Source organism: Lethenteron reissneri, chromosome 67, assembly GCF_015708825.2.
Source record: "Lethenteron reissneri isolate LAM-NWPU_2019-01 chromosome 67, ASM1570882v1, whole genome shotgun sequence".
Classification (NCBI taxonomy): Eukaryota; Metazoa; Chordata; class Hyperoartia; order Petromyzontiformes; family Petromyzontidae; genus Lethenteron; species Lethenteron reissneri.
In genome coordinates this window covers 3,953,790-4,240,718 of record NC_083845.1, presented here as the reverse complement: position 1 = coordinate 4,240,718, position 286,929 = coordinate 3,953,790, and the positions used below count along the sequence as shown (strand labels likewise).

At 52.3% G+C, this 286,929-nt stretch overlaps 10 protein-coding genes and 1 long non-coding RNA gene across 27 annotated transcripts; 3 read left to right on the top strand and 8 right to left on the bottom strand.

Annotated features, from left to right (window-relative positions):
* Positions 1 to 10,388: 10,388 nt before the first annotated feature.
* LOC133360039 (bile salt-activated lipase-like) lies at positions 10,389 to 28,861 on the bottom strand. The gene is made up of 10 exons (XM_061578610.1): positions 28,741 to 28,861; positions 28,201 to 28,348; positions 25,378 to 25,497; positions 24,089 to 24,286; positions 22,007 to 22,137; positions 20,269 to 20,376; positions 19,439 to 19,556; positions 18,770 to 18,953; positions 15,051 to 15,251; positions 10,389 to 11,112 (listed from the first exon to the last, which is right to left on the bottom strand). Exons 1-10 carry the CDS (start codon positions 28,804 to 28,806, stop codon positions 10,884 to 10,886), a joined length of 1,503 nt encoding a protein of 500 aa, XP_061434594.1. The 5' UTR covers positions 28,807 to 28,861; the 3' UTR covers positions 10,389 to 10,883.
* A 22,838-nt stretch (positions 28,862 to 51,699) lies between these two features.
* LOC133360046 (probable ATP-dependent RNA helicase DDX31) lies at positions 51,700 to 94,731 on the bottom strand. 6 transcript variants are annotated; one of them, XM_061578624.1, is made up of 21 exons: positions 94,613 to 94,731; positions 76,691 to 76,779; positions 75,343 to 75,569; positions 74,414 to 74,489; positions 73,523 to 73,566; positions 71,811 to 71,881; positions 69,683 to 69,747; positions 68,056 to 68,100; positions 66,566 to 66,607; positions 65,363 to 65,427; positions 64,469 to 64,588; positions 63,078 to 63,184; positions 60,492 to 60,796; positions 59,943 to 60,128; positions 58,304 to 58,363; positions 57,891 to 57,941; positions 56,736 to 56,875; positions 56,150 to 56,219; positions 54,713 to 54,830; positions 53,768 to 53,954; positions 51,700 to 53,416 (listed from the first exon to the last, which is right to left on the bottom strand). In XM_061578624.1, exons 2-21 carry the CDS (start codon positions 76,724 to 76,726, stop codon positions 53,338 to 53,340), a joined length of 2,094 nt encoding a protein of 697 aa, XP_061434608.1. In that variant the 5' UTR covers positions 76,727 to 76,779; positions 94,613 to 94,731; the 3' UTR covers positions 51,700 to 53,337. The 6 variants fall into 6 exon arrangements, with proteins under 6 accessions (XP_061434608.1, XP_061434611.1, XP_061434607.1 ...); XM_061578627.1 differs by having other exon boundaries at positions 75,343 to 75,566; positions 94,613 to 94,730; XM_061578623.1 differs by lacking the exon at positions 94,613 to 94,731 and adding an exon at positions 77,554 to 77,675.
* LOC133360047 (uncharacterized) lies at positions 94,607 to 98,477 on the top strand. Its single transcript, XR_009757216.1, has 4 exons — positions 94,607 to 94,747; positions 95,487 to 95,528; positions 96,129 to 96,264; positions 97,734 to 98,477. It is a non-coding gene; the product is annotated as an uncharacterized LOC133360047 (long non-coding RNA).
* Positions 98,478 to 120,685: 22,208 nt separating this feature from the next.
* Positions 120,686 to 135,215, bottom strand: NTMT1 (N-terminal Xaa-Pro-Lys N-methyltransferase 1). Of its 5 annotated transcripts, none has more exons than XM_061578652.1 (5): positions 135,134 to 135,215; positions 124,919 to 125,678; positions 122,796 to 123,066; positions 122,495 to 122,595; positions 120,686 to 121,144 (listed from the first exon to the last, which is right to left on the bottom strand). In XM_061578652.1, the coding sequence occupies exons 2-5, from the start codon at positions 125,078 to 125,080 to the stop codon at positions 120,989 to 120,991; spliced, it is 690 nt and encodes a 229-aa protein (XP_061434636.1). In that variant the 5' UTR covers positions 125,081 to 125,678; positions 135,134 to 135,215; the 3' UTR covers positions 120,686 to 120,988. The 5 variants fall into 5 exon arrangements, with proteins under 5 accessions (XP_061434636.1, XP_061434638.1, XP_061434637.1 ...); XM_061578654.1 differs by having other exon boundaries at positions 135,122 to 135,199; XM_061578653.1 differs by lacking the exon at positions 135,134 to 135,215 and adding an exon at positions 126,582 to 126,679.
* A 202-nt stretch (positions 135,216 to 135,417) lies between these two features.
* Positions 135,418 to 141,951, top strand: DNLZ (DNL-type zinc finger). Its single transcript, XM_061578844.1, has 6 exons — positions 135,418 to 135,484; positions 136,945 to 136,964; positions 138,810 to 139,028; positions 139,439 to 139,595; positions 140,586 to 140,725; positions 141,157 to 141,951. The coding sequence occupies exons 3-6, from the start codon at positions 138,874 to 138,876 to the stop codon at positions 141,494 to 141,496; spliced, it is 792 nt and encodes a 263-aa protein (XP_061434828.1). The 5' UTR covers positions 135,418 to 135,484; positions 136,945 to 136,964; positions 138,810 to 138,873; the 3' UTR covers positions 141,497 to 141,951.
* A 5,063-nt stretch (positions 141,952 to 147,014) lies between these two features.
* On the bottom strand, positions 147,015 to 164,029 carry LOC133360043 (torsin-1B-like). Of its 2 annotated transcripts, none has more exons than XM_061578617.1 (6): positions 162,728 to 162,743; positions 154,589 to 154,664; positions 153,733 to 153,922; positions 152,831 to 153,006; positions 150,783 to 150,910; positions 147,015 to 149,347 (listed from the first exon to the last, which is right to left on the bottom strand). In XM_061578617.1, exons 2-6 carry the CDS (start codon positions 154,594 to 154,596, stop codon positions 149,094 to 149,096), a joined length of 756 nt encoding a protein of 251 aa, XP_061434601.1. In that variant the 5' UTR covers positions 154,597 to 154,664; positions 162,728 to 162,743; the 3' UTR covers positions 147,015 to 149,093. The 2 variants fall into 2 exon arrangements, with proteins under 2 accessions (XP_061434601.1, XP_061434600.1); XM_061578616.1 differs by lacking the exon at positions 162,728 to 162,743 and adding an exon at positions 163,593 to 164,029 and having other exon boundaries at positions 147,016 to 149,347.
* An 8-nt stretch (positions 164,030 to 164,037) lies between these two features.
* Positions 164,038 to 176,509, bottom strand: LOC133360044 (uncharacterized). Of its 4 annotated transcripts, none has more exons than XM_061578619.1 (3): positions 176,453 to 176,509; positions 167,695 to 167,800; positions 164,038 to 164,535 (listed from the first exon to the last, which is right to left on the bottom strand). In XM_061578619.1, the coding sequence occupies exons 1-3, from the start codon at positions 176,461 to 176,463 to the stop codon at positions 164,038 to 164,040; spliced, it is 615 nt and encodes a 204-aa protein (XP_061434603.1). In that variant the 5' UTR covers positions 176,464 to 176,509. The 4 variants fall into 4 exon arrangements, 2 of the variants coding, with proteins under 2 accessions (XP_061434603.1, XP_061434602.1); XM_061578618.1 differs by lacking the exon at positions 176,453 to 176,509 and adding an exon at positions 168,706 to 168,952 and having other exon boundaries at positions 167,695 to 168,536; XR_009757214.1 differs by lacking the exons at positions 164,038 to 164,535; positions 176,453 to 176,509 and adding exons at positions 164,708 to 165,420; positions 168,706 to 168,952 and having other exon boundaries at positions 167,695 to 168,536.
* A 145-nt stretch (positions 176,510 to 176,654) lies between these two features.
* Positions 176,655 to 210,494, bottom strand: WDR47 (WD repeat domain 47). The gene is made up of 19 exons (XM_061578615.1): positions 210,318 to 210,494; positions 202,489 to 202,626; positions 201,217 to 201,479; positions 199,810 to 199,893; positions 198,381 to 198,465; positions 196,437 to 196,794; positions 195,740 to 195,924; positions 194,131 to 194,534; positions 193,647 to 193,719; positions 192,225 to 192,421; positions 190,887 to 190,963; positions 190,470 to 190,707; positions 188,609 to 188,675; positions 188,213 to 188,367; positions 183,602 to 183,771; positions 181,389 to 181,559; positions 180,991 to 181,122; positions 180,111 to 180,332; positions 176,655 to 179,490 (listed from the first exon to the last, which is right to left on the bottom strand). The coding sequence occupies exons 3-19, from the start codon at positions 201,372 to 201,374 to the stop codon at positions 179,348 to 179,350; spliced, it is 2,919 nt and encodes a 972-aa protein (XP_061434599.1). The 5' UTR covers positions 201,375 to 201,479; positions 202,489 to 202,626; positions 210,318 to 210,494; the 3' UTR covers positions 176,655 to 179,347.
* Positions 210,495 to 217,695: 7,201 nt separating this feature from the next.
* On the bottom strand, positions 217,696 to 236,571 carry C67H9orf78 (chromosome 67 C9orf78 homolog). The gene is made up of 10 exons (XM_061578865.1): positions 236,432 to 236,571; positions 236,057 to 236,146; positions 231,122 to 231,181; positions 229,855 to 229,906; positions 228,512 to 228,582; positions 228,134 to 228,220; positions 225,546 to 225,743; positions 222,919 to 223,055; positions 221,871 to 221,972; positions 217,696 to 221,515 (listed from the first exon to the last, which is right to left on the bottom strand). Exons 2-10 carry the CDS (start codon positions 236,125 to 236,127, stop codon positions 221,421 to 221,423), a joined length of 873 nt encoding a protein of 290 aa, XP_061434849.1. The 5' UTR covers positions 236,128 to 236,146; positions 236,432 to 236,571; the 3' UTR covers positions 217,696 to 221,420.
* Positions 236,572 to 236,617: 46 nt separating this feature from the next.
* On the top strand, positions 236,618 to 246,579 carry LOC133360226 (uncharacterized). Of its 4 annotated transcripts, none has more exons than XM_061578864.1 (6): positions 236,618 to 237,218; positions 239,234 to 239,438; positions 241,874 to 242,424; positions 242,637 to 243,309; positions 243,718 to 244,041; positions 244,621 to 246,579. In XM_061578864.1, exons 2-5 carry the CDS (start codon positions 239,289 to 239,291, stop codon positions 243,946 to 243,948), a joined length of 1,605 nt encoding a protein of 534 aa, XP_061434848.1. In that variant the 5' UTR covers positions 236,618 to 237,218; positions 239,234 to 239,288; the 3' UTR covers positions 243,949 to 244,041; positions 244,621 to 246,579. The 4 variants fall into 4 exon arrangements, with proteins under 4 accessions (XP_061434848.1, XP_061434845.1, XP_061434846.1 ...); XM_061578861.1 differs by having other exon boundaries at positions 239,211 to 239,438; XM_061578862.1 differs by having other exon boundaries at positions 239,211 to 239,438; positions 243,718 to 244,065.
* A 2,711-nt stretch (positions 246,580 to 249,290) lies between these two features.
* Positions 249,291 to 280,828, bottom strand: WHRN (whirlin). The gene is made up of 13 exons (XM_061578693.1): positions 280,292 to 280,828; positions 279,034 to 279,181; positions 275,320 to 275,556; positions 273,231 to 273,515; positions 272,507 to 272,635; positions 270,140 to 270,349; positions 269,110 to 269,334; positions 266,955 to 267,152; positions 256,267 to 256,374; positions 253,783 to 254,962; positions 252,170 to 252,294; positions 249,765 to 249,887; positions 249,291 to 249,473 (listed from the first exon to the last, which is right to left on the bottom strand). Exons 1-13 carry the CDS (start codon positions 280,720 to 280,722, stop codon positions 249,291 to 249,293), a joined length of 3,582 nt encoding a protein of 1,193 aa, XP_061434677.1. The 5' UTR covers positions 280,723 to 280,828.
* Between the last annotated feature and the right edge of the window lie 6,101 nt (positions 280,829 to 286,929).

The following is a 286,929-nucleotide window of genomic DNA, read 5'->3' as shown; positions in this document are numbered from 1 at the left end:
TGCGGCCTCTGCGAGGCTTCCCACCATCTCCGACACGCAGCAGGACGCTGCCATCTTTGTTGCGGTCGTGACTGAACGACGAGAAGCCGCCATTTTGTCGCCGCCGCGTGAGGCTGCCGCTTCGGGTGGGAGCGGCGACGAGGGTCGCAGCCACCGTCTGGCATCCATAAAATAATTCTATGCTGGCGGGGATTGGAGCGCATTCACTTGGCGGTTTGTATTGGCTGTCCGCTCCACCAAGTGGACAGAAGAGGAGGCGTTGAAGTTTTTCCGCTCCATTCCAGCTGAGAAGAAGGCGACACTGCAAGGGGCTTTCTACGAGATGGCGGAAGCGTACAAGCCTCCAGACGACGCTCACCGCAGATTCGTCCAAATACAACGGGCACCAGAGGAATCACCTGTGGCCTATCGTGGCGCTCTGATTGCGCTGGCCATGGCCGTGTACCCCGAGACCAAGTCCAATTTGCTGGAGCCGTTGATACTGGGGAAGATGTTGGAGCTGTCCAAGGACCTCGACATCCCGCTGCCCGTGTGCGGCCACGACCCGCTAACCTCCCGGTTGGCGGCCAATTGCCTCGACGCGCAGTTCAACTTGCGCCGCTGGGCGCAGATGGCCGCTTAGATGGGCGATCCGGCCATTGATTGAAAACCCATTGGGTGAACGCCATCGAAGGTCGTTTTCGCCCCAGATGATGCCGGGCCTGGCGACCTCACTGCTGCGGCAGGCCAGTGGGTCCCACGGAGGGGAATGGTACCATGCTCGGTGCCCTCGACGGCGCCTCGTCGGGATGCTGCGGGTGCCGGCCAGCTGGCGGGCCGTAATGGCGTGCTATCGATGCGGCCGACTTGGCCACTTCGTGCGCGACTGCCGGGATCGACCTCGTCCACCTCTTCGTTCGGAGTCCCCGCCTAAGGACGCGCCATCGACGTCGGGTGGTGACCCGTGTCAGGCAAGTCAGTACGCATCAGACACCCGGCAAGGCCTGTCACCTCATTCATCATTGTCTGCGTGTGATCCGGGGGCCTGTACTACTGGGGGGACCCTAGCTGATTCGCATCGGACAGTAACGCAGTGGCGCAAATTGGCTCGCAGAGTGGTTGCGGCCACCACAGGGTCCTCTACCGTGCCGGGCTCTATACAGGGGGTTGATGTGCGGATTTTAGTTGATTTGGGCACGTTGGCCATTATAATCTCGGATGTCATCTTCCATCTTCTTTCCATTCCGGCGTCACGGGTACGTCCGGCCTTCGATGGGTGTGTTGCTGCTAACGGGGGTAGTATGGGCATTGTGGGCCAGGTAAAAGCACACATTTCCATTGGGGATGTGTCGACTTCAGGGACGGTGTTGATCTCCAGGTCCCTCACTGTGCCTTGCTTATTGGGGACTGATTTCTTTGCAAAAATGCCAATTAAAATAAGGGTGGATCAGGGTTGCATTGAGTTGCCAGCGGGCCGTAAGATTTTCTTTCTGCCGTCGCCATTGGGCCGTTCCACCCCAGACCTTCTGGTGCAGGCGCTGGCCAACGTCTCGGTCGACATTCCTCCAGGCTCGCAAATGCTCATTCCCCTGTGGTATCGAAAACCCGTGCCTGGGGTTAAGGGGGCGGCTGGTGTGTTGCTGTCACCATCCAACACTGCTACCAGCAGCCTGGCGCTGGTTGCAGCCCGGAAAATTGTTTGGCCTAGTCAACCTCCGTTTCTACAATTTTTGAACGGGGGTGCAGACAATGTCGTGGTGCCGGCGAGTATGGTTTTGGCCCATGCCACTACCGCGTTCACGGCCCATGCTGAAGCGGATCGGCCTGGTCCCATGGTGGGGGTTTTGGCTTCAAGGTCGTCGGACGATCGTTGGATCGCCGAGTTGTGTCAGGAAAACACATCCCTGACTGCTACCAGCGGTCCGCGATTCGCGAAGCTGCTGTCCAAATATTCCGATGACTTTAGCAAAGATGATTTCGACCTGGGGCACACCTCGCTGCTTTCCCATCACATTGATACCGGGGAAGCTAGCCCCATACGTATTAATCCGCATTGGTTGAGCCCCGCGGAGAGGGATCACGTTCGCGGTGCGGTGGACGACATGCTGGCCGCTGACATTATCTCTCCATCTAACAACCCGTGGGGTGCTCCGGTTGTTCTTGTGAAGAAAAAGGATGGTAGCCTTCGCTTTTGTGTTGATTTCCGGAGGCTGAATAAGGTATCGATAGCGGACGCGTACCCCTTGCCGCGTATGGATGATTCCCTCGATGCCTTGTCTGGGGCGAATTTTTTTTCGACCCTCGACCTCTCCTCGGGGCTCTGGCAGCTCCCCCTTGACGAGTCGTCGAGGGAAAAGACGGCTTTCCGTACGCCTCAGGGGCTTTTTCAGTTTAATTGTCTCCCCATGGGATTGAACGCCGCTACCGCTACGTTCCAAAAGTTGATGGATCTCGTGTTGACCGGCCTCCAGTAGGACACGTGCCTGATATATTTGGACGACGTCATTGTTTTCAGCCGCACGTTTGAGGAGCATCTTCAGAGATTGGATGCCGTTTTTGCTAGGATGCATTCCACTAATTTGAAATTTAAGCCCAAGAAGTGTCACCTTTTGCAACACTCCATGCGCTATTTGGGTCACATTGTCAGCCCTGATGGGGTGGCCACGGACCCGGACAAGACAACGTGCATTCAGGACTGGCCGACTCCGACCACGGTGGGGGACATGCGTCGATTTGTCGGGTTTGCATCCTATTACCAAATTTTGCTACGATCGCTAGGCCGCTGCACCTCCTTAAAGTTCAAATGGAGGCCGGAGGAGGAAAATGCATTTCGTGGCCTACGCGATCGATTGGCATCAGCACCGACACTGAATTACCCTGATTTCTCTTTGCCTTTAATTTTGGATACAGACGCCAGCGACACGGGCATTGGCGCCATCCTATTGCAGTGTCAGGGTGGCGTCAAACGTGTTGTGGCTTACGGGAGTTGCGTGCTGAGACCCACTATTGCGTCACCCAGTGGGAATTGTTGGCTATCGTGCATTTTGTCCGCCAATACCGCCCTTATCTGTATGGCAGAAAGTTTATTGTGCGCATGGACCATGCTGCTTTGCAATACTCCTTGAAAGTTGACCAGCCCTCGGTCCAGCTGTCACGATGGCTGGAAACTTTACAAGAGTTCTCGTTTGACATTCAGTATCGTAAGGGTTCTCGTCACGCTAATGTGGACGCGCTCTCTTGGCTGCCACATGGTTCCACCTGTGCATGTGCCTCGGGCACGAATAGGTGCACGCGGGCCTCACAGCCCCCTCGGCCTGTCATGTCCGCTGTGGATGAGTCCGCGGACTCCACCTGTCCGGAGCCGACTGATTGGTCTTTTAATTTGCCGCATTCCATGTGGGTTCGTGAACAGTTGCTCGATGACTCGCTTGCGGCATTGCGGGGTCAGGCTGGCAAGTCTAAGGGATATCCGTCGTCAGATGGGATGCCTGGAGCAGCTCTCCGGGATAGATTGCTGATGTGGAGAGAAGACTTGCGGGGCCGCTGGCGCCTAGTCGTTCCATTGCCATTGCGATATGAGTTGATTCGGGTCCTGCACGCTGAGAAGTTATTACATCTTGGGGTGCAGAAAACCTTGTTGACATTACAACGGGATTATTTTTGGCACGGCATGATGACTGACGTCGTCGGGCACATTCGTGTTTGCTCCGACTGCGCTCGGCGGAAACCTCCCAAACAGCCGTATGTTCCCCCATTGGAATCGATTAAAGTGACGCGGGTTAACGAATTGGTGGCATTGGACATTCTTGGGCCCTTTCCCCCATCCGCTCAGGGGAACAAATTCTTGTTGGTCGGGTCGAATATTTTTCGCGGTGGGCAATGGCTTGGCCTTTGCCCGACCAGTCGACATTGTCTATCACGGAGGCATTCCTATTCGGGTACGTGATGGACAAGGGGGCGCCATAATGATTGCTCACAGACCAAGGGTGCAACTTTTCTTAGAAACTGCTGCGGGATGTGTGCGACGCGTTGGGCACTAAGAAAGTTCGGACTTCGCCCTACCATCCACAAACTGATGGGATGGTTGAGCGGTTGAACCGGACCCTGTCGGCCATGCTCTGCCATACAATTAGCGAGAAGCAGGTCGATTGAGATTTGCATATCCCTGGAGTGCTCTCCGCTTACCGGATGGCACCGCATGCATTGACGGGGTATTCACCTTTCTTTTTAATGTACGGCCGCGAGAATGTGCTGCCTGTGGAGGTGGAGTTTGACATGCGTGCGAAAGGTCCTGTGAAAACCCTCCCCGACTATATTCGCGAGTCTGTTCTGTGCGTTGCGGAAGCGCGGGATGGGGCCTGATTGGCTACGGCCAAGACCCAGGCCCGGAACGAACGGTGCGCCCGGCGCTCCCATCGTGCATCGCCTTGGCGTGTGGGGGACCTGGCCTGGCTCCACTGCCCACAGGTGCCGGTGAGGACCTCCCCTAAATTGCACAAACCCTGGCAAGGCCCAGTGGTGCTGATTGATGTTCCTAATCCCCAGTCCGCACGCGTTCGTGTTGGATCGCGCCGTTGGTATGTCCACGCATCCCGATTGAAGCCCTACGTTGCCCCTCGTGTCGATGTGTCATCTCCTAAAGTTGCCTTGCCGGTGTCTGTCGCGTCCGACGTGCCACCGCCCTTGCTTGTTCAACCTGCGAGCGCCTGTCGTGTCTCCTGTAGACGTGCCGCCAGTGATTCTACCGGACACAAGGGACTCTGCACCGGATGGGCCTCCAACAGCGACGGGAGTACCTGATCCCGTTGCTCTTCAACCCCCGCCGAGGTTGCAGCTGGAAGGAGCCCTGATTTCGGGCCTCTCTGATGCGCAGGTTCCTGCGACGAACGGGCCTCCACCAGCGGCGGATTATTTTAGTTCCGCCGCTCCTCCAACCCCGTCCGGACTGTGGTCTGTGAGGGTGCCGGTTCTCGTGAAGGACGGGCTGGCATTCCGCACTCGATCCAAATCCCTTCCCTTTCGTTGATTGTATTGGTTGTTATTATTGTCTTCTCCGTTAAGTCTGTTGTGGTTGTTGGGGTAACTCTGTCACTCGCATTATGTCTGGTCCTGATTCAGCCGGGACGGCTGGTCTTTTACTTCGGGGGGGGGGGGGGGGGGGTCATATAATGTGAGCGTAAGCGGGGTTTCACTGCCCAGCTCTGAGTCAATCATACGGCCCTGGGTATTGGGGGCGGGGCCCAGTATGTGGACGTATGTGAAGGTCCGCCGCCCACCTCCGGTCTAATCGGATGCGAGGAGAGCAAAGGTGGAGCCTAAGGGCGGAGCCAGCGGGGCGCTATGCGGAGGTCGGGATCTGGAGGGTTCGGTGAAGGGCGTGGTGAGAGGGTGGAGACATGATAACATGGTGAGGGGAATATAGGTGGGATCCGGAAGAGGCTCGTGGTCAGTTGGCGTAGTCACGGAGTGGGACCACGTTGGGTCGGCAAAGGGTACCTGCGCCATCAGCCACGTGGCTGGAGACGCTTCAAGCACACCGTCAGCCAAAGGTGTGCAGGAGAGGGGAGCAGTGGGACTGACGAGAGGGGCGCGCGGGGCACGCGTGAGGAGCAGCCGGTCCGCTGTCGGGACCAGCATAACGAGAATAAAGAGAGACGGAGACCAAACAGTGTGTCAGCGAGGTCATTTATTACACAAAAAACACAATAGCTAGCAGTTCGCGGCAGGTAACGCAATAGCGCTGTTCTGCTGGGGACAGCACCCTACTGCTGTAGGCGACGACGTGTTCGACGCCATCAACGACTTGCAAGAGCACTGCGCCAATGCCTGTATTACTGGCGTCAGTGTCTAGGATGAAGGGCAAGGTGAAGTAGGAGTAGCACAAAAGAGGGGTGCCAACATGGGCGTCGTGAAGCGCCTTGAACGCCCCATCCTCGTCATCCCCCCAGTGGAACTTAGCACCTTAAGCCCTTAAAGCATGAAGGGGCTTCGCTATTGATGCAAAGCCCTCAACGAACCGGCGGTAATAGGACGCGAACCCCATGAAGCTGCGGACCTCGCCCATAAACGTAGGCATCGGCCACATCCTCACACAATCAGTCTTTGTGGGGTCGGTGGCGATGCCTGTACGGCTGACAATGTTGCCCGAGATACCACACGGATTTCTGCAAGAGGAAGCACTTTTGGGGCTTGAATTTAAGGTTAGCGGTCCACATCCTGACAAACACAGCCCTCAGTCTATCCAAGTGTTCCTCGAACGTGCGACTGAAAACAATTACATCATCTAGATAGATGAGACATGAGTCCCACTGCAGCCCAGCGAGGACCAGCTCCATGAGCCACTGGAACATCGCTGGGGCTGAGTGCAGACCCATGGGCAACCGATTGAATTAAAAAAGGCACTGCGGCGTGCGGAACGCGGTCATCAGTTTAAACAACTCGTCCAAGGGCAGTTGCCAAAATCTGGACAAAAGGTCCAAGGTGGAAAAGTACCACATCCCCACCAAGGCATCCAGTGACTCGTCCACGCGAGGAAGCGGATACGCGTCTGCCAGCAAAATTTTGTTGAGTTTCTGAAAATCCATGCAAAATCGCAAACTGCCATCATGTTTCTTGACAAGTACAATCGGTGTACCCCATGGGCTGGTGGATGGAGCCACAATGTCCGCGGCCAGCATGTCATTGACAGCCAGCCGGACATGTTCTTTCTCTGCCGAGCTCAGCCAAAACGGATTCTGCCGAATGGGAACTAAAAACATCAGCGAATTCACAAAGTAACATACGCAATTGCGATCGCTGGGACTTGGGAAGATTTCCAGCCCCCGAACAGAGGGAATCCAACCAACCGTCGTCGGGGTCAGAATGTGCTTCGGACCGAGGTGTACCATCCACATGTGCCACGACGGAGTCAGTGTGGAGTGGCAGCGATGCGTGAGCAATAACCGCCCCCTTGGGGCACGACCTTTGTTCGCAACCCCGCATTCAGCACCTGGATGAAGGGTTGGCCCTCGCCAGGCACAAGCGTCTGTGCCCCCGCCAGCTCCAATCCCCGTATGGCCGTGTTGGATGGAGCCAGTAAAATACCCGATGCCATCCCTGACCCGAACGGTTTCCGCAGCCGAAGCGGAATCAACATTTGCGCGCCTGGCGGAATCCAGACTGTCTGGGATGCCATCGCTTGAACGGTCACGCAAGTCGTGCGTAGCCGGGTGGGTGAGAGCAGGAACGACATCCGGCAGCCCGATTGGAGCTCAATGCAGCCTTTGTCGATCATGATTTTCATGGGCATTTTGCCGAGGAAATCTGTACCCAGCAAACACGGGACGGCAAGGGTCTCGGAAACCAAGATGGGACCCGTTAATTTAATATCGCCAATACAAATCTTGGCCATTATTTGGCCAATTATTCCCAGGGAACCTCCGTTTTCTGCGAAGCAAGAGACCGAAACCGGGGTGAGCGACTGACACCTCTGGGGCAGCACGTTGTAAATGAGGTCCGAAATTATGGTTGCCGAAGTGCCCGTATCAACCAGTAGCCAAAATTCAACCCCTTCAATGGCGCTGATGATAATGGAGGAGCCTGTAGCTGCAGTGACGACCCTATGGGCCAATTCTGACCACTGAACTGGCCGGAGTGGCTTCCGAAAATCAACCCCATTCCTGCCCTGACCCCTCAACATAACGCGACGGAGCGGCACATCGAAATGAGGAGTGTGAGATGAGGGCAGGGGCCGAATGCGTGAGGTGTCGCGACTTGTCTGCGGCTCCTGTGAAGCAGCAGGCATGCAGGGAAACGACAGCGGGCGACCCGGAGTGTGGCGTCGAGGAGCTGGGCAGCCCGACGACAGATGTCCTTACTGCCCACAGTTGTAGCACGTGACGCGCACCCGTGCCCGCGGGGAACCGTGTCTCCCCCGCCGATGCTCGCCCTGGTTTGTCGCCGGTTGGTTCATTCTCCAGCTCATGGCGTGATGTGATGCGAAGGCCTGGTTATCCAGGGCCTCGTTCTCTGATGCGGCAACGTGCCACTTGCTCGTCGCGCTGGAGGAGCAGCTCTGTGTGCAGGTAGTGTGCAGTGTGCAGTGAAGAGAGATTTGCATCGTCCTTGACGTGAATGGCGATGCGCAACTCACGAGCCAGCAGCAACATTTTCTCAAGCACGATGGCGTCAATGCCCACGTCGTCCATACGAGGGTAGGCCACTTGGGCCAATGCCATCAGCGTGCTTTGGTAGGCGAGGGGGGTCTCGTCAGCCTCCCTCTTCCGGCTTGTGAAGCGATGCCTGGTTTCCGATGGGGGCCCGTACACCAAAGCCATCTGGTCGAGGGCTTCTTGCAGCATGGAGCGATCCTTCCATGGAATGATGAGGAATGTAGCTAGGGTGGTGTCGTCCAGCACGGAAGGCAAAGCCCGATGAGCAACATCCGCAGTCCACCCCGCCGTCTCAGAGTTTGCCACGAATCGACGAGCGAAAGCTGCCCAGTCTCCGCCTCTAGCCATGAGGACTTGAAGAGACGGCATGTGCTGTTGCAGGGCAGGAATGTAGTTCCCCGCCGAGTCAAGGCGTGTACCAGGTGTGGCGTTTGCAGGGTCATCGGACGCAAGAATGTCCGACAGAAGCGGCGGTCGCATCTCAGATGACGCAGCAGTGTCGGGTTGGAGGGCGTCGAGGGCGAAAGTGCCACGCTGCCCCTGGCGCACGTGACTTCCGGTGCAGATGACGCCATTTCTGCAGGAAGTGACAAAACCCCCGGCGGAAGTGACGTTGCTTCCGGTTGTGGCGCTTCTGGCGGCAGTGACGTAACCCTTAGCCGAAGTGACATCATAACTGATAATATGTTCAAAATTAAGTGTGGGAATCCCTCGCGTAATGGCGGGAATGGCACCCGCCCGCCGGCCCAGCCCCCCACCCTCAGCAGTCAGCCTACCGAGCGTGAGCTCATTGAGGATGACGGCGGCGGCATGTAGGAGATCGGCCAGGCGAGAGTGCGCCGAGAGGATCGCCCATCCCGACGTTGGCGAGTTTCCTGACAGGCCCGGAGGTTGCGGACCCGCCGCTGCAGACCCGTCCTCCAGGAACGGCACCCCCCCCCCGCCTCCGGAGCAGCGACCTCCCTGTCCAGAACCTTGGTAAGTGCCTTCTGTATAGTCTCCATGTAGGCTAAGTTCTTGGCCACTTCTGTCACCAGTTGTAATGTTCTTGTATGGAGACGGAGTCGTCGTAAAGGCAACACGGTTTATTTATAATATAACAAGGTACACTTAATCCCTAACACAAAGGGGTAGAGGCCCCTTTCACCCACAACCTGGGGAGGTACAGCCTCCGGGCTATCGTACCTAGTCACTCTGACTTCTCCAGCCCTCCCCTAGGTCTGGCTAGACCTAGGGGAGGCTGACCCACCGCTGATACAATGGGTCCCTGACCACTGGCCCGCCTGGACCTGGCCCTCAGAAAGACATCAGGCTGAGGGAACCTCAGGGTCCTAACCTCCGACCACCGGCACCGCACTGAGACCCGGCCCTTAAAAGAACGTTGGTGGCTTGGGGTCCAGGGTCTTGTCTCCAGGCGGGCTTCTGACTTCGGCTTGAGGCAAACTGCCAAGCGCTGTCAAGAACCTGCTTTATATACCATTTCCCACTGAGGGGCGGGTCTCTGTGGGATCGCACGCATCCCCCAGCCCCCTCCCCTCAGGGGGGTCCTGACCACCGTTGGCCCAAACGGTCCGGACCGGTTTCTACCGCTCCCTACCGTGGGGCGGGGGTTCTGTGGGATCGCAGACGCTGCCCACAGCCCCCTCCCTCCGGGCAGGTCCTGGCCAAGAGTACACAACCTCCCCGTACAGGTAAGCACCGTGGTTCTGGCGCGCGTGTGTGTCAACATGACCACCACACATGTGCGTGTTGTTGACGAGCACCTATGAAGGCCGGAATGGCACACGAATGGGTGGGTGGCCAGCACGCCCGACCGCCTTTGTCTCCCAAGTGGCGATGTTTACACACCACACCAGGTACTAATTTGAGGCTGAGTCGACCTAGGGGAGGCCAAGGACCGGTTAAAATAATCGTCACCAGTGTTGGCCATGAACGGGAATCGAACCCAGGTCGCCAGTTTCATAGCGCAGGGCCCTAACCGCTACACTACCGCTCCCCAATGCAGCACGTCTCCATCATAAGTCGATTATTTTACAGGTGAACACACTCACACATACACACACACACGTGAACATACCGACACGCAAGCACACACGCCAACACAACACAAGTGAACATACCGACATGTGAACACACTCACACGCGACCACATACACACAAGTGTATATACCAACACGTGAACACACACACACACACACACGTGAACATACCGACACGTGAACACTGCTGGCCTTACACGAGTTTATTGTATTCCTCATGTGCACGCTCACCACACGCCATCGACTCAACACTACGTTCCATGATCGTGTCTTCCTATTGTCTTGGTGTCCCCCGTGTGTGTGTGTGTGTTCCTTGTGTGTGTCCCGTGTGAGTGATCTTACTGTGTGTGTGTGCGTCCCGTGTGTGTTCCTTGCGTGTGTCCCGCGTGTGTGTGCTTACCGTGTGTGTGTGTGTGTGCCGTGTGAGTGTGCTTACCATGTGAGTGTGTGTGTCCCGTGTGCATATCCCGTGTGAGTGTGCCGTGTGTGTGTCCCGTGTGTGTGTGTGTCCCGTGTGAGTGTACCGTGTGAGTGTACCGTGTGAGTGTGCTTACCATGTGTGTGTGTGTGTGTGTTCCTTGTGTGTTCCGTGTATGTGTGTCCCGTGTGTGTGTACCGTGCGTGTGTGTGTGGCCCGTGTGAGCGTGTCCCTCGTGTGTGTTCCTTGTGCACGCACGCACGCGTGTCTGCGGACGCGGCCAGCACAAGCGGAAGATCACGCTTCCGTGGATGTGCTAGGCTCAGTCGCGGGTTGAGACGGGCTCTCGGTGCCCAATTGGTGGTATCTCGAGTTGACGTCGATCCAGAAATCCATGTATTCGCGGCGCAGGTGCTGCTTGACGGAGCTGTAGTCTATTTTGCTGGTGATGTCCAGGTACTGCTCTGTGTTCGCGTCGTAGACCGGCCAGTGTGTGGGCACCGCCGTGCCCCCATAATTCGGGTCCCTGCGAGCGCGCGAGAACAAAGAATTGGTGAGGGCCCCGGGTGGCGCCGCCGTCGCTACTCGGAGGTGCGGGGCAAACACAGAAGTCGTCATCAGCGGCAGCGGCAGCCACGCGGTGGAAAGCGGTCGCTGTTACCAACAATTGCAATTGCCCAAAGCTCTGCGGTCCTCTACATATGGCGGTGTAATCGGCCAATGGTTGAGTGTTTACGCGCGCGGGAGGAAGCTGGAGCGCCTGGAGGAAACCCACGCGTGCGAGGGGGAAACACTCTATCCCATGAGAAGTGAGTTGTGGAGCGGATGGAGATTGGTTCCGACTTTGCTGTGTTGCCATCTACTGGCAGAGCCAGGGGTAGGTCTCCTCCGAGACGCCCGGAACATGGGTAGAAGGGAGTTTCACGTCAACATCTGTGGTGTGCGGTGATCCACCAACAACCTCGCTGCTGCTGTCTGCACAGCACCGCTGAATCACAGGCAAGCCACGCCACATGCAGCAGCAGCAACAGCAACGTAGCCCTCATCACTACAGCCCGCTATAAACCCATCATCACTTGGCGCCGTGGACCATCACCCACCGCACACGCCATGGCAGCAGTAGATGCGCATGATACCTTTGACGCACGAATGGAAATTTTAAAACTCTCTGGTAGCGGTGCGGTGACTGTGGTCATCCAGAACAGACGCGGTGCAAGGTCGAACAACACATCACAGCGATACAAAAACTCTGCTGGATCCTGGATCGGTTGTCTGGGCTTGACCACCTGAATGTGACAATTGTAGTCGTTGGCTCTGCACCTACATCAGCAGCAGCCATCACGTTAAAGATCCCGCGGCATCATCCTGGGACATTGTGTGCCGGCCGGAGACACGGTTCAACTTTGCCAAAATTTGGAAAATCTACACCAGTGAATCGATCGATCGGTCGGGTCGGGGAGGGGGTCGAACTTGCGCAACGCAACGTCGTGCTCTGCTCTGCAGCCCAACAGTGATGCTCTGCACAGCGCTCTTCGTACTCAGTGAAAATAATAGTGGTAAATCATAACTTATATTTGCCCAGTGGAACATTCCGCCCGGAGATCCCAATGCGCCACCTTGTGTGGAAAGGAGGAAATAGAAGCTAAAGGGTACACGGCCAGAACGAGACGGGGGGTAAAGGCCGGCTTACTCACTCAACCCACTCACTCACTCAACCCACTCACTCACTCACTCAACCCACTCACCCACTCATTCACCTACTCACTCACTCACTCACCCACTAACTCACTCACCCACAAACTCACTCACCCAGTCACTCAACCCACGCACTCACTCAACCCGCTCACTCACTTAACCCACTCACCCACTCATTCACCCACCCACTCACCCACTCATTCACCCACTAACTCACTCAACCCACTAACTCACTCAACCCACTCACCCACTAACTCACTCAACCCACTCACTAACTCACTCAAAGATCCCTCACAACACGATTGCTGTATCAAGTAAAGAAGATCTTTACTTGATGCAGCAATCGTGCTGTGACGATTCCACCTGAAGACGAAAGTCACCTACGTGACTTTACTGAAAAAACCTAAGAGTATGAATCCTTGCAGTCACGAAAGCTTCAAATCTAGAATCTATGGGCAGTGCTGAGTCTATGGGTAGTGTTGAATCTATGGGCAGTATTGAGTCTATGGGTAGTGTTGAATTTATGGCCAGTGTTGAGTCTATGGGTAGTGTTGAGTTTATGGGCAGTGCTGAGTCTATGGGCAGGGTTGAGTCTATGGGTAGTGTTGAGTCTACGGGCAGTGTTGCGTCTATGGGCAGTGTATGAGTCTATGGGTAGTGTTGAGTATGGGCAGTGCTGAGTCGATGGGCAGTGTTGAATCTATGGACAGTGTCGAGTCTATGGGCAGTGTTGAGTCTATGGGCAGTGTTGAGTCTATGAGTCTATGGGAAGTGTTGAGTCTATGGACAGTGTTGAGTCTATGGGCAGTGTTGAGTCTACTGGCAGTGTTAAATATATGGGTAGTGTTGAGTCTACGGGCAATGTTGAAAGTTTAAATAAATATTAGATGATGCTACGTTATGTGCTAGCTAATTTACTTCAGTCAGCTAACTGGCCCTCCAGTTAGCTGACTGAAAAATGCTAACGTAGGCGGCTAGGCCAGCTTAAAGGCTCCGGCGTGTCAAAGAATACGCCCAACATGGCAAACTCGAAATCTGATTGGTTAAATAATATGACGATCAACAACATTGTCCCCATTTGCTTCAACAGCAGAGGTGATTCACTCAACATTCTGAAGGCCTCAGGGTAGATTTTTCACCCAGAGACGTGGAGACAGTACAGGTGGAAAATCTGATTGGATAAAAGCTCTAATTTAGGAATTACGTTTTCAGGTCCATATGGCGTAAAAACTTTCAATACGGGCATTTGTTGTCTATTTGTTTGTGTTTCTCTCCTTGTGATGGGACTTTGTAGGATGAACGTTGAGATTTATAAGGGGCACGGGGTGACCAATAAGGTTTGAATTGGTCTGTAATAAGATAGACACTGATAAGGGGTTGACAGGTACGTGTATGTTTGTTCAACTTCATTCGCACCGCACGTAGCCAACTGTACTAATCGGAGGTGCAGGGGAAGAACAACAAACTAAACACAAAGAATAAGTTTTAAAGAAACGAGTTGGTCAATCTAGATGATGATTTAAAAGTGCGCAGCTCCCAGTGGCTTCCTAATATCAGAAGGGAAGAGCGTTCCAGACGGCCGCAGAAGCACATCCGAACGCGCCGCGCAATGTAGCGGTGACCACCGCCTTTGATCGATGGCTTAACCAGAAGGCGCTGCTTTGTCTCCCCGCCAGTGCTGATGTTTACGCACAAAACCGAGTACGCTCGTTTTCAGGCTGAGTCTACCTAGGGGACGCCCAAATAATCGGCACCGGTGTTGGTGGCCGCGAGCGGGAATCGAACCCAAGTGGTTTAAGTCACGTGGCTCCACATGACACGAGTCATATAGTGGGGAGAAAAAAAATCTACGGATTTACCCTGTATCCGGAAATAACACGGGAGGTGTTAAGGTGTTCAAACACGCAATAGAAACCTAAATATCGCAACGCACCACCAAGTCTGCATCGACCGCACATCGTGCTTGTGGTAAGACAGGCACACAAACACGCCTTGATAATAACAATCATGGAGGCAGTGTCCTTGAAACCGCTTTGCCTGCACCAGAGCTACACAGCCTCGTCAATAGCCTTGCCTCTGCACCGGTGTTAGGCCTGGAGAACAACGCCAAAATGTAGACAGCACAGAGGCTGCGCAAATATCAAAGCGCTAATATTTGGGTTCGGGCTAGTTGTGTCTATGGGATCCTTATTGCCGGTATCAGATGATAGAAAAAAATCTTCGCCTTTTAGCCTTTCCGACAATAATACAGGACGCGTTAAGATGTTTAAACACCAAAGGGTAATAAAAGCCTATCCATATTCTTGATTCTTTCGGTAAAGTCACGTAGAAGGTAATAATAAATAATAAAAATATTTATAATACAAATTCTCACGATGTTTCGACTGCAACACAATCAATCATCATCAGTCGTCCCTTCTACGTGACTTTACCGAAAGAACCAAGAATATTAATCCCTGCAGTCACGAAAGCTTTAAATCTAAATTTTAAAGCATATCCGTTTTTCTTGATACCGGCAAAAAGGGTCCCATAGATACGACTTACATACTACAGCATTAATAACAATAATGGTCATTGTTGTCTTTTTACATGAGCAGGTGTGCATGTGGCAAGGTGACCACGCATGCAAGGTGACCAGGCGTGCAGGTGATCAGGTATTGGAAGTGACCAGGTGTGCAGGTGACCAGGTATTGCAGGTGACCAGGTAGTGCAAGGATGAGTGCAGGGCGAGCGAGGCGAGGGCGCTCTCCGCGTCTCCGTGCTTCTCACGTGGAGTGCTGCGAGTGCATCCGCAGGAGGCTCTGGCAGGGCACGACGAAGAGGAAGTCGGTCTCGAGCTCCACGACGGCGCGCGCTGCCTCCTCCGAGAAATCGGCCACCTGCTGGTCGTGCGAGTAGTGGTTCGACACCTCCAAGCCCACGTCACGGTGGCCCTTCGCGAAGCCCATGGCCAATTTGTAGATGTCCATCCTGGAGGTGGGAGGAGGGGGGGGGTAGGATACGAGGGGGGGGGGAGTAGTTGGGGTTGTTGTGGGTTATTAGATCAGATGTCAGTGATTAGTTGAACCGTAAATGTTTTGGTTATGGGTTAGAGCACGCAAATATAAAAACCTGCCACCACCCGACACAGCCAATCAGTGAGGTTTGTCACGTGAACCAAACGTGCTAATTAGTTACTTCTTCAGCACCACGGTGGCTAGGAGATGTTTACTACCTCGCCTGATATGCAGGAGGCCCGTGGGTTTGATCCCAACCCTGACCACCTGTATAGTTGGAGTTTGAATGTTCTCCCCGTGGACGTGTGTAATTTTTCTCCGGGTCCTCCTGTTTTTCCCTCCACACTTAGAATCAACATCACGCGTTCAGACTATTTGGCTGCTTAGTAAATGTCCACACGACGATGATGAGCCACTTCGTTAAGCGATCATTTGTGGCCAGGTCGCCTCTGAAAACGAGCCATATAGCTCAGTGGGTCTGACCTGGTAAAATTACAAAATAGTTATGAAAATAGTAATAGTTCTTCTCCAGCACAGCTGATGTAGATGGTGATGTAATGATGATCATTGTTATTGTTACCCTACTTTTTCCAAGGAAGCCTCAAGATTCTGCGAGAAGGGTCCTGCTGAGTCTTCGCAGTAGGGGGCGACGGTGCTACGTGTACCCGAACCCTCAGCACCTGTCATCGAATGTGCAGGTGATTTTGCAGCATTTAGGATTAACATAATGCGAATCTCTCACATTAACATAGCCACTTCCGTGCCCTCGTCATAGGAGGCGCTCTCCTCATATCTGACAGTTACATGTTAATTTCTCACATTAACATCATACTAATCCCTCACATTAACATAGCCACTTCCGTGCCTTCGTCTAGGAGGCCGCTCTCCTCATATCTTACAGTTACATGCCAATTTCTCATATTAACATCACTAGCCCCGGCCACTGCTTTACACCCATTCAAACCTTTTTAAAACAGTCTGACTCAGCAGCATACCGCGCTTTCTCACCTGATGATGGACGCTTGTGTTGCGCCCGAAACGTTGTGATTTATTATATTTTATACCTACGTGACTTTACCAAAAGAACCAACGATTAAGCATTTGGGATGTTTTGACCCAATACGCGTGACACTGGGCATGTGGGGTTTTAGCCCTGAGCAGGGAAACCGGAGAACCCAGGAGGCTACCCATGCCGGACAGGGGTAGAGATAGCACAAACTCCGCTCTGCTCTCGTACAAACACCAAGATCCCCCGTGTAGCCTTAACAGACTGTTGGGGCGAGTGCTGTTAGCGAAGCAGCGCCTACGAGAGGATGGGTGGCCAGCACCATGCCCGACCGTTTTCGTCTCTCCAGTACTCATTTGAGGCTGAGTCGACCTAGGGGAGGCCCAGGACTGCTTGAAATAATCGTCATCGGTGTTGGTGACCGTGAGTGGGGTCGCTGGATTCGTAGCGCAGCGCGCTAACCGCTGCACCACCGCTCCCCACACACGACCTCACACGACAGGACATGGGGACAGACAAACTCCACACGTTCACACATTCACTCAAATTCGCACTCACGCTCACAGACACACACACTAACATTCACATATTCACTCACATCCACACACTCACGCTACTATCCAACAAAGACGGAGGGCAGAGGAGAGACGCTCACAGCAACGAGCGGAGCGCCAGGCGGTTAAAATGCAGCATATTGGCACCTCCAATTAACACGTACGATGAAAAAGAGGTTAAACATACGTACATAGGGGTTACAGCTGGTGCATCTGCCAGTCATTTCAGAAATGAGTTTTCTGGATTGAAAACTAATTTCTTTATAATTGCTTTTTGTGATTATTTTGTTGTCCTTCCCACGCACCACCGATTAGCACGGTTGGCTACGTACGGTATGAAAGAAGTTCAACATACGTACATTCATACGTACATTCGCGGCACCTGGGGTCTGTCACGTGACCCTCCCGCACCTAGCCTGGCACAGCAGTCAACCCACGGGACCTGGTGTCTGTCACGTGACCCTCCCGCACCTAGCCTGGCACAGCAGTCAACCCACGGCACCTGGGACCTATCTCGTGACCATCCTGTCAGCGAGCAATCCTTCGACACTTCATGCGATGGCCTCAAAGCGCACCTGGGCCTGCTGGCACAAGCGGCTGTAATACGAATAAAAGCGAACACTCACATGCAGCTATGATGAAATCGGACATTGTAAAAGCAATTTTTTAAGGCATAAAAAACGTGTTTTTTTGCATAGCGAATCAACATAGCAGTCTCATCTAGTGCTATAACAGACTGACAAAACAAATATCGTAATAAAACCCCGTTACTGTAGCTCCGTTAACGGCTGGTTTTAAGATTTTTTTCAAGAAGACGGTCCTGAGTTGACCGGGGCAGAGTCGATGTTTTTCGGGGACAAAATCAATATTTTTGGGGGGCAGAATCGATGTATTGGATCACAATTATCGATCCAAAACACCTAACGCACACCCTTTTGACGTCACGACACAGATACGCCCACTTCCAAGTGCCCCCTTGGGTATCGCGTCACAGCGCCTTTGTGACGTCGTCACCACCACGTAGGGAAAGGGGGAAATGGCGGGTGCTGTTGTCTGTTCACTGGGAGCTGCGCACTTTTAAATCATCATATAGATTGACAAACTCGTTTCTTTAAAACAGATTTTTTTGTGTTTAGTTTCTTGTCCTTCCTCCGCACCTCCAATTATCACAGTTGGCTACGTGCGGTGCGAATGAAGTTCAACGTACATACACATACCTATCAACCCCTTATCAGTGCCTACCTTATTAAAGACCAATTCCAAACCTTATTTGTCACCCCGTGCCCTATAATTCTCAACCATCATCCTACAAAGTCCCATTACAAGGAGAGAAACACAAACAGACTAACTTCATTTTTTTGCCCGTGTAATAAACCTTCTTGAGACGGCTTCCGGAATCAGTCCTTTTTATTTTCAACTTCCACAGTTACACTTTACTCACACACTCTCCGTTGTTGGCAGACAACGGAGAGAGGGCAGACTTCCCGCCAAGTCCCCACCGCGCACGTGGCACCCAGAGCCCCCCGTACGCTCTCTCTCTCTCTTAATCCCTTCGTCACGTGGTACCCCCCAGCCAATCTTCCATAGACAGCGTTGACCGTTCCCGATGGTTCCCTGTCAATCCCGGGACCATGCCTCTGATCCGGCTCCCCATTAGCTGAGGCCCCGAATGGCCAGGCCAATCACACCTGCTAACATGCCATGATCACGCCGAGGCCATGCTCCCTGGCTCATCCCTTATTGGCTACAAAGCAGGACCGGTAAGCCAATCCCCACGTGAACCCTTTATGGCTGTTATTAAACCCGTATTGAAATGGCTTTACGCCATACGGACCTGAAAACTCAATTTCCCTGCAAAAGAATACGGGGTAAACCATATGGATTTACACGGTATGCCTGCTGCTGTTCCTGCTGTTGTCATCGTCAGCCCACCTGGTGGTCTTGTCCTTAGTGTTGATGAATGGCACGTCCATGCCTGCGAAGAGGTGTCCGTCCATGTTGTTGACGCCCGCCATGTAGTCGATCCGCGCCGCGTTGCCCATGAGGAGGTGCGGCTCCTCGGGCAGGAAGTCGCCGTCCACCACGGCGCTCCACGCCAAAGAGTCCACCAAGGGACCTACGGTACCAGGTGACGGTCAGGGGGGAGGGGTGGCAGGTACAGTGCGGTGAGGGTGTGTGGTCCAGGGTGTGCGGTGAAGGGTGTGGAAAGGGGGTTCGGTGAGGGGTGAATGGTGAGGGGTTGTGCTGTGAGAGGGGTACAGTGAGGGATGCCCCTAATCTACCGTCGACGTCCTTACTAATTACGCTACTTCGAAGGGCCACTGCCCAAAACGTCGTCAACTATGAATGTTTCCTGGGGAGGCCACACAGGAGCAGCGTTCCTGTGGCCCTTGCGGGAGGCCACACAAGCATTTTTAGGCCACACGGGCGCTGTTAGGCCCTCGTGGGAGGCCACACGAGTATTGGTAGGCCACACGGGTGTTGTCAGGCCCTCATGGGAGGCCAAACGAGCATTGTTAGGCCACACGGGCGTTATTAGGCCCTAATGGGAGGCCAAACAGTTGCTGCTAGGCCACACGGGTGCCGTGAAGCCCTCCTCACCCGTGGTGGAGGGCATGACGAGTTTTATGGCGTGCACCACGTCCACGGGGTTGCTGATGCGCAGGCAGCCCATGAGGCGCGCCGAGTCGTCCGTCGGGCAGCCCACCACCTCGGCCACCTGGACAGAGACAACATTCCCCCCCCCGTGTAGCCTTTCACACAGCCGTGTACACTAGGGGCAAGTGCTGTGAGCGAGTATGGTCTGTTCTCCTATGGTGTTCCTGAAGAGCACCGCGTTATGTTGGGAAATCGCCTCAATAAATGTATAATATAGGGGTAAAGCGCAGTCGGCAATAACGCGTGAGATGCGTAGTACGCAGGCTGAACAAAGACCGAGGCGCACGTGGATAGCATCTAGAAGCATCCAGCAGCATCCCAATGCCTTGCGCAATGCTACGCCGAGGCAGCCGTACGACCACTAATTCCCACTCGCACTGCGACGTAGTTCCGTTCTCTCGATTGTGTCATATCCAATTCGCGTTCTAAAAACGAGGCGCTAGAGGAGAACAGAGTCTGTGTCGCCTCTGAAGGCCGAGTACCGGCGCACCTATGGGTGATGGCCAGGACCAAGCCCGGGGCCGCCTTTGTCTCTTCCAGTGGCGATATTTACACATCGCACCGGTGTGATGTTTACACATCGCACCAGTGCTGTGTTTGTGTCTGTGTGCGTGGTGCGTGTGTGTCTGTGTGTGTGCTGCTCGTGCATGGTGTGTGTGTGAGCTGCGTGCATACTGTGTGCATGGTGCTGTGTGCGTGGTGTATGCTGTGTGCGGTGTGCGCTGTGTGCGGTGTGCGCTATGCGCGCGTGGTGCATGTGCGAGTGTGCGTGCCTTGATGGCCCAGGATAGCGGGTCCCTCTCTACGGCCCACGAAGCAAGGGCCGACCCACTCTGACTGATGGCGCGACGGATGATGCCATGGTTGACCGGAGACAGCATCTGTAACGACATCATCACCCCCCATCGTGATCATCATCATAATCATCATCCCCCCTCGTCATCATCTCCATAATCATCATCCCCCTTCGTGATCATCATCACAAACATCACCCCCCTCGTCATCATCATCATAATAATCACCCCCCCTCGTGATCATCATCACAGTCATCACCCCCCTCGTCATTATCATCATAATCATTACCCCTCCCCTCGTGATCATCATCACAATCATCCCCCCTCGTCATCATCAACATAATCTTCACCCCCCTCGTCATCATCATCATCCTCAATATCATCTTCGTCGTGAACCTAGGGGGCTTTACTTTGGCCAGCCTGTTGAAAAGCCAGCAACATTTTAATTTTTATTTACAACGTTGTCTGACGTTCGCACTGGAGATTTACATGGAGCATCGTAAGGCGTCGATGGACGCCCAAGATCCACGCAGGAGTGGAGCGTCTGGTTCACAGACGAATTTGCCATTCGTGGCTTCTCAACGTTCCTCCTATCTCTGCTTTTGCCTGATGAAGCACGTTGATCACCGGGTCACGCTTTCCCACGACTTTACTTGATTGGCTCTGTCGCCGGAACGTGGAGGGATTTCCACTTATTTATGTATTACGTGGTTTGAGCCAATCTTGATTTGAAGCTTTCGTTACTGCAGGAATCCATACTCTTTGGTTCTTTCGGTAAAGTCACGTAGGCAAATTGTATTTTATACCTACGTGGTTTGAGCCAGCAGGACATGATTGGGCCAAAACCTCGCCCACTGTTCACCCAGTTTCAATGTATCTCGATGCGTCTGTATGTACAGTATCTCTGTGACTCTCTCTATGTAGCTCGATGTGTTTTTATCAGTCTCTGTGTTTCTGTATCTTTATGCGCTCTCTACGTATCTCGAATAGGCTATATTAGACTGTATGTGTCTCTATGAGTATCTGTGTAACTATTAGTCTCTATGAGTCTCTATTAAGCAAACTCCTGCCCCCCCCCCCATATATAAGTAAAACTTCGCCTGTGTAATAACGCATTGTCCTTGAAGGCTGATTGGCCTGCACCAGAGCTACAGCCTCCGCGATGGCTTCTTTTTCTCAGCGGTGGTAAAACTCCTTAAACCCGAGCTAACGAATGCTATGGCGTTTGCATGGCCCTTGTGCTGTCCGCTTTCTCGTGTCCTTTGCTTTGTGACGCATCTTAACACCCGCCGGATTATTGCCAGAAAGGGTGAAGAGTTTAAATCATCATCACGTATTCAGACATCGGTCGGGGAACCCTCCACACACACTGAGTCGTGGCGATATTTCTCACGAGGCTCCCGCCTCAACGTCGGTTGAAAAATGTTTTAAAGATGTTTTCAGCCAATGAATGACACGTGGGAGGACACCATCATCATGCCCTCCCCCCATCACCACCATGCCTCCCCCATCACCATACCCCCCCCCCCCCCATCACCACACCCCTGTCATCACCATGCCTCCCCCATCACCATACCCGCCCCCCCATCACCACACCCCTGTCATCACCATGCCTCCCCCATCACCATACTCCCCCCCCCCATCACCACACCCCTGCCATCACCATGCCTCCTCCACCCCCCCCCCACCATCACCATGCCCCCCCCTTCTCCCGCACCTGCAGGGAGACGCTGGCGCCCCCCGCGGACTCTCCGAAGATGGTGATGTTGTCGGGGTCTCCACCGAACGCGCGGATGTTCCTCTTCACCCACTTGATGGCCGCGTGCTGATCCCACAGTCCGTAGTTACCTGGGCGACACAAAGACCCCCCCCGCGCCATCTAGCCTCGCGAATACCAGGGCGAGTGATACCAACGCACGTCCCCACGTGTCTCTCTGTGTGTTCCCCCTCTGCGTCTCACCCATATTACTGTGTCCCACACCCCCTCCCCCCGGTATACTCATGTTCCTCCATCTCCTCCAGAGTGCCCTATGTCTCCCGCATGTCCTCGCTGCGGTAGCTAGGAGATGTTAACTACCTCGCCTGGTATATAGAGTAGGAGATCGTGGGTTCGATCCAGACCCTGACGCCTGCTGCTGTGTATTTGGAATTTGCGTGTCTCTCTCTCATCATCATCACGGTGGCTAGGAGATGTGTTGACTACCTCGCCTGGTATACAGCAGGTCATGGGTTCGTTCCAGACCCTGATTCCTGTTGTATATTTGGAGTTTGCGGTGTCTCGCTCTCCCGCCGTGGTTTCGTGGATTTTTCTCTGGTGCCTCCGGTTTTCCCCTCCACGTTTAGAATCAACACCACGCATTTCGAGTATTTGTCTGCTATAAATTTCCACATGATGATGAGCCACTTCGTTGGGCTATCACTGTCTTTATATTACCGTGTGTGTATATTTGTTTTCTACTCTTAAGCACAGACGCGATTATTTGTTTTTGAGACCCTCTCTGCAGAACATCAATTCTCAAAAAGTTGAGATTATTTGGTCGTGATAAATTTCCACGTCATGATGATAAACCACGTCGTTGGGCTATTATTTGTGAAAGCCAGATTGCTTCCGACAAAGAGCTGCATAGCTCAGCGGACCTTACCTGGTAAAATAAAAATAAGAAACCGCCACTTTTTTAGACATAGAGTTGTAATGTGTAGTGACTTATTGTTAGTAGCTCAACTGATTGGAGAGTATATTGAGTTTATTGATAATATTAATGTAGTTTATATTTTAGCTTTTTTATCAGTTTACTCTATGGTATTCATTATATAGTGTAGTGTATACCCAGTTACTTAATGTTAATAGCTCAGCTTATTGGAGAGTATATTGAGTACATTGATTATATTAATGTAGTTTATATTTCGTTTTTCACATCGGTTTATTATATGGTAGTAGGGTATTTGTAGTTCTTTAGAAACTCCTTTTTTGTTTTCCACATAATGCACTAGCTTGATACGCGGTGGTTTGGCTGCTGTAATTCTTTATTATTATTACTGCTAATCCTACGTAATACACTAGCATAATATGACTTTGAGACCCCCCACCGCCTACACATTCCACAAGGAGTGACGAACCCCATATCTGCATTTTTCATCAATATGCAAAATTTCTGTTGATATGTAAACTCCTTTGTCAAGGCTCTCTCCTCCCACCCAGCTTAAAATACGCTGCCAAGTTTATCAGTGTTCATTAAGACGCTGTCTTTCCGACAGCTCTGTTTCTTCACCTGAGGATGGCTGCTTGCGTTGTGGCCGAAACGTCGTGAAAATTTCATTTTATTATGTTTTATTAATATATTATTATTTCCCATCTACGTAACTTTACCGAAAGAACCAAGAATATGAATCCCTGCAGTCACGAAAGCTTTAAATCGAAATTTAAAATAAAAATTGTTTAGTTGATATCATTGCCTTTTAACTATCCCAAGAACAAGAATTTGAGTAGGTGACAAAGCCTTTGCCATTGCAGCACCAACGTTTTGGAACAACCTTGTTTCCTCCCTGAACATCATACATTTTCCTTGCATTGAATTGATCTTGGTTTTTGGGTGTGCTACATCTCTTGCGAGGGACACTACCTACAGCAACACCCCGGTTTACATCGGGGATGCGTTCCTCAAAGGTGCGATGACGAATATCAAAGCGACGTGAATCAAAGAGAAAAAAATTGTTGAGTTTTTAGCTTGGTTTAGTGTCCCGTGGCTCCCCCCCTCCCTCCCCCACCGTTTTGCTCCCACGTGTCCCCCCCACCCCTCACCGGGCCCGTGCTCGTCGCCCGTGCTGAGGAAGCCCAATGGCCCCAGACGGTAGTTGAAGGTCACCACGATGACCTTGCCACGGTCAGCCAGCTCCTGGCCGTCGTAGAGGAAGTTGTCGAGGAAGCTGGCGCCTTGGCCTGAGCCGAAGATGAACGCGCCCCCGTAGATCCACACCATCACGGGCAGGTCATTTGACACTAGGAGGAAGGGGGGGGGGCAGGGGGGGAGCGTTGGGGATGGGGGGGGGTGTGAGATGGCCGGTCGGTGTTCCTGTAGTGGGCACTCTCCTCATAAACACGCGTAGGCAGATAAGCATTCTCGTCCGTTTATTCCACCTTCTCCATCACAGACAGCTCCCTCCTTCATCCGCAGCTCTCTCCTCTCTATCCACAGTTCCCTCCATTGACAGCGCTCTCCTCTCCATCCACAGCTCTCTCTCTCTCTTCATCCACAGCTCTCTCCTCTCTATCAACAGTTCCCTCCATCCACAGCGCTCTCCTCTCTATCCACAGCTCTCTCTCTCTCTCTTCATCCACAGCTCTCTCCTCGCTATCAACAGTTCCCTCCATCCACAGCGCTCTCCTCTCTATCCACAGCTCTCTCCTCGCTATCCACAGTTCCCTCCATCCACAGCGCCCTCCATTATCCACAGCGCTTTCTCTTCATCCACAGCTCTCTCCTCTCGATCAACAGTTGCCTTCATCCACAGCTCTCTCCTCCGGTCCCTCCTCCGACGTCACCTCTTATCCCCACAGTCCTCTATGAATTCTAAACTATAAAAACAAACTCTGTATTTTACCAGGTAAGGCCCACTGAGCTATATAGGTCTTTTTCAGAAGTGACCTGGCCACAAATGATCGCTCAACAAAGTGGCTTGTCACCGTGTGGAAACTTATAGCCTGAGCCAAAAACTCTACAAACGCGCGACGTTGATTCTAAATGTGGACAGAATAAACCGGAGGACCAGGAGAAAAATCCACGCAACCACGAAGAAAGAGAAAGTGCGTTCGCACGTTCACTGTAAACATACCCCCCCCCCCAACACTCACGGCATCACACCATTGCAGCACATTCACCCCGACTCAGCTGCCTTCCACGTGCGTGCCACTCTCCCTCTTTCCCACGTGCGTGCCACTTTCCAATTTTTTCCAGGTGCCTCCCACTTTCCCACTTACATGTGCGTGCCACTTTCCCTCTTTCCCACGTGCGTGCCAATTTCCGTCTTCCACGTGCGTGCCACTCTCCCACTCCCACGTGCGTCTACACATCCCGCACAGGCGGTACTTACCTTTGACGCCGTGCGGCACCCAGATGTTGAGGTAGAGGCAGTCCTCAGACCCCCGCGTGTCCGTCTGGCTCAGGGTAGCCTGCAGGCAGCGGTCGCGGTAGTTGTAGGCCTTCAGGGTACCTGGAGCGCGCTCCCCGCACGTTCACGCAACAAAGACAAAGATCGCCCGTTGTAGTCCTTAAGACTGTTGGGGGGGGGGGGGGCGAGTGCTGTTAGCGACAAGCAGCGTCTATGAAGGTCGGGCACGGCACACGAGAGGGTAGCGGTGGCCAGCAACCACGCCCGGCCGCCTTCGTCTCCACACCCCCTCCCGCCCCGGTGGCGATATTTTGACACGTGGCAATCAGATTCTAATTTGAGGCTGAGATGACCTAGGGGAGGCCCAGGACCGATTCAGATAATCGTCACTGGTGTTGGCCTTGAGAAGGAATCGAACTCGGGTGGCCGCGCTCGGAGCGTAGTGCGCTAACCGCGACAGCACCGCTCCCCACCAGCACAACACACACAGAAACACACAGACACACACTCGCACACAACAACAACCGCCATTCGCCACTAAGTGGCGGTGACGTCACCACGACGCTTGTGCCAGGCCATGTGCACCTTCAGGCCACGTGAAGTGTCGAACGCCCGCTGGCAGGAGGTCACGGGGCAGACCCAGGTGCCACGGGTCGATTGACTGAGATGACCGAGATGACTGGCTGATGCACCACCTGTGCCCCCTACTGTGCCAACTTGCTGTGCTTTAGCCACCCGGCGCTCCGCTCGTTGTTGTGAGCATCGCTCCTCTGCCCTCTGTTGTTGTTGGAGTGCGACTGCCTCCAACTGCCCAGTAGCGTCCTTCACGAGCCTCCTCAACAGAGGCCGATCTTGACACTGCTGGTACCAGTCATCGGCAAGTCCACTCAGCTCCACGTCCTCCTGTACCACATCACTCCATCTCTTCTCCAGCCCGTGCCGCGCCCGTTTAGCCCACTCGATCCGGCCGAACAAAAGCTGTTTAGGCATGCGGTGGCTGGGTATGCGAGCTACATGACTCAGCCAACGCAGCCTTGCCTGCCGGAGGAGCTCACCGATGGGACTTTGCCCAGATCTTTCAAGGATTTGTGAGCTCCTCACACAATCCAGCCTGGTTAAACCCAGGATGGATCGTAGGCAGGCCAGCCTAAATGTTTCGAACCGGCGAAGATGCTCCATTAGGAGGGTCCACGTTTCGCAAGCGTAGAGAAGGGAGGGAATGACTGTGGCCGAGAAGAACTGAAGCTTCGTGCGGAGCGATAGACCAGGTAGCTTCCACACAGCGTTACGCAACCGACGAAAAGATATTGCCGCTCGATTGATTCGGAGTTAGACCTCTGCTGTTAAACTGGAGCCGGTCATAAGCACACTGCCCAGGTATGGGAAACTCTCCACTCTCTCCACTACTGCCCCATCACCGATTGGGAGTTGTGGGGGTGGAGTGTCCGATGGTACAACATACCCAGGCAGGTGCTTAGTTTTGGTGGGGCTGATGGTAAGGCCCCACCTCTTAGTGGCATGCTCCAGTCTCAGCAGCAGCATCTCCAACACCTCCTCTGAATGAGCAGCTATTACCAAATCATCGGCATACATAACGTGGTTGACCAATAGGGAGCCAACCCTTGATTGCACCCGGGCATCGATCAGCCTCCCATTATATCTGTACCAAATGGAAATTCCCCCGTTACAGCTATTGAAAGCTTCACGAACTACGTGGTCAAAATAGATGTTAAATAATGTGGGAGCCAGAGGACATCCCTGTCGCACTCCAAGGTGTAAAGGGAAAGGCTCTGACTCCCGGCCACGTAGTTTTACCCGGGCCCGCTCACCATCATGAAGGTCCTTAATGATCGTGAACAGAGGGTCAGGGACTCCGAAAGCACGAAGAACAGCCCAGAGCCCAGGTCTACTGATGGTATCATAGGCCTTGACCAGGTCAATAAAGCAGAGATGTAGGTCTTGTTGGAATTCCCGACACCTCTGCTGTAGCAGACGGACAGAAAATATGGCATCTGTGCAGGACCGCCCTTTCCTGAAACCGCATTGGGGCTCCGCAAGCCTCTCCTCACATGGACACACACGTTGACACACACATGGACACACACACACACACATGGACACACACGCTGACACGTGACGAGGTGATGGTGCGAGCAAGTAGGAGGAGGAGGTGGTGTGTGGTCATGGCGGGATTAAGATTTTGTAAGGCCCCTGGGCTACATGTACTGTGAGGCCACCCACCAGTAATATTTTCAAAAGGGAAACAAAGTTAAAGAAAAATTTAATTACATTTTTACAAGGCTAACAAGAAAATAAAATTCAGCATTCACAAGCGAAATCACTTTTCACTTCATCTCTGGAGGCACTCCAGCTGGCAGATGCCCCCTGGGCGGCAGCCCCTAAAGCCCCCACGCCTTGATCCGGCCCTGTGTGTGGTGGTGTTGGTGGTGGTGGTGTTGGTGGTGGTGTTGGTGGTGTTGGTGGTAGGGGTGTTGGTGGTGTTGGTGGTGGTGGTGTTGGTGGTGGTGTTGGTGGTGATGTTTGTGTTGGTGGTGGTGTTGGTGGTGGTGTTTGTGTTGGTGGTGGTGTTGGTGGTGGTGTTGGTGGTGTTGGTGGTGTTGGTGGTGGTGGTGTTGGTGGTGGTGGTGGTGTTGGTGGTAGTGGTGTTGGTGGTGTTAGTGGTGGTGTTGGTGATGGTGTTGGTGGTGTTTGTGTTGGTGGTGGTGGTGTTGGTGGTGTTGGTGGTGGTGTTGGTGGTGTTGGTGGTGTTGTTGTGTGTATGTGTGTGTGCGGGCGAAGTATTACCGCCCCATCTCGCGTGCGGCTCGGGTTTGCTGAAGGGGCGCGGAGGAGCGGCGAAGGGGATTCCCTTGAAGACGTCGACGGAGGAGAGGAGGCCCGTGGAGACGCGACGTCCCTCCACGTTGCCCCACTCGGTCGTGACCACACCCAGCTGCAACAGAGACAAAGCGGGTAACCCCCCCACGTCACACCGCGAAGCCTTTAACAAACTTCTCGAGGCCAGCTATTCGCGATGTACGCGTGCCCTCTGCGTGTGGGTGAAGGGCACGCGTATACAGGTGAGCGCACATGTGGACAGGTGAGCGAACGTGTACATATGTTTAGTGCACAGGTGAATGCACGTGTACCCATGTGAATGCACATGAGCGCAGGTGGGTGCAAAAGTGATCGCACATGTAGACCTATGTGTACAGGTGAGTGTACAGGTGAGTGCACGTGAGCGCAGGTGAGTAGACAGGTGAGGGCACGTGAGCATAGGTGAGTGCACAGGTGAGCGCAGGTGAGCGCACAGGTGGAGCACACGGGCGGAGTTCCGTCACGCACCGATGCAGCGGAGGCGCTCGCTGCGGTGGCGAGGAAGAGAACGGCGAATCGCAGAGACCCCGCCATGGCTGCTCCTCCGTTGGCTTTGTGGCTCCCACCTCACCCACGCTACCTCTTATTGAACCCGCGGGGGGGGCTCCCCCACCGCGTGATGGGGACGGTCCCAGGTGCGCCTCCCGAGGGGAGGGGTGGCCGGGTGGGTGGAGTGGTAGGGGGGGTGAGGGGTGAGAGATGTGTGTGTAGCTGTCAGTGCGCTGCGCTAAGAACCCGGCGGACCGAGTGCGATTCCCGCTCAAGGCCAACACCCAGTGACGATCATTGGAACCGGTCCTGGGCATCCTCTAGGTAGTCTCAGCCTCAAATGAGTACCTGGTGCGGTGTGGTGTAAACATCGCCACTGGGGAGACAAAGGCGACCGGGCGTGGTGTTGGCCACTCACCTCCCTCGTGTTCCGTGCCGGCCTTCATAGGTGCTCGCTAACAGCACTTTCCTCAAACAGTCTGTTAAGGCTACACGGGGGATCTTTGTCTTTGGTGTGTAAACATCGCCACTGGGGAGACAAAGGCGGCCGGGCCTGGTGCTGGCCACCCACCCGCCCCTGTTGTGCTACAGTGCCAGCCTTCATAGGTGCCCCTATTCACTAACAGCACCTTGCCCCAACAGTCTATGAAGGCTACATGGGGGATCTTTGTGTAGTGCTGAACTTAACGCGGACAACTTCTTCCTTCTCTGTCGTCACTTTATTTTGTCCAACACAACACATTTCGCCACCATCCTCCAGCTCGTTCTCCGCTTGCTCGCCGTGCTCCGCCGGCCTCGCTCGCTCCGTTCCTCCCTCTCTCTCTCTCCGTCTCTCCCGACTCCCCTCTCTGCTACTCCGACCCACTCCAGCCGTCGCTCTCTCTCGTTCAGCTTCTCCGTCTCTACTGCTACCCTATACTTCTTATTCTACTCCACTGATACTTTACGCTTCTTCTTCTGCTCTGACCGACTCTGTCCAGCTCTCAGCACAACTCCCCATCTCACTCTGACGCTCCCTTATTTATCCCCTTCCTCATTAATTTCAAATTAATTAACCAGCGTCTGCCCTGACGCCTCGCGCCAGCGGCCCCCGCCGCCACCTGCTCCGAAACCAAACTTACTGGCACCACCTTGGCCTTGACAACAACAACCGGCCAATCACTGCCCTGCATCCCATAATTGCCTAATGGGCCGTCTTTGTTTCCTCCCTTGTCCCCCAGCAACACCAGCCTGTCCCGGTACGACCCCACTGTTCCCAGCCCACACGTGTTTACAATTACCCCCCTTGGCGTGCGTTAAACCACTACATTTGTATGCGCGTGGCTTGTGTGGCACATTCCCATCGGTGAGCTCCTCTGGCCCGGCGAGGCTAAGTTGGCTGGGTCGTGTAGCCCACGTGCCCAACCACCGCATGCCCACGCAGCTTCTGCGTGACCGGGTAGAAAGATGGAGCCTACAACGGGCGCAGGCGACGGGCTGGAGAAGAGATGGAGCTGATGCGGTTCGGGAGGACGTGGAACTGCACGTAGCCTGGCACAAGCGTTGTGACGCCACCGCAACTTCGTGATGGAATGACGACTGCCGTCGTGAGAACACGGAGGGCTATTGTGCAGTGTTTGTTTTTAAACAATTCGCAGAGGGTTATTTCATTTATTTTACAGAAATTTTGTAAGCTAACTTCCATTAGCGTCGATGGATGATGCATGAATTCTCCTTTGAATCGAAAGTTAGGACTTTAAAATTACTACAAGTGTAATCTTTGAACATGTATCAATTATGTGTTGTCTCAAAACATTCAGAGTTCTTGGTCGAGTTCTGTAAATGTCATCTGAAAGGAATTTTTTTTTATAAATAATAATAGATACAATATTAACTTAAAGACTAAACAATGTAACGTTTTAATGCCCGTGTTAAAACACGTGAAATAACCCTATGTGTCCTGAGTTTTGGGTCACCCTGTATATATAATATGTATATGTGTACGCAAAACAAAGCGGCAGCCAATATATATTTCCCATGCCCGGATCTCTACGTAAAACACCAATATTTATTAAACAACCCATCAGCCACAAGACCTTATGGTAGAGTTGAACACGTAGGCTTTCACGACCAATATTATCCATACTTCAGGTTTTTTGGGTTAGATCGCATAAATATATAAATGTGTCGTTAAACTCGCCACCACCCTACACAGCCAATTAGTAAGGGTTGTCACGTAAACAGAACATACCAATTCGTCACTAGTGTAGTGACATAAGAAGGGAGGGGCTGCTGGGGGCTCTGGTACCCTGGGCGGGCCAGGCGCTTAAGCCTCTTGGCGCCAGGTGCTGGGTTCTCAGGCGGGTCAGACGCTTAAGCCTCTTGGCGCCAGGCGTTGGGTTCCCGGGTGGCCCAGGCGCTTAAGCCGCTTGGCGCCACCAACGGGGGGGGGGCTGTGTGTGCTCTGTGGGATATCTGGGGGCGCACACGGCCCCAGCCCTCGTTGGAGACTAGGCATAAAAGGGGAGCTCCCTGGACGATCAGGGCCAGTCGTAGCTCAAGACCCAAGGCCAGCCATCTGAGGACCCTGGGACGCGGTGAGAGCCAGTGGTGGGACTCTGGAACTCCCGACTCTATGACCTTGTGAGGCCGAGTTCCAGAGCGTAGCCAGAGTAGTGTATCTAGGCTGTGTATCTAGGCTGTGTACCTAGGCTGTGTACCTGGGAGTTGTTACAGAGTATCAGGACTGTTGGATTGTTGGAGTGCTGTTGGATTGTAATGAAGAAGTTACCTCTACAAGTGTCTCCGGAACCCGTTACACTAGTACAGCACACCGGTGTGTTGGAGAGCAAATACACAACATGTACAATGTATACTCTTTGGTTTTTTCGGTAAAGTCACGTAGGTAAAAAACTAAATAAAATAAATTAAAATGAAAAGAACTCAATTAAAACAAATCACGCAAAATTACTGCAGTGTATGAAGAGAGCTCTTTCTGAGATGTATGTTTGCATGTGAAATAAACCACTGCGACGACGATCTGGGCTGGTGTCTTTGTCTTTATTATTTCTTCCACAGCTGGACAGCGCCGCTTCCTCTCTCTCTCTCTGGCACGGCTGCACTCCGTTCCGTATGGCTGGTGGTTACTCGCCCCTCTCTCTCAACCTCTCCCGCTCCCGCGTGCCGCTGACAGGCGGTGCGCTGGGAGGAAGCCTCCAGCCCGCCACGTGGCCGCTGGCGTCCCGGAGGCGAGCGACGTGGTCCCGCTCTCTGACTCTACACACTGCTCCCGAGCTCTCTTCCGCTTCCCCTTATATCCCCTGGCCCACGTCACCAATCCCCGCCTAAAGCCACGCCCCCTCACGAACCTTCGAGATGGTTACTTCCCCCGAGCCTTTTGAGCTCCGCCCCTAACCTCGGCCCATCCTTCTAATTGGGTGATGGCCCAAGCGGCGGAGCCTATCCACTGATTGGCGCTCATCGATGAACTCTCGTATTACATCACCCCCCCCCCCCCCCCGGTGTAACAGGACTAGCCGTCCCGGCTAAAACAAGCAACAACAATCCGAGAGCCGTAGAGCATGACGACAATGCAACAACAAGAACAATAAAAAAAGGCGCCCCACAAGCACACAAGGCAAAGGCAGTAAGAACACAAGTAATTCACAACAGTATCGATAAGATGCATATGAACACATAATGCAAGAAGGTTTAACAGTTATTAACAAAAGGGAACAGATTTCGAGCGTGTACGCGACGCAGGGCCATCCCCCACCGCAGAGCGATGCGCCGCCGGTCCCTATGTCGCAGAAGACGGGAGAATGGGGCGTGGAGCGTTCGACTTGGTGGAAGAGAATCCCGCCGGAGCAAGATCATCCACAGCATCCGGGGCGTTCAGTGTCTGTGGGTCTGTGGAAGGCAAACCAGACCCCTTCTGGGGATCAACCGGCAACCCAGGCGGCCCATCGGGTGCATCAGACCCCGGCAGGGTAGTTAATGGGGATGAGGGAGCGACGCGTGGCGCGAATAAAGGTTTCAACCGCGAAGTGTGGACGAACCAGCGGCGCAAACCCGACTGGATACGTACACATTGAGGGCTCCGTATCTCGATCAACTCAACAAGCCCCTGCCATGGCCTATGTAATTTTGGAGAGGTACCCACCGGTACCTGGGGACAGTGGATCCAGGCCCGGTCGCCCAGGACCCATGGCATCTCACGTTGCGATCGACGAGCGCACCGCTCCTTACGGGCCTGGGTCCTCGCCGTAGCAAGTCTCGCCGCCTCCCGCGCTTCCATGACCCGGCGAATTGAATTGCGGACATGTTCTGGCAAGCTTAGTGCAGGTTCCTTAGCAGGCGTCCCTAATTGCACATCAATCGGCTGATACGTTTTCCCGACCGTACATGAGGAAAAACGGTGAGTAACCCATGGAGGCGTGCGGGGTCATAGGGTAGGCAGACAGTACGCTAGGAACGTGAAGGTCCCATTCGGCCTGTTTTTTGTGCACCGTGTGACAAAGCATGGCAGACAAGGTATGGTTGAACCGTTCTACCATTCCGTCCATTTGCGGATGGTAGGGTGACGTGCGTATCTTCTTAGTGCCCAAGGCGTCACACACGTCACGCAACAATTTTGATGAAAAATTTCTGCCTTGGTCAGTGAGTAGTCGTTCCGGAGCCCCCTGGTCCATCACATAACTGTTCACGAACGCATCTGCAATGGACGCCGCCGACTGATCGGGCAAGGCCCAAGCCATCGGCAAACGCGAAAAATACTCCATCCCAACCAACAGAAATTTGTTGCCCCTGGCAGAAGGAAGAAACGGCCCGAGGATATCAAGAGCTACAAGCTCATTAATTCGAGTAACCTTAATTGATTGCAAGGGTTGAATATATTCTGGGCGTGGGGGTTTTCTCCGAGCACATTCAGGACACGTCTGGATGGCCCTGGCGACATCAGGCATCATGCCAGGCCAAAAATAATCCCTTTGCATTGTGAAAAGTGTTTTCTGCACGCCAAGGTGCAACAACTTGTCAGTGTGCAGTGTCCGAACCAGTTCCTGTCGAAGCATAACGGGAACCACCAGGCACCAATGGCCCAGCATGTCATCTTGCCACATCAATAGGCCCCCACGAAAGGCAGCCTGGCGGACCCCGTCCACGCCCGGGGCCCTCTTGTGCCTATTAGCCCGAGTCCGTAACGAAACCAGCGAGTCATCCAACAGAGCTGCTCACGTATCCACACCGACCGTGGCAGGTTCAACACACCGTCGACTGGCCATGGCTCTGCGCATTCCGCGGAGCATTCCACGGAGTCCACCCCCGCGGACATGACCGGCCGAGGGGCCCGAGGAAGAATCGTGCACCGGTTAGTGCCGGACGCGCACGCACAAGGGGAGCCGCCGGGCAACCTGGAGAGTGCGTCCGCATTTCCATGGCGAGTACCCTTACGGTAGTGTATCTCAAACGAGAACTCCTGCAACGTTTCGAGCCAACATCAAAGCTGGCCCGATGGTTGTTCAATCTTTAACGAGTATTGCAGAGCAGCGTGGTCGGTGCGTAAAATAAATTTCCTACCATACAAATAAGGCCGATATTGGCGAACGAAATGCACGATCGCCAGAAGCTCCCTGCGCGTAACACAGTAACGAGTCTCTGCCGGAGAGAGAACCCTGTTACCATACGCCAGGACCCGTTCCACGCCATTTTTGCATTGGGACAGCACGGCACCGATGCCCGTATTACTGGCATCCGTGTCCAGAATAAAGGGCAGTGAAAAGTCAGGATAATCAAGAGCGGATGCCAACCGATCCCGGAGGGTTCGAAAAGCCAACTCCTCCTCGGGTCCCCATCCGAACTTCTGATTCTTACCCGTTAATACGTGCAGGGGTCTAGCGATGGTAGCAAAATGTGGAACGAAGCGGCGGTAGTAGGACGCAAACCCGACGAACCGCCGTACCTCACCCACGGAGGTGGGGTTCGGCCAATCACGGACACAAGAGGTTTTGTCCGGGTCCGTGGCGATGCCGTCGGAGCTCACAATGTGACCCAAATAACGCACAGATTGTTGAAAAGATGACACTTCTTAGGTTTGAATTTCAGATTAGCAGACCGCATTCTGTCAAAAACAACCTTCAAGCGTTGGAGGTGTTCTTCAAACGTGCGACTAAACACAATGACGTCATCCAAATATATGAGACACGTGTCCCATTGCAGTCCCGCCAATACCAGCTCCGTCAGCCGCTGGAACGTGGCGGGGGCAGCATTCAGCCCCATGGGAAGGCAATTAAATTCAAACAGGCCCTGTGGCGTCGCGACGCCTCGTCGAGGGGCAGCTGCCAAAATTCCGCCGAGAGATCGAGGGTGGAATTTTTTTTAGCTCCTGACAGGGCATCCAGGTAGTTGTCCATCCGTGGCAGGGGGTATGCATCTGCCACGGATACCTTATTCAATTTACGAAAATCCACACAAAACCGGAGGCTGCCATCTTTCTTTTTAACAAGCACAATCGGTGCCCCAATTGGCAGCGAGTATTTTTTCCACCGCCCCTCGCATATGGTCCCTCTCAACGGGACTCATGCGGTGCGGATTCATCCGTATGGGGCTCGCTACCCCGGTATCTATGTGATGAGATAAGAGTGACGTACGACCCAAGTCAAGGTCACTCTTGCTAAAGACATCGGTGTAATCCGACAGCAACACATAAATATACAGCAGTCGTCAGGGTAGGGTATCAAACCAACGACCTACTGCATACCAGGCGAGGGAGTTAACATCTCCTAGCCACCGTGATGATGATGATCAGAGAGAGAGAGAGACACGCAAACTACAAATATACAGCAGTCGTCAGGGTAGGGATCAAACCCACGACCTCCTGCATACCAGGCCAGGGAATTAACATCTCATAGCCACCGTGGGACCCCACCATGTCTTGACACAGCCCATCAGCCCGCACGCCCTCCTCCTGGGAGTGTTCAGAATTTCGTCAACGTTGATGCAGGACAAGGAAAGACCGCTGACCGGTTTCGATACTCGGTGTCTCATCAGCAGTCATAGTACAGTGACCTCGATGTGGCGATAAAATACATCAATATCACACGTATATATATTTCACATTGTACAAGATAATCTTATCGTCCGTTTTGTCTCCTTCTCCTCCTCAAAATATTAGTCAAACCGCGACCACTGTTGGTCGTTTAAATCTTCGTGAATAAAACAACGAACTTTCTCTTTTTTTGCGATCAGAGGAAACAAGAAGATGCTCGGTGTAGTCGGCACTTTGCTTCGTTCATAATTTCGGTTTATTTGTTTTTTTTCAATGCTTTGCTTTATGTGCCCCCCCCCCCCCCCCACAAAAGATGTCACGCTCTGCTCCTCTCCTTCTTACCCCTTCCCTCTCTCTCTACCCCCCTCTCTCTCTACGCCCTCTCTCTACCCCCTCTCTCTACCCCCTCTCTCCCCACTCTATGTCTATGTTCCCCCTGTTTTCTATGTCAATTTAGTTTTTTTACGACAAGTGCTGCATCTGCACCCAGCCAAACTCTCAGTCGCTGTCGTCATGTCGTGTGAGCTGGCGAGGCCCCATTGGTGTTAATTGTGTGCGCCAAAACCAACGCATCGGTAGAAATAGCAGCGCTGACGATTTATTTTTGAACGTTCACCAGCACTGGATCAAGCCAAGCCTGATTTTGCTGATCAGGCACTGATTGTTGAAACTACTCATTGGCCTGTAAACATTTGACAGCTTACCAGCATTGATTCAATTGAGCCTGACTGCTGATAATGAAATATTGATTGTCCGGATCAGCCATTGCTTATACACACAGTGAGATTTTAACTACCTTGCCTGGTATACAGGAGGTAGTGGGCTTGATCACGACTTTGACGCCTGCTGTATATTTGGAGTCTGCGTGTCTCTCTCTCTTCTCCATGGCGAGATGTTAACTACCTCGCCTGGTATAGAGGAGGTCGCGGGTTTGATCACGACCCTGACGCCTGCTGTATATGTGGAGTCTGCGTGTCTCTCTCTCTTCTGCATGGCGCTATGTTAACTAGCTCGCCTAGTATACAGGTGGTCGTGGGTTTGATCACGACCCTGACGCCTGCAGATCTCTCTCTCCCCGTGCTCGCGTGGATTTTTCTCCGGGTCCTCCGGTTTCTTTTTACCTCCACATTTTGAATCAACGTGCGTTTAGAGTAGTTGGCTGCTATACATTTCCACATGAGCCACTTTGTCTGGCTAGCATTCGTGATAGCCAGGATGCTTCTGAATAAGGGCTATATATCTCATTGGAGATGATGAACTCCGTATCTCTTTTTCAGAAGCGACCTGGCCACAAATGATAGCTCAACGAAGTGGCTCATCGCGTGGAAGTTTATAGCAGCCACATACCCTGAACGTGTGCTTCTAAATGTGAAGGGAAAACCCGGAGGACCCTGAGAAAATCCATGTGACCACGGGGGGAGAGACACGCAAACTCCAAATATACAGCAGCAGGCGTAATGGTCGTGATCGAACCCACGACTCCCTGTATACCAGGCGAGGTAGTTAACATCTCCTAGCCACCGTGATGATGATGAGAGAGAGACACGCAAACTCCCAATATACACAAGGCGTCAGGGTCGGGATCGAACCCACGACCCTCCTGTATACCAGGCGAGGTAGTTAACATCTCCTGGCCATCACGGCACCCCTAGATCATTAACGTCCAAGCACGCCATGACGTTTTGTATTGAGCTAAAATAAAACATCCAAATGTACAGTGTAACGTATTCACATTTTACTTTGTTGTATTATTTATGTCATCATCTACGTGTAGTATTGTACAATTCTGGCCAGTGTATTGATGTTATTTACGTGTAGCGAAGAGGAGTCAATGCAATAACACATTTCCATTTCTCCCGTATTGTTCACTCAAACATGGGAAACTAACCGCCTGTTACCCATGTAAGCGTGATATCAACATTCTCAAAGTCTAATTTTGCGCAGACTTTCAAAAACATAACCCTCGCCGAGGCCTCGCCGCGTAACAGTTTTTTTATGTTGAGGGAAGGATTCTACGTAAAAGGGACGTTGTTTGACTATTTATATTATTCATAACACATGCACACCTCCTATAGCGCTTAGGATGTGTTTTTGATAAACAGAGGGTGATAGCCAAACAGCGCTATAGAAAACAGTGCTATAGGTCACTATAACGTGGCTCCTCCAATGGAGATGGGTTACCAATAGCGCTGTATGAAACAGCGCTATAGGAGGTCACTATAACATGGTTCCAATGGAGATGCATTACCAATAGCGCTGTATGAAACAGTGCTATTGGAGGTCACTATAACATGGTTCCAAAGGAGATGCGTTACCGACCGCTAATTTTTTACCTATGGGTGATATATGAGGGCTTCATTTAGCTATCGGTAATAGTCTTACTGTACACATGATAAATTTACTAAAGCATTTTATATATTTTTTAAATTGTTGGTTATTACGTACAAAATGTGCAATACGCTACGTACTCAGCAGTGCATTTGGTCGGAGCTTCCGGGAGATGAACCACTGTCTGCCATAAACACACGTACCGTGGGAAGCCACATTAACCAAATGAAATGACTCAATCCGTGGATCGCCAGTGAATCTACGCAGCAATTAACCCTCGATTAATCGATACGCTAACATGGCTGTCGGACCATCTGTGAGCAGAATCGATCACAACAGAAACCTAGATCTAGGTTTCGCAAGACCGTATATATGGGCAAAGATGCGGCCCTAAAAGCAACGACACGCCAACTTTCTTCCCTATACGGGCTGATCCACGCAGGAATTTTCCTCCCGGACAAAGAGCGTTATTACGAAATGACGTTATAAGAGGCAGGGCTATAAGAGGTGTGCCTGTACATTCTGCACAGCGATGTCGATGATTACCAATTTCAGATATGGAGAGGGTTGTTTTTTTGGTCCAACCACAATGTTGACACAACCCGAGTTAATAATCTCCAGTCGGCATTGAACGATGAACTAGCCGCACCCACACAACAGCACCCCGACAGCCAGGGCTCAGGGTCGCTATTCCACAATCAATCACCACGATTGATTGGTTGCTCTTCTCTCATTTGTACCGCTTTGTTTGCTCAAATTAGCCTCATTGTAACTTTAGCGATATAGCGTGGAGGGGGGGGGGGGGTATAGGCTGCGGATACCGTGCAGGAGAAATTATCAATGAATTTACTCAGTTGTAGCCTACCATGGGACTTATGGTGCGTGGCTATTCCACACGACATCCTACACTTGATGAAGGCTGAGTGGCATGTGGGATTGATCAGGGGGGACATTCCGACACTCGTGGTACCGGTGTGCAGCCAGTGCTACGATTGTATGCGAGATCTCGAGAATCTCGGACTTAACGACCGCAAGATGCTGCCGATGCGTTCAGCATTGACCCTTAGCGGTTAGTTTTTGGCTAAAAAGCTGCCTCCGGGCAATAGCTGGCACAGAGACGGGCAGAGAGGGGTGTGCCTATTTTGCAAAAGTTAACGGCTACTTTCGCAGGATGCCCCGCTGCGTTACCATCCGTATACAAGAGTGGACCTTTGCGGAGATGTTCACTGTAGAGTGAACGTGACGAGTGGCTGGGCTTGGGCAGGACGCATCATCACTCGGCCTGGACGACGCTCAGCGGCTGAGACCGATGATGGAGTGGCAGACAAAGGAAGGAGGCGCACCGGAGCGGATGTCCACCGCAGCCTTACTTTACATTCATAGAACGCCTTTGACTGAGGCGCTTAACATATCTTACCGATGTAGAGTAGTAGTTAGTGACGTCATATCACACTCGCCCTCCGGTACGATGACGTCACGGGCGGTGACGTCATGCACAGGGGGAGGGATGGTGACATCATGTCCCGCTGGGGTATTTAAGCTGGAACCCGTCACGTGTTCAAGGTAGTTTGGAGAGTCCGGGAACGTGAAGGGTGGAAGTTGGGACCCAGCATAGGGGGAAATTAGCACCAGGCTACGTTAGCCTGTGGGTGTGCTAGGGGATTCCCAGTAAGCCCTACACCTGGGGACAAGTGAAATATTCCTCCATCAGTTACTGGCGTAAGCCTCCTAATAAACTGTTGGTGAAAGCCCTTAAGAAGATCTGCATTCGTGTCATCATTTACGCCTCAACAACTATATGTAATTTTTGGTCTGTCTGTCTGTGGTCTGTGGGTCTGTGTGTCTGTGGACGCAACTTGCGACGGATTTAACTTGCAAACTGTGAGGTTTATGTTTCAAAAAAGTACCCGGGTAACACGCAATAAGCCTGGGGGTGAGCCAGCGCTATTCGTATTTCACATCTGTCAACTTTAAAGTATAGTAATAGGCAGGGGCGGTTTCTTCATTAGGGCGATTGGGCGACGCACCACCAATGTCTTTCAACCACAGAGTCACGCTCGCCGTCACTGTCAGCCTCTGGATATAGTCTAATCAGCGTCATGTCACGTTCTGTGGAGTACCGCCTCTTTTTGGGCGATTTCACTCCGGTTGAGAATCGCCCCGAGTGGCCCCATAGACTTACATTCAAAGATGTTTTTTTTCGAACGGCGGGCGCTCCAATGCATTCTCTATGGCTTCCGGGAGGGCATGCACTAACGTGCTTACGCCATCATACGTGCTAACGTCATCATACGTAAGCACGTTTCATCCAACAATATAATTTATCGCCACCTAGTGGAATCTTTAATAAAATAAACTTGAGTGGTTTGTTTTAATAGTGAGTATAGAAACAAACAAGATGTATTGTAAGAGTCACTTTATTTTTCATTAATATTAAAGAAGTGACGTTGCCTTTACATGCTTAAGCTGTTAATTTATCCATTGCATGGGTGGACCTTATCCTTATCAATCATCCAGACATTTGACCCCCCTGAGAGATTTTGCAGGAGCCGCCACTGGTAATAGGTTTTTATCCTTTCAACTGGTACAAAAACTGACACCTTTATACAAGGCATCATGTTTGCAATAACCACAACACAAGCAGTCAAAATGCAAACAAAAATAAACAACTCTGATGATGATAATGATATGCACTGTCCTTGAAGTTGATTGGTCCACACCCGAGACAGCTTTTCTTCGAGCCTAGTCTCCATTGGTGTTCAGACCAGATGACGCCAAAAGGCGTACAACTCAAAAACAGCGCACTATCAGAGTATTGAGAGCTCGGGGTAAGCATTTACACTATGAGACATCTCCTTTACCAGTGGCAAAATATAGTAATAGGTTTTTACCCTTTCAACTGGTACAAAAACTGACACCTTTATACAAGGCATCATGTTTGCAATAAATTAACAATGTTGTACTATTAATTATTATATTACAACGCTGAGCGTGCGCCAAAGCACGCATCTGCGCATGCGTCAGAAAGCTGACCCGTGGTTGCCATAGCAACGCACACATGCGATCGTAGGGCGGTTTTTAACGGCACATGTATATATTAACGCGATCTAACCCAAAAACCTCTTTTATGGAGATACTACTATAGTCAGGAGATAATACTACAGTTAGTAGATACCACTATAGTCAGTATATACTGCTGCAGAGTTGGTAGATAAAACTAAAGAGTCAGTAGCTCCAGCTATAGTCAGCAGATACTGCTTTTGAGTCAGCAGATACTGCTCTATAGTTAGTAGTTACTACTATAGTCGGTAGGGACTACTATAGATTCAGTAGGGACTAAAGTCATTCGATACTACTGCAGCGTCAGTAGTTACTACTATAGAGTCAGGTAGATACTACTATCATCAGCAAATACTACTAGTCAGTATATTCCACTACAGTCAGTAGATACTACTATATAGTCAGTAGGTACTACTATCAGTAGATAATACTAGTCAGTAGATTCCACTACAGTCAGTATATACTACTATAGAGTCGGTAGATACTACTATCATCAGTAGATAATACTAGTCAGTAAATTCCACTACAGTCAGTAGATACTACTATATAGTCAGTAGGTACTACTATCAGTAGATAATACTAGTCAGTAGATTCCACTACAGTCAGTAGATACTACTATAGAGTCGGTAGATACTACTATCATCAGTAGATAATACTACAGTCAGTAGATACCACTATAGTCAGTATACTGCTGCTGAGTATGCAGATACTATAGAGTCAGCAAATACTACTATAGAGTTAGTAGTTACTACTATAGTTAGTGGATACTACTATAGAGTCAATAGATATGACTATAGATTCAGTAGATACTACTATAGTCATTAGATACTACTGTAGAGTCAGTTTTTACTACTATAGCAGTTGGTTTACACTACTGTTGTGGGTTTAACTGAGTCGCAGACTTAGACTTGGAGGCAGCGCATTTATTTAATTACAACTCTCCCCATAACACAATAACCTAGGGTGGTGACCATCTGGCTAACTACACTAGTTACCACGTAACTGTTAATTACGGACTCGGGATCAACAGCATACTGCCCGGGTCCACATGCTGGAAGACTCGTAGAACGGAGATCGTAGACGAAGGGTTTCTTTCCCGGGATGAACAACCCCGATCCCTCTTCTTGGTTCTTTCGGTAAAGTCACGTAGAATGGAAATAATAAAATAATACAAATAAAACATAATAATTATTTTATTGGTTTATTTTTATTATTTTATTATTTCCATTCTACGTGACTTTACCGAAAGAACCAAGAAGATGAATCCCTGCAGTCACGAAAGCTTTAAATCGAAACCCCGATCCCTCTCGGGACTCGGCTTATATTCTTTTCGGCGTGGCCAGCTCCGCCCTTGGCCACGCCCCTCTTCCAGAACCATTAGAAAGGACCTGGGTCCCTATGACCCCAAAAACACCATCCCCACCGTCAAACATGGAGGTGGAAACATTATACTTTGGGGGTATTTTTCTGCTAAGGGGACAGGACAACTTCACCGCATCAAAGGGACGATGGACGGGGCCATGTACCGTCAAATCTTGGGTGAGAACCTCCTTCCCTCAGCCAGGGCATTGAAAATGGGTCCTGGATGGCTATTCCAGCATGACAAGGACCCAAAACACATGGCCAAGGCAACAAAAAAGTGGCTCAAGAAGAAGGCACATTAAGGTCCTGGAGTGGCCTAGCCAGTCTCCAGACCTTAATCCCGTAGAAAATCTGTGGAGGGAGCTGAAGATTCGAGTTGCCATACGTCAGCCTCGAAACCTTAATGACTTGGAGAAGATCTGCAAAGAGGAGTGGGACAAAATCCCTCCTGAGATGTGTGCAAACCTGGTGGCCAATTAGAAGAAACGTCTGACCTCTGTGATTGCCAACAAGGGTTTTGCCACCAAGTAATAAGTCATGTTTTGCAGAGGGGTCAAATACTTATTTCCCTCATTAAAATGCAAATCAATTTATAACATTTTTGTCATGCGTTTTCTGGATTTTTGTTGTTATTACTCTGTCTCTCACTGTTCAAATAAACCTACCATTAAAATTATAGACTGCTCATTTCTTTGTCAGTGGGAAAACGTACAAAATCAGCAGGGGATCAAATAGTTTTTTCCCTCACTGTATAGTTAGTTGATACTACTACTCTCAGTAGATACTACTATGGTCAGTAAATACTACTAGTCAGTAGATACCACTGCGGTCAGTAAATGCTGCTACAGTCAGTAGATACTACTATACAGTTAGTAGATACTACTATGCAGTCAGTAGATACTACTACGGTCAGTAAATACTACTAGTCAGTAGATACTACTAGTCAGTAGATACTACTATAGAGTCAGTAGATACTACTGTAGCGTGAGAAGTTACTACTAGAGTCAATAGATATTACTATAGAGTCAGTAGATACTACCATAGAGTCGGTATCTCTCTCTCTCTCTCTTGTTCGTCCATCATAGTTGATAATGACCATGGCACTTTTGTCATTTTGTTGGGTTTTGATGAGTGCGCAGATGGCTGAACAGGCCAATCCGAGCCCTGAATTCTCTGTGGCACACTGGACAGGTCAGGGAGGATGTAGAGCTCTAAGGTGCAGCCACAAGTCCTTCCTTGGTAGATTTGCGCTGCTGCCTCTTCAAGATAGCACAGGAACTTCTCCTACTCTCACAGAGGACTGCACCGTCCTGTACTTTTCTTCTCCAGGCAGGTCGGTCTTCAAGGAAGTGTTAAGAGTGTCCTTGTAGCGCTTTTTGGGGCCACCTTGGCTCGCTTGCCATTATTCAGCTCGCCAAAGAAGACTTGTTTTGGAAGTCTCGCGCAGGGCATTCTGGTTACGTGGCCAGTCCATCTAAGCTGTTCTGTCGCAAGCAAGGTGTAGATGCTGGGGATATTTGCCTTGCTGAGGACTTCCGTGTCAGGGATTCTGTCTTGCCACTTGATCCTCAGCAGTTTCCTCAGACAGCTCAAGTGGAGATGATTCAATTTCTTGGCATGGCGCTGGTAAACTGTCCAGGCTTCGCACCCATACAGAAGAGTTGGTAAGACAACAGCCCGGTAGACCTTCAGTTTTGTCTCCTGCTTGATGCCAGTCTTTTCCCATACCGAGTCACGTAGACGTCCAAAGGTTGCACTGGCCTTGACAATCCTGATGTTAACTTCATCATCTATGTGCACAGCGCGAGACAGTGTACTACCAAGGTAAGTAAACTTGTCAACAGCTGAAAGCTTTTGCCCATTCACAAATATGGTGGGCTCAGTGTAGGCTTTCCCAGGAGCAGGTTGGTATAGGACTTCAGTCTTCTTTGTGCTGATTGTTAGGCCGAAGTTGTTACAAGCTGAGGAGAAGTGGTCCATATTGTCCTGTAGATCTTTATTTGAGCCAGCAGCCAGAGCACAGTCATCAGTAAACAAAAGTTCTCAAACAGTGACTTCCTCCACTCTATATTCTTAGGTTTTTTCGGTAAAGTCACGTAGGTAAAACATAAAAATTAATGAAAGTAAAATAAAATAAAAATCACGACGTTTCGGAGGCAACACAAGTCTCCGTCATCAGGTGGGACCGTCACAGCCAGATTTGCTGCATCAAGTGAGGCAATGATTCAAGATGTAATCCCTTAAAAGCAAGTTGAGGGGGGAGGAGAGGGGGGGGGAGCTCATAAGAATGTGGTATCCAATGAATGGAACGTATCGGGAGGGAGGGGGGCGGGGCTCAAAGACGGCACGAAGTGCCATGTAGAACGCATCGGGAGGGGGAGGGGGGTCGGGCCAAAAGAATGCACGACGTGGTACACGAGAGTCGGCGGCGTGGACGTGGTTGTGCGCAAGCAACTACTGCTGCACACGCCAACGCATTGGACAGAGAGGGGGAGGGGAGGCTTTCATTAATTTTAATGTTTTACCTACGTGACTTTACCGAAAAAACCTAAGAATATGAACCCTTGCAGTCACGAAAGCTTCAAATCTAGAATTCCTCCACTCTAGTTTTGGCTTGCATCCTCCGCAGATTGAATAGCCCACCGTCAAAACGGTAGATGAAGTTAATCCCAGTGTTGTGGTTCTGGAATTAGTCTTGCAGCATGGCAGAAAACACCATGCTGAAGAGCGTTGGCGCTAAAACGCAGCCTTGCGTCACCCCGTTTGTGATTGGGAACGAATCAGAGAGTTCTTGCTGGTCTCTGACGCTGGCCATCATACCATCATGGAGATTGTGCACAATGCCAATGAACTTGTCTGGACACCCATACTTGGCCATGATTTTCCATAGGCCCTCCCAGCTGACTGTGTCGAATGCTTTTGTTAGATCAACGAAAGCCATATATAGATCAACAATTTGTTCTTGGCATTTCTCCTGTAACTGCCGGGCAGTAAATACCATGTCAGTGGTTCTGCGGTCTTTTCTGAAACCACACTGACTCTCAGGTAGCAGACCCTGGTCTAGGTGGACAATTAGGCGGCTCAGAAGGATTCTTGCCAAGATTTTGCCAGCGATTGATAGTATAGAGATTCCTCTATGGTTGTCGCAGGACTGCCGATTGCCTTTCCTCTTATAGAGATGGAGTATAGAGGCATCCTTGAACTTCTGGGGAATGGCTTCTAATTTCCACAGAGACTGGAAGAGATCGGTCAGTTTCTCGACTAAGCGAGGCCCTCCAGCCTTGTAGATTTCTGCTGGAATGGCATCGGACCCTGGAGCTTTGCCTGATGAGAGGAGGCTTATGGCTTTGCTGGTTTCCTCAATGGATGATAGAACAGCAAGGGACTGGTTTATTTCAACTTGAGGCAGTCGCGCAATTGCCTCCTCATTTATGCATGATGGCTGGTTGAGGACTGCGCTAAAGTGTTCAGCTCACCTTGCAAGTATTTTGTCCTTCTCTGTGAGGAGTGTTGTTCCATCTGCATTCAGGAGAGGTGAAGTTCCTGAGCATTGCGGACCATAGACCTGCTTGAGTGCATCATAGAGGCACTTGGTGTTGTTACTGTCAGCATAGAATTGAATCTCCTCAGCTTTTGCGCACAGCCAGGTGTCTTGCATGACTCTGAGTCTCTGCTGGACAACCCTGTGAATGTTGAGGAAGGCAGTTTTCTTTAAGCTTGAGCTGCTGTCATTCAGATATGCTTCATGCAGGCGGTGTTTTTCGTCAAGGAGTGCTCGGATTTCTGCATCGTTCTCATTAAACCAATTTTGATGTGTACGTATGGGAACACCGAGTGATTCAAGGGCTGTAGAATGCAGCACGGTCTTGAGAGCAAGTCCAGTCTGCCTCAGCGTCTGTATGCTTGAAGCTTAGAGACTCCAGGTGATGGTCTAGAGCCTCAACAAAGGCCAGTCTGGTGTGTTCCTGTTGTAGGCGAGTGATGTTAAGACGCTTGACACGTCTTTTTCCTTGTGGGCGTCTGGGAGGCTTAAACCGGATGTTAAGTTTGGAGATGATGAGACGATGGTCAGTCCAACATTCAGCACCACACATTGCCTTGGTCACCCTGACATCGTGCCGGTCGCTCCTCCTCGTGATGACGTAGTCAATCAAGTGCCAGTGGTGTGAACGAGGATGCATCCATTAAGTTTTCTTGCGCTTTGGTAGTTGGAATATCGTGTTGGTGATGAGCAGGTCAAATTCAGAGCATGTTTTCAGCAGTAGAAGACCGTTGCTGTTACATTTTCCAATGCCATGTGCACCTATGACTCCATTCCATGATTGATGGTCACTTCCAACTCTGGCGTTGAAGTCATCAAGTATCAGGAGCTTGTCAGAGCTGGCTGTGGCAGCAATAATGACTTCCAGGTCATTATAAAACTTGGTTTTGATCTCGTCAGAGTTGGTCATGGTAGGGGCATAGGCACCGATGATGATGGCCTCCTTTTTAACCAATAGGTGGAGCTTTAAGGTCATTAAACGGTCGTTTATCCCCTTGGGTTGGCTTGCCAGTCGGTATCTACTGACTCTACTACTGTAGAGTCAGTAGATAATACTACAGTCAGCAGATACCACTATAGTCAGTATACACTGCTGCAGAGTCGGTAGATACTTTAGAGTCAGTAGATACTGCTATAGAATCAGCAGACACTACTAGAGCCACTATTTACTACTATAGATTCAGTAGGTAATATAGTCATTAGATACTACTACAGTCAGTAGTTACTACTATAGTCGGTAGATACTACTATAGAGTTGGTAGATACTACTATAGTCAGTAGTTAATACTAGTCAGCAGATTTTACTACAGTCATTGTGTTGTGCCCGGGCTTGGGTTGGAGCTTGCACTTCGCCACTCCCCCTACCCCACACCCTCTCTATCTCTCCTCCCTGGCTCCTCCCCCCCTCTTACGTATGTAATAAAGGACTCTCAGGCGATGTTGTTCTCCGTGTCCTTTATTTGGGTTCTTGCTCGCACCCCGCGATGTCTCCGCTCGGACCCCCACCTTCTCCGCCTCGTGCCTCCGCACGTCGTCTGAGTCCTCCGCTCTCTCTCTCTCTCTCTGCAGCCACACCGCTGCCCGTGTGCTCAGCACACTCCGCAGCCACCCTGCTGCTCCGTGTGACTCCGCACACTCAGCAGCCACTCTCCTGCTCCGTGTGCTCCCACACACTCTGCAGACACCCCCGCTGCCCCACGAACACTGCTAGCCGACGGTGCCATGACTCCAGCCTCGTGGCTATCGCGCCACTCCTCGCCAGCACTCCGCAAGGCCTCTCCTTTCTCTATCCTGTCTCCACTCCCGATCCCCTTCCGGTTCTCCCCTTATATCCTCCCCCTCACGTGACCCTGACTCCTCCTCACGTGACCCTGACTCCGCCCACACTCACGTGACCCTGTCCTTGCTCGCATTACGCGTATATATGTAGCCTCGTGTCACAAGCAGCCTCCTTTTGCCCATTTCAGCAATTTGTTTATTACTGGGGTTGTTTCCACCTGATGACGGGCACGTGTTGCGCCCGAAACGTCGTGTTTTTATTATTTTATTAATTTATTTTATACCTACGTGACTTTACCGAAAGAACCAGAGTATAAAGTCAGTATCCACTGCTGCAGAGTCAGTTCATTCGACTATAGAGTCAGTAGATACTGCTATAGAGTAAGCCAATACTGCTATAGTCAGAAGATACTACTATAGTCAGCAGATAATGCGAAATAATTAGTAGTTACTACTACAGAGTCAGCAGATACTACTGTAGAGTTAGTAGTTATTATTGTAGAGTTAGTAGTTACTACTATAGTCAGCAGATACTACTGTAGGGTCAGTAGATACAACTACGGTCAGTAACTACTACAGCCAGTATATACGACTATACAGTCAGTAGCTACTACAGGGCGCAGTAGATACTACTGTACAGTCAGTAGATACTACGGAGTCAGCAGATACTACTATAGAGTCAATAGATACTACTCAGTATTGTATGTAGGGTGTGTAGGTATATATGCCTACGCGGGGGTAAACATATTTTTGAGGGGGGGGGGGGTCGACAATTTTCGGAAATCTTTTAGATCAACTATTTACCCCCCACTTTCTATTACTTTTTGGACTTCTGCAAGCCTCTTCTAATTTTGTTAACGGACAAATGGAAAAACGGCACGCCAGGATTTCACAATAGCTTAGTATTTATGTATGTATATGTTATGTTTTTAAGAGAAGTTTTGAAGTATATTTTCCCCCGGGCAACGCCGGGTACTTCCCGCTAGTATATTATATATAAAATATATATTGTAAAACGGTCTAAACAAAGAAATGGTTTCGATGGCAGGGGGCATGCAAGGGATGAGGAATGGGTGATCACGATAGAGGGGTGGATAAGGGTTAAAAAGGGATAGGGGAGAGGGTTACGAGAGAAGGGTGGTTTAAGGGATAGGGAAGGGTAGGGGAGGTGGTCACAGTTGATGGGAATAAGTGGAGAGGAGAGGGGATGGAAGAGGAAGGGAATGGACAATGAAGACGAGGCAAGGCTTTGGGAGGAAGGGAAGGTGAAGGCGGAGTGGGACTGCTCAATGTTCGAAGACACAGAGAGGGAGGGAGAATGGAAATCGTGTAGCAGGTGCAGCGCCATCTTTATGGCGGATAACGTCTTGTACCCTATTGTTCTAGCACTGGGATCCGGAGCCGCATGCGGCTGTTTAAAATTTGAACAAAAAGGCATTTGTTTATTTTGGGTGCTAACCCCTAGCCATAGAAGTCTAGTTCACCATGGAAGTTCAGTTCACATGGAAGTTCAGTTTACCAGGGGCAGGGATCGACAACCTACGGGTCCGGAGACGCATGTGGCTAAATTTCGATTTAAAGCTTTCGTGACTGCAGGGATTCATCTTCTTGGTTCTTTCGGTAAAGTCACGTAGAAGGGAAGTAATAAAATAATAAAAATAAAACATAATTCTCACGACGTTTCGGCTACAACGCAAGCAGACGGCTGCTTGCGTTGTAGCCGAAACGTCGTGAGAATTATTATGTTTTATTTTTATTATTTTATTACTTCCCTTCTACGTGACTTTACCGAAAGAACCAAGAAGACGCATGTGGCTGTTTAAAATTCGAACAAAAAGGCATTTGTTTATTTTGGGTGACGACCCCTAACCATGGAAGTTCAGTTCACCATGGAAGTTCAGTTCACCATGGAAGTTCAGTTTGCCATGGGCAGGGGTCGACAACCTGTGGCTCCAGAACCGTGTGTGGCTCATTAAGGACTGCATCGTGATGTGATATATTAAGGACCACCATCGTCTCGTATTCACATTGTATTGCATCTCTTGAAAGGCAGTCGTGTTCTGCTATAAGGTGGTAGTTGTTGCGTTCCTGAAGAACACCGTGTTATGGAAAAATCGCGTTATAAGAGATATTTCTAAAATAATGTAAAGCATAGTCCGCGATAACACGCGAGATGTGTTATGCAGAATTGTATAAAGACCGAGGCCCGTGTGTCGTATCTAGAAGCATCCAGCAGCATCCCAATGCCTTGTGTGAGGCAGCCGTACAACCGTTTATTCCCACTCGCGATGAGACGTAGTATTGTTCACTCAATCGCTTTCTATCCAATTTGCATCCGCGTCAATTTGCATCCCGAGTTATACAATGAAAAGTGTTCCCTCGTACATTCAACGCGTTGCATGCAATTCGCGTTTTCAAAACTACGCGCTGTGGGAGAACAGACTGCATTGGGTGTTTTACGTGGTGGTTTGGCTGCTGCAGCTCCTTACTATTAAAATTCCTTCCCTTTATAACTGTTCACCCTACTTCCTCCCTTTGTTGCTGCTAATCCTACATAATGCACGGGCATAATGACTTTGAGATCCCCCCCCCCCCCACCATCTACGCATTATACAAGTAGTGACTAATCCCATATCTCCATTTCCCATAAATATGCTAAATTCCTGTTGAAATGCAAATTCCTTTGTCAAGGCGCACTTCCTCCAATCACCCAGCTTAAATATACGCTGCCAAGCTTTGTGGTGTTCATTCAGAGGCTGTCTTTCCGACAGACCTGTTCTTCACCTGAGGACGGCTGCTTGCGTTGTGGCCGAAACGTCGTGAGAATTGTATTTTGTTTTATTTTTATTATTTTATTATTTCCCTTCTACGTGACTTTACCGAAAGAACCATGGTGTTTTATTTTGTTACCGAATCCGAAAATTAAATGTATCTTCGTGTTGATTCTGTTGCCAACCCTCTGAACTAGCACCTATAAAGGCCAGCAAGGCACACTTGGGGGTGGGTGGCCATCACCACACCCTGCCGTCTTTGTTTCCCCAATTCTGATGTTTACATATTGTACCAGGTACTCATTTAAGGGCGAGCCAACCTAGGGGAGGTCCAGGATGAGTTTAGATATTCGTCACCGATGTTGAACTTGTAGAGTTCGTAACGTAGTGCGTTAACCACTACACTACCGCTCTCCCCACTATATATATCCACATCTAAACACATGTTGTATCCAGCCAGGCTATTATCATTGTTAATAAGTGTCCCGTATTGCGCGACACTGGGACTGTCTTGTGTTTACAGTCACCGAAACGATTGCGCAGCATTAATCGTCGTTATCATCCGAATTTCGCCGTAACTTTACAGCCACGGACAGAGAACACAAATACCCCCTCGACGAGTCTGGGGCTAAACTCCACGGATCCATCAATTAATCGATCTATCTTCAAAACACACCGAGATAGGGGGGGTAAATTAGACATCGCGTGAGTTAGTAGGGAAGACGCTGTAATTGGGCGAGGCATTCGGTGTTCTTCGTGTCACTGGATGTTGAGTGTTGGCCAATGATGTCGCAACGGGTTTTATGTAGTTCAACCCTGCTGCCCCGTGCACCCCCAATCCCCCAGCCACCTGTAACCGCTCCTGTGCTGCTGTATAATGTGCTCCGATGCCCCCTTTTATTGAGGGCGACATTGGCACGCGAGATGAAATAATATTGATCGATCAGTGGACGATTTGTCTCATCTCACAGGCCCGTGCCTGGCACCGGAGCGACCACTCGGCTATAAACGCCTACGCAGCTTGTCAAACGCCATGGGAAAGGAGCAACGGCAACGACCACTTCGCTACTCTCTGGTCCTCATCCATCGTTTATGAAACGTTTTAAAAGCACAATACAAAGTCAGCCCCGCCATCGGGACATAAGCACGACCGACCGACTCAATGTGTTGTATAACTTATCGAAGAAGATTACATTAGATTGGCCCGGTCACTCGCTCTCTTACTCGCTCACGGAGTGTTCACGACGTGCGACACCGGCTGACTCGCTTGCTCATTCGCTCACTCACTCTCTCACTCGCAGGGCAATCACGACGTATGGCACGAGCTCATTCGCTCGCTCACCGACTCGCTCGCAGGGCAATCACGACGGACTTAAATTGACACGTGGGGGGGGGGGGGGGCACTGGAGACACGTAGATCGAGGCGCGGGGGGGGCACCCACGACGGAAGACGGGAAGGTCAAGGGGGTACAGTGGCGGTCATGCCCCCCATCTGAGAAGGCGCTTCTCTATCTTCTTCCACGGAGAAAACACCGTTGTATTTTTTTTTACGATAAAAATACACAAACATATATACACTTAAATTCACCGTCAATACAAAAAAACTCACACCAACGACTAATTTAAGTGGTTTCGTATACGTTTTGGTTTTTAACCAAGCGTGCGGAGGCTTGTTAGGCGTTAAGAACCTGCGCGGAGACATTCGAACGAAGGGGGGGCGGCGTCCCACCCCCTCCCGGTTTGAACTTTGTTGAACGTCTTTATCACCATAGTAGCTAACGTTGCAAAGATCCACCACCGCGCCCCCCGCTTCCCCCCCTTGTCCCCCCAATCTCGCTCCACCACATGCCAGGACACGCAGACGCAGAATCGCGTTTCCAGCACGTGACGCGGAGAGGCTTTTAAACGTAAGGAAGGGAAGGAAGCGCCCAAACCAACGCCAATTACTCCACAATTTCACTCCGAAGGCTTTTAACGCAAGTTTCCCCAATTACCCCTGACACCGAAGACAAAGATCCCCCGTGTAGACTCTAATAGGCTGTTGGTGCAAGTGCCGTTCGCGAAGTAGCAGCACCCTATGAAGGTCGGCACGGCGCACAAGGGGATAGGTGGCCGGCACCACGCACGCCCAGCCACCTTTGTCTTCCCAGCGACGATGTTTACTGCACGCCGCACCAGCTACTCGTTTGAGACTGAGTGGACCTAGGGGGAGGCCAAGGACCGGTGAAGATAATCGTCACTCTGCTGTTGGTGGTAGCCGTGAGCGGCGATCGAACGCGGGTCGCCGGGTTCGTAGTGGGGCACGCTAACCGCTGCGCCACCGCTCCCGACACCCGACCAATATCAATACCCGCCATTCGCCACTAAGTGATGGTGACGTCACCACGGCACCTGTGCCAGGCCAGGTGCACTTTGAGGCCACGTGAAGTGTCGAAGGCTCGCTGCTGGCAGGAGGTCACGAACCCAGGTGCCATGGGCTGGCTGACTGAGACGGCCGGCAGATGCACCACCCGTGTGCTCCCCCTACTGTGTCAACTCTGTTTTATCCGCCCGGCGCTCCGCTCGTTGTTGTGAGCGTCGCTCCTCTGCCCTCCGCTGTTGCTGGAAGGCGACTGCCTCCCACTGCCCAGCAGCGTCCCTTCACGAGCCTCCTCAACGACACCTGACACACGCGCGCGCACGCTGCAACATGCGCAACCCCTCTCCCCCGCTCACAGCCCGCTGGCAAACTCGGAGAGGATGAGCTCCTTGAAGGCGGTGTGCCGCTTCGGCTTTGCTTTCGTCGCCGGCCTGCGGACACCACGGGCGCACGGTTAGAGGGGTCCCGGTCAGCGCTCGCTGACTGCGCCGCAACCACCACCACCCACCACCACCACAACCAACACAAAAGCCACCACGATCACCACCACAATGACCACAACCAACCACCGCCACAACCACAACCCACACGAAATCCCCCATGACCACCACACCACGTGTGTCACCTGTGTGATGGCATGCATCCCCCGTGTATGATTACGCATGTCACCTATGTGTGTGTGCGCGTCAACTGTGTGTGTGTGTGTGTTACCTGCGTGTGCGTCACCAGTGCGTGTGCGCCACCAGTGCGTGCGCGTGATCCCGTGCGTGCGTGTGCGTCACCTGTTCGCGCGCGTCCCCGCTGCCCGCCGTCCCCCCGCCCCGCCCTGCTTCCCCGCCACCAGCTGACCGGGCGCTTCCCTGAGCCCGAAGCTCTTGGCCGCGTGGCCCAGGTGCAGCGAGCGCACGTGGAACACGTGCTTGAGCGACGCGGGGTAGGTGGCGTACGCGCGCACGTACGACTGGTACGCTGTGACACACGCGCACAGAAACAACACCGCCGGCACCGTGAAGCCTTCACCACTCTCCGGCGCGCGGCGCGCGGCGCGCTTATCCGGCGCGCGATTTCTACTCGCCCGTGCGCCGTGTCTATATGGTGTGAGATTTACAATCAGCCGATCCGCTGTGGGAATTGTAAATCCTCGCCGACCCCCCCAACCCCACCCACGCCCCCCAACAAAGACAAAGATCCCCAGTATAGTCTTAACGGGCTGTTGGGGCAAGTGCTGTTGGCAAGCAGCAGCGCCGGTGCAGGGGCGGCACGGCGTGCACGAGGGCGTTGGTGTGTGCACGCCCGCCCGCCCTTGCCTTTGTGTGTATCGATTACAGCACAGGTGCGTGTAGTGTACAGCACAGGTGTGTGTGTCTACAGCACAGGTGTGTGTAGTGTACAGCACAGGTGCGTGTAGTGTACAGCACAGGTGTGTGTGTCTACGGCACAGGTGTGTGTAGTGTACATCACAGGTGTGTGTAGTGTACATCACAGGTGTGTGTAGTGTACAACACAGGTGTGTGTAGTGTACGGCACAGGTGCGTGTGTCTACATCACAGATGTGTGCGTGTGTCTACATCACAGGTGTGTGTGTCTACAGCACAGGTGCGCATATAGGGAACAGCACAGGTGTGTAGGGTACAGCACAGGTGTGTAGAGTACTGCACAGTTGTGTAGGGTACAGCACAGTTGTGTAGGGTACAGCACAGGTGCGTGTGTACAGCTCATGTGCGCACCTTTCTTAGCGAGCTGCAGGTGCTCGGGGCTGGAGTGGGTGAAGCTCTCAAACTGCAGCTGCATCTCGGTGGCCTTCTCGTGTGCAGCCTGCCTCAGCTGCGCCGCCTCCCACTTACCCTGCACACAGACAAAGGTCCCCCGGGTAGCCTGAGCAGACTGTTGGGGCAAGGGCTGTGCAGGCCGGTACGGCACACGAAGGAGGTAGGTGGCCCGCACCACGCCCGGCCGCCTTTGTCTCCCCTACTGCCGATGTTTACACACCGCACTCATTTAAGGCTGAGCCGACTTAGGGAAGGCCCGGGTCTCGTAAAAAAAATTGTCACCGTTATTGGTCGTGAGCGGGAATCGAACTCGGGTCGCCGGGATTGAAACCGCTGCACTACCGCTCCCCAAAAACAACCGCCGCCATTCGCCACTAAGTGGCGGTGACGTCACCACGGCGCCTGTGCCAGGCTAGGTGCACTTTAAGGCCATGTGAAGTGTCGAAGGGCCCGCTGGCAGGAGGTCACGGGACAGATCCAGGTGCCATGGGTTACTAAGATGACCAGTAGATGCACCAGATAGATGGCTGGCAGTTGCAACATCAGTGCTCACACTTCCAACTTTCTGCGTTTTAGCCGCCCGGTGCTCCGCTCATTGTTGTGAGCATCACGCCTCTGCCCGCACACGGACACACACAAAGACAAAACTCCGCCGTATAGACTAAACAGACTGTTGGGGCAAGTGCTGTTCGCGAGCACCTATGAAGGCCGCCATGAAACACGAGGTGGTGAAGGATGACCAAGACCACGCCCCACCGCCTATGTCTCCCTAGTGGCGATTTTTACTGCACACCGCACCAGGTACTCATTTTGAGGCTGATTCGACCTAGGGGAGGGCCCAGGACCAGTTTGTATATTCGTAGCGCAGAGCGCTGTCACGCTACGCGGACACACAAACATGGACACACAACAACAACTGCCATTCGCCACTAAGTGGCGGTGACATCACCACGGCGCTTGTGCCAGGCTATGTGCACGTTAAGGCCACGTGAAGTGTCAAACGCCCGCCGGCAGGAGGTCACGGGGGCAGACCCAGCAGGTGCCACGGGTCGACTGACTGAGATGACTGCCGATCCACCACCTGTGCCCCCCTACTGTGCCAGGCTAGGTGCACCAGGAGGTCACGACACAGACCCAGCAGCTGCCACGGGTCGACTGACTGAGATGACCGGCCGATGTACCACCTGTGCCCCCCTACTGTGCTAACGCACACACGCACAGACAGACTTGCGCACGCACACAGACACACACGCACAGACACACACAGACACACACACACAGACACACACGCACAGACACACACACACAGACCAACTCGCGCACGCGCACAGACACACACACAGACACACAAGCACAGACACATGCGCACAGACGCGCGCACACAGAGCCACGTACCCGCTTGGCCCGGCCGCCAGAGTTCCCCAGCAGAGTCCTCAACACCGTCTCCATCTTGAGCTCCCGCAGGCTGCCCTCACACACAGGCACGGCACACACACACGCATACACAACAATTACACGCCGGTAAACACACACCATGGACACGCATGGCACGCACCACGTATATGCACGGGTACACACAACACCACAAACACACACACACCACATACAGATAAACACAAACACACCACAAAAACACACGTGTACAAAATCAAACACACACACAAACAACATCAATAACCGCCAGTTTCCACTGAGTGGCGGTGACGTCAGCACGGCGCTTGCGCCAGGCTGGTGAGTGCCGGTCAGTGTGAGTGCCGGTGAGTGCCGGTGAGTGTTGGTGTCTGTGAGTGCCGGTGAGTGTGAATGTTGGTGAGTGCCGGTGAGTGTGAGTGTCTGCGAGTGTCTGCGAGTGTGAGTGCCGGTGACTGTGAGTGTCCGTGACTCTGAATGTAGTTGAGTGCCGGTGAGTGTTAGTGACTGTGAGTATCGGTGATTGTCGGTGAGTGTCGGTGAGTGCCGGCGAGTGCCGTAGGACGCGTGCCTGATGCCGCGCTCCGCCAGCACGGTGAGGAACTCGAGCTCGGACGGCGCCAGGAAGAGGACGCTGCTGCCGCGGTGGCCGATGCGCGCCGTGCGGCCCACGCGGTGAACGTACTCCTCCACGCTCGCCGGGGCCATGTACTGCAAGCACGCACGCACACCGCAGCAAAAGGTGACCCGGGTAGCCTTCGCAACGCTGTCAGGGCAAGTGGCGGCAGCTAGCGGCGGCAGCCTGCGAAGGCCGGCTCGTAGGAAGGGGCGCAACGACTAATCCACAATTGCACAAACACACGGGGCAGGCATGCACGCACGCACGCACAAAGAAAGACAAAGATCCCCCGTGTAGCCTTAACAGACTGTTGGGGCAAGTGCTGTTAGCGAGCAGCATCTATGAATGCCCGCACGGCACACGAGGGGGTGGGTGGGTGGCCAGCACCACGCCCGACCGCCTTTGTCTCCCCAGTGGTGATGGTTACACACCGCACCAGGTACTCATTTGAGGCTGAGTCGACCTTGGAAAAGCCCAGGAACGGTTCAGATAATCAGCCAATGCCGGCGATGATGATCGCACGCACCACAGGCAAAGGTGCCCCGTGTAGCCTTTGCAACACTGCTGGGGCAAGTGCTGTGAGCAAGTAGCAGCACCTGAAGAGCCCGGCACGGAAAGTAAGAGCGTGGTGTGGTCTGAGCCACGGCTGGCCACTTTGTCTCTCCAAGTGGCGATGTGTACCACACACCAGAAGCGGTTAGGATATAAGCATCATCTGGGTGGCCCCTGCGTCACTGCTCCTGCAAAGACGCACTCACTCACCGACCCACTCACTCACCCACTCGCCAACTCCACTCACTCAAGCAATCATTCACCTCCTCGCTCACCCACTCACTTACCTGCCCACTCACCAACCCTACTCACTCTCATCCACTCACCGACCGACTCACTCACTCATCCACCAACCCACCAACCCACCCACTCACCCACTCACTGTCCAACTCCCTCACATGCCCACTCACTCACCTGCCCACTCAATCACCCACTCACTCACCAATTCTACTCACTCACCCACTCCCTCACCCGCGCGCTCACCCACCCACCCACCTGCTCACCCACTCGCCCACCCACTCGCCCACCCACCCGCCCACCCACTCGCCCACCCACCTGTATGATCCACGATACCCGCGGGAGGTCCAATCCTCGCGCCGCAACGTCCTGGAGTAACAAACACACACAACGCCGGCGCCCACGATTAGTGAGCCACTGTTATTAGTGATCCGCTATTAGTCAGCCACCACTGTTAGTGAGCCACTGTTATTCGTGAGCCACTGTTATCAGTGAGCCACCATTATTGGTGAGCTGCTGTGATTAGTGAGCCACTGCTATTGGTGAGCCGCTGTGATTAGCGGGCCGCCATAGTTGGTCAGCCACGGAGATTAGTGAGCTGCTGTGATTATCAAGCCACTGTCATTGTTGAGCCAGTGCGGTTAGTGAACCAGCGCCACTGCCTTGCCAGCGCCACTGCCTTGCCAGCGCCACTGGCGAGCAGACCCAGTAGGAGGGTGCCACGTGCTTACCGTGCACACGAGCACCCCGGAGCGAGCCTTGCAGAACGAGTCGAACACCTCCATCCGCTCCTGCAGGAATAGTCAGAATCAGAATCTCCGTTTAGACCAGAAGGGAGGAATCCGAAGAGCTATGAAGCTCTTCGTGTCAGATGTCAAGGACGGAGAAGAACAACGCGCTGGCGGGCCCGGGTGTCGCTCGCTCGCACCGATGGAAATAAAGCATCGCCTTTACTATTCCGGCAAGAATCGTGACCAAAGACAACCCAATATATCGAACCGTTAATCGTCAACTGACGCTTTGACATTAGCGTTGCCTTTGTGGCGTTTCGCCTTTTGCCGTTGTTCTCCGGCCTAACAGCGGTGCGGAGATGAGGGGCATCAAGGGGACTGCAACTCGGGTGCAGGCCAATCAGTGTCAAGGACAGTGCATACATTGATTTATTACAAGCATGATCTAAAACTAAAAACTTAACTGAATATTTTTTCTATTTTAAAACTAAACCATTTTTTATACTAGTAGGAACCGCTAGGTTACACCAGCCCACAGGGGATTATTGTGAACGTCCATCGTGCAGGGAGGGGCTGGGTGGGGGGGGAGGGGCTGGGTGGGGAGGGGAGGGTGGGGAGGGACTGGGTGGGGAGGGTGGGGAGGGGCTGGGTGGGGCTGGGTGGGGGGTGGGAGGGGTGGGGCTGGGTGGGGAGGGGCTGGTCACCCCGTGGTGCCCTTATAAAACTCAACGTTTAACCTACTCACGCCGGCGTGTGCCCGCCCTCACAGTCGAGCATATTTGCGGAATACACCACGCAGCCGTTGACCCTGGCCATTGACCGAGCAACCCAACGTTCCTACCAGCTCCCTCCGCAGGAATGTGTTTGTACCAGGTAAGGCCCACTGATCCATGTAGCTCTCTTTCAGAGGCGACCACCTGGCGATCACAAATGATAGCTCAACGAAGCGGCTTATCACGTAGGAAATTCATAGCGGTAGCGAAATCCTCTGAACGCATGACGCCGATTCCAAATGTGGAGCGAAAAACCAGAGGACCCGGAGCGCGAGAGAGACACGCAAACTACAAATATACAGCAGGCGTCGGGGTCGGGATCGAACCCACGACCTCCTGCATAACAGGTGAGGGATTTAACATCTCCTAGCCACCGTGGCGAATGCAGACTTGTTGGCTTATCCAATAAAACCGCGATTCGTATATTCTATCGGTATAACGAATTTTTTACCATCACTATACACAGAAAGCAAAAACTCAAGTAAAAATACGTAAACGAGAATACAACTTACGGTTCTTCACTACGTTTCGTCGCACATGATGTCACTTTCACCACACGCTCTCTTACTCGCAATCCGAACGGCGCCGTGAGCACAACGCGAAACGGAAAGCGATTCACTCTGCGCCGTTGTAACCTGCCACACCGAAGGTGTTCCCCTCATGGGGGTCCTACTCGCGGTTTGAACGTCTTCAAACGCCTGTGCGATCATTGCCGGACAGCGTGAAGCCCGCCGGCCTATCGATATCGATTATTCATTCATTTGTTTGGCTCGTCGAGCGCCCCCCGATGCTTCGTGTCAGTCGGCAAGATCCTGTTGGTGCCGCCCCCCCTACGCACCGCCACTCCCCTCCTCCCCTCCACCCACCTGCTGATCCACGCTGCCGTGGAGACGCCACAGGGCGACCCTCGGGGGCTCCTTCCCCCCCCCCTCCTCGTTCTCCTCGTCAGCATCATCACCTCCTCCTCCGAGACGGTGGCTGAGCACCGTGAAGTGGAACTCGGCGGCCTCGCGGCTCGACACGAACACCACGAGCTTGGCCTCGTCCCGGCACTGCACACGGCCAGCGGGCGTTAGCTCACCGCGGCAACGGCGGTGATGGTGGCGGCAGTGGTGGTGAGTGATGATGACAACGACGACGATGATGACGATGATGACGATAATTATGACAAAGATGACGATGATGGTGATGATGACCATGAAGACGATGATGGCAATGATGATGACAATGATGTTGACGACGATGACGACGACGCTGACAACCATGACAACGATAATGACGATGAGGACGACGATTAAAATGACGACGACAATGATGACGATGAACGAAGCCCGATCCCCGAAGGAGAATGATTCACCGCACGGCTACCGCAGAACTCGGGCCACGAGTGGGCACGCCGACGGCTCACCGCTCACCTTGGTGAGGATGAACGAGGTGAGCGTGACGAGGCGCAGTTTGCTGGGCACCGCGATAAAGTGCTGAGTGAGCCCGGGTGGCAGCGAGATCTTCGTTGGTCCCTCCTCCCTCCCTGCCACCTCTTTCTTTCCCTCCTCCTGCTCCTCCTCTTCCTCCTCTTCCTCCCCGTCCTCGTCCGCCTCCACGGCCGCCCCCGTCCGATGGGCCCCACCGTTCGTCGTCGCGGCAACGACCTCGCCCGCGTGCGTTTCCACGGTTACGCTCACGGGGTCGTCCAGGAGGATGCCGGCCAGCCACGTGACCCCTAACGCACACATGCACGCACACGCACAAAGATAAACATCCCCCGTATAGCCTTAACAGACTGTAGGAGCAAGTGCTGTTAGCGAGCACCTATGAAGACTAACACAGCACACGAGGGGGTGGGTGACCAGCACCACACCTGGCCGCCTTTGTCTCCCTAGTGGCGATGTTTACACACTGCACCAGGTGCTCATTGGAGACTGAGTCGACCTAGGGGAGGCCCAGGACCAGTGGTGGCCGTGAGCGGGAATTGAACTCGGGTCGCCGGGTTCGTAGCGCAATGCGCTAACCGCTGCACTGCCGCTCCCCACACGCACGCACCCATATAAAATACAACAATAACAACAATAACCGCCATTCGCCAACTAAGTGGCGGTAACGTCACCACGACGCTTGTGCCAGGCTATGTGCACCTTGAGGCCACGTGAAGTGTCCCATACACGCACGCACAAGCATGGGCTCTCGCAGCCGAGCGCCGGGCTGTACCGCAGACGGCCAAGGCCGTGGCAATAAACACCACGCCGATGGAGCTCGCTAACACGGCCAACCATCGCCACCACCACCGCTACTACCACAACCGCCACCACCACCGCCGCCGCAACCACCAGCAGAAGGTGAGTGCTGGTGATTTTAACACATAGGAGTAGGCTTTCACGACCAATGTTATCTCTATCTCTATACATATATAAAAGGAAAATTTGTGAATGTGTGTCTGTTCAAAATGTTTAGCATACTTCCCAACATGCAACAAACTTGAAATTTGGCATGCTCTATATAAGAACGGGAGACACAGCAGAGCCTCACCATTCTGGCGAATTGCCCGATGATGCTGGATGCAATTACCAGCAAAACGTCGTACTCAAATTGTAAATGTTGTAGTTTCGCGCTTCAACACACCGGTGGGCTAAAGCAGTGAACTAATTTGTCTTTTGTCAACGTGACACTTTTTTACTGATTGGCCGTGTCGGGTGGTGGAGGGTTACGACATATTTATAAATAACGCGATCTAAACCCAAAAACGTTGATTATGAACAATTAGTTACTCCTCCAGCACACCGGTTGTGTGTGGGAGGACTGACTTGGTCTGTAATAAGGTAGGGCACTGATAAGGGGTTGACAGGTATGAAACCCACAACAACATTGACAATTGGGAGTTTCGTGACGTTTCGCCGGTGATTACATCGGGCGATTAGCCAAAATTGTGAAGACGTCTCCCCGCTGGTTTCAAGCCTTATATAGAGGAAGTGAAGGTGATGTTATCACTGTGAGTTTCTCAGCAGAGGTGGGGGCGTAGTGTGGATCATGCTAATCTGAGAATATGCAGTTCCTGTTTTCGGTTGGTTTCCTCACGGTTAATCAACGTACAGTGGGATGCGTTTATGTTTAGTTTGTTGTCCCTACCCCCAGTGCCGGATTAAGCTAGTGCGGGGCCTGTAGCACATGTTGTTATAAAGGGGCCCTAAATAAATAAAAAACATATAAATATAAAAAACATTTTTTTTACTTGCACAGTAAAGTAATTGCATTTTTTATTTGCTATACAGCAAGATGATACGACAAATCGCTAACCTTAAACACCCAGTCGTTCGTAAAAGTTGAAGGCGGTATAGTACTATAGTAATAGAGCAAGTGCAGAATCACTGAACTGTAATTGATAGCTTGAAAGCGTTTAGCACGGGGCCCTTGAAAATGCAGGGCCCTTGAAAGTGCAGGGCCCGTAGCCATATGTAGCTACTTGTGCTACGAGGATAATCCAGCACTGCCTCCCACACCCGCACCCCCGCCCCTTCGACGAGCGCGGTTGGCCACGCACGGTGCGAAAGAAGTTCAACATGCATTGCACGCAGGAAGACCATCGATTATCCGGCTTCCAACGAACCTCCACCAGAGCCGACGGCGTGGGATTTAGATAAAAACTAGCTGCCGTGTTACACCCCGCCCATCATCATCCCACTCAGAGCCTTCCAGATTGGAGTGGTAAGTACGGTACAGAAAATACGGTACATTTTTACGGGAGGATGTTTATTTTTGGTCTATTTGTATGTTTATTTATGCCAATTTCATAGAGTGAACAAATAAACAACACGATAAAAACCATGCAAACAACACCTAAAAGCATGTTTTACAAGAATGTTGAAAAAGTTAGCTATTTTAAATAACAATGATTACTGATTATCCGGCATTTTTAAAAATCCGGCGCCGCCGATCCCCCATATCCGCCGGATAATCGATGATCTAATGTACATTGAGTAAGTACTGGTGATGAGTGCTGGCGAGTGTACCCTGGTTCAGCGTGGCTGACAGCAGCACGTTCTGGTGAGCGGGACTCTGCTCCTCGAGACGGTTGAGAATGATGGTCAGATCCTTCTCAAAGCCCAGGTCCAGTAGCCTGGACAAACACACGCAGACACACACACAGCATGTGCAGGGCAGCCATGTTGGTAAGGGGATGACACAGGGCCTCCATAGAAATGGGCCATGTTGGTAAGGGAATACCACGGTGGGGGGAAGTGATGATATGGGGCCTCCATAGACATGGGCAGCCATGTTGGTAAGGCAAGGCCATAGCCATGGAGTCAACATTGGGGGGGACCAAATCTTCCAGGAGGTCTGGGCCCCCCTCCCCCCAGAGAAAAAAAATCATAATTTGAAAACGAATTTCCTGCCATTGCCTGCCTAAAATATACAAAAATTCACTAACACATGGGATGGACTTTTAGTGTATTGTATTACATTGCTCTGTTTTCTCTTTTTTACCTTTTCTTGTTTCATTGAATGTAATGGCAGATATTAAGGATTAATAAGGTACAACCATAACCACAATCATATAAACATAAATCAATTTTATAGCAATATATTGGGGGATGTGTCCCCCTCAACATCTATTATAATTACAGCCTTGTGGTAAGGGGAAGACACGGAGCCTCCATAGACATGGACAGCCATGTTGGTAGGGGGAAGATACGGGCGGTATGTTGACCACACCCCACCCACCGCGTTAGCCGCTCCGGCCTTAATAGGCGCTACGCACAGCTAACAGTGCCTGCCCCGGGGCAGCCGCCTGTCCAAGGCTACCCGGGGGAGACCTTTGCCTACCTGTCGGAGCGTCTAACGCGGCGATCTTCAGAAAAAACCATCGACCGCCAATCCACGACGTGACGCCGCCCCTGGCTGCACCGCCACGAGGTTAACGGTCAGCGCAACCGCCAGAGCAGCGACCCAGAGGTCGCCGGTTTGACTCCATCTCCCGGCGGTGCGGGGGGGGGGGCACATCAACACCCTCCCCCATTCCCGACTTCCCCCCCCCCCCAGCTGCCACTGTCCACCCAGCAGCAGTGCAGTCGATCGGGAGGTCACGTGTGGTGGGGTAAAGTGTGGGTACTCCTCCAACCTCGTTCCAGTTGCATAGGCCAAGACACCCTGTCACTGGGTGGGGGGGGGGGCGTTCTCTCTAGGGCTCCCTCTAGGGGAAGGATCCCCTTCCTGCCAGCGGTGAGGAGAGGGCAGCCATTGTAGGGAGCTGATCATTTAACCAGCGCCACCCACAGACCGCCACAGCGGACGGGGGGCCCCTCCCTGGGCAGTCCCTGGCCCCTCCCTTGACCCTCCCTGGCCCCTCCCTCGACCCTCCCTCGCCCCCTCACTGGCCCCTCCCACTCCTCGCCCCTCTCACCTGTCGGCCTCATCGAGCACCAGGTGGGCGACCCGGGCGAAGGAGAGCGTCTCCGTGTGGTGGATGTGGTCGACGAGGCGCCCCGGCGTTGCCACCAGCACGTTGATCCCCTTGCGCAGCCTGAACACACCGCGTCGGGTTGAGTTCAGGGGTTGTGGGGGGCGAGCAGGGGGTGGTGGGGGGGCAGTGCAGGGGTAGGGGGGGGCTCCATCATCGCCATTTTATATTCATTCCATGAAGACCAAAGTCAAGCCGAACGCTTTCACGTGAAGGTTGCGAGCGATCGTGCATCAGCTGTGTCCGCCCATCCGTCTGCACAGATGCCAACGTCGTGGTCTGCTCCTGCTGCCGGCCACGATGAGAGGGCTTCAGCAGACAGAGAGAGTTGGTGGGGTTTTGCTGTTCCTCCTCCTCCATTGAATGAGCGCAGACTACAGTGGCTTACTCTATGTACACCTCTATGGGTCGATGCGTCTCTACGGGTCTACGTATCTCTACACATCTCTACGAATTCCCTACGGGTCGACTTTATACGGCTCAGCATAAGAACGTAACGAGATCGTCAACTTGCGCGCCAATCTGCGTTGGGGCTTCAGCAGAGCATGCTGGGGCGTCCTCCCCAAAGTGCCCCTAAAACAGCGGCAACTCCACCGGAAGCCTGGCACCGCCGATCAGAATTTGTATTTGGACTGCGGGAGGAATCTGATGAGCTAAGAAGCTCTTTAATTTTTTACTGAGATGATGTCCAGGAGATGGCATTCGGGGTGGCATCGCGCGAGAGGCTGTGGAGCGCGGCCAGGAGGAGGCTGGCACGGCCGTGGGTGGCACGGCCACCCGGTCCAAACCCCAGGTGGGAGGGGGGGTGGTGGAGAGGTGGGGTGGGGGGTCACTGACCTGGCCTTCTCCGACTTGCGCTTCTCTCCGCCCATCAGCACGCCCGGCACCACCCACGAGAACGGCTGGTGGCACACGGGAAAGTAGTTACACGTGCCAGATGACCACAGGCACACCACAGACACACCACAGACACACCACAGACACCCCACACACACAGCACAGACACACCACACACACACCACAGACACACCACAGACACACCGCAGACACCCCGCAGACACAGCACAGACACAGCACAAATACGCAACACACTCACCACAGACACACCACACACACACACACACCACAGACTCACCACAGACTCACCACAGGCACACCACAGACTCACCACACCACAGGCACACCACAGACTCACCAGACACACCACACACACACCACAGACACCCCACACACACACCACATGCACACCAGACACAGCAAACCACAGACACACCACAGACACACCACACCACAGGCACAGCACAGGCACACCACAGACACAGCACACACACACCACAGGCACACCACAGACACAACACAGACACACCACACCACAGGCACACCACAGACACAGTACAGGCACACCACACCACAGGCACACCACAGACACAGCACAGACACACCACACACACACCACAGGCACACCACAGACACAGCACAGACACACCAGACACACCACAAACACACCACACACACACCACACACATACCACACACACACCACACACACACCACAGACTCACCACAGGCACAGCACAGACACACCACACACACCACAGACACCCCACAGACACACCACACACACAGCACAGGCACACCAGACACACCACAAACACACCACACACATACCACACACACACACCACACACACACCACAGACTCTTCACAGGCACAGCACAGACACGCCACAGACACACCACACCACAGGCACACCACAGACACACCATAGGCACACCACAGGCACACCACACCACAGGCACACCACAGGCACACCACAGACACAGCACAGGCACACCACAGGCACACCACATGCACACCACACACACACCACACACATACCACACACAAACCACACACACACCACAGACACAACACAGACACACCACACACACACCACATGCACACCACACCACAGGCACACCACAGACACAGCACAGGCAGCAGGGACGGTGGCAACGCCTGCCAGTGGCCGCGGGGACGAGTCGATCCCGGAGATCCTCACCTTGAGCAGCTGCTGGACAGCATTGAAGCTCTGCATGGCAAGCTGAGAAGCACACAGACGACATCCAGGCTGACAACTCATTTCTTTACAACAGCCTTTCGTGTTTTAGTTCGCTGTCCTTCGCCCGCAGCTCCGATTAGCACGGTTGGCTACGTACGGTGCGAAAGAAGTTCAACATACATACACACTGCTATACACTACACGCTATACACTATACACTACGCTACTATACACGACACTACTGTACAGTACACTATACACTACACCCTAATATACACTGCTATATACTATACTACGGCACACTTCACTATACACTACAATATTACGCACTACATTACGATAGTATATTGAAAACTAATTTCTTTTAAACTGCTTTTGTGTTTTGTTTGTTGTCCTTCCCCCGCACCTCCGATAATCGCGGTTGGCTACGTAAAAGAAGTCCAACCCACACATACAGTACACGTGATCTTCTCGTCTTGCTGCGAGATTTGGTGTTGACGTTTACACCTTGACAAGTCAGGGACCTGGTTACACCCTGACCTGGAGGCAGGCGTTGAACCGGTGTGCTGAAGGAATCAACAGCATTTTTTAATTTGAGGACAACATTTCGCTGGTAATTAAATTCAGCTTCAATGACCAGCGAAAACGTCGTACTCAAATTTTAAATGATGTTGATTCGCTCTTCAACACACCGGTGGGCTAAAGAAGTGAATTATTTTGCCCTTTGTAAACGTGACACTTTTTTTTACAGTTTGGCCGTGTCGGGTGGTGGAGGGTTACGACACATTATAAATAACGCGATCTGACCCAAACACCTTTATTATGAATAATATTGGTCGCGAAAGCCTACGTGTTAAACAGGGGTTGAACCGGCTCACAACACCCCCCCCCCCCCCCCCCGCACACCACCCCACGCCCGGACAGTGCTCGCCGATTCGTTGTACGATTTATTAACGGCAGTTGAGTGACCCACCAGGCCTGGGCCACCGAGGTGGAGAGATGTTAACTACCTCGCCTGGTATACAGGTCGTGGGTTCGATGCCGACCCCCCCCAACGCATGCGTATTTGTAGTTTACATGTCTCTCTCGCCGTGTTCGCGTGGATATTTCTCCGGGTCCTCTTTTTTTTCCCTCCATATAAATTCCAACACGATAAGCCACTTTGTTTAGCTATCATTTGTGGCCAGGTCGCTTCTGAGCCGAATAGCTCAGTGGGCATTACCTGGCAAAATAAATATTAAAAGTTTAGAGAGTCTATCGTAGAAGGTAGATCTGCTAAGCAGCAAACTAATTGACCTCCTCCTCATAAAACACGGCAATCTTCCAAACGACTCCTCCGCCGACTGGAATCGTCGGAGCGGTCCGCTGGGAGGGCTTACTCCCCGGATCCACGGATTAGCCGCTCACGAACCAGAGTTGCGGAGCTCGGGATTCGACGGCAGGGCCCACCCACTCCGGTGAGAGCGTTTGGGGGATTTGTCCGTACGCACCTCTCTGGTGGGGACGATGATCAGCGCGTAGGGACCGTCCGCTCTCTGCCAGGAACCAGGAAGGGGAAAACAAAGACACCGGTTTAAACGCAAGCATCGATTATTACAGCCGGCGTTTAGTTGGTGATGACAGGGGCACCACGGTGGCTGGATGTTAACTCTCTCGCTTGGTATGCAGGAGGTCGTGGGTTTAATCCGGACCTTGACATCTGCTGTATATTTGGAGTTTGCGTGTCTCTCTCTCTCTCATCCGACGTGGCCTCGTAGATTTTTTTGAGCCAACATCACGCTATTTGGTTGCCGAAATTTCCACGTGACGATGACGAACCACTTCATTGAGCTGTCATTTGTGGCCAGGTGGCATCTGAAAAAGAGCGATATAGCTCAATGGTAAAATAAAAATAGTTTAAGGTTAGTTTCGTTAACAAAAAATGTATATCCTCAATAATGGATGTTTTTTGGGGTTAGATCGCGTAAATATAAATGTGTCGTTAAAACCACCAGCCAACACGGCCAATTCTTTTCGCCTGATGAAGCTAGTTGTAATTACTGGCGAAACGTCGTACTCAGATTGTAAATGTTGTGGCTTGGCTCTCCAACACACCGATGTGCTGTACTAGTGAGGAATTGGCCACATTCTGTTTACGTGACAACCCTTACTAGTTGGCCGTGTTGGGCGGTGGCAGGTTTAACGACACATTTATATTTACGTGATCTAACCCAAAAAACCTCGATTATGTATAATACTGGTCGCGAAAGTCTACGTGTTAAACTTTACATATGTTGCTTGGGCTATTTATACGAGGACCATTGATGAAATTGTAAGTATTAATTTTATTAAATTTCTTCTATTTAATAGCAAAAACGTTTGTCTATTAATTGTGATTCTTGAATAGGATGTTGTTTGTCGAACTCGGATCGCAGCCGGGTTCTTAGCGCAGTACACTAACCACTGCACCACCGCTCCCCAACACAAGACAAAGACACCCCCGTGTAGCCTTAACAGACTGTCGGGGCAAGTGCTGTTAGCGAGCAGCACCTATGAAGGCCGGCACGGCACACAAGGGGGTAGGGGTGGCCAGCACCATGCCTGCCCGGCGCCTTTGTCTCCCCAGTAGCGATTATTTTACACACTGCACCAGGTACTCATTTTAGGCCGAGTCTATCTAGGGGAGGCCCATGACCGGCTCAGATAATCGTAACTGGTGTTGGTTGCTGTGAGGGGGATTCAAACTCGCTCAGGTCGCTGGGTTCGAAGCGCAGCGCGCTGACCGCTACACTACCGATACCCACACAACAAAGATCTCCCGTGTAGCTTTGAACAGACTGTCGGGGGATAAGAGCTGTTGGCGAGTACCTACAACAACAAAGATCCTCTGTATCGCCTGAACAGACTGTTGGGACAAGTGCTGTTAAGCGAGTGCCTATGAAGGCCGGCATGGCACACGAGGGGGTGGGTGACCAGCACCATGCCCGGCCGCCTCCGTCTCCCCAGCGGCGATGATTTTACACACCGCACCAGGTACTCGTTTGAGACCGAAGGGGAGACACATGATCGACTCTGACAACCGTCACTGTTATCGATTGCCGTGAGCGTGAATCGAACTCGGGTCGGCAGTGTTCGTACCGTGATCTTGGGCTGCGCGGCCTGCAGGGCTTGCACCAGGGGAACCGCGTAGGCCAGCGTCTTTCCTGCGCACGCGGGCGGCAGGGTCAGAGTCGGTGGGGGGGGTCGGGGGGGGGTCATGGGGGGGTCAAGATGGTGCGACCGCAGGGGGGCTACGCGGTGGCGCTGCCGCACGGCTCGCTGTCCACGTGCGCGACACTTCGTGGCTGCGGTGTTGATTCTTCGTGGGCAGCGTGTGGCCCCCGTCGCAAAGAAAGACGATCAACTGTTTTTTATTGCAGATGTCCAGTAAAAGGGCAGGTCAGAAAATTTGCCACATTATTTAATTATTTTGAGTCCAAAAGGTAAGTCGTGAAAAATGCATTCGAATAAGTATATAAGTACAAACGAAAACTAAACTATTTTTTTTATTTTACTTGGTTAGTGCCGGCTGAGCTATACAGCACTTTTAAGAAGCGACCTGGACATCACCAATGATAGCTCAACGAAAGTGGCTTATCATCATGACGTGGGAATTTATAGCAGGGGACAAATACTCTAACCGCACGTGGATTCTAAATGTGGAGGGAAAAACCGGAGGACCCGGACAAAAATCCATTCGACCACGGGGAAAGAGAGAGAGAGAGGACACGCAAACTCCAAATATATAGCAGCAGGCGTCAGGGTCAGGATAGAACCCACGACCTCCTGCACACCAAGCGAGGTAGTTAACATCTCCTAGCCCTAAAGTCCCACCGCCACGGGGCAGGGGGACAGGATTTGGTTCTGCGGATGGGGCCAGTGTCTATGGTTCTGGTTTAGAGCGCCGGTGATCCCAGCTGTTCACAGGCAAGCGATGGTAGCAGACATTTGCTCAACTCCACAACCCACGAATTGGCGACCCACGAATTGGCAGAATGTTACAAAGTAGCGCTCATCACACACAAAGTGCTCGCCGCAAATGAGATACAAATGAACCACAAATGAACCACAACACCTCTCTGAACTCGTCAAGGAGCATAAACCATCATCACGCAAACTCCGATCGTCCTCGCAGCAGCAGCAGCAGCAGCAGCGGCTTTTGGCTCAACCATCGAACAAAGGCGGCGGTCACCGCTGTATCGCGCGGCGCTTTCAGATGCGCTTCTTCGGCCGTCTGGAACGTTCTTCCTTCCGATATTAGGAAGCCACTGGGAGCTACACACTTTTAAATCATCATCATCATCTAGATTGACAAACTCATTTCTCAAGAACTGCTTTTTGTGTTTGGTTTGTTGTCCTTCCCCCACACCTCTGATTAGCAGTTGGCTACGTACGGTGGTGCGATAGAAGTTCAACGTACAGGACAGGAAGTGGAATTGGACTGGGAACAACGTTCATGTCGACTTTTTGTGCATTGCCCAATTGCTTCCTCCCAAACGCGAAATCAAAAAACACGACTACAGTAAAACCTTGGATTGCGAGTAACTTGGTCTGTGAGTGTTTTGCAAGACAAGCAAATTTTTTAAATAAATATTAATTTGATAAACGAGCGAGGTCTTGCAATACGAGTAGTACGTGTATACATTTTGTCTGCCGAGCGTCACGTGATCACAACTGACATACGAGTGCTTTTATATACGAGTGCTTTGGATTACAAACACGTTTCCGGAACGAATTATGCTCGCAATCCAAGGTTTTACTGGACTGTCGTGTCCTCCTGTAACGTCATTGAGTTCCTGAATAACGCCGCGTTGTGGAGAAATCGCGTCATAACAAATGGTACAGGGTAAAGCACAGTCCGCGACAACACGTGAGATGCGTTACGCAGGCTGAACAAAGACTGAAACGCGTGAGTAGCAGCATCTAGAAGCATCCAGCAGCATCCCAATGCCTGGTGCGCGTGCGACGTAGTTCCGTTCGCTCGATCGCATCCTGCGGCTATAAAAAAAAAAGTTCCCCGACACATTCATCGTGTTATATATCCAATTCGCGTTGATATGAAAACTACTCGCTATAGAAGAACGGACTGCGTTGGCCAAACCTCTCCGATGCAGGAGCGCAAGGGGCGAGGGGGGGCTGGGGGGGGGGGCTGTACGGCGAGTGGGGGGGGTCCCGAGCGCGTGGAACGAATGGACTGGAGTGGTGAGTGGTGAGCGGTGAGGGAGACCTGATCCTGTCTGTGACTTCACGAGAGCGTCCCGTCCCTGCAGCAGCACTGGGATGGCCTTCGTCTGCACCCTGCACGCACACAAAGACAAAGGTCCCACCCACGTGTAGCCTTGCTGGGGGCAAGTGCTGTTCGCGAGTAGCAGCGCACCGGCCGCCTTCCCGCCGTGGTGGCGAGGAGATGTTAACTCCCTCGCCTGATATACAGGTGGTCGTGGGTTCGATCCCAACCCTGACGCCTGCCGTATATTTAAAGTTTGCGTGTTTGGTTTGTGGTCGTGTGGATTTTTCTCGGGTGTCCTCCGGTTTTCCCTCCACATTTAGAATCGACGTCACGCTTTCAGAGTTTGTCTGCCGCTATAAATTCCCACGTGATGATGATAAGACACCATTGGAACCTCCTTTGCCAGTAGCAAAATATGATAATTGTTTTTTTACCCTTTTATCTGACAACAAAACTGATACCTTTTTGTTGCCAGATAAAAGGGTAAAAAAAACAATTATCATATTTTGCTACTGGCAAAGCAGGTTCCAATGGTGTAAATGCTTACCCCGAGCTCTCATACTCTGATGGTGCATTGGCTTTGAGTTGTGCGCCTTTTGGCATCATCTGGTCCAACACCATGTGAGACTGGGCTCTAAGAAAAGCTGTCTCGGGTGTGGACCAATCAATTTCAAGGACAGTGCATACATTTCGATTTAAAGCTTTCGTGACTGCAGGGATTCATCTTCTTGGTTCTTTCGGTAAAGTCACGTAGAAGGGAAATAATAAAATAAAGACCGCTGTCTTTCCGACAGACCTGTTCTTCACCTGAGGATGGCTGCGTGCGTTGTGGCCGAAAAGTCGTGAGAATTATTTTATTATATAATATTTTTTATTAATTTATTATTTCCCTTCTACGTGACTTTACCGAAAGAACCAAGAAGATGAGTGCATACATTATCAGAGTTATGTTTTTGTTTGCATTCCGACTGCAGGTATTGTGGTCAATGCAAACATGACTCCTTGCAAAAAAAGGTGTCAGTTTTGTTGCCAGATAAAAGGGTAAAAAAACAATGATGATAAGCCACTTCGTTCGGCTATCATCTGTGGCCAGGTCACTTCTGAAAAAAATCCACATAGCTGTGGGCCCTACCTGGTGAAATTACAATAGTTTAGTTTAATCTGTCTCCCCCACATCACATTTATAAGGCTGGGTTGACCTAAGGGAGGCCCAGGAACGGTTCAAATATTCGCCACCCATGTTAGCGGGGAATCGACCTCGGAATGTGACGCTTTGCAGCGCTGTGTGCTTCACGCACACTCACAAAGACCCCCTCCCCCCCATCCGTGTAGCCTAAATAGACTTTTGAGACAAGTGCTGTTAGTGTGGCCCCATGAAGGCCGGCACGGTACACGAGGGCGTGGGTGGCCAGCACAACGCCAGGCCGCCTTTGTCTCCCCAGTGACGATGTTTACACACCGCCCCATGGATCTCATTTGAGTCGACCTAGGGGAGGCCTGGGACCAGTTCAGATAATCGTCACTGGTGTTGGCCGTGAGCCGAAATCGAACCTGGGTCGCCGGGTTCATAGCGCAGCATGCTAATCGCTACATGTACACACACACACACGCGCACACTCGCACACACGCACACACGGGCAGGGGACAACAGCTGACATTGTGATCCAGGGTCACACGGTCGGCACGGGTCAAGCGCGAGTCCCACTCACATGGTCATCTGGGTGAGCTTCATCTGCTTGTCCAGGGTGGACACCTGGAGGGACGACAACACAGACGGCACGGGGTCACACGGTGGCAGCAGGGCGAGTCGCCCCTTGTGGTGGTGGCGGCACACCCACCCACCTACCCAACCAGTCACCCACCCAGCCACACACCCAGCCAGACACCCAGCCACCCACCCACACACCCAGCCACCCACCCAGTCACCCACCCAGCCACCCATCCAGTCACGCACCCAGCCACTCACCCAGCCACACACCCAGCTACCCACCCACACACCCAGCCACCCACACAGTCACCCACCCAGCCACCCACCCAGCCACACACCCAGCCACCCACCCACACACCCAGCCACCCACCCAGCCACCCACCCAGCCACACACCCACCCAGCCACACACCCACCCAGCCACCCACCCACCCAGCCACCCAGCCACCCACTCAGTCACCCACCCACCTACCCAACCAGTCACCAACCCAGCCACTAACCCAGCCACCAACCCAGTCACCAACCCAGTCACTAACCCAGCCACCAACCCAGTCACTAACCCAGCCACCAACCCAGTCACCAACCCAGTCACCAACCCACCCAGCCACCCACCCAGCCACACACCCACCCACCCACCCAGTAATCCACCCAGCCACACACCCAGCCACACACCCAGTCACCCACCCAGCCACCCACCCAGCCACACACCCAGTAATCCACCCACCCAGCCACCCACCCAGCCACACACCCAGTCACCCACCCACCCAGCCACCCACACAACCACACACCCAGTAATCCACCCAGCCACCTGCTTCAATAACAATGCACACATTGTCCTTGAAACTCAGGGGCCTCCACCAGAGCTACAGCCTAAGGGGAAGGAAGAGTCCGCACCAGGTACGGGTGGAGGTCCAGCGTTGAAAACGCGTTGCCGGCGAACACAGCCTCCTTGCGCTGCGACACCACGGGCCTAGGGGGGGGTCGCGGGGGTGGGGGGGAAGGAGACACGAGAGAGCCGTGACACCGACGCACGCAAAACAAATAAACAAACAAACAAACCGGCGTCGCCGTCGCCGCTGCGCGACGTCCGCGGTGCGGTTTGACCTCTCCGTAAAAAAAAAAAACTACGACCTAAAACGCAGCGTTTGGGGCCTTTCAGGGACCGGCATGACAATTCGTGGTTTGGGTTATTTTTTTCCTCCGGGTCGCGGTGCCGGCCGCGTCAAGGATGCGAAGACGCCCGTCATACGTCTGTCACAGCAGCAGCAGCAGAGCGGCAGCATCAAGAGCCCCCGAGAAAGCGGAGGAGGACGCTGCTGGTTGCTCCTCCTGGCAACCAAACTATAATCACTTTTATTTTTTCATTCTACCAGGTAAGTGCCCCGCTGAGCTGCTACGCAGCTCTTTTTGAGAAGCGACCTGGCCGTCACAAATGATAGCTCAACGAAGTTGGCTTATCACAATCACGTGGAAATGTACAGGAGTCAAATAATCTAAATAATCTAAACGAACACCGCGCTCGCTAGCCCGGCTCACCAACAACGCTCGCTCACCTGGCTCACCAAGCTCGCTCACTCGACCGGCTCACCAACAACGCTCACCCAGCTCACCAAGCTCGCTCACTCGACCGGCTCACCAACAACGCTCACCCGGCTCACCAAGCTCGCTCACTCGACCGGCTCACCAACAGCGCTCACCCGGCTCACCAAGCTCGCTCACTCGATCGGCTCACCAACAACGCTCACCCGGCTCACCAAGCTCGCTCACTCGCCCGGCTAACCAAGCTCGCTCGCTCGCCCGGCTCACCAATCTCGCACTCTCACCTCTCCACACTGGGGATGCTGGGATTGTTTTTGAAGAGCGAAGACGTTTTGGGGAAGGCCTTCTCTCCGGGTCCTCCCGCCCGGGCCTTCCCTCGTCCTCTGGCCTCAGACCCTCGGGCCCTCGAACCCCCACGGCCCCGGGGGGCCTTGGCCGGGCCTCTGAGCGCCGCCGCCTCCTCCTCCTCCGAGGCGTCCGTCTCCCGGCTGCGCTTGGCCCCGCGCTTCTGCTGCACACGCAGGGCGCAGCTTCAACCTCATGCACACCCTGCCTCCTCCTCCTCCATCATCCTCATGCACACCCTGCCTCCTCCTCCTCCATCATCATCCTCCTCCTCAAACACACGCTGCCTCCACGTCCTCCCCAGCAGGGTGAGTGTGGGGGTGGCTGTTGGCTAGCGGCTGTGGGTGAATGTGTGGGCGAGTGTGTGGGTGTGTGGGCGAGTGTGTGAGTGAGTGTGTGGGTGAGTGTGTGGGGGAGTGTGTGGGTGAGTGTGTGAGTGTGTGGGCGAGTGTGTGGGTGAGTGTGTGGGCGAGTGTGTGGGCGAGTGTGTGGGCGAGTGTGTGGGCGACTGTGTGGGCGACTGTGTGAGCGAATGTGTGGGAGAGTGTGTGGGCGAGTGTGTGAGCGAGTGTGTGAGCGAGCGTGTGGGTGAGTGTGTGGGCGAGTGTGTGAGCGAGTGTGTGGGCGAGTGTGTGGGTGAGTGTGTGAGTGAGTGTGTGGGTGAGTGTTCCAGTGAGTGTGTGGGCGAGTGTGTAAGTGAATGTGTGGGCGAGTGTATGAGTGAGTGTGCAGGTGATTATGTAGGTGAGTGTTGTCGGTGAGTGTGCAGGTGACTGTGTGTGTGTATGGATGATTGTGTGGGTGAGTGTGTGGGTGAGTGTGTGGGTGAGTGTGTGGGTGAGTGTGTGTGTGTGTGTGTGAGTGTGTGGGTGAGTGTGTGGGCGAGTGTATGAGTGAATGTGTGGGCGAGTGTGTGAGTGAATGTGTGGGCGAGTGTATGAGTGAGTGTGCGGGTGATTATGTAGGTGAGTATTGTCGTTGAGTGTGCAGGTGACTGTGTGTGCATGGATAATTGTGTGGGTGAGTGTGTGTGTGAGTGTGTGTGAGTGTGTGGGTGTGTGAGTAAGTGGGGAGCGGTGGTTCAGTGGTTAGCACTCTGCGCTGCATGTGAGCCTGTGCATGTGAGCCTGTGCAGGTGAGTGAATGCAGGTGAGCCTGTGTAGACAAATCTATGCAGGCGAGTCTGTACAGCCAAGTCTATGTATGTGAGTCTATGTAGGTGAGCCTGTGCATGTGAGCCTGTGCAGGTGAGTGAATGCAGAAAATTCACACGAGCTGGGCACACACCTTATTATCCGGCTTGCGTCCTGTGGTGGGCGACATGACTTCACTTCACCGACGTCCACCTGAGTAGTCGATCACAAGATACTCCACCCCTGCACACACACACCACAAAGACAAAGGTCCCCCGTGTAGCCTTGAACAGACTCTTGAGGCAAGTGCTGTTAGCGAGAAGAACCTGTGAAGGCCGGAAACTGCACGCGAAGGGGTGGTTGACCAGCACCACGCCCGACCGCCTTTGTCTCCCCAGTGGTGATGTTTAAAGGCCACACCAGGTACTCATTTGAGGCCGAGTCGACCTAGAGGAGGCTCAGGACAGGGTCAGACAGTCGTCAACGATGTTGGTCGGGTTCGTAGCGCCATCGCGCTAACCACTGCACCACCGCTCTCACACACCAAAGACAAAGATCCCCCCTATAGTCGTAAGTTATGCTGGGGCAAGTGCTGTTAGTGAGCACATATTAAGGCCCGCGCGACACGCGAGGGGAGGTGGCCAACACCACGCCCGGCCGCCTTTGTCTCCCCTAACGCTGATTTATTAAAAACTGCACCGGGTACACATCTAAGGCTGAGTCGACCTAGTGCGTGTGTGTGAAATCACACACACACACACGCACACGTGTGTACCCACTGACCCACGTGTGTGCTCGCATACACGTGCACGTGTATTCACCCACTCACTCACACGTGTGTACACTCACCTACTGTACTCACGCGACACGTGTGGACACCCTCGCACGCGCACTGTACTAGCGCACACTGTACCCACCCACTGTACTAGCCGCGCACTGTACGAGCACGCGTACACTCACACACTGTACTAGCGCGCACTGTACCCACGCACTGCACTCGCCGCGCACTGTACCCACCCACGTGGGATCCACGCCGCGTCGTCCTCGCTACGCGACACAGCCCAGGAAGGACCCCGACCCACGTGACCCGACAGAGGGGGGTGAGGGGAGGGGGAGGAGGGGAGGGGAGGGGGGAGAGGGAGGAGGGGAGGGGGGAGGGGGGAGGGGGAAGAGGGGAGGGGGGAGAGGGGAGGGGGAGGAGGGGAGGGGGGAGAGGGGAGGGGGAAGAGGGAGGAGGGGAGGGGGTGGAGGGGAGGGGAGGAGGGGAGGGGGAGGAGGGGAGGGGGGAGGAGGGGAGGGGGAGGAGGGGAGGGGGGAGAGGGAGGAGGGGAGGGGAGGGGGTGGAGGGGAGGGGAGGAGGGGAGGGGGGAGAGGGAGGAGGGGAGGGGGAGGATGGGAGGGGGAAGAGGGGAGGGGGAAGAGGGGAGGGGGAAGAGGGGAGGGGGAAGAGGGGAGGGGGAGGAGGTAGAGGGGGAGGAGGGGAGGGGGAGGATGGGAGGGGGAAGAGGGGAGGGGGGTGAGGGGAGGGGGGTGAGGGGAGGGGGAGGAGGGGAGGGGGAAGAGGGGAGGGGGAAGAGGGGAGGGGGAGGGGGAAGAGGGGAGGGGGGTGAGGTGGGCAGAGGGGGGTCAGGGGAGGGGGAGATTAGGATCGGGGCCGTCCATAAATGACGTCACGCACCTAGTGGGGGGGGGGGGGGTCAGACATTTGTGACGATGTGTGACGAGGGGGGGGGGGGTGAGAAATGTGACGTCACATCAAAATGCGCAACTTTAAATAAAAATAGAATTTCGATTTAAATATTTCGTGACTGCAGGGATTCATCTTCTTGGTTCTTTCGGTAAAGTCACGTAGAAGGGAAATAATAAAATAATAAAAATAAAACATAATAAAATACAATTCTCACGACGTTTCGGCCACAACGCAAGCAGCCGTCCTCAGGTGAAGAACAGGGCTCATTCAGACGCTGTCTTTCCGACAGACCTGTTCTTCACCTGAGGACGGCTGCTTGCGTTGTTTTGATTAATTTTCATTATTAACTTTTTGATTATTTAAATTTTCTACGGTCACCTTTTATTTATTCCATAAAGGAGCATTTTGCTTCTCCGTGGGAGAATGGAGAAGCAAAATGTATTTTAAAAAAATTATTGTTATTAAACATTTAGATTTTAATAATTCTACCGGGGCTTTTCATTCTGTGGAATGAATATGTGATTGTTATAATTGTACTCTACATTTTGCTTCGTTCTACTACAAAGCTTCAAGTATTTTTTGTTATAGTTATCATTACTTTTAATATTTTATAATTATAAGAGAATTTCAATATAATATTCTGAACATCTGCAGTTTTAGTTAGACGTTGAATATTTTCAAGTGAATTTTATGCTAAATTTAAGCTTTACAACGCCTCCTTTTTAATAAATGTTTTCTTTTACAACATCAGAGTGCAGCGCCACATTAAATACGCACTACAATGACAATAATTTAAAGCGATTTGAAGCATTTTGGGGGGGGCAGAGCTTTGTGACGTCATATTTGAGGGGGGGGGTCTGACTTTTTGTGACGCCGTGTGACGAGGGGGGGGGTCAAAAATCGTTCAAAATCGCGTGACGTCATTTATGGACGGCCCCTTACAGAATCTTTGGGGCGATGCGGGGAGGGGGATTACAATTCCCACATCGGATCGGCGCGGAGCGGACCGGCCGATTGTAAACCGCACACCGCATAGACACGGCGCACGGGCGAATAGAAACCGTACGACGGATAAGCAAGAAGGCGCGCCTGCCTATTATAAACCATACCATGGACGGGTATTGAACGCGCGTGTCACAACTTGAAATCATAGCTATCAACCCCTTAGGGGACCATTTTTTACCCCCCCCCCCCCTCGTCACACGGCGTCACAAAAGGTCAGACCCCCCCCCCTTCAAATATGACATCACAAAGCTCTGCCCCCCCCCCAATTTTTTTTAAACATGCTTTAAATCGCTTTAAACTATTGTCATTGTAGTGCGTATTTAATGTGGCGCTGCACTCTGATGTTGTAGGAGAAAACATTTATTAAAAAGTCTATTTAATTAAGTAGAACGTGTTGTCTATATTAATTTAAAGTTGCGCATTTTGATGCGACGTCACATTTCTCACCCCCCCTCCCCTCGTCACACATCGTCACAAATGTCTGACCCCCCCCCCCCCAGGTGCGTGACGTCATTTATGGACGGCCCCTTATCAGTGCCCTGCCTTCTTATAAATCTCAGCGTTCATCCTGCAAAGTCCCAACGCAAGGAAGAAACACAAACAAATAGACGAAAATTATATTACTAAGCAAAATATATTTGACTTATTAATTTTGATAATTGGTATCAATGATGCTACTTATCATGCTCTACTGTCTGTGATATTGTATGCTGATGCTGCTGTTTGCTTGATATCAGTGGCGGCTCCTGCAAAATCTCTCAGGGGGGGCAAATGTCTGGATGATTGATAAGGATAAGGTCCACCCATGCAATGGATAAATTAACAGCTTAAGTATGTAAAGGCAACTTCACTTCTTTAATATTAATGAAAAATAAAGTGACTTACAATACATCTTGTTTGTTTCTATACTCACTATTAAAACAAACCACTCAAGTTTATTTTATTAAAGATTCCACTAGGTAGCAACAAATTATATTGTTGGATGAAACGTGCTTACGTATGATGACGTAAGCACGTATGATGACGTAAGCACGTTAGGGCTTGCCCTCCCGGAAGCCATAGAGAATGCATTGCAGCACCCCCGTTCGAAAAAAAACATCTTTTAATGTAAGTCTATGGGGCCACTCGGGGCGATTCTCAGCCGGAGGGAAATCGCCCAAAAAGAGGCGGTACTCCACAGAACGTAGCATGACGCTGATTGGACTATATCCAGAGGCTGACAGTGACGGCTAGCGTGACTCTGTGGTTCAATGACATTGGTGGTGCGTCGCCCAATCGCCCTAATGAAGAAACCGCCCCTGCTTGATATGTGGATGCCCACAATCTCCCTTGCGATGGGACTTTGCAGGATGAACGTTGAAATTTATTAGGGTCCCGGGGTGACCAATCAGGTCTGACTTGGTCTGTGACGCGGTAGGCACGTCACAGTCACCTCGTGGCGGGAATTCTTATTGGTCGAGGAGGAGCCATGCCCAGATATTGCCAGTAGATGGCAGTTGTTGTATCCTAACCCTTCTTCCAGAATTGAGATTATAATATTTGATGATTTTTATATATTATCTTTTTACTTGTTTTTTTTATGAGTGAAACACACCAAAGCGCACCAAACTGCAAAACACCAGGTGTTGTTAAGTAATGAACGAGAGGAGGGCTAGGATGACAGAATTGCAACCTTGCTTCAAGGCAAAGGCAGTGAAAGGAAGCAGAGGCGCCTTTGTCTAAGTCATAACCACAGAAAGCCAGGAATCATCACTGATTGTGTGTTAGGGATTCCGAGCTAATTAGAACACGTGCACACAGAAAGGGAGGTAGAAGCACGCCTTGTTCTCCTGCAGCTGAGGAAACAAAGATAAACCCAAAAAGGCCTTGGACCTGAAATTAAGAATAACATTCCCAGAGCAGAAGGTTGGAGGGCCACAGGGAGCTGATTTAAAAGAGTGTTGTATATCTCTCAAGGCGGGCAAGACCCAGCTGAATAACAAGCCTGCGGGGGTCACCAGAAGTTCGCATTCGCCTAGTTAAGACAAAAGCTCAATTATTCTGTATTGCTATTAAAGTAACGTTAAAGTCGGAATTTAACAACAGGGTAGGCTAAAGTTATTGATATTCACACCCACTCCAATTAAACCAGGCCACAAGTTACGCCTACTGAACCATCACCATCATTAAGTCAAATGAAATGTTATTTCCATACTTTAATACTTTCTATGCAACTCGACCCGAAGCATATGACAATCAGAACCTTCCTAAGTCAAAATTGAATCGCACCCAGACAGGAGCGAATATATCATATATAAGGTTGAAGAGGGAAGGAAATTAAGAGCACGGCGGCAGACAAAAACCAGAACTGACTCCAAGGCTCAACCGCCCTCACCTCAGGAGTGACGGAAATTAATGAGGCCTTGAACAACGGCCAGCTGGACGGCAACAACAACGGCGAGCAGAGATAGGGTGGGGCAAAGACTGCGGGGCTATGAAATGCAACTTCGTGTCAGTAAAGCTCTGACAAACAAGTTAAGTTAAAGACATCACAATACATAATATCTACATAACATCAATGTTAACGCTATTCACCGTAAACTAAAGTAAAACTTATGAAAAGCCAGGATAACGGGATGAATCACCACCAGGTCGAATATAATACATAATAAAAAAAACGATGTTAAACCCAGGGTCGGAGAGAAAGGGAGATCCCGGCCGTCTTTGTATCTCCGCCGCGCGGGATAGGAGTGTGTATACGCTCGGGGAAACACCTCCACTTGAGTCAAGCACCACGATGGGAAACGACAGACCTTAGGTTACATACAGAATCATAACTGTGAAATAGTAAGGGACAAATGTTAACTTAAAACTTCTTAACCATTTCTTTGTGCGCCGGGTCGGAGAGAGTGTTGCCCCTCCCTCCAGGTGGTGCAACACGAACAAAGACGCCTATGAGACGATTTGTAACGTCTGTGTTTTGGGTTCATGAAGAAGGCCAGACAAGAGATAATATTTCACCCAGACAGAGAGACGACCTCGAGGCAATTTGTAACACCTGATTGTTTGCTCGTGGGTTTTATGGAGGGAGTGGGACAACGGAATACCGTGAGTGATGCACACAAGGACATACGGACGTACGGACACACACATGGACACACCTGCCTACGGACAGATCCTGACACAGCAAAAATCGAAAAGAAGCCCCGCCTTGTGGGCGGGATCCAGGGGGATTTTTCGGCATAAAGGAAAGGATCCTGAGCATTGGAAATCAGTGCGACCAGTGGGTTGGCTCAAGAACGAGTGCGACCAGAGGGTCGACTCAGGAGTGCGACCAGCGGGTCGACTCAGGAGTGCGACGGGAGGGTCGACTCAGGAACGAGTGCGACCAGAGTGGGTCCACTCAGGAGTGCGACCAGCGGGTCCACTCAGGAGCTCGACCGGGAGGGTCGACTCAGGAGCGAGCTGCGACCAGCGGGTCGGCTCGACTCATCTTCAGCTCGTCAACCTCTGCCGAATCGGGGGTCTTTGCTGCCACCGGAGTGGTGAGCATCGCGGTTCGGCGACAACCCAGAGCTGCACGCTACGAGCGAGTTGTGGGCGCCACCTACCGACCGGGTTCCGAACTGCGACAGCGTATCAACAGCCATCCGAACCAGTTCGCCACGGTGACAGGGGATCGACTGATACGTATGACGCGCACCGCCCCCTCACCACACGACCACCAGGCGTCTGTTTGACCTAAAGAATCGACTCCGAACACTGACTATTCAAGACAACTCTTACCACTCAAAAACACTCGAACCCATAAGCCATCCGTGGCTGGAAAGCATCACAACGAGACCGAGTGATGGCCCTCCGTCGTTTATAAGAGTATTCTTAATTTTTATCTTTAATATTTAGTGGACTGTACTCTTAATCGCATAAATTCCCAACAGATCCATCAATACGAACTGATTCTTGGCACCTCCTTCCGCCGAGCCACGCTCACGTGGGGAGTGGTGGCCCACCGGATCCTTATCAGGTGATCTGGTCCCCAATTAGTAAACTTGGTATAAGATAACGAGCTTCGGAAAAGGAGCACCGTCGCAGGCCCTTACTCCGAGCCGTTCTGTTGTCAGATAACCTGCCGATGTATCTGTTGAGATTGGTGCCTTTAAGAATAATAACTGTTTTGATTGTTTTTTTTTCGCCGTATAATCTTTCAAGTATCTTTTAATCATAATCGCCGCACGTACTCGCATCCTCTACAACATATTCAACTGTCCCGTGACCCAAGGTGCTAACAACGTGATAAGGGTTGCGTATGATCAATAAGGAGTGCGGTACTGCGTGAACAATATTGAGTATAATCATTCATTAACGTTAAGGTTTTCTTAGCATAGTATTTGCATGTTTTAACGACTCTCTCTCTCACTAACAACCATCGCGTTATGCGGGATCCATGTGCAGTTGTCAAAGTGAAATCAGACAATCGTTGATGATACTGTATTGATGCCGTGTTGACGTTCCGGGATTGAGAGTTCGCATATTATATCATAGTTAAGGTTGAATTAGTAATAAATTGATCAATACAGAAGTGGTTGTGTGATTCTTTCCTGAAATCTATGCATAAGATCTGCTTCTGCGTTGAGATTTGAACTTGGTGACCTTAATAAACACACTAATACATACTCAGTAAATGTTAAAGCGATAACGGGGTGAACCGGGGACCTAAAAATATAACCACGAATACACACTCTGGGAATGTTAAAGCGAGAATGAGACGAACCTAGACAACGATGCCGAGTTAATCTAAGTTAATCTTGCATACTTACACCACACCTGCATAACTGCATACGATTAATTGCCTTATTCCGATCGATAACCCACCCTCATCACCGAGGCGGGGTCTGGTTATCATAACGACTTGCATTATCATAATTACACCCACTCGCATAATTAATACGATTACCTCTCGAATTGGCATAATTAAAATGTGCGTAATTACATAAATTAACATATTTCCGGATAATTACACATTTGGCCAAATTTCATTTAATTATCATTATTTTCACTGAATATTCATAACCCACATATACAACATAATAATTTCACCCACGCACGCATACAACATAACAAATTTTGATAACCAACATATACAACACAGTACAACACAAATGTGGTCAATGCAAACATGACTCCTTGTAAAAAAAGGTGTCAGTTTTGTTGCCAGATAAAATGGTAAAAAAACAATTATCAACACAAATGTCGCCTCCATCATAAGTGTGCAAAGACACGTGCAGTATTTACCCGGCCAATAACGCCTTCGTTATATCAGAATGCTTATGCTGGAGGAATCCGATGAGCTATGAAGCTCTTTTTTGACAGTTGTCCAGTAGCAGTAGGTCAGAACGTTACAACAACAAACATAAAAAAGTGCAAAGTATAGGAAATATAAGGAAATCACTAAAAATATCTCACCAGGGAAAGGCCCACTGAGCTATTAGCTTACTTTTCATAAGCGACCTGGCCACAAATGAAGGGGCTTATCGTCACGTGGACATTTATATCAGCCAAACACTCTAAACGCGTGATGTTGATTCTAAATGTGGAGGTAAAAATCGGAGGACCCGGAGAAAAAAAACCACGCTACTGCGGGGAGATGGAGAGAGACGCACAAACTCAAAATATACAGCAGCAGGCGTCAGGGTCGAGATCGAACCCACAACCTCCTGTATACCAGGCGAGGTAGTTAACATCTCACCAGGGCGGCACCCTCTCTGGGCAGTGTTGAGTCTATGGGCAGTGTTGAGTCTATTGGTAGTGTTGAGTCTATGGGTAGTGTTGAGTCTATGGGTAGTGTTGAGTCTATGGGCAGTGTTGAGTCTACGGGTAGTGTTGAGTCTATGGGTAGTGTTGAGTCTATGGGCAGTGTTGAGTCTACGGGTAGTGTTGAGTCTATGGGTAGTGTTGAGTCTATGGTGCAGTGTTGAGTCTATGGGCAGTGCTGCTCAATGTACAGGGGAAGTTGATTCCAGTGGAGGGATGCAAGGAGGGAGAAGGACCGAAAAGAGGAGTGGGGGTGGGAGAGGAAGAGAATGGGCAACAGAGAAGAGGTGAGGCTTGCAGAGAGTTAGTGGAGATTGCGTTTCTGCAGTGAATCTGCCAGCGGCGAGACGCATACACACGAGCCACCCTTCGCTGTTCCAACTTAGCGTACGCACCCAAGTCAGCTTCGTCTGCAGTCCACGCCACACGCACAGCCCTGAGCGTACGACCTCCCCCCTGCTTTTGAAAACTCGAGAGCTGCTTTAATGTTGATGTTGTGTTGTGTGGGTTTAGTTTGTTGTCCTTCCCCCGCATCCTCCGATGAGCGCGGTTGGCTACGTCCGGTGCGAAACAAGTTCAACATACTTACATACACATCAGCACGTACTACACACTACACGCCTATACACTACACTATACACTACACTATACACTACACTATACACTACACTATGCACTACAATACACTATACACTACACTACGTACTACACTACGTACTACACTCTACACTCCTATACACTACACTACAATACACTACACTATACACTACACTACAATACACTACACTATACACTACACTATACACTACACTATACACTACACTATGCACTACACTACACTATACACTACACTATGCACTACACTACGTACTACACACTACAATACACTATGCACTACACTACGTACTACACACTACACTACAATACACTATGCACTACACTACGTACTACACACTACACGCCTATACACTACACTATGCACTACACTACACTATACACTACACTATGCACTACACTACGTACTACACACTACACTCCTATACACTACACTACGTACTACACTACGTACTACACTACGTACTACACACTACACGCCTATACACTACACTATGCACTACACTACACTATACACTACACTATGCACTACACTACGTACTACACACTACACTACAATACACTACACTATGCACGACACTATGTATTAAACACTACACTACTATACACTCCACCATTATACACTACTATACACTCGATGAATAGACTACATTGAAATATACTTTTTTTGGAACTGCTTTTTGTGTTTAGTTTCGTGATCTTTCTCCCGCACCTCCGATTATTGCGGTTAGCGACGTACGGTGCGAAAGAAGTTCTACATGCATACTGTACATCAATACAGAGTGGCCCAGAAGTCAGAACACATAGGGTTATTTCACTTATTTTAACACGGCATTAACACATTTTAAATGTTTATTATTTAAGTTAACGTTTGGTCTATTCTCGTTATTCATGTTTATTGTTCTTCTTCCCGTGGGGAGTGAATAGTGACTTTAAAGAGAATCCATGATGAACGTTCAAGGATTAGAACTTTGTACCCTTTTTTAAAGCCCTAAATTCATTTCAAAAGATCATTCTTGCATCGTGCATTAATGTCAATAATGGAAGTCAGTTTGAACACGTGTTAAATTAACTCAATAACCCTGCGTGACTTGTTTATACGTAAACTCAATCACCCAATATCCACCCTGAAGGCTTCCCTCGTTATTCGCGAGGGACACGTTCCGGAGATGCTCGTGAGTAGCAAATTTCGCGAATGATGACATTGGTCTACATAAACCTCCGTCTTTTTAATGAACTATCTTACATTAAAACACATTCCTGCGGAGGGAGCTGGTAGGAACGTTGGGTTGCTCGGTCAATGGCCAGGGTCAACGGCGGCGTGGTGTATTCCGCAAATATGCCCGACTGTGAGGGCGGGCACAAGCCGGTGTGAGTAGGTTAAACGTTGAGTTTTATAAGGGCACCACGGGGTGACCAGCCCCTCCCCACCCAGCCCCACCCCTCTCACCCAGCCCCTCCCCACCCAGCCCGGTGGTTGGGGACCCCTGCCCAAAGGAGCTGAGTAACTACAAGCGAGTTCAAAACAAATGTTTAAGCGGACGCTCTGCAGCACGTGACGTTATGTATTTGCGCTCGCTGGTAACTCACGGCAACCAACATTGTTGACGATCGGCGAGTTCACAAAGGTCTTTTACGTCGTTATAGGTTACCACGTAGAAGAATTTGTTATTTCTACCGTGGTTATTTAATATCGGCCGATTCATGCAACGTGATTCATCACCAATGGCTCTCTCGCGTACGATATAATTTCACGCGCATTCATAAATCACCCCCACCCCACCCCTCGTGTAGAGAACCACCGCTGGTGTAGAGGTGCAGATGCAATTCGCTGGATATCCACGATCGCGAATAACGAGGGAACACCGTTCACGCCTCACCCCACGCCCATATAATTGCGCTGTTGAACGACATTCCGCGGTCGAATGTGTTTGCTGTTTGGGGGTCGCGCAGGGACGTGCAATTGTTTTTTTTCATCTCGCAAGCCGCGTCCAGGCTAAGCTGAATCAAACCGGATTCGTCCCCTGCACCTCGAACAGTTCTCAAACCTCCTGCCGTACAACGCGCCGACCCTTGCCGTCGACGCAGTCCGCGTGCCACCCGTGCACGGCCATCGTTCCTCACCGACAGGATGCGACCGATCAGCCGTCGTTTTGAATACCTGACACCACGAGTCTTTAAATGTCTCCCGTGGCTTTGCCCCACAGCATCTCGCCTCTCTCACCCCCTTCCATGTCCCCTCCTCTCGTCCTCTTCGTTCCCAATCGTCTCTCGGTCCCTCCTCCTCCCTTGTGCCCAATCCCGTGTTGGATTCTTCTCCCTCCTTGCACTGGAATCAACTTCCCCTGTGCAGTGAACAGCACCGCGCCATAGACTCAACACTCCCCAAAGACTCAACATTCCCCATAGACTCAACACTGCCCATAGACTCAACATTCTCCAAAGACTCAACACTGACGATAGACTCAAAACTGCCCATAGACTCAACACTGACCATAGACTCAACAGTACCCATAGACTCAAGACTGCCCATAGACTCAACACTGCCCATAGTCTCAAAACTGCCCATAGACTCAACACTGCCCATAGACTCAACACTACCCATAGACTCAACACTACCCATAGACTCAACACTGCCCATAGACTCAACACTGCCCATAGACTCAACACTGCCCATAGACTCAACACTACTCATAGACTCAAAACTGCCCATAGACTCAACACTACCCATAGACTCAATACTGCCCATAGACTCAACACTGCCCAAAGACTCAACATTGCCCATAGACTCAAAACTGCCCATACACTCAACACTGCCCATAGTCTCAAAACTGCCCATAGACTCAACACTGCCCATAGACTCAACACTGCCCATAGACTCAAAACTGCACATAGACTCAACACTGCCCATATATTCAACACTACCCATAGACTCAACACTACCCATAGGCTCAACACTGCCCATAGACTCAACACTGCCCATAGACTCAACACTACCCTTAGACTCAACACTACCCATAGACTCAACACTGCCCATAGACTCAACACTACCCATAGACTCAACACTGCCCATAGACTCAACACTGCCCATAGACTCAACACTGCCCTTAGACTCAACACTGCCCATAGACTCAACACTACCCATAGACTCAACACTACCCATAGACTCAATACTGCCCATAGACTCAACACTGCCCATAGACTCAACACTGCCCATAGACTCAACACTGCCCATAGACTCAACACTGCCCATAGACTCAACACTGCCCATAAACTCAACACTGCCCATAGACTCAACACTGCCCATAGACTCAACACTACCCATAGACTCATAGGCGGCAAGATTTGACTCGTGCCCGAGACTTTGGTGGGACTCTTCCTCGATTTCAGGTTCATTCAGTCTCGGAAGAAGGCCGAGTTAGCCTTCGAATCGCATCAAACTTGACGACAAGGTCAATTGAAGACTGATAAACAGATTGACTTCAACACGTATTCGGCTTTCTACGAGACTATTATCCACAATCGAGGTTTTAGGGTTAGATCGCGTAAATTTAGATGTGTCGTGAAACCCGCCACTACCCAACACAGCCAGTTAATAAGGTTTGTCAGGTAAACGAAACGTGCCAATTCGTTACTAGTTCAGCACACAAGTGTGCTGGAGAGTAAATCCACATTTACAATTCGAGTACTATGCCATTTCGCTGTTAATTACACATTCACTTTGCCGATTAAATTTTTTTTATTTTTAGACTGTCTTATGCTTCCACCGGTGTACCGCCATTATATCCACATATACATAAAACGTACATTTATATTCAATTCCACGTAGGTTAATTTGAGTTTGAAGTCCCCGAGGGCACCACACCGATGTACGAACTTTCTTCAAATATGTGCAGAGGAACCGCACCCTGAATACATCTCGGCTCGTGTTGACACAAAGGTTAGACGCCTCCCTGGTATTATTATTAGTGTCGTGTGAACACTTATCGAAGCCTAGAATCGCGACCACACCTTGCACCCGGAGGGAAAGGTGCGCCAAGGGTGTGTGTTACACGTGTGTGTGTGTGTGTCTACGTGTCATCTGTGGGGAGCGGTGGTGTAGCGGTTAGCGCGCTGCGCTACGAACCCGGCGACACGGGTTCGATTCCCACTCACGGCAAACACCAAGAGTGACGATTATTTGAACCTGTCTTGGGCCTCCCCTACGTCGACTCAGCCTCAAATGAGTACCTGGTGCGGTGTGTAAACATCGCCACTAGGGAGACAAAGGCGGTCGGGCGTGGTGCTGGCCACCCACCCCCTCGTGTACCGTTGCGGCCTTCGTAGGTGCTCGCTAACAGCACTTGCCCCTACAGTATGTTAAGGCTATATGGGGGATCTTTATCTTTATCTTTGTCATCTGAGTCAGTCGATCCATGGCACCTGCTGGGTCTGCCCCGTGATCTCTCCTGCCAGCGGGCGTTCGACATTTCATGTGGCTTTAACGTGCACATGGCCTGGCACAAGCGACGTGGTGACTTCACTGCCGCTTAGTGGCGAATGGCGGTTGTTGTTGTTGTATGTAGATAGATCAGTGCGTACGAGGAGCTGGTTAACCCCTCCACCTGGCACTCTTATTATTATTGTATTATTATTATTACACGCTTTTATTTAACTCACTCTGTCTGTTGTTGTTGTCGTATCCTCATATCTTGTAACTCAAATTTAACCCACTTCCCAATGTGGTATCGACTGCAAACTTGGTATACTTATGTCATGATGATGACAATACTATATTCTATCATAAAAACAACGTATATATATTTTTACATGTTTTTATATGTTATGTTTCGGCTTGGGTCTAATTGTCCACGCTCAACTGACGTTGGCTGTAAATCACCACGGCCCCTTACGTTATGGCAAGCTTTGCGGCCACTTCCTGGAATCGTGGAGTTCTGCCATTACGAGAAGGGTACATTTCATGAAAGCGTGTTTTTAAAAAAGTATGTTTTTAATATTACTTATTTCTACCCAAGCACCACGGTGGAAACACCAAATTAAGCCGGTGCTAGAGGCCAGGGGAACAGGCGTAGCACGACGCTGCCTGGCCAAACTCCATCTGGCAGATCCAGGAACAGGAGACCACTGAGATTGGCCACGTGGCATGTTCAGACTATCGTTGCGGAGGAGAGGCTGCCCACTCCTCTGTCGGGAGATGGACCGGTAACCGCCTGGACCTCAGTGGAATACAGGAGGTTCGGTGGACTAGTTCTGGCACCAGTCATCATGAGGGGTGGACAGTTCTCCACTCGGGGCAGGAAACTACCAAACAGCAGGGAGTGGCACTTGTTTTGAACAAAAGATTGAAGTGGGTGTGGGGACGTGGCAGTGAGGTATGGGAAGCTGTAAGTCCCAGGCTACTGTGGACTCGCCTCCCCTTCAAGAAGAGGTGAGGAATGGTGGTGGTTGCTTACGCCTCACCGAAGATGAACACCAGTGGAGGGATGCAGTTGAGGCAGCCGCCTTCTATAACCTCCTGTCCCAGGTGCTAGCCAAGTGGGCCCTCGGGATAGAGTCATCCTGTTAGGGGACTTTAATTCCCGAGTGTTTCCCTATTGGTCAACCATGTAATGTATGCTGATTATCTGCTGATTGCTGCTCAGTCAGAGGAGGAGTTGGAGGCGCTGCTGCTGAACCTGGAGTGTGCCACTAAGAGGTGGGGCCTTACCATCAGCCCCACCTAAACTAAGCACCTGCCTGGGTATTTTGTGCCACCAAAACTCCACCCCCTGAGCTCCCCATTGGCGATGGAGCAGTTGTGGAGAGAGTGGAGAGTTTCCCATGTCTGGGCAGTGTGCTTATGACCAGCTCCAGTTTGACAGCACTCACTCCGAATCAGTCGGCTGGCATATTTTTATCGGCTGCGCAATGCAATGTGGAAGCTACCTGGTCTGTCGCTCCGCACGAAGCTTCGGGTCTTCTCGGCCACAGTCATGCCCTCCCTTCTCGAGGCTTGTGAAATGTGGACCCCTCTAAAGGAACATCTGCGCCGGTTAAAAACACTCAGACTGGCATGCCTACGATACATCCTGGGTTTAGCCTGGCTGGATTGTGTGAGGAGCTCACAGATCCTTGAAAGATCTGGAGACCTTCCCATCGGTGAGCTCCTCCGGCAGGCAAGGCTGCGTTGGCTGGGTCATGTAGCCCACATACCAAGCCACTGCATGCCCTAGCAGCTTCTATTTGGCCGCATAGAGGGGGCTAAACGGGCACGGCACGGGCTAGAGATGAGATGGAGTGATGTGGTACGGGAGAATGTGGAGCTGAGTGGGACTTGCTGACGAGCGGTACCAGCGGTGTCAAGATCGGCCTCTATGAAGGAGGCTCGTGAAGGACGCTGCTGGATAGTTGGAGGCAGTCGCCCTCCGGCAACAACGGAGGGCAGAGGAGCGACGCTCGCAACAACGAGTGGAGCGCCGGGCGGATAAAATATAGCACGTTGGCAGAGTGGGGGGTACAGCTGGTGTGCATCTACCAGTCATCTCAGTCAGTCAACCCATGGCACCTGCTGGGTCCGTCCCGACATCTGCTGTCAGCGAAGCATCGATACTTCACGTGGCCTCAAAGTGCACCTAGCCTGGCACAGGCGCCCTGGTGAAACCACCATCACTTCGTGCCGAATGGGGGGTATGGGGGGGGGAGCTATGGTGCAGTGGTTAGCGCTACGCTGCGCTACGAACCCGGCGACCTCAGTTCGATTCCCGCTCGTGGTCAACACCGGTGACGATTATCTGAACTCGTCGTGGGACCTCTCCAAGGTCCACTCAGCCTCAAATGAGCACCTGGTGGCGATGTACAAACATCGTCGGGCGTGGTGATGCCCCCACCCCGCCCATCCCTTCGTGTGCCGTGCGTAGGTCCTCGCTGACAGCACTTGCCCCAAACGTGTGCTGTAGGCTATACGGGGGATCCTTGTCGTTGTATCGACGCGCGTGTTTTTGTGTGTGTGGGGAGCGGTGGCGCAGTGGTTTGCGCGCTGCGCTGCGAACACGGAGACGAGAGTTCGATTTCCACGCCTACACCCAACAGTTTGAGTCGGGTTCGCTATACGGGTGTGGCGAGGGCATTAACACGCGTGTGTGTGTGTGCACGTAGTTGTATGCACGTGTGTGTTTGCACGTGTGTGTGAGCACGTGTGTGTGCACTGTGTGTGTGCACGTGTGCGTGCACGTGTGTGTGTGTGCACGTGTGTGTGTGTGCACGTGTGTGTGTGCACGTGTGTGTGTGCACGTGTGTGTGTGTGTGCACTTGTGTGTGTGTGCACGTGTGTGTGTGTGTGGATGTGTATGTGTGGATGTTTGTGTGCACGTGTGTGTGTTATTAGTGTCGTGTGAACACTTATCGAAGCCTAGAATCGCGACCACACCTTGCACCCGGAGGGAAAGGTGCGCCAAGGGTGTGTGTTACACGTGTGTGTGTGTGTCTACGTGTCATCTGTGGGGAGCGGTGGTGTAGCGGTACCTGGTGCGATGTGTAAACATCGCCACTGGAGAGACAAAGGCGGCCGGGCGTGGTGCTGGCCACCGACCCCCTCGCGTGCCTTGCCGGCCTTCATAGGTGCTCGCTAACAGCACTTGCCCCAACAGTCTGTGTCAGGCTACTCGGGGGATCTTTGTCTTTGTGTGCAGCGGAGCGGTGGTGCAATGGTTGTTGCGCTGCGCCGCGAACCCGGCGAGCCGAGTTCGATTCCCGCTCACGACCACCAACCCCCCCAGTGACCGGTCCTGGCCTCCCCTAGGTCGACTCAGCCTCAACTGAGTTGACCAACAGCACTTGCGACCACACCCTCGAACAGCCAACGCAACAGGCATGATTATCCGCACACCGCACACATCACATCACACACATAGGGTGTGTGGCCGCCCATCTGGTTAACCGTTTTCAGAATCGGTTACCGGTTCAGACAGTGAGGATTCCGGTGTTAAGTGCTCGCTGACGAGCGCGTCGATTTGATTGATTGTTGTTATTGTTGTTTCGACAAAGCGGAAACGTGCTCTTGCTTCTAATAGCGATCCGTATTTGGCCTACTCTTCCATGCCGACGGGAGACGTTGCAAGAGGCGAGGGGGGTGAGACACTTTACCCCACAGCGCACGGCGCTCCGGTTCAATTGCTTGGCATGTCTCTTATGTTATGCAAAACCGGTAACCGTTTTATTTCATTTGGTTACTATTAAGACAATTGTTGTCAATCTATGTTAACAAACCCGATAGAGTACATACACACAGACAAAGATCCCCCGTGTAGCCTTAACAGACTGTTGGGTCAAGTGCTGTTAGCGAGCACCTATGAAGGCCGGAACGGCACACGAGGGGGTGGGTGGCCAGCACCACGCCCGGCCGCCTTTGTCTCCCCAGTGGCGTTGTTTTGACGCACCGCACCAGCTACTCATTTGAGGCTGAGTCGACCTAGGGGAGGCCCAGAACCGGTTCAGATAATCGTCACTTGGTGGTGGCCGTGAGCGGGAATCGAACTCGGATCGCCAGGTTCATAGCGCAGCGCAGCGCTAACCACTACACCACCGCCCCCCCCCACACACACACGTGTACACACACACACGTGTACACACACACACGTGTACACACAGACACAAAACAAAGACAAAGATCCCCCGTATAGCCTTAACAGACTATTGGGGCAAGTGCTGTTAGCGAGCACCTATGAAGGCCGGAACGGTACACGAGGGGGTGGGTGGCCAGCACCACGCCCGGCCGCCTTTGTCTCCGTAGTGGCGATGTTTTGACGCACCGCACAAGCTACTCATTTGAGGCTGAGTCGACCTAGGGGAGGCCCAGAACCGGTTCAGATAATCGTCACTTGGTGGTGGCCGTGAGCGGGAATCGAACTCGGATCGCCGGGTTCATAGCGCAGCGTAGCGCTAACCACTACACCACCGCCCCCCCCACCCACACACGCACACACACGTGTACACACACACCTGAGTTCACGCCCTTGCCACACCCAAGCCGACTCCTATTTAACCTGGAGAGCTTCCCTGGATCTCCACCTGCAAGTGACCACCAAATCTTCTCTGTGCACCATCGCAAAGCGTCCCAACCACACCCGAACCATGGTAAGCCAGGGCGGGCGTCGTGAGAGTTGTTCACAATCGATCTTGATTTGAAGCTTTCGTGACTGCAGGAATCCATACTCTTTGGTTCTTTCGGTAAAGTCACGTGGAAGGAAAATAGTAAAAAAATTAAAATAAAACATAATAAAATCAATCTCAGGTGAAGAATTCTTCAGAATTCTTGCGTTATGGCCGAAACGTCGTGAGAATTATTTTATAAAGTTTTATTTTATTATTTTATTATTTCCCTTCTACGTGACTTTACCGAAAGAACCAAGAAGATGAATCCCTGCAGTCATGAAAGCTTTAAATCGAAATTTAAAATAAAATCGTGATTTATTTTATTTTTCACTTTATACCGACGTGACTTTGTTCACAATACTCACCGATGTTTTTACTCCGGACGGGGGGAAAACCATTCATAGAGATTGATTGTCGTTAAACAGTAAGACGTTGTACTGCTTCTGCGTACAACCACTGTGTACTACCACTGTGTACTACCACTGTGTACTGCTTCTGCTGTGTACTGCTTATACTGTGTACTACTACTAGTACTGTGTACTACTACGATTGTGATCAAGTGGATTATAATGATCATGATCAACGAGAGAGAGGGGGTGGGTGGGTGTGGGTGAGATCACGCGGTAGCGATGTCGAGGGACAATGATGTTTGATGTTGATGATGTTGGTGATGTTGGTGATGATGTTGGTGCATATAACGGTGTTGTCTTGTTGTCTCTAGAATGAGGATAGCCTCCGCAAAGCCTTCAAGGCTATCGACAAGGTAACAACGCTTTCAGTCACTGTCACCACCACCACCCCCTGCACCACCACCACCCCCCACGTGTCACGGCGACTGTGAGCTGCGAGCTTTACTATGCCACGCGGAGCCGTCGTGTTGCGAGGCCGGTGGCTGCCGTGAGGCTGCGTGAATCTCTGTGGAACACCTGCGGGCAGTGATCGTGATAGGTGGGCGGCAGTGCCGGATGAAGCTCGTGCGGGGCCTGACGCATAAATAAATAAACATACATATTAAAACACAAATTTTTTACTTGCATAGTAAAGTAATTGTATTTTTTCATTTTCTATACAGCCAGATAATACGACAAATCGCTAACATTAAACACCCGGTCGTTCGTAAAAGTTTAAGGCGTTATAGTACTAAAGTAATAGAGCAAGCGCACAATCACTTGACCGGAATTGATAGCTTGAAAGCATTTAGCGCGGGGAGCCCATAGCATATATAGCTACTTGTGTTGCTAGGATGACTCAGGCTTAAATGAGTATCCCCCGGTGCCCTGGCAGGCTATACGGGGGTGGTGGGTGTGGGTGGGATCTTCGTCTTCGTGCTGAACGGGCGATCCGGTCGTGTGTCCGTGTGCAGGATAACTCGGGCAAGCTGTCCGCGGCAGAGCTTCAGGAAGCCCTGAAGAGCATCGGCCATGACATTCCCCTGGACCAGGTGAAGAAGATCGTGGCGTCCATCGACAAGTCCGGCGACGGACAGATTGACATCAACGGTGAGCAGGCCACGCACACCATAACTTCTCCTGTTGTAACAATAAATAATGATGATGATGATGATCCATAATATAGGTTGTTTTTTGGGGGGTGTTAGATCGCGTAAATATATAAATGCGTCGTTAAACCCGCCACCACCCGACACAGCCAACTAGTAAGGGTTCGTCACTAGTACACACTGGTGTGTTGGAGAGCCAAGCCACAACATTTAGAATCTGAGTGACAAATCTGGCTGTCGCCTGATGAAGCTGGTTGTAATTACTGGCCAAACGTCGTACTCAGATTGTAAATGTTGTGGCTTGGCTCTCCAACACACCGGTTAGTGCTGTACTAGTGACGAATTGGCCACGATCTGTTTACGTGACAACCCTTACTAATTGGCTGTCGGGTGTTGTCGGGTTTAACAACAATTATATATTTACGCGATCTAACCCAAAAAAAACTCTTATGATATTGATCGCGACAGTCTACGTGTTAAAATTATGATGATGATTTCATTTTAATGGACCGTCATTCGTGCGATTTCCTCCCCACCACCGATGCTGCCACATCGATTCGCCAGTCGCCTTCCACGGATGACACACACACACACAAAGAAACCACGAAACCCCCACCACTTAGCAAATAAATACAAACCACAAAAAATAGATGAATACACAAATAACGAGAGAGGAGGAGAAGAAGAAGAAATGTATAATAATATGGCACGTTGCCCCAATCATCACGGCCACACGTCCAGGAGGAACCCAAGTATTGATGGACATCTGGAGAGAACAACCAAATAAATACATCTTGACAGCTCATCGGTTTCCTCCAGTAGAGACGCAATATTCTGATGCTGAAGCTACCAAACAATTGGGCTATATCGAGTTACGAGGAAGCCGAGAGCTGTCGGCGTTTGTTTTAAATGAAACGATGTTATTGTCTTCGTCTCGTTGCCAATTGTGTTGTCCGTGTCCGCGTGTACACACGCAAAGATCCACTCCCACCCCGTGTAGCCTCAACCAGACTGTTGGGGCAAGTGATGTTAAGTGTTAATCGAGCAGCACCTACGAAGGCCGGCACGATACACGAGGAGGGTGTGTGGCCACGACCGGGCCGCCTTTGTCTCCCCAGTGACGATGTTTACACACCGCGCCCCCATCCTTAACCTCCTTCCACTCCTCACCACCTCTTCTTCATCGCCCATCCTCTGTCTCTCCCCCTCCCCTCTCCTCGCCCCAACCCATTCGCGATCGCTACGCGGTCACCCATTCCTCAACTCTTGCAGTTCGTCCGCGTGCCATCGAAATAATTCTCGTGTCTCGGCTGCCCTTTTCTAAACTGCGTTAAGCGCCAGCCTTGGGCAATAGGTGCCGTCTCTCAATACGAACATATAAATTGCAGAATAATATTTAGCTAAAACAAAACAAACTAAAAAATCCGTCTCACCGATGATCACTATCGCTCATCCTCCTTCTCGCCACAGAGTTCGTCGGTGCCTTCAAGAACAAGTGATCGACGCCGCCACTTCCACCACCTCCGCCGACAACACCACCGCCACCACCGACCACGAGCCCAAGGGACGATTCGGAGTTTTTGTGTCTCAACTTCTCACTTCGGCCAATCAACGACGGCGCCCGTCGTTGATTTTTATTTTCAACAACAACAACAAAAACATCGATTTGCGTTTCTCCACTCTTAAACGATCGTCGATTGATTAGGTTGATGGCACAAAATACGAATAATGATAATAACAAATAAATATCGACTTGGATGATTAAAATGTTTGATTCAAGGAAGCCGAACAAATGTGTACCCTTACATTCAAATGTGGGATTAAGTGAACAAAATATATCTGGTGTGTTTCCAGCTGCGCAGTGCTCAACACCGTACGTCACGGCCACTATTTTTAATCCCGAGTTGAACTGCAATCGTACACAACAATCAAACAACTTAAAGCTTAACACGTCCCGCAAATCATCCCCACCGAGAGATCAACACGGCACCCTCGCCGGGTTGAAGGTCATTCAAATTTGAACATCTGAGCGGCCTTGTGTGGTGTCCCAGGAGGGGAAAAACAACAACAACAACAATCTACATCATGTGCTGCTACTGTTGTAATCACAAATAAAGCGGTTGAGGTTGATTCGGAGTTGGCTGTGCGCGTGTCCGAATACTCTTCGCCTGTTGATGTCACCGGTTGTGGAATAAAGCGAGAGAAAGACCGCGAGTATTGCGTGGAAATCTGTTTCTGTTGTCTGCAATGAACGGCTCGCAGACGGTGATTGCTCAGAGAGATGGAGCCGTAATGCGTGAAAGATGCCTCAAGGTGAGCGGATGCATTGATATGCGGATCTCCGTAGCAAAACAAACGACATCTGGCAGGATAATTGCATACGTGATGTGTGTATAAGAATATAAGAAGAGGGTTGACCCTTTCTGGCATTAAAACAGTTGTGTTCAGATGTTCAAACACCAAGAAAAGATCCCTTTGGGGCCGTCCATAAATGACGTCACGAACCTAGGTGGGGGGGGGGGTCAGACATTTGTGACGATGTGTGACGAGGGGGGGGGGGGTTGAGAAATGTGACGTCGCGTCAAAATGCGCAAACTTTAAATAAATATAGACAACACGTTCTACTTTATTAAATAGACTTTTCAATAAATGTTTTCTCCTACAACATTAGAGTGCAGCGCCACATTAAATACGCACCACAATGACAATAGTTTAAAGCGATGTTTTATTTGGGGGGGGCAGAGCTTTGTGACGTCATATTTGAGGGGGGGGGTCTGACTTCTTGTGACGCCGTGTGACGAGGGTGGGGGGGGGGTGAAAAATCGTCCAAAATCGCGTGACGTCTTTTATGGACGGCCCCTTTTGCCAAGAATCATGTTACTGCACTAACCACACAGTATTTGCGGTGATCGTGCAAACAGAAACATGGCTCTGGTAGTAAATGACGCATTGTCTTTGAAACTGGTTGGCCTTCACGAGAGAGACAGCCTCCTCCTTCATGGCCTCGTCTCACCACCAGTGTTAGAGCAGAGAAGAGCGCTGAAAGGCGAACAGCACAGAGGCAAAATGTGGAGTGTCAGATTACTTCTAGCTCGGGTTCACGAGCAGAGAGAGAGAGAATGAGGGTTGTAGTCTGGCTCTACGGAAAAACATTTGGTAATTCATCTTCTTGGTTCTTTCGGTAAAGTCACGTAGAAGGGAAATTATAAAATAATAAAAAAACAGACCTGTTCTTCACCTGAGGACGGCTGCACCTGAGAACGGCTGCTTGCGTTGTGGCCGAAACGTCGGGAGAATTATTTTATTATGTTTTATTTTTATTATTTTATTATTTCCCTTCTACGTGACTTTACCGAAAGAACCAAGAAGATGAATCCCTGCAGTCACGAAAGCTTTAAATCGAAATTTTATAATGTTTTATTTTTATTATTTTATTATTTCCCTTCTACGTGACTTTACCGAAACAACCAAGAAGATGAATCCCTGCAGTCACGAAAGCTTTAAATCGAAATTTGGTAACTCAACAACAGAACGCACGACCTCACACCGGTACATACGACTACGACTACAACAGGAACCGCTCTTCACAAATAAGTGGCGGAAACGTCACCAACGGCGCTTGGTGCCAGGGTAGGTGCACCTTGAGGCCACGTGAAGTGTCGAAAGGCTCGCTGCTGGCAGGAGGTCGCGGGACAGACCCTCCAGGTGCTATGACGGATTGACTGAGATGACTGCCAGATGCACCAGCTGCGCTCCCCAATGTGCCACAAACGCGAACAGCACAAAGACAATTCACTGTCAGGGCATGTTTAGCTCGGGTGAGGAGCTACAACATTGCATGTGTGCATTTTGAACATCATTCGCAGCGTACGTAGCCAACCGCGCTCATCGGAGGAGCGGGGTAATGACAAGCAGACTAAACACAAAATTCCAGTTCTAATTAAATTCGTTTGTCAATCTAGATGATGATGATTTAACACATTCCTGCGGAGGGAGCTGGTAGGAACATTGGGTTGCTCGGTCAATGGCCAGGGTCAACGGCGGCGTGGTGTATTCCGCAAATATGCCCGACTGTGAGGGCGGGCACAAGCCGGCGTGAGTAGGTCAAATGTTGAGTTTTATATGGGCACGACGGGGTGACCAGCCCCTCCCCACCCAGCCCCACTCCTCCCACCCCCCACCCAGCCCCACCTTCCCCACCCAGCCCCTCCCCACCCTCCCCTCCCCACCCAGCCCCTCCCTGCACGACGGACACAATAATCCCCTGTGGGCTGGTGTAACCAGGAGGTTCCTACCAGTAAAAGTGCACAGCTCCAGGCTTCCTGACATCGGAAGGGAAGAGCTGTTCCAGACGGCCGCAGAAAGCGCATCCGAAAGCGCCGCGCGATGCAGCGGTGACCGCCCGCCGCCTTTGTTCGATGGCTAAGCCAGAAGCCGCTGCTGCTGCAAAGATGAGCGGAGTTCGTGTGATGGGTTTATGCTCCTTGACTACATCAGCAGGCTTTCATGGTTCAAGGATGTTGAACTTATTTCGCACCGTACGTCGCCGATCGTGCTAATAGGCTTTCACGACCAATATGATTAATATTTGGTTCATTTTTTGTTATATCCTGTGGGTGTAATGTCAGCGTTTGAACCTAAGCCCTCCACCAACCAACAGCATCTTACACATATCATCCAGATCCAACGCAGACGTTCAGATTAAACACCTCCTCATTCGAGACCCAAACACCATCGCCTCTCCTCCTGGCTTTCACTTCCTCCTCCTTCTCGAAGACACTGACCGGTGGAATCGTCAATTCACCCACCCATAGAGATACATGTCTATACATAGAGATACATACAGACCCGTAGAGATACATGCCTATACATAGAGATACATAGAGACCCATGGAGATGCATGTATATACATAGAGATACATAGAGACCCATAGAGATACATGTTTATACATAGAGATACATACAGACCCGTAGAGATACATGCCTATACATAGAGATACATAGAGACCCATGGAGATGCATGTATATACATAGAGATACATAGAGACCCATAGAGATACATGTCTATACATAGAGATACATACAGACCTGTAGAGATACATGCCTATACATAGAGATACATAGAGACCCATGGAGATGCATGTATATACATAGAGATACATAGAGACCCATAGAGATACATGCCTATACATAGAGATACATACAGACACATAGAGATACATGTATATACATAGAGACCCATAGAGATACATAGAGTTACATAGATACCCATAGATATACATAGAGATACATACAGACCCATAGAGATACATGCCTATACATAGAGATACATAGAGACCCATAGAGATACATGTCTATACATAGAGATACATACAGACCCATAGAGATACATGCCTATACATAGAGATACATAGGTACCCATAGGGATGCATGTATATACATAGAGCCCCATTGAGGTCTATATATGCTCATAGAGACCCGTAGTGGTACGCAGAGACTCACAGTAAACCCACTGCGGTCTGCGGCTCCTTCAACAGAGGTGGGGGGAACAGCAACAAGCAACACGAACTCGCTCTCTGTTGAAGCCCTCCCGTCGTGGCGAGCAAGTAGCTGGCCACAGCCGACTCTGACGATGCCTGCTGCTGGATGTTTGGAGTCTGCGTGTTTTCTTTTTTTACGATCAGAGGAAAGAAGAAGATGCCCGGTGTAGTCGGCACTTTGCTTCGTTCATCATTTTTGTTTTAATCTTTGCTTTATGTACCCCCCCCCCCTCTCTACCCCCCCTGTTCTCTCTCTCTCCACATTTAGAATCAAGGCCGTAATTATAGTATATATATTGGGGGGGACACCCCCCCCCCCAGTTTTGGAATTTGAAGCTTTCGTGACTGCAAGGATTCATACTCTTTGTGGGTTTTCGGTAAAGTCACGTAGGTAAAAAATAAAATAAATGAAAGCATTTATCGTATTTTATTTAATTATTTTATCTTTTACCTACGTGACTTTACCGAAAAATCCAAAGAGTATGAATCCTTGCAGTCACGAAAGCTTCAAATCTAAAACTTGAGGGAATGTGTCCCCCCCAACAGATATACTATAATTACGGCCTTTTAATATTTACGTGTTTTTATTTTATTTAGGGCCCCTTCATAACAACATAAGCTACAGGCCCCGCACTAGCTTCATCCTGCACTGCCCCCCCCCCGCAATGTGTGTAGTCACTTCACTGTCGGAACATTTAAGAATTTTTTTTTAAAACCACACGACACGCCCAGCCTCTCAATCAACACGACGTCTGGGTGTGGGGCAGGACGCACTGACATTGCAGGAAGCAGGTTTTCATGGTTCAGGTACTGTATGTTGAACTTCATTCACACCGCACGCCTCTCCGAGGTGTCACGGTTAGCCACGTACGGTGAGAAGGAAGTGCGCGTGCGTGCGTGCGTGCATGCACGCTGCAGAAGAGATGGAAGCTGATGCGGTACTGGAGGAGTGAGGAGCTAAGTGTGCTTGTCGGAGAGCGGCGGTGTCAAGGTCGGCCTCTGCGGAGGAGGCTCAGTGAAGGACGCTGCTGCTACTGGGCAGTCACCGTGGCTAGGAGATGTTAACTCCCTCGCCTGGTATACAGGAGGTCGTGGGTTCAATTCCAACCCAGACGCCTGCTGTATATTTGTAGTTTGCGTGTCTCTCTTCCCCATGGTGAGATGTTAACTGCCTCGCCTGGTATACAGGAGGTCGTGGGTCCGATCCCGACCCTGACGACTGCTGTATATTTGGAGTTTGTGTGTGTCTCTCTCTCCGTGGTCGCGTGGATATTTCTCCGGGTCCTCCGGGTTTTTCCCCCTTCCACATTTAGAACCAACGTGCCGAATCCTAAACCCCGAATCCTAAACCTTGAACCCTAACCCACAAAGATGACACGGTCGAAAACAGTGACTCCTTATGGGACCGTCCTTGACCGGCATCAATAGTTACCGGAGGTGTGCAGATGTCCTCACCAGACATCGGGTCTGCATTCACCGCACAGACTTTCTTTGCGGTAAAACAAGAAAAGCAGGTTCGGCTTCCATCGCAGTCTCGCGCATTCTCCTTGAGGCTGATCTGGCCCACACCAGATACAGACAGCCTTCGTGTTTTTTTTTGTGTTTGCACGCTTTTCAACGAAGCGTGATGTGTGGCACAGGCAGGTCCTGGCGATGCCTTGTAGTAACTTGAGTCCATCCGGTGTTTTGAACATTTCGACAACATCAACCTCCTTTGTATCATTGCCACAAAGGTTAAACATCAAACGTTTGGTTCGCTGTGCGCGATGTTTCACGGATCAACGCCACCAACGAAAAATAAAATAAAATAAACCCACCGTGGAATCGCCAACGCCGCCGAGTCGAGTTCAGTTTTTGCTCACTGAACGTGGCGGTGGCGCCGTTCTCGTGCAAATCTGCCACTTGAAGCGCCATCATCACATCTCTACAGTGCCCCCATTAACGTGGACGTTTACATACGACAGTGCGTGGGGGAGTGTGTCGGCGAGTGGGTGGGTGAGTGGGCGAGTGGGTGGGTGAGTGGGCGGGTGGGTGGGTGAGCGGGTGAGTGGGCGAGTGGGTGAGGGAGTGTGTCGGTGAGTGGGTGGGTGAGTGGGCGGGTGAGTGGGCGAGTGGGTGGGTGAGTGGGTGAGTGGGCGGGTGGGCGAGTGGGTGAGTGGGCGAGTGGGCGGGTGAGTGGGTGAGTGGGCGAGTGGGTGGATGAGTGGGCGGGTGAGTGGGTGAGTAGATGGGCGGGTGTGTGGGTGAGTGTGTGGGTGCATGAGTAGATGGGTGAGTGTGTGGGTGGATAAGTGGATGGGCGAGTGTGTGGGTGAGTGTGTGGGTGGGTGTGTGGGTGCATGAGTAGATGGGTGAGTGTGTGGGTGGATAAGTGGATGGGCGAGTGTGTGGGTGAGTGTGTGGGTGGGTGGATGAGTGAATAGGTGAGTGGGTGGGCGAGTGTTAGGGTGAGTGTGTGGGTGGATGAGTGGTTGGGTGAGTGTGTGGGTGGGTGGATGAGTGACTGGCTGAGTGGATGGGCGAGTGTTAGGGTGAGTGTGTGGGTGGCTGATTGGATGGGTGAGTGTGTTGGTGGGTTGATAAGCGAATGGGTGAGTGGATGGGCGAGTGTTAGGGTGAGTGTGTGGGTGGATGAGTGGTTGGGTGAGTGTGTGAGTGGGTGGATGAGTGAATGGTTGAGTGGATGGGCGAGTGTTAGGGTGAGTGTGTGGGTGGATGAGTGAATGGGTGAGTGTGTGGGTGGAAGAGTGAATGGGTGAGTGGATGGGCGAGTGTGTGGGTGAGTGTTGTGGGGAATTACGAGTCTCGTACATGCATGTTGAACTTCTTTCGCACCGTATGTATCCAACCGTGCTAAACGGAGGTGCGAGGGAAGGACCACAAACTAAACTCAAAGAGTCATGAAGAAATTAGTGTGTCAGTGTAGATGATTTAAAAGTGCACGGCTCCAGTGGCTTCCCAATGTCGGAAGAGAAGAGCGTTCCAGACGGCCGCAGAAACGCATCTTTAAAGCGCCGCGCGATGCAGCGATGACCACCGCCTTTGTTCGATGGCTGAGCCAAAAGCTGCCACCACTGCTGCTGCGAGGATGATTAATCCTCCTTGGCGAGATCAGCGATGTGTTGCGGCTCAGTTGTGGCGAGCACTTCGTGTGTTAGTAATGAGCGCCACATTGTAAAGAATTCGTACCCGTCACGACCACGTGCCATAGGATTTTGTTTGCAAGTTCTCCCCGGAGGCCGCGTGGATTTTTCTCCCCGTGCTCTGGTTTTTGTCCCCTCCACATTTAGAATCGAGGAGCCTTTGGAGTATTTGGCTGCTGTACATTTCCACGCGATGATGCTGGTGATGATTATGAAAAGCCACTTCGTTGAGCTATCATTTGTGGCTAAGTCGCTTCTGTAAAAGAGCTACCTAGCTCAGTGGCCTCTTACCCTGGTAAAATAAAAAAAAGTTTAGTTTACAAATGAAATACACTCTAAAAATCTAACAGCACTTGCCCCGAAAGTATGTTAAGGCTGTACGGGGTATCACCGTCTTCATGGGTGTGTGGTGCTGGCCACCCACCCCTTCGTAAGCCGTTTTAGCCTTCATAGGTGCTCGCTCAGAGCACTTGCTCCAACAGTCTGTTAAGGCTATACGGGGGATCTTTGTCTTTGTGTATGTTGAGTCATGTAGCCCGTATGCCCAGCCACCGCATGTCCAAACAGCTTCTGTTTGGTCGCATAGAGGGGCTAAACGGGCACGACATGGGCTGGAGAAGAGATGGAGTGATGTGGTACAGGAGGACGTGGAGCTGAGTGGACTTGCCGATGACTGGTACCAGCGGTGTCAAGATCGGCCTCTGTGGAGGAGGCTCGTGAAGGACGCTACTGGGCAGTTGGAGGCAGTCGCCCTCCAACAATAACGGAGGACAGAGGAGCGACGCTCACAACAACGAGCGGAGCACCGGGCGGCTAAAACACAGCGAGTTGGCACAGCGGGGAGCACAGTTGGTGCATCGACCAGTCACAGTCAATCCGTAATAGCACCTGCAGGGTCTGTCCCGTGACCTCCTACCAGCAGCGAGCCATTCGACACTTCACGTGGCCTCAAGGTGCACCTAGCCTGGCACCAAGCGCCGTTGGTGACGTCTCTGCAACTTATTTGCGAAGAGCGTTTCCTGTTGTAGTCGTATGTGCCGGTGTGAGGTCGTGTGTCCTGTTGGTGAATTGCCAAATGTTTTCCGTAGAGCCAGACTTCGCCTCTTACTCTCTCTGCTCGTGAACCCGAGCTGCAAGTCACCTGATACTCCACATTGCCTCTGTGCTGTTCGCCTTTTGGCGCTGTTCTCGGGTCTAACACTGGTGGTGACATGAGGCCATCAAGGAGGCTGTCTCTCTCGTGGAGGCCCAGGGCCGGATTGGGTGTGGTCACGACCGAGTGGGGCAACGTGGAGGGCCGTCGACGTCTTCAAGGGAATCCCCTTCGCCGCTCCACCGCGCCCCTTCAGTAAACCCGAGCCTCACGCGAGATGGGGCGGTAACACTTCGCCCGCATACACACACACATACACACACACTACCACCACCAAACCACCACCACCAACACCACCAAAACCACCACCACCAACACCACCAACACCACCACCAACACCACCACCACCAACACCACCAACACCAACACCACCAACACAAACACCAACACCACCACAAACACCACCAACACCACCACCACCAACACCACCACACACAGGGCTGGATCAAGGCGTGGGGGGCTTTAGGGGCTGCAGCCCAGGGGACCTGCGCCAGCCGGAGTGCCTCCAGAGATGAAGTGAAAAGTGACTTCGTTTGTGAATGCTGAATTTAATTTGTTGTTAGCCTTGTAAAAATAAATATTTTATTTTTTTAAACTTTTTTTCCTTTTGAAACTATTACTGGGGGCCTCACAGTACATGTCACCCAGGGGCCTACACAATCTTAATCTGGCCCTATGTAGGCCAATCAGTTTCAAAGGATCAATACATGATTATTATTAGAACATGATTCGTTTCCATGTGTTACCACAAGTACGTGTGGTTAATGCTAGCTTGATGGTACCTTGCGATAGCTGTGTGTTTATCCTCTCAAACAGTCATGTTCTTTATTGCTAAAGGGTAAATAAACCGATGCTTATTTTTTTAAATTCAGAATGTCAAGCCTCGCCCTTTCAGATCTTGCCCCGCGCAGGAATGTTGGGACCGAGTGTCACCTCCTCCCCCCCCCCGATGGGGAGCTCAGCAATAAACCAGCGACAGTTGCGACATACTGACACAACCTGTTCGAACGAAAATCTAACTTAAGCTTTATTTTCCATTGACAGATTATTATTTTTTTACTTCGTTTAAGTCACAAAAAATGTTCCCCCACCCATCAGTGCCGGATTATCCTCGTAGCACAAGTAGCTTCAACATATGTAGCTGCTGCTACATATATATGTGTAGCAGCAGCTACACATGCTACGGGCCCAGTACTTTCAAGGGCCACGCGCTAAATGCTTTCAAGCTATCAATTCCAGTTCAGTGATTCTGCCCTTGCTCTACTACTATAGTACTTTACCACCTTCAACTTTTATGAACGACCGGGTGTTTAAGGTGGGCGATTTGTCGTATTATCTGGCTGTATAGTAAATGCAAAAATATAATAACTTTACTATGCAAGTTAAAAATGTGTAGTTTTTTATTTATTTAGGGCCCCGTAATAACAGCATATGCTGCAGGCCCCGCACTAGCTTCACCCGGCACTGCCTCCCTCCCTCCCCCCGCAATGTGTGTAGCCACGTCACTGTAGGAACATTTAATAGTTAATTTAAAACCACACGACATGTACAGCCTATCAATCAACACGAGCCGCGGACGTTTGGGTGTGGTCCTGCCGCACTGACATTGCAGGACAGGCGCGCGCGCGTGCTGCTTACGTACGCCCCTCCGAGGTATCACGGTTGGCCACATACGGTGAGAAAGAGGTTCTACGTCTATGTGTGTGTGCTAGTGGTGCGTGCGTGGATATATCCGGCAATGTTGCTACACTGCACGCCGTGCCCCTCTAGGGCCGGTACTGCACCCATAGCCTGTTTACATCCAGCGATGTCACTACATCACCCCCCCCCCCCTTCGTAAAACTCAGCCGTCCTGGCTGTCAACTCCCCCTCAACAAAAAACGCTCGTGTGCCCCAACAAATGAATACCCCATCCCATATGTACAATATCTGCAATATATACAGTGATTAACAGGGCAAGGGAACAGAAGTACAGAACCAAGAATAGGCAAAACACAACAGAAGAGAGAGAAGGTAAGAGAGAACAAGGAGAGAAAAAACACGTGGTAACACACGGAACCTCGGGACCCCCTCCAGCACCAGCATCACCCACCCTCACTGTGTAACAACATCCGCAAGCACAATAAGGGCCAGGTTCAGCCAATGACCAATACGACCTGGCGAGTGTGACAACCAACTGTCAGCGTGGGAGTGTGTATGGGGCTCACGAAAACTGAACAGTCTTGGATCGAGTCCTTGTGGCCGAGCCTCCAAGCAAAGTGGGCGTAAGCTCCCTGGGGGTCTCTGGGGGGAATTAGAAAACGTCCCGACGAATCCGGCTCTTCACGAAGAGCAGTCGGCCGGGCGGACGAGCCTTCCGCTCCCGATTCTTCCGGAGACGGCGCAGGTGGTGGCTTGGGGAAAGTTAAACGCGCGGAACCTGAGGACGGGATAACATAACTCCCCTGAAGACCAACCTCAGCGGGAACACTCCTCAGCTCGCCTGACACACCCGACACTCGGCCCCTGTGTAGTGGACATGAAATGAATTCACGCAGCACGATGAAAGGCTTTAGGCAAGAGGGATGTACAAACCAATGGCCCAAATCACATCAACCAGCCCCCTCCAAGGTTTCAACATTTTGGGTGATGTACCTACCGGTACCTGGGGGCAGTGCAGCCAGGCTTTGTCACCTGGAACCCACTTATGTCCGGAAAGACGAAGACCCCTCAGCCACTCATTTGCCAATTGGCGTGAATTGCTATTTTCTCTGGAAGCCTCACATGCTTCCGAAAGCCTCTGAAGAGTAAAGCGCATGGACTCATTAAAAAAAATGGTGAGTAGCCGGTGGACGCGTGAGGGGCTATTCTATATGTAGTAGAGTTACCCACTCGATATTCACAAACTGGGAGAGCTAATCGTTGACAAGGTTTTCCCGCTCAAACTAACGGTCAGGGTCTCACAAGTTGTGAGAGCTGACCGTAAACAAGGTTTTCCCGCGCGACCTAACGGTCAGGGTCAGATAGGGTGAATTGGGATCGAAAAGCAGATTGGGAACGACCAATCACAGGGTTCCACAAGGTGGCCGGAGATTGGACAACCCGGCCACGAACGAGTATAAAGCCAGAATGCTCAGAGCTCTCGGGGAGTTCGACGACACGAAGACCCAAGACGGCGGAAGAAGCATAGGACCCTGGACCAAGCCCTCCAGCCCTTATAAGGGCTAGGGCTCAGAGTAACCAGTGGTCAGGGAGACATCTCCCTAGGTCCAGTCAGAGGCCACTGAAGGAGCAGGGTATGAGTAGCCTGTAGGCTTGTACGTTCGGAGTGTAACGGGTGAGGGGACCGTATACCCCTCAGTGCATAGGGACTGTATTCACAAATAAAAGTGTGTGCTACTAAAAGACGTCGAAGAGTCCGTCTGTACAACACTACATATAGGCAGCCAGGACCCCGGGAACATGCGAGTCCCAGTCAAGCTGGGACTCGCTGACCTGATGACTCAACATGTAAGTCAGAGTCCTGTGCAATCGTTCCACCATGTCATCTGTCTGGGGGTGGTAGGGTGACGTACGTACTTTCTTTGTTCTCAACAAATCACACACCTCCCACAACAATTTAGAATAAAATGTTTTACCCTGATCGGTCAGAAGGTGCTCAGGAGCCCTCTTGTCTATCACATAGCCGTCAAGGAATGCCTCGGTGATGGCCGCCGCCGACTGGTTGGGAAGCAGCGAGGCCATCGGCTACCGTGAAAAATATTCGACGCCCACCAGTAAATACTTATTCCCGCGAGGGGTGGTAGGAAATGGACCAAGGACATCAAGAGCGACCAGCTCATTTATGCGGGAAACTCGAATGGATTGCAAAGGTGGACAACAGGGTTTAGACGGGGGTTTCCGCTGAGCGCACTGCACACACCCCTTCAATACATTAGTAACATCTTCCACCATGCAGGGCCAGAAGAAGTTGAGCTTAAGTGTGGCTAGCGTCTTATGCACATCCAGGTGCAGCAGTCGTTTGTGCACTGCCCAGATGATTTTACCCTGCAGGGCAGTGGGCACGACAATGTTGTAACGGTGCAACCCTCCATCTCAATGCATAAGCAACTCAACTCTGAGGATGACAGAGGCCCCCTTGACACGGTGTCGTAACTTAAACAGAGAATCGTCCTTCACCTGGAGGCATCCCCACTCCGCATGGTCCAAGCCAATAACGGCGTCACACGCCTCAGGACCGTTGGCTTCATCAGAGGTATCAACCTCGACCGACGCCACGAGGAGAGGTCGGTGAGGCCCCGAGCCCGAGAAATACATGCACCAGTTCCATCAATCGCTAGAACTTAGCCGGAGCGGAGTGAGGACCCATCGGGAGCCGATTAAATTCAAATAATCTTTGTGTTGCACGAAAGGCTGTCTTTGGGTTAGAGGACTCATCTAAGGGCAATCCCGAGCAAGCAAGCAACAAGGGACATTGACACAAGAACGGGTCCCGTCAATTTGATATCTCCAATACACACCTCTGCCGTTATCTTCCCAATGACAATGTATGACATTTAGGGGGCAGAATGTAAAAAATCAACTCGGAAATTATAGTCGCGGATGCACCGGTATCAACGAGCATTCTAATTTCAACCCCCTCTATTATTTCGATAACAGCGGATAAACCCGCGGCCGCGGCAACCATCCTATGGGCCAACTCCGACCACTGACCCGGTCGGAGAGGCTAGTCAGCCCGAGCAAAATCCGAACCCTCACACCCCGGCACACGACGGGAATGAAAACCATCCCAACGCGATGAGTGAGGTGGATTCAGGGGCCGAGTGTGTGGTGTGTCGCGACTCACCTTGGGATATAGAGGAGTGGAGGACGGTCGGGCAGATGATGGCGGTGGTCCGGGGAGGCGTCGCCACCGGCAACCCGATGAGACGTGTCCCGGCAGGCCGCAGTTGTAGCACACGACAAGCCCGCTCCCAGGACGAGAAGAGGTCTTCAGCCGTCGAAGTTGTTCATCTCGTCGCACCATGTCGCCCCCCCGCCAGCCTCCGCTTTGGGCCAAAGCGCAGGCTTGGACGGGTTCCACGTCTTCGGGTGCATCACGTATCTCATGAGGCGTGGTACATGCCGCCAACCCATTATGTCGATGCAAAAGCAGGTGCACCTGGATGCATTTTGCAACCTTGAGAGAAGACAAATCGTCTTTGTCGACGGCCGGCCGGACAATGTTGAGGTTCTTCGCCAGCGTCAGCAATCTTTCGAGGACCAGGGAGTCGACTCCGTCGTGGTTCATCTTTGGGAAGGCAGCCTTCGCCAGCGCCAACAGTGCACTGCAGAAGGCGAGGGGTGTCTCGGCCTCCCCCCTCCTCCACGCAGCGAACTTATGGTGAACATTTGACGGCGGTTAGTAGATTGCCGGTGGGATGGTGCAAAACGCCGCCAAGGCATCGTCGTCAAGCGCGGCGGGCAGCGCTCTCAGTGCCTAAGCCTCCATCCATCCCGCCAAGTCGCAGTTTGTCTGGAACCGGCACTTGAAGGCCACCTAGTCGCCTCCCACGGCTGAAAATTATTTAACAAAAGGTAGACGTCGCCTGCGGGATGGAAGCTCGACAGGCGAACTCGGCGCACTCTCAGACTTGGCGGGCTCTCCGCCCCGCTCTGCAAACAAAATGGTGGCCGTGTGCACGAGCTGCGCCACGGAGCTTTCCCGCTGGCTGGAAACAGCTCCGGTGCTCTCTCCTCCACCGCTGGCTCTTCACGGTCGAGCTCAGCGACCATCGCGGCCATGGCCTCGAGAAGTTCTGCGAGGCGGGTGCGGAACGTGCGACACTCTTTTGCTGACGGCGGTGAGCTGTCGTTGAGATGGTCGTCGTGATGCTCCGCCGGCAGCGCCTCACTCCTTTTCTTCGGGGTCGCCATCCCCGGGGCTGTCTGAGGAATAACGCCTTTGTCGTCCTTGTCATCCGACAACGTCCTGGTATGTAGTCTGTATTGCGTCAGCATAACCTTACTCGGCCTATCTTACTGACAAAATAACGTTTGGCGACTTCTGAAACCAGTTGTAGTGGTTTCAGACATTTGTGACGATGTGTGACGAGGGAAGGGGGGTTTGAGAAATGTAACGTCACATCAAAATGCGCAACTTTAAATAAATATAGAATTGTTATAACAACACTAATTGTTATAACAACACTCCTACAACATCAGAGTGCAGCGCCACATTAAATACGCACTACAACGACAATAGTTTAAAGCGATTTGAAGTATGTTTTATTTTCAAAATGGAAATATGGTTTGGGGGGGGGGGGGCAGAGCTTTGTGACGTCATATTTGAGGGGGGGGGGTCTGACTTTTCGTGACGCCGTGCGACGAGGGGGGGGGGGGTCAAAAATCGTCCAAAATCGCGTGACGTCATTTATGGACGGCCCCTTACCCTTTTGTGTTGGTGTGTGTTGGTGTTACTGAATGTGTTGCCTACAAGTGCGTCTGCGAGTCAGTATGAACCCACTGCATATGTGCTGTGTGTATGTTGAACTTCTTTCGCACCGTACGTAGCCAATCGTGCGTATCGGAGGTGCGGGGGAATGACATCAAACAAAACACAACAACAAAAGGCAGTTCTCAAGAAATTCGTTTTCAATTCATTATAGTGGTGTAGTGTATAGTGTCGTGTGTAATATGGTAGTGTATAGTATAGTGTGCGGTAGGGTCGTTGTGTAGTGTATAGCGTGTCGTGAATAGTAGTGTGTATGTGTACTGTGTATGTATGTGTAGTGTGTGTATGTGTAAGTATATGTACGAGTATGTAAGTTTTGTAGTGTAGTGCGTAGTAGTGTGCATGTCTTTGATTTTTATATGTATATGTACAGTGAGGGAAAAAAGTATTTGATCCCCTGCTGATTTTGTACGTTTGCCCACTGACAAAGATATGATCAGTCTATAATTTTAATGGTAGGTTTATTTGAACAGTGAGAGACAGAATAATAACAAAATCCAGAAAAACGCATGTCAAAAATGTTATTAATTGATTTGCATTTTAATGAGGGAAATAAGTATTTGACCCCTCTGCAAAACATGACTTAGTACTTGGTGGCAAAACCCTTGTTGGCAATCACAGAAGTCAGACGTTTCTTGTAGTTGGCCACCAGGTTTGCACACATCTCAGGAGGGATTTTGTCCCACTCCTCTTTGCAGATCTTCTCCAAGTCATTAAGGTTTCGAAGCTGACGTTTCGCAACTCGAACCTTCAGCTCCCTCCACAGATTTTCTATGGGATTAAGGTCTGGAGACTGGCTAGGCCACTCCAGGACCTTAATGTGCTTCTTCTTGAGCCACTCCTTTGTTGCCTTGGCCGTGTGTTTTGGGTCATCGTCATGCTGGAATACCCATCCACGACCCATTTTCAATGCCCTGGCTGAGGGAAGGAGGTTCTCACCCAAGATTTGACGGTACATGACCCCGTCCGTGAGTGGATGGGTGCGTGAGTGAGTGGGTGGGTGCCTGAGTAGGTGGATGCGTGCGTGCGTGAGTGGGTGGGTGAGTGGGTGGTGAGTGGGTGGTGCGTGCGTGAGTGGGTTAGTGAGTGAGTGGGTGGGTGTGTCAGTGAGTAGGTGAGTGAGTGGGCGAGTGTGTCAGTGAGTGGGTGAGTGAGTGGGTGGTTGAGGGAGTGAGTGGGTGGGTGGGTGAGTGAGGGAGGGAGTGGGTGGGTGAGGGAGTGGGTGAGTGGGTGAGTGAGGGAGTGAGTGAGTGGGTGTGTGTGTCAGCGAGTGGGTGCGTGAGTGGGTGGGTGCGTGAGTGGGTGGGTGGGTGGGTGCGTGAGTGGGTGGGTGGGTGCGTGAGTGGGTGAGTGGGTGTGTGCGTGAGTGGGTGAGTGAGTGGGTGGGTGTCAGTGAGTGGGTTAGTGAGTGGGTGAGTGAGTGGGTGAGTGTGTCAGTGAGTGGGTGAGTGAGGGAGTGAGTGGGTGAGTGAGGGAGTGAGTGGGTGAGTAAGGGAGTGAAAGAGTGGTTTAGCAAGTGGGTGGATGTGTCAGTGAGTGGGTTAGTGAGTGGGTGAGTGAGTGCGTGAGTGTGGGTGAGTGGGTGAGTGGGTGAGTGAGTGGGTGAGTGGGTGGGTGTGTCAGTGAGTGAGTGGGTGAGTGAGGGAGTGAGTGGGTGAGTGGGTGGGTGTGTCAGTGAGTGAGGGAGTGGGTGAGTGAGTGGGTGGGTGTGTCAGTGAGTGAGTGGGTGAGTGAGGGAGTGAGTGGGGGAGCGTGTCAGTGAGTGGGTTAGTGAGTGGGTGTGTCAGTGGGTGTGTCAGTGAGTGGGTTAGTGAGTGAGTGGGTGAGTGAGTGGATGGGTGTGTAAGGTAAGCCTTTCAGCATTGGGATACGTTGAGCCAACACCAGTGACGTAATTACGTTTTGTTTTTTACTGTGGGAGTACACGAGAAAACTCGGGAGAGGACACAAACTCCCAGCAACAAGTCGACCTTTCCCCGATAAGTGGCGGTGACGCCACCACAGGACTTGTGCCAGGAGAGAATCAGAATCGGAATCTTTATTAAAACTGGAGGAATCCGATGGGCTATGAAGCGGGTTCGCAGGATGCACCTTGAGGCCACGTGAAGTGTGGAAGACTCGCTGGCAGGGGGTCAGTGGGTGAGTAAGTGAGTGGGTGTGTCAGTGAGTGGGTTAGGGAGTGAGTGGGTGAGGGGGTGAGTAGGTGAGTGAGTGGGTGAGTGGGTGTGTCAGTGAGTGGGTTAGTGAGTGGGTGAGTGGGTAAGTGGGTGGGTGAGTGGGTGAGTGAGTGGGTGGGTGTGTCCGTAAGTGGGTTAGTGAGTGGGTGAGGGAGTGAGTGGGTGAGTGAGTGGTAAGTGGGTGGGTGAGTGGGTGGATGTGTCAGTGAGTGGGTTAGTGAGTGGGTGAGTGAGGGAGTGAGTGGGTGGGTGAGTGTGTCAGTGAGTGGGTTAGTGAGTGGGTGAGGGAGTGAGTGGGTGAGGGAGTGGGCGAGTGTGTCAGTGAGTGGGGTAGCGAGTGAGTGGGTGAGTGAGGGAGTGAGTGGGTGGGCTATGAAACGGGTTCGCAGGATGCACCTCGAGGCCACGTGAGGTGCGGAAGGCTCGCTGGCAGGTCATGGGACAGGCCAAAGATAAGCTGCTTGCGCATGTGGCCAATGCAGCCTGGCCTGCTGGAGGAGCTCACATATGGGACTGTGTCCAGATCTTTCAAGGAACTGCGAGCTCCTCATGTTGTCATCCAGCCTTCCTGAAACCCAGGATAGATCGTAGGCAGGCCAACCTGAATGTTTCAAACCGGCGCAGACGTTCATGTTAAAGCGCCCACGTTTCGCAGTCATCGAGAAGGGATGGCATCACCGGGGCCGAGAAGATCCAGGGCTTTGTACGGAGAGACAGACCAGGAAGCTTCCACACAGCAGCGTTACGAAGCTGATGGAAACGAAAAAACCGCCCGACTGACCTCTGCTGTGAAAACGGAGCTGGTCATGAGCACGCTGCCCAGGTACGGAAACTCCTCCACTCTCCCCACAGCTGCTCCACCACCCATGGGGAGTTGAGAGGGGGGGTGGAGTATTTGATGACAAAAAATATCCAGGGTGGCTGAAGAGTTTGGATGGGGCTGATGGCACACTCAAGGTTCAGCAGCAGCAGCAGCACCTCCAACTATCTCCGAATTACATCATGGGACCTCCTTTGCCAGTACCAAAATATGAGAATAGGTTTTCCCCTTTTTTCTGGCAACAGGTGTTAAGATGTTAAAACGCCAAACTGAAACCTTTTACAAGGAATCATGTCTGCATTAACCACAATACTTGTGGTCAAAATGCAAACAAAAAACATACTGTACTTTGATAATATATGCATTGTCTTTGAAACTGATTGGTCCACACCAGAGAGACAGCTTTCTTTGGAGCCTAGTCTCAAACGGTGTTAGACCAGAGGATGCCACAAGGCGAACAGCACAAAGACAACGCCACTATCAGAGTAATGAAAGCTCGGGGTGAGCAGCTACATCATGGGACCTTCTTTGCCGGTACCAAAATGTGGTAATAGGTTTTTCCTCATTACTCTGATAGTGCAATGTCTTTGTGCTGTACGCCTCTTGGCGTCCTCTGGTCTAACACCGTTTGAGACGAGGCTCAAAAGAAAGCTGTCTCTCTGGTGTGGACCAATCAGTTTCAAAGAAAATGCATCATATTATCAGAGTATGTTTTTTGTTTGCATTCTGACCACAAGTATTGTGGTTAATGCAGACATGATTCCTTGTAAAAGGTTTCAATTTGGTGTTTTAACATCTGAACACCTGTTTTGTTGCCATCAAAAAGGGGAAAACCTATTATCATGTCTCAGCAGCAACCACAAGATCAACAACAGACATAACATGGTTATGTCCGTTGATGTACCTTCGATTAGCACGTTTGGCTAAGTATGGTGCGAAAGAAGTTAAACATAGATGGTCAACCAATTGGAAGGCATCCGTCAATCGCATCGGGGCATCGATCAGCCTCCCATTGTATCTGTACCCGATGAACAGTCCTTCGGTACGGCCAAGGAGAGCCTTTCGAACCTACGTGGTTACAAAAGATACGTTCAACAATACAGGAGCCAGAGGACATCCCAGACAAGGTGTTACACAGGGAATGGCTCTGAATCCCGACCACGCAGCTTTACCCGGACCCGCACAAAATCATGAAGGTCCATGATGATTGCGAGCATAGAGTCAGGGACCCCGTGCTATCTGAGTCCACTGCTCCCTAGACAAAGTCAAAGCCCCCCCCGTATAGCCTTAACAGGCTGTTGGGGCAAGTGCTGTTAGCGAGAAGCACCTATGAAGGCCGGCACGGCACACGAAGGGGTGGGTGGCCAGCACCAAGCACGACCGCCTTTGTCTCTCTCGTTGCGACGTTTACTACGCACCGCACCAGGTACTCATTTGAGGCTGAGTCGACCTCGGGTACTTTAGGTAGGGCACCACGGTGGTGAGATGTTAGCTCCCTCGCCTGGTATGCAGGAGGTCGTGGGTTCGATCCAGACACCCTGACACTTGCTGTATAAGCTAGATTTGAAGCTTTCGTGACTGCAGGAATCAATACTCTTTGGTTCTTTCGTTCAAGTCACGTGGGTAGAAAAAATAATCGATCACGATGTTTCGATCGCAACACAAGCGATCGTCATCGGGTGGGACAACCACAGCAAGAACAAAAACTGCTTCAGCAGTTGTGATCTATTATTTTGGAGTTTGAGTGTCTCTCTCTCGCTTTCTCTTTCCCTGTGGCCACGTGGATTTTTCTCCGGGTCTTCACTCTACATTCAGAGACACGCGTCGAGAGTTTTTGGCCACTCGAAATGTCCACGTGAGGATAAGCCACTTAGTTGAGCTTTCCATTTGCCGCTTCTTAAAACGAGCTATACAGCTCAGTGGGCCTTACCTGGTGAGATAGAACAAAATGTTCAGTTTAACTTTCGCGACTAATATTATCCATGTTTCTAGGGTTATATCGCTTGCATGTGTCGTTAAGCCCACCACCACCCGACACAATTAGTAACATGTCATTTAAACAAAACGTGACAATTAGTAGTACAGCACACCGGTGTGTTGGAGAGTAAACCCACCACAACATTTACATTTAGAGTCCAGTGACATTTCGCCGGTAGATAAAGTGTTTAATTGTTTCAAAGCAGTACCATACCCGCAGAACCACACACAAGCACACACACCAAAAACCACGTTCTGCAACGTCTGAGTTCTAATGACAAAACTTCGCGCGGATGGGAGAACGGCCCGTGCCGTGCGCGTGTTGAAAAAGGCCACAGCCGTGCCGAGCGACGCCGGTCGGCAGGGGACCTTTGCCGGGGGACCCTGCCGCACACCGGCACCACGGATCGCTCGCCACGTGCCATCCTCGAGACATGAACAGCGGCAGCAGCGGTAGCCGCCGCCAGGACCTCTCTCTCTCTCTCGAGAAAACCTCCTCCTATATCCCGGAACGGCTCCTCTTCATCGCGGGACGGCTTCGTCACCGCCGCCGCCGCCGTCGCGATGAAGACGCCACCTCTTCGTGAAGCTGGGGGTCACGACACTTATTGCTCGTCGCATAGCGGCGAGGTGACATCGGCTCCGTGAATCTGGAACACCTCGTGGGCCCCAGGACCCATCGTCTCCTGGGCCGTCTTCCCTCGTCCAGTCCGTCCATCTCACGCCGCAGATCTCCCTCCAATCTCCCACTCTCTGCTTACTCCCCACCTCCTCGACTTCCCTCCACCGCCACCTCGCGTCCCTCCCCGCTTCTCCCCGACCACCGAAACGGTGCCCGAGCGCCATCTGAGGTCAGCGAGCGGTAGCGGTGGCGAAGGTCGCACGGAACGAGGCTGCGGACTTGGTTGTGTTTGAGTTGACAGGCCGGGGAAGGAATACCATTACCTGTCAACCCCTTATCAGTGCCCCTTACCCTTATTACAGACCAATGCAGACCTTAATGGTCACCCCGTGCCCCTTATACATCTCAACGTTCATCCTACAAAGTCCCATCACAAGGGAGAAACACAAATAGACAAAAACAAATGTTTTTTTGCCCGTATTGAAATGGCTGGTATGCCGCATGGACCTGAAAACTCAATTTCCCTGTACTACAAGAATACGGGGTAAACCGTGATGGGTTGACACGGCATGCGAATATTTGAGTTGGAATGGTGTAAAAAGTAAAAAAACAAAACAATAATCCTCGACACGTGCGGGTCGCTGAGTCTTCGACGGCTCGGGGGGAACTGAACAAGGCGAAATTCCACGGGGACTTTCCGGTGCTGAATGTGACCCTACGACACGGCGTTACTCACGTACGCATTGAGCTTCTTTCGCACCGTACCTAGCCAACCGTGCTCGTCGGAGGTGCAGTTCGAAAGAAATGTTTGCCAATTCAGATGAGGATTTAAAAGTGCATCGCGCTTCCTAATGTCGGAAGAGCGTTCCGGATGCCCGCGCACGATCGAGCGTGTGTGTGTGTGGATTGGTGTGTTAAGGCTACACGGGGGATCTTTGTCTTTGTATGTAAACAGGTGAACGTGTGTGCATAGTTGCGTAGAGGTGTTTATGTGTGTCCAACTTCTTTGGCACCGTACGTAGAAATGAGTTTGATCAATCTAGATGCCGATTTAAAAGTGCACAGCTTCCAGTGGCTTCCAAACATCGGAAGGGAAGAGCGTTCCAGACGGCCGCAGAAGCGCATCTGAAAGCGCCGCGCGACGCAGCGGTGACCACCGCCTTCGTTCGACTGCCGAGCCAAAAGCCGCTGCTGCCTTCGTGGCTAGACAATAATTGGGGCGAAGTCACCACGGCGCTTGTGCCAGGCCAACACCACCCACACAACCACGCCAGTACCACCCACACAACCACACCGTCACCACCCACGCAACCACGCTGACACCACCCACACAACCACACCGTCACCACCCACACCGTCACCACCCACACACCCACGCCATCACCACCCACACACCCACGCCATCACCACCCACGCAACCATACTGACACCACCCACACAACCACACCGTCACCACCCACGCAACCATGCTGACACCACCCACACAACCACACCGTCACCACCCACGCAACCACGCTGACACTACCCACACCACACCGTCACCACCCACGCAACCACGCTGACACCACCCACACAACCACACCGTCACCACCCACACAACCGCGCCGACAAAGATGACCGCCTCGTATAGCCCTAACGGACTGTTGGGGCGAGTGGCGGCCTCCACAGGCGCTCGCTCACATCGCCACTCTGACTCGCACCGCACCGTCACGAAACTCCCCCCCCCACCATCGATTCCCCTACGCGACGATCCTATGATTTAGTGGGGGTCACCATTACAATCTAAAGAAGAATCCATTCTGGTTGTTCCGTCTTGTCCCCCCGCCCCGTCTCATGTTCGTTACGGTATCTGTCTCGTCGGCTCAAGTCTTTCCGTTCTCCCCGTTAACCCAAACGTAGCATCAGCGTAACGTTGCGTCCACACAACGATGATAATATTAAGCCGCTTCGTTGAGCTATCATTTGTGGCCAGGTCGCTTCTGAAATAGGAGCTCAGTGGGCATTACCTGGAAAAATAATGAAACTAAAAACTCGCTCTCCGTCCCCTCCCGAACCGCGGGCGTACCGGGCAGAGCGCCATTCATCTGCGGCTGATCCAACCGTTCCAGCTACACACAGTAGCTACCGCCATGCGCATAGCTATGTACACGGCGGCAGCAGCAGCTACACGCGGCAGCTGCACCATAGGAGCCGAAGCAGCAACAGCGCCATCAAATTCACCGCCGCTTGTAAGAGTGACGGCTGTGTGAAGGCCGCTCGCCAATCAGTTCCTGGCTGCCAGGGTGCGAGGAGGAACCCCCCCGAATCGGGGGCTCCGTGGGGCGATCCACCCCCCCATCCCCCCCAACCCCCCCCCCCTCGCCACCACCAGAGTCGCGCCCGCAAATCGACCGTGCATTTTTGACGGCAACGTGCACGTTCTGAATAGTTTTATTGTCGTGTGTTGTCGCGAACCCCGTGGGCACATCGTGCGACGCGTCCCGATCGTTATCGGCGTCGCCGCGGCAAACCTCCCCCCCCCCCCCCCCCAAACGGGCTTGGCTATGACGGGTCGCGAGTCCCCCCGGGTCTCCGTCCCCCACAACACCGGACGATCGACCCCCTGCCCATCCGCAAGCACGGCGGCGGTGGTCGCCAGAACTCTGGCGAGAGACGGTCCGGCGCGAGCACAAAGTAGAAGCGTCGCCCGACGTCCCCCGCTGAGCGAACACCCTTCTCACGAAGCTGCGTCAACGAACCGAACGCCGTGGTTGGTGGTGGCGGCGGTGGTGGCGGCGGTGGTGGCGGTGGGTCCCTGCGGGCAACCCCCTCCCATGCACCGCTACTGCATCGCCAGAGTCCACACGGTGTAGATCTCCTTGGGGAAGTTGTCCTGGGGCTCCTGGGCGACCACCCGCAGGCCGCTGCGCTCCACCAGGGCGCGCACCAGCGACAGCTCGCGGCACACGCTGCTGTCCGCCTCGTCCAGCACCACGCCCTGCGGGGAAACACGCCACCGTCACGGCACAGCGTCACCATCACGGCACAGCGTCACCGTCACGGCACCGTCACGGCACAGCGTCACCGTCACGGCCGTGGCGCCAGTCCAAAAGCAAGAGAGAACCTCTGCCGATGACCTCCCAGTTCACTCCCTCGTGTTTACTCACCTCAACTCCTGCAAACGCCCTTCTACCCCCTCAGCCGTCCCGCCGACGACTTCACTCCTCGCCAACAACCTTCCCCACAATTCCGGCCCCCCCATGCCCCCCAACTCTGCCAGGGCGCCCTGCCTCCCACCGCCGCCGTCTGTGGACATTTCTCACTTCTGTAAATCCCTCCCGAGGTCGTGCCCCCCTCCCCTCCCCCCGTCTGACCTCGCTCCTGTCGTCTCTCGCTGCCCTTGGCCCCGTCCCGTACCCCGCGTCTCCGCCGTTCCCCCGCCGTGCCTCCCTCACCCCCCGCGCAGCCAGCCGGGGCCTCTCGCGAGCAGAGATGGGGCCGGGGTCGTTTCAGGGCCAAGGTGGCGGGGTTTGTTAGTGGCGATGGGGCCGAGTCGTTAGGGACGAGGGGCCGTGTGGGCCCTTGGGGCAGTGAGGGCCCTTGGGGCAGTGTTGGCCCTTGGGGCAGTGTTGGCCCTTGGGGCAGTGTTGGCCCTTGGGGCAGTGTTGGCCTTTGGGGCAGTGTTGACCGAGGGGCCGTGTGGGCCCTTGGGGCAGTGTTGGCCCTTGGGGCAGTGTTGGCCCTTGGGGCAGTGTTGGCCCTTGGGGCAGTGTTGGCCCTTGGGGCAGTGTTGGCCCTTGGGGCAGTGTTGGCCCTTGGGGCAGTGTTGGCCGAGGGGCCGTGTGGGCCCTTGGGGCAGTGTTGGCCGAGGGGCCGTGTGGGCCCTTGGGGCAGTGTTGGCCCTTGGGGCAGTGTTGGCCCTTGGGGCAGTGTTGGCCGAGGGGCAGTGTTGGCCCTTGGGGCAGTGTTGGCCCTTGGGGCAGTGTTGGCCCTTGGGGCAGTGTTGGCCGAGGGGCCGTGTGGGCCCTTGGGGCAGTGTTGGCCGAGGGGCCGTGTGGGCCCTTGGGGCAGTGTTGGCCGAGGGGCCGTGTGGGCCCTTGGGGCAGTGTTGGCCCTTGGGGCAGTGTTGGCCCTTGGGGCAGTGTTGGCCCTTGAGGCAGTGTTGGCCCTTGGGGCAGTGTTGGCCCTTGGGGCAGTGTTGGCCGAGGGGCCGTGTGGGCCCTTGGGGCAGTGTTGGCCGAGGGGCCGTGTGGGCCCTTGGGGCAGTGTTGGCCGAGGGGCAGTGTTGGCCGAGGGGCCGTGTGGGCCCTTGGGGCAGTGTTGGCCCTGGGGGCAGTGCGGGCCGTGCCTGCGACGCCATGTTGTCCTTGATGCACACGACCCCACCGGGCCGCAGGGCGCCGCGACACCGCGCCAGGAAGCCCACCAGGTGCTCGTCTGTCAGGTGACCTGCGTCCACCACACGGTAGGGTCAACCACAACAAGGTAGGGTCAACAACAACACGGCCACACGGTAGTTCAACCACAATGCAGCCACTCGGTAGGGCAACCACAACACGGTCACGCGGTAGGTCAACCACAACACAGTCACACGGTAGGTCAACCACAACACGGCCACTCAGTAAGTCAACCACAACACGGTCACTCACCGATCACCCACTGGATCCACACCACATCGTAGGTCTCGTTGCCGAAGGAGAAGTCCTGCAGGCCGCAGCAGTAGAAGTTGCCGACGCGCGACGACGCCTCGGGACCCAGGTGGGCCTTGGCGCGCTCCAGGAATCCCGGCGTCACGTCCACCAGGTCCACGCAACGGAACAGCGGCAGCAGCAGCCGCTTGGTGATGCGGCCGATGCCGGCGCCGCAGTCCAGCGCACGGCCCCTGCCGGTCTTGCCCGAGCCCCCACCACCCTCCCCCTTCTGTGGGGGTGGGGTACGGGCGGACGTACGGTCACGCACGGATGGACACAGTTACAGAGATATGCACGGACACACAATGGACACGCACGGACATGCACGGACGGACACGCACGGATGGACACAGTTACAGAGACATGCACGGACACACACGTACGGACACACACGTACGGACGGACACGTACGGACGTACACGTACGGACGGACGTACAATCACGCACCGACATAGTTACAGAGACACGCACGGACACACACGGACGGACACGGACACGCACGGATGGACACAGTTACAGAGACATGCACGGACACACACGGACACACACAGACGGACACAGACAGACACGGACACAGTTACAGAGACACACACGGACACACACGGACGGACACACACGGACACAGTTACAGAGACACACACGGACACACACGGACGGATACGGACACACACGGACACAGTTACAGAGACACGCACGGACACACGGACGGACACGTATGGACGGACACACACAGGCACGTACGGACACAGTGACAGAGTGACTCTGAGCCACTCGCAGAGCAGGTGCCCCCCCAACGGACAATACTGCTCCCTCAAAGGACAAAGATCCTCCGCACTCACCCCCCCACCCAGATGTTTGGTTCGTTGACATCTTACCGCGGTGGCGGGACGTTGACGACCTCACCTCGTGTACAGGAGGTCGTCGGGTGGTTGTGGTGGTGGTGGATGATAACAACGCATTTATGTTTTACACGATCTAACCCAAAAACTAAACCCATGTTATCGTACACTAGCCCCGTAGCCCGTCCATGGACGAGCGTATTGCAGTTCATCCTGAAATATTCAACATAAAATAATGACCCGCTCATGATTATTAATGAGGGGGTGGGAGCGGGGTCCACGTGAGTGATGTCATCAGCTCATTATTATTGATGAGGGGGGGGGAGCTCCATGTGGAGTGACGTAACCCGCTAATGATTATTAATGAGGAGGTGGGTGGCCAGCACCACGCCCGGCCGCCTTTGTCTCCCCTAGTGGCGATGTTTACTACACACCGCACCGGGTACTCTATTCAGGCTGAGTAGAGTTAGGGAAGGCCTAGGACCGGTGCAGATTATAATCGTCACCGGTGGTGTTGGCTGTGAGCGGGGAATCGAACTCTGGTCGTCGGGTTCATAGCGCAGCCCGCTAACCACTACACTACCGCTCCCCACACGGGTACTCACAGGTACTCACTCATCACACACACACAGGTACACTCACTCATCACACACACAGGTACTCACTCATCACACACACACAGGTACACTCACTCATCACACACACAGGTACTCAGACACAGGTACACACACACACAAGTACACACACACAGGTACTCACACACACAGGTACTCACACACACAGGTACACACACACAGGTACTCACACACAGGTACTCACACACAGGTACTCATACACACACAGGTACTCATACACACACAGGTACTCACACACAGGTACATACACACACAGGTACACACACACAGGTATTCACTCATCACACACACAGGTACCCACACACACACACAGGTACTCATACACACACACACAGGTACACACACACACAGGTACACACACACAAGTACTCACTCATCACACACACAGGTACACACACAGTCACACACAGGTACTCACACACAGGTACACACAGATACTCACTCATCACACAAACACAAGTATATACACACAGGTACACACACACACAGTCACACACAGGTACTCACACACAGGTACACACAGGTACTCACTCAACACAAAGATCCCCCATATAGCCTTAACAGACTGTAGGGGCAAGTGCTGTTAGCGAGCACAAGGGGTGCTCACGTCGAGGAAGCGCAGCAGGAACTTGCGCGAGGCGGCGATGTCGATGCTGGAGATGTGGCCGTAGCCGCCCAGCATGCCGTCCACGGTGGGCGACGTCTGCCGCCAGTACTCCTCCGCCCGGCTGTAGAACTCGGGCTCGTCGTCAATCACCTCGCTCGTCATCGCCGCCTCCTCCGCCTCCTCCTCCTCGTTGTCGCCCTGCCTCCTCGACTGGACGCCTCCTCTACGAACCTCCTCCTCGCTCCCGGAACCTCCTCACTCCCAACACCTTCTCAATGGCACCTCCTCAACGGCACCTCCTCACTCCCAACACCTCTTCACCGACACCTCCTCACTCCCGACACCTCTTCACCGACACCTCCTCACTCCCAACACCTCTTCACCGGCACCTCCTCACTCCCGACACCTCCTCAACGGCACCTCCTCACTCCCGATACCTCTTCACCGTCCCCTCCTCACTCCCGACACCTCCTCAACGGCACCTCCTCACTCCCGATACCTCTTCACCGTCCCCTCCTCACTCCCGACACCTCCTCGACGGCACCTCCTCACTCCCGACACCTCTTCACCGACACCTCCTCAACGGCACCTCCTCACCGGCACCTCCTCACTCCCAACACCTCCTCACTCCCGCCACCTCCTCGCGATGGCTCTCCCCACGAGGTCTTCTGCAACAGTCCTCCACCAGGACGTTGCCGCTTTTGCTCCTCCTGATCCTGCTCCTCCTCACGCCTGCGTGTGGACCGGACTCGACCAGAGCCTGTGGGAAACGCAGACGATGCACGCGTGAGACTGTGTGAATATGACTGTGTGACTGTGTGAGTGAGACTGAACGACTGTGTCCGTGTGACTGTGTGCGTGTGTGACTGTACAACTGTGTGGCTGTGTGTCTGTGTGACTGTGTGACTGAGTGACTGTGTGACTGTGTGACTGCGACTGTGTGACTGAGTGACTGTGTGAATGTGACTCTGTGAGTATGTGAATGTGTGAGTGTGTGAATGTGTGAGTGTGTGAATGTGTGAGTGTGTGAATGTGTGAGTGTGTGCGTGCGACTGTGTGACTGTGTGTGTGCGACTGTGTGACTGTGTGTGTGTGACTGTGTGACTGAGTGACTGTGTGAGTGTGTGACTGTGTGACTGAGTGACTGAGTGTGTGACTGAGTGACTGTGTGTGACTGTGTGACTGTGTGAGTGTGTGACTGTGTGACTGTGTGACTGAGTGACTGAGTGACTGAGTGACTGTGTGCATGCGACTGTGAGACTGTGTGACTGTGTGTGTGTGACTGTGTGCGTGTGAGAATGTGTGTAACTGTGTACGTCTGTGTGTGTTACCACGTGTCCGTGTGTGTCAACGCGTGTCCCTGTGTGTCAACGCGTGTCCCTGTGTGTCACTGCGTGTGTCTACGCGCGTTCCTCCGTGTCCGCGCGTATCCCTGTGCGCATCACCGCATGTCCCTGCGCGTGTCTGTATATCAACGTGTGTCTGTGTGTGTCACCGTGTGTCTGTGTGTGTCACTGTGTGTCTGTGTGTGTCACCGTGTGTCTGTGTGTGTCACCGCATGTCCCTGCGCGTGTCACCGCGTGTCTGTATATCAACGTGTGTCTGTGTGTGTCACCGTGTGTCTATGTGTGTGTCACCGCGTGTGTGTCACCGCGTGTGTCACCGTGTGTCCAGCGAGCACGTGCGTGCCTATGAGCGAGCGCGCGCGCGCGAGACCGGGCGAGCAGCGCAATGCCAGCGCCGTTGTGCCGCTATTCTAACTTTAGCTGGGGCGGTGGAGCACGGCCGCCGGCACGGCTATAAAAGGCAGGCACACACAGCCAGAGACCGCCCCATGGCGAGGCTGACGGGGGGGGGACGGGGGCCATGGCAGCCTCCGGCCAGCAGCGGAGAGAGCACGGCGGCAGCCGTCGCCACCTACCCACCGCGTGGGATAACGAGGAGCGGCGAGACAAGCGACGGCTTTGCGCTGTCCGGTAACAACAACAACAACGCACGGAGAGGTGTCAGGATGTTTGAACGTCTTCGGATGTTGGAACATCTTAACACCAAACGGACACACACCTATCACGAGGCATGGAGGCTGCATTTACCGCACATCACCTCTTTACAACTGGAGCGCTCCTCCTTCCGCTATTAGGAAGCCACGGCAGCCACGCACCTTTTAAGTCAACTCGACGATGGACAAACTCATTTCTTTAGGACCGCTCTTTGCGTTGTTTTAATTTTGTTGTCCTTCCCCAGGCACTTCCGATCAGCGCCGCTGACTGCGTACGGTGGTGAGATAGTTAAAAGATCACTTATTAGGTATAGCCCTGTGAGCCATTCGGCTCTTGAATCGGGTGCAACCGCAACAAACAAAAACATGAACAAGAAAACATCTAAAAGTGACTATGTGCAAACAGAAAATCCAAGAAAAGACAGCAAAATATTGCAGAAAAAATCACCGTACACCAACCCTGTGCAAATATCCCAGTGGAAATAGAAGTTCAATGTACATACGCCGCGCCTGTGGTAGCAAACGCACGGACAAATACGCTTTGATCAAAATGTACGCATCGTCCTTGACACCGATTGGACTGCGCCAGAGACGGCCTCATTCATCGCCCGTCTCGCCACTGGCGTTAGACCAGAGAGAGATCCACCGTCAAAAGTTACATGCAGAGCCAGAGCGGTCACGGGGAACTGCATGGAGGTCACGGGGCACTGCATGGAGGTCGCTGTATGGAGGTCACTGTTCATTGGGGAACAAAATAAAACCATGTAGGCTGACGCCAATGTAAACATTATTTAAAACTAAACTATTTCTCCATTAAGCAGTTTTTTTGGGTTAGATCGCGTAAATATATAAATGTGTCGTTAAACCTGCCACCACCCGACACAGCCAACTAGTAAGGGTTGTCACGTAAACAGAACGTGGCCAATTCGTCACTATTACAGCACTAGTTTATAGTGTAGTGTATAGTGTAGTGTATAGTGTAGTGTATAGTATTGTAGTGTATAGTGTAGTGTATAGTGTAGTGTATAGTGTAGTGTATAGTGTAGTGTATAGTGTAGTGTATAGTGTAGTGTATAGTGTAGTGTATAGTGTAGTGTAAAGTATTGTAGTGTATAGTAGTGTAGTGTATAGTAGTGTAGTGTATAGTGTAGTGTATAGTGTAGTGTATAGTAGTAGTGTATAGTAGTGTATAGTGTAGTGTATAGTAGTGTAGTGTATAGTGTAGTGTATAGTGTAGTGTATAGTAGTGTATAGTGTAGTGTGTAGTGTATAGTAGTGTAGTGTATAGTAATGTATAGTGTAGTGTATAGTGGAGTGTATAGTGTAGTGTATAGTAGTGTATAGTGTACAGTGTATAGTAGTGTATAGTGTAGTGTATAGTAGTGTAGTGTATAGTAGTGTAGTGTATAGTAGTGTATAGTGTAGTGTATAGTGTAGTGTATAGTAGTGTATAGTGTAGTGTATAGTGTAGTATACTAGTACAGCAACACCGGTGTGTTGGAGAGCCAAGCCACAACATTGACAATCTGAGTACGACGTTTCACCAGTAATTACAACGAGCTTCATCAGGCGACAGTCACATTTATATATTGATGATGCGATCTAAACCAAAAAAAAACCTGTATTATGGATGATATTGGTCACGAAAACCTACATGTTAAACTAAACTATTTTACCAGGCAAGGCACACCGAGCAATGTAGCTCTCTTTCAAAGGCTACCTGCCCATGAATGACAGCTCACCGAAGTGGCTGATCTTTCATCACGAATTCATAGCGGCCAAATGCTCTGAACGCGTGACGTTGATTCTAAATGTGGAGGGGAAAACCGGAGGACCTTGAGAAAAATCCACGCGGCCACGGGGAGAGAGAGAGAGACGCAAACTCCAAATACACAATAACTAGCTTCACTACCCGGCTTCGCCCGGGACTTGGATTCACGACGCCCGGCCGCCTTTGTGTCCCCAGTGGCGATGTTCACACACCACACCAGTTACTCGTTTGAGGCTGAGTTGACCTTGGGGAGGCTCAGGACCGGTTCAAATAATCGTCACCGGTGGTGGCCATGAGCGGGAATCGAACTCGGGTGGCCGGGTTCGTAGCCCAGCGCGCTAACCACCACACTACCGCTCCTCCCACACATACACGCGCTTGCTGCAGACACACACAACTTTCAGGGTGCAGTAAATGACTGAAATAATAAAGCAGCAATGCTGCGTGAAGAACGCCTGAGACCTGCAACACATTTGTATGGCACTTTACCCACGGAGGGTTGGGGGTGACATCTGCAGGCACACTCTGTTACGCTTCCGCACACGGGTCACATGACAGATGTGACATCACAGCTCACTTGCCGTGCAAAATATATGCATTATTGCGCCCCCCCCCCCAAAAAAAAATACAAAAGTAATTTTTTTACAAATTTTGCATGGTGCACAGTCTGGAAAGTACCCCCATGGCAAATTTCAAGTTTGTTGTATGTCGGGAAGTACGCAAAGCATTTTCAACAGACAGACATAATCACAAATTTCCCTTTTATATATATAGATATAGGTTTGTTTTTGGGTTAGATCACGTAAATATAATCGTGTTGCTAATCCACCACCACCCGACAGAGCCAATTAGTAAAGTTTGTCACGTAAATAAAACGCGCCAATTAGTTGCTACTTCTAGCACAGCACTGTGTCGGCGGAGAGTAAATCCACAACACTTACCATTTGAGTACGACATTTCGCTGGCGATTACAACTGGCTTCATGTTTCCTTTCGTACAAACCTCGCTAACTTTCTGTGTCGGATGGAGGCGGGTTCAACGCCACATTTACATCCACGCGATCGAACCCGAAAAAAATTAGCCCGTAAAAACAAAGTTTTTCACTATAAATCCTTTATATGCGTGGCGGCTAGAGTCCTCTCGTCCTCTGGCTTGAGATGGCTGCCACCTATGGGTCAGATGATTGCCTGCCACCATTAAGCAATTGGTAATTAAATATAAAAAATGTTTTCCTAATAAGTGTAAAATTTAGGAAAAAAATTTTCACGAACATTAATTAGTCACGCACAACGAGTCTGTGTGCAAAATGTCAGCTCGATTGGATCACGGGAAGTGGGTTAAAAAACGACCGAAAGATTTGCACGGTCGTAAGCGCGCAAGCAAGCAAGTGAACTTAATATAAAGGATTTAAAAAGTCCAAACACACAAGCGTCACACGCCAGGAGATGTACCCCCCCGAATCAAGCCCAACCCCAAATCCAACCCCAAAATGTACGACTCGAGAAAACAGGAAAGCTCCTTAAGATGAAGTGGGCCTCGTGAGTGGGATTCCACAGCCTGAGGCCCCCTCCCCACGTGAGAAACAGAGCCGGTTCACCAATCGTCATCGTCGTCCGTGTGGTGGCTAGGAGATGTTAACGACCTCACCTGGCGTGCAGGAGGTCGTGGGCACGATCCCGACCTAGACTCCGATTGTATACAGGTAGTCCCAGAGTTACGATGGTCCGACTTACGATATTTCGATCTTACGATGGCGATACGACAAAATTGTAAAATATAAAAAATTTCGCGCGGCAGGCAAACGCGGCAGCGTATGAGGTACGATACTGTACGTTCAATGCATGTATGATACGTAGCTTTAGCGATTTCATTTTAGGGTTACCACGATACCATACGTTCAATGCATGTTAAAAGTTTTCATGGCAGATAGGATAGTTTCCTGAAATAAACGTTCTATTCAATTGCAGTTCATATAGGTAGGCTAAGAATTTACCTTGTTTTTTTACTTTCCATTTTACTGTGCAATACAGTATTGTAATTAATAAATACATACGACTCAGCCTCAAATGAGTATCTGGTGCGATGTGTAAACATCGCCACTGGGGAGACAAAAGCGGTCGGGCGTGGTGCTGGCCACCCACCCCCTCGTGTGCCCTGCCGGCCTTCATAGGAGTTTGCTAACAGCACTTGCTCCAACAGTCTGCTAAGGCTATACAGGGGATCTTTGTATGTATGTTGAACTTTTTTCACACCGTACGTAGCCAACCGTACTAATCGGAGGTGCGGGGTAAGGACACCAAACTAAACACAAAAAACAGTTCTAAAGAAATGAGTTTTCTATCTGGATGATGAATTAAAAGTGTGTAGCCCCAGTGGCTTTCTCATATCGTAAGGAAGAGCGTTCCAGACGGCCGCAGAAGCGCACTTGAAAGCACGTGATATGCAGCCAAAAGCCGCCGCTGCTGCTGCGAGGATGAGCGGAGTGTCCGCGTGATGATGGTTTATGCTCCTTGACGAAATCAGCGAGGTGTTGTGGTTCGTTTGAGTCGAGTATCGCATCGTTTGTTGTTGTAAATGTCTGACCCGCCGCCCCCATACCGCTGGACATCAGTTGAAAAGAACTTCAGAGCTCATCGGATTCCTCCTCCTAACCGCGGCACAAGGCCTGGGTTTCGTGTAAACCCCATTGGCTACTGTTGTTGTGTAGTTTGCACGCTCACTCCCTTTTGCTGTTGAAATAATAATTATTAGTGTCCGTCCATCTGCTCGTATGTCGCTGCGTCCGTATCCAAGTGTGTGTATGGCCCGAAGGACACACACGGCATGCGGTGGCATGCCCAGGCCACCGCAAGCACAAGCTGTTTTTGTTTGGCCGGATAGAGGGGGGGCTAAACGCGCACAGCACAGGCTGGAGAAGAGATGGAGTGATGTGGTACAAGCGGACGTGGAGCTGAGTGGACTTGCCAATGACCGGTACCAGCGGTGTCAAGATCGGCCTCTGTGGAGGAGGCTCGTGAAGGACGCTGCTACTGGGCAGTTGGAGGAAGTCGCCCTCCAGCAACAACAGAGGGCAGAGGAGCTACGCTCACAACAACGAGCGGAGAGCTGGGCGGCTAAAACACAGCACTGTAGGGAGCACAGGTGGTGCGTCTGCCAGTCCTCTCAGTCAGTCAACTTGTGGCACCTGGGTCTGTCCTGTGACCTCCTGCCAGCGGGCGTTCGGCACTTCACGTGGCCTCAACGTACAAATAGCCTGGCACAAACGCCGTGATGAATACCCACCACTTAGTAAACACGCACGCAACAGCAGCCTACGTTCACCGCCAATACCACCACGGCTCTTGCGCCAGGCTGGGTGCACTTTGAGGCCGTCACGTGACATGTGGAAAGCTCGCTGTTACTGGCAGGGTTTGACTGCTGGTGCCAGGCTAGGTACAGGAGAAGGTCCCGGGATGGACCCAGGTGCCATGAGTTGAATGTTGTGCCAGGCTAGGTGTAGGAAGCCACGGGACAGACCCAGGTGCCACGGGTTGACTGCTGTGCCAGGCTAGGTGCAGAATGTAGTCACGGAACAGACGCAGGTACCATAGGTTGACTGCTGTGCCGGGCTAGGTGGAGGAAGCCACGGGACAGACCCAGGTGCCACGGGTTGACTGCTGTGCCAGGCTAGGTGCAGGACGTGGTCACGGAACAGACGCAGGTACCATGGGTTGACTGCTGTGCCGGGCTAGGTGGAGGAGGTCACGTGATGGAGCCATGTGTTATGGGTTGACTGAGATGATTGGCAGATGCACCCCCCGTGCTCCCCATTGTGCCAGATGGCACAACTGGCGTGCGTTGTACGAACACACGTGGACGCATGCCGACACGCGAGCCCTCTGCCCGCAGTTTCCACACGATGAGTTACATCTCACTACCCTGTGCCGTCCCGTCCCCTACGCTCCAAGTCTCCACCGTCGCTCTCTCTCGCTCCCCTCCACTGAACCAACTCCACCTGCAGCACACAGAGCAACCATCCTATCGCTACCCCAACCCCTATCGCTACCCCAACCCCTATCGCTACCCCAACCCCTATCGCTACCCCAACCCCTATCACTACCCCTATCACCACCCCAACCTCTATCACTACCCCAACCCCTATCACTACCCCAACCCCTATCACCACCCCAACCCCTATCACTACCACAACCCCTATCACTACCCCAACCCCTATCACCACCCCAACCCCTATCACTACCACAACCCCTATCACTACCCCAACCCCTATCACCACCCCAACCCCTATCACTACCCCTATCACTACCCCCACCCCTATCACTACCCCCACCCCTATCACTACCCCAACCCCTATCACTACCCCAACCCCTATCACTACCCCAACCTCTATCACTACCCCAACCCCTATCACTACCCCAACCCCTATCACTACCCCAACCCCTATCACTACCCCAACCCCTATCACTACCCCAACCCCTATCACCACCCCAACCCCTATCACCACCCCAACCCCTATCACTACCACAACCCCTATCACTACCCCAACCCCTATCACCACCCCAACCCCTATCACTACCACAACCCCTATCACTACCCCAACCCCTATCACTACCCCAACCCCTATCACTACCCCTATCACTACCCCCACCCCTATCACTACCCCAACCCCTATCACTACCCCAACCCCTATTACCACCCCAACCCCTATCACCACCCCAACCCCTATCACTACCCCAACCCCTATCACTACCCTTATCACCACCCCAACCTCTATCACTACCCCAACCCCTATCACCACCCCAACCCCTATCACTACCACAACCCCTATCACTACCCCAACCCCTATCACCACCCCAACCCCTATCACTACCCCTATCACTACCCCCACCCCTATCACTACCCCAACCCCTATCACCACCCCAACCCCTATCACCACCCCAACCCCTATCACCACCCCAACCCCTATCGCTACCCCAACCCCTATCACTACCCCACCCCCTATTACCACCCCAACCCCTATCACCACCCCAACCCCTATCACTACCCCAACCCCTATCACTACCCCAACCCCTATTACCACCCCAACCCCTATCACCACCCCAACCCCTATCGCTACCCCCACCCCTATCACTACCCCAACCCCTATCACTACCCCAGCCCCTATCACTACCCCCACCCCTATCACTACCCCAACCCCTATCACTACCCCAACCCCTATCACTATCCCAACCCCTATCACTACCCCAACCCCTATCACTACCCCAACCCCTATCACTACCCCAACCCCTATCACTACCCCAGCCCCTATCACTACCCCTATGACTACCCCAACCCCTATCACTACCCCAACCTCTATCACTACCCCAGCCCCTATCACTACCCCAACCCCTATCACTACCCCAACCCCTATCACTACCCCAGCCCCTATCACTACCCCTATGACTACCCCAACCCCTATCACTACCCCAACCTCTATCACTACCCCAGTCCCCTATCACTACCCCAACCCCTACAGGGTCGCGCCTGTGACAACAAAGACAGAGATCCCCCATGTAGCCTGTAACAGACTGTAGGGGCAAGTGCTGTTAGCAAGCAGCACCTATGAAGGCCGACACAGCACACGAGGGGGTGGGTGGCCACACAACCACCCACACAACCACACACACAACCACACACACACAACCACACACACAACCACACACACACAACCACACACACAACCACACACACAACCACACACACACAACCACACACACACACAACCACACACACAACCACACACACACACAACCACACACACACACAACCACCCACACAACCACACACACGCACAACCACACACACACACAACCACCCACACAACCACACACTCACAACCACACACTCACAACCACACACACAACCACACACACAACCACACACACACAACCACACACACACAACCACACACACACAACCACACACACACACAACCACCCACACACACACAACCACACACACAACCACACACACGCACAACCACACACACACAACCACACACACACACAACCACCCACACAACCACCCACACAACCACACACACACAACCACACACACACACACAACCACCCACACAACCACACACACACAACCACACACACACACAACCACACACACAACCACCCACACACACGCGCCACTACTCACCCACACAAAGATAAAGACCCCCCATATAGTCTTAACAGACTGTCGGGGCAAGTGCTGTCAGCGAGCACCTATGAAGGCCAGCACCACGCCTTTCTCTCCCCAGTGGCGATGTTTACACACCGCACCAGGTACGCATTTCAGGCTGAGTCGACCTAGGGGAGGCCCAGGACCGGCTTCAGATAATCGTCACAGGTGTTGGCCGTGAGCGGGAATCGAACCCGGGTCGCCAGGTTCATAGCGTAGCACGCACACATCACCGCACCGAGGCTGCTGTTGTTGTTGTTGATCACCCGACGAGGCCGAAGCAGCCGCGTTCGATCCCGAGTCGCCACGCGTGTGGCCAGGGGGGGGGGGGGGGTGCACGGCACGCGGGGCTCCACCACTCGCCCGAGCCCCCACCCCCCACCACCGTCTCGTCCAATCGCAGGCGGCCGTGAACTCGCGCACCGTCACGCCACGCCCACGGACTCGACACCGCAGCCAATGGGCGTCGCCGACACTGGGAAGTGGCCCCGCCCCCCTCGCCCCACGTGTTCGCCCAGCGGGGTTGAGTGCGGGCAGAGAGCGTGGATCGAGACTGGATCCTGGAGCTCTGGGGACTTTGGGATCAGAGGTTCGACCGCTTGAGACAAGAGTGGGAGCAGTGACTGGGGTCGAGACTCGAACCTGGAACTCTGGGACCGGAGGTTTGACCGCTTGAGACAGCGTGAGTGGCAGTGACTGAAGCAGGGAGTCGAACCTGGAACTCTGGGATCAGAGGTTCGACCGCTTGAGACGGCGTAAGTGGCAGTGACTGGGACCGGGACTCGAACCTGGAACTCTGGGATCAGAGGTTCGACCGCTTGAGACGGCGTAAGTGGCAGTGACTGAGGCAGGGACTCGAACCTGGAACTCTGGGATCAGAGGTTCGATCGCTTGAGACGGCGTGAGTGGCAGTGACTGAGGCAGGGAGCCGAACCTGGGACTTTGGGACCGGAGGTTCGACCGCTTGAGACAAGAGTGGGAGCAGTGACTGGGGTCGAGACTCGAACCTGGAACTCTGGGATCAGAGGTTCGACCGCTTGAGACGGCGTAAGTGGCAGTGACTGAGGCAGGGAGTCGAACCTGGGACTTTGGGACCGGAGGTTCGACCGCTTGAGACAAGAGTGGGAGCAGTGACTGGGGTCGAGACTCGAACCTGGAACTCTGGGACCGGAGGTTTGATCGCTTGAGACGGCGTGAGTGGCAGTGACTGGGGTCGAGACTCGAACCTGGAACTCTGGGATCAGAGGTTCGACCGCTTGAGACGGCGTGAGTGGCAGTGACTGGGGTCGAGACTCGAACCTGGAACTCTGGGACCAGAGGTTCGACCGCTTGAGACGGCGTAAGTGGCAGTGACTGAGGCAGGGAGTCGAACCTGGAACTCTGTGACCGGAGGTTCGACCGCTTGAGACAGCGTGAGTGGCAGTGACTGAGGCAGGGACTCGAACCTGGAACTCTGGGACCGGAGGTTCGACCGCTTGAGACAGCGTGAGTGGCAGTGACTGAGGCAGGGAGCCGAACCTGGAACTCTGTGACCGGAGGTTCGACCGCTTGAGACAGCGTGAGTGGCAGTGACTGAGGCAGGGACTCGAACCTGGAACTCTGGGACCGGAGGTTCGACCGCTTGAGACGGCATGAGTGGCAGTGACTGAGGCAGGGAGCCGAACCTGGAACTCTGGGACCGGAGGTTCGACCGCTTGAGACGGCGTGAGTGGCAGTGACTGGGGTCGAGACTCGAACCTGGAACTCTGGGATCAGAGGTTCGATCGCTTGAGACAGCGTGAGTGGCAGTGACTGAGGCCGGGAGCCGAACCTGGAACTCTGGGACCGGAGGTTTGATCGCTTGAGACAAGAGTGGGAGCAGTGACTGGGGTCGAGACTCGAACCTGGAACTCTGGGACCGGAGGTTCGACCGCTTGAGACGGCATGAGTGGCAGTGACTGAGGCCGGGACTCGAACCTGGAACTCTGGGTCCGGAGGTTCGATCGCTTGAGACAAGAGTGGGAGCAGTGACTGGGGTCGATACTCGAACCTGGAACTCTGGGATCAGAGGTTCGATCGCTTGAGACGGCGTGAGTGGCAGTGACTGGGACCGGGACTCGAACCTGGAAATCTGGGACCGGAGGTTTGATCGCTTGAGACAAGAGTGGGAGCAGTGACTGGGACCGGGAATCGAACCTGGAACTCTGGGATCAGAGGTTCGACCGCTTGAGACAAGAGTGGGGGCAGTGTCAGGTGCTCGAACCTGCCACTCCGGGTTCTGGGTCCATTGAAACTGTGGCAGTGTGGACCCTCCACCATCGATTCGCGAATCTTTGGAAAACTACGCAGCGGGTGGATGTGTGTGTGAGAGAGACGAAGCCACCATCGGGGAAATCGAACCTCCAACCCTTGTGTGTGGGTGCTACGCCTGCAAACCTTGGGTCTAGAACTCTGGCAAACCTTGGGTCTAGAACTCTGGCACGCCTGCAAACCTTGGATCTACAACTCTGGCAAACCTTGGGTCTAGAACTCTGCTACACCTGCAAACCTTGGGTCTAGAACTCTGCTACACCTGCAAACATTGTGTCTAGAACTCTGCTACATCTGCAAACCTTGGCACTAGAACTATACTACATCTGCAAATCTTGGGTCTAGAACTCTGCTACACCTGCAAACCTTGGGACTAGAACTCTGGCAAACCTTGGGTCTAGAACTCTGCTACGTATGCAAACCTTGGGTCTAGAACTCTGGCAAACCGTGGGTCTAGAACTTTGCTACGCCTGCAAACCTTGGGACTAGAACTCTGCTACACCTGCAAACCTTGGGACTAGAACTATGCTACACCTGCAAACCTTTGGTCTAGAACTCTGGGACGCCTGCAAAGCTTGGGTCTAGAACTCTCCTACGCCTACAAACCTTGGGACTAAAACTCTGGAAAACCTTGGGTCTAGAACTCTGCTACGACCCTTGAGTGAGTTCGTACTGGTCTCTGACAACCGCGGCTGTGGTGGTGTTTAGTTTAGTTGTTGTTTGTGTGTGTGTTTAGTTTGTTGTACTTCCCCCGCACCTCCGATTAGCACGGTTGGCGACGTACGGTGCGAAAGAAGTCCAACGTATGCCAAGGCCGTAGCCATGGAGTCAACATTGGGGGGGACCAAATCTTCCAGGGGGTCTGGGGGTCCCCCCCCCCCAGGAAAAAAAATCTTAATTTGAAAACTAATTTCCTGCCTAAAATATAAAAAAAATTCACGAACACATGGGATGGACTTTTTATTTGTTTCATTGTATATAATGGCAGAGATTAGGGATTTATAAAGTACAACCATGACCACAATCATATAAACAGAAATACATTTTATAGCAATATATTGGGGGGGACATTTTGAATATATTTTAGTATTGGGGGGGGGGGGATGTGTCCCCCCCTTTTTGGCAGGTGAAGCTTAAAACCCCGGACATTAAGACTCGTACCGCTGGGCTACAGACGACATTTGGGACCAGACAAAACCCCAGGCTGTGGGATGTGGAACCTGGATCGGTTCTGCATAACTGTCAACCCATACGGTTTACCTCGTATTCTTGTACAGGGAAATTGAGTTTTCCATACAGCGTACAGCCGTTTTAAAATACAGGCAACAACAAAAAAATGTGTCTATTTGTGTTTCTCCCTTGTGATAGGACTTTGTAGGATGCACGTTGAGATTTATAAGGGCACGGGGTGACCTATAAGGTCTGAAATGGTCTGTAATAAGATGGGGCACTGATAAGGGGTTGACATCTATGGGTTCCGCCTCCTATAACTTGAACGCCCAGACCCTGACGACGCCTGATTCCTGCGACCTCTAAAACGCGGACAACTGGCACCTAGCGGAGAGAAGCTGCCCTTCGACTTTTGAGATCCAGCCCCCCCCCCGCCCCCCTGCCTCCTTCTCTAGAACCGAGTCTCTCCCTCGCCCGGGCCACGGCCACAGCGGAGTGGAGTGGGGCGGTACGAGAGGCATGCGGGGACTGGCGGTGGTGGCGGCGCGTCTCGCGGCCGGCGTCGGCCGGAAGTTTCGCGCGACCCGGCCCGGACTCGCGACGCCTCTCGGCGTCCGTGGGTCGGAGGGACTCCAAGGGCCGCTGACAGCAGCCCGTCGCGCCCTCGCCTCTTGGTGGGTGCCTCCAACCCGGCGTCCTTCACTCGTGTTCAGAGGCGGAGGGGGGGTGGTGGCGGCACTTTCGCCGATAAGACATCGTCAGTGCGAGCGAGGGGCCGCCACACCATTTGCGGAACTGTTGGGGGGGGGTTTGGACAGCAGTGCAACGACGTCTATGATGATGATGAGTGGTGATGTTCTCACTCTTTGTGTATTGTTACGGGGGGACCGCACGTTCAGGGGCCGCACTAAAGGCCACCAAGGGGACCGCTTCCGTGGAGCGTTCTGTGATGACCGGAGCATCACTTGGAGATGAAGTAGGGGGTCTCAGAGGTAGCTCTGTGATGTCCACTTCCGAGCGGATTCTCCGTCTCGCGACGCCGTGACGGCGTTAATGGCGCCGTCTCCCCCGCCCCGACCCGCAGGCCGACGCTACGGCCCTCGCTTGCCCCGCCTACGCCGGCGGGGCACCAGCGGGCCTGGCGGGGCCTTTGCAGCGGAGCGGACGCGGACCCGGCGGGGGCGGCGACGGCGCTCGGAGCCGTGAAGCAGCCGCACTACCAGCTGGTGTTCACCTGCAAGGTGCCGCACCCCGTGGCGCCTCCCATGCCATTCCCATGCCACCCTCCGTGCCACCCCCCGTACCTCCCCCGTGCCACACCCCGTGCCATCCCCTGTGCCACATCCCCCATGTCATCTTCGTGCCGCCCCCCTTGCCACCCCCGTGCCACCCCCGGTGCCACTCCCATGTCGCCCCCCCCCCCTTGCCACCCCTGTGCCACCCCCACCGTTCCACCGATAACCAGGCATGACTGCATGCGTGCGTGCACGGGGAGCGGTGGCGCAGCGGTTAGCGCGCTGCACTAGGCACCCGGCTGCGACCCCACGCACAGCCACCAGCACCGGCGACGGAATATTTGAACCGGTCCTGGGCCGTCCCTCGGGTCGACTCGGCAGCCGGGGCCGGGCGGTGGCGCTTGCCCGCCCACCCCGTGCCATCGTGGGCCGTGCCGGCATTCACAGGCCTCGCTGCTCGCTATTTTGCTGCTATGAATGTCCCCATGATGATGATGACGAGCCACTTCGTTGAGCTGTCATTTGTGGGCAGGTCGCTTCTGACAAAGAGCCATGTAGCTCAGTGGGCCTTACTTGGTAAAATAAACTAAAATAGTTTCGTTTTAGTTCGTACTCATGTACTTTGCATTTATTTCTCACGACTTGCTTACTTTTTGGGATCAAAAGCATTTAATAATAAAGTAGCAAATTTTCTGACCTACCCTTGCTGGACATCTGTGAAAAAACAAGCGTCATAGCTCATGGGATTCCTCCTCCTCCCCCTCCTCCTCCCTCCTGCATTCTAAAGTAAAGGTTCTTTACTCTTTGGTTTTTTCGGTAAAGTCACGTAGGTAGAAAATAAAATAAATCACGACGTTTCGATTGCAACACAAGCAATCATCATCAGGTGGGAAAACCACGGCAAGATTTTTTTTTCTTTGCTGGATTCCTGCAGTCGCGAAAGCTTCAAATCTAGATTTAGAGGTTATTTCTCTTCTTTTGTCCGTGCGAGCTCAGGTGTGCAGCACCCGCACAGCCAAGCGGATCTCGAAGGTGGCGTACCACAGCGGCGTGGTGATCGTCACCTGCCCAGGCTGCGGGAATCACCACATCATCGCCGACAACCTGCGCTGGTTCTCCGACCTGGAGGGCAAGCGGTACGTACTCCGGGGAGAGACTCAATCGGAGTCTTCGTTTCGAGACCGCATGATCTCGTCAAGGAGCCATAAACCACCATCACCACGCGACACTCCGCTCATCCTCGCAGCAGCAGTAGTGGCGGCGGCTTTTGGAAAACCGTCGAGCAAAGGCAGTGGTGACCGCTGCATCGCGCGGCGCTTTCGGATGCACTTCTGCGGCCGTCTGGAACGCTCTACCCTTCAAGCCACTTGGAGCTTTGGCACTTAAAATCACCTAGATTGAAAACCCATTCCTTTTTAGAACTGCTTTTTGTGTTGAGTCTGTTGACCTTCCCTCGCACCACCGATTGGCACGGTTGGCTACGCACGGTGCGAAAGAAGTTCTGTGAAAAAGAGCTTCATAGCTCATTGGATTTCTCCTCCTGCCTGGCCCCTGGCTGTGCCGGCAGGAACATCGAGGAGATCCTGGCAGCACGCGGGGAGCTCGTTCGCCGCGTGCCCACCGAAGACGCCACCGACTTCGCCGCGGTGCCTGGGGGTGAGGGGGCGGGGCGCGGAGTGGAGCCTGGGATGGAGGAGGCGGGGTCTGAGATGGAGGAGGCGGGGTCCGGAGGGGAGAGCCTGGGGGTCACGGGGCCGAGGGAGTGCGGATCACGGGGGGTCACCACCGGGCACGGTGGATCCGTGGGGGCGGTGGGGCGAGCCGTGGTGCCGGCCTCACCGGGACAAGGTGGGGTGGGGGCCCAGGATCCCGGTGTGCGGGGCCCGGGGAGGGCCGAGGGTGGTTAGATGGGGGAGATGTTTACGCGTCGATTGATTCGATCCCCACGCTTGGGATACGTTGAGGGTTGCCGCCGCTGCCACAGAAGAGGAGTTGGTGGTCAGCACGCGGAAGGGCTTGCGCCGTTTCGATTCCATCTCCCGGCGCGGCGACTGTGAAAAAAAATCACGCGCTGCCAGTTTCTTAAACCTGTCCACCCACCCAGGAGCGTTCGTCGCTACGCCGCAGTCGATCGGCAAAAGTCAGGTTTGGTGGGGTAAAGCGTGGGTACTCCCAAGGCCGGATTAAGGTTATGAGGTGCCCAAGGCGAATAGAAGGGAAGGGTCCTACTGGGTATATTGTGAGTAATTACATGTTGCGGAAAAAAAAAACACGAATTAATCAAATAAAAATTATTTATTTATCTTTGTAAATATTCACGCATTTATTCGACTCGAAATAAATGAATGAAACATCACACGAACACTCAGCGTCCCATCATCCGAGCTTTAGCAGCTGTGGCAAAGTGAAGTGTGAACGACGACGTCGTGGTCATTCAAAGACAGATTTAGGCCGATGTGTGCGCTACAGTCACTCAGGTGACACCGTGGCTCAGCTGACACCGTCGCTCAGCTGTTCCTTCAACGTGGAATGGTAAAATAAAACTTACAACACACGAGAGGGCCTTTTTCGCCTCTGGGTTATTCCGGCCCTGAGGACTGCCACCTTTTCCAAGACGTCTGAACCAGCACGGAAGAGTAGGCCAAGTACCCTCTGCATGGGCCCCCTCTGGAGGTCGCAGGGCTGCGCCTTGACCCCGTTTGTACCGCGTGGGGCAGCGTTCATCTGCGCGCCGGTTGGAGTTTCGAGTTTCGGGACAACGGGTGATCGATCGTTCATCGGCGGAGTTGTCGATGCTCACTGACGATTGATAGTCTGTCGGACCTTTTTTGTGTGCACGTGTCATAAAGCTGCTCACGCCAAGCTGCAAGTCCTCCACCTCTTGTCGTTCTCTGGCCGAACACTCGCGGTGAGACGAGGCAATCTCTGGTGGAGGCCAATCAGTTTCAAAGTCAATGTGTGCATTTCGATTTAAAGCTTTCGTGACTGCAGGGATTCATCTTCTTGGTTCTTTCGGTAAAGTCACGTAGTCACCCAATCAGACACTGTCTTTCCGACAGACCTGTTCTTTACCTGAGGACGGCTGCTTGCGTTGTGGCCGAAACGTCGTGAGAATTATTTTATTATGTTTTATTTTATTATTTATTATTTCCCTTCTACGTGACTTTACCGAAAGAAGCCAAGAAAATGTGTGCATTATTATCAGACTCTTTGGTGTCCTTCGGTAAAGTCACGTGGGTATGAAATAAAATAAATCACGACGTTTCGATGGCAACACAAGTGGTCGTCCTCAGGCGTGAAAAAAATATAATCAAGCAGTGGAACTGCTGAGCTAGCGGACCGCTTGTGTTGCGATCGAAACGTCGTGATTTATCTTATTTTATTTTCTACCTACGTGACTTTACCGAAAGAACCAAAGAGTATGGATTCCTGCAGTCACGAAAGCTTCAAATCAAGATTATTATCAGAGCCATGTTTGTTTGAATTTTTTGCCACAAGTGCGGTTAATGCAGACTTGATTCCTTGCAAACGGTATCTATTTGGCGTTTGAACATCTTGATAACTCCTGCTTTATTGTCGGAAAGAGTAAAAGCCTATTCTTAAGACTCTATTAAACCATTTAAACCGAATAATGTACAAGGCTATTGTCCGTAGCCCTGCTCTGTATTTGGCTGACCTATTACCGTTGGACAATCCTGAACAATCGGCAAAGTGCGTCTTGATCGTCTATTAGTAGTTCATCTGATTTTGCACACGATTTGGGATCGAGAGGATTTAATGGGTTAAATTGCAGTGTTGAGCCTATGGTGCAGTGTTGAGTCTGTTTGCGCAAAGCTGGATTATGGACCAGGCCAATGGGGACAGTGCCCGGGGCCCTCGGACTGCCAGGGAGCCTCCAAGCCTCAGACCGCACACGACGCGTGGCCCAAGACTTACGAAGAAAGTTGGAACGCCAATGGCCTCAGTGCGCACAGCGCAAGCTGGCCACTAGGCCCCTGGGTGCGTATAGCGTGAGCGAACCACTAGGGCCCCCCAGACCTCTCAGCACTTACAATGTGAGGGCCCCCAGACCCCTTGGTGTTTAAAGAGTGAGCTGACCACTTGGGCCCCTGGCAGAGGTCGCAACCGGGTACCCGATACCCGTACCCTACCCGATACCCGGCTACCCGTACCCGGCCGGGTACGGGTAGGCCGTGAGTCACTGGTGAGTAACCGTTTGTCACTCATTTCGGGTAGAGTACGGTAGGGAACGGGTACCCGTACCCGGCTGGGTACGGGTACCCATTTGCGACCCTGGTGCGGCCGGGTACGGGTAAGGAATCAAAACCCGTTTGCGACCTCTGGCCCCCGGGCCCCGCAGCGCTTAAAGCGTGAGCTGACCACATCGAGCGTAACACCTGGGCCGCTTGGTACATCGGGGTTCAGTCCATGTTGGACTAAATCTTCAATTATTGCTAAGGTGTCAGGCACCGGAACATTAGTGAACAGAGAAACCACATCAAAGCTGACGAGAAGATCATCTGGGGACAATGAAATGCCCTTGATTAGAGAGACAAGGTGAGCTGAATTAAGTACTGCTGAGGTAGTCTTGCCAGTGAATGGAAGCAAGGCGGCAGACAGAAAACGGGCTAGCTTGTAGGTAGGTGAGTTGATAGTCGAAACGATGGGCCGAAGTGGTGTGCTTTCTTTATGGCTCTTAGGACGACCATAGAATCTGGGTGGTCAAGCAGCAGGTTTGAGGGAGAGCCGTTTAGCTGGTTCAATTAGAGAGGTCGAACTAGTAATGATATTGTTTTTTGTCGTCAGGCTGTTAGTGGGATTTTGGAGTAGCTACTATCAATAAGGTCCTGGATTTTGTTGTTGTATGTGGTTTATCCATGATGACAGTGGCATTGCCCTTGTCAGCTGAGAGGATGACTATGTGGTTGAATTTTGCTGTCACCCCCAAAGCATATCCCAGTGGATGATATACCGTAATTTCCCAGGTTGATATAGCTCTAAAAGGCTTGGGACACATCCCGACAGATGTTGCTAGAGCTGAAATTGCTACCATACTTAAAAATTCTAAGAAACCCGTTAGTAATATCAGCAAAGACGAACGCTTGGAACTGGAAAAATTGAAAAGGAGGGATGACATAGACGTTCATATTCCAGTTTGTTAACAGCAGCAGGAATGTGGTGGAGTGATTCCTGAGCTTTGAGCCAATTGAGCGCCACACTGGTAAAAGTTTAGCAGACTGTGACTGTTATGGTGGAGGGCCTTGGGTTGGACCTCTCAAACTGTAGAGGTCCGTCATATGACAATGCAATGGGCTACAGGCCCACCTGAAACAAAAAAACCCTCTGATAGTCTGTGCCTTGAGCAGCGCATTCACTTAACTTAGTTGGTGTTAACACCTTGGACGGCAGTAGCCCAGAGGCTGACGAGTTTTTTAACATGTTGCAGTAACTGTACACAATTTGCTCTTCATCCACACACAGATGAGGGAAGTCTTTCGGAAGACCAATGTCAGACTGAAATCGCTGTCCAGTACTCGGAGTTCTCGGGCAGTCAACCAAGGCACTGTGGAGAAATTACACCCACATTAGAGAGGCCTTAGGTGGTATGTGCAATGATGATAATGAGAGAAGAGATACTCGAATTGAGGCCGCTGGACTACGTGCTAAATTGGACACCTTAGAGATGGTGTTCATGGCACGTTTCTGGGACGTCATACTTGACCGGTTCCACGCTACAAGCATGCACCTATAGAAAAGTGACATTGACATCTCTAAAGCAGAACAGCTTTTGTCTTCGTTGTGGGATTTTGTGGTGGGACAGCGAGACCAGTTTGAGGCTTTTGAAAGGGCAGCCTTAAATGACAGGTGTCAGTCATGCGAGCACGATCTTCAGGAAAGAAGAAACCAAAAACATTTGCAGATGAGAGCTCATAGCCAGGTCTGACACTTTAGGAGAGGGAGAAGTTCAAAATAGAAACATTTTATGTGGTCACTGATAAGCTAGTGGCATGCCTTGAACATCGCTTGGACGCTTACAAGCATTTGACCAGTCTCTTTGGAGTTCTGTTTATGTCAGACCAGTTGTCTAACACTGATGTCATAGTGGAAAAGGTAAATGCACTCTCCACTACATATCCATCAGACCTGGACCTGAACTTTGCCAACGAACTCATCCAATTCAAGTCTTTCATGTCTGACTCTGAGGGTGAGGAGTGCCCAACTAAATTGCTTGAGACTTTGCAGGTCACTTCATCTGCAGTCAGCGTTCCCCAATGTTTTCGTGGCACTTTAACTTTCTAACTTTGCCAGTGACAAACTGCCAGGGTGAGCGGACATTTTCCCTTTTAAGCAGAATAAAAAAATGAGCTGCAGAGTAGCTTGTGCCAAACACGACTCAGCTCATTGTCACTTATGGCAATAGTCAGACCTTGTCAGACAGCTACATTTTGACGATCTAGTGGATGTTTTGCGAGGAGGAAGGCAAGAAAAACACCAACATAGGAAAGCGGGGGGCTCCAAAAGACATGTGCCCAGGTGGCCTCATGGGACCATGATCCAGTCCTATGTGTGCGGTGTTGAAACTATGGTGCAGTTGTTTATGGGCAGTGTTGAGTCTATGGTGCAGTGTTGAGTCTATGGTGCAGTGTTGAGTCTATGGTGCAGTGTTGAGTCTATGGTGCAGTGTTGATTCTATGGTGCAGTGTTGAGTCCATTGGCCGTGTAGTCTATAGTGCAGTGTTGAGTCTATGGGCAGTGTTGAGTCTATGGTGCAGTGTTGAGTCTATGGTGCAGTGTTGAGTCCATTGGCCGTGTAGTCTATAGTGCAGTGTTGAGTCTATGGGCAGTGTTGGGTCTATGGTGGAGTGTTGAGTCTATGGGCAGTGTTGAGTCTATGGGCAGTGTTGAGTCTATGGGCAGTGTTGAGTCTATGGTGCAGTGGTTGAGTCTATGGTGCAGTGTTGAGTCTATGGGCAGTGTTGAGTCTATGGTGCAGTGTTGAGTCTATGGTGCAGTGTTGAGTCTATGGTGGAGTGTTGAGTCTATGGGCAGTGTTGAGTCTATGGTGCAGTGTTGAGTCCACTGGCCGTGTAGTCTATAGTGCAGTGTTGAGTCTATGGGCAGTGTTGAGTCTATGGTGCAGTGTTGAGTCTATGGGCAGTGTTGAGTCTATGGTGCAGTGTTGAGTTCTATGGTGCAGTGTTGAGTCTATGGTGCAGTGTTGAGTCTATGGGCAGTGTTGAGTCTATGGTGCAGTGTTGAGTCTAGAAAGCTAACTGATAGTCACCAGCGCTGGGGGTGAGGGGTCTGCAACAGCGGTGGTCTTGACACCGGCTGGTCGTGGCTGCAGCATCCGACCTCCATCAGCATCACTACTGGTCAGTGACTGCCCCAATCGTCACGACATCACCATCCTATCGCCATGACATCCACGCTGACATCATCCAATCACCATGACAACATCCAATCACCATGACAACATCCACCATGACATCATACAATCACATCTCATCCAACCATGTTTATAAACATCCAATCAGGACATCATCCACCACGAGTGCAGGATTATCCAAGTAGCACAAGTAGCTACATATACTACAGGCCCTGTACTTTCAAGGGCTCCGCGCTAAATGCTTTAAAGCTATCAATTCCGGTTCAATGATTCTGCACTTGCTCTATTAATATAGTACGATACCGCCTTCAACTTTTATGAACGACCGGGTGTTTAAGGCTAGCGATTTGTCGTATTATCTGCCAGTGTAGCAAATGAAAAAATACAATCACATTACTATGCAAGTTAAACATTTGTGTTTTAATATTAGTTTTTTAGGGCCCCTTTATAACATACGCTACAGGCACCGCACTAGCTTAATCCGGCACTGCCCACCACAATATCATCCAACCACCATGGCATTAACAGCCAATCATCACGTCGCTAACCGGTCGCCTTGACAACGGTACTTAATTATGTTTGTTGAACTTCTTTCGCGCCGTATGTAGCCACTCATCGCAGGAAGGGCAGCAAACGAAACGCAAGAACCAGTTTTCAATCGAGACGATTCAAAAGTGCTTCTCATAACATCGGAAGGGCGTTCCAGACGGCCGCAGATGCGCCTCCGAAAGCGCCGTGCGATGTGGCGACCACCGCCTTCATTTCGATGGTCAGCCACAGAAGCCACCGCCGCCGCTGTGAGAATGGCGACCGCAGTTCGCGCGATGGTTTTATGTTCCATGAGGACGGCACACGCTCGCCAGGGTTGATCCACTCCGGCGTTCGTGGGCCACGACGCTTGCACCCGCAGCAGCAGCAGCAGCAGCAGCACCGGCCAACGCAGGAGCACCGGCTAGCCGCCGCGGTGACACCGGCTGCCCGTCTACGACCTCCCATAGTCTCCTCTCCCCCTGAGAGCAAGTGGGCTTCCGGTAACACAGGCAAGCGCTAAATGACACCAAATCCTTCTGGGATCGCGTTGCTGCCATCCTAGAATCTCGCCACCCAGGTCCACAGGAAAGCTGCTACTGCTGCTGTGCGGTACAGAGTGGAACAACGCGGACGTACAGAAAAATGAACAGCTCATTTGAGACCCACACATCGTCATCGCACCTTCTCCAGGCTTTGACTTCCTCCTCCACCTCGAAGACACCGATTGGTGGAACCATCAACTCACCTACCCACTCAGCCAGTCACTCACCCACTCACTCACCTAACCATGCACCCAGTCACTAACCTACCCAGTCACTCGCTCACAACCGGTGGAACCATTAACTCACCCAGTCACTCACCTACCCACTCACCCAGTCACTCACCCACCCAGTTACGGACGCACCCACTCACCCGGTCACTCATCTGCCCACCCGCTCACTCGCTCATCATAGGGGGAACACCATCAACCGTGTCAGACCGATGCTGCACCACACCTTCGTAGATGGAAAATAAAAGCCACAGGACTGGCGCAGGTTGTGGCCGCGCAGCACAAACTACGAAACCCATGGACACGCGCGGAGTTGTCACACAGATGTAGTTACACGTAGACTCGGTGGTGTGTTTAAAAATAAGCCACGGTGTGATTTTGGCCACGTAACCCAAAGAATACGTAGAGGAAGCAGGAGGAGGTACAGCGAAACTAAACAAACTTTTTACTGAAACCCTCATCATGGCCAGCAGCACCAGCAGCAGGAACTCCACATTGGCAACTGGCCTCTGAACATTACCGCCGATGCCATCGCGCGCAGGAAAATGATCGCATCGATTTTTTGTTTGTTATAAACACAAGTCGTCAGCATTAAATAGATTTGATAGAATTGTTACGCGAATACGTAGCAAAAACTTCATGATCTGGTGGTGTACGAGATGCAACACCGCAGAGATTTAAACAAAACAAAAAAGTCCACACGATGGCAACAGGGCGGCATCGTTGATCTCCGCCCGTTGGGAAAGTCTCGACCTCCTCCCTCCATCCCCCTCCATGCCCTCCTCCACCTCCTCCTCCGCCGTCGTCGTCGTCTTCACAAGTGGAACTCCACCTTCTGGGCGACGCTCTTGCAGCCCGTGACAGAGAAGATGCCCTCGTTCTCGGGAAAGTAGGCCATCTCATCGGCAACGGCCTTGGCCACACGCTCCACGGCATCAAGCAGCTGCACCCCGCGTGACCGCGCCACCGCACGCGCGCACATGCGCACGTGCTGGTGCTCCAGTGGCAAGAAGGGCACGAAGAAGTCGATGAGGTGCTTGTCAATGAGGCTCGCGTGCCAAAAGCCACCTGCAGGGCGGGCGGACGGAGAGAGAGACGCGCCGTACAGGGTGCTCGTTTGAGGCTGAGTCGACCTAGCGCAGGCCCGGGACCGGTTCGGATAATTGTCACCGGTGTTGTCCTTGAGCGGGAATCTAACTCGGGTCGTGGGGTTCGTAGCGCAGCGCGCTGACCGCTTCACTACCGCTCCCCACTATGTTTCCCTTCTTGTTAGGCCACAACAAATACAGATAGTCCCCGAGTTACGATGGTAAAATTGTAAAATATTTTTAATTTCGCGCGTACGATACTGTACGTTCAATGCATGTATGATACGTAGCTTTAGCGATTTCATTTTAGGGTTACCACGATACGATACGTTCAATGCATGTTAAAAGTTTTTATAGCAGATAGGATTGTTTCCTGAAAAAACTTTCTAACACATTCCTGTGGAGGGAGCTGGTAGGAACGTTGGGTTGCTCGGTCAATGGCCAGGGTCAATGGCGGCATGGTGTATTCCGCAAATATGCCCGACTGTGAGGGCGGGCACAAGCCGGCGTGAGTAGGTTAAACGTTGAGTTTTATAAGGGCACCACGGGGTGACCAGCCCCTCCCCACCCAGCCCCTCCCCACCCAGCCCCTCCCCACCCTCCCCACCCAGCCCCTCCCCACCGTCCCCACCCAGCCCCTCCCCACCCTCCCCAACCAGCCCCTCCCCACCCTCCCCACCCAGCCACTCCCCACCCTCCCCTCCCCACCCAGCTCCACATCCCCACCCAGCCCCTCCCTCCACACCGAGCCCCTCCCTGCACGACGGACGGACACAATAATCCCCTGTGGGCTGGTGTAACCACGAGGTTCCTACCAGTATTAAATTGCAGTTCATATAGGTAGGCTAAGAATTTACCTTGCTTTGTTTACTTTACATTTTACTGTGCAATACAGTATTGTAATTAATAAATACATACAGTATATAGTTTATACAGTACGCTACTGTAAATTGCTCTGTTTTACTAAATAATCACCATTCTTTAAGACTCCTGGGTAGGCTAGGCCATCTTCGACTTACGATATTTTTGACTTACGATGGGGTCGTCGTAACGCATCTCCATCGTAAGTAGAGGACTACCTGTACAAAGATCCCCCATCAGGATAGCGAAGCGAGCTAACCAACGCTCCGCGCTGTACACACACGCGGGACCACAATAACAACAACAGCAGCAGCAGCAGCCGTTTGCCACTAAGTGGCGGTGACGTAACCACGGCGCCTGTGCCAGGCCACGTGCACTTTGAAGACCACGTGTGACGTGTCTAAGGCTCGCTGCTGGCAGGAGGTCACGGGACAGACCCAGGTGCCGTGGGTTGACCGACTGAGATGGCTGGCAGATGCACCACTTGTTCTCCCCATATCGAGCAAAGCACACGCGCACACGCATGCGTGTACACGCGCACGCACGCCACGTACTGTTCTTGTCGTTGAAGGCGCGCATTGTGAGCACCTTCTCCGTGTCCGCGAGGACGATCTCCTCGCGCTTGCGGCCCTCGTTCCAGAAGCGCAGCGCCACCTCGTTGATGTCGTTACCTCCGGCGTTACTGCACGGGGAGCGGGAAGGGAGGAGGGGACGTGCGGGGAGAGAGGAGGAGCGGTGAGGTAGGAAGCGTGGAGGGAGAAGCGGCTCGTGACGTCGGTGGACGCGAGTCCCCGCGCCTCCGACGCGGTGCCCGCTGCACAACTCCTGTGAATCCCCACGACCCGCATGTGCGTGCACGTGTGCGTGTAGGTCGACTCAGCCTCAAATGAGTCCCTGGTGTGGTATAGTAAACATCGCCACTGGGGAGACAAAGGCGGTTGGGCGTGGTGCTGACCACCCACCCCTTCGTGTACCGTTCCGGCCTTCATAGAGGTGCTACTCGCTAACAGCACTTGCCCCAACATTCTGTTAAGGCTGTACGGGGAATGTTTGTGTGTGTGTGTACACGTGTGTGTGTTTGTACACGCGTGCGTGTGTGTGTGTACGCGTGTGTGCGTGTGTGTGTACGCGTGTGTGCGTGTGTGTATACACTAGAGGCCGACCTAAACTGAATTTCTAGTTTCGGCCGAAACCGAAAGTAAAAAATGTACTTTCGGCCAAAACCGAAAGTAAACCGAAAGGTTAACTTTTTGGCTTCGACCGAAACAGAAACTATGCCGGAAGAGGCCATTTGCCAACTTTCGGCGCCGAAACCGAATTTCGGTCGGCCTCTAGACGCGTCACAGACTCACACGGACCCATGTGGAGGAGGAGGTGGGGTGGGATGGGGTGGTGGGAGGGTTGAATTGGACCATTGGAGGGGTGGGTGGGTTGGTGTGTGTGTGGCTGGTGGGCGGATGAGTGAATGAGTGTGCGTGCGCGCGTATATGCACACTGTTGGTATCGGCACGCTGCTATAATCTGCTCAGTGTGCTGTGCATGCGCGCGTCTGTGTGCTGTGCGTGCGCGCGTCTGTGTGCTGTACGTGCGCGCATCTGTGTGCTGTACGTGTCTGTGTGCTGTGTGTGCGCGTCTGTGTGCTGTGTGTGCGTGTCTGTGTGCTGTGCGTGCACGTGTCTGTGTGCTGTGCATGTCTGTGTGCTGTGCGTGTGTCTGTGTGCTGTGCGTCTCGAGCTGCCTGTGAGAGCCCAGCCTCTGAGCCGCTCAAACAAAAGTGCTCCTGGTGGACTGCTGCTGCTGCGAGTGCTGGCTACGCGTGTGCTGCTTGCTGCTTGCTGCTGCTGCTCGCTAGTTTGGGGCCGTCCATAAATGACGTCACGCGATTTTGGACGATTTTTGACCCCCCCATCATCACACGGCATCACAAAAAGTCAGACCCCCCCCTCAAATAAATATATAGAACATGCTTCAAATCGGTTTAAACTATTGTCATTGTAGCGCGTATTTAATGTGGTGCTGCACTCTGATGTTGTAGGGGAAAACATTTATTTAAAAAGTCCATTTAATTAAGTAGAACGTGTTGTCTATATTTATTTAAAGTTGCGCATTTTGATGTGACGTCACATTTCTCAACCACCCCCCCCCCCCCTCGTCACACATCGTCACAAATGTCTGACCCCCCCCTAGGTGGTTCTGGGGGAGGGGAAGTTATTTTTTTCTTATTCTTCTCCGTCGTCTGTCTTATTGCCACCACCACCACACCCCTCTCACCCCCATCCTTGCTTGAGTGCGCGTGTGTGCGTTGCTTGCGATCGCCGGAGAGAGTGAGGAGCATCTGCCTGGAGCCGCATGCGCGCACGTGCGTGTAGTTTAGAGGCCGATCGAAACTGAATTTCTGGTTTCGGCCCGAAAACCAAACCAAACCGAAAGTCAAAAATTTACTTTCGGCCGAAACCGAAACTCTGCCGATAGAGGCCGTGTGTACACGTGTGTGCGTGTGTGTACACGTGTGTGCGTGTGTGCGGGTAAACGCGTGCATGTGTGTGCGTCGGTACGTGCTCCACGCTCCCGCTCCCCGTGTCCTGCCCGGAGCGGCACCGACCTGAGGAAAATGAAGATGGCGTGGCGGTAGTCGACGCCGTCCAGGATGGGGTAGTAGTCGAGGAACGGCTTGATGGCGTCGATGAGGCCGGGGTGCATCTTGTCCATCTCGTCGAAGACGAACACGGAATGTTTGCACGCGGTTACGTTCCCGCGGATCCAGCCCTGCAGCTTCTCCTGAGTTGCGCGTCCGCACACACGTCCACACGCAAACAAGCACACGCGCGGCGAACCGTGAGCACGCAAATCTGACACGGGCTCGTTTAAAGTTTCTACTCAAGCTCACAATGGCAGTAAGCAACATGTCCAGGAGCCCGATGCTCAATGTGGACGTGGACATGCTGCTGCTGCTGCTGCTGATTCTGCTTGTCAAGACGAGGAGCGCTTCAGGGAAAGGCGTAAGGAGATGCCAGGGTGGGCAACGTGACTCCGCGTGGAAGAGGGTGGTGGTGCCCTCCTGAAGGGCTACGGTGAGCGTTGGTTGGCTGATTTGGTTAGGGTTAGGGGTAATTGGCTAGTGTGGCTAGGGTTAGAGCTAGTGTGGTTAGGGTCAGGGTTAGTGTCTGGGTGGCTAGTGTGGTTAGGGTCAGGGTTAGTGTCTGGGTGGCTAGTGTGGTTATGGTCAGGGTTAGTGTCTGGGTGGCTAGTGTGGTTAGGGTCAGGGCTCGTGTCTGGGTGACTGGTGTGGTTAGTGTCAGGGGTAGTGTCTGGTTGGCTAGTCATCCTCTGTCCGAGTCGTCCTCTCTTTCTCTCTCTCTCCAAGTGGTCTTCTCTCCCCGAGTCGTCCTCTCTCTCGATACGAGAGCGATGAGCGAATACTGTATGGCGGCGACGACGGTGTTACGAGTGGATATGATCAGTATTGTCGCGATCGCGTGGCGGCCGTGGTGGGCACGCGGGCACCTTGTACGTGTCCACGTGGGCGGCGTGCGGGAAGTGCACCGTGGCCACGAACGTGTGCACAAAGTTGCTCTTCTGGCCCTCGACGAAGAGGCTCTTGGCGATGATGTTCGACACGAAGTTCTTGCCGGTGCCCGTCCAGCCGTGAAAGGACAACGCCAGGGCCTTTTGCGGGCTCGGGTTGCTCGCGTACCTGCGTGGGGAGGGGAGGGGAGGGGGGGGAGGGGGCGTGGGGGGGGCGACAGGGATCGTCATTAGCGGAACTCCGCCGATTCACCCGTGCAGGATTTGCCCGTTTACCCGCGCCGCTACTGTCCGTGTGACGTCTGGATATGTTTTAACTAAACAATGTTTCTATTTATTTTACCAGGTGAGGAAGGAGCTCTGAGCCACGTTGCTCTCTTTCAAAGCATCCTGGCCATAACCGGTAGCTCGACCAAGTGGCTTTTGTCATCATCATCATTGTGGGGGAATTTAGCAGCAGCAAAATATTCTCAAGTGTCAGGGTCGGGATCGAACTCACAACCTCCTGTGTACCAGGCGAGGTAGTTAACATCTCCTAGCCACCATGATGATGACGAGCTGGGGCAGCTAAATGATGCATCAATAGAGACACTTTTTTATCGTGTCCCGTGTCGGCCTTCATAGGCACTCGCTAACAGCACTTGCCCCTACAGTCTGTTAAGACTACAGGGGGGATCTTTGTGTCTGTGTGGAATTGTGCAAGCCAACGTCAGGACTCGAGGTAGGCGAAAATGGGTGCCACTCGCTAACAGATCTTGCTCCAACAGTCTCTTAAGGCTATACGGGGGGGGGGGGGGGTCTTTGTCTTTGGTGTGTCGGTGTGGATGTGCCGTACCCGCCCATGGCCCTGAACACCACGTGGTGCACCAGGTGCTGCCCGAAGAGTTGTTGGTCCAGCTCCTCTTTGAGAACTGTGGGCACAACGGCGGAGAGCAGTTGATGAGGTCGTGCTAAAGGGCTTGCCACAAAAGAACCACGATCTCGTCAAGGAACACAAAGCATCATCACGTCAACTCTGGTTTTCCTCGCAGCAGCGGCGGTGGCTTCTGGCTGGCCATCAAACGAAGTCGGTGGTCACCGCATCGTGCGGCGCTTTCGGATGTGCTTATGCGGCCGTCTGGAACACTCTTCCGATATCAGCAAGCTACTGAAGCGTTGCACTTTTTTTAATCATCTTGACTGAAAACGAATTTCTTCAGAACTGCTTTCTGTGTTCAGTTTGCCGTCCTTCCCCCACACCTCCGATTGGCTCGGATGGTTACGTGCGGTGCGAAAGAAGTTCAACATACATACAATCATACCCCAATTTACATCTCACCCTTTTTGGACATAACGCAATTCATGCATTAAGCATGCGAACGAATGGAACTCCGTCGCGCGAGTATGAATAAGCGGTTGTACGGCTACCTCGGCGCAGCGTCGCACACAAGGCGGGATGCTGCTGGATGCTTCTAGATGCTACCCACGCGCCTCGGTCTTTGTTCGGCCTGCGTAACGCATCTCACGCGTTATATCGCGGACCGGACTGTAACCCATATTATATATTGGTTATAAAGAGACTTTTCCGTAACGCGATGTTCTTCAGGAACGCAATTACCATGTTATAGGGGAACACGACTCTACGTCGTCACTTTAGTAACCCTTTCCCGAGATGTCTGCAGGTTGCAGGGTGCGGTCCCGTTCACCGCTGAACCTCGGGACGCGGCGAGCTGTTCAGCGTTCATTTTATTCAGGCGTAGCAGCAGCGCCGTTGTTTCTAAATACGTCGTACTCACCGCAGAGAACCGTAGCGACACCCGCACTCTACGATAGCCGGCGCCAAAGTGTGCCACACGCCCTCCTGCATGGCCTTTTACTTCCGATGACGTACTGACGACGTTCTAACGACGACGACGTACACGTACGTCATCGGAACGGGAAAGGGTTAACACCGCTACGCGACTTCCGTCGCCTCAACCCAAACGCACGTCGCTAACAGCCTTCGCCTCCAACTACCCCGGTACCCAAACCACAATGTACTGCCTGTTCTAGAACGCGGTCGTTGCGTTCCCGAAGAACGCCGCGTTATGGAAAAATCGCATCGTACACAACATACAACTTAGGGGTAAAGCGTAGTCCGCGACAACGCGCGAGATGCGTGACGCAGGCTGAACAAAGACCGAGGCGCGTGGGTAGCATCTAGAAGCAGCATCCCAATGCCTTGTGCGAGGCTACGCTGAGGCAGCCGTACAACCGCTTATTCCTACTCGCGCTGTGACGGAGTTAGATCGCGTTCTATCCAATTCGCATCCGCGTTATATATATTTAAAAAAAAGTGTTCCCTAATACGTTCATCGCGTGATAACCAATTCGCGTTATGAAAACAACGCAGCGTTATAGGAGAACAAGGACTGTATTATTTACATAAACTGGGCTGTTGTTGTAACATCCCTTGGCACCACACTGCCTGGATACGCGTGCAGAGCCCATTGTAATGCTACAGGGTGGACCGAGACCCAGGACACGTAGGGTTATCATATTTATGTTCTAATAAATCCCGTAGGGTAATTTCACTTATTTTAACAAATTACGTAGGGTTATTGTAACAACTCAAATAGAGTAATAGTTATTTTAGCAAATCTTTCGGGTTATTTCATTCATTTGAACATGTTCAAACTGACTTCTCAGTAATGCACATGAACTCCTTTTTTTTAAATTAATGTATGGGCGTAACCTTTGAATATTCATCAATTATGTTTCATGTCTATCCATTCTGGGTTCTTGGTCGGGTTTTGTAAACGGCGGATTTGAGGTGAACCCCCCCCCCCCCACCCACAGGAAGAGGAAAAAGAGATGTTAATAACAATACAAAGTCAAATATTAACTTAAATTAAAATGTTTTTCATGGCAGTGTTGAAATAAATGTAATAAGCCGATGTGTCCTGGTGCCGTCGGTGGCGAGATGTTAACTTCCTCGCCTGGTCTACAGGAGGCCGTGGGTTTGATCGCGACCCCGATGCCTGCTGTATATTTGGAGTTTGCGTGTCTCTCTCTCATCATCATCACGGTGGCTAGGAGATGTTGACTACCTCGCCTGGTATACAGGAAGTCGTGGGTTCGATCGCAACCCTGACGCCTGCAGTATATTTGGAGTTTGCGTGTCTCTCTCTCATCATCATCACGGTGGCTAGATGTTGACTACCTCGCCTGGTATACAGGAAGTCGTGGGTTCGATCGCGACCCTGATGCCGGCTGTATATTTAGAGTTTGCGTCTCTCATCATCACGGTGGCTAGGAGATGTTAACTACCTCGCCTACTCTACACGAGGCTGTGGGTTCGATCGCGACCCTGACGCCTGCTGCTGTATATTTGGAGTTTGCAAACTCAGCGAGGACTAAGATAGTGAAGGAAAGTACCTGTAAGACACGGTAATCACACACTCTCACCGTACCACGGGGGCCAATGTATGTTCACGTTCGTTTTGATGTTCGTTGCTTTTAATTTTCGCAAACGGGGTTTGACTGGTACCTACCGGATTGTTTTTGATACGTGTGATCATTACTCTAACGTTTACAATGAAGAGGCCACTGGGGCGGGGGGAGGAGCTGATACAATTACCTCACCTATATAAGCGGCGGTTAAGATGAAGGCAGCATTCTCAGAGGAGTCATCGTGCACGGCTGAGACCTCTCATTTGAGCAGGGCAGAAAAGCGTGACTATTTTTGCTGACACTTTAACACTGTGATGACATACAATGCTTAGACGTGCGGATGTGAAGTTATCGTCCTATTGAAAGCGGACACGGTTATGTACATCGCTATTAATAGCCTAAAGCAATGTGAACATTCATACTGAAAGATGGGAAGTAGTTATTGAAAGTGTTGTTTTTCTGTGGTGGTGACTACAATTGTAGCACTACCTCACCGTATGCACAGTACGTACGTTGAAACTTCTTTCGCACCATACGCAGCCAACCGTGCTAATCGGAGGTGCGGTAGGAGAACAAACTAAACACACAAAAAGGAGTTCGAAAGAAACGCATCTTCAATCTGGATATGAAAGTGCATAGCTCCAGCGGATTCCTAATATCGGAAGGAGGATCTTTCCAGCGGGTCCGCAGACGCGCATCTGAAAGCGCCACGCGACGCGGCGACCACCGTCTTTGTCCGTTGGCCAGCCAAAAAGCCGCCGCTGCTGCTGCTGCTGCGGGGATGACCGTGGTTTGCGCGATGACGGTGTCGCAACAGCCGTAGTAGCATTGTTTCGAGATTAGCGTGGGTGTTGTACACAAGATCAAGCAAGGGTCAAGAGGATGTATTGTGCGGCGAGAGACACGAACTTGGGACCCTTGACGCACGCGTAACGGCTCTCCGGTGCGAACAAAGGCAAAGATCCCCCGTGTAGCCTGTAACAGACTGTTGGGGCAAGTGCTCTTAGAGAGCAGCATCTAAGAAGGCGGCCACGGCTACACGAGGGGGTGTGTGGCCAGCACCACGCCCAGCCGCCTTTGCCTCGCCCAGTAGCGATGTTGACTACACACCGCACCAGGTACACATTTGAGGCCGAGTCAACCGTGGCGAGAAGGCCCAGGACCGGTTCAGATATTCGTCACTGGGTGTTGGCCGTGAGTGGGAATCGAACTCGGGTCGCCGGGTTCATAGCGCAGCGTAGCGCTAACCGCGAAACTATAATACCCGCTCCGGTGCCGACAGCGACACACACACACGTCTGTATTCCGTGGGACGTTGTAGGAGGGAAGCGTCTTGCTGCTGTACTTCGCTCCGATGTGAAGTAAACATTGCACTGCAAACTTCCATCTGGTTCGGTGGCTCGTCTCTCACCGATACGGAACGGAAGTCACTCGGTGTCGCCGCAGATTCTCCCGGTCAATTTGATTTTGCCCCGTACGTGACGGCTACCTCCGGATTAAAGGGGCGGGTTCGGAGAAGTGGAGTCGGGGAACGTGGGTGGAGATGGTAAGGTGGACGATAACGTTTAAAAACACGCTTTTTAATTGGCACGTGAATAATGATCAAGAATGATTGCAATCCTCGATCACCATGATGATGACTACAATGAATAACACTGGTCAAAAAAAAAAAACATTCTTTTCTGGCCTGGACTTTTACAGCTGTTTTAGACTAACTTCAGGGTGCGGATTCCAAATCTGATCTCAGATTTGCCCTATCACATCTCATTTTTATGCTATCGGCATACCCCATTTTCATAGATTTTACCCGAAATTAACTCTGTCACTTATGATTGCAAGTTATTGCGAGTCAGTGACTGCTTTAGTGTTAAAATATGGTGCTGTATTTTTAGGATAGTGTGTTTATAATATCATTTTATGTAGATATCCACATTTATTTAATATTTTTCTTCTGCAGTTTTTATTCAAAATGCAATATTTAATATCTCAAAAACCTGACGTGAATACCTTATGCCAAAAAAAGTGTGTTGACCAGTGTTATCATTATATTTGTAATACTACTGTGATGATATGACCATGCTCTTTGGTTCTTTCGGTAAAGTCACGTAGGTAGAAAAAATAATAGATCACGCTGTTTCGATCGCAACACAAGCAACCGTCATCAAACACAGCAGGAGGACAGGTCCTTCACACTTGATGACGGACGCTTGTGTTGCAACCGAAACGTCGTGATCTATTATTTCTTCGACCTACGTGACTTCACCAAAAGAACCAAAGAGTATGGATTCCTGCAGTCACGAAAGCTTCAAATCAAGATTGATATGACCATGATGAATACGATTATAATTCCTCATCAACCTAATTGATAATGAAGAATGATATAAATTTGGATGGCTGACCATGAAGTATTTGAAGATGACCATCACCACCACCACCACGATGATAATGATGAAGAGTGTTTTCTGATCACCATGATCAGGGGTCGGAAAACCTTTCACGGAAGAGGAAGAGCCATTCATGGTTTTGTCTCCGACCCAATTAGTTCACAGAGAGCCGCATCACACGCACAGCTACTTGTACACGCAAAGCAGCGGGTATACAGCTGACGACAACAACAACACATTATGACTCAAATAAACAAAGTAGGTGATGGAATAAAGTGCGTCTATTTAGCTGTTTATCCCCCCTTGGTTATTCTTGAACAAGACAGTTTGACTGTTGTGCATTTTGTGTGTCGCCAAGACATTCAACAGTGACGCCATTGCCTGCCATATTTCATCAATTATCTTTACGTTAAATTACGTTTGAAGATTTAAAATTGTTTTAAACGGGCTGCCCACAAGGGGGGCAGCCAAAGAGCCACCGCATGTGGCTTGGCAGCCGAAGGTTGCTGACCCCTGACCATGATGATTAATGACGGGGGGAGGGGGGGGGTCCATGTGGAGGACCCCACCTGTTCATGAATATTAATGAGGGGGGCTGGTCGACGTGGAGTGACGTCACGTGCGTTACACACAGACATTCTTGGCTCATTATATTAGCAACTCGCCTTTTGCCCATCCAAGGATGGGTGTATTGCAGTGAATCTGAAACTTGCAAGCGAAAAGCAGCTCGCGACGTGATATATTCATTGCATCGATTTGTGTGTAATTTATAAGGGCGCGGTGACACAGACTTATTTCATTTTAAGGTTATAATCCCGTGTTCATCATGACGTCCTTTTTACTTCGATGTCTCAACAGCGTGACGGAGATCGCGTGACGTGAGGGTTCTGCCTTTGTAGTGAGGGTTGTGAGTTGACGCCAAGGAGGGGGGAGGAGGCGCCTCGGCCCCCCCATGTGGAGTGACGTCACCCACTCATTATTATTAATGGGGGGGGGGTGTCCATTTGAAGGACGTCACCTGCTCATGATTATTAATGAGGGGGGCTGGTCGACGTGGAGTGACGTTACGAGCGTTAGAGACAGACATTCCTGGGTGATTATTGGGTATGTGCATGCTGATGAAGATAACGATGATGATGATGGTGGTTGTGGTTGTGATAAGGCGAGATGCTACACTGTTGGCAGGTAACGTCATGATAGACGTCATCAGCCATTGTCACCATCAGTCATATCATCTCATCAGACATCAGTCGTCATCACCATATCATAGTCATCATCGTAGACATCATCATAGATATCATATAATAGACATCAGCCATCATCACCATAGTCATCATCATAGCATAGACATTAGTCATCATCAGTCATCATAGACATCATCAGTAATCACAATAGTCATCATATCATCACAGACATCATCATCACAGTCATCATCATATCATCGCCACGGCCATTATCGCCATGGTCATCATCATATCATCATCATATTCATACTTTTTGTTTTTTTTCGGTAAAGTCACATAGGTAAAAAACACAATAAAATAAATGAAAACAACTAAATAAAATCACGACGTTTCGGGCACAACACAAGCGTCCTTCTTCAGGTGGGGACAACGTAGCGAAAGCACAACCGCTTAAGTGTGTCTCAGAGATGGCTGTGACGAGGAATTATATAGTCACGGAGGATGGAGGGAGGGGAAGGGCCATGGTGAGTGTGTGGGCAGGCTGTGGACTGGGAGGCGACATTGTGAAAGCAACGGACGCTGGGAGGCAACGCATGGAGTTCAAACTGAAGCTTTGTGATGCAGGGGGCAGAAGTAGATAAGAAAGCTAAGATTAAGCAGCCTTTTGTTATGCTGCCGGGGGGGTAAATTAGAAATGCGCAAGATGAAAAACAACGTGTGGTAATGGTGATGGTAGTGTGTGAAGCTGGGGGTAACAGACTGGGAATATGGATATGATTATGAAAATAAATCTAAACTGGCTGTCTAGCCGTAAACTGCACGGCAGCTAAAGTTTAACTTGGTTAATTACATCCTTCCAATGATTGCTCAATTTGAATCCATCATCTCGGTTGAAGTTATGTCTATGTTTGTATATCTGGATGGCTTCATGGACAAATCTTTGGTAGTATCCAGGAGGCTTGCAGAGTACCTTGGTATCGGAGAACACAACATCATGAGAACCAAGAGTGGTCAGCTACGGCCGAAGAATTCGTCCTGCCGTGCTTCAAATCCGACTTGTGCTCGCGAATGCGGTCAGAAATATGTTGTTTAGTTTCCCCGACATAACAATCACCACAGGTGCAACTCAGTTTGTAGACACCAGGGTTCTGTAAGTCAGGAATGACATCCTTTACGGATGGGATCAGATCACGGATTTTGTGTATTGTACTGAATCGGACCTGGATCTTGTGTTTGTTTAGAGTTTTGGAAATCTTTTTGGTAACGCCTGCTATGTATAGCAACGTAATGATTTTGATCGGAGTCTCATGGGCCTGTTTCTGCACGATGGGAGAAACAGCCTGGCGTATAGCACGGTCCGAGTATCCGTTCATCTTGAGGACCAGAAGTACATGTTCCAATTCACTGGCCAGGTGGTGTTGGTCAGAGATGCAGTGGGCCCTATGGTCCAGTGTTTTTATGAGGGAATTATTTTGTGCCGGATGGTGGTGGGAATCAGGCTTCAAGTAGGAATCTGTGTGGGTGGCCTTCCTGTCCCCACCTGAAGAAGGACACTTGTGTTGCGCCCGAAACGTCGTGATTTAATTTAGTTGTTTTCATTTATTTAATTTTTTTACCTACGTGACGTTACCGAAAAAAAACCATCATATCATCACTACACATACATCATCATCTTAGACATCATCATAGTCATCACAGTCATCATAATATCATCAGCATATCATCATCACAGACATCATCATAGTCACCACAGCCATCATCACAGTCATATCATCATTGGCATATCATCATCATCACCACCACAGCCATCATATTATCGCCACAGTCATCATCATATCATCACAGACATCATCATCACAGTCATCATAAGTCATCGGTGACGTTGAGCTGTATCCATCATCACAGACATCATCATCACAGACATCATCATCACAGACATCATCATCACAGACATGATCATCTATAGACATCATCATCACAGACATCATCAGTCACCGGTGACGTTGAGCTGTATCCATCATCACAGACATCACCATCACAGACATCACCATCACAGACATCACCATCACAGACATCATCATCACAGACATCATTAGTCACCAGTGACGTTGAGCTGTATCCATCATCACAGACATCACCATTACAGACATCATCATATCATCACAGACATCATCATCACATTCATCATCAGTCACCGGTGACGTTGAGCTGTATCCATCATCACAGACATCATCATCACAGACATGATCATCACAGACATGATCATCACAGACATGATCATCACAGACATGATCATCACAGACATGATCATCACAGACATGATCATCACAGACATCATCATCACAGACATCATCATCACAGACATCACCATCACAGACATCATCACAGACATCACCAGTCACCGGTGACGTTGAGCTGTATCCATCATCACAGACATCACCATCACAGACATGATCATCACAGACATCATCACAGACATCATCATCACAGTCATCATCACAGACATCATCATCACAGTCATCATCACAGACATCACCATCACAGACATGATCATCACAGACATGATCATCACAGCCATGACTATCACAGTCATCATCATCACAGACATCATCATCACAGTCACCATCACAGACATCACCAATCACCGGTGACGTTGAGCTGTATCCATCATCACAGACATCATCACAGCCATCATCATCACAGTCATCATCACAGTCATCATCACAGACATCATCACAGCTATCATCATCACAGTCATCACCACAGACATCACCATCACAGACATCATCATCACAGACATCATCATATCATCACAGACATCACCATCACAGACATCACCATCACAGTCATAATCAGTCACCGGTGACGTTGAGCTGTATCCAGGGCTCGCTGCAGCATTCGCCCAGCCAGCAGGAGACGCGCGGCCCGCTGTAGGAGAGGAGGCAGGTGAGGGCCGACGCCGTGGCCACGACCAGCGTCGTCACCACGGGCTCGAAGGCGCCGACGCGGCACGGCGATGGGCCCAGCAGGGGCAGCAGCAGGGGCAGCAGCAGGAGCAGCAGCAGCGTGGAGTTACGCATGGCGGGTCTCGGGTGGTGGGGTGGGATGGGCAAGGAAGCTGCCCTTCTTAGCTCTCTCTCTCTGACTGAGTGACTGCCCTCCACACACCGCAGCTGATGGATGGGTTCTGGTGGGGTGGGCAAGGAAGCTGCCCTTCTTAGCTCTCTCTCTGAGTGACTGAGTGACTGCCCCCCACACACCGCAAGCTGATGGATGTTGCTGCCCACGCACAACGCTCGAGTGGCCTAGCGCTGCCCCCCTCCCCCCCTCAAGATCCCTCCCTCTGACTCGATGGACGGACCCTGCCCTCGTAGCCCAGCGCTGCCCCCACTCACGGTACCGATGAGCCCCTGGCTGCCCTGCACCCTCTGAGCGCCCCGTGCCCGCTGCCCGCTGCTGCCCGATGTCGCCCGCTGCTGCCCGCTGCTCGCTGCTGCCCGATGCTCGCTGCTGCCCGATGTCGCTGCTCGCTGCTGCCCGCTGCTCGCTGCTGCCCGCTGCTGCCCGATGTCGCTGCTGCCCGCTGCTCGCTGCTGCCCGATGTCGCTGCTGCCCGCTGTCGCTGCTGCCCGATGTCGCTGTCGCTGCTGCCCGCTGCTCGCTGCTGCCCGATGTCGCTGCTGCCCGATGTCGCTGCTGCCCGATGTCGCTGTCGCTGCTGCCCTGCACCCTCTGAGCGCCCAGTGCCCGCTGCTCGCTGCTGCCCGGAGCTGCCCAACGACTTCCGGGGTCTTCCCCCCCCCCTACGCCCCGCCCCCACAGTGCAAGTGGAAACCGTAGCGCGGATAGGCGAGTTTCCGGGCAATGGCGCTAGAAATGGTAGAACGCATCGGGCGCCTTCCCGGCAGTGACGGCGCGCCGCCGCTGTGGTGAGGTCATAGTGAGGTCATCGTGAGATCATAGTGAGAGTGAGGTCATAGGTGAGGTCATAGGTGAGGTGAGGTCATAGGTGAGGTCATAGGTGAGGTCAGAGTGAGGTCATAGTGAGGTAAGAGTGAGGTCATCGTGAGTGAGGTCATAGGTGAGGTCAGCGTGAGGTCATAGGTGAGGTCAGAGTGAGGTCAGTGAGGTCAGAGTGAGGTCATAGTGATGTGAGAGTGACGTCACAGTGAGGTCATAGGTGAGGTCATAGTGAAGTGATAGTGAGGTCAGCGTGAGGTCAGAGTGAGGTCAGAGTGAGGTCACAGCTGTGCCGGGTGGTGACGGGTTTCACGACACATTTATATTTACGCGCTCTTATTATTAGAGTGAGAATGTTGTTCAATTTGAACAAAATAAATACACGACTACCAAACATCGATATTGTAACCACCTGTCCATTTTGGTCGTGAGGTGCATAACATCCTGACGAGCTAAGTAACTTGCAAGCTTATAAAAAAAAACCCCTAAAACAATGTAAAAGGACGCTCCGTTTCTTGTAAGGTAATTTATAAAATAATAAATTAAATAATAGCATATTACGACGTTTCGATTGCAACACAAGCAATCATCATCAGGCACAAAAGAAATAGTAACAAAAATCTAACTAGAAAACTATAGACAGACATACAAGCAGACAGACATCACAAGGACACACAGAGAGAGGACACATATCGGCACAAAGAGAGAGGTCGTTTCTGTGACGGTGCCTTAAATATAGAGAGGGGGGCGGGGGTGGAGAGAGGGAGGGGGCAGAGAAAAAATTAGCATATCAATGAGTGGACGACAACGTGATGCTGCTTCAAGTAAGATGACGACGCGGCACGTCACACATCGTCACAAAAATATGCCCCCCCCCCCCCAGGTGCGTGACGTCATTTATGGACGGCCCTTTATTTACTCTTTTTGCCGGCTACCCTCGGTTAAACCAACATTGTCGACCAGTGGCGGCTCCTGCAAAATCTCTCAGGGGGGGCAAATGTGCTGGATGATTGATAAGGATAAGGTCCACCCATGCAATGGATAAATTAACAGCTTAAGCATGTAAAGGCAACTTCACTTCTTCAATATTAATGAAAAATAAAGTGACTCTTACAATACATCTTGTTTGTTTATATACTCACTATTCAAACAAACCACTCAAGTTTATTTTATTAAAGATTCCACTAGGTGGCGATAAATTATATTGTTGGATGAAACGTGCTTACGTATGATGACGTAAGCACGTTAGGGCGAGCCCTCCTGGAAGCCATAGAGAATGCATTGCAGCGCCCGCCGTTCGAAAAAAAACATCTTTGAATGTAAGTCTATGGGGCCACTCGGGGCGATTCTCAGCCGGAGTGAAATCGCCCAAAAAGAGGCGGTACTCCACAGAACGTGACATGACGCTGATTGGACTATATCCAGAGGCTGCAGTGACGGCTAGCGTGACTCTGTGGTTGAATGACATTGGTGGTGCGTCGCCCAATCGCCCTAATGAAGAAACCGCCCCTGTTGTCGACGATGGGTGAGATGAGAAAAAGCTTTATGTCCTTCTAGGATCATTCGCCAATGACTCCCGCAGTGAATAATCGCGCCTCGCTACCGGCACGGTTTCACGTGCTGTATGTTAAACTTCTATCGCACCGTACGTAGCCAAGCAACCCGTACATCATCATACCTGTCAACCCCTTATCAGTGCCCCCTGCCTTATCAAAGACCAATTCAGACTGTAATTGGTCACCCCGTGTCCCCCTATACATCTCAACGTTCATCCGACAAAGTCCCATCACAAAGGAGAAACACAAAGAGAGATTTTTAATTTGCCCGAATTGAAACGGCTGTATGCCGTATGGATCTGAAAACTCAATTTCCCTGCACAAGAATACGGGGTAAACCGCATGGGTTGACACGGTATGGGTTAAAAAAATAAGAATGTGTTTACACTTCAGGTATTGCGGTCTATGCAAACATGACTCCTTGTAAAAAGGTGTCAGTTTTGTTGCCAGATAGAAGGGTAAAGAACCAATTATCAAATAAGAATGTGTTTACCCTTTCAGGCAATAAAACAGGAGTTGTGTTAAGATGTTCAAACACCAAACAGAAACCTTTTGCATGGAATCAAGTTACTGAATTAACTACACACACTACTTGCGATGAAGGTGCAAATAAAACATGGCACTGATAACACTGTGTAACACAATTTTTGTTCCTGGGTAGTAAGTGTTATTTCCTAATTGTTTATGCCTAAAAAGTATAGAAAATGCCTATTATTCCCCACAAACCTTGCTTTTGTGATCAGCATATTGATATTTTGAAATGTACCTATTTTCAATGAGAAAACGGGTGAATTTGTGTCTTTTCCTTCACATAAGGTTAGAAAAAAACAACATATGAATAAAAATGAACATGTATTTATACTAAAGTAATAAAAAAATTACTACGAAAGATTTAGAAGTGAGTAGTTCTTCGAGATTTACGATTATACTGAAAATCACTTTCACGAATCAGCCCCCAAATGTAGTCTCTCATCATGTTATCGTTATGCTGTCCTTGGTAGCGGCGTTCAAAGTCCAGTATATCCTGGTGGAAGCGCTCGCCTTGCTCCTCCGAGTACGCTCCCATGTTCTCCTTGAATTTATCAAGATGAGCATCAAGGATATGGACTTTGAGGGACATCCTACAGCCTATTGTGCCGTACTTCTTCACCAGAGTCTCAATCAGCTCCACACAGTTTTCGACCTCGTGATTGCCCAGGAAGCCACGAACCACTGCGACAAAGCTGTTCCAAGCCGCTTTCTCCTTACATCTGAGCTTCTTGGGGAATTCATTGCACTCGAAGATCTTCTTTATCTGTGGTCCGACGAAGAAACCGGCTTTGACCTTTGCCTCAGACAGCTTAGGGAAGAAGTCTTGAAGGTACTTGAAGGCTGCCAACTCCTTATCTACAGCTCTGACAATTTTTTTATAAGGCCAAACTTGATGTGCAGTGGTGGCATCGGTACCTTCTGGGGGTCCACCAGTGGCTCCCACTTGACGTTGTTCGTCCCCACAGAGAACTCGGTCCGCTGTGGCCAGTCCCGCCTGTGGTAGAGCGCCTTGGTGTCCCTGCTGTCCCAAGGGCAAAGATAGCAGGGAAACTTGGTAAAACCGCCTTGGAGACCCATCAGGAATGCCACCATTTTGAAGTCTCTAATGACCTCCTAGCTGTACTCATCATACATCAAGGGGTCCAGCAAGGTCTTGATGCTGTTGTAATCCTCTTTGAGGTGCACCGAGTGAGCCAGGGGAAGAGACGGGTACTTGTTACCATTATGGAGCAGCACGGCTTTGAGGCTCCTGGATGAGCTGTCAATGAAGAGGCGCCACTCATTCTGGTTACAGGCGATTCCGATTTCCTCGAACAGACTGGTCACATTGTGGCAGAAGCAGAGCCCATCTTGACGGGTGAAGAAGCTGCTAAAAGGTTGGTGACGCTTCCTCTGATCTGCGACTTGCACACTATCATCCAACAAGTTCCACTGCTTAAGCCTAGACGTCAAAAGCTCGGCATTGGACTTGGTGAGACCAAGATCTCTGATCAAGTCTTCCTCGCTCTCTGACTTGCTGCTCTCTTCTAAAGACAGGCTGCTCTCTCTCCGGAGGAGTGGGAACGGGGAGCTAATGGTAGTGTGGCACCGGGGCGATGAAGGAAGGTCCGGATACGTGATAGCAGGTGCATTCTTGCAAGTCCGACGTTTGGAAGGGTCTACCATGCAGAAGTAGCAGTTGCTTGAGTGGTCAGTGAGTTCCCGCCAAATTCTTGGGATAGCGAGCTTCATGGCTCTCTTTTCCCCTCTGTCCCATCCTACAAAACACATGACTAATGTGTAAGCGATTCTCCCAACATTTTTCAAATATATTTTTTCAATAACATTGAAAATTGTAAAACATTTAAAAATTCAAAACTTTTACAATTTAAATGTTTTTCACAAATTTTACAACATAAAATTCCAAGCAACAATTGTTCATCTTACCTTCCAGAGTTTTTTTTTTGCATTGCTCGCAGGTAAAATAAGGTGCCCAGGGTTTGTCTTGATTCCCAACAGGCATGGCGAAATATGCCTTCTAGGCCTCACACATCGTAGCAGATGCTTCCACAGAGTATTTTTTTGCTCCTGTATTGATAAATTGGCCGCAGACATCGCAAAATGCGTCTGCCAGATGCTTGCAGCCTCTTGATGCCATCTCAGAAAAATGCAAATATGTATCCACTTAGGCAGCTGGAAATAAACTGAACTGGTGGACTGAAGGCCCCAAGAACTAAAGAACTAAACTACTATTTATAGTACTGGAAAGTTCTAGAATGCTCTAGAAGTTACTCCAAGTTTACTCAGCACTGAATCTATCTGGAATGTTCTTGAAAATTGGTAAATTTCTAAATACCAATGTCCTGGTCACAAAATCAAAGTTTGTGGGGAATTATAGCCATTTTCTCTACTTTTGAAGCTCTGCCCCCCCCCCAAACTATATTTCCATTTTGAAAATAAAACATGCTTCAAATCGCTTTAAACTATTGTCATTGTAGTGCGTATTTAATGTGGCGCTGCACTCTGATGTTGTAGGAGTGTTGTTATAACAATTAGTGTTGTTATAACAATTCTAGAAATGGTTTATTACGTCCTTCCTGCTGCTAATCCTGCATAATGCACGGGCATGAGTAGTACTAATCACATACCTGCATTTCCCATAAATATGCTAAATGCCTATTGATATGCATATTCTTTTGTCAAGGCGCTCTTTTCTCCCCTTCCAACCCAGCTTATATATATTCAGACGCTGTCACCTCGACAGACCTGGTTTCACCTGAGGACGGCTGCTTGCGTTGTGGCCGAAACGTCGTGAGAATTGTTTTATTATGTTTTATTTTTATTATTTTATTACTTCCCTTCTACGTGACTTTACCGAAAGAACCAAGAAAATGGCATTGTCTTTGAAAATGATTGGCCTACATCAGAGACAGTAGCCTTCTTTATGGCCCAGTCTCACTGCCAATGTCAGATGAGAGAACGCCAAAAGGCAAACAGCACAAAGACAATGCACTACAGCTTGGGGTGATCAGGTATATCATGGGATACCTTTTTGCCAGTGTCAAATAATGAACAAAAATGAATAGGATTTACCCTTTCTGGCAATAAACCAGGCGGTAAGATGTTCCAACACCAAATAGCTACCTTTTGCAAGGTCGTGTATAGTTTAGTATATAGTAGTGTAGTGTATAGTGTGTCGTGCGGTTAATGCAGACTTTATTCTTTGCAAAAGGTCTCTATTTAGCGTTTGAACAGGACTTGAAAAGTCCTGTTCTTGTTTGTTAATTCTTTGATACTGGCAAAAAGGTCCCATATACGATATGTTTGGGTTATTTTGGCCACTCTGGGAGATTCCCCCGGGTCCTGTATCGCAGTGCCGGATTATCCTCGTAGCAAAAGTAGCTACATATGGAGCTACACAAGTAGCTACATCTTCTTGGTTCTTTCGGTAAAGTCACGTAGAAGGAAAATAATAATATCGCGGGGCCCTTGAAAGTGCGTGGCCCGTAGCATGTGCTACATATGTAGCTACTTTTCGATTTAAAGCTTATCGTGACTGCAGTGATTCATCTTCTTGGTTCTTTCGGTAAAGTCACGTAGAAGGAAAATAATAAAAAATAGCAAAAGTAGCTACACATGCTATGGGCCGCGCACTTTCAAGGGCCCCGCGATAAATGCTTTCAAGCTATCAATTCGGGTTCAGTGGTTCTGCACTTGCTCTATTACTCTAGTACTATACCGCCTTCAACTTTTATGAACGGCTGGGTGTTTAAGGTTAGCGATTTGTCGCATTATCTGGCTGTATAGCAAATTAACAATACAATTACTTTTCTATGCAATTAATTTTTTTACGTGTTTTAATATTTGTATTTTTTTTATTTAAGGCCCCTTTATAACATATGCTACAGGCGCCGTACTAGCTTAATCCGGCACTGATCCCAGTGGGCTCTCTTACCTTTAATGCAGCGGTTGGGAACCTATGGCTCGCGAGCCATATATGGCTCTTCCGGTGCCGGCATATGGCTCCCAGACAATTTTGAGTTGAAAATAAAAAAAAATCAGTTTGGAACTGATTTTAAAATACTTGTGATATTGCTTAATAATACTGTGTCATTTTAAAGTAAACAGAAATTAGTTTTGAAGATAAAATTTCTCGGGTCACGGGTCCCGTGACCAGAAGTCGCATTAAAAGTAAGACATTTAATTTATTATACGTTAAAAATACTATATGGCTGTCAATGAAATATATTTAGAAATATTTGGCTTTTATGGCTACTTCTTCGGTTGAATTTCGTTTCAACCTCAGGACAGTTACCTCCATTGCCCGACCCCAACAAATGCTCCGTGTAAAATAAATGCGCGAATTAATGAACGTCAATATTTTAATCAAATTGTCCAATTTTGTGAGGTTACACGCTAACGAGCTGAGTAACTTGCAAGCGAGTTCAAAACAAACGTTAAGCGGACGCTCTGCAGCACGTGACGTTATTTGTTCATCGTTCGCTGGCTACTCTTGGAAACCTACATTTTTGACGATCGGCGAGTTCAGAAAGGTATTTTACGTCGTCATAGGCTACCACGTGGAATTAAAAATGTATCGTGCAGATTTATACACGATGATTCACTGACTCTCACGGATGATATCATTTCACCCACATTTATAAATTGCGTCACGTTACGTGACCTACGGCTCTGGAGCCGCATGCGGCTCTTTACGGGCTGCTTCTTGACGATATGTACGTATGTACAGTATGTACATAGATGCATTGCGGCTCTTGAAATACAGAATTTTGTACCGAATTGGAAAGAAATGGCTCTTCTTGTTATTTTGGTTGCCGACCCCTGGTCTACCCATTGATACGTGCCCGTGACCCTACCCAATGTCTACCAGGGACGTGCGGTCAGGGGAGGCAGGGGAGGCACAGCTTCACCAGTCATACTCCAATGAAAATAGCCGTTACGAAAAAAAAAAGAATAATCAAATAAAAATTAAGATTTTTCCACTGATCTGTGTTATAAATATCACTTCTGTACGATTCCAATCATTTTCATAGTCAAAATCGCCAAATTTGCGGAGCTCCGCTGCAAATACAGGAAGAGACGAGAGGTGAGGCAGCGACGAGCTCAGCCTCCCCTCTGATTACGCAACCCCTCAGTAACTGGATGGAGCGCGGGCAATAAGCGCGTGTCTGTTACTATCTCAGTATGTCACCAATGTAATGTTTGTAGACCCCTTCATTTCATGTCCTCTCCTTCCATGCTCCAGGTAACTTATTTCACGTATGTGTATAAACATATTTAGGCTCGCTGGTCTCATGAAACTGCAATGAAACAGCACCAGGGGAGGCAGCTGTCACATCTGCCTCACTGAGGGGGGCGTGTTAGACACGTCCCCCACGCCCCCCTCAGTGTGTGAATCTGGCTCTGACGCTAGCCAGTGCCTCCCCAGCCATTGACCTCACCGCACGTAACTGTTGTCTACCCACTAATACGTATGGTCAACTGGAAAGATCGCAGCAAGGGCTTGTCATAGGGTTTGGAGACTTCTTATTTCGTACCACTGATGCAGTCAACAACTTTACAACGCCACATTCAGGTGGCAGAGCCAGCAGATAACCACAGCGCCAGGATCCAGCAGATCGGGGGGTTGGTGTCTCGTTAGACCTGTGATGTGTCTCGTTGGACCTTGCACTATTCTGGATGACCACAGTCACCGCAACGCTACCGGAGAGTTTTACCATTTTCCATTCGTGCATCAAGGTATCAACGCTAAATCTACTGCTGCCATGGCATGTGCGGTGGGTGATGCGGTTTAGCGTGGGCCATGAGAGCAGCGTCGCGGAAGATGAAAACCCAAGGAGGGATCTTCTGCGTTGGCTCTTTTGTAGACACGAGGGCCCTAGACTAGGCCCTGACCACCTACATTTGTGCATTTTTATTGGAGAAATAAAAACGTTATTGCAAATGAATAACATATTAACTTCAGATCTGCCCACTGCAAAACGTCAGTGTATATATAAAATCATTTACACTATGGGGACCTCATTTGCCAGTAAAAATATGATAATTGGTTCTTTACCCTTCTATCTGGCAACAAAACTGACACCTTTTTGCAAGGAGTCATGTTTGCATAGACCGCAATACCTGCAGTCATAATACAAACAAAAGAACATTATGACTGCAGGTATTGCGGTCTATGCAAACATGACTCCTTGCAAAAAGGTGTCAGTTTTGTTGCCAGATAGAAGGGTAAAGAACCAATTATCATAAAATCATTTGTTGAAAATACTGTGGCCTAAAAATGAAATTATACAACAGGGGACGTTTCAGGTAATGGTCCTTCTTCATGGCACACTGCGCACATAGAATACAAACCCACGCTCGCCTCGATAGACAGGGGCGAATTCAGGTGAACCCTTCCCACGGAGTGTTCATCTCCAGCGACCTGGCTATCACAAATGACAGCGCAACAAATTGGCTCATCGTGGAAATGTCGAGCAGAAGCCAAATACTCTGAACGCGTCATGTTGTTGAGTATAAATGTGGAGGGAGAAAACGGATGTGCAGGAATTTCCATGCGGCCGCGGTGAAAGAGACATGCAAACTCTAAATATACAGCTGGAGTCGGGGTCAGGATCGATGCCCACGACCTCCTGCATACCAGGCGAGGTAGTTAACATCTCCTAGCCACCGTGGCGCCCACATCTGATAGGAGTGTGACTTGTAGATTTGTGGGTGGGAGCAGGATTTCGCGTTGTCCCTCATATTAGGAATCGCGGGTGAATATAATTAATGTTTTATATTTTCATTATAAACTACTGGAAATAAATCTACAAAGGTGTCCAACTCGTGAGATTAATCCCTATGACTAGAGGCGGTTGGAGCCACTATGTATAAGTTTTCTTGGTTCTTTCGGTAAAATCATGTAGAAGGGAAATAATAAAATAATAAAAATGTAATACATTTTTTACATTTTTAGAAGGAAAAAAAAATACGTTTTATTTTTTTATTATTTCCCTTATACGTGACTTTACCGAAAGAACCAAGAATATGAATCCCTGCAGCCACGAAAGCTTTAAATCGAAATTGACGTACAAGTTATTGAGTGATAACTTGGGGTGATGAAAAAAAATAACAATAGGCTTTACACCATTTGTTGTGGCGATTAAACAGGAGGTGTGCTAAGATGTTCAAACACCAAATTAGACACACGCCGATTGCAAGGCATCAACAAGTCTGCATGTAACCGGTGCGTTGACCCAGTGACGTTCAAGTTTAGTATTTATCCCATGGGCTGGACACCTTTATGAATTATTATTAATTTATTTCAAGATAAAAAATCAATTAAATTCACCCGCAACATTTACAATCCGAGGTAAACGACGTTTCACTGCCGATTACAACCGGCTTCATCGGGCGATGGCCAGATTGTTAGAAATTAAAGTAACACTTTTACTCGTTCTAATAAGACTTAACAAATAACGGCAAAAACAATCTCTGGTCCACACAGTTCGAGGCACGCACTTTGTACATCAGCAGAATGTTCGTCGCGGGACAGATTTGGGAAATCATCACAGCTCGAATTGACGTCAATCCAGTAGAGAATCAAATTGAAACTGTAATGTTAACTTTTTTATTACACGCTTTTTATTAACTCACTGCCTGTTGTTGTATCCTCAAATCTTGTAACTCAATTTTAACCCACTTTCCAATGTGGTATCGACTGCAAATTTGCTATACTTATGTCATACTGATGACAATACTATATTCTATCATAAAAATATAAATTACATATTTTTAAACATTATTTTTTATGTTATGTTTCGGCTTGGGTCTAATTGTCCACACTCAACTGACGTTGACTGTAAATCACCACAGCCCCTTACGTTGTGGCAAGCTTCGGGGCCACTTCCTGGAGTTCTGCCATTACGAGTACGGTACATTTCATTAAAGCGTGTTTTTAAAAAAAGATTTTCCAAACACAATCCTGCGCAGGGAGCTGGTAGGAACGTTGGGTTGCTCGGTCAATGGCCAGGGTCAACGGCGGCGTGGTGTATTCCGCTAATATGCCCGACTGTGAGGGCGGGCACAAGCCGGCGTGAGTAGGTTAAACGTTTAAGGGCAGCACGGGGTGACCAGCCTCTCCCCACCCTCCCTTCTCCACCCAGCCCCACCCCTCCCATTTTTAGATGCACGACGGACGGACACAATAATCCCGTGGGCTGGTGTAACCAGGAGGTTCCTACCAGTAATATTACTTATGTGTGTGTGTGTAGTCTTTGGTGGTCTGACGAAGACCACTGACTCACTGCACTTTCATCTTAATCCCAGGAAGTGGCAGAAGATCCAAATCCTTATCCAAGGACCTCGGCGGTTTTAATCTGTTCTTGCGCTTGATGGCAGCAGCAGCGATGTATTTAGCAGCCAAATGCCACTGGTGAGGTCTGCTGGCCGTGGTGGCGAGAAGATGTTAGCTCCCTCGCCTGGTACGCAGGTCATGGGGTTCGATCCCGACGCCTGTGTAATTTGAATTTGCGCGTCTCTCTCAGGTCCTCGTGGTGGTCGCGTGGATGTTTTCTCCACGGTCCTGCGGGGTTTTCCCTCCACATTTAGAATCAACGTCACGCGTTTAGAGTCTTTGGCTGCGGCGATAAATCTCCAGGTGAAAAGCCACTTTGTTGAGCGATCGTTTGTGGCCAGGTCACTTCTGAAAAAGAGCGCGCTACGTAGATAGCCGAGTGGGCCTTACCTGGTAAAAAACACATTCCTGTGGAGGGAGCTGGTAGGAACGTTGGGTTGCTCGGTCAATGGCCAGGGTCAACGGCGGCGTGCTGTATTCCACAAATATGCCCTACTGTGAGGGCGGGCACAAGCCGGCGTGAGTAGGTTAAACGTTGAGTTTTATAAGGGCACCACGGGGTGACCAGCCCCTCCCCACTCAGCCCCACCCCTCCCACCCCCCACCCAGCCCCTCCCCTCCCCCACCCAGCCCCTCCCCTCTCCACGCAGCCCCACCCCTCCCATTTTTGGATGCACAACGGACGGACGGACACAATAATCCCCTGTGGGCTGGTGAAACCAGTGGGTTCCTACCAGTATAAAGTTGACTTGTAGCATCGTTAGTTACGACGAGAGGGCTTAGACTGAGAGTTCGTGCAGTGTCAATGTCCCTCCTTCTCCTCCGTTGCAGGAGCACAGACCACCGTGGGTGGTACAGGCCGTAGACGGCCTGTTACCATTTAACCTCGGTCGTACCAGCTCAGCCACTCTCAACGCGAACCCGCGGGTGACCGGCGTGGGCCCGGCACGTACGTACATACGTATAGTCTTGGTTCTTTCTGTAAAGTCACGTAGAAGGGAAATAATAAAATAATAAAAATATATAAAACAATAAAATTCTCACGACGTTTCGACTGCAACACAAGCAATCGTCATCAGGTGTGAAATCCACAGCAAGACGTATGTTGAACTTCTTTCGCAACGCTTCGCGCTAATTGGAGGTACGCAGTGCGGGCGGAGTGATAGCTTGGGACTCAGGCCGTGTAAGGCAGAGGTCGCAAACGGGTTTTGATTTCTTACCCGTACCCGGCCACACCAGTGTCGCAAACGGGTACTCGTACCCGGCCGGGTACGGGTACCCGTACGCTACCCGTACCCGTACCCTACCCGAAATGAGCGACAAACGGTTACTCACCAGTGACTCATGGCCTCCTCCGTACCCGTACCCGGCCGCTCCAGGGTCGCAAACCGGTACCCGTACCCGGCCGGGTGTCGGGTAGGGTATGGGTATCCGATTGCGACCTCTGGTGTAAGGTGACGCGAAACCCCCCCTCCCCCCACACCCTCCCCCCCGAACTCCGCGTCCGTTCGGCACAAAGCACCGCAACGCAAGGCGATCGCCGGCACCCCTCTCGTTTTATTGAACCCTGCGCGCGCGCGAACGCGCCTGCCGCCGATCGATCGCTGCCGTAACCACCGCTCAACAACCACAGCACGGGAGGAAGGGCGTCGCGGGCGGAGGGGCCGGGGCAAATGCGCCCCCCCGGCATTGCCACGCACGACAAACACACGCCACGCAAAAAAATAAAACGACCGCTTTAAATATTACAACATTAAATAGGAACACTTAAACGCGCGCAGGCGAGCACGGCCGCTTCGGGATGCCGCCCCCGATCAGTGGAGCCTGCGGAACGGTGAGCGACAGCCGCTGGCGAGTATATTACAGTCGTGTTCTCCGATGGCGCGGGAGTAGTTGGCGCTCCTGAAGAACGCCGCGTGACGGGAAAATCGCGTTGTAATAAATAATACATAACATAGGGGTAAAGCGCAGTCAGCGATAACGCGTGAGATGCGTGACGCGGGCCGAACAAAGACCGAGGCGCGTGGGCAGCATCTAGAAACATCCAGCAGCATCCCAATGCCTTGTGCGACGCCACGCCGAGGCAGCCGTACTGACCACTTATTCCTACTTCGTGTTCTATCCGATTCGCATCCGCGTTATAAAACAATGCGTTCCCCCCCCCACCCCCCCCCCGATACATTCATCGCGTTTTGAAAACTACATGGCGGCACAGGAGAACCGACTGCGCATACAGAGACTGGTGGGCGTGTTGACAGGAATGATGTGCAACAGGCGGTGGCCGCGATATCAATTTTGTTCACGATACAACACGCTCACGAGATCAATTGTCCGCGTCGCGATATCGGTTTCCCGTAACTTTGCGATTCGTTTCATCTCGAGTTGATCGCCCCGTGCGTGTGTGTGTTTGTGCTTTGCTGTAGTCCAGTAAAGGATGGAGATTAAGAGTTCTTTTACACCCTTTCCCCGATCTGAGACGCCTGCGGCAAGCGGCTCGGCGTTAATCTTAATCAGAGAGGCGCAGTAGGTTAGCGCTGTTGTTTTTAAAGGCGTCGTTACTCGCCGCGGGGAGCCGTAGCGGCACGACCGCCGCACTCCACGACAGCCGGCGCCAACGCTGTGCCACACGCCGTCCCGCGTGGCCTTGTGGGAGCCTCGGGCACCGATGAGGTTCATTTTTACGTGAACTTAGTCGGCATGGCATCGGGAGAAAAACGTACGACCCACACCGGTGTTCTTCATTGCAAGGCCACGCGGCCCACCAGCGGCCCCTGGGGGCCTTTAGTGCGGCCCCTGACGTGCGGTCCTCCCCGACAATACACTCAAGAGTGAAAGCATCCTGCGTCATCGTCGTCGTCGTCATCATCATCGTCGTCATGCTGCTCTCAAACAAACCCGCAATGGTTTCAAATGTGTGGCGGCCCTCGCTCACACTCGAGATGTCATGAAGGCGAAAGTGGCCCCCCCCCCCCCCCTCTGAAAACTGGCGGAGGACATCACCGTACGTGCACGCCGTCGAAATGGGGAAGGGTTAACAGCGGGGTTAAGTCGGCCGTCGGTTCGTTACGAGTCGGTGACGCTTCCGACGCGGCTGCCACAGCAGCCTTTGCTTCCGCCCTCAGCTCGACGCGATGTCGCTATTTTGCCTTGAGGCGTCGTTTAAAAATAAATCGGTCGAGGAGCGGGGTGGGGGGTTCACTCGGAGCGCGCGACGCAATCAACTGGGGCGGCCGCCCTCCCATGACTGGTCTCTCTCCCTCATGGGTGCTGTCCCGCCGATTGGCACGAGTTACCACAACTGTGATTGGTCTATCCTCACCGGGGTACTCTCCCCCGATTGGCTTGTTCCCTCCGAGTTACCGCCACTGTGATTGGTCTATCCTCACCGGGGTACTCTTCACCAATTGGCTTGTTCCCTCCGAGTTACCGCCACTGTGATTGGTCTATCCTCACCGGGGTACTCTCCACCGATTGGCTTGTTCCCTCCGAGTTACCGCCACTGTGATTTGTCTATCCTTACAGTGTACTCTTCACCAATTGGCTTGTTCCCTCCGAGTTACCGCAACTGTGATTGGTCTATCCTCACCGGGGTACTCTCCACCGATTGGCCTTTTCTCAAATACTTTCCCGCCCTCCCCCACGATCATCGCTGGTCTATTCTACTCCATGATTGGTGTATCCCCGAGGGCTCCGTTCACCAATTGGTCCGTCTCAGGTACCACGATGGTGAGATGTTAACCACCTCGCCTGGTACGCACGACTCCGACGCCTGCCGTATATTTGGAGTTTGCATGTCTCTTCTCTCTCCTTGTGGTCGCGTGGATTTTTCTGAGGCCTCTAGTGTTTCCCTCCACATTTAGAATCAACGTGCGCTTAGAGTATTTGGCTGCTTTCAATCTCCACATTATACGCCACTCCGTTCAGGTCGCTTTTGAAACAGAGATACATAGCTAAGTCGGCATTAACTGGTAAAATAAAAAATAGTTTATCTTAGCTAATCCCGCTCCGTCATTCGTTCTATCCCCCCAACGGGCGCTGCCTCGCGATTGGCCCATTCCCGGTGATGCCACCCAACAACCGGTCCACCTCCAATATCCCTGGCCTGTAATTGGTCTATCTCCGCTGTCACCACTGCTCCGTGATTGGTCGTCCCCGTTGAAGCCGCCCCCCCCCCCCCCCCCCGCCGCCCCGACTGGTCTATCCCCGACGATGCTGTGCCCCGCAATTGGCCTATCCCCTGTAGGCCCACAGGGTGACGGTCCTGTCGGCGGACGAGCTGAGGAAGGCCAGGTCCTCCGGGTGCCACCGGCACTGTATCACCTTGTCCGTGTGCTCGGCCGCCACCGTGACGGGCAGCGGCTTCGTCAGGTCGCCTGGGGGTACAGGCGGAGGTGGTGGGGGGGGGAGTCAGACAGACAAGGCCATCCCATTACCATCATCAATCAGCATCATGATTTGGCATCTCTTACATGATAACCACCATCGTCCCATCATCATTTGGCATGGCCTTCATGATAACAACCTTCCTCATCGCCATTCATCTCATTATTGTCATCATCATCATCTCCTTCATGATAACCACCACAGTCACCACCATCGTCTCATCATCATCATTTGGCATCGCCTTGATGATAACCACGATCATCATCATTATTCGACATTGCCTTCATGATAACCACCATCCTCATCGCCATCATCTCATTATTGTCATCATCATCTCCTTCATGATAACCACCATCCTAAAAACATAGTCAGGCTCTGCACTGTTCACATCAGGGCTCTACGACACATTCGACCAAACCAATGAGTTTGGGGGGGGGGGGCTCTAGAGGTGCTGTTCCCGGGGCCCCATTACCGCCGCCACCGTCGCCACCGCCACCACCGCCACCACCACCGCCGCCACCACCGCCACCACCACCACCACCGCCACCACCACCGCCACCACCACCACCGCCACCACCACCGCCGCCGCCGCCACCACCGCCACCCTCACCCTGCAGGTCGGTGAGCATGGCGCGCCCGTCGTAGGAGCCGGTGAGCAGGTAGTGCGCGCCGCCGGAGAAGCGCACGGAGCGCACGTCGGCGGCGTGCGGGCGGTAGAGCTGCACGACGCGGCCGCCCCGCACGTCATAGAGCACGCAGCTGCTGTCCTCCAGCCCCGCCGCCAGCAGCCGCCCGCTCGGGTCCACGGCGACCGCCGCCACCGCGCTGCCCGCTGTCGCCCCCGGAGCATCGCACGCACGCACACACGCACGCAAAGGTAAGGAGGGGACACCGCGTGTACACGCACACACGCACAAAGATGCCCCCCCCCCTTTTGTCTCCCCAGTGGCGATGTTTACACACCGCATCAGGTACTCATTTTAGGCTGCTCGACCGATGGGAGGCCCAGGACCGCTTCAAATAATCGTCACCTGTGTTGAGCGTGAGTGGAAATTGAACTCGGGTCGTGGGGTTCAAAGACAAAGATCCCCCATAAGGCCACAACAAGGATAAAAATCCCCTAAGGGGAGGCCCAGGACCGGTTGAGAAAATCGTCAATGGTGTTGTCGGTGAGCGGGAATTGAACCCGTGTCACGAGGTTCGTAGCGCCGCGCGCTAACCCCTACACTGCCCGCTCCCCGCTACGCGTGTACACAAAGACAAAGGTCCCCCGCGTAGCCACGCTTTACCCCACCCGCACGCGACCTGCCGATCGACTGCCGTTCTACGCTGCCTGGTGGGGGGACAAGAGCCAATCGGGGGCGCCGGTAACCCCTTGCGCCACGGCCGCTACGGAGCCGGAGAAAGCGCGGGGTGCGGAGACGGCGGAACGGAGGGGCGGTCAGGGTCAGGGTGGACGGAGGCTGCCGGCCGTTCAGCGGCGTCGTTACCCGAGCCGGAGAGAGCGGTGCCCACGACGCTGACGCAGGAGGGGACGCGCAGGTCCCAGAAGCGGATGGTCTTGTCCTGCGCCCCGGACACCACGAGCCAGCCGGCCCACGCGTACAGTGACAGCACGTGGCCTGCAAGGACAAAGATCCCCCGCGTAGCCTTGCTAAGACCGTCGGGGCAAGTGCTGTCAGCGAGCAAGAGCAGCAGCAGCAGCTGTGAAGGCCGGGCGCGGCGCACGAGCGCGGGGGGTTTGGATGGCCAGCGCCATGCCGTCTCCCTAATGAGTCACCACAATTTCACACACACGCACACGCACACGGGGCATGCGCGCACGCACGGACAGTTTGCGAGTCAGCCGCGCGATTCGCGAGTAGACCGTGTGTCCGTCGGCACGTACCCGTGTGCCCGCTGAGTGCGTGCAGGCCCTGGCGGGCCCGGCAGTCCGTGGTGTAGATGTTGCAGTCGCCGGCTCCCGCGCTCACCAGCACGGGAGCGCCGCTGTCGGGCGTCTCCAGGAACGCCAGGTCACGGATGGTCCCGTCGTGCATGCTGAACTCCAGGTCAGGCCCTGGGGTGGGTGGAGGTGGGGGGGCGTATTCAGGAGGTCGTGGGTTCGATCCCGATCCTGTATATTAGAAATCTATATATATAAAATCGCAAATCTGTCTGTCTGTGTGTCGCCGGACCATACGCAGTTTCATTGGACGGCGGTTGCCCCTGGCAATGGGTAGCGACGCATTCGCTGCGGGGTGGACGCCATTTTTAATTCACGTAAAAAATATGCGCACGCATTAACACGCGACTCTGAGGTAAATTCATCAAAGTTTCACGTCCTTTTCACTCCCCCCCCACCCCAATGTGTGCTATTACTATTGTAGAGGTGATACGCGCTGGGATTAGAGATTGTATGCCAGCGCGTAATGATTGGCTGTGTAGGTGGTGACGTGCGCTGACGGTGGAGGATCAGGGGTCAGCGCGGGGTCGTGGGTTACGGGGTACTGATTGGCTGTGGACGGGTGACGTGCTGAGAGGGAGTGATCGGGTGGCAGCGCGGTGTGATTGGTGGAGGAGTGTTAACACGCGCTGGGGAAAACGGATCGTAGAGAGAGTGCGTCGTGATTGGTTCATTAAGGAGTGATGCTCACGTTGAAGTACGCATCAGCTCCGCCTCTCGTGAGCAGGGTCTATAAAAGGGGATGCACACAGGCGTGAGGGCAGGGTGTAACCAGCGAAGAATGAAGACGGGGATGAAGACCTAGGGCCCTGCGGTACCTAGTCCCGCTGTCCTAACGGGACCGGGACTCTGTGTAACCCAGAGGCGAGTGTAGTGTGTGTAGCCAGAGGCGTAAGGTCTACACGAGCCGAATGCAGTGTATTGTGTAGCCAGGGACATAGGGTCTACACGAGTCGAGTGTATTGTGTAGCCAGGGACATAGGGTCTACACGAGTCGAGTGTATTGTGTAGCCAGAGGCGTAGGGTCTACACGAGTGAAGGGTATCGTGTGTAGCCAGAGGCCTAGAGTTTACACGAGAGTAGTGGAGTGTGAAGTCGGAAGAAAGGAGACTACACGTTGTATTTTGATACGTAAAGATTTAATAAAAGTGTGTTCCCGTCAAGAAGTTCCTGCCGTCAATTCCCCCACCACACTATAGGCCGTACATATTACTGCACAGCGGCCGAGGAGATCGTGGCTGGGGGGGGCAGGGGTAGCAGCCCATCTGTGTATATATGTAAGGTTTTTAAGAAATATATTTTTCACCCGGGCAACGCCGGGTACTTATGCTAGTGTGCATGTAAAGTCATTTGGCTGCTAGAAATGTACACGTGATGATAAGGCCACTTTGTCGACCTATCATTTGTGGCCAGGTCGTTTCTAAAATAAGAGCTCTGTATTCGCTCAGTGGGGCTTACCCGGCAAGATTTTTTGTTTGTTTTAGCATTGGTCTCTATGGGTATCTGTGAGTTTCTGTGGGTCTCTACGGTTCTATATGAGTCTCTGGATGTCTCTGGGTCTCTATGAGTCTCTTTGAGTATGGGTCTCTGTGGGCCTTAGTGGGTCTGTATGGGTCTATGAGTCTGTAGAAGCAACATACGTTCAGATAAAATTTTGATTTGAAGCTTTCGTGACTGCAGGAATTCATATTCTTTGGGACTTTCGGTAAAGCCACGTAGATAGAAAAAATAAAAATATCACGACGTTTCGATCGCAACACAAGCAATCGTCACCTGATGATTGCGATGAAAATGTGATATTTTTATTATTTTTCCATCTACGTGGCTTTACCGAGAGACCCAAAGAATATACGTTTAGATTATTTGGCTGCTCCTATAAATTTCTAAATGCTGATGATAAGCCACTTCGTTGAACTATTTGTGGACAGTTCGATTCTGCAAAAGCGCAACGTAGCTCAGTGGGCCCTACCTGTGCGAACCGCGTGCGTCCACTGTGCGTGTGTGTGCGTCCCACCGTGCATGTGTGCGTCCCACCGTGCATGTGTGTGTCTCACCGTGCATGTCTGCGTGCCACCGTGCGTGTGTGCGTCCCACCGTGCATGTGTGCGTCTCACCGTGCATGTGTGTGCCACCGTGCGTGCGTGCGTGCCACGTACCCACGGCGTTGCAGGTGTCGGCGCTGAAGGGCAGCACCTTGACACACTTGTCGTTGGAGCCGGTGGCCAGGAGGTCCCCGCGGGGGCTCCACGCCACGCAGTAGATGGAGCCCTTGTGGTGCTTGTTGCGTTTGAAGCGCACGGCTGGAGCCCGCACCTCCTGGTCGTCACTGCACGCACAAAGATCCACCCCCCCGTACAGCCTCAACGGATCATCGGGGCAAGGGTTGTTGGCGAGCGTGCACGCAGCCCGGTGCGGTGTGACGTAAACATCGCCACTGGGGAGACAAAGTTGGTCGGGCGCGGTGCTGCTGGCCACACACACCCTCGTGTGCCGTGCCGGCCTTCATAGTTGCTCGCTAACAGCACTTGCCCCAACAGCCTGCTAACCCTATACGGGGGACCTTTATCTTTGTCTTTGGGGGTGAGAGTAAAGTGTGTAAGTTGGCACAGTAGGGGGTACACAGCTGGTGCATCTGCCATTCATCTCAGTGAATCAACCCATAGCACCTGCAGGGTCTGTCCAGTAACAGCAGTGAACCTTCGTCACTTCACATGGCCTCAAAGTGCACCGAGACTGGCACAGGCGCCCCTCAGTGGTGAATGGCGGGAATGGGTGTGTCTATGTGGCCGTCTTTGTGTGCGTGTATGTGTGTGTGTGGATGTGTCTGTGTATGTGTGTGTGTGGATGTGCCTGTGTGCGTGTGTGTGTGCGTGTGTGTATGTGTGTGTGTGTATGTCCGGCAAAACAACCTCCTACCTCCTCGCGGTGCCGGACGGGCAACACTGTCGTGGGCAGTGCTGTGGGGGGAGGGCCAATGCCCATTGGCCCTCTCCCCTCATGGCGTCTGTGACCACCACAGTGGCTAAACGGGGGCTCTGGACGGGTGTGAGGGGCTGGTAACCCCTCCACCTTCAATTAACCACCACTAAACCACGAATTAAACATAAACCTGTAACAAATAAGCTTGTGCCGGAGGCCCCGGGGGGTCAGGCTTTTATGACGTCTCCTGGCCAAACCCCATTTGGCGGAGCCAGGAGATAGAATTTTCACCCTTGGGGCTCCTCCAGAAACAACAAAAAACCATTGCGGATGGCCACGTGGAATGTTCGAACGCTCACTGCGGAGGAGAGGCTGCCACTCCTCTGTCGAGAGCTGGACCGGTACCGCCTGGATCTCTGTGGCATTCAGGAGGTCCGGTGGACCGGTTCTGGCTCCTGCCACCATGAGGGGTGGACAGTCCTCTACTCGGGGCAGGAGACTGCCAAACAACAGGGTGTGGCTCTTCTTCTGAACAAAAGAATGAAGGGGGCGTGGGAGCGTGGCGGTGAGGTGTGGGAAGCTGTAAGCCCCAGGATACTTTGGGCTCGCCTTCCCATCAACCAGAGGCGAGGAGTGGTGGTCGTGGTTACTTATGCCCCCACCGAAGACGAACATCCGTGGAGGGATGCAGGCAAAGCCGATGAGTCAGACTCTTTCTATGACCTCCTGTCACAGGTGCTGGCTAAAGTGGCCACTCGGGACAGAGTCATCTTGTTGGGTGACTTCAATGCCCGAGTTGGTCATGATGCTGATACCTGGTCTGGAGTGATTGGAAGGCATGGGCCAGATCAGCTCAATAATAACGGTAGGAGGCTGCTAGATTTTTGTGCAGCCCATGGGCTTGTAATTACCAACACGCTCTTCCGGCATCGGCGCATCCACACAACATCATGGATACATGCCGGGTCCAAGCAAGAACATCTGCTGGACTACATAGTGACGGACCAGCGGATGCGAACCCATGTCCTTGACACCAGGACCTACCGTGGAGCTGATCTGTCCTCTGACCATCGACTAGTCATCTGTAAGATGCGCCTGCCTTTCTTCCACTCCGGTGGTGGGTGTACACCCAGGATCCCATTCCAACCAAAAGTGGCCTGGTCTCAGTTAGCTGATGAAAGTTGCAAGCAAGAATTTCATCATCGCTTGCAGCTGGGGTTGGCATCGTCCCCCACTCCACCTGATGTTGAGGGGAAATGGGCGAGGTTTAAGACTGTGACTCATGCAGCTGCAATGGCTGCTTTGGGTACGCGGTCCAGACCTCCACAGAAACCCTGGCTGACAGAGGAGGTGTTCAGGTTAATTGAGGAAAAGCGTCAGGCCCACTCTCATCGCCTACAGCATCCCACGTCAGAGAATGAGGAGGTTTACCGCAGCCTTCGCTCGGAAGTTCGGAGAGCCGTAAGGCGCTGTAAGGATGGGTGGTGGTCGCGGGTTGCTGAGGAGATGGAGTCTGCCTCAGTGGCCCGTGATCACAAATCACTATTTAACTCCATCAAAAAAGTAACCTGCAGCGCCACACCTATTACCATCATTAGAGGAAAAAACGGTGATCCAATCTCCGACCCCCAGGAACAGGTTTGCAGATTTGCTGAGCATTTCTGTGAGGTCCTGGGGGAGGGAAATTCTCTCAGCCAGGAAAACATCATGGCACAAAGTGGTGATAACCCTGCTGAGGCTGCGGTGCCTCAAATATTGGAAGAGGTCACCCCCTGTGAGTGGCTGGCTGAGGTGCCAGCTGTTGAGGAAGTACTGAGGGCAATCCGGAGTCTGAGACCAGGGAAGGCATCGGGCAGAGATGATCTCCCAAGCGAAATGCTGAGGGAGGGTGGCGTTTGTGCACAGACTGCCCTATATGACATCATAACAACAGTCTGGACCACTGGACGGGTTCCGCAGGACTGGAAGGATGCCCTGGTGGTCCCCCTCTTTAAGAAGGGGGACCGTACCGACTGTAACAACTACAGGGGCATCTCACTCCTCAGTGTGCCGGGTAAGGTCCTGGCAAGGATTATTCAACATCGCCTTGCTAGGCACGCTGAGGAGAGGCTTGCGGAGCCCCAATGCGGTTTCAGGAAAGGGCGGTCCTGCACAGATGCCATATTTTCTGTCCGTCTGCTACAGCAGAGGTGTAGGGAATTCCAAAAAGACCTACATCTCTGCTTTATTGACCTGGTCAAGGCCTATGATACCATCAGTAGGACTGGGCTCTGGGTTGTTCTTCGTGCTTTCGGAGTCCCTGACCCTCTGCTCACGATCATTAAGGACCTTCATGATGGTGAGCGGGCCCGGGTAAAACTACGTGGCCGGGAGTCGGAGCCTTTCCCTGTACACCTTGGGGTGCGACAGGGATGTCCTCTGGCTCCCACATTATTTAACATCTATTTTGACCGCGTAGTTTGTGAAGCCCTCAATAGCTGTACCGGGGGAATTTCCATTTGGTACAGATATAATGGGAGGCTGATCGACGCCCGGGTGCGATCAAGGGATGGCTCCCTATTGGTCAACCATGTTATGTATGCCGATGATTTGGTAATAGCTGCTCATTCAGAAGAGGAGTTGGAGATGCTGCTGCTGAGACTGGAGCGTGCCAATAAGAGGTGGGGCCTTACCATCAGCCCCACCAAAACTAAGCACCTGCCTGGGTATTTTGTACCATCGGACACTCCACCCCCACAACTCCCAATTGGTGATGGGGCAGTTGTGGAGAGAGTGGAGAGTTTCCCATACCTGGGCAGTGTGCTTATGACCGGCTCCAGTCTATCAGCAGAGGTCTCACTCCGAATCAGTCGAGCGGCAATATCTTTTCATCGGTTGCGTAACGCTGTGTGGAACCTACCTGGTCTGTCGCTCCGCACGAAGCTTCAGGTCTTCTCGGCCACGGTCATTCCCTCCCTTCTCTACGCTTGCGAGACGTGGACCCCCCTGGTGGAGCATCTTCGCCGGTTGGAAACATTTAGGCTGGCCTGCCTACGATCCATCCTGGGTTTAACCAGGCTGGATTGTGTGAGGAGCTCACAAATCCTTGAAAGATCTGGGCAAAGTCCCATCAGTGAGCTCCTCCGGCAGGCAAGGCTGCGTTGGCTGGGTCATGTAGCCCGCATGCCCAGCCACCGAATGCCTAAACAGCTTTTGTTCGGCCGGATCGAGGGGGCTAGACGGGCGCGGCACGGGCTGGAGAAGAGATGGAGTGATGTGGTACAGGAGGACGTGGAGCTGAGTGGACTTGCCGATGACTGGTACCAGCGGTGTCAAGATCGGCCTCAGTGGAGGAGGCTCGTGAAGGACGCTACTGGGCAGTTGGAGGCAGTCGCCCTCCAACAACAACGGAGGGCGGAGGAGCGACGCTCACAACAACGAGCGGAGCGCCGGGTGGCTAAAGCACAGCAAGTCGGCACAGTAGGGGGCACAGGTGGTGCATCAGCCAGTCATCTCGGTCATCTCGGTCAGTCGACCCGTGGCACCTGGGTCTGCCCCGTGACCTCCTGTCAGCGGGCTTTCGACACTTCACGTGGCCTCAAGGTGCACTTGGCCTGGCACAAGCATCGTGGTGACGTCACCGCCACTTAGTGGCGAATGGCGGTTGTTGTTGTTGTTGTATGTCTGGCTGTACGTATGTGTCTTTGTTTGTGTGCGTGTGTGTGCGTGCGTGTGTGTGTGTGTGCGTGTGCATGTGTGTGCGTGCGTGTGTGCGTGTGCATGTGTGTGCGTGCGTGTGTGTCTGTGTGCGCGTGTGTGTCTGTGTGCGCGTGTGTGTGTGTGCGTGCGCGTGTGTGTGTGTGCGGCACCGGAAGGAGAAGGAGTCTGGGTAGGCGCACACACGCAGCGTCTTCGAGTTGGAGCCGACGGCGTACAGCTGCCCGCCCGGGTGGAAGGCGACGGCGCGCACGGCCTGAGCGTCCTCAAGCGTGGTCACCGCCACAAAGGGGCGGTCGTCACTCTCCTGGCACGCACACACAGACACGCACACACACGCACACACACACACGCACACGGGTGACGCAAACACACAGGCACACACGCACACGGGCGACGCACACACAGGCACACAAACACACGGGTGACACACACACACACGGGTGACGCAAACACGCACACGGGTGACGCACACACAGAGACACAAAGACAAATAAAGACAAAGATCCCCCGTATTCACGCTCGCACACACACAGTGGCGGTCTCACCTGCTCGTCCCGCGCGGAGCTCCTGGTAGCGCCTCCCGAGTCCTCAAGCCGCCCAGACACCCCCAGCCTGGACACAGCCACGAGGAGTTAATGGGAATAAATGAAACCCCTCAACATTCCCAGAGCCGCAATGCACGTGGCGAACACGAGATGGCGCTCCTTAGAGAGCCCTCGCGCACACGGCTCCCGAGCCGCGGGGGGGGGGGGTGGCATGTGCCCCCCCAATGATCCGATCAAAATCCCTCATTTCGATCGGATCATTGGGGTTTATTAGCAATAAATCGGCATTTTGCGACCCCCACTGCCACTGTGTAACATATTATTACGTGCCAGGGACTCTATGAGATGATAGGATAATAGTCTGAGTCCATAATTGGCAATAAGTAACGGCAAAGCAGTTATACGAGACTCACAGAATTGTGCGCAGTTGCGCATACAGCACACGACTTCCCTTCAGCGAGCGCGATGCCGATCACACAACGTGGTTCGAATTCGACCCTCGATCGATGGCTGTGCCATCGCCGCAAACGCGTCGAATAAAAAGCAAGGGACAAGTCCCTTACTTACTAACAACTCATTACTTACTAACAACTCCTCTATCATTTCTCTTTGCTGGAGGGGTTGCCCACTCTACCTGAAAATCCTGGCTCCGCCATTGCCTGCACTGGGCGATTAACAACCCTAACAAAGCCCTAACCCCTGACCCAGCGGTTCCCAAACCTGTGGCCCGCGAGGCTACTACTACTACGACGGGGAACCACGGAAAAAGCTAAATAAACAGCCTCGCCACGGAAATGTACAAGATGCTGGTGAATAGCCGATTTTCGCGGATAATGATGTTGGCCTCGGGAAATCCGTCATTACCTTAAAACATACGAAAATTGGCTATTAAATAAATGAAAATTATCGTGAAACAAAAAATGTAAATTGGTTATGATGAACATGAAGTTAAATAAATCTTTATCTCACCTTAAATGGTGATGATGCTGCAGAGTAGCATCATCATCACTTTACCACATCAATTTCTCACACCAATTTCTCTTTCATCACTACATTATCATCGCATTCTTTTTCTCTTGATGCGGCAGTCGTGCAGAGATCCCGGACGCGATTCGCGGACATCCAGAATCGCGGAGAGCGAGTTCGTGACGAAGGAGGGAACGCCGTTTAGGGGCCATCCATTCAGTACGGACGCAAAAATCTGTCAAAACTTGACCCCTCACCCCCTCCCTGTACGCACGCAGACTTTTTACACCCCCCCCCCACCGAATCCTATAGAACGGCCAATATTTAATCCACGCAGAAACGATCAATAACTAATAATATTAACGTGTTTAAGCAAACAGATAGTCCACCGCCGGACTATCTAACTCATCTGAAGGCCAATGTAGACAAATTATTATCGAGGCTTCACCCACCCCCCCACCCATCCCGTTTCCTATGCGTACGGACATTGTCAGGAGACCCCCCCCATACGCATTTGGGTTAACCCCCCTCACTCCCCTCCATGCGTACGTACTCAATGTATAGCCCCTAACTAGTAGTAGCGTGGTGGTGGTGGGAATGTTTGGACGTTTTAGAGGCGTCCGCACGCTCACAGCGGTTGGGATCCGCTGCCCCCGAACCCTGAGAGAGTGGAAAGCGCACTGGGGGTGAGGGCACTGAGAACTGAGAAGCCTTGGGCACCGGGCACCCACAAACCTCCTGGGGGGCTGGGGAGAGCCCCCCCGACCCCCTCCTGACCCCCCTCCCTGACCCCCATATAACCCCGACGCCCCCCCCTCTGACCGCTCACACGACCGCCCCCCCCCGCCCGCCCCTCCCCTGACCCCCCCACCGTCCCCCCCACGCTCACACTCACTTGTCAGCGAATCGCACGGGCGACTCCTGTGGACGGGGCACCCTTGTCGGCGTTGAGCCTTTCCGCGGCGTGCTGCTCTGGGCTCCGCCGGCCTCCACGTCCGGCCGATCGCCGCCGCCGCCACCGGCGCCGCCGTCGTCGCCGGCGCCCGGCCGCGTACCGTTAGCGCCGCCGCGCTGAAGGGCGCTGCCCTCGTGGGAAGGCCTAGCCGGCGCGAACGCCTCGGCGGTCACCGGATCTGCGGCGGCATCGGCGGCGTCAGGGCGTCGGGTTCCGGCGAATGTGTTTGTGCGTCGAGTGCGAGAGACGGGCTTGGGGCCGGGGTTGGGCTGAGGACTCGGCGGCTCCGCCACCGAGGGCACAAACGGGAGGGGGGCGTCGGGGGTTCAAAATGTGACCGGCACGAGCCTCACTCACCCAGGCCCAGTGACTGCTGCAGGTCGGGGCTCAGGCCTTCCATGCTCACGGTCATCTCCTCCAGCTTCTGCATTGACCTGTGTGTGCATCGGGTGCGAGGCAGGCGACAAACCACAGGGCACACACCAGTTACTAAAACTGTGAGCGGAAATAGAGTTTGTGTAGCAGTGACAAATACGAGGCTTTATTTCTTTAGGCACGAGACACTCTCTCTCTCTTCAAGGATTCCCTGCACTCCCAGCGTCCCGAGCTCTCGCGTTTCCCCCCTATTTTTACATCTTCTGAAAAAGAGCTACATAGCTCAGTGGGCCTTACCTGGTAAAATAAATATAGTTTACATTTTAAAGTTTAGTTTATGTAGGTATGTAAGTATGTTGTGCTTCTTTCGCACCGTACGTAGCCAACGGGGCCTAGCCAGGAGGGTCCTGCCACTGCATTGGCTTCGTATTTGCAAGACATTTTTAGCCAAATCCATGATGAGTTGTGTTGATTTACACACGTGTGGAACGAAACCGGAGCGCCCGGAGAAATCCCAAGCCCTGCGCGGGGAGGCAACGCTCTATCCCCCGTACAGAGGGAATACACAGACGGTGATTTAGTCTGCTTTCTGTACTGCCTTCTCATGTGAGCCAGGGGTATGGCTCCTTTTCGACACCCACCCACGGGTAGAAGGGAGTTTCATAGCCCCATCTGTGCGGTGATCCACCAACCCTGGCTGCTGCTGCCTCCACACAACAAACTTGTTGCGTTTAGTTTGTTATCCTTCCCCTCCCGCGCACCTCTGATTAGCATGGTTGGTTATGTACGGTGCGAGAGAAGTTCAACATACATATACAGAAAACCACAGACACCCAGACCCATAGAGATCCACAGAAACACCCAGAGACACATAGAGACCTTCAAAGACCCATATAGAGAACCACAGACCCACAGATTATCACGGTTGGCTACGTACGGTGCGAGAGAAGTTCAACATACATATACAGAAACTCACAGACACCCAGGCCCATAGAGATCCACAGAAACACCCAAAGACCCATAGAGAGACCCATAGACCATCACGGTTGGCTACGTACGGTGCGAAAGAAGTTCAACATACATACACATACGTACATCAATACAGACCCATAGGAGACACCCATAGGAGACACCCATAGGAGACGCATAGAGACGCATTTATTAGCACGGTTAGCAACGTATTGTGCTAAACAAGTTCAACATAACGCTGCTGGATCACAGGCAGCCACCACCGCCGCCGCCGCCACCCCGATGGCAACACGACTGAGCGCTCGCCGGCCCCCCACGCCCCCCCCCCCCCGTCCCCACCGCCCCACTCACCGGCTGAGGAACTGATCGGTGAGCCGCTGCTGGCGCGCGCTGGGGTGGGCGGGGGCGGCGTCAGTGGCGGCCACACCCCCCTCCAGCAGCATGGCCTGGTAGAGCTGGCGCTGGGACTCCTGCGCCTCCAGGTGCTGCTGGTAGCGCAGGCGCTGGCGGCAGTACTCGGCAAACTGCTGCTCCGTCGAGTCGCGCGGCTGCGGGAAGTGGACGGCGTCAGGCGCAGAGTCTCCCACGATCGCCGATGCACCACCCTGGACCCCCCCCCCCCCGTGACCAACCGTGCCCCACCACCCCCCCATGACCTACCTTGCCCCACCCCCACCACCCCCCCATGACCTACCATGCCCCACCCCCACCACCCCCCTATGACCTACCATGCCCCACCCCCACCACCCCCCTATGACCTACCATGCCCCACCCCCACCACCCCCACCATGACCTACCATGCCCCACCCCCACCACCCCCCATGACCGACCGTGCTCCACCCCCACCACCCCCCATGACCTACCATGCCCCACCCCCACCACCCCCCTATGACCTACCATGCCCCACCCCCACCACCCCCCCATGACCTACCATGCCCACCACCCACCACCCCCCCATGACCGACCGTGCCCCACCCCACCACCCCCCCCATGACCACCATGCCCACCCCCACCACCCCCCCTATGACCTACCATGCCCCACCCCCACCACCCCCCATGACCAACCATGCCCCACCCCCACCACCCCCCTATGACCTACCATGCCCCACCCCCCACCCCCCCCCCATGACCAACCATGCCCCACCCCCCACCACCCCCCTATGACCGACCATGCCCCACCCCCACCACCCCCCCCATGACCAACCATGCCCCACCCCCACCACCCCCCCCATGACCAACCATGCCCCACCCCCCCACCCCCCCCATGACCAACCGTGCCCCACCACCCCCCCATGACCAACCATGCCCCACCCCCACCACCCCCCCCATGACCAACCGTGCCCCACCACCCCCCCATGACCTACCGTGCCCCACCCCCACCACCCCCCCATGACCTACCGTGCCCCACCCCCACCACCCCCCATGACCTACCATGCCCCACCCCCACCACCCCCCCATGACCTACCATGCCCCACCCCCACCACCCCCCCATGACCGACCGTGCCCCACCCCCACCACCCCCCACGACCAACCATGCCCCATCATCCACTCTCAACTGCGCGCCGTGTGCCCGTGCGCGGCGTGACGCTCTGCGTGTCGTGTACCGTGTCGTGTACCGTGCCGTGTACCGTGCCATGTACCGTGTCGTGTACCGTGTCGTGTACCGTGTACCGTGTCGTGTACCGTGCCGTGTACCGTGCCATGTACCGTGTCGTGTACCGTGTCGTGTACCGTGCCGTGCACAGCGTGACGCTCTGCGTGCCGTGTACCGACCTCTGCCGCCTTGACGGGGGACTCTGCTGGCTGGGCGGCCGCGGCTGGTCCTGAGCTGCTGGCTTCCGGAGCCCTGCGGGGGAGACAGAGACACACAGCAAATAACCTCCTCCCCCTCCTTCCCTCCCTCCCATCCTCCTCCCTCCCTCCCTCCCTCCCCCTCCTTCTCCTCCCTCTCCCCCTCCCTCCCTCACCTTATCCCCCTCCCCCTCCTTCTCCCCCTCCCTCCTCCTTCCCCCCCTCCTCCCCCCCTCCTCTTCCTCGCTCTCTCCCTCCCTCTCCCCCTCCCTCTCCCCCTCCTTCCCCCCCTCCCTCCCACTCCTGCACCCCCTCCTCCTCGTAACGGGAGGCGGTCGCTTCCTCGGCTCAACGGCGGCCACGCTGCGCAGGTCCGCGCGGCCCCGCCCCCGCGCCCCCCCCCCCCGCGCGGCCCCCCCCCGCGTGACCCCCCCCCCCCGCGTGACCCCCCCCCCCCCGCGCACACCTGTCGTGCCCCGCCGGGGCCGTCTCCTCCTCGCCGGCGCCGGGCCCCTCGGGGCTCTCGGGGATGAGGCTGCGGCCGAGGGCGCCGGGGTAGTGGAAGCTGGCGAAGGAGCGCGACAGCGCGGCAGGCGGCGCCGGCGGCGTCATCGGCGGCAGCGACCGGCCTCCCGCGTAGCCGCCGCTGTCGTCCACGGGACCCGAGCCCCTGCCGGGAGGGCCGCGGAGGCCCGCGGAGGGTCCGGCGCCGGCGTGCCGCTGTCCGGCCACCAGCAGCAGCTGCTGCTGGTGGCTGGCGAGGCCGCACGCGAGGCCGTCGAGCGCCGGGGTGAGCGAGCGCGACATCGCGAAGGTGTCGGCCGACTGCGGGCGCCGGCGCAGCGGGGACGCGGGGAACGGGGACAGCTTCTGCGTGGGGGGGGGGGGGTAATGTAAATACAGTCATACCTCGGCTGTGGAATACGTCGAATTTGGTATACGTCGTGTTTTGACGAGAAAAAAATGTCTTGGGATACGACGTCTTGCTTGGAATACGACGTCTTGCTTGGGATACGAGGCGCTTGCTAGAACTTGTATGGGTCGGGATGAGTCACCGCGTGCCCACGTAGACCCCGTTCACGACTCCTACCGTTCCTCACCACCATCCTCGTAGGCTATCAACTCCTCTCAGCAAGGTAAAGTGACGTAAAAATTTGATTTTTATTTCAATTTATTTTAATTTATTTATGCATTTATTTAAATTTACGTATGCATTTTAGTAATAAGTAGTGTCTAGATTTATTTTATTATTTTATACAACCCCATTAATGTATAATATGCCATATAAAATATCATTTCTTATACTCTGGAACGGATTATTTCCTATTCCTTTATTTCTCATGGGAAAAATTCGTTTGGTACACGTCATTTTCGGTACAAGTCCTACCCCTTCTGGAACGAATTAACGACGTGTACCGAGGTACCACTGTACAAAGGTAAAGGTCCCCTGTATAGCCTCAGCAGACTGTCGGGGCGAGTGCTGTTAGGCAAGTGGCACCTAGTGAAGGCTGGCATGGCACACGAGGGGGTGGGTGGCGAGCACCACGCCCGGCCGTCTTTGTCTCCCCAGTGGCGATGTTTGCACACCGCACCAGGTGATCATTTGACGCTGAGTCGACCTAGGGGAGGCCCAAGACCGGTTCATTCCATCGTCACCGGTGTTGGTGGGCGTGAGCGGGAATCGAATTCGGTTCGCTGGGTTAGTAGCGCAGTGCGCTAACCGCTACAATACCGCTCCCACTCACACACAACCTGTATCACACACACACACAACCTGCATCTCACACACACACACACACCTGTATCACACACACCCTGTATCTCACACACACACACCTGTATCACACACACACACCTGTATCACACACACCCTGTATCTCACACACACACCCTGTATCTGACACATACACACACCCTGTATCTGACACACACACACCCTGTATCTCACACACACACACACACCTGTATCACACACACACCCTGTATCACACACACACAAACACACCTGTATATCACACACACACACACACCTGTATCACACACACACACCCTGTATCACACACACACACACACACCTGCATGAGTGGGGTAAGCAGGTCGGACAGCGTGGCCTTGACGGGACGCACGAGGCGGTCGAGCTGCACGGCGAGCGTCTTCTGCTCGAAGGCGCAGGAGAACGTCTCCGCCGGGATGCAGCGCAGCCACGACAGCAGGCTCGGGTCCATCTCGTCACAGCCGTTCCCACTCAGCAGGTCTACGCCTGCACAAGGCCGCGCAAACACACAACCAGCCACACACACAGCAGCACACACACACACAGCTGTTCCCACTCAGCAGGTCCACGCCTGCACACAGCAGCACACACACAACCAGCGACACACACGGCAGCACACACACACAGACGCAGCCGTTCCCACTCAGCAGGTCCACGCCTGCACACGGCCGCGCACACACAGCGACACGCACGGCAGCACACTGTGATGCGCACGGCAGCACACACACAAACACAGCCGAGCGAGGGAACAAGCGAGGGGGCGAGATAGGGAAGCAAACGAGGCAAGCAGCAGAGGATGACTCAGCGGGTGACTCAATGGGTGACCCAGCGGGTGACCCACTGGGTGACCCAGCGGGTGACCCAGCGGGTGACCCAGCGGGTGACCTAGCGGGTGACTTAGCGGGTGGCCCAGCGGGTGACCCAGCGGGTGACTCAGCAGGTGACCCAGCCGGCAGACCGGTGTTGGGAGAGGAGCGGGCGGGGGTAGGGGGTGCCACCTTGCAGCACGTCGGCGTCGCCCAGCAGCGGCTCGCCCGTGGCCTGCGCCTGGCACAGCTCCAGGGCAGCCTCGTACAGCAGCCCCTTGACGAGCAGCTGCAGCAGGCGGTCGGGGCTGGCGCGGAAGCCGGCCTCGCTCAGCTTGCGGTCGGCCGGGATGAAGTCGGAGACGAGAGCGCAAGCCTCCTCGAAGCAGCGCACGCGCGCCGCGCTGGGGCTCCACTCGCGGAACTCGGCATGCTCCGTGAGCTGGGGCAGCGTGAGCAGCAGGCACAGGCCGCTGTAGTCCTCGCGGCTGGGGCAGAACGGCTCCAGCGACTGCAGGCACTGCACCACCGCCTCCACCGTGAACTCCAGCTGCGGCGGGGGGGTGCGGGGGCGAGTGGACGGGCGGGGGACGGACGGAGAGATGGAGGGTGGGAGGTGGGAGTGAGAAGGAACGGACAGACAAAGAGAGAGATGTATGATGTATGTGTAAGGACAGTAGGGGCCTATTGGCCGTAATTAATGATTGCAGCGATGAGGACAGGCAGGGTCAGGTGAGGTTAACTGGGTGAGGGAGTCAACGCGGGGGGTAGAGACGGAACCCCCGGGGTGTTCTCGTGAGGCGAGGGGGAGAGAGTTCGAGGAAAAGGGGCGTGGCCAGAGCCGAGGGGAAATAAAAGGCAGTGCGGAGCGGGGCTCGGGGCTGCCGTGGGGATTCGGGGTCCGGGCCGTCGTCGCTGTCGTCGCTGGCGATCGCCCTCCTCGTCTTGAAAGGGAGTTAGATATCTTCCCCGTGGCAACTACATCGACGGCTTCTATATAGTAGTCAGTCGGCTATAAAGCGAACGTCGTGTAGCAGCTCCATAGAGTCACCCAGTTGTATAGAGTCAACCTGCGTCCACCTGGTAACACGTGATCGAGTCGGGTGGGCTGTGATATACAGGTAGTCCCCGAGTTACGATGGGGTCCGACTTACGATATTTCGATCTTACGATGGCGATAGCGATACGACAAAATTGCCATCAACAACCTTAACATCGTTCAAGTGTGCAGACGACGGACAGAATCTTGGCGAGTGCAGTACAATGTGATACGTTACGATACGTTCAATGCATGTATGATACGTAGCTTCAGCGATATCATTTTAAGGTTACCACGATACGATACGTTCAAAGCATGTTAAAAGTTTTTTTTATAGCAGATAGGATTGTTTCCTGAAAAAACTTTCTATTAAATTGCAGTTCATATAGGTAGGCTAAGAATTTACCTTGTTTTTTTTACTTTACATTTTACAGCGCAATACAGTATTGTAATTAATAAATAAATACAGTATATAGTTTATACAGTACGCTACTGTAAATTGCTGTTTTGCTAAATAATCACCATTCTTTAAGACTCCTGGGTAGGCTAGGCCATCTTCGACTTACGATATTTTCGACCTACGATGGGGTCATCGTAACCCATCTCCATCGTAAGTAGAAGACTACCTGTATAATATAATAAATATATGTAACTTAAGCAAGACAGCGTCTCCGAGTGCTACATTACATATGCATGTATGTTGAACTTCTTTCGCACCGTACGTAGCCACCCGTGCTAACCGGAGGTGCAGGGGAAGGACAAGAAAGAAACTGAACACAAATAGCACTTTAAAAAAAATGAGGTTGTCAATATAGATGACGATTTAAAAGTGTGGCGCTCCCAAGTGGTTTCCATATATCGGAAGGCAGAACGTTCCAGACGGCCGCAGAAGCGCATCCGAAAGCGCCGCGCGATGCGGTGACCGTCTCTGTTCGAAGCCGCTGCTGCGAGGATGTCCGGAGGTTGCGTGAAATATCAAGATAGAGGGTGGGAGGTAGGTCGAGGGGGGAGGGAGGGAGGGAGGGGGGAGGAGCAAGGAGGGAGGGAAGGAGGAAAGAGGGGGTTGGAGCCCCCACACAGGGCCACTGCTGGCTCACCTGGCGTGGCTCCTCATCCATTGGCACCGCCTTGTTGATGCACAGCGCCTCCAGGAACTTCTGCTTGAGCACCAGATAGCGGAACCTACGGACGCGACGACAGCGACGCTCGGAACCCTGCTGACAGCAGAAGCAACACTACCCATAGACTCAACACTGCACCATAGACTCAACACTGCCCATAGACTCAACACTGCATTATAAACTCAACACTGCCCATATACTCAACACTGCACCAGAGACTCAACACTACCCATTGACTCAACACTGCCCATAGACTCAACACTGCCCATAGACTCAACACTGCCCATAGACTCAACACTGCCCATAGACTCAACAATGCACTAGAGACTCAACACTACCCATAGACTCAACACTGCACCAGAGACTCAACACTACCCATTGACTCAACACTGCCCATAGACTCAACACTGCCCATAGACTCAACACTGCACCAGAGACTCAACACTGCCCATAGACTCAACACTGCCCAGAGACTCAACACTACCCATAGACTCAACACTGCCCATAGACTCAACACTGCCCATAGACTCAACACTGCCAATAGACTCAACACTGCACCATAGATTCAACACTGCCCCATAGACTCAATACTGTCCATAGACTCAACACTGCACCAGAGACTGAACACTACCCATAGACTCAACAATGCCCATAGACTCACCACTGCACTGGAGACTCAACACTGCCCATAGACTCAACACTGCCCATAGACTCAACACTGCACCATAGACTCAACACTGCCCCATAGACTCAATACTGCCCATAGACTTAACACTGCACCATAGACTAAACACTGCACCATAGACTCAACACTGCCCATAGACTCAACACTGCACCATAGACTCAACACTGCCCCATAGACTCAACACTGCACCATAGACTCAACACTGCCCATAGACTTAACACTGCACCATAGACTCAACACTACCCATAGACTCAACACTGCACCATAGACTCAACACTGCACCATAGACTCAACACTGCACCATAGACTCAACACTGCCAATCGACTCAACACTGCACCATCGACTCAACACTGCACCATAGACTCAACACTGCACCATAGACTCAACACTACCCATAGACTCAACACTACCTATAGACTCAACACTGCACCATAAACTCAACACTGCACCATAGACTCAACACTGCACCATAAACTCAACACTGCACCAAAGACTCAACACTGCCCAAAGATTAAACATTGGACCCCCCTGAAGCGGTCCTGGGCTTCCTCTAGGTCGACTCAGCCTCAACCGAGTACCTGGTGTGGTGTGTCAACATCAGCCCCATCGTGGGCCATGCCAGCCTCCGCAGGTTCCGTTCGCTAACAGCACTTGCCACAACAGTCCTGTCAGGGATATACTCGGGGGAGTATTTATCTTTGCGAATGCGAGAGAGTCACCTCTTCGACTGGAACTTCTCCATGGCCTCCAGTGGCTGGATGAATTCCAGAACGTCGTCCCACTGCCCATCTAAGATGAGCTGCCTGCACACGCACGCACGCACCACAACAGCTGTCATTTGCCACTAAGCATCGGTGATGTCACCACGGTGCCTGTGCCAGGCAAGGTGCACTTTGAGGCTACCACGTGAAGTGTCGAAGGCACACTGGCAGGAGGTCACGGGACAGGCCCAGGCTGCCACAGATCGAGTGACTGAGATGACCGGCAGAGATGTTTCTGGTGCCACGGTTGAAAGATGTTAACTACCTCGCCTGGTATACAGGAGGTCGTGGGTATGAGTATTTGGCTGCAATACATTTCCACACGATAAGCCACTTAACCGAGCTATTATTTGTGGCCAGGATGCTTCTGAAATAGAATAATGTGGCTGAGTGGGCCTTACCTGGGAAAATAAAGAATAATTTCGTTTTCACCAACTGTGCCCCCAACTGTGCCAACTTGCTGTACTTGAGCTGCCCGGCGCTCTGCTCGCCGACACGTATGCACGCACTCACTCATGCACTCACTCGCTCGCTCACTCACTCACGCACTCACTCACGCATTCACTCACTCACGCATTCACTCACTCACGCACTCACTCACGCACTCACTCACTCACGCACTCACTCACGCAACAGTCACTCGCATTTCCACAGCAGTGACCCAGGGCAGGCTGCCACCTTGCAATGGCCAGAGGTCACCGGTTCAATCTCCCAGCGAGGCGGGGGGGAGTTTAAGAAACTCGCCCATTGTTTTTACTGTGCAGGTGGGTGGGATGGGTGGGTGGGATGGGTGGGTGAGAGGGTGGGTGGGTGGCTGGGTTGATGGTAGGGTGGATGGATGGTTGGGTGGTTGGGTGGGTGGGGTAGGTTTGGGTGGATGGTTTGGGTAGGTGGGTGGGTGGGTTTGGGTGGCTGGGTGAGTGGCTGGGTGGGTTGGTAGCTGGCTGGCTGGGTTATGGGTGAGTGGGTGGGTTGGTGGTTGGGTGGTTGGGTGGGTGGTTGGGTGGGTAGGTTTGGGTGGGTGGTTTGGGTAGTTGGGTGGGTGGGTTTGGGTGGCTGGGTGGGTGGCTGGGCGGGTTGGTGGCTGGCTGGATGGGTTATGGGTGAGTGGATGGGTGGCTGGATGGGTGGGTGGCTGGGTGTCTCTGGGTGCCTGGCTGGGTGGGTGGGTGTCTCTGGGTGGATGGGTGTCTCTGGGTGGGTGGGTGGGTGGGCGGGGTGTCTCTGGGTGGGTGGGTGCCTGGCTGGGTGGGTGGCTGGGTGCGCGGGGTGTGCCTGGGTAGGTGTCTCTGGGTGGGTGGGTGGCTGGGTGGTTGGGTGGCGATGAGCACGAGTGGAGGGTGGAGCCCGGAGAGGCTGGCGCACCTCAGGAAGAGCATGTCGTCCGAGTAGAGGCCGTTGATGACGCCGCTCTCGCGCTCCAGAGCCAGCGTGCTCACGTGCAGCTTGCGCGAGTGCAAGAAGTCCAGGACGAGCTTGATCACCTCCGCCTCCTTCACGTTCAGAGCCTCCTCCATCCTCATGGCGGCGGCACCGCCGATGGGAAAGGGATGGAGGCCGGGGGGGGGGGGGGGGGGGTGGCCCTGGAAGGGGCCGGCGGAGGAGCTCGCGGGGGACGGAACGCGGCGCTGGCGGGGAGAGCGCACGGCGCGTTAGAGGGCGGCTCGTCCGCATCGCGCTTCTCGCCGTGAAGTCGCCGGGCACGGCGATGGTCCGGCACTCACTGTCTCACTCCAGGTCCCTCCTTGTCTCTCTGCTGCCGCTACTACGACCGTGGTTAATATGCCACTGATCCATTCACTCCAGTTACACACTCAACGGTGGTCAGTCACCCCCTTGTCTCTCTCCCACCACCCATGTTGGGGATGCAGTGTCTACCAGACACTGACTGTTTCTTCTCATCCACCACCGCCGCCACGACACTGTGTTCAACCACCAGCACATTGCAAGTTACACCTCACTGACTCACCCACTCACCCACTCACTCACCCACCCACTCACCCAACCACCCACTCACCCACTGACTCACCCACTGACTCACCCACTCACTCACCCACTCACCCACCCACCCACACACTTTCTGACTCACTTACCCACCCACACAAAGACAAAGATCGCCCATATAGACTTAACAGACTGTTGGGGCAAGTGCTGTTAGCGAGCACCTATGAAGGCCAGAACGGTACACGAGGGGGTGGGTGACCAGCACCACGCCCGACCGCCTTTGTCTCCCTAGTGGCAATGTTTACACACCGCACCAGGTACTCATTTCAGGCTGAGACAACCTAGGGGAGGCCCAGGACCGGTTCAGATCATCGTCACCGGTGTTGGCCGTGAGCGGGAATCGAACCCGGGTCGCCAGGTTCATAGCGCAGCGCGCTGACCGCTACACTACCGCTCCCCACACCCACACACTCACTCACCCACCCACACACTCACCCACACACCCACACACTCACTCACCAACTCATCCACTCACCTACCCACCCACATACTCGGCGCGTCCTCGACAGACCAGGCGCCTGGCCTACCACCGCTGGCGACGGACGGCAGATTAACCGGCACGAGAGTGACAATTCAATCATGGGCAGCCGCTGCCTGGATTCATACCCAGCTTCTCAGGTGCTACCAGCTCACCTCGATGCGATTTGGTGCCGGGGCAATTGCTGGTGGCGCCGGCTCCTCACCGCTGCCACGTGGCTGGTGCTGCGCTGCTGCTGCCGCCTTCCCGCGCCTCGTCTCTGGTTGCCCCGCACCTCCGATCAGGACGGTTGGCTACGTACGGCGGTACAAAAGAAGTCCGGAATACGTACCGTGCATGCGTACGTCTGCGAGTCCTCTGCCTAGCGTCACCGAGTCGTCGTCCCCTCTCTCTATGGTCTTTGGTTCTTTCGGTAAAGTCACGTGGGTGTAAAATAAAATCAATCACGACGTTTCGATCGCAACACAAGCAAGCGGTCGTCCTCAGGCGGAAAAAATATCATCCAGCGGTGGAACTGCTGAACATAACGAGAGAGCAGCTATCACAGTTCCTATGATTACTGTTGTTGCATTGTTTTTATAGCTTTATTTTGGCGATTTCGAAAACATGTGGTTAAGCCATGTTTCTTGCGGAAGTGCGGAGTTGGCCTGATAACTTTCATCTAAATTGTCTCATGGTTGTTATTGTTTGACTTGCATCACACTTGGAGTTTTGCACACAGCGTTGTAATACGTTTTTTTTTGTGTTTTTTGGAAGATTTGCTGTTTTATCCAGGATGTTTCTCTCTCTCCTTCTCTCTTCGACAGCGATGAGCCAACGCCGTGCGCTAGCAAGTTGACATTATTCATTATTAGTAGGTAGTATTTAACGATCATTTTATTCCACCTGTGTTGCCCGTGTCGCATCAGGAGACGCCGTGCCTATTCAGAATCAGAATCTTTATTTATCCTGGAGAAATATGACTGATCATTTTCACGGGTGTCCTAGTCGGGGCGGGTAAGGTTACAATAACAAACAATACAAAAACGATTCGAGTGCAAAGTATGTAATGGTAAACAAATCGATAAAATAAATTAATAAACAATTTTCGATTTTACCAGATAAAGCCCACTGACCTCATAGTTATTTTCCAGAAGCGACATCGCCATAAATGATAGCTCAACAAAGTGTACGCATGTGTGTATGCTGAATGTATGTAGCCAACCGTGCTTATTGGACATGTATAGCAGCCAAATAATCTAAACGCGTGTTTCTAAATGAGTTAATTCAGGGGTGGGGAACCTTTTTTCTGCCAAGGGCCGTTTGGAAATGTATAACATCATTCGGGGGCCATACAAAATTATCAAATTAAAAATTAGCCCGTTATATTTGGTCAAACATTTAATTAACTCGCCCCTAATGCGATGGCTGGAACTGCTTCTCTTTGGCGAGGCGTGTGATGTTAGCTGGTATTGATGATGTTGCTGCTACTCGCAACTGCTTTTCCAGGTTTGCTCCTAGATTTATTCAATTTCGAGTCCCGCCTGCGGTTGCCTTGGCAGGGCCACACCAAATGATTTTGCGGGCCTCGTACGTCCTGCGGGCTGGACGTTCCCCACCCCTGAGTTAGAGGAATTGTCGCCCATTCTCGACAATTTGCCCTAACCTCTTGATGCCTTTAAAACTCCACAGCGGAGCCAATGGTAGTTTGGCTCATGAGCCCCGGCAAGGATGGCGGCGTGATGACGACAGCTCCCAAGAGGAGTGTTCCTCTCCGTGTTAGCGGCGTTACTAAAGGAGGGAGGGGGCCGCAGCAGCTTGTGACACCTAGGAAGATGGATGCAAAGGCTGGCACGTGGAAGGACGCACACAGGGGTAGAGGTACAGCGCTGCAATGTCTCCCGCTCGCGCCACTCCTGCCGGTAGGGCCCTCCGCTCGACTTGGAGCGTGTTTTAGGGGCGCTGCGGTGGCTAGGAGATGTGACATCTCTCGCCTGGTATGCAGGAGGTCGTGGGTTCGATCCCGATCCTGACGATGCCTGCTGCTGTATATTTGGAGTTTGCAGTGCGTCTCTCTCCCCCCGTGGCCACGTGGATTTTTCTTCGGGTCCTCCGTTTTTTTCTATCCACATTTAGAATCAACGTCACGCGTTTCAAGCATTTGGCTGTTGCTATCAATGTCCACATGATAATAAGCCACTGTATTGAGCCATCCCTTATGGCCAGGTCGCTTTTGCAAAAGAGCTAAAAAAGCTCCGTGGGCTTTACCTGCTAAAATAAAAAAATTGTTTGATCTTAAACAGTTTTGGCCGGTCAGAAGGTCTTGGAAGACAGCGAGGTGGGGAGTTACCCACACTTTACCCCGCCACGCGCGACCAGCCAATCAACAACAACTGTGGTGCAGCCGTGTAAACTGATGGGTGGATAGAGGCGGGGGGGGGGAGATTAAGAAATAAAACGCGCCAATGTTTCAGCTGCCGCGTCGGGAGATCAAAAGGTGAATGGATCGTGAGTGGTAACAACGGCGGCCTTGGTGAAGCCTTCATCGAGCAGTGGATCGATCGTGACCGATGGTGGTTGTGGTGATGGTGATGACGATGGTGGGGAGCGGTAGTGTAGTGGTTTGCGCGGTGCAATACGAACCCCGGTGATGCGAGTTCAATTCTTGCTCACGGACAACACAAGTGACAAATATCTTAGCCGGTCCCGAGTCTACTTCAGCACTATGAGACCTCCTTTACCAGTGGCAAAATATAGTAGTAGGTTTTTACCCTTTAAGCTGGTACAAAAACTGACACCTTTATACAAGGCATCATGTTTGCCATAACCACAACACAAGCAGTCAAAATGCAAACAAAAAGAAAAACTCTGATAATGACCAATTGGTGTGGACCAATCAACTTCAAGGACAGTGCATATCATTATCATTATCAGAGTTGTTTTCTTTTAGTTTGCATTTTGACTGCTTGTGTTGTGGTTATTGCAAACATGATGCCTTGTATAAATGTGTCAGTTTTTGTACCAGTTTAAAGGGTAAAAACCTACTACTCTACTTCAGCAGTTTCTTTTTTTCTGTGGTTGTCCCACTTGATGAAAATTGCTTGTTGTTGCGATCGAAACGTCGTGATTTATTTTATTTTTCTACCTACGTGACTTTACCGAAAGAACCAAAGGGTATGGATTCCTGCAGTCACGAAAGCTTCAAATCGTTTTCGGTCCTGGGCCTCCCCGCTAGCTCGACTCAGCGTAAACATCGCCACTGGGGAGACAAAGGCGGCCGGGCGTGGTGCTGGCCACCCACCCACCCCCTCGTGTGCCGTGTCAGATTTCACAGGTGCTACTCGCTAACGGCACTTGCCCTCAACAGTATGCTAAGGCTACACGGGGGATCTTTGCCTTGGATGAAGATGGTGATGGTTGAGTTAATGCACTGGGGGGGGGGGGGAGTGAGTGCCGTTGGCTCACGGAGAATATTCATCTTTAAAGGTGCATTGAAACGTTTCGATACTCCTACTGATACTTCTGCTGTTATGGAGTGACTCAAGTTTGATCGTACATGTTATGTGGATCGTTTATTGTTAAATTTGAATCACAGTTCCGATGATCACTGTTTCATTATAGCTTTATTTTGGTGATTTCGAAAACGTTTTGGTTTAGCCATATTTGTTTGTTGTCGTACAGAGTTAGACTGGATAACTTTACTATAAATTGTCTTATGGTTGTTATTGTTTGACTTGCATCCCACTGGGATTTTTGCACACAGCGTTGATATACGGTGCTTTTTTCTGGAAGACTTTGATGGTTTTTTCTAGATGTTTCTATTTGCGCGAAGTCACATTAAGATGTGTTCTTGTTCGTGAATTTTGTTTGTTGCGGCTGCACCCGATTAAAGAGCCATGGCTCACAGGGCTACACCAAATAAATGAACTAATAAATAAAATAAAAAAACTGGGGATAAGCTTGAAATCAAGATTGACGCATAGACTGGCAACCCCTTATCATTGCCCCTAGCTTATTACAGACCAATTCAGACCGTATTAGTCACCGCCTGCCCGATATAAATCTCAACGTTCATCCTACAAAGCCCCATCGCAAGCGAGAAACGCAAATAGACACAAATTATATCACTAAACATCAGCTGTTGTATGTATTAATGTTGATAATAGGTGTCAATGATGCTACTTATCATGCTATACTGTCTGTGATATTGCATGCTGATGGCTGCTGCTTGCTTGATATGTGGATGCACACACAAATAGACAATCACCACCAGTACACTCACCACTAGTACACTCACCACTAGTACACTCACCACCAGTACACTCACCACCACTACACCCACCACTACTACACCCACCACTACTACACTCACCACTAGTACACTCACCACTAGTACCCTCACCACCAGTACACTCACCACCACTACACTCACCACTAGTACACTCACCACTGCTACACTCACCACTAGTACACTCACCACTACTACACTCACCACCACTACACTCACCACTACTACACCCACCACTACTACACTCACCACTAGTACACTCACCACTACACCCACCACTAGTACACTCACCACTAGTACACTCAGCACCACTACACCCACCACTACTACACTCACCACTAGTACACTCACCACTAGTACACTCACCACCACTACACCCACCACTACACTCACCACTACTACACTCACCACTAGTACACTCACCACTAGTACACTCACCACTTGTACACTCACCACCACTACACCCACCACTACACTCACCACTACTACACTCACCACTACACTCACCACTAGTACACTCACCACTAGTACACTCACCACTAGTACACTTACCACTACTACACTCACCACTAGTACACTCACCACTACACCCACCACTAGTACACTCACCACTAGTACACTCACCACTAGTACACTCACCACTACTACACTCACCACTAGTACACTCACCACTACACTCACCACTAGTACACTCACCACTAGTACACTCACCACCACTACACTCACCACTAGTACACTCACCACTAGTACACTTACCACTACTACACTCACCACTAGTACACTCACCACTAGTACACTCACCACCAGTACACTCACCACTAGTACACTCAGCACTAGTACCCTCACCACTTGTAGACTCACCACCAGTACACTCAGCACCACTACACCCACCACCACTACACTCACCACTAGTACACTCACCACCAGTACACTCACCACCAGTACACTCACCACCACTACACCCACCACTACACTCACCACTACACTCACCACTAGTACACTCACCACTACAACCACCACAACATCATGCCTGTCAACCCCTTATCACTGCCCCTACCTTATCGCAGACCAATTCAGACATTATTGGTCACCCCGTGCCCTTTATGAATCTCTCACAAGCAGAGAAACACAAACAAATACGTAGGAGACTAAACATGTTTTGCCCGTATTGAAATCGGCTCTGTACGCCGTAGGGACCTGAAAACTCATTTTCCCTGCACAAGAACACGGGGTAAGCCGTGGTGGGTTGACACGGCACGCTAACGGAATAAGTAACGTGACCAGTAACGGAATGAGTAACGCGATAAGTAACGTGACCAGTAACGGGATGAGTAACGGAATAAGTAACGTGACCAGTAACGGGATGAGTAACGGAATAAGTAACGCGATGTGTAACGGAATGAGTAACGGGATGTGTAACGGAATGAGTAACGGGATGAGTAACGGAATAAGTAACGCGATGTGTAACGGAATAAGTAACGCGATGAGTAACGGAATGAGTAACGCGATGAGTAACGGAATGAGTAACGCGATGAGTAACGGAATGAGTAACGCGATGAGTAACGGAATAAGTAACGCGATGAGTAACGGAATAAGTAACGCGATGGGTAACGGAATGAGTAACGGGATGAGTAACGGAATAAGTAACGCGATGGGTAACGGAATGAGTAACGGGATGAGTAACGGAATAAGTAACGCGATGGGTAACGGAATGAGTAACGGGATGAGTAACGGGATGAGTAACGGAATAAGTAACGCGATGGGTAACGGAATGAGTAACGGAATGAGTAACGGGATGAGTAACGGAATAAGTAACGCGATGAGTAACGGAATAAGTAACGCGATGAGTAACGGAATGAGTAACGGGATGAGTAACGGAATAAGTAACGCGATGGGTAACGTGCAGAGTAACGGGATGTCACCACCGGCAGAGATTCATTCGGGCAATGAGGCAACGCCGCGCTTGTTACGGCTGAGGTAACGCAATGATAACGGCCGGGGAAGAACGGTAACGGCCGTGGTAACACAATGGTAACCAGGGTAACACAATGGTAACCAGGGTTACACAATGGTAACCAGGGTAACACAATGGTAACCAGGGTTACACAATGGTAACGGCCTTGGTAACACAATGGTAACGGCATTGGTAACACAATGGTAGCCAGGGTAACACAATGGTAACGGCCTTGGTAACACAATGGTAACGGCATTGGTAACACAATGGTAACCAGGGTAGTACATTGATAACAGGGTAACACAATGGTAACGGCCTTGGTAACACAATGGTAACCAGGGTAGTACATTGATAACCAGGGTAACACAATGGTAACCAGGGTAACGGGCGGGGTTCGTGCGGTGCGCTGCAACACTGCCGCAGTGAGAGCAGCACAGCGGAGGAGCAGGGAGCGGAGTTCACGACGGGGGTGCAGAGAGGGGGGGGTGAAGGGAGCGGGGGTGGAGCAGGGAGCGGAGGAGCGGGGTTCACGACGGGGGAGCAGGGAGCGGGGGGGGAGCAGGGAGGTGGGGGCAGGGAGGTGGGGGGGGGTGAAGGGAGCGGGGGGGGGAGCAGGGAGGTGGGGGCAGGGAGGTGGGGGGGGTGAAGGGAGCGGGGGGGGGAGCAGGGAGGTGGGGGCAGGGAGGTGGGGGGGGGTGAAGGGAGCGGGGGGGGTGTAGGGAGGTGGGGGGCAGGGAGGTGGGGGGGGTGAAGGGAGCGGGGGGGGTGTAGGGAGGTGGGGGGCAGGGAGGTGGGGGGGGTGAAGGGAGCGGGGGGGTATAGGGAGGTGGGGGGCAGGGAGGTGGGGGGGGTGAAGGGAGCGGGGGGGGGTGTAGGGAGGTGGGGGGCAGGGAGGTGGGGGGGGGGTGAAGGGAGCGGGGGGGGGTGTAGGGAGGTGGGGGGCAGGGAGGTGGGGGGGGGTGAAGGGAGCGGGGGGGTGCAGGGAGGTGGGGGGCAGGGAGGTGGGGGGGGTGAAGGGAGCGGGGGGGTGCAGGGAGGTGGGGGCAGGGAGGTGGGGGGGGTGAAGGGAGCGGGGGGGTGTAGGGAGGTGGGGGCAGGGAGGTGGGGGGGGTGAAGGGAGCGGGGGGGGTGCAATGAGGGGGGGGAAGCAGGGAGCGGGTGGGGGGGTGCAGGGAGGTGGGGGCAGGGAGGTGGGGGGGTGAAGGGAGCGGGGGGGGGTGCAATGAGGGGGGGGAAGCAGGGAGCGGGTGGGGGGGTGCAGGGAGGTGGGGGCAGGGAGGTGGGGGGGGTGAAGGGAGCGGGGGGGTGCAGGGAGGTGGGTGCAGGGAGGTGGGGGGGTGAAGGGAGCGGGGGGGGGTGCAATGAGGGGGGGGAAGCAGGGAGCGGGGGGGGGGTGCAGGGAGCGGGGGGGGGGGCAGGGAGGCGGGGGGGGGAGCGGGGTTCACGACGGGGGAGCAGAAAGCGGGGGGGGGGTGTAGGGAGCGGGGGGGCAGGGGGCGGGGGGGGGAGCAGGAAGCGGGGGGGGGCAGGGAGGGGGGAGCAGGGAGCGGGGGGGGGCAGGGAGCGAGGGGGGGGGTGCGGGGGGGAGCGGCTGTCTCTGCGCTGCTGCTCTAATTGCTCAGCAACGCGCGCGTCCATGGCGCCGCGCGCACGCACAGCGACAAGAGAGAGAGGGGACAGAGAGGAGACAGAGAGAGAGCGACAGGGAGAGAAGAGCCGTGGCGCGCCCCCCATCCCCTAGCGCGCTCGATGTGGGGACCCACCAAGCGATAGGGGGGCTCCCCCCCCTCCGTTGAAGGCGACTGCCAGGTCCCAGGTCCCAATCCAGGTCTCGAGTCCCAAGGCTTTCGAGTGTATCGCCTCCCCCACGCACCTCAACACGGCCGCCTACCACCACCACTAACACCGCCACTACCACCGCGGTGCCCGCGCCGTCAGAACGCGCGCGTCTGCGTCGCGGTGGCTACGCGGTTCACGCCCAGCGCGTAGAGAGATACAAGCCTCGCGCCGACATCTTGGGCAGGGAAAGCCTCGTGCCGCCATCTTGGGTAGGGAAAGCCTCGCGCCGCCATCTTGGGTAGGGAAAATCTCGCGCAGCCATCTTGGGAAGGGAAAGCCTCGTGCAGCCATCTTGGGTAGGGAAAGCCTCGTGCCGCCATCTTGGGTAGGGAAAGCCTCGCGCCGCCATCTTGGGTAGGGAAAGCCTCGTGCCGCCATCTTGGGTAGGAAGGGGGGGTGGTGGGGGGCTGTGGGGGGGGGCAGTGCGGGATGGGGGGCACGTGACCCGAGTGGGCGCGTGGGGATTCGTTGAGACCCTTCTCACCCCCCTCCCTCCTCACCCTCCCCTGCCCCCCCCTTCCAGCCCCCTCCTCCAGCCCCCTTCCTCCCTCCTCACCCCCCCTCCCCTGCCCCCCCTCCATTTCCCCCCCCTTCCAGCCCCCTCCTCCAGCCCCCTTCCTCCCTCCTCACCCCCCCTCCCCTGCCCCCCCCTCCATTTCCCCCCCCTTCCAGCCCCCTCCTCCAGCCCCCTTCCTCCCTCCTCACCCCCCCTCCCCTGCCCCCCCCTCCATTTCCACCCCCCCCCCCAGCCCCCTCCTCCAGTCCCACCCCCTTCTGCTGTGCTTGTACTTCGTGTTGGGATGCACGTTTGCAATTTGAACTCGCACGCCCTCTTTATTTATTTACATTGAGTGACTCGCTTGGCTTCCCTCTACTTTGCACTCATATCGGTTGGGGAGGGGATTGTTGTTGCTTTCTGACACCGTTGGCTGCCCTTACCGGACGTTTGTGTCAACAAAACAGAAAAAAAGTCCATAATAGAAGTGGGGGGGGGGGGGGGGGGGGGTTAGATCGCGTAAATATATAAATGTGTCGTTAAACCCGCCACCACCCAACACAGCCACCTAGTAAGAGTTGTCACGTAAACAGAACGTGGCCAATTCGTCACTATTACAGCACTAGTGTGTAGAGTAGTGTATAGTGTAGTGTATAGTAGTGTAGTGTATATAGTAGTGTATAGTGTAGTGTATAGTAGTGTAGTGTATAGTGTAGTGTATATTAGTGTAGTGTATAGTGTAGTATACTAGTCCATCACACACAGGTTGTGTTGGAGCCAAGCCACGACATTTACAATCTGACGTACGACGTTTCGCCAGTAATTACAACCAGCTTCATCAGGCGATAGCCAGATTTGTGTAGAAGTCCACCTGTTTCGTTCCTTATGTAGAGGCGTAGATGTGGTGACCACGTTGACTCATTAATCCCCCCCCCCCCCGACTTGGCGCAAGAGCGCAAAAGCGTGGTCACCACATCTCCGCCTCTACATAAAGCACTAAATAGGTGGACTTCTACACAAATCTGTCTGTCGCCTGATGAAGCTGGTTGTAATTACTGGCGAAACGTCGTACTCAGATTGTAAATGTTGTGGCTTGGCTCTCCAACACACCGGTGTTGCTGTACTAGTATACTACACTATACACTACACTACTATACACTACACTATACACTACTATTCACTATACACTACACTATACACTACGTCATTCAGACGCTGTCTTTCCGACAGACCTGTTCTTCACCTGAGGACGGCTGCTTGCGTTGTGGCCGAAACCTCGTGAGAATTGTATTTTATTGTTTAATTTGTATTATTTTATTATTTCCCTTCTACGTGACTACCGAAAGAACCAAGAAGACTATACACTATACAATACACTACTATACACTACACTATACACTACACTATACACTACACCAGGGGTCGGGAACCTTTTTGACTGGGAGAGCCATAAAAGCCAAATATTTCTAAATATATTTCATTGACAGCCATATAGTATTTTAACGTATAATAAATTAAATGTCTTACTTTTAATGCGACTTCTGGTCACGGGATCCGTGACCCGAGAAATTTTATCTTCAAAACTAATTTCTGTTTACTTTAAAATGACACAGTATTATTAAGCAATATCACAAGCATTTTAAAATCAGTTCCAAACTGATTTTTTTTTCAACTCAAAATTGTCTGGGAGCCATATGCCGTCACCGGAAGAGCCATATATGGCTCGCGAGCCATAGGTTCCCGACCGCTGCACTACACTATACACTACTATACACTACACTATTCACTACACTATACACTACTATACACTACACTACTATACACTACACTATACACTAGTGCTGTGCTAGTGACGAATTGGCCACGTTCTGTTTACGTGACAACCCTTACTAGTTGGCTGTGTTGGGTGGTGCTATATTGATGCCCCCAGGGTCTGGAATGCTGTTGCCAATAAACTGCAACTTGAATCACTACCTATGAGATCTTCACTCAAAACTGCTCTAGAGGAGTTGTACACCCCTAGCTGCCAGTGCTATTCAGTGGCCTAAAATAAAATGTTTCGCTCCGGATGATCGCTACAAAGTATGACCTGTGTTTTGATTTAGTGTGCTGATCTTAAAGGTGCATTGAAAAATTAAAATACTCCTATTGATGATCCCGCTGTTGTGGAGTGGCTCATGCAGCCAACTATGGTTGCAGGGTTTTGGTAGTACATGTTTATGCCATTTATTGTGAAAATTCCCTCACAGTTCCTATGATTGCTTTTTCATTGCTTTCATGGCTTTATTTTGGTGATTTCGAAAAGTGTATTGGTTTGGCCATGTTTGTTTGTTGTAGTACAGAGTTAGACTGATGGCCTTAATATAAGTTGTCTCGTGGTTGTTGTTGTTGTTTGACTTGCATCCCACTGGGATTTTTGCACACAGCGTTGGTGTACGGTGTTTTTTTTCTGCAAGATTTTGCTGTCTTTTCTTGGATTTTCTGTTTGCACTTAGTCACATATTCACTTTAAGATGTTTTTTGTTCATGTTTTTGATTGTTGTTTGTTGCGGTTGCACCCGATTCAAGAGCCGAATGGCTCACAGGGCTACACCTAATAAATGAACTTGAACTTGAACGACACATTTATATATTTACGCGATCTAACCCCAAAAAAACCCTCTATTATGGATGATATTGGTCGCGAAAGGCTGCTACGTGTTAAACAAAGCAAAAAAATAGCTTCGCAGTTCATCGGGATTCCTGTTTCTGCTGCAGCCCAAACAAATATTCTGATTAATATTCTGTCGGCAGGATGGGGGGTGGGGTGAGTGGTGGGGTGAGTGGTGGGGGCGGTTTCCCTACCCAACATGGCCACCGCTGGGCTTCCCTACCCAACATGGCCGCCGCGGAGCTTCCCTACCCAACATGGCCACCGCCGGGCCTGTGACCCCCCCCCCCCCATTGCAACCGCGGGCGTTTACGATTGGCCGAGCGGGGCACCACGTGACCCACGTGTTTTGTTTGTCGATCTGTCGACGGTCGCTATGGGTGCTGCTGACGCTGCGTCTTGAACGTCCACAGAACGTCCCGCAGTGGAGACGGAACGCGGGGGGTGTCTGTCTGTGGCCTTGGGTGTGGCCCAATGGATGGGGTGGATCATTGACCCTCTTTTTATAAGATTCAATAATCTGTATTTAATATACTAATCCGATAAGGGGCCGTCCATAAATGACGTCACGCGATTTTGGACGATTTTTGACCCCCCCCCCTCAAATATGACGTCACAAAGCTCTGCCCCCCCCCCCCCAAAACATGCTTCAAATCGCTTTAAACTATTGTCATTGTAGTGCGTATTTAATGTGGCGCTGCACTCTGATGTTGTAGGAGAAAACATTTATTAAAAAGTCTATTTAATTAAGTAGAACGTGTTGTCTATATTGATTTAAAGTTGCGCATTTTTATGTGACGTCACATTTCTCAAACCCTCCCCCCCTCGTCACACATCGTCACAAATGTCTGACCCCCCCTCCCTCCTAGGTGCGTGACGTCATTTATGGACGACCCCTTAGGGGTTTCAGAGTCCGCACTCGGGTCAGGGGGTCAGAGTTGGCCTCTTGTAAGGAACCGCGCTCATTGGCCACACCACGTGCGTGACCACGTGCGTTTATTGCGATGCTGTGGTAACGGAGACAAAGGATAGAAATAGATCAACGTCAGCGTAATGTATAAACAAAAAGGATTTTAACAAACCCAACAAACAAACGAATTGCCAAGGGGTCACTTTTTGAAAGCGCCAATAACCGTGACAGCAGCATTCTATTCCGCTAGCGTCGGTTAGAAATCCCACGACGTCAATAACGACGAGGTGCTGCTGCGGAATCACTCTTCAACACAGAAGAACAAAAATTATGATGACATTCAAAATGCGCACAATTATACAGAGACGTCTCAGGGCTGCTCGAAAGCCACGACCCAAAGAGACAAGAGGCCTTTAGATTCTAGATTTGAAGCTTTCGTGACTGCAATGATTCATATTCTTAGGTTTTTTCGGTAAAGTCACGTAGGTAAAAACATTAAAAAATAAAATAAAAATCACGACGTTTCGGATTTACTTGATACAGCTGTCGTGGCTGTGACGGTACCACCTGAAGACGGAAGCTTGTGTTGCCTCCGAAACGTCGTGATTTTTTATTTTATTTTACTTTTTAATGTTTTTACCTACGTGACTTTACCGACAAAAACCTAAGAATAGGCTTTTAGATCTTCTTGGTTCTTTCGGTAAAGTCACGTAGAAGGGACATAATAAAATAATAATAAAACATAATAAAATAATTCTCACGACGTTTCAGCCACAACGCAAGCAGCCGTCCTCAGGTGAAGAACAGGTCTGTCGGAAAGACAGCGTCAGACGCTGAATCCCTGCAGTCACGAAAGCTTTAAATCGAAATTTAGGCCTTTAGATGTTTCTTCAAAGTCAGGAGTGCATTTGATGTTGCGGATGTGCAAATGGTTAAGAGTTCCACACCGTGGGAGCAACAGCAGAGAACCGACGTGAGGCTGTAACAGTATAATGTAGTGTATAGTGTAGTGTATAGTGTAGTATATAATTGTGTATTGTATAGTGTAGTGTATCATATTGTAGTGTATAGTGACGTGAGGCTGTAACAGTATAGTGTAGTGTAGAGTGTAGTATATAATAGTGTATTGTAGTGTGGGTGTATAGTAGTGGTTTATAATAGTGTAGTGTATAGTGTAGTGTATAGTGTAGAGTATCATAGTGTAGTGTATAGTGACGTGAGGCTGTAACAGTATAGTGTAGTGTATAGTGTAGTGTATAGTGTAGTATATAATTGTGTATTGTAGTGTGGGTGTATAGTAGTGGTTTATAATAGTGTAGTGTATAAGAGTATATAGTGTAGAGTATCATAGTGTAGTGTATAGTGACGTGAGGCTGTAACAGTATTATGTAGTGTATAGTGTAGTGTATAGTGTCAGTATAGTGTAGTATATAATAGTGTATTGTAGTGTGGGTGTAGTAGTGTATAGTAGTGGTTTATAATAGTGTAGTGTATAGGAGTGTATAGTGTAGACTGTAGAGTATCATAGTGTAGTGTATAGTGACGTGAGGCTGTAACAGTATAATGTAGTGTATAGTGTTAGTGCTGCAGTGTATTGTGTAGTATAGAATAGTGTATTGTAGTGTGGGTGTATAGTAGTGGTTTATAATAGTGTAGTGTATAGGAGTGTATAGTGTAGAGTATCAGTGTAGTGTATAGTGACGTGAGGCTGTAACAGTATAATGTATTGTATAGTGTCAGTATAGTGTAGTGTATAATAGTGTATAGTATAGTGTGGGTGTATAGTAGTGGTTTATAATAGTGTAGTGCATAGTAGTGTATAGTGGTGTAGTGTATATGAGTGTATAGTGTAGACTGTAGAGTATCATATTCTTGGGTTTTTTCGGTAAAGTCACGTAGGTAAAAAATTAAAATTAATAAAAGTAAAATAAAAATAAAATATATTATAAATATATTACATTATTTTATTACATTATTTTTACTTTTATTAATTTTAATTTTTTACCTACGTGACTTTACCGAAAAAACCCAAGAATATGAATCCTTGCAGTCACGAAATCTTCAAATCTAGAATAGAGTATCATAGTGTAGTTCGAGACATTGGTGTCCGAAGAATATTTTGAGTGACGCTGCTGCGTAGAGCTCTCGACTATGAACTTCTGTGATCACGAAAATGTTCGTGATCACGGAGTGTATGTGTGCTGACCTCATGTCGCACCGTACGTAGCCAACCGTGCTAATCGGAGCTGCCGGGTGAAGGACAACAACACTAAATTTCGATTTAAAGCTTTCGTGACTGCAGGGATTCATCTTCTTGGTTCTTTCGGTAAAGTCACGTAGAATGGAAATAATAAAAAAAATTAACCCGTAAAAACTAAGTTTTTCACTATAAATCCTTTATATGCGTGGCGGCTAGAGTCCTCTCGTTCTCTGGCTTGAGATGGCTGCCACCTATGGGTCAAATGATTGTCTGCCAGCATTAAGCAATTGGTAATTAAATATTTTTAAAAAATTCCCTAAACAGTGTAAAATTTTGGGAAAAAAATTTCACGAAAATTAATTGTCACGCACAACGAGTCTGTGTGGAAAATGTCAGCTCGATTGGATCACGGGAAGTGGGTTAAAAAACGACCGAAAGATTTGTACGGTCGTAAGCAAGCAAGCAAGCACGCAAGCAAGCAAGCAAGCGAACTTAATATAAATGATTTAAAAAAGTTATACCGAAGATGATCGTGGTTCAAATAACGAGTGGGGTTGCTATTGAAAGTGGCGGTGTAGCGATGGTGACAGGAGGGCAGCTGTGAGCGTTAGGGAGGTACTGATAGTTGGGGTAGTGATAGGGGTTGGGGTAGTCATAGGGGTAGTGATAGGGGTTGGGGTAGTGATAGGTGTTGGGGTAGTCATAGGGGTAGTGATAGGGGTTGGGGTAGTGATAGGGGTTGGGGTAGTGATAGGGGTTGGGGTAGTGATAGGTGTTGGGGTAGTCATAGGGGTAGTGATAGGGGTTGGGGTAGTGATAGGGGTTGGGGTAGTGATAGGGGTTGGGGTAGTGATAGGTGTTGGGGTAGTCATAGGGGTAGTGATAGGGGTTGGGGTAGTGATAGGGGTTGGGGTAGCGATAGGGGTTGGGGTAGTGATAGGTGTTGGGGTAGTCATAGGGGTAGTGATAGGGGTTGGGGTAGTGATAGGGGTTGGGGTAGTGATAGGGATTGGGGTAGGTGTTGGGGTATTGATAGTAGTGATAGGGGTTCGGGTAGGCTTGGTCGTAGCTGGAGGGCAGGGAGTAGCAGCAGTAGCAGGACGGTGGCCTAGGCCCTAGGGCAGGGGTCGGCAACCTACGGCTCCGGAGCCGCATGCGGCTCTTTACGGGCTGCTTCTTGACGATGAGTACGTATGTACTCAGATGCATTGCGGCTCTTGAAATACTGAATTTTGTACCGAATTGGAAAGAAATGGCTCTTCTTGTTATTTTGGTTGCCGACCCCTGGCTAGGGGATACGAGATGGGGGTTGGTGAAGATCGCAGCAGCAGCAGCATACACATGGCCCACTGTACTGAAAGAGAGAAATCATGACTAATGCCACCATCAATCCCTACGACTGAACATCTATTAAAAAAAAAACTACAAAACAATTTACTCTTTGCAGTCACGAAAGCTCCAAAGTTAAGATTAAAACAATTTACATTTTATTTTACCAGGTAAGGCCCACTGAGCTATGCAGCTTTTTTCAGAAGCGAACTGCCCACAAATTAAATTATAGCTCAACAGTGGCTTATCGCGTGGACATTTGTAGCAGCCGAATACTCGAAACGCAGGTCGATTCTAAAAATGTGGAGGGGAAAAAATGGAGGACCCGGAGAAAGAATTCCGCTCGGCAATGCCGGCAACGCGCACACTTGCCAGAATACGACGGATGGACGTGAGCTCGCAAAATCGACAATTGGTGATTGGCTAAGCACTCGTTTGTAGGAATGGGTAACGGTTATCTGTAGGACTTTACTCATTTATTTAAAACTGTTGTTTCACAAATCTACCGTCAGCATATAAAGCAACAAACATTAAAACAGGGCCAAGATAATCACGACGCGACGAAATTTTGCAAAGCAAGATCATCGCCGCACTTGATTCGTACGGGATATGCATGCATGCTATACTTGTGTCGTACCGTACATCGCCAAACGTGCCAATCGGAGTTGCAGCAGGGTGGAAACGATGACATACTATTCTCTTACAGTCTGTTCTCCTACAACACGGTAACAGAGTTCCTGAAAATCACCGCGTTATGGAAATATCGCGTAAAATAAATCATATACATATAATATACAGGGTAAATCAGTCCGCCATAACACATGACATGCGAATGCAGGCTGAACAGACCGAGGCGTGTTGGTCGTATCTAGTAGAAGCATCCAGCAGCATCCCGCCTTATGCTATGCTCCGCCAAGGCAGCCGTAAGACCGCTGATTCGAACTCGCGCGACGTAGTTTCTGTTCACTCGATCGCGTTAGGGGCCATCCATAAATGACGTCACGCACCTGGGGGGGTCAGATCTTTGTGACGATGTGTGACGAGGGCGGGGGGGGTGGGTTGAGAAATGTGATGTCACATCAAAATGTGCAACTTTAAATATAGAATTGTTATAACAACACTCCTACAACATCAGAGTGCAGCGCCACATTAAATACGCACTACAATGACAATAGTTTAAAGCGATTTGAAGCATGTTTTATTTTCAAAATATAAACATGGTTTGGGGGGGGCAGAGCTTTGTGATGTCATATTTGGGGGGGGGGGGTCGGACTTTTGTGAACACGTGTGACGAGGGGGGAGGGGGGTAAAAAAATCGTCAAAAATCGCGTGACGTCATTTATGGACGGTCCCTTATATCCAATTCGCATCCGCGTTCTAAAAAAAAAAAAGCGTTATGAAAACACACATCGTTACAGGAGAAAGACTGTACTTCCTGAACACCCCTGCCAGCAATGCACAGGCGACCACCTCCCTCCCATCACCCGGACAGACGGCATTCTATTCCATTTTGCACAATGCGCTGCAAGGAAGCTCATGGTCGAGAAGCTTACGCAGCAGCGTCACACAAAGTCTGCTTCGGACACCAAGGTCTTCAACTGTTACAGCCTCACGTCACTTTACGCTACACTACTATACACTACACACTACACTACAGGTGGTTCGTGAGCCGAATGCCAACGTCGAGGTCTGCTCGCCACGACGAGAGGGGTGCATTATGGGGGAGTTCTCTTGCCCACCAGGCCAGACGAGGGTGCAGTCGACCAGGCCACCTAAAATATTAATTCTAGATTTGAAGCTTTCGTGACTGCAAGGATTCACTCTTTGGTTTTTTCGGTAAAGTCACGTAGGTAAAAAATAAAAATAAATTAAATCACGCGATTTAATTTCGTTGTTTTCATTCATTAAATTTTTTACCTACGTGACTTTACCGAAAAAACCAAAGTGCCCTAAAATATAACTTTTTGGTTTTAAAACCTTGAGAGTCTCCGTCCCAATTCAACGATGGCAAGAGCACATTGTGTGCCGATTAAGTACACGGCAGCGGGCTGGTTTCGTTAGCAGCACGTGGTGCTGCGAGCCCAGTGACCCGTCCGGACCAGCGTGGTGAAGTATGGTCAGCCACTGGCGCTACGCACTTTTAAATCTATAACTCATTTACTTAGAACTGTCATTGTGTATAGATTTGTTGTCCTCCCCCCGCACTTCCGATTGGCACAGTTGGCTACGTACGGTGCCAAATAAGTTCAACATACATAAGTACAACACTTTCACTCACTCACATAGACTAACACACTTACACTCATAAAGAATAACACTCACATAGACCAACACACGTACACACCTCCTATTAGCATGCTTGGCTACGTACATTGCAAAAGAAGTTCAACATCCGTACTTGCTCACTAACACAGACTAACACACACACTTACTCACTTTCACACACTCACACAGAATAGAGGGGACACACACACGCAGACTCCAAATGTATCGGCATCATCAGGGTTCGGGATCGAACCTACTCGCTCCTGCGCGCCAGGCTAGGGAGGTAACATCTCATGCGCCACCGCGACGGGGGCAAAAGCAAAGATCCCCCGTATAGCCTGAACAGACTGTTGGGGCAAGTGCTGTTAGCGAGCACCGATGAAGGCCGGCATGGCAGACGAGGGAGTGGGTGGCCAACACCACGCCCGGCTGCCTTTGTCTCCCCAGTGGCGATGTGTACACACCATCACACCAGGTACTCATTTGAGGCTGAGTCGACCTAGGGAAGCCCCCATGACCCATTCAGATAATCGTCACTGGGTGTTGGCTGTGAGTGGGAATCGAACTCGAGTCACCGTGTCCATACGGCAGCGCGCTCACCGCTACTCTACCGCTCCCCACCACGACGGGGACACGCACACACACAAAACTTTGAGTCCATCAAGAGTGGTGTAATATCAGGAAAGTCATCGTACGGCATCCGATCGATCGCGTTGGGGCAAAGCGAGCGCGCTTGGGGGGCAGCACTCGTCACCGGACGGGGGCCATGGACCCCCCCCCCCCCCCATCGGTGGTGGATCGGGAGCAAACGTCAAAACCGGGCTCAAGAGAGAGGACAGCTCGTCCGGGAGACGGAGCGATGAAACTGGTTCTGCGCAGCAGGTTCCAAGGCAGATTATCACAATCACGGGAACACGAGGGGCGAGCGGCGGTGGCTTGGTGGGGGGGGGGGAGGCCTTCGAGGCCTTCGTCCACCAGGGGGTTGATCACGTCTCACGGATGACTACGATTGTAAACGTCCTGCGGCTCCAACGGCCGCCGATTGTCTGTTGGGCGCCGTCCCTCCTTCGGAAAACGATCGTCACGCCACGCTGGGCCCCCCCGGCTGGCGTGGGTTGGGGGGGGCGGGTCGTGACCCCTCCGGTGACCCTGCCCCCCCCCCCCACCGCCCCCCCCCTCAGTAGCGCCGGTTCATCTTGCGGAACTTCTCGTAGTGGAAGTCGTCCGTCGCTTTGTCGGCATTGGGTCGCTTGAACCCAGGTCGGTGGTCACCTGTAGGTGGGGATACACGGCGGCGCACGGGGACACGCGGGGAAACACGGGAGTACACGGCGGTTATGAAGGTGGTAACGGTTATAGGGGCAGTTGTGTGTATGAGCGTAGTGGCGGTTATGAAGGTGGTGACGGTAGTAGGGGTGGCTGTGTCTGGAGGAGCGTAGTGGTGGTTATGAAGGTGGTGACGGCTATAGGGGCGGCCGTGTGTGTATGAGCGTAGTGGCGGTTATGAAGGTGGTGACGGCTATAGGGGCGGCCGTGTGTGTACGAGCGTAGTGGCGGTTATGAAGGTGGTGACGGTTATAGGGGCGGCCGTGTGTGTATGAGCGTAGTGGCGAGCGCGACCACGCACCCTCCTTCTTGTCGGGGTGCTGCTGGGCCTTGCTGGCACGAGGTTTGCTCTCCTCGCGGTGATAGCCCCGTCGAGAGCCATGGCCCAGCTGCTCGTGGGAGACTGCACGGGGAGGGCGGGGAGGAGACGCGACAGGGACTCACATCAACACAGACTCAACGTGACTCACGGCCCCGGCTTCTCCTTTACCACAACTGAGCCAAGCCGGCTCGGCACGGCCCAGCTCAGGAGGGACCGCGTTCTTTTTCCAACGCGCAAGCTGAGCCGTCCTGCTATAAACTAATTAAAACTAACCTAATTTTTTTTATTTTACAAGGTAAGGCCCACAGAGCTAAATAGCTCAACGAAGTGGCTTATCACGTGGAAATGTAAAGCAGCCAAATACTCATAAACGTGTGATGTTGATTCTAAATGCGCAGGGAAAAACCGCAGGACCCGGAGAAAAATCCACTATGCCACGGGGCGAGAAACACGCAAACTCCAAATATACAGCAAGCGTCAGGGTCGGGATCGAACCCACGAACTCCTGTATACCAGGCGAAGTAATGAACATCTCGCTAGGACGCATGCGGGAAACGAGCGAAACAGCCTTGGTCTCTCCAGTGCCGACATTTACACACCACACCAGGTACTCATTTGAGACAGAATAGACCTGGGAGGGTCCCAGGACCAGTTCGTATAATCGTGAATGGGAATCAAACTTGCATCGCCGGGTTTGTAGCGCAGAGCGCTAACCACTACACTACCGCTCCCCACACACACACACTCAACTGCAGACACGGGCAAACACACACACATGCACACCTGTACACACACGAACACATACACGCATGTACGTACAAACAAATACAAAGATCCCTCGTATAGCCTGAATAGACTGTTGGGGCAATTGCCAATGAAGGCTGGCGCACGGCACGCGAGGGGGTGGGTGGCCAGCACGCGTCCACCCACCCACACACATTGACGTACACACGCCCACCTGTACACGCACGAACACGATACACGCGCAACACACGTACGCGCGCGCGCATGTCACGCGTGCACGCACATCGGTTGTGCTGCACGTAGTTGACGGCCATGTTGGTGGGCACGAAGGAGGTGTTGTTCTGCTGGCGGTGGCGGCGCCGCTCGGCCAGCAGCAGCTGCTTCGCCTCCTCCGTCATCTCGATGTTGCGGATCTTAGCGCTGGCAGAAGAGGGGGGGGGGGAGAGATGAGGCTATGACGCGCGAGAGACGGTTCCACGACTGGTTCCGTGATTGACCGTCGGCATTCCGTGGCTGCGTCTCCGTCGCTGTGGCCGTGACGTTGCTGCTTCTGCCTTTCATGTTGCAATCTACGCTGCTGCTATTGCCTTAACTTGATCCGGGAGTTTATAGTTTTTGGGTTTTTTTCCGGTGAAGTCACGTAGGTAAAAAACTCAATGAATTAAAATGAAAACAACTGAATTGAATCACGACGTTTCGGGCGAAACACAAGAGTCCGTCTTCAGGTGGGGACAGACACAGCGAAAGAACAACCGCTTAAGTGTGCCTAAGAGATGGCTGTGATGAGGGAATATATAGCTGTAGAGGAGGGGGGAGAAGAGGGGGGGGAGGGGGCTAGGGTGAGTGTGGGGGCGGGGGGTGGGCTGGGAGGTGCGCATGTGATGCAGGGGGCGGAAGCTGAACTGGTTGATAAGAAAGCTAAATTAAGCCGATTAATGACACCCTTTTTTATGCTGCAGGGGAGTAAACGAGAGTTGCTAGGGAGCTAAGCTTGCACGCTCGAAACAACGCGCGGCAAATTTCCAAGTGATGGTAGTAAGCAGGGCTTGCAGTCAAATGTCTTAGTGATGGTAGTGTGTAAAGCTGGGAGTGAAAGACTGGGAACATGGATATGAATATAAACTAGCTGCCTTGCAGTAAACTGCAGTAGACTGCAAGCCAGCTAAAGTTGAACTTGGTATTCATCTTCTTGGTTCTTTCGGTAAAGTCACGTAGAATGGAAATAATAAAAATAAGGGAAAAAAATATTATTTTATTATTTCCATTCTACGTGACTTTACCGAAAGAACCAAGAAGATGAATCCCTGCAGTCACGAAAGCTTTACATCGAAATTGAACTTGGTAGTTAACTTGGTAGGGGAGTTTATCCTCTGTAGGCCCTGCCCTTTCCTTTTAACCCCGCCCACTTACTGATCAGGCCCCGCCCCTTATTGTTTAAGCCCCGCCCCCTTGCTGATCAGGCCACGCCCATTACCTCTTCTTCCTCTATTGGCTCTGCGCCTTTCCTTTTTAGCAATCGGCCCCTTCTTCTTGAAGCCCCGCCTCTTTCTATGTCGGCCCTGCCCCCTTGCCCAGACACGCGGATGGGGTGGTTTGGGTAGCGGTGGACGGGGGTCAGTACGGGTAATGGTGGGTAGTGGTGGGCATGGGTCAGTGGGCGTAGTGGTGGGCAGGGGTCAGGAGGGGTAGTGGTGGGCGGGGGTCAGTGGGGGTAGTGATGGGCGGGGGTCAGTGAGGGTAGTGGTGGGTGGGGGTCAGTGAGGGTAGTGGTGGGGGGGGTCAGTGGGGGTAGTGGTGGGCGGGGGTCAGTGGGGGTAGTGGTGGGTGGGGGTCAGTGAGGGTAGTGGTGGGTGGGGGTCAGTGAGGGTAGTGGTGGGGGGGGTCAGTGGGGGTAGTGGTGGGGGGGGGGGTCAGTGGGGGTAGTGGTGGGGGGGTCAGTGGGGGTAGTGGTGGGGGGGGGTCAGTGGGGTAGTGGTGGGTGGGGGTCAGTGAGGGTAGTGGTGGGTGGGGGTCAGTGAGGGTAGTGGTGGGGGGGGTCAGTGGGGGTAGTGGTGGGGGGGGGGGTCAGTGGGGGTAGTGGTGGGGGGGGTCAGTGGGGGTAGTGGTGGGTGGGGGTCAGTGGGGGTAGTGGTGGGGGGGTCAGTGAGGGTAGTGGTGGGGGGGTCAGGAGGGGTAGTGGTGGGTGGGGGTAGTGGTGGGGGGGTCAGTGAGGGTAGTGGTGGGGGGGGGGTCAGTGGGGGTAGTGGTGGGGGGGGTCAGTGGGGGTAGTGGTGGGGGGGGTCAGTGGGGGTAGTGGTGGGTGGGGGTCAGTGGGGGTAGTGGTGGGGGGGTCAGTGAGGGTAGTGGTGGGGGGGTCAGGAGGGGTAGTGGTGGGCGGGGGTCAGTGGGGGTAGTGGTGGGGGGGTCAGTGAGGGTAGTGGTGGGGGGGGTCAGTGGGGGTAGTGGTGGGTGGGGGTCAGTGGGGGTAGTGGTGGGCGGGGTCAGTGGGGGTAGTGGTGGGCGGGGACAGTGGGGGTAGTGGTGGGCGGGGACAGTGGGGGGCAGGGCCAGTTGGGGTAGTGGTGGGGGGGTCAATGGGCATAGTGGTGGGCAGGGGTCAGGAGGGGTAGTGGTGGGCGGGGGTCAGTGGGGGTAGTGGTGGGTGGGGACAGTGGGGGCAGGGGTAGTGGTGGGCAGGTGGGTAAGTGTGCATCAGTGCGAGTAAAGGGTTCGGTTATTGGCGTGTGTGCGCTGGTCTGTGCGCCTGCGTGCGCGTCGTCGTTTGCGTGCACGTTCCTTTCTGCGCATGCCTGCGAGGTGCCTTTGTCTGCGTGTGTCCGCGTGTGTCTGCATGCGTGTCTGCATGCGTGTCGTTGTCCGCGTGTCGCACGCGTGCCTGACGCGTTTCGCACACGTGCCATGCGCGCTCACTCGATGCCCAGGTCCACCTCCGGGATGCCGCTCAGCATCTGGTTGGAGAGCATCTCCTCGGTGCGCTTGGCCGAGTTGACGCGCAGGTTCTCGGGCAGCTCGTAGAGGGCGTCCTCCGCGCTGCGCTGCCGCGCCGCCATCTCCTCGCTCTCCTCCACGCCCTTGCGCTTGCGCAGCTCCGTCTCGATGTACTTCATCCTACCGGCGCCCGCCGCACCCAAGGCAGCAGCACAATTAGCGTCGCCCTAAGCGGCGGTGCAGCGTGGCCGGCATGGGCTCTGGTGGCAAGCGATTAAACGAATGACCCTCTGAGTCAAATAGCTCCACCACCACCGGTCTCAATGGAACGGCGTCTGAGCCCCTTGTGGCCCGTAGGCACCCCCCCCCTACAAACTCGCTGGCTAGGCCACTGCGATTGTCACACACGGAGTCAGCTCTTGCCTTTCAGAACCACTTCTTCGCAGAGACGTTGATGGAGGGGGAGGCGAGGGGAGAGAGGGGTCAGCATGGGACTGGTCGAGTTCTCCGTGTGATTAGCTTGGAATGAAATCTCCATATACACACACAAAACCAAAGATCCCTCGTGTAGGCTGCACAGACTGCTGGGGCGAGTCTCGTGAGCGAGCGCCTGTCAATGCCGGTACGGCACGCGAGGCCGCCTTTGTCTGCTCAGCGCTGATGTTTACTACACACTGCACAAGGTACTCATTTAACGTTGAGTCGGCCGAGGGGAACCCTAGGCCCGGTTCAAATATTCGCCGCTGGTCATCACTGGGAATTGAAATCGGGTCACTGGGTTCGTAGTGGAAGTGCGCTAACCGCTACACCATCGCCCGCTGCTACATGCACGTACGTGTACGTAGGTATATATGTTGAATTTATTTCGCACCGTACGTAGCAAACCGTGGTAAACGGTTGGCTACATACAGATAGTCGTCTACTTACGATGGAGATGCGTTACGACGACCACATCGTAAGTCAAAAATATCGTAAGTCGAAGGTGGCCTAGCCTACCCAGGAGTCTTAAAGAATGGTGATAATTTAGCAAAACAGAGCAATTTACAGTACCGTACTGTATAAACTATATACGGTATTTATTAATTACAATACTGTATTGCACAGTAAAATGTAAAGTAGAAAAACAAGGTAAATTCTTAACCTACCTATATGAACTGCAATTTAATAGAACGTTTTTTCAGGAAACAATCCTGTCTGCATCAGACAAGGCGGGAGATGCGTACATCCCGGCAGCGTTCCAATGTACAGCATCGTACCTCGTACGCTGCTGCGTTTGCCTGCCGCGCGAATTTTTTTTTACAATTTTGTATCGCTATCGCCATCGTAAGATCGAAATATCGTAAGTCGGACCATCGTAACTCGGGAACTATCTGTATAAACAACTTCAGAGAAAAATCACACGTAAGAATCATCATCATCATCATCACGATCCATAGGCAGCTAGCCCGTAGCTATCCACCGCACATTTCGTGATTTGGTCATCACATGCATCGGATTACTGGAGTCTTTTTTTTCTTCACGGCCTGAAGTGTCGGTACCCTTTCGCCCGACCCTCCTTAACCACGCTTGGGACTGGCTCAGATATCCACTGGACTGTAAGAATGGATTACGTAATAACTATTCAACAAGCGGTGCGTCTTCAGGACGGTTTAATCCGCAACACGGAGGCTTGCCGGGCCAGTCGTCTGGGCAGACTGCGGTTGGAGTTTGGCTGATCTTTATCATTTTTCTCAGGTCCGTCTCTCCCCGTGTTTTCTGGGCAGCGCCGTGGCAAACGTGGCCGGGTTTTCCTGATCTGTCGAGTCTCGGATGCAGCCGTCTGGAGCGCTCTTCCTTCCGATATTAGGATGCCACTGGAGCTATGCAATGTTAAATCTCGATTGAAAAGTCGATTCTTTAAAACCGCTTTATGCGTTTAGTTCGTTGTCCTTCCCCCTGCACCTCCGATTAGCGCGGTTGGCTACGTACGGCGCGAAAGAAGTTCAACGTACATAATGACGAATCGTGTTTCGCACAGCGCCCGATACGCAGCTGGCTTTAGTGTGCTGCCAGGAGGGGGAGTGATGATCGCTGCTGTGCAGGGGATCCTGGTTGAATAACCTACGTTGTCATTTTCAAACTTTCTAAAACATCTGGACCCTGACGCGGCACACGCTGGCCTGCTCCTGCGAACGACGTCACGGGATCTTCATTCGACTGTAGGTGAAGCGGATGGCACGTAACATTGTTACTATTTAAATTTCGATTTAAAGCTTTCGTGACTGCAGGGATTCATCTTCTTGGTTCTTTCGGTAAAGTCACGTAGAAGGGAAATAATAAAATAATAAAAATAAAACATAATAAAATAATTCTCACGAAGTTTCGGCCACAACGCAAGCAGCCGTTACGAAGGTTGATACCACCGCCACCACGGGTATTAACCGGGGCGGCCGCCAAATTCGAACGGCAAACGTCCGCAATAACAAACGGCGAACGAAGCACCGCCCCCGAGTTACCGTGGCTGCCTCCAGACGCACGCACACATGGAATGACGGACGCACGGACAGATGGGACACACGGACACCACTCACATGTCTGCGTCCTCGTCGCGCCGGTTCGTCTCAGCCGAGAAGGCCGTTCCGAGGTTCGTGAGGTCTTTATCCTCATCCTCGCCGCTCCTGCGCACGGTGCATCATACATGGCGCCACACGAACAGCGTATCACACACGCGTAGCGTGACATGCGCAGCATCACACACCGTGTCACACGCATCACAGGGTCACACACACAGCGTCACACACAGCGTCACACACGGTGTCACACACACACAGAACATCATACACACATCAAAAATAGCGTTGCACAAACATAGCATTGTGTAGGGGTTACAGTGGTGGGAGCGGTAGGGGTACAGTGGTGGGAGCGGTTGGGATTCACGCGACGCAAGACGCCGTGGCTGAGCATTTCACCGGTCGCGATTGCGATCCTTGATCCGTTTCATGTCCACCATGCCGCCTGTGTCCATCTTGAACGGGTCGCTCTGCACCGCCACCAGACACACAGAGTCGGTAAAAAATATATTTTTTTTCCACTGGCGCATGTGAGCCAAGCCAGCATAGGAGCCCTTAGCACAGGCATGTGTATATGTGTGTATGTATGTACCCCTAACAGTCTCATATATAAAATTAATGCTATGTGTGACGCTGTTTGTGACATCGTGAGTGTGACGCTGCGTATGTGTGTGATGCTTCTGTGTGCTTGCGACGTGTGTGACGCTGTGTAATGCTCTGCATGTGATACACTGTGTGTGTGTGTGACGCTGTGTAGGGGGGTTTATGTATGTTGAACTTCTTTCGCACCAGCGTTTCTAGCCAACCGTGATAATCGGAGGTGTGTGGGTAAGGACAACAGATTTAAACACAAATAACAGTTCTAAAGAAATTCGTTTTCAATGTACTATAGTGGTGTAGTGTATAGCAGTGTATAATAGTGTATAATATTGTAGTGTATAGTGTAGTGTAAAGTAGCATAGTGTATAGTAGTGTGTAGTGTATAGTGTACTGCATAGTGGCGTAGTGTATAGTTGTGTAGTCTGTAGTGTGTAGTGTGTAGTAGTGTGTATGTAAGTATGTTGAACTACTTTCACACCGTATGTGGCCAATTGTTCTAATCGGAAGCGCGGGCAAGGAAAAGGGTGGTTTTCCACTGCCCATTTGCCAAGCCGAGCCAGAAGTAAAGGCGTGGTATGGATGCCTAGCAAGAAGATATCCTACTGGGGCTACGCACTTTTAAATCTAAATTTAAAATGAATTTCTTTAGAACATTTTTTTGTGTTTCGTTTGTTGTCATTCCCCCGTACCTCCAATTAGCACGGTTGGCTACATACGGCGCGAAATAAGTTCAACATACGTGCATACATTAGGTTTGTTTGTTATTCCCATCTGCAATTATGGATTTCTGTGATGTTATGCAAGTCTATGGGTCTCTATAGATTTGCATAACGTCGCAGACTGAGATCATTAACTCACTGCACTTGAGAGCCCAGTTTAATCACAACTCAGTCTGTGTGAGTCTATGGGTCTCCATGTGAGTCTATGGGTCTCTGTTCAAAGTTATGGGTCTCTACGTCGGGTATTAGTGACCAGGCTGAGACCATCAACTAAGTGGGCAGCCGAAACCTGGATTGGAACCCAGGCCCTCGGCGGTGCTGGCTCAAAGACTGCGACCACTCCTGGTCAATGTGGGGTTTATTTGGTATCACGTGTATTTTAGTGTCATTTGGGGTGCATTTGGTGGTGCGTGAGTGACTCACCATGGTCTCCTCCTCGTTGGTGAGCTTCTTCCCCACCGACAGTGCCACCGCGCTGCTCACCGCAACGCGCGCAGACACGGCAACGAGTTGACCGAAGGGTTGCCCGCAACATTACGATGAAAAATAAATAAAACTCAGAGCGCTAAAAGCTTATTCAACTTCAACAGCCCTTCTCAATGTGGTGCCTGATCTCCAAAGAAGCCCTGGGATAGTGGCGGAGTAGCATTATCAGTTTTCATTGATCTCACAAAAAGGCTCTGACTTTGCGCAGGGGGTCAGCAACCTGCAGCACCGGAGCAGCATGCAGCTCTGTAAGGACTGCTTCGTGACGTTCTTCATTAACCGTTTCCCATTCCGATGATGTATATGAAAGGGTAAAACGGAATATTATTTTTCATACTTTTTATACTGGCAAAAAGGTCCCAGAGATATTAAATAGTATAATATACAAATCACAACTACATTATTTTACCGACAAAATTAATAAATGACGGGGTGTTTATTTATTTGACAAAGCGAACACTATCATCGCTAAGGATAACTCTACCTCCGATATTGGAATATTTGATCATCCATGCATGTGCACGATTGTTCTTCTTGGTTTTTTTTGGCTGGTACTATTATGCCCAATGAGTAGGGCATTGGGTTACACACACCCCACACGCACACCCCGCAGCGCATGTGTGACAAACAAAGACAAAGATCCCCCATAAAGCCTTCAATAGACTGTTGGGGCAAGTGCTGTGAGCACTTCAATCAAACTATAAAGTGTTGCAGGCACATTGCATTGTGAGAAGGTACATCCTTGTGAGAGACACAGTCCACTGGGCACTGCATTCCAGGCCCAACAGCCCCAGGGGGTCTCAATCAGGGAGATTTACCAGCCCCACATCCCAGAAGCGGATAAATCTGAGTGATAAGACTATGAGCCACACACTCTCACTCACACACGATACGAACATTAAATGGTTGCCACCTGTTTGAGTTTGACTCCGGTTTGACCACGGTTCGACGCAAACACTCGGGAATCGGCATCTGCGTTCGGTCGGCAGGAATTCATTTGTACCAAACATCTGTTACCGGTGTTTTGCTGTGTTGAACTTTTTTTAAACCACAGCAGCGAGCCGCATAGTTGTCATAGCGCGAGGCTGACCTCTGAATATATCCGGGTTTGGGCTACAGTGGGAAAAGGTGGCGAGCCAAAGACCCAAGCAGCAGCACCAGCAGAACGACGAGAGTTCCCCGTACAAAGCAACCTCTTCCTTACCTGACACCGTGTGGCCGCTGACGAATCTTCTGCATTTCTCTCATCTCCTCCAGCTTCTCCCTGCAAACAAGCGAAACGCCAGATTTAGTTACAGAGCAAAATCAACAAGATCCGCTGTTCGCCGCTAGGTGGCGGTGACGTCACCACGGGACTTGTGCCATGCTAGGTGTACTTTTGAGGCCCGCATGAAGTGTCAAAGGCTCGCTGCTGGCGGGTCACGGAACGGACCCTGGGGCACTGTGGTGGCGAAATGTTAACTTCCTCGTCTGCTATACAGGAGGTCGCAAATTCGATCCCAACCCCGTGGTCCCGTGGATTTTTTATCCGAGTCTTCGGGCTTTCTCTCCTCATTTAGAATCAACATTCGTTTAGAGTACAGTAAAACCTTGGATTACGAGCATAATTCGTTCCGGAAACGTGTTTGTAATCCAAAGCACTCGTATATAAAAGCACTCGTATGTCAGTTGTGATCACGTGACACTCGGCAAACAAAGCATATACACGTACTACTCGTATTGCAAGACCTCGCTCGTCTATCAAACTAATATTTATTTAAAATGTTTGCTCGTCTTGCAAAACACTCGCAGACCAAGTTACTCGCAATCCAAGGTTTTACTGTATTTGGAGTTTGCTGCGTAAATTTCGACATGACGAGTCACTTAATTGAGCTATCATTTCTAATTCTGGCCAGGTTGCTTCTTTGTATTTTTGTGATTTGCTTACCGTCCCTCTACTTTGCACTCCTTTCGTGCTTTTCTATAGTTGTTGTGACATTCTGACCTGCTCCCTGACTGGATGTCTGTGCAAAAGAGCATTATAGCCCATCAGATTCCTCCAGTATAAATACATATTTTTGATGTGTTATGAAGGACAATGGACTGAAACGTCGCATATTATATATTTGAAAGGCCGCACGCAGTGTCATTGACAAATGTGTCGAGTTTTGTGTGGAACAACAAAAGCGGTGGAAAATTCCAGTCTCGCGGCCGGGACAATTCCACTACACAATCCCTATTGTCATCACCAGCCTTGATCTATCCACAGCTGCATAGAGGCCTCCATAACGAAGTTGATTTTGCCTTGGGTTAGATCGCGTAAATTGAAAATGTGTAATTAAACCCGAAGCGGCCAATTAGTCACTGCTTCAGCACACCCGGTGTGTTGGGAGAGTAAACCCACAGCGTTTATAATTCGAGTACTGCGACGTTTCGCTGCTGATTACAGCAACCAGCTCCATTCGGCGAGAATCGTGAAAGAAATCTTCCCGTTTCGGTCTTTAAGGGACATAGTAATGCCGTCAACTCGAATCGTAAATGCTGTTGTGGGGTTACTCTCCAACACACCAGTGTGCTGAACTCGTAATTCATTGCATACCTGTTAACGGTTTAACCGTATTCTTGTACAGAGAAATTGAGTTTTCAGGTCTATACGGCGTATAGCCGTTTCAATATGGGCAAATGTCTATTTGTTCGTGTTTCTCCCTTGTTATGGGACTTTGTAGGATGAACTTTGATATTTATAAGGGTCACGGGGTGACAAATAAGGTCTGAATTGGTATGTTATAAGCTGGGGGCACTGATAAGGGGTTGACAGCTATGATGTTGTGGTGGATGTTGTGGTGATTGTAGTGGTGAGTGTACTGGTGGTGAGTGTAGTAATGGTGATTGTCTATTTGGTTATATTTCTCCCTTGCGACGGGACTTTGTAGGGTGCAGTGCCGGATGAAGCTAGTGCGGGACCTGCAGCTGCGTTATAAAGGGGACCCTAAAAAAATAAAAACCACATGAATATGAAAAAGAAATGTACTTGCATAGTAAAGTAATTATATTTTTTCATTTGCTATACAACCAGATAATACGACAAATCGCTAACCTAAACACCCAGTCGTTCGTAAAAGTTGAAGGCGGTATAGTACTATAGTAATAGAGCAAGTGCAGAATCACTGAACCGGAATTGATAGCTTGCAAGCATTTAGCGTGGGGCCCTTGAAAGTGCGTGGCACCATAGCATTTATTCTATGGGTCTTTCGGTAAAGCCACGTAGATAGAAAAATAATAAAAATATCACGACGTTTCGATCGCTACACAAGCAATCGTCTTCAGGCGAAACGTCGAGATATATTTTTTAATTATTTTTCTATCTACGTGGCTTTACCGAAAGACCCACAGAATATGTATTCCTGCAGTCACGAAAGCTTTAAGTCAAGATTTAACCGTAGCATATGTAGCTAATTTTGCTTCTAGGATAATCCGGCACTGGTAGGATGAACTTTTAAATGTATAAGGGCACGGGGTGACCAATGAGGTCTGAATTTGTCTGTAATAAGGTAGGGGCAATGATAAGGGGTTGACAGGCATGATGTTGTGGTGGTTGTAGTGGTGAGTGTAGTGGTGGTGAGTGTACTAGTGGTGAGTGTACTAGTGGTGAGTGTACTAGTGGTGAGTGTACTAGTGGTGGGTGTAGTGGTGGTGAGTGTACTAGTGGTGAGTGTACTAGTGGTGAGTGTACTAGTGGTGGGTGTAGTGGTGGTGAGTGTACTAGTGGTGAGTGTAGTGGTGGTGAGTTTACTAGTGGCGAGTGTACTAGTGGTGAGTGTACTGGTGGTGAGTGTAGTGGTGAGTGTACTAGTGGTGAGTGTAGTGGTGAGTGTACTAGTGGTGAGTGTACTAGTGGTGAGTGTACTAGTGGTGGGTGTAGTAGTGGTGAGTGTAGTGGTGAGTGTACTAGTGGTGAGTGTACTGGTGGTGAGTGTACTAGTGGTGGGTGTAGTAGTGGTGGGTGTAGTGGTGGTGAGTGTACTAGTGGTGAGTGTACTAGTGGTGAGTGTAGTGGTGGTGAGTGTACTAGTGGTGAGTGTACTAGTGGTGAGTGTACTGGTGGTGAGTGTACTAGTGGTGAGTGTACTAGTGGTGAGTGTAGTGGTGAGTGTACTAGTGGTGAGTGTACTAGTGGTGGGTGTAGTAGTGGTGGGTGTAGTGGTGGTGAGTGTACTAGTGGTGAGTGTACTAGTGGTGAGTGTACTAGTGGTGGGTGTAGTGGTGGTGAGTGTACTAGTGGTGAGTGTACTAGTGGTGGGTGTAGTGGTGGTGAGTGTACTAGTGGTGAGTGTACTAGTGGTGGGTGTAGTGGTGCTGAGTGTACTGGTGGTGAGTGTACTAGTGGTGAGTGTACTAGTGGTGGGTGTAGTGTGAGTGTACTAGTGGTGAGTGTAGTAGTGGTGGGTGTAGTGGTGGTGAGTGTAGTAGTGGTGGTGTAGTGGTGCTGAGGGTACTGGTGGTGAGTGTACTAGTGGTGAGTGTACTAGTGGTGAGTGTAGTAGTGGTGGATGTAGTGGTGAGTGTACTAGTGGTGAGTGTAGTAGTGGTGGGTGTAGTGGTGAGTGTACTAGTGGTGGGTGTAGTGGTGGTGTAGTTGGTGTGAGTGTACTATGGTGGAGTGTAGTGGTGAGTGTACGTGGTGAGTGTAGTGGTGAGTGTACTAGTGGTGAGTGTACTAGTGGTGGGTGTAGTAGTGGTGGGTGTAGTGGTGGTGAGTGTACTAGTGGTGAGTGTACTAGTGGTGAGTGTACTAGTGGTGGGTGTAGTGGTGGTGAGTGTACTAGTGGTGAGTGTACTAGTGGTGGGTGTAGTGGTGGTGAGTGTACTAGTGGTGAGTGTACTAGTGGTGGGTGTAGTGGTGCTGAGTGTACTGGTGGTGAGTGTACTAGTGGTGAGTGTACTAGTGGTGGGTGTAGTGGTGAGTGTACTAGTGGTGAGTGTAGTAGTGGTGGGTGTAGTGGTGGTGAGTGTAGTAGTGGTGGGTGTAGTGGTGCTGAGTGTACTGGTGGTGAGTGTACTAGTGGTGAGTGTACTAGTGGTGAGTGTAGTAGTGGTGGATGTAGTGGTGAGTGTACTAGTGGTGAGTGTAGTAGTGGTGGGTGTAGTGGTGAGTGTACTAGTGGTGGGTGTAGTGGTGGGTGTAGTGGTGGTGAGTGTACTAGTGGTGGGTGTAGTGGTGAGTGTACTGGTGGTTGTAGTGGTGAGTGTAGTGGTGGTGAGTGTACTAGTGGTGAGTGTACTAGTGGTGAGTGTACTAGTGGTGAGTGTACTGGTGGGTGTAGTGGTGAGTGTAGTGGTGGTGAGTGTACTAGTGGTGAGTGTACTAGTGGTGAGTGTACTGGTGGCTGTAGTGGTGGTGAGTGTACTAGTGGTGAGTGTACTGGTGGTGATTGTCTATTTGTGTGTGCATCCACATATCAAGCAAGCAACAGGATCAGCATGCAAGATCACAGACAGTAGCATGATAAGTAACATCATTGACACCAATTATCAAAATGTAAACATAACAGCTTTTGCTTAGTAACATAATTTTTGTCTATTTGTTTGCGTTTCTCTCTCGCGATGGGACTTTGTAGGGCGAACGTTGAGATTTATAAGGGAAGGTTTGACCAATAAGGTTCTGAATTTGTCTGTAATAAGGCAGGCACTACTAATAAGGGGTTGTTGGCATCTTGATACAGAAAATTTAGCTGTGACTGTAAATTTATATAGTAAATTTAGATGTGATGGTCCCACCTGATGACGGAGACTTGTGTTGCCTCCGAAACGTCGTGATTTATTTATTTTATGTCTATTATTTCTAATATTTTTATTATTTATTTTCATTTTTACCTACGTGACTTTACCGAAAAAAAAACCTAAGAGTATGTTGGCATGTAATTTGGCACGTTTCGTTTACGCCACAAACCTTACCAATTGACTGTGTCGGGTGGTGGTGGGTTTCACGACACATTCGTACTTACGCGATCTAACCCACCACAACAAACCCTCCACACTCCGCACACACTTTATAATGTTTAATATTTGTCGTTAAAGCCCGCTGATGCAACTTGCTTAGTAGACTACGGCGTTAAAAGAACGAGAGGGCCTCCTCCTCCATCCTCAGTTTCCGTCTCACCGCATCTCCTCCGGCGTCTCGTCCTCCTCGTCGTCGTCCCTCCGCCGTCTGAATTGTTTGGAGGCCGACATCGTGGCCTCTTTGTCGTGCCTACGGATGAATTAAGTCGTAGAAATGTAAACAACAGGTGTACGAGGGAGTTTGCGTGAGCGAGAGAGAGATCGGCTATTGGAGCGGTGCGGCCTACAAGCGTCAACCGCCGAGGTGGCGTCTCAGCCGGCCAAGCCGCTAGCACCAGGGGCCCTCGGCACAACGCGTGGCAAAAACAAGTTAAAAATAAAGATACTGTAGCTGTTAAATATTAAACACAAGCAATATGTAAACAGTAGCGTGACACTGTTGATAAGATGTAACGTGTTAAAGTAATAGGATTACCAGTAATGATGTAATAGAGTATTGAAGCCGAGACGGATTAAGCTGCCTTGTCGCTAAGGGCAACGGCAATTAACTCATTAAGTAAACTTTCGTAATCGTTACGTATATTCTATCTATATTTGTTATATATTTTTTGTTGAATAGAAGGTGTAAGCGACGTCTTTAACACGGTGACCCACGCGAGGGGGCAGATCAAAGAGGTTCCGGTGTTGGCTCCGCCTCACGCTCCGCTAAATATTAAAAATTTAATTTAAATTCTAGCAACGAGCAAAATAAAATGTAACAAGCCAACATAATGAACTCTGTGACTCGATTGACAACTTTTAGTAGTTAATTGTCTGAGGTAAATCGCCTCTAAATGTTAAAAAGTTCTTCGTTAATAACGCCAGTTCCGGCCTAATCCCCTCCCAAGCCTTCCCATCGCCACAAAACAACGCCGAATTGTACCTCACCGCGGTATAAACTAGACACTAAACCCCCATTAACTTATCGTCGTAGGGGTAATAGTTATACTTCTTTATTTTAAGGTAACTGTATTACATTTTAAGAGTTATTTATGTACATTTTAACAATATTCAGGCTCCTCAGAGCACCCATTGGCTCGTCGTTAAGGCAGTCGTTCAAATCCTAAAGTCGCCACTACCACCACCATCATCATAATCGATCATTATCGATCATGATCTATCCACTGCTAAGTTAACAAGGCCTGTCTTCATGTCATCATCAGCATTAGCCACGGTCTAGTCATCCCTGGATGAAGGCATCTTGTTATTGGCCATGCGTGAAGGTTTGTCAATCATTGTCGGCACGTTAAGTCATCACCTCCATCATTACAATCGTACAGCTGTCACTACAGTCATCACAATGATTATGATCAACATCATCACAATAATCGTCATAAGCGTAATAACCATCATCATCACCCATTATCGCTGCTGCCATTATCACGCAATTAGTTTCAGAGTTACCGCTATCATCACTACAGTCACTGCAAGCATAAACCACCATCACCGCAATCATCACCACCTTCATGAATCACAATCATCACCACCTCCCATCAACTTCACCACCATATGCATCACCACTTTCATCATCACCACCATCATCATCACTACCATCATCATCACTACCATCATCACCACCTTCATCACCTCCATTAATTTCATCACCATAACCATATTCATCATCACCACCTTCATCATCACCACCATCATCATCACCACCACTATCTCTTCGAACATGTGTCAAGCCTAATCCTCCTTAACACTGAATGCGGTATACTTATGTCATACTGATGACAATACTATATTCTATCATTAAAAATAAAATGTATATATATTTTTTACACGCTTTCTATTAACTCACTCTGTTGTCGTATCCTCAAATCTTGTAACTCAATTTTAACCCACTTCCCAATGTGGTATCAACTGCAAACTTGGTATACTTATGTCATACTGATGACAATACTATATTCTATCATAAAAAACTATTTTTCATCATTATTTTTACAAGTTATGTTTCGGCTTGGGTCTAATTGTCCACGCTCAACTCACGTTGGCTGTAAATCACCACGGCCCCTTACGCTATGGCAAGCTTCGGGGTCACTTCCTGGAGTCGTGGAGTTCTGCCATTACTAGGAGGGTACATTTCATTAAAGCATGTTTTTTTTATATTACTTATGAGGTACTATCTGCCATCCCTAACCCCAAATGTATGTATGTTGAACTTCTTCCGCACCGTACGTAGCCAACCGTGCTAATCGGATAATAAACGAAACACAAAAAGCAGTTCTAAAGAAATTCGTTTTTAATCCAAATTATTTAAAAGCGCATAGCTCCAGTGGCTTCTTTATTATATTGGAAGGAAGAGCGTTCCAGACGACCGCAGAAGCACATCTGATAGCGCCACGCGATGCGGTGACCACCGACTTTGTCCGATGGTCGAGCCGAAATCCGCCGCTGCAAGGATGAGCGTAGTTCGCGTGATGGTTTATGCTCCTTCACTAGATCAGCGAGGTATTGTGGTTCATTTGTGGCAAGCAAAAATAGAACCTCACCCAAAAACCGAACTGAGCCCGAGCCCAACCCCTATCTGTAACCCCTGAACCCAAACCCTAATCGGAAACTCGAACCCTATTGCCGAACCGATAAACCTAAGCCCTAAATAAAATCATGAACTGTGACCCCACTGATAATTCTAACCCCTGGCCCTCACTCTAACCCTGAGCCCGAACTCCATACCATAACTTCAACCTAAAACCTGAACCCATAATATTTTCCATAACCCCTTACTTTAAATCTTAACCCCTAACTTATTTTACACTGTACATAGTTAACCGTGCTAATCGTAGGCACGGGGAAAGGGCAACAAACTGAACACAAAAAGCAGTTTTAAATAAATTAGTTTGTCAATCTAAATTATTTAAAAGTGCACAGCTCCAAGTGGCTTCCTAATATCGGAAGGACGAGCGTTCCAGACGGCCGCAGAAGCACATCCAAAAGCGTGCGATGCGGCGACCGTCTTTCTTCGATGGCTAGCTAAAAGCCGTTGCTGCTGCTGCTGCGAGGGTGATCGGAGTCCACGTGGTGGTTTATGTTCCCTGACGAGATCGGCAAGGTAAGAAACCGGACAGATATTGTGCCGAACAACTTGCGGTAACGACCGGAAAACACTCCGGGGGCGCTGTACGGCACAACCGCGGTAACCTACGTGCTCGGTGGCCACAGTTTTGCTCGGTGCACAGCAGTAACCTCGCCTCGCGCATCTGTGTTTTGCGCAGCGCCCTCCCTGTGTCTCCTCTAGGACCCCTCTAGGGCTGCAGGACCTGGAGGAGGAGAGTGAGGGAAGAGGAGCGGGCATGGCGATGTCCGAGGCGGGCCGCGCCTTCAGCGAGCTGGGCCAGCTCCTGGGACTGGACTTCTCCGCGCGCGACCGCACGGATGTAGCGCCCCACACATTCCTCTTCTCGCCAAGGATCCGGGAAGCGGCGGCGAGGGCCGGCGCAGAGGTCGGTGCACGGAGGAGGTGGGGGGGCGAGGACCGGTGCGAGGTCCGTGGCGAGGCCGGGGTGGGGGCGTATGGTCGAGGGGTAAGGGGGTAAGGAGATGAGGGAGGTATTCTGTTCTTGGGCGCGATTGCAAGATGCTTACCAGCCAGATGCCAATGTGAATGTATGGTATATGTTGAACTTCTTTGGAAAAGTACGTAGCCAACCGTGCTAATCGGAGGTGCGGGGGAAAGACGACAAACTTAAAACAAAAAGTAGTTCTAAAGAAATGAGTTTTCAATCTAAAAGAGCACCACGGTGGCTAGGAGATGTTAACTACCTCACCTGGTATACAGGAGGTTGTGGGTACAATCCCCACCTTGATGCCTGCTGTATATTCGGAGTCTGCTTGTCGCTCTGCCCGTGGTCACATGGATGTTTGTCTGGGTCCTCCGGTTTTATCCCACCACATTTATAAACGTGCGTTTAGAGTATATTCGTCTGCTATAGATTTCCACATGATGGTAAGCCTATAAGTTGAGCTATCACCTGTAGCCAGGTCGCATCTGAAAAAGAGCTACATAGCTCAGTCGGCCTTACCTGGTATAAGTATAACCCGTAAAAACAAAGTTTTTCACTATAATCCTCTGGCTTGAGATGGCTGCCACCTATGGGTCAGATGATTGTCTGCCAGTATTAAGCAATTGGTAATTAAATATTTAATTTGTTTTCCCTAAACAGTGTAAAATTTTGGAAAAAAATTTCACGAACATTAATTGTCTCGCACAATGAGTCTGTGTGCAAAATGTCAGCTCGATTGGATCACGGGAAGTGGGTTAAAAAACGACCGAAAGATTTGCACGGTCGTAAGCAAGCAAGCACGCAAGCAAGCAAGCGAACTTAATATAAAGGATTTAAAAATAAAATTAGTTTAGGTAAATAAAATAAAGAAATTAGATTTCAATCCAAAAAGTCCCGCTGCTGGCCACGACGAGAGGGCTTCAGCAGAGAGAGAGAGAATGTCGTTTTGCTGTTACTCCTCCTTTGCAGGAGCGCAGATTACAGTGGTTTAACTCCACGGTCTTTCGTTTGGGTTGCATGGCCACAGGAGTACTCGTGTCTGACTCCGCTGCCACGGTCGAATGGCCCCGGACCGCTCTTCCGCCTCAACACATTTTCTCCCATTTCGAGCAAAGCGTTACAAAATTTGCTGGATTTGAATCGTCACAAATCGGCTGCGTCTCTCTGTTGTCGAGCCCAGGTTGGACTGCCCCGTGAGCTGCTGTTTGGCCACCCTTGGTATAGAGCCTGAGGTTACAGCCAGAGAACATTGGGCATGCGGTAGGGGCTAGAGGGGTAGGATATATAAATTTCGGGGTAGGGTATATTAATTTCGGGGTAGGGTATATTAATTTCGGGGTATGGGTTACATGGGCACAGGTATGGGGCTTAGGGCATACCTAGATGGTCAGCGGCATGGGGGTACTTCTAAGAAGTACGGGGTATTCGGTTCGGGGCACGGGGGCGAGACATTGTATTTTCAGGGTGTGGCTTGAGAGAATATGCAGTATGGACGGGGAGGTAAGGGATTGGAATCAGAATAACAATTCATATTGGAGGAATCCCATGAGCCATAGAGCCCCCTTTCACAGATGTCCAGTAAAGGGCAGGGGTCCACAACCTGCACGGCTCTTCAAGGGCCTCTTCGTGACGTTATTTATTCAGGATTACCGTCTCGTGTTCACCACACGGTGCATTGCAGCTCTTGAAATAGTGAGGGGTTTTTTTTCCCCCGGGTTAGGGGTATCGTGCATGGCCAAGGTATGTGCGTATGTACGTTTAACTTCTTTTGCACTGTACGTACACAACCGTGCTAATCGGAGGTGCGGGGGTAGGACAACAAACGAAACACAAATAGCAGTTCTAAAGAAATTAGTTTTTAATGTACTCTAATAGTGTAATAGTGTAAAAGTAGTGTAGTGTAGAGTAGTGAAGTCCAAGCGACTTCGGTGAGTGGGTGGAGATCTGCAGTAGAGAGTAGTTTCCTGTAGCTCTCCGCTACGTTTTCACGCCCGTTACTGACGGTCACTCTGCATGCTCCACGTGTTCCGCTTGCTGGGAGCTTCTTGTATGTATGTATGTTGAACTTCTTTCGCACCGTACGTAGTCAACCGTGCTAATCGTAGGTGTGGGGGAAGGACAACAAACTAAACACGAAAATACAGTTTTAAAGAAATGAGTTTCAATCTGGATGATTTAAAAGTGCGTATCTGCAGTGGCTTCTTTATTATATTGGAAGGAAGATCGTTCCAGACGGCCGCAGAAGCGCATCTGATAGCGCCGCGCGATGCGGTGACCGTCTTTGTTCGAGGTCAAGCCAAAAGCCGCTGGCTCAGGGCTGTGACGGAGCCATGACAGTGAGCCCCACGTGTGGACGCGTTCGCCTGACCCGGCAGGCGGAGGGTGACATGACGCGCTGGCTGGAGGAGGCGACGCGGAGCCTGCGGCTAGGGGACCCCGTGGGGCTGCGCGCAGCCATCGAGGCCGGGGTCGGGGTCATCAGGGAAGGGGGCCTTGGGGTCGGCGGCCTCGGGACCGGGGCGGCGGGCGCTGGTGACCCCCGGGGCCTCCCGGCGGCGGCCGGGAGGGGGTGGCTCTTCCTGCAGCTGCTGGGCGCTCGCTCCCTGCGAGAGGCGCTGGAGCCCCTGCGGTCATGGCGGTCCGTTCCCCGGCGTCAGCTGGCCTGCTCCGCTTTCCTTCTGGCCGCCTGCTCGCTCTCCCGGCCCGTGGCGCGGCACTTGTGGGGCGGCAGGGAGCGGGTCCTGCGGGCCCTGCTGGAGGTGGTGGGCGAGGGCGGCGCGCGGGGAGCGACGGAGGGGAGCGAGAAGGCGGCCGACGGGGGAGAAGGGACGAGCGGAGGAGATGGTGGGGGCGGAGAGGGGTTGCTGAATGGAGGTGGAGAGAGCGAAGGAGAGAGCGCGGGAGAGACGGACGAGGAGGGCGACTGGTAGGCATCTGACCGTTTCACCGCCATCCCTCGCACCCGGGTGATCCGATGGAATTATTTAAGAAGTTTGTATTGTTTCTCATTCGTAATTCCCCAAACAAGTGTGCTCATACATTACATACACAAAAATGTTTCCCATCTTCGCGGGTCTGGTTCGACGAAGCCTCACGGACGTTGCGAACGTTGTTACGAACGTTCGTTTGCCTCCGCAGCGACTGGGGCGCGATCGCCGCCTCCATGGCGGCCGAGTGCCTGCTGAACGTGTGCGCGGGAGACGCGGCGGCGCCACGGAGCCGTTTCCCTGCTGGCGCCCCCGCCGCTTCCGACGTCCCGTCCGGGCGACGGAAGAAGCCGGACGAGAAGCCGGAGGTGGTGGAAGAGGAGGAGGAGGAGGAGAAGAAGAAGACGGAGGAGGAGCCGGAGCCGCTGGCGCCGTCAGCAGGGGACGAGCGGGTGGCGTGGCTCCTGTCGGCCGGCGCTCTGCCCCACGCCTCATCAGCCCTCGCCTCGGAGCGCCCGGCCCTGCTCATCGCGGCGCTCAAACTCATCCTGCTGGTGCACGATCTGGCGGCGTGGGGCCCCGCCAAGACCCACGGCTCCCCCAGCGCTGCCGGCAGCGACGACGGCCGGCGCCAGCTGGGGCGAACTCAGGCGTCGCTGGAGCGGGCGAGGGCGGCGGTGGCGGCGATGTCGGCAAGGCGCGCCGCCCGGCTGGCGGTGTTGGCGGGGGAGGAGGAGGAGGAGGAGCGCGGTTACCTGCGGCTCTACGTGGAGAACCGCAGCGTGGGACGCCTCGCTGGATTCCTCACGCTGCCCGCGCCGGTGCTCGGGACGCCCGGCGCCGACCTGGGGCTGCGCTACCGCGAGCCGGCGCTGCCGGAGCCGGTACGACTGGGTGCAAATCACTGCAAAAACGCACGTGTGTGGAAATGGCACGGCTGTGGTCGCGAGATGTTAACTGCCTCGCCTGGTATACAGGCGGTCGTGGGTTAGATCCCGACCCTGACGTCTGTATATTTGGAGTTTGGATGTTCTCTCCGGGTCCTTCATTGTTTCCGTCCACATCTAGAACTAACATGCGTGTGGAGTATTTTATCTATCATTTGTGGCCAGGCCACTTTTGAAAAAGCGCTAATAGCTCAAAAAGAGTGGGCCTTACCTGGCGAGGTAAAACATTCTTTGGTTGAGTTTCTAGTTTATATCCTGGCCCACGAGCGCTTGCTGATGGGAGCCCCGTCTCTCCGGCTGCTGTGTCCCATCTGGGTGCGTGCGGTCTCCCGTCAACGCGTGCAGGAGGTGGTCTGGTGCGGCCGGGCGTCGTGCGGCTCCCGTGCTGCCGGGCTACTGCGCTACCGCGTGTGTGGCCGCTGCAGGCTGCTGCGCTACTGCTCCGTGGCGTGCCAGCGGGCCGACTGGCGCGACGCCCACAGGGCTCACTGTGTGGCGCCGCCGCCGTTGCCGGCGCCCTCCGACGGGGCACAGGATCGGCACCTCCGCGACAGCGGCCTCGAAGGGACGCCGTGAGCGGGGCACGCGCAGGCCGGCAAGACGCCGCTGGGCCCCCATGGACCCGAAGGACCCGGGCGCCAGCCAAGGGCAGGATAGCGTGCCGCGGTGGTGAGATGCTAACTACCTCGCCTGGTATGCAGGAGCTCGTCGGTTGAAGTCCAACCATGATGCCTGTATATTTGGAGTTTGCGTGTCTCTGCCCCCATGATCACCGGTTTTCCCTGCACATTTAGAATCCACGCACGTTCAGAGCATTTGGCCGCTATAAATTTCCACGTGATGATGAGCCACTTCGTCGAGCTATCATCGCGCGATAGCAAGCTTGCTTCTGTGAAAAAGAGCCGTGTAGCTCAGTGGGTAATTACCTGGTAAAAGAAGAGAAATGGTTGAAGTAATAATAATGGGCGCCAGGGCCTTATGCCGACCGCTGGGGGAAGAGGCAGAACAACGCGGCTGTGGACTTTCATGTCTGTGGGCTCTTGTCAGCCGTCTGCCCTGCCTCGCCGACCTCCCGTGTTTCGTGCCTCGTTTCGCATCTCTCTCGTCCGCGTCAACTCTCCTCCATCCCGTTGCTCGTGTCACGTGTCCTGTCGCTTTACGTTTTTTTCCCACGCTCGCCTACCTCGCGTGTCTCGTCCCTGTCCTTAGTCGTTTGTCTCGCCCGTCCGTCTCTCCGTCCCACCGTAGAGCAAAGATTGGCGCTGTGAGGACTGAAACGGGCCCTGGGCCAGCACAACAAAGATGGTCGCTGCATCGCGCGGCGCTTTCAAATGCGCTTTTGCGGTCGTTGTGAACGCTCTTCCGATATTCGGATGCACTGGAGCCATGCACTTTTAAATCATCTAGATTTGCAAACTCACTTCTTCAAAACTGCTTTTTGTGTTTAGTTTGTTGTCTTTCCTCCACACCTCCGATTAGCATGGTTGGCTACGAACGATTCAAAATAAGTTCAACACACATGCAAGGAGTCGCCGTCTCCACTCTGAACTCGCAGCGTCCGCAAAGAATGTTCCTGCGCATGCCAATGCAAGTGGGTGGTCACGAGCCGGTGGATGAAACTCCACGTTCCTATGCCAAGGACTCGGGAAACTGACAAGACCACCAATGACTTCTCATCCAGTTGCCATCGGCTCTGTTTTATTTGAAATGAGGACGATGCTCGTTTTACAGACCTTGGTCTAAATTATTTTTTATTGCCTGCTCTGCCTTTTGCTCGTCTCACTCGAGCCGTTGATTAAAGTTTAACTTTTTTACCGTCTCGTTAACCGCTTGTAGTCGCTTGGTATAGATTGAAAACTCACTTCTTCAGAACAGTTTTTTTGTGGTTAGTTTGCTGCCCTTTCTCTGTACCTCGATGAGCACGGTTGGCTACGTACGGTGCGAAAGAAGTTCTGTCACGCCGTGTGTTTTCATCACTCGAATTTGATAGGACGCAATTAATATTTTAAAGTGAGAAATGCGAATTGTATAGAACGCGATAGAGTGAATGGAACTACATCGCACTAGTAGAAATAAGCGGTCGTACCGCTGCCTCCGTGTAGCATAACAAAACGCATTGGGATGCTGCTGGATGCTTCAAGATGCTGCTCCCACGCACCTCAGTCTTCGTTCAGCCTGCGTAAGCATCCCACGTGTTATCGCGGACTGTGCTTTACCCTGTATTATTTTTTATAACACGATTTTTCTATAACGCGGTGTTCTTCAGGAATGCAACTACTACCGCGTTATGGGAGAATAGACTACGTGCGTGCGTATTGTCATTGTCATCGCCGTTGTTATCTCGTCGGTGAGCGAGAGATTGCCACTGCATGGATTGGCACGGAGCGGACGGAACCGGGCGCCAGTGATCACGCGGCAGAAGACACGCCACAATGGAGACACCCACCAGGCAAAAGCGCCGACTACGCGCGCAAGAAGGAATCAACGACGCAGGGCTCCTGAAACCTCGCACCCGGATTGTCCCTTGGGATGGAGCATCTCAATTGAGATGGGGTGGAGGAGGCAGTTTGGGATGTTAACTACCTCGCCTGGTACGCAGGAGGGCATTGGTTTGATCCCGACCCTGATGCCTGTTGTGTTCGAATTTTTCTCCCAATAGTCTGATTTTTTCCTCCACATTTTACATCAACATCACGCGTTCAGGGTATTTGGCTGCTTCTATAAACTTCCATTTGATAATAAGCCACTTCTTTGAGCTGTCATTTGTGGCCAGGTATCTTTCTGAAAAAGGATTATATACCTCGTAGGGCCATACCTGGTAAATTACAAATATTTCATCGTTTAGTTTTACAACCTAAACACGGTAAAACAACTTGAATTACTTAACACAAAAATATCACATTTAACAAAAACGCGGTTCCGTGAAGAGTCTCCCAACGCTGCTGGTCCCGAGCACGCACGGTGTCCCGCTGCCGTGACGTTTCCATCGGCTTGACCCCGTGACCTGACACCGGTAAAGGCGGGCCGAGCAACAAAATGGCGGGAAATGTCAACTGTTTTTCCAAACGGATTTATTGTCGACATTACAAGACGCCTACTTGTTCCCTGTATTTTAAAAGCCAAAAGTTGTAGGTTCGTTGTATCATCGGATGTGTCTGTGAAGCTTTATTGACACGGGGCACAATATTAAACGATACTGAGGGTTTTGACAGTTTGTTTCCAGCGTTCTGATTGGCTGGGGTGGCAGGAGGGGCCTGGGGGTGGGGCTGTCGGGGTGGGGGAGGCCATCTTTCTACGATTATGACTTTGACGCGTGGTTGCACTGTATATATATTTTCAAATATATATACAATCGTATCAATGCGTACTATCCATTAGATGTTTTTTTGGGTTATATCGCGTAAATATTAACGTCGATAAACCTGCAACTACCCGACACAGCCAATTAGTAAGGTTTATTACATAAACAAAACATGCCAATTCGTTACTAGTTTGACATTTCACCATTAATTACAACTTGCATCATCAGGCAGCAGCCAGAAAGTAATTACAACTCGCATCATCAGGCCACAGCCACAACATCAGGAGACAGCCATAAACCTGGCTGCCGCCTGATCATGCCAGTTGTAATTACTGGCGAAACGTCGTACTCGAATTTTACTCTCCAACACACCGGTGTGCTGAACTAGTAACAAATTGGCATGTTATGTTTACGTGACAAACCTTACTAATTGGCTGTGTTGGGTGGTGGCAGGTTTAATGACATTTATATGTACACGATCTAACCCATAAAACCTCTTGTGGATCATATTGGTCACGAAAGCCTACTACGTATTAAACTAAATGTGTACTGTTTAAATTCCACGAGTGTGTGTATACAGTAAGTCCTCATCTAACGTGATCAATGCATTCTTGAAAAGTGCGCGTTAAGTTAAAAATGCGTAAAGCAAAAAACTGTTTCCCCATAAATGATGTAACGATAACGTTGGAGACACGATGTGCTGCTACTACTACGCCCACCACACAGTGAGATTGCGGGACATTACTGAGGGCAACCCGCCACGTTAATGTATCACTCCGTTCAGCTGCGCGGCTCAAGAAAGTAGTTTGTCGTTGACCGCTCAGAAATAACGGTGCAAATTCTGCGTTGTGTGAAAAGTGTTCCCAAATGGAAGAACCGCTTTATAGCGGAAACGCGTTTTAGTGTGAACACCGCGCGTTAAGCGAGGACTTAGCGTATAGTGTATATCACTCGCGTGTGTGTATATTTCAATGTGAGGTGGGACAATGTTCCTGTTTGTCCAGTTCAAGTGTCGTTCTGTTAAACCAGGTGAGAAGTCAAGAGGCCAGGAGGATGAGTCTCATTTCCCAGAGTGCCCTGGGATATTATTTGGCCGGTAGGGGGAGGGGCAGGGCAATGATTGCTGCATGCGATCCCAATTCGAGTAACTTGCGGTGTCATTTTTCTAATTTGGCAAAATTGGACCGCAGCGCCTGGCAAGCACAGTGGGGCCTGCTCTTGCGAACGACATCATGGGATCTTTAAACATCCACCGGGAAACAGGAAACGGCGCGTAGCCGTACATTACTTTGGTCAAAACGTACACCGCAGCAGTGATAACCAGGGTATTGCTACGGTCAACACGCACACTGCCGCAGTGATAACCAGGGCGGCCGCTGGATTCGAACCGCCAACCTCATCTAGAAGCGGCGAATGTGCCACCGCTGCTGGGGTTTCCGCGTCATGGGGGCTGCTGGTCGCCGTGTGACTGCACGAATTTCCCGCTGTTCACTTCGCTGCGGTCAGCCGCAGGTGCTGCTGCTGCTGCTGCTACGAGTTGTCGTCCCGAAGGTGCGACCCGGTACAGTCTGCGAATAGGCGACGTCCGCGTGTGTATCCGGTGCCGAGGTCTGGCGGTGGCAACGCGTGTTGAGCCCTGAATGCGGTGGGACTGCACGGCTTATGATGACAGACCGAGGCTGAACGAGGTCATGTCCGGGTTTGGGTCTGCAGTGGAAATGGGGGTAGTGCTAATCGCTGCTTCTGCTGCTTCTGCTGCTGCCACCTTTGCTGCTGCTGCTGTAACAGTGGCTATTCCTGCTGTGAAGATGTGGATGCTGATGCCATTGTGCTCCCTGCTCTAGGGCCACGCGGTCTCGCGTCCGTGATTTTGTGCGCGGGTGGAAATCCGACCGGTGCCCCTCGTTAACGGTGGCCAAAACAAAATGCTCAGCCGTCGTTGGGCGAGTGCCGTACACGGGAGGCCACGTGTCCTCCGCTCCGTGTTCCGTGCAGCACGGCCCATGCTACGTTATTGCGTCTTCGATCTCATGCACGCGTGTCCCACACCTTGTTCCATTCGAGCGTGCTCCAGGTCGCGTTGGTTGGTTTTATTGTTCCTACTCTTTGGTTTTTCGGTAAAGTCACGTGGATATAAAAAAAAACATTTCATAGATCGCGACGTTTCGATAGTGACACAAGCCATCGTCTTCAGGTGAAGCAATACAGCAGGCGGAATGCTGAGGCAGGAGGAAATGCTGCGAGAGAGCTACCGCAACCAGAGATTATACACGGTTTATTTTATACCTACGTTACTTTACCGAATGAAACAAAGAGTATGAATCCCTGCGGTCACGAAAGCTTCGAATCAAGCTCCACTCTGTTCCGTCACGCCTGACCCCCATGTCGTGTTGTGGTGTCTTCCACAGAGCACTCGTTGCTCTGCCCCCGTGTTCCACGATGCAACATGAACGCCGCTTATCCTGTATTATTGTAAATTGCTTGTGACGACATCAATGTTTCAAACCAGGTCACTGTCCCCTCCCCCAATCCTGGAGTGGTCTGCGTGTGGGGGTGCCCCCCCCCTCAGGGAGCAATGGAGCGGTCTGCGTGTGGGAGTCGGCGCCACCCCCCCCCCTCAGGGAGCGATGGAGTAGTCGGCGATGAGGAAGCTGATGTGCGACGTGCTGGGCTCGCGGAACGCCAGGGCGATGGCGCGCGCGGCGTCGTGGTGCTGTAGCCCACGCAGGCTCGTGCCGTCCACCTCCAGCAGCAGCTGGCCCACGCGCAGCAGTCCGCTCGCGTGCGCTGATCCGCCCTCCTGGTTGCGCGCGACGGGGCGGGGGTGGGGGGTGTCACGGGGTCAGATCAGGCCACGGGGACATGGGGTTAAATGGGGGCACGCACGGGGTCGTGGCGTGACGAGGTCACGGTGTGAGTGAGTGAGTGAGAGAGTGAGCGAGAGAGTGAGCGAGAGGTGGGGGTTTACATAAAGCAAAGTTATAAAAAAAAACATTTATTACGAAATTATGAACGAAGCAAAGCGCCGAATACACCGAGCATCTTCTTGTTTCCACTGATCGTAAAAAAAAGAGAGCGGTCTCCTTCTCGCCTGCACGGTGACGATGCGAGGCAGCGGCTGGCGGGTGTGGGCGCCGCCCTCGATGGCGATGCCCAGCGTGGGGGCGCACTTGGGCACGCGGACGCGGCGCGTTGTCCCGTCCCTCATGCCAGGCTGGGGCACGCGTGGACATGCGTGAGAACACGGGGACACGCAGGGGCACATGGGGACATGTGAGAACACAAAGACGCGGGGACACGCATGAGAACATGGAGACACGCACGAGAACACGGCGGAGACACAGACACAGACGCGGGGGGAGGGGGGGGACACGTAGGGATACACGGACACGGAGCGACACGGGGATACACAGGGACACGGTGGGTGGGGGGGGATGTGGGGATACAGGTACACGTGGGGACACAAGTACATGGGGGAGACACGGGGACACGGAGTGTGTGCACACTCGTACACCTACCTACAAATTCAAAAGCGCATTTTTAAATGGTTGTACGACGAGGTGATGATGATGGTCCATAACGACGAAGACGATGATATTCATAATAAAGGTTTTTGGGTTAGATCACGTAAGTATGTGTCGATACCCCCCCCCCTTCACCTTTGATCTTTGCACCTGATTGGCTTCAGTGATTTTGGGTTAAGTTATTAAGTAATACAGATGTAGTGACATTGGGGATGTCACTGTAGCGTGCCGACCCGGGATGGCCGTGGCGTGCGATGTTCTTACATCGCGGTAATCACTGGGTGGGTTGCCGTGTGAGGCCGGCTTTAGCGTAGCACGGCGTGCGATGCACTGTCATCGCATACACCCCGTAGGTGGGTGTAGTACCAGCCCTAGCGGGGCTTGGTGAGCACTGGGATAGCGCGGGCACCACGCAGAGCGTGCGGTGCGGGGCTCCTACAAGGGGGAGCGGGAGAGTGTCAGTCCAGGGACAGGGTTGCCCTGGCCTGTGGCACTCTGGTTGACTCCATAGACACGATCTGGAGTGTCCACAGAGAAGGCCCCAGGTAAGGGGGGCTATGGGGTGATCACGTGTCCAGGAAGAGCTCTCGAGAGGGAGCTAGAACGCTCGAGAAGGTGGGCGGGGCTGAGGGCGGAGCCTGCCCCTACCCGGGAGGATATAAGGTGGGTCTCTGAGGGAGACCGAGGTCGCTTCGTTCTACAAGCTGGAAGCTCTACATCTAAGAGCTGGAAGCTCTACGTCTACAAGCTGGAAGCTCTACGTCTACAAGCTGGAAGCTCCACGTCTACAAGCTGGAAGCTCTACGTCCTACGAGGCATCAACACGTGGCCAGGGCCCCGATTGAGGGTCCGACCCTTCGTAGCTGTAACTCCTACGTATAGTGTAGTTAGCTGGGTCGTCACCACCCCAGGCTGTATCTGGTAAAGGGACAGTTTTACCCCTTTGTGTATACCTGTTACAATAAATGTGTTGCCTCTGAAGAATAACGTCTGCGACTCAGTTGGACTCACTACACTAATTACAATTCCTTATAGAGGAAACATACTAATTAACTGATTACTAATCTATTATATAATTACAATACCCCCCCTCCGTCTCTGATCTCTGTGCCTGATTGGGTTCAGTGATTGGGTTCAGTTATTAAGTAATACATATTACAATTGCAATTCCTTATAGAGGAAATATACTAATTAACTGATTACTAATCTATTAAATAATTACAATACCCCCCTCCGTCTCTGATCTTGCATCTGATTGAGTTCAGTGATACCGTCGTCCTGCTGCTCTATTTAAGACCGGAAGCAGGTGGATGGCTTCACTCTTCTGGCAAATCGCCCGACGATGCTGGATGATGTAATTAGCAGCGAAACGTCACGGTACTGAAATTAAAAATGTTGTGAATTTACTCTCCAACACACCGGTGGGCTGAAGTAGTACATTACACTATACACCACACTACTATCCACTACCCTATACATTACACTACTATACACTACCCTATACACTACACTACTATCCACTACCCTATACACTACACTACTATACACTACACTATGCACTACATTATACACTACACTACTATACACTACACTATTCACTACACTACTATACACTACACTACTATACACTACACTACTATACACTACACTATACACTACTATATACTAGTAACTATTTGGCGTTTTGTTTACGTGGCAAATCCCTTACTGATTGGCTGTGTCGGGTAGTGGAGGGTTTCGAGACATTAATACTTACGCGATCTAACCCAGAAACCTTTCGATTTAAAGCTTTCGTGACTGCAGGGATTCATCGTCTTGGTTCTTTCGGTAAAGTCCTTCTACGTGACTTTACTGAAAGAACCAAGACCAAAAACCTTTATTATGAATAATATTGGTCGTGAAAGCCCACGTGTTAAACTAACGATGATGACGAACGTTTGCCGAACGTGGCCTCTCCCTGTGCGCTCCTCACCGGCCTTGTGGGCCCACCGCTGTCCCCGCCACTCTCGTGGGCCCCTTGGGCCCCGTTCCGCGTGGCCTCGGACCCCGCTGCCCCCACCAGGGTCCGAGCAGGCTCAGCGGAGAGCGGTAGCGGGTCTGGGGGTGGGGGGGGTGGGGGGCAGAGACATCATGTACACGTTCACAACAACATCTATAGCAACATCTACAACACCCACAACATCAACTTCAATTACGTCCACAGCATCAGCAACAATATTCACAACATCCACAATACTGGTGAGACAAGGCGATAATCAGTGCCAAGGACAATCATACATGTCAAACCCTCACCAGTGCCTACCTTATTACAGCCCAATTCAGACCTTATTGGTCACCCCGTGCCCCTTATAAAGCTCAACGTTCATCCTACAAAGTCCCATCACAAGGGATAAACACAAATTTAAAATTATTTGTGTTGCCCGTATTGAAACGACTGTACGACGGTCCATATGGACCTGAAAACTCAATTTTCCCGTACAAGAATACGGGATAAACCGCATGGGTTGACAGCTATGGACAATGCGTCCATTATTATTAAAGCACGTTTGTTCGCATGTTTGATGTTTGGTTAATGCAGACTCGATGTCTGAACATCTTAACACCTCCTGTATTCGTTCCCAGAAAGGGTAGAAGCCTGTTAATTTTCCATCGTGTGAACCCCTGAAAGACTTAAAGGTCACACTCATTGCACACACAAAGCGCTTGCCACAAATGAGCCACAACCGCTCGCCGCCGATTTCGTCAAGGAGCTTGAACCATCATCACGCGATACTCCAGTCACCCTCGCAGCAGCAGCAGCAGCTTTTGGCTTACCGTCGAACACAGACGGTCACCGCATCACGTGGCGTTTTCAGATGCGCTTCTGCGCCCGTCTGGAATGCTCTTCCTTCCGATTTTAGAAAGCCACTCGAGCTATATGCTTTGAAATCATCTAGATTGACAAATATTTCTTTAGAACTGATTTTTGTGTTTAGTTTGTTGTCCTTCGCCCGCACCTCTGATTTGCGCGGTTATCGATGTACAATGCGAAATAAGTAACATCCATATACAAGAACAAAGATACCGCATATAGCCTATAGCAGGATGTTTGGGCAAGTGCTGGTAGCGAGTAGCACCTATGAAGGTCAGCATGGCACATGAGGGAGGGGGTGGCCAGCACCGTATACATACAACAACAACCGCCATTCGCCACTAAGTGGCGGTGATGTCACCACCTCGCTTGTGCCAGGCTAGGTGCACGTTAAGGCCACGTGAATTGTCGAACACCCGCTGGCCGGTGGTCAAGGGGCAGACCCAGGTGCCATGGGTCGACTGACTGAGATGACTGGCCGATGCACCACCTGTGCCCCCTACTGTGCCACATACACGGATACACACAGAACCGTGCCCACACAACACATTGCACCCGGGGACTACAGATTTCACAAGGAGGGGAGATCCCTGGGGACTGATCTCATGGGGTTGGGTGTTGTCCAACAGGGGCCCAACGGGATCCTATAGGGGGTCCCATTGGGGGTTCCAGTGGAGTCTCTATTGCATCTGGAGGCACCCCCCCCCCCCCCCGCCGGCCTGCCCGGCCCGCACCTCGGCTGCGTGGCAGTGCCGTCGCTTCGTTGACGTCCGGCTCCGCGTTGGGGCGGTGAACCTCCACCGTCACGAAGCGCACGTTCCTCCGCTCCTCCCTCCTCGCCACCGCCACGCCGGGCGTTGTGGAACCTTTGAGCCCAGTGGACCCCGCCGGGCTCCGGCTCCCCGGCTCCCCCGGGCCCGCGGGCGGCAGGGAGCCGGTGCCGTGCGGCGGCACGGTGGGTGAGGTGGCCCTGGGCAGGACAAGCGTCCGCGGGCGAGCCGCCCCTCCGTTGGGCGCCTTCCCCGAGCGCCGGGACGACGGCGATGCCGGCGGCGACGATGAGGAGGAGGACGACGAGGAGGGTGATGAGGAAGAGGAGCGGCGGCGGAGGGGCGACCCGCGGCCGCGTGATGCGCTCGAGTAGCCCGGGTCGGATGGCCGCGCCGACGACGGCGACGACGACGCCGCGGCCACCGCCATGGCGAGGGGGATGACCGAGGAGGCCCCCGAGGAGGACACGGAGCCCCCCGGGACCGAGCCCCTCTTTGCCAGCGACGAGGCGACCGAAGACGGCGACGATGACAACGCGACGGACGCCACGTCCGCCGGGAAGGGCACGGGCGGGCGCCGGCCGGCGTGGGCCAGCAGCTCGGCCCCTTCTCCGGCCCCTCCCCCCCCTCCGGCCCAGCCGGCCCCGCCATGCCGGGACAGGGAGGCCTCCAGGATCTTGCGCAGTCCGGCAACGCCTGGGGCCCGGGGGCCCTCCGCCTCGGGCCCCTCCCTCTCCTCGTCGCCCAAGAGATTGGGCTCCGGTGTTGGACCCTCCCTCCTCGGGGGCCTCGTCTCCTCTCGATGCTCGCCGTGGTGGCCGTTCTTGTTGACGTTGTTGTTGACGTCACCGTCGTTGTTGTGGGATGAGCGCCGCCGCTCTTGAGACTGAGCCCTGGATGGCGGCCGACTCCCAGAAGCCCCTGGGGCTGACAGGGGCGGTGGAGGAGGAGGGGTGGCGACACAGGTGCAGCAAGGCATGCTGGGAGGAGCAGGGTCCATAGAATAAAAATCTTCCTGCTGATGCTGATGGTGCTGGTGGTGGTGCTGCTCCTGCTGGTGCTGCTGCTGGTGCTGCTGGTGACGTGGTGATGATGGGGATGGGGGCAGTGGGTGGAGGTATTGAGGCCGCTCTGAAAGCACAGGCTGCACGACAAGAAGGATGGCATCGACACAGCGACATCGACACTCGCAGTGACATCGATACTCACAGCAGCATCGACACAGCGACATTACTACTATAATGAGCCAAGAATGTCTGTTTGTGTGTAACGCGCGTGACGTCACTCCACATGCCGCACCCCCCCCCCCCCCCCCCATAATGAATATTCATGAGCAGGTGGATTTTTACACTCACGCAGAAGGTCGAGCGGAAATATTCACTTTAAGTTTAACGTTTCTTTATTGAAAGTGAATATAATTAATACTTCTACGCAGCAACAAATTGGATTTGGTGTCTTTATTTATTTCTTCAGCACTTCCGGCAAAAATTAAGTCTAATTTATGCTTCTACATTCTGGTAAAATAGACATTTCTCGGTGATTTTCCAGATATTCTATCGAATTCCAGTTTATTTCAACCACAGCAACCGAAAGCAGAAGAGAATAAAGTATCAGAGCAGTGAATTTGAACACATTGAAGGTTAGTTATATACAGTGCTACAGTGAACTGAAGTGAAGTGTTTTAAAACTTCGTTTTGTGCCAGATTCACTGCCATTAATACAGTGCTGCAGTGAAATTTAGTGAAGTGTTTGATGACATACTTTTGTGCCAGATTCACTGCCATTAATACAGTGCTGCAGTGAAATTTAGTGAAGTGTTTGATGACATACTTTTGTGCCAGATTCACTGCCATTAATACAGTGCTGCAGTGAAATTTAGTGAAGTGTTTGATGACATACTTTTGTGCCAGATTCACTGCCATTAATACAGTGCTGCAGTGAACTGCAGTGAAGTGTTTGATGACGTACTTTTGTGCAAGATTCACTGCCATTAAATTTACACAAGATACAATTATACTAAAAAATTTCGTAAATATTACAGCTTCCGTCCTAGGACGGGCAAACAAGCTAGTCAAAATATATCTACCTTGAACAACATAACAGCTCCAACAACTTTGAACATTAACAACAATTTCCATTCGTGGTATCACGTGGTGTCAGCTGGTGTCACGTGGCTTCACGTGTGTCACGTCGTGTTACTTAGTATCACGTGGTGTCACGTGGTATCGCCTGGTGTGACACAGTGTCACGTGGTATTACATGGGGTCAGTTGGTGTCACGTGGTGTCACCCAGTGTCACGTGGTACCACGCGATACCGATGCGGTGTCATGTGGCGTCACGTGCTGTCGCACGGTAACCAGGCAAGGGGTCACACATACTGTCACGTGGTGTCACACAGTCCCACGTGCTCACACGTGGCCCCACGCGGGACCCACGCGGGGCCTCACCGTGTCCACGTCGTCCCGTGTCCTCGGGTCCCAGTCCAGGTTCGTCTCCGGGACGAGGTCTCCCACCTCCTCCGCCTCTTCCTCCATGAGAGAGGGGGCCGCCCCAGCCTGCAGGCAACCCGAGCAGCGTCAACGCAGTCTACTACCCCCCTCATCCCACCATTCTAAAATCTCGTTTTTCTGTGTGGCGGATTGCATCGTTGTGTGTTGAATAGAACTAGGGACCCATCTTCTTGGTTCTTTCGGTAAAGTCACGTAGAAGGGAAGTAATAAAATAATAAGAATAAAACATAATAAAATAATTCTCACGACGTTTTGGCCACAACGCAAGCAGCCGAAACGTCGTGAGAATTATTTTATTATGTTTTATTTTTATTATATTATTACTTCCCTTCTACGTGACTTTACCGAAAGAACCAAGAAGATGAATCCCTGCAGTCACGAAAGCTTTAAATCGAAACTAGGGACCCATTTCTGATAGAGAGGGCCCTTCCCTATGACATTGGGCAATGTACCAGCATTGCTTCGAGCGTGCCTGGCTGCTGATGATGGGACTCTGAATGGCGAAACAGGCCCTTGCCCACATCGGCCAGTTCACCAGCATTGGTTCAAGTAAATTGAAACTAAACTAAACAATTTTTTATTTTGTCAATTAAGGCCCACTGAGCCATGACAGCTCAACGAAGTGGCTTATTACGTGGAAATGTCAAGCAGCCAAATACTCTAAACGCGCATTTATTCTAAACGTGGAGGGGAAAACCGGAGGACCCGGAGAAAAATCCACGCGACCACGGGGAGAGCGACAAGGGAACGCCAAGTATAGGGTCAGGATCAAATCCACGGCCTTCTCAATACTAAGCGAGGTAGTTAACATCTCGCCACCATGGCGCCCCATCAGAAGCAGAGTTAAGTGAGACTGACTCTGCTGCTGATGAGACATTGAATGTCGAAGACAAAGATACCCCGGTATCGCCGTGGTCCCCTCAATGGGTGCTCGCTAACAGCACTTGCCCCAGCGGTCTGTTAAAGGCTACATGGGGGATCTTTGTGCTTGTGCTGTGGGGAAAGCTGTGCTATGAACCCGGTGAGTTTTGATTCTCGTTCATGGCCACCAATACTAGTGACGAAAATCTGAACCGGCCCATTTTTACCCGTGCCAATTTGACCTGTTTCAATTTTACCCAAACCATTTTTACCTGTGCCATTTTCCCCGTGCTTTTTATACCTGTGACAATTTTGCCTGTGCCATTCTTACGTGTGCCATTTTTCCTTTGCTTTTTATACCTGTGTAGGGGTTATTACGGGAGAAACGGCGGACAACAAACACAGGGCTGTCGGCACTCACATACACGGGGGGTCACACCGACGTCCGCATCAGTTATTGCCCACGCCCCCAGCCCTCGGAGGCGATCCCTATAAAAGGTGGAACCCAAAGAGCTCGAGGCAGTTCGACACGAAGCTGACCAGTGAAGATCCAAGACTCGGAGATTAGGCCCTGGGACTCCCCGGTCTCGCCGTCCTTATAAGGGCCGAGCCGGGTAAGCCAGTGGCGCGGCCCAAGAGCTTCCAGACCGCTGCCCTTATCAGGGCAAGGCTGGTTAGCTGGTGCCGAGATCTGTGCTTGCCAGGGCCAGATCAGTCAGCCTCCCGTAGCCCAGTAGAGGAGGACTGGGGGACAGGACAGAGGGCTTAGTACTAGGGTGGGTTTCCCATAGTACGGGTGAAGGGGCCGATACCCCTTCAACTATTGTATCTGTCCCGGAGTTAATAAACAGTGTGTCTCAACTTCCTCATCGTCTCCTCATCAACTTACTACATCTGGTGTTGGAAGTGGGCCAAGCATGGATACGAGACGGAAGACTCGTGCCCAAGACCCAGGAGAGGATGACGACGAGGGAGGGGCAGTGCAAGACATCGCCGCCGACGTACCTGCACAACTGCTGCCGGCTCCGACATCGGCGGGGCCGTCGGAGAGGGCCGGGACGTCGACTGACGAGTTGGCGTTGGCTCACTCGCGGCTGGCGGAGCTCTTGTATGCAGCGGCCGCTATGCTGGAACAAATAACTCGCCTGGGGCCGGGAGGAGCGACGCGGCGGGAAGATGGACAACGCCCGCCAGAAACTCCCGCCTTTACAACAGCGGGGCGACTCGAAAATCCCGCCACAAAGACAGTAGGGGCGGAGGGAGGAGTCCCAGCTCGTCACGCGGGAGACGGTGCCCAGCCAGCAGCCGCCACGTCATCGGCGGAGGCGGGTCGCGGTGGCAGCCTATCAGGGGTTGAAACGTCACCACCAGCTGACGCCAGCACCGACCATACAGTACGGGGACGCGCTACGGATGCTGCAAGAGACGCTGCAAGAGGATCGGAGACGGAGCCGACATTCCAGCAACGCCTGCCGGCCCTGCAGGTATTTGTTGCAAGCGACGGCGATTGGGGGGGGTTCCAGCGCCGGTTCTTGGCCCACCAAGAGATGGCAGGCTGGTCGGACAACGAGGCGCTGTGTGCTCTCCCGGCGTTATTGGACGGCGACGCCCTGGGCACCCTCACTGCTGCACCCAAGTCGGCACGCTCCACCATTCAGTCGGCGCTGCAGCTGCTGGCCACCGTTTATGGGCTGCCCTCCGATTGTCGCCAGCTCTTCTATGAACGGCAGAAGGGTGATAAGGAATCGCCACTCGCTTATCGCACGGCCCTGCTGTCATTGGCGAAAGACGCTTTCCCGCGTATGGATGAAGAGGGGATCGATGCGATGGTGGCCGAGAAAATTTTGCTGCTGGCTGACGATCTGGACTTCACCATCTTAGCGCAGGACGATGCGGATATGTCATCACTGCGGGCTGCAAGGCACATTCACGCCAATCTCATCTCCCAGCGGAGGAAGGCGAACAAAGCTGCTGCACGACACACCGTGGCGGCAACCTCTTCTGGAATGGAGGGAGCCTTCGCTGCGGATCGTTCTGCAGGATGGCGATCTGCCGAGCGACCGGCTCGGGACGTTCCAAGCCACCGAGACCAGCCCAAGTCCTCTGGAACGCTCGTCGTCTGCTATAATTGTGGCCTCCGGGGCCACGTGGCGTCCGGATGCCGGGCTCCTCGACAGCGCGGTGCGAGACCTGGAGCTGCGGACGGCCCTCCTCACAAGCCTTCGCAACATCCTCGGGCAAGTCATGGCACCCCACATGTTCGGCCTGCACACACACCCACTTTCCTATCACATGGTCCGATACACAATTCTCGGGGGTTGGGTGCTGGTGCGTCGGGTCGCGGCATGTCGGGGAGGGCGCTCCAACCGGGCCAATGGTCCGAGTTGGCTCACCGAGTTGTGGCTGCATCAGCGGGGTCGTCCGTTGTCGCGGGGCATATTGACGGGGTGGAGGTACGGCTATTGGTCGATACGGGAGCTTCGGCAACTATCATTTCAGATTTGATTTATAATATCCTGCCCGTTCAGAGTCGCCCGTTGCTCCCTGTCGATATACCGTTTTACGCTGCGAATGGGGGCTCGTTGGGTATTATCGGTCAAATTCGAGCGCAAATTTCGATAGGGGACATTAAACTATCTGGCCCGGTGTTCGTCTCCTCCTCGCTGGCTATTCCGTGCCTGTTGGGGACAGACTTTTTGGCCAAATTGCCCATCAAAATTCTGATTGACCAGCAATGCATCGAGCTTCCATCGGGCCGACGTATGACGTTCCTACCTGCCACCCCTGCCGTGCGTGTTGCCTGTGCTACGGTACAGGCGCTTGTTGCTCGGACGGTGCGTGTACCCCCGGGGGCACAGATGTTGGTACCCTTGCGCTTGCGTCGACCGTTCGATAAAGGAGTCTCTGACCGGGGCGTTATTTTGGGACCATCTAGAGCCGGGGTGAGTGGGCCAGATCTGGTGACGGCCCAGACTATTGTTAAAGGGGATGGGGACCCGTTTATCGCGGTCCTCAATGTCGGGACACGGACGGCAGTGGTTTCGCAAGGTACCGTGTTCGCACATGCGGTTCCGGTACCTGCGGAAACGCCGATCATTGGCCAGGTGGCCACCGATTCTCAAACGCGATTAGCCTCAGACGCTGACGAGGTTTGGCTGGATGCGTTGTGTGCTGAGTCACCTGACCTGTCTGACGCACAACGTGCTAGATTACGCGCCTTATTGCGAGAATTTTCCGACGTCTTCAGTAAACACAAATACGATATCGGATGTACCAAATTGCTACGCCACCATATTGACACCGGTGACAACGCTCCTATCCGCCAAAATCCTTTTCGGTTAAGTCCCGCCGAAAAGGATCATGTCAAATCGGCTGTAGATGACATGTTGAAATCGGACATCATTTCTCCCTCGACCAGCCCTTGGGGTGCACCCATAGTGTTGGTCAAAAAGCACGACGGGTCCCTAAGGTTCTGCGTTGATTTCCGGCGATTAAATAAGATCTCGGTGGCCGATGCTTATCCGCTTCCTCGAATGGACGAATCGCTGGATGCCCTCGCGGGATCGCGATTCTTTTCCACTTTGGATTTGCTCTCAGGATTTTGGCAACTTCCCTTGGACGACGAATCCAGGCCCAAAACAGCTTTCCGAACGCCGCACGGCCTCTTCCAATTCAATCGCTTACCCATGGGATTACACTCTGCTCCCGCGACGTTCCAGCGCCTGATGGAATTGGTCCTCGCTGGCTTGCAATGGGAGGTGTGTTTGATTTACCTGGATGACGTTATCGTATTCAGTAAGACGTTCGAGGAACACCTTGATAGGCTTCGGGCCGTCTTTCTCAAAATGCGCGCTGCTAATTTGAAATTCAAGCCACAAAAGTGCCATTTGCTGCGCGAATCTGTTAAATATTTGGGTCACATCGTCGGCCGGTCAGGTATCTCAACCGATCCCGCCAAAACGCGTTGTGTCAGCTCCTGGCCTATTCCCACCTCGGTGGGGGAGGTTAGAAGCTTCATCGGCTTTGCTTCATATTACCGCCGGTTTGTTGCGGACTTTGCTTCCATCGCTAAGCCACTACATGCCTTGACGTCAAAAGGGGTCAAATTTCATTGGGGGCCGGTGGAGAACGCCGCTTTTGTCTCTCTTCGGGATGCCCTGGTGGGGGCCCCGCCGTTAAGCTACCCCGATTTTTCCATGCCGTTCGTGCTCGACACGGACGCAAGCAATACCGGGATTGGAGGCGTGCTGTCACAAATTGTGGGTGGCGTGGAGCGCGTTGTGGCTTATGGTAGTAGAGTACTGTCCCCGGCCGAGCAGCGGTACTGCGTCACCCGCCGCGAACTGTTGGCTATCGTGTTCTTTATCCAACAGTACCGGCCATATCTGTACGGCCGGCATTTCACCGTCCGTACAGATCATGCAGCGTTGCAGTATGCCCTACGAATTAACCAGCCATCGGGGCAGTTGTCCCGATGGCTCGAGATCATGCAGGATTTCGATTTTGAGACAACTTACCGGAAGGGGATTCGCCACACCAACGCCGATGCCCTATCACGCCTGCCGATCGCCCCGGATTGCACTTGTTTCTTGGGTTCGGGCCGTTGCAAATCGGCAAGTGACGGCCGGGATCGGGTTCTTGCGGCCGCAGTTGATACTCCTTCGGACGCTGGTCCTATTTCGGAGGGTGGGAGTGATTCCCTACTTGGCTTGTCAAGTACTGAGTGGGGTCGCCTCCAAATGGAGGATGCGACCCTCCTGGCGCTACGACGTCGCGCGGAAGGATCAGGTCAAGGGAAGTCGGGCGTTGACTCATGGGGGTGGTGCCAGGGCTTACTCATGCATTGGGACGGGACGATCCGCCGTCACAGGCTGGTGGTGCCTTCCACGTTGAGGGGTAGGGCTGTATGGGCTGCTCATGAACGGCTCCTGCACCTGGGTACCCTCAAAACACTTGCCATGCTCCAGCTTAATTACTTTTGGCCGGGCATGGCAAGAGACGTGGACGATCTGCTGCGGTCCTGTACCCAGTGTGCACAACGGAAGCCGCCGGCGAAGGGAGCCAGTCCACCGCTCCAGTCCATTTCGGTCACCCGGGTTAACGAGCTGGTCGCCCTTGATATTTTGGGACCGTTTCCTTCCACGCCGAGGGGTAATAAGTACCTGCTGGTTGGCGTGGAATATTTCACGCGATGGCCTATGGCTTGGCCCCTCGCCAACCAGTCCGCAGCGGCCGTTGCGGAGGCTTTTGTTCAGGGCTACGTCCTCGACAAAGGCGCTCCGGAACGGTTGTTGACCGATCAGGGAAAGAATTTCACTAGTACCCTTTTACACGAGGTATGTGGCCTTTTGGGTACAAAGAAAGTTCGTACCTCGCCTTACCATCCACAAACGGATGGGATGGTGGAACGCTTGCATAGGACTCTTACGTCCATGCTATCCCACCAGGTATCTGAGTCCCAAAACGATTGGGATCTACGGATCGGGGGAGTCCTGGCGGCATACAGGATGGCTCCTCACGCGGCGACCGGGTTCTCGCCATTTTTTTTGATGTATGGTCGCGAGGTTGACCCGCCTGTCGCGACTCAGCTGACGATTGCCGCGCCTCATGCTAAGTCGAAAATCGCCGACCATGTTAAATTTAACATCCTTCGCTTGGCGGAGGCACGGCAGGCGGCCATGCAAAACTCTGACTCTCGCCAGAAACAAAACGAGAGATTGCTGGTCGCGCCGGACTCACACGCACGAATGGCACCCGGGCGACCGAGCATGGTTGCACTGCCCTCAGGTGCCATTGGCCACCTCGGCTAAGTTGTTGCGACCATGGAGGGGCCCCGTTGAAATTGTGCAGGTTGTGCGGCCTCAATGTGTGCGCATTAAGTGGGGGAAGCGTCGGTGGTTTGTGCACCCTTCACGGTTAAAGCCATTTTTTGCTCCGCACGCTTCCTCCCACGTAAATGGCCGAACATGTGGGGAGTCCTCTGACTCCGGGGGGGCGGGATCGATGCCAGCCTCTGATCCACTAATGACTGTCCCGTCTTCAGGAGCCCCAGGACTGAAGCCCTCTGGGCTGCCAGCCTCCCCCGTGGGGGGCGGCGCTGGCACGTCCGGGAAACCGGACGACCAGGCACCTGCTGATGCGACACCTGCCACTGACTCTACCAAGCCGGCCCCTTGTGACGGGCCCGCTGCACGGACTCGCGCCAAAACGCGCCGGTTGTTATGATTAGCTTTCCGCGCGTGTTCCGTTGCTGCGGAACCCGCTCATTGTATATATGTTTTTTTTAATGGTTGTATGTGTGTGTAATAACGATGACCACGCTATCTGCTTGTTGCTTGCTGTCCATGTAAGTGTGTGCGTGTGTTGGGAATGGACGGAGAGTCTGCTGTGGTTGCTGAGTTTCAAAGGGAGTGTGTGCGCTGCTGCGTGGAGTTGTTATCTTGATGGTAAAGTTAATTATTAACGTGGGAGCGTCGGGTATCCTGTGCTGTACCATCTCGTGGGTCACCGTGCGCGATGGGCTTAATTGAAAAAAAAAATGTTTTTTTTGGGCTGTATTATGCTGCGAGGTGCTGTGTGCGATGCGGTCGTTGCATGAGAGGGAATAACTGTGTTGTGGTTGAAAAGTTACGACGGGATTGATGGTGTGTTGGTCGCCTGCAGATTTGCTTGCTATTGTGCTTCAATGTACGCGTGTGATCGCGATATGCTGATTGCATGTGCTGTTATACCGTTCTGTATATGTGTTGCGGTTCCGGGTGGGGGGGTTTTTTTTTTTTTAGGGAACCATCGGTTGATGTTACGCTTGTTCTTGTTATTGTTACTGTTACGAGGCACACGTGTATTGACGGTGTTAATCTTTATTCTTGGGGGTTGAGGGATTGTTGCAGCCGGGACGGCTGCGAGCTGTACAGGGGGGGGTGATGTAGGGGTTATTACGGGAGAAACGGCGGACAACAAACACAGGGCTGTCGGCACTCACATACACGGGGGGTCACACCGACGTCCGCATCAGTTATTGCCCACGCCCCCAGCCCTCGGAGGCGATCCCTATAAAAGGTGGAACCCAAAGAGCTCGAGGCAGTTCGACACGAAGCTGACCAGTGAAGATCCAAGACTCGGAGATTAGGCCCTGGGACTCCCCGGTCTCGCCGTCCTTATAAGGGCCGAGCCGGGTAAGCCAGTGGCGCGGCCCAAGAGCTTCCAGACCGCTGCCCTTATCAGGGCAAGGCTGGTTAGCTGGTGCCGAGATCTGTGCTTGCCAGGGCCAGATCAGTCAGCCTCCCGTAGCCCAGTAGAGGAGGACTGGGGGACAGGACAGAGGGCTTAGTACTAGGGTGGGTTTCCCATAGTACGGGTGAAGGGGCCGATACCCCTTCAACTATTGTATCTGTCCCGGAGTTAATAAACAGTGTGTCTCAACTTCCTCATCGTCTCCTCATCAACTTACTACACCTGTGATAATTTTACCTGTGCCATTTTACCTGTGCCATTTTTATCTGTGCCATATTCTATGCCATTTTTACCTGTGCAAATTTACCTGTGCCATTTTTACCCGTGCCATTTTTCCCGTGCCATTTTTTCTGTGCTTTTTCTTACCTGTGCCAAATTTTCCTGTGCCATTTTTACCCGTGCCATTTTTTTCCTGTGCTTATTTTACCTGTGCCCATTCTTGCCTAAGATCGGGTTTCACCAGGCTGGACCACGGTGCGAGGAGCTCGCAGATCCGCGAGAGACCTGGACACGGTCCCCAACATTAGCGGCCCGCGAGCGGGAGAGAGATGGTACCCGCCACTCGAGAGTGAGCGAGAGGGTCCCGTCGCCACGGTAACCCCGCAGCTCGCCCGGGTGGTCACCGTGGAGACGGAGCGGCCACAATAGAGCATGGGAACCGTGTGCATGGGAGCCGTGTGCATGGGAACCGTGTGCATGGGAGCCGTGTGAACCCCCACCTTCCCCACCGCCCAGCAACAAACAGCAGTCTCAAGGTGGAACGTTCATGGGGAGTTCCTGCCATAGTCCTACACAGAGACCCATAAACCTACAAAGAGACCCATAGCCCTACACAGAGACCCATAGCCCTACACAGAGACCCATAGCCCTACACAGAGACCCATAGCCCTACACAGAGACCCATAGTACTACACAGAGACCCATAGTCCTACACAGAGACCCATAGTCCTACACAGAGACCCATAGCCCTACACAGAGACTCATAGTCCTACACAGAAACCCATAGCCCTACACAGAGACCCACAGACCTACACAGAGACCCATAGTCCTACACAGAGACCCATAGTCCTACACAGAGACTCATAGAGACGTATTGTCTGTGTTAGTACCGCGCTTGGGATCATGACCACACTGCCCGCAACCAACGCTGACAAAGACAAAGGTCCCCCGTGCAGCCTTAACAGACTGCGGAGGCAAGTGCTGTTACTGAGCAACACCTATGAAGGCCGGCATGGCATACGGGCGGGTGGGTGATCAGCACCACGCCCCTCGGCCGCCTTCGTCTCCCCAGTGGCGATGTTTGCACATCACACCAGGTATTAATTTGAGGCTGAGTAGACCTAGGGGAGTCCCAGGACCGGTTCAGATAATCGTGACCGGTGTTGGTGATGGCTGTGAGCGGGAATCGAACTCGGGGGGGGGGGGGGGGGTCGCCGATTTCGCAGCGCAACGCACTAACAGCTACACTCCCTCTCTCTGACGACACCCACTCACCCACGCGTCCACCCACCCACTCAACCACACACACATCCACCCAACCCACTCACCCACACACACATCCACCCACCCACTCACACATCCACCCACCCACTCACCCACACACACATCCACCCAGCCACCCACTCAACCGCACAACCACCCACCCACTCACCCACACACACATCCACCCACCCACTCACCCAGACATCCACCCACCCATACACACATCCACCCACCCACTCACCCACACACACACCCACACACCCACACATCCACACACCCACACACCCACACATCCACACACTCACACACATCCACCCACTCACACACCCACCCACTCACCCACCCACACATCCACCCACCCACTCACCCACACATCCACCCACCCACTCACCCACACACACATCCACCCACTCCCTCACTCACCCACATATCCACCCACCCACACACCCACCCACTCACCCACACACACATCCACCCACACATCCACCCACCCACCCACACAACCACCCACCCACTCACCCACACATCCACCCACCCACTCACCCACACAACCACCCACGCACTCACCCACACATCCACACACACATCCACCCACACATCCACCCACCCACACACCCACCCATTCACCCACACATCCACCCACCCACTCACCCACACAACCACCCACCCACTCACCCACACATCTACCCACCCACTCACACATCCACCCACCCACTCACCCACACAACTACCCACCCACTCACTCACACAACCACCCAACCACTCAACCACACATCCACCCACTCACCCACACATCCACCCACCCACTCACCCACCCACCCACTTACCCACTCACACAGACGTCCACCCACTCACCCACACGTCCACCCACCCACTCACCCACCCACCCACTCACCCACTCACCCACACATCCACCCACCTACCCACCCACTCACCCACACAACCACCCACCCACTCACCCACACACACATCCACCCACCCACTCACACACCGGTTTCGCAGCGCCGCGAAAACCACAGCGCCACCGCTCGCCCCCCCACCGCCCTCACCTGCAGCCTGGCCCAGGGGTCACGAGCCCCCTCCCCGTGGCTCCCGGCGGCGCCCTCCCCCCATCGGAGCCCCCCCACAAGTGGCCCCCACCCCCGGGCTGCCCCGCACGGCGCTGCCCCGATGCGGGGCAGCAGGGAGTCGAACTCGTCCAGGTCGCGCGCGCTCACCAGCGCACGCACGTCCTGCAGCAGCGAGCGCTGCAGCAGTCGCAGCAGTAGCAGTGGCAATCACAGCAGTGGCAGCAGTGGTGGTAGTAGTAGTGGTAGTAGCAGTGGTAGTAGCAGTAGTGGCAGCAGTAGCGGTAGTAGCAGTGGTAGCAGTGGTGGTAGTAGTAGTAGTAGCAGTGGCAATCACAGCAGTGGCAGCAGTAGCGGTAGTAGCAGTGGTAGCAGTGGTGGTAGTAGTAGTGGTAGTAGCAGTGGTAGTAGCAGTAGTGGCAGCAGTGGTAGTGGTAGTGGCAGTAGTAGTGGTAGTAGTGGTGGTAGTGGTGGTAGTATTAGCAGTGGTAGCAGTAGTAGTAGTGGTAGCAGTGGTAGTAGTGGCAGTAGTAGTAGCAGTGGTAGTAGTAGTTGTGGTAGTAGTAGTGGCAGTAGTAGTAGTGGTAATGGCAGTAGTGGTAGTAGTGGTAGTAGTAGTTGTGGTAGTAGTGGTAGTAGTAGTGGTAGTAGTGGTAGTAGTAGTTGTGGTAGTAGTGGTAGTAGTAGTAGTGGTAGTAGTGGTAGCAGTGGTAGTAGTAGTGGTAGTAGTGGCAGTAGTGGTAGTAGTAGTAGTGGTGGTAATAGTGGTAGCAGTGGCAGTAGTGGTAGTAGTGGTAGTAGTAGTAGCGGTAGTAGTAGTGGTAGTAGTGGTGGTGGTAGTATTGGTAGTAGTAGTGGTAGTAGTAGTGGTAGTAGTGGTAGCAGTAGTGGTAGTAGTAGTGGTGGTAGTAGTGGTAGTAGTGGTAGTGGTAGTAGTGGCAGGAGTTGAAGTAGTAGTGGTAGCGGTAGTAGTAGTGGTAGTTGTAGCAGTGGCAGTAGTGGCAGTGGTAGTAGCAGTAGTAGCAATAGTAGCAGTAGTAGCAATAGCAGCAGCAGTCGTACAAAATCAGCAATCCCATCGGCACGCACGCGTGTAGGGGGGGAGGGTGTCTTGTGTGTTATAGCGCAAGGAGGTGATGCTTTTCGTGAATGGAAATGCAGGGAGGCGTGGTGCAGGGAGGAACGGCATCGTGAGTGATGAGTGTAAGTGGTGGGGAGGGGTGGTGTAGTAGCGGTCAGTGCGCTGCGCTGCGAACCCGGTAGCCCGAGTTCGATTCTCACTCACGGCCAACACCAAGTGGCGATTACCCGAAGCAGTCCTGGGCCTCCCCTAGGTCGGCTCAGCCTGAAATTAGTGTCCGGTGCGGTGTGTAGTAAACATCGCAACTCGGGGAGACAAAGGTGGTCGGGCGTGGTGCTGTTCACCCACTCCCTCGTGTGCCGTGCTGCTAATCGCTAACAGCACTTGCACCAACACACTGTTAAGGCTACATGGGGGATCTTTGTCTTTGATGCAGGGATTGGTAATATAGTGATGGTGGTGGTAATTGTGTTAATGCTGATGATGGTAACGTGGTGGTGGTGATGGTGATTGTGTGAATGCTGATCGGGATGATTGTGGTAATGTGGTGGTGATGTGGTGGTGGTGATGGTGGTGGTGATTGTGTGAATGCTGATGGCGGTGATGGTGATTGTGTGAATGCTGATGGTGGTGATGATGTGGTCGTGATGGTGAACGTGTGAATGCTGATGGTGGTGATGTGGTGGTGGCAATGGCGGTGTGAATGCTGATGGTGGTGATGTGGTGGTGCTCGGTGGCAGTCGTGGTGGTGATGGTGGTGGTGATTGTGTGAATGCTGATGGCGGTGAAGGTGAATGTGTGAATGCTGATGGTGGTGATGTAGTGGTGGTGATGTGGTGGTGGTAATGTGGTGGTGGTGATGGTGGTGGTGATTGTGTGAATGCTGATGGCGGTGATGGTGAATGTGTGAATGCTGATGGTGGTGATGTGGTGGTGCTCGGTGACAGTCGTGGTGATGATAATGTGTTGATGATGATGATGGTGGCGGTGGCAGTGGCGGTGTGAATGCCGAGCGAGAGACACCGACAGAGAGAGAGAGACGGCGCGCCACCCTACCTGCTGCGGCGTGTGCAGCAGCGCGTCCAGCCGGGCGAGCAGCGCGGGCACGGTGAGCCCCCCCGCCCGGTACTCGTCCACCAGCCCCTCCAGCCGGGCCCCCCCACCGCGGCCCGCGGGGCCCCCCAGGACGAGTGCCGCTCGCTCCCCCAGGGCGCGCCGCGGCTGCTCGCACAGCGCGCTGGGGGTCACGCCGGTGCCCCACACTCCACGGCACAGCATCACCTGGGGGGCGGGGGGAAAGAAGAGTGGGGGGGTTACAGGGGGTGCGAGTGGATGGATAAGCGAATGGATGGGTAGGCGAGTGGATGGGTAGGCGAGTGGATGGGTAGGCGAGTGGATGGGTAGGCGAGGGTGCAAGCGGATGGGTAGGCGAGTGGATGGGTAGGTGAGTGGATGGGTAGGCGAGTGGATGGGTAGGCGAGTGGACGGATTGTCGAGGGTGCGAGCGGATGGATAGGCGAGTGGATGGGTAGGCGAGTGGACGGGTAGGCGAGTGGATGGGTAGGCGAGTGGATGGGTAGGCGAGTGGACGGATTGGCGAGGGTGCGAGCGGATGGGTAGGCAAGTGGATGGCTAGGCGAGTGGATGGGTAGGCGAGGGTGCAAGTGGATGGGTAGGCGAGTGGATGGGTAGGTGAGTGGATGGGTAGGCGAATGGATGGGTAGGCGAATGGACGGATTGGCGAGGGTGCGAGCGGATGGGTAGGCGAGTGGATGGGTAGGCGAGTGGACGGGTAGGCGAGTGGATGGGTAGGCGAGTGGACGGATTGGCGAGGGTGCGAGCGGATGGGTAGGCGAGTGGATGGGTAGGCGAGTGGATGGGTAGGCGAGTGGATGGGTAGGCGAGTGGATGGGTAGGCGAGTGGACGGATTGGCGAGGGTGCGAGCGGATGGGTAGGCGAGTGGATGGGTAGGCGAGCACGGGAGTGGATGGTACACGAGCGGAGGGGCCAGGCGATTGGGCGGTTAGGTGACCACACGGGTAGACGGGTAGACGAGCGTGCGAGCATCCATCCGGCGTCTCTCACCGGAGCCGGCTCCGCGTCGTCGTCCGCCGCCGTTCGCCGGCGCGGCGGCGGAGCGGAGCGGTGCGGTGGCACCGCGGGAGCCCTGGGGAGCCGGCCCACGTCGCGCACGGTGAGCATGAGGTGCGCGCTGGCGCCCAGCGCCGCCACCGCTTCCGCGTGGCTCGCCGAGCGGAGGCTCCGCCCGTTCACCTCCACGATCTGGTCGCCGACCTGCAACGGGAGGCGCCATTCGGAGTGTTTAGCTGCCGTGCATTGCCACGTGATGTTGATGAGGCCGCTTTGTCTTGTGATTGGCAGGTCCCTTCTGAAAAAGAGCTATGCAGGGTGCTTCAAAAAAATGTGAACGCTTTGGAGGATTTGCAACAAGACCACAAGAAATGCACCTCCGGGCTCTGGAGACCACCTGGAGTAGATTCCAGGCACGCGCTGACAATGATGGCGAACAAGTGGTGAGACTCTTTGACTTTTAGAAGCTATTTGTTATCATGTTAGAGTGTAGTATCCATTATTTTTCCATTAAAAACGAAAGTCCCATGTAAGTGTTAACATTTTTTTAAGCACCCTGTATATAGCTCAGTGGGCATTGCCTGGTACAATAAAAAGAGTATTAGTTTAAAAATAATGATGATGATGACGATAATGACTTTCCTTCCCTCCGCCTTAAAAGGCTTTGTACCCAATCTTTGCCCCCGCCATGGCAGGGCTGTGAGCCTGGGTGTTCTCGCCCATTTCCTAAGCACGAGTCGCACGTTTTATCAACGTGCTGTCTCGCCCTCCCTTTGACGTTTCCGTAATATCTTTGGCTCTTGAAAAACAAAACAAAATTGTCATATAATACCTGTCAACCCCTTATCAGTGCCTATCTTATTACAGACCAATTCAGACCTTATTGGTCACCCCGTGCCCTTATAAATCTTTCATCCTACAAAGTCCTATCACAAGGGAGAAACACAAACAAATAGACAGTTTTTAAAATAAATTTCCCTGTACAAGAATACGGGTAAACCGTATGTGTAATGTCAATATAGTCTACATGCGGTGTGAGTGGACTAGTGGACACGGGAGGTAATGACAGGGGAGTCAGCTGTGAGTGCGAAGGGACTAGTGGCCACGGGAGGTAATGACAGGGCAGTCAGCTGTGAGTGCAAATGGACTAGTGGCCACGGAAGGTAATGACAGGGGAGTCAGCTGTGAGTGCGAAGGGACTGGTGGTCACGGGAGGTAATGACATGGGGGTCAGCTGTGAGTGCGAAGAGACTGGTGGCCACGGGAGGTAATGACAGGGGAGTCAGCTGAGTGCGAGGGGACTAGTGGCCACGGAAGGTAATGGCAGGGGAGTCAGCTGTGAGTGCAAAGGGACTGGTGGCTACGGGAATGATCTAGAAGGGAGCATAATCAGGTGACGGAAGAGGACAGTGGAGTCTGCCGGTGGAGCGAGCGTCCAGAGTCAGTGAGAAGGATCGAGAAGGGGGGTGTGGCCTCGTGTCGGTATAAAAGGGGGATGCGCGGGAGACTCGGGGCTGTTGATGTGGGGGTCTTCGCCGTATGTCAAGTGAACGTGTCTTCAATGAAGTGCCATCTCAAGATAAGTGGGTCAAGTCGTCATTACACATATACACAGTCTGTTCTCCTATAACGTGGCGGTAGTAGTTGCGTTCCTGAAGAACACCACGTGATGGAAAAATCGCGTTACATTTTATGATACAGTAAGGGTAAAGCACTGTCCGCGATAACGCGTGACATGGATACACAGGCCAAACAAAGACCGAGGCGTGTGTGGGTAGCATCTAGAAGCATCCAGAAGTATTGCGTTGCCTTGTGTGCGACACACAGCCGTACGACCGCTGAATTCCTACTCGCTCTGTGACGTAGTTCCGTTCGCTCGATCGCGTTACTATCGGATTCGCCTACACGTTCTTAAAAAAAATATGTTCCTCGGTACATTCGTAAGTAGGAACACAGAGGCTCAACATACGGAGAAGGGCCCTCGCTTTATTCACACGTGGATCTACCAGGCTTGGCCACAATCTTGTCCTCCTTGTTCTCTCCCTGCCCCTCCTCCCAAATCATCCTTCCTCGCCTCCTCTCCTCCCTCTGACGGGTCCCCGGCCCCTGTCCACGGGTGTGGCAGCTGTGCTATCTAATGCTATTTTGCTTCGGTTGCTTGCAACACCCCTGATGCATTCATCGCGTTGCGAAAACTACGCGCTATAGGAGAACGGACTGTGTTAATACACTTTTTTTTTAAATACCGACGTCAACTCGCGCCGAGGCGCAGCCAGGGGTTTTGTTTCCCTCGTTCCGCCAGCGTCGTCCCTGCCGCCGCCGTTCCCCTCTAGGTCGACTCGGCCTCAAAACGGGCTTTACCTGGAGGCCCGCGCTCTCGGCAGCACCGCCCGGGTCGAGGCCGGACACGAAGATGCCGAGGCCGAAGTCGCAGCCGCCTCGAACCACGAGCCCCAGCGGGGCGCGGCCGGAGGCCGGGAACACGCTCACCTGTACCATGCGAACGCAGGAACATGGGAACAGCACGGGAACATGCTCACATGCACCATGGGAACACAGGAAAATTGGAACAACACGCTCACCAGCACGACGCGAACGCAGGAACATGGGAACAACACGCTCACTTGCACCACGGAAACACGCTCACCTGATCGTGTTGAACTCGGGCAGAGAGGTCAAGCGGTCACAATAGGAGTCTAGATTGCACGAGTGAGTGGATGGGTGGGTGGGTCAGTAGGTAGGTCGGTGGGTTAATGGGTGAGTGGGTCGGTAACTGGGTGACTTGAGTCAGTGGGTGGGTCAGTGAGTGAGTAGGTTGGTAAGTGGGTGACTGGGTGGGTGGGTCAGTAGGTGAGTGGGCTGGTTAGTGAGTGAGTAGGTGGGTCAATGGGTGGGTGTATCAGTGGGTGGGTTGGTGGGTCAGTGGGTGAGTGGGTGGCTCCTTGAGGCCAAGACGAGGTTCCACTGGGCCCCGCTACCACGACATTGACAATAATAGTCGCCTTGGAGGGCAGGCGGCCCTGTGGACCGGATTAATCTTCACCCCCCCCCCAACACACTCCCCACCACTCTGCGTGCCCCCCACCTTCCTCTCGTCGCCGTTGCTCAGCAGCTGGAGGCCGCCGCGCTCCTCCGCGCCGGGCACCGACGCCGCCGCTTCCGCCGCGTCTACTCCCCCGCCCGGGCGATCGAGAGGGGGGCCGCCCCCTCCCCCCGCCTCGGCCGCGTGGCCCCACCGCTCGTCCCCCCACGTGCGGTGTCGGTGGTGGAGTGGTGGTGGTGGTGGGGCGGCAGCGCCCGCGGTGGTGGGCTCGGCAGCCGGGGGGACGGACAGCACGGTGAGGTCCAGCCTGCGGCCCGAGCACAGCACCTGGGCGGGCGGGCGAGGGGGAGGGACGGTCACGTGAGCGTCCAGGCGGTCCGAGCTCCCGGAGAATTGCGCCGGCGAGCCCGGCCACGGCGAAGGAGAGGGTAGCCCTGCCGGTGCACTGCCAACGACGCCGCGGCCTTCAGCCCTGCCGTGGGCGTCGCCGCCGCTCTCTCGCGAGATCGTTACCAGCATGCTGGCATCTGTAGCCCCATCACGGTCATCGTCGCCACCACCATCAATACGGACAGCCGCCATTCGCCACTAAGTGACGGTCACGTCACCACGGCGCCTGTGCCAGGCCAGGTGCACTTTGAGGCGACGTGAAGTGCCGAAGGTTCGCTGACAGACCCAGCAGGTGTCATGGGTTGGCTGACTGAGATGACCGGTAGATGCAACGGCCGTAGCCCCTGCTGTGCCAGTCATCACCACCAACATCACCGGCACGGTCATCCCCATCACGGCCCCGTTCCTGGGTGTGCCCAACGTCACAGAGGTGCTGTGACGTGGTGGTGCATCACACCACGTGTGTGCGTGTGTTTGTACCCACCCTGGCGATTCGTGGTAGTGTATTGGTTTGCACACTGCGCTACAAACCCGGCAACCTGCGTTCATTTCTCCCTCAGCTAACACCAGCGACGATTAATGGGCCTCCCCGAGGTCGACTCAGCCTCAAATGAGTACCTGGAGTGGGGAGCAAACATCACCACTGAGGAGACAAAGGCGGCCAGGCGTGGTGTTGGCCACTGACACCGTCGTGTGCCATTCCGGCCTTCATAGGCACTTGCGAACAGCACTTTCCCCAACAGTCTGTTCAGGCTATACAAGGAATCTTTGTCTTTTGCTGTGTACACACCCTGGCAGTAAATGGTCGTGTATTTGGTTTGTATACTGTGCGACGAATCCGGTGACCCCACGTTCATTTCCCGCTCATAGCCAACACCGGTGGCAAAAATAATTTGAGCCGGTCTTGAGCCTCTTCGAGATTGACCCAGCCATAGTTGAGTGACCTTCCCATGGTGCGTGAACATCACCACTGGGGAAACATGGGCAGCATAGCGTGGTGCTGACCACCCCCCCCCCCCCCCGTCGCACGCAGTGCCACCCTTCGTAGGTCTTCCTCTTTAGTGTGGATTCACAAAGAAAATTAAAGAGATGATTAGATGTGTCGTCCACTCAATTGTCTGTTCAGACGCAGAGCGGATCTCGTCCCATTCCTCCTTTTACGGGGTGAAGACAGCAGCGGCCGACTGTTCACGGTGCGGTCGACGGTTCGCGATTCGTGGCCGCACCGCTCGCAGGCCGCCGAATCTTCCGATGTGCCATTCGTGGCGTCAGGTGGCCGTCATCGGCCAACCTGACGTCCCGGTCCCGAGTTGGTCGACGGTCGACCGCTGGCGGCGTTGGAACGTTGGAAGCTGGGAGGTTGCCTCGTCAGTTAAAGCCTACCACGGTCGGCGGAATCTACGCCCTTGTTTTTGCGCCCAGGGGCACAATGACCATACCTGTCAACCGCTTATCATAAGTGCCCCTTACCTTCTTACAGACCAATTCAGACCTTATTGGTCACCCCGTCCCATTATAAATCTCAACGTTCATCCTACAAAGTTCCATCACAAGGGAGAAACACAAACAAAATAGACATTTGCCCGTATTGAAACGGCTATACGCCGTACGGACTTGAAAATTCAAATTTCCCAGTACAAGAATACGGGGTCAACCACATGAGTTGACACGGTATGCATACCCCCCCCCCCAACACCAAACCCACCCCCCATAGTTGCGCCACCCCGTGCATTGCACCCACCCGCACGGCGTCCTGGTGCGTCACACCGTCATGCAGGACGACGCCGTTGGCCCTCAGGATGAGGTCGCCGGGTCGCAGGCCGCACCGCCAGGCGAGCGAGCCGGGCACCACGTGGCCCACCGCCACGGGCAGTCCGTGCTCGGCGCCACCCCGCACGCTCAGCCCCAGCGGCGCCGGGGCACCCCGGGACCCCCTCTCCAGTAGCACGCGACGCACGGAGGCCTGGGGAGGCACGGCCTGGCGGGATTGCGCAGGGGGGGGAAGGGGGGGCAGAGGTCGAAAACGGGTTTTGATTCCTTACCCGTACCCGGCCGCACCAGGGTTGCAAATGGGTACCCGTACCCGGCCGGGTACGGGTAGCCGTTCCCTACCCGTACCCTACCCGAAATGAGAGACAAACGGCTACTCACCAGTGACTCACGGCCTGCCCGTACCCGTACCCGGCCGCACCAGGGTCGCAAACGGCTACCCGTAGCCGGGTATCGGGTAGGGTACGGGTATCGGGTACCCGGTTGCGACCTCTGGGGGGGGGGGGGGGGTAGCATGGGCAAGGTGACACAAAGACAAAGGTCCTCCAATGTATAGCCTTTAACAGACTGTTGGGGACAAGTGCTGTTAGCGAGTAGCAGAGCCTACGAAGGCTGGCACGGCACACGAGGGGGAGGGGGGTAGTGGCCAGCACCACGCCCGGCCGCCTTTGTCTCCCCGGAGGCGATGTTTTACACACACCCCGCACCAGGTACTCATTTGAGGCTGAGTCAACCTAGCGGAGGCCCAGGGATGGTTAAGATAATCGTCGCTGGTGTCGGTTGTGAGCGGGAATCAAACTCGCATACCTGTCAACCCCTTCGGTTTACCTCGTATTCTTGTACATGGAACTTGAGCTTTCAGGTCCATATGGGCAACATTTGTTTTGTCTATTTGTTTGTGTTTCTCCCTTGTGGTGGGACTTTGTAGGACGAACGTTGAGATTTATAAGGCGCACGGGGTGACCAATAAGGTCTTAATTGGTCTGTAATATGGTAGGCACTGTGAAAGGGTTGACAGGTATGAACTCGGCCCGGGTCACCAGGTTTGTAGCGCCGTGCGCCAACCCCTACACTACCGTCCCCCCACACCACGGCATCACACGCGCGACCCAACACACAGGAACGTGGATGTCACACGTTGTTGCTTTTGTGCTGATTTCTATTCGCTTTCTCGAGACGCTTTAATTTTTTAAATCGTTTTTGTCACTTTGGTGACCCAGAGTTACTCTTGCAAATGAAATTATCCTAATCTCTCGAGTTCTCGCCCTGGGGGAAACACATGGAGGGTGACTGACATGGGGACAACGCGGGAGACACGGGGGTCACATATAGGGGTGAAGGTGGACACAGTGGGCACACGTGGAGGTGACTTAGGCCTGTCCTCAGTCTCCTCCCAATTCCTCTGCCTGGAGAGGCAACGAGGACCAGGGCAGGGAAACCAGGCGATGCAGGCCTGTTCCCGCAGACACTAGGCCTCAACTGCGTATACAATAAATACGATGACATTAAAAAAGATGACATCACATGTACCTACATGACGTACACGTGTTAAAGTCACCTCGTTGACAATTGATTGATTTTTTACTTTAAACACTTTTGAGGCCTAGTGTCCTCCCCATGACCATGCCTTCCTCACCCAGTATCCCTACCCAGGTGCTCGCACCTGGCCGGGCAAGGGAATCGGATAGAGAGACTGGGGTAGACCCAGTCACTCATCATCATTCAAAGTGTTTGACGTCACAAAGGCCCATGTAATAAATTATCATTTTTTCTCTCGTAATTTTGGCCAATCCTTTGATATATTCTCCCCGGTCGTCTATAATTGACAATATGAAAGTATACAAATAAGAATAAAGACAACTTTAGCAAGGAATGAAGTCTACATTGACCACACGTACTTGTGGAAAAACGTGCAAAAAAACAATGCACATATTATCAGAGCGTAGGTTTTCATGTTTTGCTACAAGTACGTGTGCTTAATACAGACTTGATTCCTTATTTGGTGTTTGAACATCTTAACACCTGTTTTATTTGCCAGAAGAGGGTAAAAGTCTACTATTATTAATGTGGCTAGCAGACATGGACGCTGGCCTTTGACCCCGGGACCATATTGCCTCATGCAAGGAGAGAGGATGAAATTACATTTACGTGAAAACCCTTTTTTCAAGAGAGCTATCGTAACTCTGCTCCTAAGATAGAGGGACATGAATGATGACAAAAAAAAATTAGCAAAATAAATAAATATTCGTGAGTTCAACACGTAAGCTTTCACGACCAATATCATCCATTATACAGGTTTTTTTGGGTTAGATCGCGTAAATATACATGACAAACCTTACTAAATTGGCTGTGTCATTTGGTGGCGGGTTTAACGACACATTTAAATATTTACGCGATCTAACCCAAAAAAAACCTGTGTTATGGATAAATATTGTGATTCACAAGTGATTTTTTTTGGGTTAGTCAACGTAAGGACCAGATCAAATGTGTCGTTTAAGAATCGTCCACGACCCGACGCAGCCAAATGTCCAATCGTCAGGTCCATACAGCAGTTTCGATAGGGGCAAAAAGAACCCGTGTCTATTTGTCTGTGTTTCTCACTTGTGATGGGACTTGGTGTAAGGGCACGGGGTAACCAATAAGGTCTGAATTTGTCTATAATAAGGTAGGGCACTGATAAGGTGTTGACAGGCATTTGATTGTAATAATATTGAATTTTGGTTTCAGCTGAACTCGCCATGAGCCATTAGGAGCATAATTCTCACGGCCAGATTTAGCAGCCGTTTACATAAAACAAAGCTTTGCTTGAGACTGCATCAACCACCCTGGGGTCATAAGGGGCCGTCCATAAATGACGTCACGCGATTTTGGACGATTTTGACCCCCCCCCCCCTCATCACACGGCGTCACAAAAAGTCAGACCCCCCCTCAAATATGACGTAACAAAGCTCTGTCCCCCGCCCCCCCCCCAAAACCATATTTCAATTTTGAAAATAAAACACGCTTCAAATCGCTTTAAACTATTGTCATTGTAGTGCGTATTTAATGTGGCGCTGCACTCTGATGTTGTAGGAGTGTTGTTATAACAATTAGTGTTATTATAACAATTCTATATTTATTTAAAGTTGCGCATTTTGATGTGACGTCAAATTTCTCAACCCCCCCCCCTCGTCACACATCGTCACAAATGTCTGACCCCCCCCTAAGTGCGTGACGTCATTTATGGACGGCCCCTAACCAAGAAAGGCAGAAATAAGCCTTACCTCGTTTCTTAAACAGGCGTCATGACAACACAGGAACAACCAATCAAATATAAGCAAAGACATTAACCATGGCAAATGAATGCATTCTAATTGAATTCTAATTCATCTGGGTCATTGGTTGCCATCACATGCATTATTCATGATAGCTACTCATAAATATACATGGCTGCAACAGGACGGCAATATCATGTTAATTCAGGGGGACTGTTTCATGGCAAACATTTGGCCAGCTCGTTACGTGGTCGAGATGTTGTCACCAGGGCGGGGTTGATTGGGCCCATCATGTCACCTGGCTAACAAACTGAGGCCTGTACGTCACCTGGGTGGCACAGTCAGGCTCTGGATGGCACAATTAAGCCCGTATGTCAACTGCATGTCACGTGTATATATGTTGAACTTCTTCCACACGGTACGTAGCCAACCTGAGTGGGTTGGTGAGGTCCGTTTGTCGTCTGGGTGGGTTGGTGAGGTCCGTTTTTCGTCTGGGTGAGTTGATGAGGTCTGATATCCGCCTCTGTTGATCTCCCGCAAGAAGCGCAGCTGATGGAGCTGAAGGAGGCGTGTGTGGAGCTATCAAGGAGGTGGAGTCAGAGAGACATGAACACCACCACCACCACGCTTGCATGCCTCATCACTTACACCACGACTATATATACCGCCACCACCATTATCAACACCACCAGCCCCATCACCATCAAAATGACCACATTATGAACATGACCACCACCAATACAACCAAAATCACCACTACTACCACTGACATAACCACCGGCACATCACATCACCACCATCAACATTAACACAATCACCACCACAGCACCACCATCCCCACCACCATCAAAATGACCACATTATCAACATGACCACCACCAATACAACCAAAATCACCACTACTACCACCAACATAACCACCAGCACATCACATCACCACCATCAACATTAACACAATCACCACCACCACCACCACATCACCACCATCAGCAATAACACAATCCCCTCCACCACATTACATATCCACCATCAGCATTCATATAATCACCACCACATCACCACCATCAGCATTAACACAATCACCACCATCAGCAATAACACAATCACCACATCACATCATCAACATTAACACAATCACCACCACCATCAGCATTCACATAATCACCACCACCAACACATCACCACCATCAACCTTCACACAATCACCACCACATCATATCATCAGCATTTACACAATCACTACCACCACATCAACACCATCAGCATTAACACATTCATCACAACCATCACTGCCATCACCACCACCATCACTACCATCACCATATCGCCATACCTACGTCAAAGACAAAGATCCCCTGTATAGCCTTAACAGACTGTTAGGGCGAGTAGCACCTATGAATGCCGCTACAGCACACGAGGGGGTGGGTGGCCAGCACCACGTCTGCCCGGCCGCCTTTGTCTCCCAACTGGTTACTCATTCAGGCTGATTCGCCCTAGAGAAGGCCCAGGAACGATTAAAATATTCTACATGACTCATAATCAAGGTTATCGTGTTAGATCGCGTAAGTATAAATGTTCTACCACCAAAACTACACCCATCACCTGCACCACCACCACCACTACTACACCCACCACCTACACGATTGCAATCACCACCACCAACCAACCAACCACCCTCCTCCTCGCTACCTGGGGAGGTTGTACGACACTCTGATGGGCAGGGTGGCTGTGGCACCACCACCACCACCTCCACCGTCACGAGCAGCAGCAGCAGCTCCTTGCTGCTGCCCCAGGCAGGAACCCCGCGACGTGTAGGTGTCGAAGAGCAGCTGGTCGGCCGCGGGTAGCACCTGCCGGAGCAGGGGCAGCAAGTGGCGCCTGGGCGGGCAGTCGAGGCGAAGGTCACGGAGGGCGGTGACGAGGTCGCGAACGTTTCGCCGCGCCTGATACTCGCGCAGTCGCCCGAGCAGCGCCATGCGCTCCGAATCGCTGAGCAGCGAGCCCAGAGCCCCGTGCAGCTTGCGGACGTTGGCGGACAGAGGTCGACCCGCGGCGGGTCGCCCCGGGCCCCCCACGGCGAAGGAGGGGCCCGAGAGACGCGGCGGAGGAACCGCGGACATCGGCGGCGGCGGCGGTTCGGATGGTTCGGCTGCGGGAAGGGTCAACGCGGAGACTCGGACATCGGAGACGCGACGCGAACTTCTTGCTACAACATTTATCGCGGGTTTCAATTATGTATGTGACCCCCTCCTCCTCCTCCTCCCCTTCACCCCCAACTTCACCACCTCCACCACCACCCCCGTCCGTTCCCCGCACCCCAAGCACGACTCGCGCTGTCTCGTGTTATTATTGCCGCCCTGTCGAAGCGAGTGAACCTAGCCTGGCACCAGCGGCGTGCTCGCGTCGCCCGCGACGACTAATTGACGAATGGCGGCTGTTGTTAGTCGTCGTTGTTGTTGTTAGTCGTTGTTGTCAGTCGCCGTTGTCGTTGTTGTTATAAGTAGTCGGAGGACGACTGAGCCCTCTGACAGCCGAGAGAGAGAGAGGCATCGGGTTCGATGTTTGCTCTCTCTCTCCTGCTCCGTCTCTCCCTCCCTTCGTCGCCTCCCCACCCCCCCGTGCTCACCGCCACCTCGCCACTTGTTGCTGCCGAGCGCGGAGAGCCTCTAGAAGCCTCGGCCACGGACCCCGTACCCCTCCCTGCTGCTCCCCCTACCCACCCACCCCTGCCTTGCCGATGCCCCCCTTCCTTCTTGATCCTCCTACTCCTCCCCCCACCCTGCACCCACCCTGCCGCCACCCTGCCGACACCCTGCACCCACCCTGCCGCCACCCTGCCCCCACTCTGCACCCACCTGCACCCACCCTGCCCCCACGCTGCACCCACCTGCACACACCCTGCCCCCACTCTGCCCCCACTCTGCACCCACCCTGCCCCCACCCTGCCCCCACTCTGCACCCACCCTGCCCCCACCCTGCACCCAGCCTGTACCCACCCTGCACCCACCCTGCACCCACCCTGCCCCCACCCTGCCCCCACCCTGCCCCCACTCTGCACCCACCCTGCCCCCACCCTGCACCCAGCCTGTACCCACCCTGCACCCACCCTGCCCCCACTCTGCACCCACCTGTACCCACCCTGTACCCACCCTGCCAGCGCGCGCGCCGCTCAAATTCAGCACCAGGGACAGCGCCGCCAGCGGCTGCGGTGGCGGCGTCTCTTGACAACGGGGAGGGGTGGGAGGGAGGGGAGGGAGGGGAGGGGCATCGGGGAAGAAGGGGTGGGGGGTGGGGGAGATCAAGGCAAGGAGGTGGGGGTTGGGTGGGAGGGCTGAATGACGCGGAGGGGGAGGGTCACTTGCAATCCCACTCCAGGGTCCCACTTACAATCCCTCCCAGGTTATTCCACTTACAATCTCTCCCAGGGGTCCCACTTACAATCCCTCCCAAGGAATCCCACTTACAATCCCTCCCAGGTGTCCCGCTTACAATCCCTCCCGGGGGTCCCACTTACAATCCCTCCCAGGGGTCCCACTTACAATCCCTCCCGGGGGTCCCACTTACAATCCCTCCCGGGGGTCCCACTTACAATATATCCCAGGGTCCCGCTTACAATCCCTCCCGGGGGTCCCACTTACAATCCCTCCCAGGGGTCCCACTTACAATCCCTCCTAGGTGTCCCACTTACAATCCCTCCCGGGGGTCCCACTTACAATCCCTCCCAAGGGTCCCACTTACAATATATCCCAGGGTCCCGCTTACAATCCCTCCCAGGGGTCCCGCTTACAATCCCTCCCGGGGGTCCCACTTACAATCCCTCCCGGGGGTCCCACTTACAATCCCTCCCAGGGGTCCCACTTACAATCCCTCCCAGGTGTCCCACTTACAATATATCCCAGGGTACCACTTACAATCCCTCCCATATATTTGAATGTTAAAGGCTCCCAAAGATTTCGATTTAAAGCTTCTTTCATGACTGCAGGGATTCATATTATTGGTTCTTTCGGTAAAGACACGTAGAAGGGAAATAATAAAATAAATAAAACAAAATTTTTAAAAATAAAAAAATATCATAAAAATAAAATAAAAGTCTATGTTAAAGGCTCCCATAGACTTCAATAAAGCCTCCCATAGTCGTCAATGTTAAAGGATCCCCTAGACTTCAATGTTAAAGGCTCACATAAACTTCAATGTTAAAGGCTCCCATAGATTTCAATGTTAAAGGCTCCCATATACTTCAATGTTAAAGGCTCCCATATACTTCAATGTTAAAGGCGCCCATAGACTTCAATGTTAAAGGCTCCCATATACTTCAATGTTAAAGACTCCCATAGACTTCAATGTTAAAGGCTCCCATCGACTTCAATGTTAAAGGCTCCCATAGACTTCAATGTTAAAGGCTCCCATATACCTCAATGTTAAAGGCTCTATCCTGGCTCACTTGAGTTATCTCACCAGCCCGGGCTATCGAACACACGGAGTGAATCTAAGATCGGCCCCTAACGAACATCAAAGGAACTGCACATTTTCCTCAACTCAAGACCTCAACATTCTCTCGTTTCCGTCTCTACACTGTGCTGCTCTGGGTGAATCCTCATTTCTCTCTGTGTGTGTCTCCGTGTGTGTCTCTGTGTGTGTGTCTGTGGGGTAGTGTGTACATGCGGGGGAGTGGTGGTGCAGCGATTAGCGCTGCACTGCCCTAGTAACCCGGAGACCCGATTTAGATTCTCGCTCACGGCCAACATGAATTGACGAAAATCCGAACCGGTGCTGGACCTCCCCTAGGTTGACTCAGCCTCAAACGGGTAACCTGGTGCGGTGTGTAAAACATCGCCACTTAGGGAGACAAATGCGGCCGGGCGTGGTTGCTGGCCACCCACGTCCTCGTGTGCCACAGTGCTGGCCTTCATAGGTGCTCGCTAACAGCACTTGCCCCAAAAGTTCGTTACAGGCTATTTGGGTGATCTTTGCCTTTGTATCTGTGTGTGGGCAGCGTGTACACGTGGGGGAGCGGTGGCGCAGCGGTTAGCGCTACATTGCGTTCCGAACCCGGAGACCCGGGTTAGATTCTCGCTCACGGCCACCAACATCAGTGACGATTATCTGAACCGTGTCGTGGGCCTCCCCTAGGTCGACTCGGCCTCAAATGACACCTGGTGCGGTGTGTAGTGAACATCGCCACTGGGGGAGACAAAGGCGGCCGAGCGTCGTGCTGGCCACCCACCCCCTCGTGTGCCGTGCTGGCCTCCACAGATGCTACTCGCTAACAACACTTGCCCTAATAGTCTGTTAAGGTTATACGGGGGATCTTTGTCTTTGTTTGTGTTTGCGTGGGGGGGGGGGGAGCAGTGGAGTGGCAGGTAGCGCTGCACTGCGCTACATAAACCCGGCGACCCGAGTTCGACTCTCGCTCACGGCCACCAACACCCAGTGACGATGATCTGAACCGGTCCCCCCCACCCCTCGGTCGACTCGGCCTCAAATGAGTACCTGGTGCGGTGTGTAGTGATCATCGGCACTCGGGGAGACAAAGGCGGCTGTGCGTGCGGAGTCCGCACTTGTAGAAGTGGGACGAAGATGGGCCCCGTTTGCCTGAAATGCCACCGATTATAATTTTGCGCGACCTTTGAAAGTCACGGTGTTATTGATGAACGCGTTGTGTTGAGTAACACATTTTTCTGGCTCATCTCGGAAAGCTTCACCGAGTCCCCAAAACTCGTACGTCCCTCCCCCCTGCATGCTGCTACATTTGGGGGGTATTTTGGCCGTGAAGAAGCGGGTTTTACCCTTTCTGGCAATACAACAGGAGGTAATAATAGGGGGTTTTCCCCTTTTTTCTGGCAACAAAACTGAAACCTTTTTACAAGGATTCATGTCTGCATTAACCACAATACTTGCAAACAAAATGCAAACAAAAACACACCCTTCCGCCCCGCCCCCTCAACCATTATATATACGGAGTGGTATCTCTGGAAATATCTCATTTACTAGATACAGCTGTCGTGCTGTGACGGTTCCACCTGAAGACGGAAGTTTGTTTTGCCTCCGAAACGTCGTGATTTTTCTTTTTCTTTTATTTATTTTACTTTTATTAATTTTAATTTTTACCTACGTGACTTTACCGAAAAAACCTAAGAATATGAATCCTTGCAGTCACGAAAGCTTCAAATCTAGAATTCATGCCATGGCTGTATACATGTTTTATTGCCAGAAAGGTTAAAACCATTTTCTTATATTTTGATACTGGCAAGGGAGATCCCGTGATGTTGAAGGTGTTCGTTTGAACTTCACGTCGGAATGGAGAGCGGAGAGCCCGGATACAACCCCGCCTCGCACACGATGAACGGATAAAAGGCGAAGCCCCGCACAGATAGATTTACCAATCTGTAGCCGTGCTGCCGGTAGTGTGCAGCCCAGCTTGGGGGCCTGCACCGCAACAGCGTGTGTGGTTCGTACGTGGTTCGTACGTGGTTCGTACGTGGTTCGGAAAATATTTTTTTGTTTTTGGGTCGAATTGAGCTACAAAATATCCGCTTAACGCAATGCACAAAATGATCCATTATTTCATCTGACGGTAATTTAATTGGGAAAATCGATTTTCTGGGATGATGTGTGTCTCTGTATGTGTGTGTGTAAATGTATTATGTGTGTCTATATATGTGTGTGTGCGTGTGTCGTGGGGAGCGGTAGTGTAGCGTTAGTGCGCTCTGCTACGAACCCGGCGACCCGAGTTTGGTTCCTGCTCACGGCCAACATCGGTGACGATTATCTGAACCAATCTGGTGCCTCCCCTATGTCGACTCAGCCTTAAGTGAGTACCTCGTGTGGTGTGTAAACATCGTCACTGGGGAGACAAAAGCGGCCGGGCGTGGTGGTGACCACCCACCCCCTCGTGGGCCGTTCTGGCCTTCATAGGTGCTCGCTAACAGCACTTGCCCCTATAGTCTGTTAAGGCTATACGGGGTATCTTTGTCTTGGTAGTGTTGTGTGTGTGGCGGGGGTGGGGGGCGGTGGTGCAGTGGTTAGCGCTACGCTGCACAACGAACCCGCTGTCCCGAGTTCGTTTCCCGCTCACGGCCACCAACACCAGTGACGATTATCTGAACCGGTCACGGGACCTCCCCTAGGTCGACTCAGCCTCAAATGAGTACCTGGTGCAGTGTCTAAAACATTTCCACTAATGGCACTGCCCCAAAAATCTGCTCAGGCTATACTGGGGATTTTTGCTTTGTCTTTAATTGTTGAGGATGTGTTGTGGTGTGTAAAGCCACAATGCGCTATGAACCCGGCGAACCGAGTTTGATTCCTCTAAGCTCACGACCCACATCAGTCGCAATGATCTGACCCGGTCCTGGGCTTCCCCCGGATCAGTGGTTGTTAATCTGGGAGATGCACGCTATATCCCCTGGGGGTGCGCTGCATATGCACACAATGATCCATTATTTCATATGACGGTAATTTAATTGCGAAAATCGATTTGCTGCGATGATGTGTGTCACTGTGTGTGTGTGAATGCATTATGTGTGTCTATATATGTGTGTGTGTAAAACGGGGAGCGGTGGTGTTGCGGTTAGCGCGTTGCGCTACGAACCTGGCGACCCGAGTTCAATTTCCGCTCACGGCCAACACCGGTGACGATTATCTGAACCGTTCCTGGGCCCTCCCCTAGGTCGACTCAGCCTCAAATGAGTACCTGGTGCGGTGTGTAAACATTGCCACTAGGGAGACAAAGGCGGCCGGGCGTGGTGCTGGCTACCCACTCCCCTCGTGTGCCCTGCCGGCCTTTATAGGTGCTCGCTAACAGCACTTGCCCCTACAGTCTGTTACAGGCTACACGGGGGATCTTTGTCTTTGTGTGCGTGTGTCGTGGGGAGCGGTAGCGTAGGGAGATGCCCTTTCTGGGGGAGGTGCGAGACGCGGCCAGATTTTCTTTTTTAGAAGATCAATAATCGAAAACACAAATTAAGGACGGGCACATGAAGTTACAACTTACTTTGCTTCATCAAGCCCTACGTATGTGTTCACAGTCGCCGTGTTTTTAGCGATTGAGAAGCAGAGGGGTGCAAGGCTGCAGTCAAGGTCAAGAGCCTCTGTCAATAGATCGATTCAGCCCGAAGATGAGCACCTGTAATGGTGCGGTGTTAACAACAACAACATCAGCAGCAGAAAGGCTTCGGGGAGACAAAGGTGGCTGGGTGTGGTGCTCCGACGCACAACCTCCCCCACACACCATGCCGGTGTGAATCGGTGTTTGCTCGCAGCACATTGCCCAGCATCCCTGTGAGGCTACATGGGCACGCTTTGCCTTTATCTCTGGCCAACGGCAG

Excerpts from the sequence above, each read along its gene's own strand:
- LOC133360044 (XM_061578618.1), bottom strand. The coding sequence starts at position 167,871 with ATGGTGGCATTCCTGATGGGTCTCCAAGGCGGTTTTACCAAGTTTCCC. Across the intron at positions 164,536-167,694 it reads CACTGGTGGACCCCCAGAAG|GGGGGGGGGAAGACCCCGGA; the intron begins GTACCGATGCCA and ends GGCGGGGCGTAG.
- LOC133360043 (XM_061578616.1), bottom strand. The coding sequence starts at position 163,812 with ATGCGTAACTCCACGCTGCTGCTGCTCCTGCTGCTGCCCCTGCTGCTG. Across the intron at positions 153,923-154,588 it reads GTGTTCAGGGCCATGGGCGG|GTACGCGAGCAACCCGAGCC; the intron begins GTACGGCACATC and ends CTCCCCACGCAG. Across the intron at positions 150,911-152,830 it reads GCCATCTTCATTTTCCTCAG|TAACGCCGGAGGTAACGACA; the intron begins GTCGGTGCCGCT and ends CTCCCCGTGCAG.
- LOC133360039 (XM_061578610.1), bottom strand. The coding sequence starts at position 28,806 with ATGGCGGGGTCTCTGCGATTCGCCGTTCTCTTCCTCGCCACCGCAGCG. Across the intron at positions 15,252-18,769 it reads ACTAAGGACAAGACCACCAG|GATGGACATCTACAAATTGG; the intron begins GTGGGCTGACGA and ends TCCCACCTCCAG. Across the intron at positions 11,113-15,050 it reads ATGCACTCGCAGCACTCCAC|GGACCCGAATTATGGGGGCA; the intron begins GTGAGAAGCACG and ends GCGCGCTCGCAG.
- LOC133360046 (XM_061578624.1), bottom strand. The coding sequence starts at position 76,726 with ATGTCGCCCACCACAGGACGCAAGCCGGATAATAAG. Across the intron at positions 68,101-69,682 it reads CCGCGCAGCCCAAGATCACG|AGAGCGGACGGTCCCTACGC; the intron begins GTACGAACACTG and ends GGTTCCTGGCAG. Across the intron at positions 58,364-59,942 it reads ACGGCAGCGTGGATCAGCAG|GAGCGGATGGAGGTGTTCGA; the intron begins GTGGGTGGAGGG and ends CTATTCCTGCAG.
- DNLZ (XM_061578844.1), top strand. The coding sequence starts at position 138,874 with ATGCGGGGACTGGCGGTGGTGGCGGCGCGTCTCGCGGCCGGCGTCGGC. Across the intron at positions 139,029-139,438 it reads CGTCGCGCCCTCGCCTCTTG|GCCGACGCTACGGCCCTCGC; the intron begins GTGGGTGCCTCC and ends CCCGACCCGCAG. Across the intron at positions 140,726-141,156 it reads TCCGACCTGGAGGGCAAGCG|GAACATCGAGGAGATCCTGG; the intron begins GTACGTACTCCG and ends CTGTGCCGGCAG.
- C67H9orf78 (XM_061578865.1), bottom strand. The coding sequence starts at position 236,127 with ATGTCGGCCTCCAAACAATTCAGACGGCGGAGGGACGACGACGAGGAG. Across the intron at positions 228,583-229,854 it reads CCAACGAGGAGGAGACCATG|AGCGACCCGTTCAAGATGGA; the intron begins GTGAGTCACTCA and ends GTGGCGGTGCAG. Across the intron at positions 221,973-222,918 it reads CTACGTGCAGCACAACCGAT|TCTCCCACGAGCAGCTGGGC; the intron begins GTGCGTGCACGC and ends CTCCCCGTGCAG.
- WDR47 (XM_061578615.1), bottom strand. The coding sequence starts at position 201,374 with ATGAGGATGGAGGAGGCTCTGAACGTGAAGGAGGCGGAGGTGATCAAG. Across the intron at positions 183,772-188,212 it reads CCAGACTCCTTCTCCTTCCG|TGACGACCAGGAGGTGCGGG; the intron begins GTGCCGCACACA and ends TTGTGCGTGCAG. Across the intron at positions 181,123-181,388 it reads CGCACTCAGCGGGCACACGG|GCCACGTGCTGTCACTGTAC; the intron begins GTACGTGCCGAC and ends TTGTCCTTGCAG.
- WHRN (XM_061578693.1), bottom strand. The coding sequence starts at position 280,722 with ATGTCCGCGGTTCCTCCGCCGCGTCTCTCGGGCCCCTCCTTCGCCGTG. Across the intron at positions 254,963-256,266 it reads CACGGGACGACGTGGACACG|CCTGTGCTTTCAGAGCGGCC; the intron begins GTGAGGCCCCGC and ends CTTGTCGTGCAG. Across the intron at positions 252,295-253,782 it reads GGCACTGCCACGCAGCCGAG|ACCCGCTACCGCTCTCCGCT; the intron begins GTGCGGGCCGGG and ends CCCCACCCCCAG.
- NTMT1 (XM_061578652.1), bottom strand. The coding sequence starts at position 125,080 with ATGACGAGCGAGGTGATTGACGACGAGCCCGAGTTCTACAGCCGGGCG. Across the intron at positions 123,067-124,918 it reads TCCTGCTGCGCTTCCTCGAC|AAGGGGGAGGGTGGTGGGGG; the intron begins GTGAGCACCCCT and ends CCACCCCCACAG. Across the intron at positions 121,145-122,494 it reads AGGACAACATGGCGTCGCAG|GGCGTGGTGCTGGACGAGGC; the intron begins GCACGGCCCGCA and ends GTTTCCCCGCAG.
- LOC133360226 (XM_061578861.1), top strand. The coding sequence starts at position 237,186 with ATGAAGGCATCTTGTTATTGGCCATGCGTGAAG. Across the intron at positions 239,439-241,873 it reads CGGCGAGGGCCGGCGCAGAG|GCGGAGGGTGACATGACGCG; the intron begins GTCGGTGCACGG and ends CTGACCCGGCAG. Across the intron at positions 242,425-242,636 it reads ACGGACGAGGAGGGCGACTG|CGACTGGGGCGCGATCGCCG; the intron begins GTAGGCATCTGA and ends TTGCCTCCGCAG.